Genomic DNA, 286908 nt, shown 5'->3' with positions numbered 1-286908 from the left:
CTCAGTTTTCCCATCTGTGAAATGAGTGCACTGGGTAGATCCTAACCAGCTCAGACATAAAGAACAGTCCGCCAAGCAGTGGCTGAGGTGTATACTAACACTGCACGCATGATGACAGGGAGAGGGGTGTATCTGTGGGTAGGTGACTGTGTAGGTGCAGGGTGGGGAGGACCTGGGATCTTTCTCAGGTCAGATGGGTTTGCACAGGAACGAGGTGGGTGGGGAAGGGCCTCAGGCGGACAGTCAGGAGACCAAGTCCTCATCCTGGCTACAGCACTGACTTGCTGTGTGTTCCTGAGAATAATACACCCCTCTCTGGGCGCATGGATCCTCATCTATAAGAGTCTTGAGCCAAATAACCCCTAGAGGCCGTATGGCTCTGAGCCTGATGTTGCAAAGAGCTGTTTGGATGCTAATGGAGAGGCAGGTGATTGGTGAAGTGAGCACTGTTCTAGCATCCGGGGGATCCCAGGAATTACCCCGGCTCTGCCTCTTACTGGCCATGTGACCCTGGGTGGCCCCTTTGCTGGTCCCCAGGGTCTGCTTGTCCTTCTGGCCCAGCGGGCCCAGTGCTGTGAGCCCAGGACACTTGTAGGGGCCCATGAAATGTTTTAAGTTCTTTGTAAAATCAGAAATTAAATAAAGGAATATAACCGACCCTGGTTATACTCATGTTTATACCGATACAGTCATCCAACCTACTTTTAAATCTTTTTTTATGACAGAAGACAAAAGTGCCCCTGCCCCTGACAGTCATGTGTGGCCCGGCGCTGGAGGGTCCCTTCCTCAGCGAGGAGTGTGATGTCCCTGACTTCCCAGAATCATTGGGAGGAAGGAACGAGGTGACTGTGTGTGAAAGTGCCTGGCAAACCCTGGTGGGTCTCGGTAAGAGGTGTGGTGGCAGCGTAAAGGCCCCCAGATGCCCACATCCTAATCCCTGGAACCTGGGACCCATTAGGTTACATGGCAAAGGGGCATTAAGTCTGCAGGTGGAATGAAGGTTGCTGATCAGCTGCTGACTTTGAAATAGAGAGGCAACCCTGGGTCACCTAGGTGGGCCATGTGAGCACAAGGTCCTTATAAGTGGGCGAGGCAGGCAGGACAGTCAGCGTCAGAGTGGCCGTTGTGGGCTCTGAACATGCAGGACGGGGCCACCAGCCAAGGAGTGTGGCCGGCCTCCAAAGTCTAGAAAAATGCCAGGACACAGATGCTCCGCTGGAGTGTGCAGAAAGGAAGAGAGCAAAGCCGACACCTTGGCGTGAGCCCAGGGAGAGCCATGTCTGACTTCTGATCTCCAGGACAGGGTCGTATATTTGTCCCATTTAAAGCCACTTTGTGTTCAGTAATTTGGGACAGCACCAACAGGAAACTCATAGGAGGCACAGAGAAATAGCAATTGTGGAGCAACTTGGGCCCCACCTGAGGCCTCAGCCTCTCTGTGATCAGCTCCCACCTTGCAAAGGCATCCCCTTCTTGCATGGCACCCCATCTGGGGAGGAGCAGCCTCCCGGCCTGGCACAAAAGGTGAAGGGGGTCGTGCAGGGCCTGGGGGTCAAGGGAGGCACGGGGCAAAGCCGCTCGCGTGTGTTTTCTCCTATTTTATTCTGCCCCTTTGTTTCAGGCTCATTTTATCTAGAGAAGCAGAGACTCAACTTGGCGATGCCAGCTCCTGTTTCCATATCACTCCTCAAACCCCGGTCCCCACATGCACCCCTGCCTCCTGCCCCATTCCACAGAAATGGTGTATTCCCCTGAAGCTGACTTAGATTCTGAAACCTGCTGCAGCGCCTCATCCACACCGCCCGGGCCTGTAATAAGCCTCCAGGAGGACTGAATGTGACCTGCTTTCCCAGGATTCCCCAGGAGCACTTCTCTTGCTCTTTTGGCCCATTCCAAACCCCTGCCAAAGAACAGGCTTCTCTCCCTGCACGCTTTGGGGTTTGCTTATCACTGCCGGCGACTCTGGAGGAACCCCCACTCCAGCAGGCCTCCCGTTCAAGGCGGTGTGTTCCCCATGGGCCCTGCCTGTGGCTCAGGTGCAGAGAATGATGAGAAGCTGACAGCTCTGTGGGGAGAAATGCAAGCACAGCGGTGCCTTCCTGTCCCTCCCCAAGCTCTGTGCCATTCAGTGTGGTAACCCCCACACCCACCTGCACCCCTTCAAGGTTGAAGAATTTCTCTTTCATTCTTGGATAAGCTACTTGACCCCCCACCCCGTGCCTCTCTTTCCCCCTCCATAAAGTAGGACTAATTACAGCACTGATCTTCTGAGAATTCGATGCTTTAATACCTTAGAAGCGTGCCAGTCACGGGGAACACCCGGAAGGGCTAGTCAGTCAAAGTTATTGTCTAGCTCTTCGTGTCTTGGACATTGTACTTTCTCTGGGAGCCCCTGGCAAAAGGTCTCCAGGCTGGGGTGTAGAAATGAATAAGACATGACTCTGCCCTCAAGAGGCTCACAGTTTAGCGGGAAAAAGTCACAGTACCATCCTGTAGGGCACAACCAGTGGTACAGCTGTGCTGTGGGAGTGTGAGAAGAAGGCACAAATCTGCCCCAGCCAGGAGGGTGGAGGAGGGCTTGTGTTCAAGGCCTTGAAGGCTGTGAAGAATTTCCCACAGATGGAAAGGAGGAAGGGCATTCTAGGAAGAGGGAACAGAAAGAACAAGGTATGGAGGCATGGACACCTGTGGGCACAGGAACAGATTTGAGGGGTAGCAGTTGTCCTGTTTATTTGTGAGTTGGGGGGCATGGCTGGTGAACCTGCTGGAAAGATAGGTCAGTTTTAATTCAGTGAGCATACTGATGAGTTCCCATGCTGGCTGTTCTGCTAAACACTGGGGATCCAGAGGTGAAGACACAGTCTCTACTTGCGGGGATCACACAAGTAGCAGACACAGGCAGACTTTCATCCACCCGCTCAATAAATGTGTACTGGGCACTACGTGCTGGTCACCAGGAACGCTGCACGAGCACAGTGGACCTCAGCCCAGCCTTTGTCGAGCTCACAGGCCAGAGGGAAACAGAACTTCATCAGGTGTTCATACACCCAAGGTGAGTGCCAAGTGGGATACATGGCACTGTGAGAGGGAAGAAGTAGGAGGAAGCCCCTGGTAGACTGGGGCTAGAGGACTGGGGTTCAAATCCTGGCCCTCCTACTTGAGGTGTCTTATTCTTACACAGAGTTTCTGACTTAAAGGGATGTGCAAAAGGCCCTGAGGCAGGAGTATAGCTTGTGCAGACAGGAAAGCCAGGGTGGCTGGAGGCTAGAAAGAAAGATTTCTTTCTTTCTAGCTAAATAAAAGCTGAGGATAGGATGCAAGGCCAAGCAAACTTTAAATAGGTCGTGATGATCTTTAAAGCAGAAGGAGGAATGAAAGGAGACATTAACACAAACCGAGACTTAGTCTCTCTGATTTGCATGGAGGTGGAGGGAGGTTTTGTCAGAATCGACCTAAGAAAGAATTCATCAGTATAATGCAAATATGATCTTGTGCTTACAATATGTGCTAGGCACCAATCCAAGTATTTAATTCTCTCAAGAATCCCTGTGCTAGGTATTTTTATGGTCAAGAGTCTACAGATGAAGAATTGAGGCTTATGGAATTCAGCTTCTTACCCGGTGGTACACAGCTCATAAATAGTCAAGCTAGGATTTGAACCTAGGCAGTCTGGTTCTGGGACCCCCACTCTCAGCCACCAAGCCGAGAGAGACCCCAGGCAAAGGTGACAGCCTGGGAAAGATTCACAGCACTCCCAACCATGTTGATGGTACATGTCCAGTGGTGAGCCATCATGCAACAAGCCTCAGCAAGTGGCCTCCTGGGATACCCAAAACCCCACTGTCGGGGTCTTGGGAATACTGCAGCCCTTGAAGAGGACCCAGAGAGCATCTCCCACTGTGTGAAAGCCATTCTGAACATCTGAGCTCTGCTAATGGAGAAGTACACTGTGCTTGTGGTGACGACAGAGTGTGGCTGTTTTAGCCTGCAGGCCTGACCCCGGGCTGGGCTCAGTGTGAGGTGAAGAAGCAGCAGAGGAAAGGGGCCGAAGGATGTTGTGTGCACTTTTGCGCACGTGCATATGTGTGTGCACGTGCATATATGCGTCGGTGTGTGCATGTGTGCATGTGTGCAGGTGCAGGCCGGGAGGGTATTGGAAGGCCTCAGCCAGAGTAGGGAGCAGCGCCGTAATTCAGTCAACACCGGCCCAGCCTTGCAGGGAACTCAGGCCCCAGTGAGCTCAGCTTAGTGACTAGAAGCCTGGGCCTTGGAGTCGGCCCCAAATCCTGGATTCGGCACTCACAGGATGGGCTACTTTGCATATCACTTTGCTCCTCTCAGCTTGGTCTTTTCATCAGAAACACAGGGGAGCAGTAGGTACCTCATGGGGGAGGCCTGGGAATCCAGCAAGAGGCCCTGGCATATTGTACATGGCATGGACGGTGTTCTTCAAGAAGTGAATTCATCTGTGGGTGTGGAGCAGGAGAGTGGCGCCATCTGACTTTTGGGTTCTGTTGTGCTTTGTGTTATCACGGTCGGCGCAGTCAGACCTAGGAGAATACATGCTTGATCGGAGAAATGGGGGTCACTTGATGCTTCCTGTTTCTGCATATTCCACATCTAATCCAACTCAATGAGTCCTGTCGTCTCTCCCTCCCAAATGCCCCATGCTGACCGCCTTTTACCTTCCACCGAGTCCAAGCTTTCCTGAGTGATCTTTACAAAATGGGTTCATGCAGATTTGCATCGGTCCTGGGTTCACAGCTCTCCAAAGGGTTCTGTTTCACTTGGAGTAAATTCCGTGCTTTTCCGCAGTCTCCTTATCTGGCCCAACTGCTTCTCCAGACCCATGTTTCTCCCAAACTGCTCCTTGCTTCTTCTATTCCAGCCACTGTGGCCTTCTTGGTTTCCCTCCAATGCCTCCAACTTGTTCCTGACCCAGGAACCCCAGGACCACTCTTGCTCTTACCCCCAGAAACTTGCACGGTTCCTTCCTTCACTTCATTTTGCCTGTTCCTCAGCCCACGTTTGCCTCCTCCTCAGAGGACTCTTCCCTGATCATCTATGGCAGAGATGGTTTGATATCCTCCAATATCTTCTGCCTCCTTAACTTGAGGTGAGAGAACCCCTGAGTTTTGGCTGGACACCTGCTCCTGGCTGGGTACCAGGGCACAGATTCTATTTGCTAGTCCTCCTTGCAGGTAGGTGTGGCCAGGTGGCTAAGTGCTGGCTGATGCGATGGGAGAGCAAGGTGTGCAAGCAACTGCTGTATTTCCCGAAGGGAGGGTGTGTGGCCCTCCTCTCTTCCTCTTCCTGCAGCATGCAGTGTGCACACAGATGGCATGGAGGAGGGCTGTGCTCTAGGGAGGGCAGGGTCACGGTGCGGAAGGAGTCTGGATGCCATCAAACCAGCCCTGAAGAGTGCTGAGTGCGAGGGAGGAGACTTTGATTTTGTTTAAGCCACATTGTGTTGGACCATGGGTACATTCAGGCAGACCTTTATTCTAACTAATGAGCACCTTGTTCAGAAGGCTCCGGGCCTCTCCTGGCTGCACTTTGTCCCTTCCCCTTGCTGTATGTTTCACTTGTCACTCCTTAACATTATAGTCTACATTTATTTCATTATCTGTGTATTGTCTGCTTCCTTCTCTAGAATGTGCGCTCCATGGGGACAGGAACTTGCCTGTTTGTCTTGCCCCTGCTGTCCCCCTGCAGCCCCAGCAACCGTGCTCAGCACAAAGCAGGGATCAATAAATACTTTGGAGCAAATGGAAGATGAGCCCCTCCTACGAGCGGATGCTTTGCTGTATTATTGCAACTGCTGTGCACCATGGTCCTTCAGCAATGTTATCACCACTTCTCTGTGACAGAAGTGACTGGAACAGAGTGCGTGGAGGGCACTTGTTGGAAATCCCAGATCCTGAAAGTGGCAGAGCCAAGATTTAAACTTGGATCTGTTTTCCCACTAAATGAGCAACTCTCTCCTTGAAACAATTACAAGAAAGTAGCTTTAATAGGAAAAAAAAAACAACTCTTACAACTCAACATCAAGAAGACAAATAACCCAATTAAAAATGGGCAGAGGTTTTAATAGATATTTCAGTGAAGAAGATATACAAATGGGCAGTAAGCAGATGAGGAGGTGCTCGGCATCGTTAGTCATTAGAGAAAGGCAAATTAAAACCACAGTGAGGTACTCTTCACCTCCAGTAGATTGGTTGGAAAACAATTTAAAAAACGGACAACACCAAGTGTTGGTGAGGATGTGGAGAAATCAGAAGCCTTATACACAGCTGGCAGGAATGTACTATGGAACAGCCACTTTGGAAAATAGTTCAGCAGTTTCTTAAAAGTTAAGCATAACTTTATCACATGACCTAGAAAGTCCAATCTTAGAAATCTACCCATGAGAAATGAAAAATGAGCTCACTCAAAAACTTGGATGTGAACATTAACAGCAGCATCATTATTCATAATAACCCCAAACTAGAAACAATCCAAATGTCCATTAAGTGGTTAATGGATAAATGAAATGTGCTGTACCCATCTGAAGACATCCTATTTGGCAATAAAGAGGAACAAAGGGCTGATGCATACTGCAGTGTGGACCTAAAAGCACAATGTAAGTGAAGGAAGCTAGATACAAAAGACCATATGGTGTATGATTCCATTTATGTGAAATGTCCCCAAAAGGCAAATCCATAGAGAGAGACTTAAATCAGTGATTGCCTGGGGCTGGTAGTGGGAATGGGGAGTGACTGCTGATGGGCACGAGGTTTCCTTTTAGAGGGATGGGAATGTTCTAAAATTAGGTTGTGGCGATTGTTGAACAACTCTGCAGAATTTGCTAAAAGTCTGCATCGTATGCTTAAAATGGGTGAATTTCACGGTATGTCAATTATACTTCAATGATGTTAAAAAAGATATCTTTCTGGCCCATAGCATGTCTTCAAAGGGAAATCATTACAATACTCTTGGATATAGTACCCAGCCCTCTGGCAGGGAGGTGACAGAGAGGAATGTTGACAGCCCAATCTTAGGGTTAAGCCCCAGGTTAAGTCCCCACTCTGTCACTTGCTTGGCAGGTCACATAAGCTGTCCTAGCCTCAATGTCCTCATCTGTAAAATGCAGGCAGTAACACCTATCTCCTAGGCAACTCCCAGGAATTAAAAAGAGTTGTAACAGTTTTAGCAGGTCCTCAGCAGAGACACGCTCTCACTACACGCTCTGGCGTCTTCTAGAGGAGCCACAACTAAGCCTTGGCCTTACTGGTGGTGAGCAATGATCTCTGGGAGGGAAGTGAGATTAATTAATTCATCCAAAATCTCCTTGAGCACCCGCCCTATGCCAGATCCTGCCTGGGGTACAGAAATGTGAAGACAAACAAGACCAAGCCCACGCCTCCAGGAGCTCAGGGTCTGGGGATGGTGACTGTCATTTCCAAGGCGCTTATACCACTGAGGATGCAGAGGGGAACTGAGGGAGAGGACCCAGCCCAGTCAGGACAGAGAGCAGTGAGGTTAGGGAAGCTTCTAGAAGGGGGCGATGCTGTGTGGAATGCCAGAGGACACTCAGGGTTTGAGAGGTAGAGGAGGGGGTGGGCATCCCGGACTGGGGCAGGAGCTGGCACAAGCCCAGTTTAGCCCACTTTACCTCTCAGATAAGGTCATGACAGCACCAGAGTGAATCTCAGATGCTTGGGTTGGAAGGGACCCTTCAAGTTCATCTCGTCCACTCACCCTGCGTGCGGGGCCAGACTTCAAAGGCGCTCAGCAAAAGAAGCAGCTCCTCCCTAACTGCATGTCCCTTTGAACATGAAGCTGTGGGCAGCAGCACCCCTCGACTTGCACAGAGAGCTGCGATCAAGTTTCCAGAGCCCGGGGGTCTTGGGAAAAAGCACTCATGATGCAGAGACTGGATTCCTGTTGTGGAGAAAAAATGAGCGAGGGATATGCTGCTCATCCATCCCAGGCACGAGGCCTCTGCAGCAGTTGTGTGTCCTGATCTGGGTGGTGGGGAGCCCCCCACCCCAGAAATAACCGCAAGATGTACAGAAGGACAAGCGTTAGCATCTACGGAGCCCCTGCTCTGGGCATCTCCTTTGTGCCGAAGATTTTGCCAAGTGGCTTAGGTAGGTCCTCTGGGAAGTGGGAATTCTCATCTCCATTTGACCCATGGGCACCCTGGGGCTCCGAGACTGTAAATGATTTGCCTGAGGTCACACAGTTAGAAAGACAGAGGAGAAGGGTCAAGTTCAGCTCTCCCTTACCTACGGGGCTTGCAGCCTCCCATTCCTTGCCCGGCTCATCCTGACCACATCCAACATCCAACAGCCTGATCTTCGACAGCCTGTGCATCTGGCACCTGTGGAAATTCCACGTTCACATTTTTTTCAAAGGGATAATTTTCTCATCATAATTTGTTACTTTTAAAATATGAAATTAAATACAAGAATAATTGAAATTGCAACATAAAATCAACATAAAACTAAACACAACTTAAAAGAAAAGGGTGCCGACGCTTTGGAAGACCCCGACCACGTCTGTCCGAGGCCACGGCACTCTCGGTTTTGAACAGTTGCTACCATCTTGCATATGCCATATTGTGCCTCATTTTTTTTCTTCTCAGAATTGTACCGTAAACATTTCCTTTGCTACTTCAAGTTCCCTATAAGCATTTGGCAGCACAATCTTCATCAGTCTGAGTGAGTTTATTTAACCGATCTGCTGTACTTGGATATTTAACATATTTCCTTTTTTTTTTTTCAACATCCCCTGATAAGTAAGGTGGACATAGCAGCTTCCTCTGAGTTTATAATGATGCACAGCAGCACATCTGCCTCGTGCCAAACAGCCCTCAGGTGGGGAAGGGAGAGGCAGAAGAGAGAGCCGGGCACAGGCTGGGTGCTTCCTCGCCCTCTTCCCACTGAGTCCTCTCAGCGACGTTGGGAGGTAGACACTCCTCTCCCCACTTCACAGTGGGGAAAACCAAGCTTAGGGGGGTTGACGGGCCACATCATAGTCTTAAAGCTGAGCAGAGCCAGAATGTCAGCCTGACTCCCAGGTCCATGTTCCTCTCTCTGCCCCTTGCTCTCCCTTCTGAGTGTGGCCAGAGGACCACAGCTCTACTTAATGAGATGACTGTTGTCCCTTCCCCTCAAATGGTGACATAAAAACGCTGCTGCTCTGTAGGGGGCATTTGACTGGAGAACTCGACTGCTAACAGCAGTGGTTCCCAGCATTTTGTCTGGGGGAGGCTGGAATTCCCAAGGGAAGAATAGTTCCATGGGTGTTTGCTCTTATTCTAACGCCCCTCCCGTTTGCACCCTCCCAGAGGGTACCTCTAGGTTTAACCTCAAACTGACTCTAATTCCTTATATATATTTTAGCAAAGCAATTAGTTTGCCTTCTGTTCATAGCCAATAGCTTGGGGAAGCCTCCTAGTGGATGTGTGGCAGTTCCCAGGTTGAGAACAGTTGGTTCAGAACACAGATGAGAACCGGGAAGAACATTATAAGATATCTTGGAGCTGCCACAAACAGCCCTTGAAAATCCCACATTAAAGTTCCTGCCTCTGGATCCAAGGAGAGACCCTCAGGGGACCTGGTTTTCTTCTCCTTCCTGGGCATACAGATGACTACATTTCCCAGTCACCCTTGCACTCAGGTAGGGTCATCTGACTTGAATGTGAGCAGATGTACCATATGCCACCTCTAGGCCAAGGCATTTAAAAGTAGGTGTGAATTCTCCACATTGTCTCTTGTCCTGCCATGGAAGCCACATGTGGGGAGAGCAGCATCAGAAAGTGGTGGCACCTCCATCAGCCTGGGTCCATGAGTGACTCTGGAGCAGAGCTACCTGCCAATGTGCATTAGACATATAACATCAAAGAGAAATAAACCTTTGCTGTGTTTGGTCCCTTAGAATCGGGGATATTTGTTACTGCAGCATAACTTAGACCCGTCCTGACTAAGGAAGTCCCTAGCCCAGGGCCTGGCCCTTGGCAGATGCTCATGCTTTTTCCTGGTCCTCTCCCTTAGTGGCTCAGGTAGGCATAAGCCACATGCCAGCATAGAAAGGGCAGGCATAGCGGAAAAAGATTTCACTGACCTGGAAAAATCTTTTTGCCCTTCAACAGTCCTCTGCAGATCTCAAGGGCTGTCCATTCTTGAGTTCTCAGTTAAGCAAGAAGGAAGTGTTCTCGGTTAATAAGCACTTACAGATCATTTTAAGGAAACATCCTGAGAGGGTTCTATGGAGGTGATTGTCTAAATTGTCCTCTCAGAAATACTCTTTCCTAACTTCTCTTATAGAGTTAAGTCAATTCTTTGATGACTTAGTCCCCTGCCCGCTGAAGGTGCTATCCCAAGAACTATATAGAATCAGAGGCTTTGGATCCTAGATAGTCAGTGCTGAGGGTTTGCTTAAGAGATTCCTAGGGATTGGAAATAGTGTTTGGGATGGTTAAGCTTTATGTGTCAACATGACTAGGCTGTCATGCCCAGCTGTTTGGCCAAACACTAGTCTAGATGTTGCTGTGAAGGTATCTTGTAGATGTAATTAACATGTACAATCAGTTATCTTCAAGTGCGAGAGATATCCTTCAACATGCTTTAATTGTAGATGGGCATCACCCAATTGGTTGAAAGCAAGAGAAAACACTAAAGTTTCTTAGAGAAGTAATTCTTCCTCAAGACTGTAACATATAAACCCCGCGTGAGTTTCCAGCCTGCTGGCCTGCCCTATAAATTTCACATTTGCCAGCCCTCTCAACTACATGAGCCAATTCCTTAAAATAAATCTCTCTATGAATCTTTATCTATTCATCCATATGTATATGTATATCTATGCCTATATCTGTATATTATTGGTTCTGTTTCTATGGAGACCCTGACTGATACACAGTTAATCTCTCATGCCAGTTTGTAGCAATGGCTGCTTGAAGGCTGTGTGGAGAGGGATTCTGAGGCCACATCTAAGCTGATTAAGAATAAGATGAATGCTAGAGTAGACGATGTTTTCCGTCTTGTAAATTGTTGAATCTCCAGTGTCTAGAGTACCACCTACTACAGAGGCGATACCCTGTGATACATTTGTTGAATGAATGAATGATCTTTTACCAAGATCTGCTGTAAACGCAGCAATGGCAGAAGCTCCTAGAGGATTTTGTGCAGCAAAGGTCATACAGCTAATGAACGGGTGGCATGTTCATGTGTTAAACACACATTTCTGCCTTTCTCGCCCCAAACTCTCCATTATCCTGTTTGACTAGGGATTTGAAGAGGAACAGAAAGTTATCAGGAGAGCAGAATCATCTGCTGGAAAAAGAGGCTCCATCCCTTACTTGCCAGGAATGACTTTGAAGACAGACTTACAGGGCTCCACAGAGAATGAATTTACTGCTCACGCCTCTGTGCACAAAGCCCTCTGCCCTCCTGGAAGCCTTCCCTGGCTGCCTTCTGCAGGCCAGTTTCACCCCTCGATCTGCTGCAGGTTTCCTCCTAGGAGGACAGTGCAGAGTGGCAGCGAGGGGCTCCCCACTGAAAGCCGTGATGCCCATGTCCCTCACACACGTCGGGTTTTGCCCAGGCCCAGGGGCTGGGTCAGGGAAGCCCTCTGGGAGAGCTGTCAAGTGGGGACCTAATGGGTTGTAGTAATGGGGAGGAGGCAGGTGATTGTCATGGGGCTGGGCAGTAGCCAGGGCCTACTTTGGAGCCTGGCATGCAGTAGGGCTCCAATGGGAGTTTGTGGGATGACTCAAGGAACGTTCACGGCAGATGGAGGTGTGACTCCAGAGGAGGCAGAGATACCCAATGCCCACTGAGAGTCCGTCCCTGCTTCCTATCAAAGTCTGGGTCATTGGGGTTGCTGTGTTCATTCCAAACCTCACCCAGCTGGCATAAGCAGCCCAGTTATTTTAATTTCCAAAGGCTAGGGCTGGCTTCCTTACTAGCAGATGGCTCCTGGTCCCTTGGTTTCTGTGTCCATGCTACATTATAGGCCTGTGGGAATGGCTGTATCCATCCCACCATAGTCCAGGGCCCAACACGGGTTCAAATCCTGCTCTGGAGGACCTGGGCTTCTCAGTAAGCCTTAGTGTCTGCATCAGTAGAAGGAGGATGAGAAGCATAATACCTGCTTTAGAAGTTTGTTTAAGGATTTGGTGAGTTAATGTATGTAAAGCTCAGCAACAGAGGCTGGTACAGAGCAAGTACTCTGCTAACATTGGCTATTGTTGTGGTGGTGGGGTGACTATCACCCATTTTTCAGAGAACACAGAGGCCCGGAGGTTAAGCGACAGGAGCCAGGTGAGCCAGTTAATAACAGATGAAACTTTGCCTGCAAATCGACTTCTATCCTGGAGGGAGTATTCCCACCAGCGTCGAGGGGCGGTGTGACTGGGAGTTTCCACTCCTTTCGGGAGTGCTAAGAATTCTGCCTTTGACAGGGTTCTGAAAAGTTCTCCCAGGTACGTGAGAAGTAATTTTGATTGTTTTTTTGGGAAGAGCTGGTCCTGTGTGTGTGTGTGTGTTGTGTGTGTGTGTGTGTGTGTGTGTGCACGCATGTGTGATGGTGATGGTGGGGAGAAGCTGTTGTTTGTTCCTCTGGAGACAGGGCTGCTCAGCCAGAGCGGCTCCGAAGGCAGACAGCAGGACAAGGACCAAGCTGACCTGAGGACTGCTGTCTGCCTTCGCAGGGTCTGTATCTGGAGTTGCTGCACCCCCTGGGTCTCAGGATTCCACCAGGACCTGGCTCTTTGCACTGGTCAATTTCAAACCTGAAGCGGTTCCTTGCAACCATTGGATGCATCCTGGGGTATCCCCCCTCCCACCAAGTGTGTGCACAGGGCAGGCAAACTCATTTCAATATTAGCTGAAGTAAAAGAGGATTAAGCAGCGATATCTGTGATGGGGGAAAAATAAGTTCATTGAATGCACTAAAAAGCCAATTAGAAATGACTTCTGGATCCTCCACTGGTTTTGAACGATCTTCGCCTGGATTCCCATCTGCCTGCATGGATTATCTGTATCTGCATGAATGGTGTGCATTGTTCCTGGAAGGACTGGGGTAGTGGGAATATGATGCTAGGCTTGGCTTCCCTGCCAGGGCAGGGCCTGGCTGGGTGGGGAGAGGTCAGCCCCATTGGCAGCTGGAATGTGTCTGACGGTTTGGAGGGTGGGAGGGAAATCAGGAGCCTTTGATGCAGCTCCAGGTGCAGCAGTGGAAAGCATTGATTGGGAGGGAGAAGGCATCTGTTCTGAAAGGCAGGCTGGGGGGAAGGAAAAGTGGCAATCAGGTCATGAATGCCAAACTCCAGGCTGGTGTTCACTAGGGGGCAAGGCGGCGGGGAAGGCAGGGGAGGGACAGGATGAATTTCTCAGAGCAGACCAACACCCTTGCCACCACCGCGGGGAGTCCACTGATGGCCCAGTGACTCAGTTGGTACTTACTTAATTTTCTGGTGCTCACACATTCTCTTTCTCCCAAGTGTCTATTCACTTGTGACACTGGGGCAGGCAATGCATTAGGCACTGAAGATACAAGAGTAAACAAGAGAGATGTTGTCATCTCTGCTCTCAGGGATGATGGAGTAAATAGTTACTCAGTATTATGGATGATAGGTTCTTACCTGAAACGCGATACCTGGGGGAGCCACAGGGCAAAGCATGTCAGTTTGACCTGAGAGAGATAGTCAGAAAGGATTCCTGGACGTGGTGATGTTTAAACTCAGACCTAAAGGATGCTATGGATAGTAATAATCATAACAGCAGGTTTTCCATGAGCACTTACTTTGTGCTAAACAGCATTCTAAGCCCTCTATGTACATTTTCTCATTTCATTTCCAAAACAATTCTATTGCTACCTTTGCCTCTCAGACTAGAAAACTGACATAGAGGGAGGTAACCCACCATGGTTACAGACTAAGAAGTGAGGGATGCTGAAGGGGGGCTGAAGGTTGGGAAGAGAGGGAGAAGATGCAGGGATATGGTGCTTTAAGCAGAGGGAATAGCTTCTGCAAAATCGTGGAAGTGAGAGGGAGCTGGGCTGGAGCAGAGAGTGCAAGGAGGAATGTGATGAGCAGAGAGACTAGGGCAGACCCTGACGGCTCCTACCTTGAAGGGGTGACAGTCTGGGAGAGGCAGGGAGAGGAGGTAAGTCCAAGAGATGAATGTCACTTGAGAAGACAGCAGCCTAGGTACACGGAGGTGGGACATCCCAAGGTCTGAGCTGATGTGAATGCCCCTAGAGCCCAGGCCCCCTGGGGGAGGGGAGGACTCGGAGACCCTGGGAATATGACGGAGAATCCCACTGTCCAAGCAGGTGCATGCTGGGGGATGGCTCAGTCAGGGCTCCTTGTGGTGTTGTGTCATTAGAGGGGTCCTGCCAATTCTCTGTGTCCCAAAGAGTGAAGAGCACTAGACATGCTCCTGTGCTGGAACTAAGCAGACCCCAGGAGGGTTTGGAGCCTGCACTAAAAGCCCTGGAGTCAGAGGGGCCTGGGTTCAAAGCCAGGTTTCCCCATATGGGGCTTCGGGGATCTTGGGCATATAACCCAACCTCTCTGGACAGATGCTCTCCCATCTGTGATGTGGGGATGGTGACGCTGTAGTAGATCTTGTTGGCTGCCTCCTCAGCACCCATTGCCCATTCTTCCTTCCACAGGGCACTCTTATCTTGTTCAAGTACTCATCCCTCCCTCGTGAAGCCCATCTCTATAGGGGCAGCAGACCATATCCCCAGGGTTGGGCATGGCTGATCCTCCTAAGAGCCATGAGATATGGTCATGGTTCCCAGTGACTGGTTAGAAGTCCAGGCTTAGGTCAACCAGCACATGGCATTGAATGGGTGGCCCAGGCACATCGGAGGATGCATCGCATTTGGGGAGGGAGGGTGGTGGAGTCTCTCTTTCTCTCCTACTGGGCGGGAACAAGGAGCCTCTTGCTGCCATTGCTGTGGGCAGCCACCTCATGCCTATGAAAGAAACCGGTCTGAAGAGAAATCCCAAACTCAGTGAAGGTATGGGCTGAGACAACTACAGAGAAATTGAGCCAGAGCCCTGATCCTACAGTACCTGAAGCCCATGGAACCTCTGGCCCCTGTTATGTGAAAACAGAAAAGTCCACATTGTTTAAGCCAGGCTGAATCTGATTTCTGTCACTGTAGCCAAATGAATGCAAAAGCGATTTCATTTGTGTTTTCACGCACTCATTCAACAAGTATTTATTGGACATCTGTTAAGAGCCGGACAGCGCACCAAGCAGCATTCAGTGGGGAAAAGGGTTCCTGCTGGAACTGAGCTTACTCTCTGGTTGGGAGAGGCGGATGGGAAATGAATAATGAAATAGGAAAACACGAGTAACCAGGGACATGAAGGCCACAAGACAAGGTGAGTCTGACAGACTAAGGGGCATTTTGGCAGGGGGACCATCACTGTTCAGAGAGAATTATCAGAAAAGGGTGTCAGGGGAAGCAAGGGTCAAGCTGAAAGTTGAATGAGAAGGAGCCGGCAGGAGCCCAATCACAGAAAGCCTTGTAGGCCATACTGAGGGGTTGGGATTTTTATTCTGGGGACGTGGGAAGCCATTAGAATTTTTGAACAGAGGAATGGCATGCTCTGAGTTGCATTTGTAGTAAGAAATCCCCAGGGCTGCCCCGGGGAGAATAGCCTCTACCTATAGGGAAAGCTGGAGGCAGGGGGACCAGTCAGGAGGTTATTGCAGTAACTGACAGCCGCAGAGGAGACAAGAGGTGGACAGAACACCCAGGATGTATTTGGAGGCGCAAAGAACGCATTTCCGGGTGGATTGAATGGAGGAGGTAGGAGAAGAGATGAACCAAGTTCTGGGGGTTTTGGCCTGAGCAGTGGGCCAGAGGTGAGGGCAGCAACACAAGAAACTGGTCTGCTGTGAATATATAAAGGGGACATCTCTGTGTGAACAGGCAGAAATGAGTAGGCTCGGCATGCTTTCAGTCTTCGGAGAACTCTGGCTGTGCCTGTTCAGGTCCTTTGAGCCCCACCTCTGAGGTGGGTTCTGCAGGAGGCAGACCGATTCTTTGGGTCTTTGTGACGAGGGATGAAAAGAAAGAGGAGAAGGACCAGGAATACCAGGAATCCTCCAGGGATGAGGGTGGTAGGAGTTCAGAATTGCTGCTGTGGTCTGTGTGTGCTGTTGATAGAGAAACACGAACAAAGGACTTGAGCTATTTTGAAATTACTTTCTGGTTCCTGTGGCCATGAGGCTGGACACGGAGACTGCTGTTTTACTGGGGTTACGTGCATAAGCCAGCAGCAAGTGCTCACTGCTATTATTAAGGATTCTTCCCAACCCTGAAATGGGGAGACACACGGAGCAAACTCCCGGGGAGCCCACACCTCTCTCCGCTTGGAGGTGGGGGGAGGTCTGGGCTGACAGCTCTGAAGGAGACCCCATCCTGTTCTGCAAAGCCCTGACCTCCCCCACTCCCTGGGCCCCGGGGAAATGTTGGGTCACCCCCCTCCCCACCACACACACAAAGCAAGCCTGACCTCACCATATGTATTAAGAGATTGTCACCAAGAGACAATTTTTTTTCCTGTGGGTTAAGATGAGGACCCCAGACCAGCAATGTGGATTGTAGGGACTAGGACTACAGGCTTCTGTGTATTTAATGGGCAGGGCTGGGAGTAAAGTGAGGCAAATGAGGCATCTCGAGGCTAAAATGTAAATAGGCAGGCCCTCCAAAGGGCCCTAACTGGGGAGTGACTGTTTCCCTAAGTTTTGCATGCTGGGTGTCTGCATGCCCCACCCTAGTCCCAGCCCTGTTAATGGGGGAAGGGAGGCACAAAGAAATAGGCTTGTACTGTGGCTCTACTTGTTTTTCTCCACTGGACCTGGGGATGGCCTGCATCTCTGAGAAATTTAGTTTGTTTATCTGCAGAATGAGGGTGCGGATGGACCTCACAGGGTCCTTGCAATAGGTGCTAGCAATGTTGGCTCCTTTCTTCACTTCGTGGGGGGCCCAGGCAGCGATGCAGAGAAATGTGAGGTTGGAGTTATTCCCCCATTAGAAATTTGGGAAACAGGCACAGAGATGTTAATGAACTGGCCTTGGTGTGCGCAGCCTGGGGATGGCACAGCAGGGCTTTGCATCCACACTCTTTGCAACTATTTTGTGAAACTTCTCTTGCTGAGGCAGAGATGGGGAGAGCGGAGTCTGAGGGGTTATGCTAGGCAGAAGGAGGTTTTGGAGGTGGTGAGGGAGGGGTCCCCTAGCAAGAGATCTGTGATATTACAGGTGCCCTTCTGACCAGGCCACCACTTCCCTAAGGTAGGCTGGGACATTTTGTTTTAAATTTCATTATTATTCAGGGATGAGGACGCCAAGGGACCAGGAGGTGGCTGCTGTTAGAAGGACAGCAGTGACTCAGAGCTCCCCAGAGGTGGGGCGCACACTCTGCAGGCCACGTGAGGAAGTGCCAGGGTCGGTCAGGGGAAAGATGGGCAACAGCCTTTGCTGTGGATTTCAAGGGAAGGAATGGGTGAGGCCAGAAGCAGGCTGAGCAGGTTTAGGACTGGCTAGTTTGGATAATTTCAGTGGGCTCTGGAGGGTAGGAACGCCCCTGGTGGCCTGGTATCTGGCCCGGGGTGACTAGAGCAGGGGTGAAATGTGAGGGCTCCATGAAGCAGGTGGCTGGCGCCTGTGGGCTCTGACCAGCTGCTTTGCTTAGGAAAGTCACTCTTGAAAAAGGAAGTTGTTTCCTATCTCTAAGAATCCGCTGGCCCTGGGAGGACCCGTGGCTCCCCGGTCAGCAAGGACCCCAAGTGTCAAAGCATCAAGAAAATAAGAAAACTAGAGAAAGTAATAAAATACAGTTAGTGCATGTTTCTGAGCTGGGAGGCACTGGCTGTCTGGAGAGTTGGAGAAGGATGACAGTGTGCTCTAGAGACACCCGTCCAGGCCCTCAGAGTTCCCAAGCATCAGTGAGGCTGAGCGCCACACGGAGCGGGGGCAGGCAGGCATTCAGCACCAGCAGAGGCAGCCAAGGAGACAGGGCATGGAGGCTCCCAGGCTGCTGGGCCCGGCCGGTCGCAGCTGGGCCACCCCCTCCCAGGGGGGACCCCAGCCATCAGCTTCCTAACCCTCAAATCCAGGTCAGCGTTGCGGTCGTGGTTCTGGAGTCCAGACCAGACTGCTGGGTTCAATTTTTAACTCTGCCACTTATTGGGTGACCTTGAGTAAGTTATTAAACCTTTCTGTGCCTTATCCATAAAATGGAGATAACTTGAGTATCAGCCTCACAGGTAGCTGTAATGATCACATCAGTTAACGCATATAAGGCATTTGATGTATACGTGGGATATAGTCTCACAGCAGCCACACACTTTGGTGATCGTCATTATTAGCCGAGTGTCCTGAATTGAATATTCACAGTTGCACCACCTGTTGGGGGCTGGTGAGAATTAAATTTGGCAACATTCAACCAGGCACAGAGCAAGCATTCAGTATGTGGTAACTAAGTTTGTTGTTATCACACTTACACCTTACAGTGATTGTTGCCATGGCAATAATGAAAGCAGTCTTTGTTCCTCCCTCACTCGCAGAGGAAGATGAAAGGCTCAGTGAGCATGCACCCTGGAACAGCCCAGGGGATGACACCTGCCTTTCCCTCCAGCAGGGCCCACTTTGAGGAGAGTTCTCCTCCCCCCTCACCCCACCTCACCCTCTGTGGGGGCGGGGAGGCCGAAGGGCAGGTGGGGAGCCTGTGCCCAGGGATGGAGGCCTTAGCACATAGCCTTTCTCTTCGGTTCCCTTCTCTTCCCTTTTCATTCTCTCTTTTCAGCTGTTTTTAGTTTATCTGTTTGCAAAGCTTATATATTTTCAATTTTAAAACAATTCAAAAAGGCCTTAGAAAGAAAAAGAATTCCCTGGAGTCCCATCACCCCGAAAAAGTGACCACCATTCCAACCCTTCTCCTTTGCCTATACACACGTGTACACACGCACACACACACACATAATTGTACAGAAATTGAACCCAATTAAACACTCTATTTTGCCATTTGCTTTGATTCGGCATCAGTGAGCATACGCATGCAACACCCCTGTTAATGACACTGCAGGGTTTCTTGGCTGGGCTGATTTCGTCCATCTGTGATTGATAGAAATGAGGGTGTTTACACTTTTTTCTACTATAAACAATGTTCGTGAAATATTTTGCACATAGAGTTTTGCCCACAGTTGGTTTGGCACTGATTCTTAGGAGTAGGAATCCTGAGTCAGTTTGACCTATTCATTCATTCATTCATTCATTCATTCATTCAGGGTGTACTGAGCACCTGGGACATGCTAAGCACTATCTGAGGCTCTTGAGTCCCAGCAGCAAAGAAAGCAGGCCAAGTTGCTAACAGGTGACAGACAATATGCAAAGCAAATGATCTGTAACATTTGGACATACATTGTCAGATTTGTCCTCCAGAAAGTTGGTGACAATTTATAGGTCTACCAACAGCAAGAAAGGGTGCCACTCTGCCCAGAATTCATACTAGACAGTGCTGATTTCCCCCCATAAATCTGAGAGCTAAGAAAATACGAAACCCTTGCCAACTGTGTAAAATACTAACAGTTACTGAGTATGTATGTGTTAACCAAAAGCCATTTTTAAAGCTATCATTTACTGATAGCTGACTACATAGTGGCACTGGTCTATGGTAGATACTATTATTATTCCTATCTGACAGATGAAAAAACCAAGGCACAGGATTATGTGGCCAGACAGTGTTAGACAGGGATTTGAACCCAGGGCTCAGAGTTTAAAGTTGAAACCACTTCATAAAGTACCTCTCACCACACTGTGTGGGACTGACAGCTTTTCATATGTTGACTGGGCATTTCTAGTACATTTTTTAGCCAATTGCCTATTCATGCCCCTCATTTTCTTATTAACATAGAACTTTCCAGTGCCTCTGTTCTAATCAGTAAATGAGGATCAGAATGTCCACCTGGCCAGGGAATGGAGGGAATTTAGGGGAGATGGAGGAGAAAACACACAGCCCAGCTCCTGGCACAGAAGAGTCTCAACACATGTGCTTTAGAAAACAATAAAAGAAAGCAAAACACTGTACACAACGGTCTCTTTACCAACCAAAGGGATTACTATTCAGCAAGTGGAGGCGGAGACTTAGAGTCCTTCCTGGGGAGGCATGGATGTCACCCACGTTTGGCCCTTGATTAGCCCAGTGAGCTGAGGCTGGGCTGGGATTGTGGGGGCGGCTCACGAAGGGTCAGGCGGGCTGGGGTGGGTGTCCGCCTCCCAAAGAGGAAATGCCTCTGCTGGGCAGACAGAGCGGGCTCTGCGTGAAGACCTCAACCTCCAGGACCTTAGAGTCAGGGTGGCCCTAGGGCTGAGGCACTTCTGCATGCACAGGCTGGCGGTGGACAGGAAGCTGCTCCAGGGATGGGGGCCGAGACCTCCCACACACAGCTGCTGAGACAGTGGGCTCAGGGCTGGGACTGGGGCTGGGAGTGGTCGCTGCTCCATTACTTACAAGCACCAGGAAGATGACAGTGAACAGAGGCCAGGCCCCTGCCTGCAGGCGCTGACTTTCCAGGGGCCTGCAGGAAGAGCCTCTGCCTGCCCCGAGGACAATGAGTTGGACTGGGGAGACTAGACCAGGCAGAGGGAGTGAGGGTCTGGACCGTGGGGGCAGCAGGAGTGGAGAGATGAGGCCGGAGTGAGAGTTCAAGGGCATAGAACCAACTGGGGTCAGAATGGAGAAGGGGCGAAGGCAAATGCCCAGGCTCTGGGCTTGGGCCCTGGGGGAAGATCGGCTGATGCTGGCGCGGACGGCAGAGGGTACGGGGGAGATCGTGGGAGTGTGTAGTTTGGAGAATCCGCAGGGCTGTTGCCTGGGTGTGGACCGTGAGCAGGAGAGAGGCCCCTGCAAGGACTCTGGGCTGCTGGCCTTGCTGACCGGGTGGAGGAATGCCCTTTTACTGAGCTAGGACGTGGGGAGGTGGAGCAGGGAGAAGCTGTTGGGTGGAAGGCATCTGGGACCCGGAGCTCCTGCATTTGGCCTCTCCTTGCAGCTTGAGTTTCCCGGCAGAGCAGTTAGGCTCCATGCATGCAGACTGAGTGCCGGAGCCAGTGTCCCCACCCAGAGGTGGGAGCTGCTTCTCCTTTGCTGATCTGGCTTAGAAAGTCACAAGGCATCACTTTCCACTGTATTCTGTTAGTTGAAGTAGTTACAAAACTGCCCAGACTCAAGGGCTGGGGTGGGGACATACAGACCCTGCCTCTTGACGGGCTGAATGTCAAGGAGTTGGCAGTCAAGTTTCATAACCCCACGAGGACTTACCACATTGGACTGTTGTGGCGATTACATTCATTAGCTAATACATTGAAAGCACATGGAGCAGAGCCTGGCATCAAAGGAGAGCTCAGTAAATGCTGCCATTAGGATGATTGCCATTGTTATTGTTAGGTACCCCTAGAATCCGCTAGTCTACATAGGGGAGGAAACAGGCTTGAAGTCTGGTGCTGGGTGGGGAATCTCTCCCGCTTCCTTGAGCTTAAAGGTCTTACTGCCCGGTGATTCCCTTCCAGATCCCTCCCCAGTTTGTTCCTGCCCTTGGTCTTTTCTCACTTTCCGCGACTCCCAGTCCTGAGGCAAAGCTGCTCGGGGCACCATCCCTGGCTGATGGGCTCAATTACAGGGGTGCCCACAGTCCTGCAGCCCTGTTGCTACTAATTTAGCGTCAATAAAACCCAGCCATTATTAGCAACTCGTCCAGCAGGTGGGTGGTGCCGCTCCAATTCCGGCAAATGAAGCTTCCTTCCCGTGGCTGTTCTTGGAGGTGGACCATCATCTGTCGTGGGCCTCCTGGGCCTCTGGGAGGAAGGTGCACTGGGACCCCGACCTGCACCTGGGGCTTCCATGGGGTTGGAAGGGCTCCCCCCGAGAGTCTGGGCAGCGCTGATTCCCATGTTGGCTCCCAGCCGGAGAAGCCAGGCTCCTGGCAGTGGCCGCCAGCAGGTACCATGTGTCCCCGTTACTCAGTTATGAGGGAGCCTGGACTTTGTATCTGAGTCTCAGCTCTACAGTTCACGAGCTGGGTGACCTTGGGCAGGTTCTTATCCCCTCTCAACCTCGATTTCCCCATCTGTGAAAGGGAGAGGACAATCGCTGCCTGGGGTGCTTACTAAGAACATTGATTCCCGTTCCTCACCTTGTGCTGAATGAATCAGCCTCCTGATATCCTGAGGATGAGGCCCAGGGCCTGGTCAGTGAGGGGCTGGGCAAATTATCAACTCCCTAACCTAAGCCTTGGTCTCATCCGTGTGCCAGGGGGTGTGTTTAACAGTACCTACCATGGGTTGCGTAAAAATTATTTTGAAAATGGGAAAGTTCATAGCCCAGCGCCAGGCACCCAGTAAGTGCTCTGCACATGTTGGCTGTATCTATTACCAGCATTAGGAGGCATCTGGGTGGGTTCCAGGAAGGAAGGGAACTTGCAAGGCATCCCAAGATATGCGGCTGGGGAAGTCCTAGAAAGCCAGAGGGCAGGTGCCCACGGAAGGAGGGGGCCCTCTTTTCCTGTAAATCTAGGTTCAGTTCATTTGGGAATTTCAATATCAGCTGTTGGTTAGTTACATGGTGAGGGTAGGTCCCCTCTTCTCTTGGGACCACACCTTATTTGTGCAGCCATAGGCTGACCTCAAAGTGGTTGCATCATCTCAAATCTCAAGCAGGACTAATGCCTCCACAGGATCCCACTCTCCCCCGAGCCTGGCCCTAGGACCTGGCCTGGGCCTCTGCCTTCCACCTACCCCTTCACGCAGAGCAGGGTGATGACGATTGAGGCGTGTGATGCCTTCAGTAGGAACCCCAGCCCTGCGACTCCTTAAGCTGTGTGCCTCTCTGAGCCTTGGTCTTGGTCACCACCAAGCTCAAATGCCAATAATCATTCCTAGCCTCCCAGCAGCTCAGGCTGTCGTGGGCCCCACCCCGCAGTGGTTGCAGACTCGCTTAGCAAACGGTCAAGTCCCTTAGGGTGAGGTTCCGTAGCAGGGACCCATGGAGTAGATGGGCAAGGTGAGGAATCTCATAGCAGAGGCCGCTTAGCAAGCTAACAGTGAGCAGAAGTGTCACCTCCTCGCGCCTCCTTTGCCCTGAGGAACTCCCACCCCACGGAAGCCCAGTAGTGAAATCTGTGAGGCTGGCTCTCCTGGCCCTCTCCCAGGGTCTGCACACACAACACCCCCAGGAATCACTAACCTGGCAGGTGGGGTCCAGCAGAGCCGGTAGTGACCTCCCAAGAGGCTGATCAGAGGGAAGGAGGAAAGAGAGAACCCTGAACAGTGGCAGGAGAGGCCAGCAGGCAGTGGGGACACAGCCGTCCCTGAGCCCCTTGCCACCTCACCGGAGCCCATGCCAAGCCCAGTGCCCTTGCTCTAGCAAGTGTGCCATGCAAATGTGAACACTCCATAGGGTAATCAGCTTGTCCCAGTTTGTCTGGGGCTGTCCTGGTTTTAAAACTGAGCATCCTGTGCCCCAGGCAAGCAGGAACAGTTGTCATGCTAGTATCAGAGCACTTGGGCTAAAAGCATGATTCAGAAGCTAGCCTCCCTGGGTTTGAGTCCCAGCTCTGCCACTTGCCAACTGTGTGGGCAAGTTATTTACATTTTCTGTGCTTCAGGTCCTTATCTGAAGGTGGGGTGACATACCCCACCTTGAGGAGATCCTGTGTGTTTGGCTAGATCATGCAAGTAGAGCACTTAGCATGGGCTCTGGCATCCAGCAGCTGCTATGAAATGTCAGCCATTGTCATCACTCAAGTTCCCTTCTCCCAGGGGGAGGCGATGCACCTGTGAACTCACTCCCCTTGCCCAGCACACACGGGGGTGGGGTGGGGAGGGGCAGGCCCTGTAGCCAGGGTCCAGGGATGAGGTTGCCCTGGTCCTGCCCTCAGCAGGGAGCGGAGAGCTGTGTGAGAATAATGACCACAGCTCACAATCAATACTTGCCAGGTCGGGTATAAAAACAAAGCCTTGTTCATTGAATCATTCACTGACAACAGGTGAATTTTATGGCATGTAAATTATACCTCAATAAAGCTCTGAAAATAAAACCAAACCAAAACCAATAAACAAAGGCTCTGGAGGCCTTTCAGAACAGGAGGCACTACTGGCTCTGGGAAGAGGTGGCATTTGAACTGGCTCTCCAGGAAGGAGGGAATTTGGACATGGGAGATGATTGGAGGCAGGGACACTGCAGAATGGGCTGGGTGTGTGGGCTGATACCCTCATTCTGCTCCTCTCAAGCTGTGTGGCCTTGAGCAAATGGCTTTACATCTCTGAGCCCCAATTTCTCTTATCTGTCAAATAGAAAGGGTGTGTGGGGAGTGCCCAGAACAGTCCCATAGAGCACCAGACACAAAGGCAGCAGTTTTTCAGGGACAGAGTAGACAGAATGGTCTGTGTGGAAGGTCTTTTGTTCAGTCAACAAACTTTCAGGCTGTGTGCCTGAGCATGCCTCACGGAGCTTACATTCTAATGGGCACTCAGCAAAGAGGACCAAATGGAGAAGTGCAAGCATTTGGGATTGGCTGGGGCCCAGGGCTGTTTGGGGGAGTAAAGGGAATAATGTGCAGAGAAGCTGAGCCTTAGTGGAAGGCCTTGCAAACCTTGCTAAATAGCTGAGTGCCTCTGCTTGCACTGGGGAAGCAGTGAAGAGTGTGGAGTAGAGGAAGATTTGTAATCAGCTCAAGGCAGGCTCCCTTCCCTTCTCCCTCCTTCCTTCCCCAAGTGTTTCTGTGCTAGTCCTGGGGTACGAGATGCTGTCTGTCTCTGTGATGCTCACTCCTAATGGGGGAGGCAGACATTAATCAAATAATTCCTCAAAGAAATGTGAAATCTGTGAAATTGCGACTCTGATGAGCCCTAAGAGGAGAGAGGTCTGGTGCCTCAAGAATTCCTAAGAGTAGGGGAGGATCAGGGATCTGAAGGATGGACCTGAGCTACAGAGCCAAGGAGGCCAGGGAAAGGAGACCAGGTAGTGGGCACAGCACACGCAAAGGCTCTGTGGCAGGACAGTAATGGTGAACACGAAGGCCTGGAGGGCCGGGTGCATGACAGGAGATGGGGTTGGGGGAGTCACATGATTTGGGCTCTTGGAGACCACATCTGGGGTTTTGCTTTCCTCCTGAGAGGGCCGGGACATCTTGGAGGATTTAGCAGGTGGATGATGTGATCAGATGTGCGTTTATGAAGATCATTAATGCGGTGGGGAGAACAGAGTGGGGGTGTGGGGAGGCGGAGTAGAAGCAAGACATCTTAGCTTGGGATTACACAAAAGCAGAGTGGAGATAAGAACCCGGGGGCAGGTAGTTTACCTGGGAGGACCTCTGGGAGGCATGGCAGACCAGGGAGCAGGAGACAGGATTGTTAAGATGGTGCTCCAGGCAACAGGGCTGCACTCTGCTGGGACCTCCTGAGAACTGAACCCCAGGATGAGAGGCGGGAGGCCAGAAGTACCTGTTACCTGCCAGGGAGCTATGACATCACCCAGGTGAGAGAAGAAGGGGGTATGGGCTAGGGCAGTGGCCACGAAGGGGGAAAGTGGGTGGACCCCCACAACGCTCAGCAGTTAAGTCACCAGGTCGTGGGGAAGGATTTGGTAGAAGGCAGTGCCCTTCATTGAGGAAGACAGTCCTGCGGGAGGGCCGGGTATGAAGGTGCGGAGGGTGGGCATGGTCGGGAGGTGGGGAGGAGTTGGAGGTGCCTTTGCGACAGGTGCCAGAGGAAGTGCTGAGAAAGCAGTTAAAGATATGGACGGGGAGCTCCGGGGAGACGTCCAGGCTGGAGCCGTAAGTGCGTGAGTCACGGGAGGCGAGGCGGTAATTGCAGCCAGAGGTGGGCATGAGATCACCTGGGCAGAGGAGGCCCCTCTGCACGCGGAGGGGGGCTCCCGAGCGGGGAGAGTCAGGACGTGCCGACCACGCCCACCCGCACGCCCACCCGCAGTCCCCGCCCTCCGCGACCGCCCCTGCCTGCCTCTCAGAAGGGAGTGACATTTCAGCACTTGTGATTCTAATTGAATTTAATTGTCTCCCCCAAGTTGTGCTAGAACCTTTTCAAAGTGCCCTGAAATTAGGGAACATTGATAACACCACTCCTAGGGGTTTTAATCTGTGTCCTCCCGGAGAACGGTGATTAATTTTTTACAAGCTAATCATATCTCTTAGGCGGGCTGTCAGCAGAGGGCCTGTCATCCCTCATCAATAATGAAGCGATCCCCGCTCCCGCTCCCCCAGCAGCCTCCTGCATAATTCACCAGGAGGACTTCAAACAAAGAAGCTGGGGCTGGGCCTTTAAATCGGTGTCCTTGGTGATTATCCACAGGTGCTGGGGTGGCGGGGCGGGGCGGGGGGGGGGGCAGACACAGAAAAGCTGATCGATGAGCCCCCATCTGGCCCTGCTTTTCAGCCTGCTCCTACGGGCCTCCATCTTCTCCACCCAGCTTGCCGCCTCCTCCGATGACCTCATCTGTCCCTCTCTCGTTGTTCCCTGCCCGGCAACGTCCCCTCCTTTCTTGTTGTCTGTGACACAGCTTCACCTCCAGGCTCTGCCCTTTGGCCACACAGCCAAAGTCCCTTGAGATGCTGTGGGTCCCATTTGATAGATGAGTAAACTGAGGCCCGAAGAGGGGCAGCAACTTGCTCAAAGTCACAGACAAGTCAGTGGCAGTCAGAGGGAGACTTACAATTTGGGGTCCCCAGACCTGTGCTCTGTCCCCCAAGCCATAGGCCAAGTAAGTGGCTGGGCCTTCCCATTCCTGCCCTTTTAGTGAGTCTACACTTGGAGGCTAAAGAGGAATCTGTTACTTTCTTCACCATCTATCAGAGCTCAGACGTCTCCTCAGGGGATGTACTGCCCCATGTGCACAGCTGGCCCTGACTTCTGTCACCCTTATGATCCTTCTCAGAGGCCAAAGGTCAAAAGTAAACAGTAGCCAGAGATAAGCGAGCTGGGAGGAAGTGAGGAGATGCAGGAACAGAAGCAAACAGAATCGGAAACCACTTGTCCTTTCTCCTCTTTGATGTCATCGAACAGGACTGTGCCCACTTAGATTCCTGAAACAAGGGGAGGCCTGCTGCCTGAAGATCCCCCATGGGAACATGATTTCTTGCATCTAAGCCTTGAGCAAATGCTCCCTGAGGGCCAGTAGTTAAGATGTCATCCAGAGAAGAGAAGAGACTTCCAGATCCCCACTTAGCAGGCTGGCCGGAAGTGCAAGTCCAGTACACTTTCTGGGAAGGAAGACCCTTCCTTGGGATGGATCCCTCTGTGGTCACAGCTCCGGCAACTGAGCAGGTCCCACAGCTCCCCAGTTCCCTTTCGGTGAACCCCAAACCTGGGCCTCTGGCCTGACCTTGTGCCAAAGCAATGGCCAGGCCTGCTCCCTGGGGACCCAACTCAACATGTCAAAGAACTTGATCCATCACTCTTCTTGCTCGTCACCCCCCTGTTCCTTTGTCCCATTTCTGAGTCATCACTATGGGGACCAGTGATCCTGGTTTGCTCAAGACAAGAGTTCATTTTAAAAGTGGGACAGTCAGAAGCAAACAGGATGAGTTGGTCATCCTAGCAGGCTTTTCTTCCAGGAGCCCAGACTGGGGAGCAGCATTACAGAGAAGCAGTGCTGGGGTGCGGGAGGGACAGCACCCTCCCTGGGCTTGTAGCCCAGCCGCACCTCCCCCGGGCCAACTGGCCTTGGTCCCTAACGCTGCTGAGCCACAGTTGACTCATCTGAAATGTAAGCTATGGCAATAAAAAAAAAAAGATTGCTTGGAGGAAGGAGTGAGAATCTGTATGAAGCTGACTCAGCACAGCCCTTGGCATGTAGCGAGAGCTCAGTAAATAGTCAGTCTCTTGACAAATGTCCCTGATGCCCTCTGTTTCCCTGCCTATCACATTACTGCCAAATCTTGCCAAATTCATCATATCCTTTGCACCTTCCCATGGCCCCCTTCTCCTATAGATGCCACCAGGGTCAGCCTCTAAGGACAACTGCCCTTGCCCTGACACTCCCTGGCACTCTCAAGCTGTCCCCCCTCACGACTCTCTCCCCTGCCCACCCCTCAAAACCCATTATAAGGGCTGCCTTTTCCAAGATTTTGCCCCCAGCGCAGGAATTCTGAGTCCCCTTGAGCCCCCCACAGTATGTATGTAGTCTCTGCCTTTCTTAGGGCACCTGGCACTTTCTGAGCGTAGAGTAATTAATAATAACTATTGCTGATATTTGTAAAGTTCTTGCTATCCACCAGGTGCTGTTCCTGGTTCTTTGACTTATATTCCCTCCAGTATCTTGAGATGCAAGACCCTATGAAGTACAAGTGACTATTACACCCATTTAGATCCAGAAGCAGAAGCCCAGAGAGGTCAAGTCATTTGTCAGAACTCACACAGGAGCAAGTGGCAGAGCCTGAAGAAGTGGTTAGGAGCGTGGGTTTGGGAATCAGACAGACCCAGGTTCAAATCTTGATGCCGGTACCTTCCTGGCCAGGGACCTCCACAGCACTTCCACGTCCCTGAATCTCAATTTCCCTCCTTAAAAATGAGGACCCTAAAACCTACCTCATAGGGTCTTGGGAGGATGCAGTGGTTTGTTCTCTGCCTGACACATAGTAGGAGCCCAAGAACATGCTCCCGATTGCTATTAGCTTGACTTGAATGAAAGGTTCTTACTTGCTTTCAACTCAATGAGTATTTCCAGGCTCTTTGTTCAGAGAACCCAGGTGATGCCACTCAATACAGAGCTGGCCTTCCTAAGGCTAGGGATTGAGTCCTGGCTCCTGGACGTCCCAGCTGTGTGTGTGTGTGTGTGTGTGTGTGTGTGTGTGTGTGTGTGTGTGTGTGTGTGTGTGTGTGTGTGTGTGTGTGTGTGTGTGTGTGTGTGTGTGTGTGTGTGACCTTGACAAGCTCATGCTGCCTTGGGCCAGAGGTTAACATCTGCACACCCAACCAGGCCAGGAGAGGCAATGAAGGATGAGGGAAAGTGGGGCATCAACTTGCCCTCCATCACTGTGGGCCTGTCCCCTGTCCTCCCCTAGCCCGGCTCCAGCGGCTGCCTTGCAGCCACCCTCAGATTAAACAGGGCCTGAGATGGCCCAGCCTATGGGGAGCAACTGGGGGCTGGTGACTTTAATGCTTTCAGCTCTGTGGTTCCGGGCTTGACGCTACATTTGCATTTAAATGGAGGTTTGGAAGTCTGTAAATCTCCATTTCCCAACTGCGGAGGCCTAATGGTTGTTTAATCATGTTTAGATGAACCCCCTGGAGCACTGGGGGTTGGTGCATCTTAAATCCTTGCACAGAGACAAAGATCAAATGAGAGGTGTTCAGGCAAGGCTCTTTCCTCACCGCTTGGCCTGCTGGGCCAGTGCTGCCTGGGGAGATTTGGTGCTCATCCACCTGGGCAGGCCCCTTCCAAGAAGGCCTCTGAGATTGAGCAGAAGAAGCTGTCACCCAAAACACTGCAAAGAGGAGAAGCGGTGGCTGAGACGTGGCTTCAGGGAGACCTGGATTGGAAGGCTGACCTGCCCCTGCATAACTGCGGCAGTGGGCAGGTCCCTCAGCTGTTCTGGGCATCTCCATTCATACCTAGAATCTGAGGACAGTATACTCCCAAGTCATGTATGTAAAGTAGCTGGCCCACAGTAGAGGCTTTTCAAACAGTAGTCAATATAACTCCGAATTGCTCTTAAACTTGACAAAGATTGGCCTATGGGGACCCCCTTTAAGGTGAGTTACTGGGGGAGCTTATGTAAAATGCCACCTCCCCACCCTCTGAATTCTGATTCAACCCCAGGGGTTTTGAGAAAGGGAACTTTACCTCTAGGTAAGAGTTTATGACATGAACTTGGCCTCTCCAGCATCTTCTGTGTCATGTCTTTGCCACTGGCAGCAGCTGTAAAGACTTGTCCAACTAGGTGTACATGAACTCAGGTGGCACCTTGCAGCCAGGGCTGTGTACTATGTGCTCGAAATAGGAATGGCTGATGTTCCTGTGGCCCCTGATGAGTATAAAGCCTCGTACCATTAACACGACATGGCCATGTCCACTATCTAGTGAGGTCTTAGGAGAACCCCATGATACTTATATCATTATCCACTCTTTATGGATGAAGATACAGGCTCAGAGAGGGAGAGATGCTTTCTCTAGGTCACACAGCTGAGGAGTGGAGCTCAAACCCTGACAGGCTTACCCAGCCTCCAGGGCTGCTTCCTGGGCCCTGTGGCCCCTTACACAGGAGCTCCCTGTGAAGGTACTTTCTGAAATGTCTGGATTTGAAACACACCTTGCACCTCCACCCCTTAGAGCCGATTGATTCTGATTGTGAGGAGGAAGGAGGGATTTTCATCTCCTGATTGCTTTGGTCTTTGAAGGTCGTCCCCTCAGGGCCCTTCTGAAAACTCAGGCAGAGTAACCCCTGGAGTGGGGTGACCCACTGGCCTAAGGATGCTTAACCACTGTCAACCCCTGAACCTCATCCAGAGCCTTCTGAGGCACTTGGTCAGTCCTGGGCATTTCCTGGTCTGTGCTGGTAGCTGTGACAAGAGCAGGATACACCTGACCTGGCTGGATCCCAGGCTTTGGGACAGGGCTGGTGACCTTTCCAAGGTGGCATTTCCAGCCTCCCTTTGTCCCCTCGAATTCCAAGCTGGGCCTGCCAGCAGCAACCAGGTCATTCTGGAGCCCGGATAGGAAAGTCTCTAATTTCAGAGGAGTTATTCCAATGCTTGCCTTAGAAAGGACCACGGCCTGGGCTCTGGCCCTGCACCCCACCCCCCTATCCAGGAAGAGGGCGGGGGGGATGGTGCTGGAGGTGGAGAGGGGTATGAGTGAAGGCGGCGCTTCTCTCACCCTCCTCCCACCACCCCACCCCACACGGATCTAAACTTTTTCCAGACTCTGCCCATAGCGTCAGCCCCAGCTTCTCTGTCGGCCTGACCTGGCCCCGTTCAATTTTCTAGCTCAGGTGAAGCCCAACTCTTTGAAGGAGCTTTCCCAGTGGAAATTTAATTCCTTCTGCCGGGACTTCATAGCACCTGATCTGTACCTGTTTCTGCAGCCCCTGCCTGGAGCCCTCAGGAGGGCTGAGGGCAGGACCAGCAGGTGGGTTCCAGGGCACCCACCCCCAGTTCAAGCAAAGCAGACAGCTCTGCCTCTGCCCTGAATCTGAGGACTTGGCTTTAGCTTTTCTTTCTTTTTATAAGACTTAATTTTTTAAGAGCAGTTTTAGGTGCAAGGAAAATTGACAGTAGGTACACAGACTTCCCATGTGCCCCTGCCCCCACTGTGCACAGGCTCCCCCTGCAGAGCGGGATGTTGGTAATAATAGCTGGTGAACGTACACTGATGCATCATGACCACCCAAAGTCCATAGTTTCTCTTGGGGTCACTCTTCGTAGTGTATATTCTGTGGACAAACGTATAATGACATGTCTCCATCATGCAGATTATCAGACAGACGAGTTTCACTTCCCTAAACATCCTTTGAGATCCGCCTGTTCATCCCCCTCTCCCCCAACCCCTGGCAACAACTGGTCTTTTTACTGGTTCCAGAGTTTTGACTTTTCCAATATGTCATATAGTTGGAATCATACAACTTTTCAGATTGGCTTCTTTGACTTAGCAATATGCACTTAAGTTTCCTTTGACTGTTCGTGGCTTGCTAACTCACTTCTTTTTAGTGCTTAATAGTATTCCATTGTCTGGATGTACCACAGTATCTTTATCCATCACCTACTGAAGAACATCTTGGATGCTTCCAAGTTTTGGCAGTTAGGAATAAAGCTGCTCTAAATGTCCTGTGCAGGTTTTTGTGTGGACATGTTTTCAGCTCCTGTGGGTAAATACTAAGGGCACAATTGCTGGATCGTAAGAGTCCTCCATAGTGGCTGTACAACTTTGCATTCCCACCAAGCAATGAATGAGACTTCCTGTTGCTCCGTGTTCTCATCAGCATTTGGTGGTGTCAATGGTCATTCTAATAGGCATGTAGCAAGATCTCATTGTTCAGTTTTTCTTTAAATCTGATTTTTAGGAACTGCATGGTTTCCAAAGTCCCTTCCACTCAGGAATTCTGTGATCAGAGTCCCCAGGTGGGGTGGGATTCCTGACAGCCAGGGACAGACTCACCTCTTTCCAGCCCTTGGCAGCCTCTTGGGCGCATCGGGGTTCTGGGAGTGTTTTCTGAATTAGACTGACCTAATTCTGTTGTTTCGGGTATGATACAGTCCTTATGAAGGGCACAACCCACTCAAAGGAGCTGGTGCCTGGAGAATTTTTCCTAAACAAGAAGGAAAATACTCTGCTCTCACCTCTTCCCCATGTAGGACCGAGGCCCTCACCATAGAACAGAGATACAGTGCAGCACGAAGCCCTTGAACCTCAGGGTTTGACAGACTGGGGTTTGAATCCTGGCTCCTCCACCCACTAATCAAGAGACCACAGGCAAGTTTCTGCCTCTTGGTGCCTCGGTTTCCCCATCTTTAGAATGGGAAGATAATAGTATGAAGACTCAGTGAAATGATACACACAGAGCACTTAGCACAGAGACCGGCAAGTACTCAATTACTGCCAGTTGTTGTTATTATTGTTGTCCTCTGATTGAGGGTCACTTGGGAACTGAAGACACGGGACAGTGCAATGGGCACAGTACCTTTTCCCTGCTGCTGCCCTGGCTTCAGCACTCCCATGTTCCAGGTGGAGGGGACTGTGGCCATTTGGATGGGTGTGTTTCCTGAAGGAACACTGGTCCCAGAGGGTGTTCACTGGTCAGAGGATGCCTCTGGGGTCAGATGAGTTTGCAGACAGCTGGCTCATCTTTCCTTACTGTAGGGTTTCTCAGGCACCTGTGCAGCTTCCAGAAGAGACACAAGTGTGCAGTGCTTCCCAAACTCCCTTGGCCATGGAACCTCCTTGTACTGGGGGCATCTCATCAAACCAGATGAGACTTTTAGGGAGGATGGTGCTGGGGATTAGGAACAGGCTTTACCCTGGCAGTTCAAACCCATCATGATGTGACTCCTGCCAGCCTTCTCTCTATAGTCTCCTGTTCTCCAGGACAGGCCCCCCTGTGTCCTGGCCACAGCAGGCTGCTTGGCTGATCCTGAATATGCTAGCTACGGCCTCGCCTGAGGACCTTCCACACACTGCTCTATCATCCCTTCCTCTGTTTGTCCAGCCAAACCTGACGTAAGTCAGATGTGGCCTTCTCTGCGAAGCCTGTCTTAACCTCTGCGGGTGGAGCTAGACACCGCAAGACCCCCACCTCACCCTGTTCACCTTTTCAAGCCCTTATTCCTTCAGTAGTTTATGTAAGTGTTTATCTTCTTTATTAGGTCATGGGCCACTCCAGGGCAGGGACCCTCTCTCATTCCTGGCCTGGCAGGTAGGCCTGGAGGCTTGGCACAGAATAAGTGCCCAACAAACAGGAGATGTTACTTGGACGTGTGCAGAAGTATTCAGGGACACTGTCTAGCTTAGTAGTTAAAGGCACAGTCATTGGTATCAGACAGACCTGGGCTTGAATCTCAGCCTTACCCTTTATTAATTTTATGAACTTCCAATAGCTATTTAACTTCTCTAAGCCCAGTTCCATCATCTGTGAAATAAAGGAAGGGGCTCACCTCCTACATTGGGTTGCTGTGATCTGTTGTACATGAAACAGCTGACCCAGAGCAAGGGCTCAGTAACTGGGGGGGTGTTGAACAAACAGGTCCTTGGGCTCTGGGTGGAGGAATGAACACTTGCCTGTGTCTTCAGCAAATTTAATATGTGCTTCCAGGTTCTCATCTGTAAAACAGAGATGGTGGCACTACCATAGGGTTGTGAGGGTTAATTCATTAATTCATGTAGACATAGTAAGCTCTCAATAAATGTGAGACACCATGTTCTCATTGTGTCTGTTAAAGATCCAGGTGAGAAACTCGATACCCAGCTTCCCCCCCCACCACCAGTGGTAGACAGTGTCCTGCCCTGCCCTGAACAGGCCTGAAGGGCAGAGTGCCCTGCCCCTGCTTCTGTCCTCTCCGGGGGGTGCCTCCACGTCTCTCCGACCAGCTAACTCCTCCCTCCCTCCAGGCCATAGTGAACCACTCCCAGCTCCATGGTCCCCACTATCAGCTCAGCGCAGCAGCCCTGACGCAGCTGACTGGGAATTGGTTTTATTTCTGTGCCTGGCCCCCACCTCTGAAAAAGCAATTAAACTTGTGTTCACCAGAGTGGGTGGCTGGGTCTGCCATTTGCCCGTCCTGTCCTTTCCAGCTGCCCAACTTTTGGGCTGCTTAGCTTCGTCTGGGATGGGGGGTTTGCATAATTAGTAAAAAATGAAACTCAGAAGTGGGGTGTTGGGTTGGTTTCAGGCCAGCAAACTGTGAGCGCAGCTCTGGGACCCAGATGGACCTGGAAGGGTGGGTGGGTGGGTAGCGGTTCTTCCCTAACCTGGAGGTGCCTTTGCAGGGTCTTGTCTTGCTGTCCCTACTGGGCACAGCAGTCCTCATCCCTGACCCAAATTGGTCCACCCCAGAGGCCCAGCCAGGGCTCGGAGAGGCCCTAGTTGCCTACTGGTCACCCCCATCTCTGCATACAGCTGTCAGTGGCTCCCCTATGCCCCGACCACCATGTTCCCACCGCATCCTGTCTGCTCCCCCTTGGGAGGCCTGTGTGGCAGAACTGAACACATGCCTAGGATTCTAACTCCTGGCTGTGCCACGGGCCCCCCTTAGGTATCCCCAAAGCTGACCTTGAGACAAGGTGCAGGTAATTTATTGGGGAGGGGATTTCAGGAAGTTCAATGAGAGAGTGGGGAAATTGAGCCAGGGAAGAGAGAACAATCTATAAAAGATGTTTCAGTGAGTAGGTTATAGCCATAGACAGCTGGGCTCAAGACATCTGGGGACTCTTGAGGCTGATCAGGACACACCTTAGAACTGTCCCGCTGCGCGCTGAGGAAGCTGGTCCACTTATCAACTGGGATAGATGGCTACTTAATAGCCCCCATGAGCCTTACCTCCCTGTGTCTAAGCGCTGGCAGAGGCCCCTCCCAAGCTGATGCTGGGCTGGGCCATGTGGCTTCCTTTGACCACTGGGACATCAAGCACCCATGGGAGCAGTGGCTTGATAAGCACTTGACGTTAGGGCTGGTCCTCTGGGAACACTGGCCCCCCTGTGGCAGGCTGGGCTGTCCTGACTGAGGCCCTATGGAGGAGACAGGGACACCCCTGCCCACAGGTGCACCTAACTGCCACTTTTCCTGTCCAGGGCAGCTGCCCAATGATGGCAACTGCATGAGTGACCCCAGGTGAGTTGGGCAGGAGAACATTCCAGCTGAGCCCAGCCCAATTGCAGAATCATCAGCAAACAAATAATTGTTGTGTTAAGCTGCCTAGTTTGGGGTCCTTTATTACATAGCAATAGGTAACTGGTTCATCCACCAGCTCCCATCCTTCAACATGGTGAGTTGTTCTGGGAGAACACATTTCCAGATACTCCTAGTCGGCCCCGCACAGAGGCTCCCATGGCCAGAGAAAGCTTCAGGCAGAGAGCTGTCCTGTTTGCGGCAGGATGTCATCTCTGTATGAGAACTGCCTCGGGGAGCTGCTGGCACCATCTGGGTGGGCTGCAGTGCAGGGCCAGAGCGCTGACAGCACCTGCTACACCGTGGCTGCAAAGGATCAGAGAGGCCGCCTCGGGGAAGGCGCCCCTTCAGAGTTCAGCTCCACCAGGAAGGGGACCGTATTCCCACCACCTAGAACAGCAGTGTATACAAATGCCATAAATGTCTGTTGGATGAACGAATGAATGAAGTGTAAGCTGAGTTGAAGCTGAGGTGAAATTAACCTGGTGAAGAGGGGAGCAGGAGATTTCCAGGCAGGAAGAGCAGCACGTGCCAGGCCAGTGGGGCTGGAGCCAAGGAGGGTACAGTGGGTCAGATTTGGGGGAGACAAGGCGGGACTTTGGAGACCCTAGATGGCTCCCCAGTGGGGGGGCTCCATCAGATTTGCTCTAAAAGACCACTCTGAAGGCTCTGTGGAGAGAGCCCTGGAGGGGCTGGGAGGGAGGCAGACGACCAGGGAGGAGGTCACTGCACGGACCTGGTGGAGGTGATGGTGCTTGGAAACAGGCAGAAGTAGACGGATGGAGAGACAGTTAGGGGGCAATGGCAGGCCTCGATTAAAGGAGTAGGAGCTCGTGAGCTGCCAGCCCCGACCACCTTCGCTGCTGCCTCGGCTCCCTGATTCATCTTCCGCCCCCGGCAATGCTTCTGGGTCCCCGGGGTGCTTTTTTCTGACTTCGATTATGGCGCATCACACTATGTGGTCAGCTTTTACTAGTGCCGGGCTCGTGGTTCCTGCACAGGAAATACCTCCCTCCTTGGCCCCTTGATTCCTTCCTCCCTCCCTCCCGCCCTCCCTTCCTTTCTTCCTTCCTTCTCTCTCCACATCCTATTCTCCTTCTGCGTTCACTGAACGCACACCCAGGTCTCCTGCAATATTAAACCACCTCCTGCCCAAGCAAAGAGGTGGTGTGGGAAAGGGGAAAGAAAAGCAATATTTGGGCTCAGGTGGATCTGAGTTTAGATCTAGCTCAGCCGCCTACCAGCTGCGAGGCTCTGTCTGCCCAAGCCTCAGTTTCCTCACCTGTAAGATGGTAGATGCCCCTTACAGGACTGGCCTCAGGAGGGGCAATATTGTACATAGTACATAGTACATGCTCAGCGAAAGAAGCCTGCTTTAGACTTGACCCCAATCCCAGGCTGAGGCAGATCTCATGGGATGTGGAGGAAGCAGACCACCCAGCTCTCTGTCCCCTTGTGACATGTGCAGCCTGGTGTCCCGAGGTGGCCGAGTGTCTCCTTATTAAATGAGGAGGTAGGCGACGAGGCTGCCCTCCGCCGCCTGGTTTGCGTCCCATTTTCACTCTTTCATTTGTGAAGCCAGTTAGGAAGAGGCAGTCTTTTTTTTTTTTTTTTAAATTGGAAATATTCTACAGGACTCTTTGAAATGTTCAGAGAAGTGGCTTTTTAAAATAAAAGGGAAGATAAAGGAAGCTATCCCAGTCCTTGGGTCACATAGGAATTGTGTGGCCCCAAACACTGTTTGAAATGACAACCGTCACCATTATCCAGGGATGCCCTTTGTTGTAGAGAGAATCCTAGGGTTTGTTTTAAGGGGTTTGTCCCCCAGTCCTCTCTGGAGAGCATTTCCAAGGATCTGTGCATTTTACCTCCATTAGACTTTCACTTGTCAAATCAGGGATGCAATAAAACCAGCCTCCGATGCCTCACAGAGAACGTTATGTGAGGACGATTTGATAAAGATAAAAGTGTTCTGAAAATGTAAGGTATTATTAGTAGTGGCTGTGACCCCAAGAGGGGATGTGATTCTCCCAAGGTCACGAAGCAAGTCGGTGGAGGAGCCAGGAAAAGAAGCAGCGCCTCCTCTTCATCCTGAGGCTGGGCACCTTGTCTTGCTTTACTCACATCAAACCCACAGCGTCGAGAACAAGCCCCAGCACACAGCAAGCTCACCAGGAAGGTTGTTCAATGAACAGAGGAAGGGTGAGCGGTGCTCCAACGGTCCTGGGAGCAGGAAGGAGCCCCGTGACCTGTCCCTCCAGCACCTTCCAGTTCCATAGCGGGCATCCTGGATGGGCCTTCTTGTCTAGATTTTCCTCTGACCTCCCTCCCCACAGAGCACCCTTTATCCCCTCCACTGCGGGAGATGGTGATTTAATCCCACTTCTTCAGCCTTCCCTGTACCCAGGCCTTTGGCGTGTGACTTTGAAGTTTCTCCCATTAAAAGGCAGAAGACATTTCCTACCCTCTGACCTTGAGTTGAGCTATCCAACTTGCATTGGCCAGTAGACTGTGGAGGAAAGGACAGTGAGCCTTATTCTGAGTTCAGACTCTTGAGGGGCTCTGCATGGTTCTGTTTGCTCTCTTGGTCATCTGCCAAAATCCCAAGAAGAACATGCCCAAGCTAGCCAGCTGGCCCGAGACGAGGATGAGAGACACGGGGGGCAGAGCTGCCCAGGTTGAACCAACCCAGTGAAGCCCAGGCCACCATTGCAGAACTCCCAGCCAACCTGCGGATGAGGGAGCTTAAGTCAGTGCTTCTTGCTGTCCATCACTGAGGTTTGCTGGCTGTTTCTTACACAGCATAATTGAAGTCATAGTTCACTGATACATCACCCAAACCTCCAAGTCTTCCCCAGCCTGGGTTGGTACTTATCTTTTCTTGGAAGCCTTCCCTGACCTCCCCAGCCTGCTTACATTCGTTAATGCATTAGTTCATTCATTTACTACAAGCTTACTCTCTATCAAGGCCAATGCTAGAAGCTGGGAGGAACAAAGAGATATAATCCCATCCCCTGAGGATCTCTAGTCCAGTGGGGAAGATGCGTGCCAACAGATGTCGTTGTTATTGCTCTAATTATTAATGTTCCTAATATGTTAGCTACCATTTCTTGAACATTTCCCACACGGGGCACTTTGTATACACTACTTCCTGCAATCTTCACAATTCTAGGAGACTATTTTGTACTCGTTTTACAGCTAAAGGTCCCGAAGGTCGGAGAAATTAATTTACGTGCCCCAAACAATAGGTCAATAAAGGAGCAGGGAGTTCAGCCAGAGTCAGTCTGATTCCTGGGCCTGTTTGGCTTCTGTGACAAATGTGGTGCCTGTGTACCCAGGGGTGGTGCTGTGGCAGAGAGAGAGACTGGCTCTGCTCAGGTTGTCTGGGAAAGGCGAACAGGAGCTAGCCAGGTAGAGAAGGGAGGGCCCAGAGGTGCAGGACTGGGTACAGGCACAGGCCTGGAGTTAGGAGATCAGATGCTCCAGGCCTGGGAGCTGAGGAGGGTCGGGGTAGAGGCAGGAAGAACCCCCTGCATCCGTCACCTGGGGAGCTTGTTGATGGCAGGTTCCTGGGCCCCTCTCCTGGACAGCTTAGGGTGCAGACCAGGCTCCTGCCTTTCTGGTTTGGCTTCCCAGGTGAATCTGCTGCTCCTTCCAATTTATAAGCCTCTGTCTAGACAGGAGCCTTCCTGCCTGACTGATGTCAACCCTACAGGCACACCCTCCCCTTTCCCTTTGACCTCTTGCGACTCCTTGTCATCATCTCCCAGACTGGCATGGATTGGGCCCCTGATTTTGTCCCAGGAGCAGCTTATCTGTAGTCAGATTGGGTCCTTGAGGGCAACCCAGGAGGACTGTGCTTTTTTTTAACCCTGACGTATTAGTCCCCAGGACAGGTGGCCAGCAAGATTTGTCAACTGATTGCAGTAGTTAGGGAGTTAGGAAAGAAGCTTTGGAAACCCTTACAAAGGGCCTAGATTCTGTATAAATAAGCTTCATCATCATAAAATATAATTACAAACACATCCCTGCTTGTGGCTTTAAGTGCATTTCACCAGTGACTTCATTTCATCCTTGTGGCGACCCTGTAAGGTATGTATTAGTTTCTCCATCAATGAAATGGGGATGAAGAGGCTCAGTGAAGATGGGTCACTTGCAAGGTCTCAGATGGAGCTGGTAAACCGAAGACCAGGGTCCTTATTCTCTATAGCTTCCCTCTTTGGCGGCTCCAGAGTGGGGACTCCAAAATGAGGAATGTTTGAGAAGCCCTTGAGGTTGGCTGCAGTCAGCCCTGAAACACCACTGTCTGGGTCAATGGATAGCAGGCTGGACACCTAACAACCAGGGTCAGAGCTCTGGGTTCAAGGCCTGCCTTTGTCCATAAGCAGCTAGGGCATCTCGACAAGCCCCTCCCTGTTTCCTGCCTTGGTTCCCTAATCTGGGATAAAGAAGATGATTCTATTTTCCATGTTGACCTTGCAAAATGTAGGAGTGATGTTCACACTCTTCAGGAGCACCTGGCAATCAGAGAAGTCTGTAGTCTTTGTTCCTTTGCTGTCTGGGGTATCCCCACCCCACCACCCTCGTCCCTTGTCTGGCAAGCTCAGTGATAGGGGCACCACCTGCTTGCATGCTCTGTGCCATAAGCACTGAGCCACCAACTGCCAAGGGCATTAGCCCTGACCATCTGCCTGGCTCACTACAGTCTTTTGAGAGACAAGGGCTGATGCTCATAGGAGGACGGGCAACCATCTGCCTTTATTATGTCAGTAACCTTTGGGTGGCCACACAGACACAGACCATCCTGTGCTCTTTGCATAGGGTGGGATGGGGGATGCTATCATAGGTTTGTGCCCACTGTCCCCTTTGTTTGCTGAGCCTCTTTGTAGGCATTGACTCAGTTTCTCTCTTGGCACAATCCCTTTGCATTCTCCGCTTCTCGTGGGGAGCTAGGCAGCAGGTTCTCTTGTCTTCCCTGAACTGAATCTCAGGCCAAGCCCAGGAGGCAAAAAAACTCAATGTCAGTTTCACAGAGGTGAGGATTTTTGTCTGTTTGGCTGACTGCTGCATCCCTTCATAGAGGAGTGTCTGGCATATAGTAGGTGCTCAATGAATATTCATCAGATGAATCAATGAATCAGTGTGGCTGTGAAATAAAAAAAGGTGTCAGTGCTGTTACCCACTAGCCTATGACACGCTGAGAAGACAACTTAGGCTCATTAGGCAGAGAATTGGGAGGAATTTTGGCATGCATAGGGGTCAAACTGCCATCCGGTGTGGATGCAAAGCCTGCTGTGCCGTGGCTGTCTTGGGACAGTTGTACATTTCCATCAGCTGCCATTAGCACCTTGAGAACGGTGTTTGTTTGCCAGAGATGACCTTTGCTTGCCCTTGCCCCTCCAGCCTGGGCAGGGAGGGCACACCTCGGGCCCCCAGACATGGGTGGGCCTCCTCTTGCTTGCTGCATCTGAGGCTTGAAGAGGCACCATCTCAGACCCCAACTTCCCTCTCATCAGTCCTGTTTCCTTGACAGCTCATTAGATCCCTCTTCCCTGAGCCTTCCCATCTGCCAGCTTCCAGGCTGTGATTAGGAAAGGCAGTCCTGCCCTAGCCGGGATGAAGTGCAGCCGGGACACGGAGACAGACACATCAGAACAGCTTCAGGCCCAGGCTTGGATGCTCCTTTGGAAGAGGAACAAGATGGAAGATGGTGGACACAGTGTCCCAGAGACCTCTCCAAAGTTTTCTGGTCTATTCCCCTGCTCCACGAACCTTCCCAGAAAGTCACAGGAGACATTTTCAGAGAAGGTGGCTCCCTAGGAACCCTTTCTTCAATGAAATGTCCACCATAGAACCAGTTAGTGGGGTTTTTCAAAGTGAGGTCTGCAGACCTGTGGTCTCAGAACTACCCCAAAAATTCCCAGGCCTCCTGCCCAGACTCACTGGATCAGAATTAATGAATTGGGTGGCTCAGAACCTGCATAGGAATACTTCCTAGGTTGGGGGCCCCATACCTCCTCCAGGGGTGATGGTTCATTAGGCGGATCTACAGGACTCGGCATATAGTCATACACATGGCCTGACAGACCGTGCAAGGATGCAGAGCAAAATCAGCAAAGGGAAAAGGCGCATGGGGGAGTCTGGAGGAAAAGATGGGGTGTCACACATAACACACTGAGGTCCTGCAGCAACAAGCTGTGACAGCACATGTGAAATGTTGTCTACCAAGTCCTTGGTAGACATCAAAACTCTGCCTGGGTTTTTACTGGGGGCTGGTTATGCGGGTACCTTCTGCCTGGCACATTCCAAAATTCCAGACTCCCAGAAGAGAAGCACGTGTTCAGCATAAAACACATCATTTGCACAAACAATTCAGGTACAGAGAACCTCTCTTATCAGCTAGAGTCAGGGGTGCCCTCCCCAAACCTGCCATGCCAATGCTTGTCTGCACCACCCACTTCCTCCTAAGGGCCTCACCTGTCTGGCGGGTGAAGCTGGGTCGGTCAGCTCCTTCTGTGTTTACTGTGTGACTCATGATCAATCTGAACCTGATAACCAGAGTTGCAACAGGAAGGGAAAGTTTCCTCCCAAGGATGTTAAACTCACATCTCAGGTAATCTCTTCCTCAAGTAAGCAGAAAGGAGGAGACCCTCTCTTTTAAGGGTCAAGACAAGAGACAAGAGACAAGACCCCTGCCTAGGCTGCCGGGGCAGAATTTGACCTTGGCAGGAAGGTAGTAAGGGAAAAGAAGAGAGGCAGCAGGGGGGTGGGGGTGGGGCAGTGCTTCAGACAGAGGATTTGGATCCCAAACCACCCGCCCCATTAGTGCCTTCCCCTGGGCAGGAGCCCAGAGCCCAGGCCTCCCTCTGCATAACTGGGGCACTTGGGTGGGAGTGATGGGGTCACTGAACTGAGCAAGACCCAGGTCCTGCCTTTGAGGGCAGGGGCCAGAGTTGTAGATGGGAGAGCTGGCCAGGGTCAAGATCTTGGGACACCCCACCAGGAGGGAAGTCCCTGCTCTGTCATCGGTGGGACCTGACACCTTGGACAAATCAAGTCACATCGCTGAGGTCCAGTTGCTTCCTGTTTAAGATGGGGTTCTAATGCTTAAGATTTAAAGGAAGGTTGTAAAAAATTAAAAAGGACTACAGAATTTTTATTAAAAAGAAAAGGTGTAATAAATAGTTTTCAAAGAGCTTTGTTTATGTTCAGCTTTGTAAATGATGTATCTCTCCTCTTTTCTCCCACCAAGCCTTGCAGACAGTGTGAAACCCCAGGAACCCCACGAGCAGATCCCACTCACCTGCCATCGGCCCTTGGGCAGAGGAAAGAACGCTTTGTTCAGATTTGGGTTGGCTTTGTCACTAGTTTGCCTGCTGACCCAGCAAGTCTGTCTCCCTCCCTGGGCCTCAGTTTTCCCCATCTGAGAAATGGGCACAGTAACACTCCTACCCCCCTTGTGACCACTGCAGGGACTTGTCTTTTTCATCTTGTTCCAGGACTGCCCCTGAGACACATCTGTGTCCTGAAGACCTTGGACCAACATTTCCCTAAGGAGCGTGGAGAATGCTGTCTTGGGTGGGCCCTTCTTGGAGACTCGTGGGGCACATTAGCATCGTAAGGCTCTGAGAAGTCCTGCAGTAAGGAATTTTGTCAAGCTGTGTGCTCAGGACCCAGCTTTGGGTAGAAGACCCAACAGCATCCTACAGAGCAGTCAGTGGCATTCTCTTGATGGCTGTCAGGCTAGGCGGACCCAGACAAGCAGAGTCCCAGTTATACTCACCCAACACAGATCCACCACCTCCCCAGGTTGGCGGCATGCTGTCTCTCCACCCCTAGCCTCAGTCTGATTTGGGAGATGACCTTGAGGCAGGGATTGCGCTCATCAGCCCCAGCTCCTCCAGCTGTTCTTTTGTTCCCAGATGTCTGAAAGTCCCTGAAAATGTTGCTTGACCCCAAATACAAAAGACGTGATAAACCAGGTTAATCTTACGGCCCATGACAATGAGCAGGAGTCCATTCTAGTGGGTTGGTTGGATAAATGAATTAATTTTGTCCAAGCTCCGAGTGTCTTGAGCACTTTGGTGCCGCGGGTGTACATGTGTGTTAGGGGGGAAGTGATCGTGGCATGGAATATGTTCCAGGTCTTCAGGGACCTGAGAAATGAGAGCTACATACTCAGCACAGCAATTAATGGTGCTAATAACATCCAAGGGTCAGTCCCAGCCAGGGAGTGTGGCAGGTGGTGCAGTGCTCCCTGGAAAACCCCACATCAGCAGCTTTGCTGTTTGGGAGCTGGGAGAGGGGCTGGTTAAGGACCCCGGTGCCTCATCCTGTGGCAGGGCAAAGCAGTCCAGGGCAGCAGAGGTAAGGACAGGTGTCCTTCTGAGTGGCTTAAGCATGAGTAGGGACAAGGGCAGGGCTTTTGAGGGAGACAGCATTGCGTTTGAACGTCAGCTGAGTCCTGAATGAGCTGTGTGTCACTGAGCAGGTCTCTTGCCTCTCTGAGCCTCAGTTTCTTCATCTGCAAATGGAGACAACAATCTCTCTCACTCTCTGAATAATGAATGGATGACTTGGACTAAGTGCCTGGAAATATCTGGCACATAACAAGTGCTTTATGAATGCCACTTTTCTCTTCCTTTGGACAAATTCAGAGACTGGCAGAGGCTTTTTTTTTTTCTTCACTTTTAATTGTAGTATACCATACACATGAAAAAGCACATAAATCTTTTTTGTTTGTTTTTTTCATTTAAAACTTAATTCAACGCTTCTGGGTCTGGGAATATTACAAAACCTTAAAATAAGCTTAAAGTATCTTGCTTCTATTATTTTTTATAGCCTTAAAATATTTTGCAACAATGTACTTGTTGAGAAGTTGAAATAATGTAACTCATGAGAAGTCGCAAAAATAGTACAGCATCCCCATGTACTCTTCAGCCAGCTTTTCCCAATGGCATCTTACCAAACCACAGAACATTGTCACAACGAGGACGTTGACATTGGTATAATATCATTAAACGATAAAGTACATACATCTTAGGTGTGCAGTTCAACGGGTTTTCACAACTGAACGTGGCCCTGAAACCGGCACCCAGATTGTGAACAAGAACATGACCAACACCCCAGAAGGGACCCCACCTGCCCACTCCTGGCTCCCCACCCCCTTCCAGAGTAACTGTGGTGGGTCCTGACTTCCACAGCACAGATTTCCTTTGCCTGTTCCTGAACTTCGTATGCATGTATGTGTTCCTTTGTATCCAGTATCTCCACGCAGCTCCATGTCTGGGGGCTTCATCCACACCATGGCGTGTGGTTACGGTCGGCGCATTCTCACTGCTATGCAGACAGGGAGTTTTACAAAAGGCATGACCCTGTGTGACCATGAAACAGATCCCCCAGCCCTGTCCCCAGGGAGGTCCTTTGCTGCCTTATTCCAGGGGAGCCGGGGGAGGTGGCCTTGTGGTCTCTCCGTCAGAGAGGTATTCTTATAAGCTAAGTTGTGTCCTCCCCAGATTGGCTGGGAATTAGTTAAAGTCCTAACCCCCAGGACTTCAGATGTGACTGTATTTGAGAAAGTCTTTAAAGAGGCAATTAAGTTAAAATGAGGTCATTAGGATGGGCGCTAATGCAATGGGACTTGTGTCCTTGTAAGAAGAGATTAGGACACAGACAAGTGCAGAGGGAAGACCACATGGGGACACCAGAGAAGGTGGCCACCTGCGCACCAAGGAAAAAGTCCTCAGAAGGACCCAGCCCTGAGGACGCTTTGGCCTTTCCTTCCGGAGCTGTGAGGTCAGGGTCTGTCGCTGAAGCCGCCTAGTCCGCGGTCCTTGGTTTGGTAGCCCCCTCACGCCAGAACAGGCGTCTATGCCCTGGCTGTCCTCTCCCTGTTTGGTGACCACAAGCCGCTGGGCTGATGCCTGTGGATGACTGGTCTGGGGGTGGCCTCCTCAGAGCACGGTCTCCCCACCTGTCCCAGGCCTCATACAAACTGTGCCCAGGGGAGGACTAAGGGGTTCTTTTATGGAAGTCCCTGCTCAACACAAAGGTTGGAGGAGTGGGAGCCACTCCAGTGCTCCCTCAACCCCACGAGGGGGGCAGAGCCGCCCCGTTGAGGCCTCCGGAGGGTCCCCCGCGGGGTTCTTCCTAGCTCTCCCGTCCCCACCACGCTCCTTCCCCTGTCTTCTCTTGATACCTGCTCCTGTCCAGGCCTGGGCCCTGATCCTCAGCACACATGACTCTCCCCAGCAGAAATCGGTCCAAGCACCAGAGCTCTCCAGGACGCCAGGAAGAACGTGCATCTTGGGCTTTCTGTGTGGCTCTGCTGGACCACCATGCCTCCCTGGGCTTCCCCTCCCTTCTGTGGGATTGAGGCCCCAGCAAAGCATTTGAAGATGTTGATTAGACGTAAGGCTGGTGATGATAGACAGGGAGGAGTCGTGGGCAGTGAGAGCAGGCTTTGTCCCCTCTCCCACACTGTACCAGGATTTTTGCTTCTGATCTTTCTCACGGATGGGTTTCCCTGGTATATGAGTCAGCTATTGCTGTGGAACAAACCACCCAAAACCTCAGTGGAGTTTAGCATGAATCATTTATTTCTTACTCCTGTTACCTGGGCTTTAGCTGATGGAGGCCAGTCTTGGCCGGCCTTGGCTTCAAGCGGAGTGTCGGGCCCAGGTCTGCTCCATGCACGTCTTACCCTCTTTGGACCTTGGTTCATGAAGGCGTGTTCTCCTGGTGAGGGTAGATGTACCAGAGAGGAAGCCTAGTGGGTAAGCATAGTTGAAACCCCTACTCATGGTTCATTAACATCCCACCGGCCAAAGCAGGTCACGTGGCCATGGGCAACGTCAGAAGGGCATGGAAGGGGAAGTACATATCACCTAGGACCTAGTGGGGAGGGAAGGGCTATTTGCCGTGCAACCGTCTAATCTACTACATTCTCTAAGCTTTTGCACGAAAGGAGGATTTATTTTTCCCCTTAAAAAAACCACTGGGTGGGATGATTGCACCCAGCAAATCTCTCTGGAACATCAGGGACTTAGTCTGTATCTGGAATGTCCTTTAGCCACCTTGCTGCTGATATCCACTGCCATAGCCCGCCTGGCCCGGGCTCTCCACTCTTCCCCTGCCTCCCCACTGGCAGAGGAGGACACTGGCCAGGCCTCACTGGGACCTGGGCAATGGCCCTCATTCTTTCCAGTTTCAGGTTGGTAGGAGAGAGAACTTAAAAAAAAAACACCCAAGTTCAGATGCTGACTGTGCCACTTAGGGGCTATGTGGCCTTTGGAAATTTCCTTAACTTGCTTAAGCCTCAGGTACCCTGTGTGCATAGTACTGGAACTTTTCTCTTGGAGTTCTTGTGAGGATTAAGTGCTAACAGAAAGGTAAAGCCCTTGGCGCGGGTGTAAGAGCGCAGTCGTGTCTGCTGTTACTGCGTCAGGGGCTCTGTTAGGTGTGAGGATACAGTAGTTGTGTCCCCACATCAGGACTCACCGTGCCCTACGGATATGGGAGGCTAGTCTGGCACTCAGCCACCAAGCTAACCGGCCCTGGGGGCTGCCCAAATCACTCCCTGTCCTCCCAGCCCACGTACTGACCCCAGGGCACTGGACTGGGTCAGCCACAGCCACATACGGCTTTCCATGGATTCTGCCGCCCATCCAGGAATGGAGCCTCGAATGTCATGTCCACTTCTGGAGCTGCCCCTCTCCACAAGCATGGACCATCTGGTCCCAGCTTAGGACGAGAAAAGCTGCCCAGAGGCCACCTGGCACGTATCTGAGTGCTGTGGGCAATGGGGCCTGCATGCCGGAGTGGGCAGCAAATCCATGTGCCGGGCCTGGCGCGGCTCAGACCTGCTGGCGCACTGCAGTAAAACCGCCTTCAACTTAATATATGCTAATTAGATTTTAATGGGATTCAGATTTCCAACAGTAGTGCAGTGTTAGCCATGGTAAGTTATAATCATATCTAATTGGTAATTCTAACATAACAAATTTCTTGGATAAATTATTCTTAGTTAATAGTCCCCCAGGAACAACCTTCCACACATGCACACACACACACGCGCGCGCACGCGCGCACACACACACACATACACAGTCACATACATAGGTATTTTAGGGTAAATTGAGAAAAAAAGAACAAGGTAGAAGCAGGCTCACGGTGAAGCAGAGTTGGCATTTTAAACCCGGACTCCTTCAAGACCTCAGACAGAGCCTCCTACAAAAGCCCTTGGCGTTGTTAGAAGCCAGACGGGGCTCAGAGCACCCAGAGGCTGGCCATGGTGTCGTGTGCGAAGACCCAGAGCACTGTCTTTGAGGGTGGAGCACTCCTTCTGGCGGACTGCTCCCGTCCTCAGGAGGTGGCGACGGGAGGGGCCGCCAGGTGCAGGCTCCAGTCCCCACTCAGGGAGTGGACCCTACCCAGGGGGAGGCCTGCCCTGGAAGGCTCCTTCCACGGCCTGCAAGGCTGGTCTACCCTGGGGTGCTTCCCTGGTACCCCAAAAGGAGAAAAAGGGGGTGCCAGTGGCTGCATTAATATTTTCTATACCAGGCAGAAATCACTCAGTAATTTTAAAATACGAATGGGGATGAGCCACCCTCGTCTTCCCTTTGCCACTAGCCTGCTGTAACCCCCGGCCAGCTGCTCAGGGCCTGGCTGGTCCCAGCTGTGATATGAGGTCTCAACTCACATGCCTTTCAGCTTACCTGGAAGGAAGAGGCTTTTGCTCTGGCACTGGGTGAGCAGGGGCCACTGTGTGGCACACTGGGTCCGGAGTGGTGTCACACAGCCTGCCCTGGGCATCCACCTAGTGTGCCCTCTCCTGTTTCTGCCGGGTCACTCTTTGTCCCCTGAGGCTGCCCCTGGCCACAGGAGATGTGGCTCTCTGCCTGCATTCATCCCCCTTCTGGAAGCTGCTTAAAGCGCATGCCCCAGAGGGTGGGTGGTGCGGTGGCCGTGTCACCCCAGTTAGAGGGAGGCAGGAAGGGGGGCGAGAGGGGACTCCCAGCTGGGTCACTGTCCTCCCCTAGCTGTGCGATTCTGGGCAAGTCCCTTCTCCCCTTTGAGGTCACTTCTTGTCCCACTTGTTAAGTGGGTGCAGTAGTACCTGTCTGGTGCAGCTGTTGTGTGGACTGATTGAAGCACCCTTGTAAAGCATCTGAGTTAGTAGATGTTAGTAGTAGTAGTTTCTCTTCCCTTTGTCCTTCTCCTTCCCCATTCCCCTCCCTGTATGCTGGGATGATTGGGAGGCACAGGGTGACCTTGGGGGGAAGGGGAAGGAGTCCCAGGTGATCTCTTTTTTCTAGTACTGAGAGGATGGAGATTAATGTTAGCATCTGGTGCCAAGTGAGTAATAATGACAGGTAGTATTTATTGAGCACATACTATATGCCAAACGTTTTTCTAAGTGCTTTATATATCCTCTCTCCCTCTCTAAGAAGTGGGTATGGTTATTATGTTCATCACAAAGACAGACAGGCCACTAAGCACAGCGTGGTTATATAAATGGCCTGAGGTAACACAGCTAGTCAGCAGCCAAGTCAGAATTTGAATCCAGAAGACTTTGGCTGTAGAGCTCACTTCCTTAACCCCTGCGTGCTATTGCCTCTTCAGCTGACCAGGCTGGGATCATTAGAATCTTTAGGAGAAACATCTACCCTGGTGATTTCAGGGTCAAGGGAGGAAAAGGAACTGAATTTACTGAGTTTTTGATCTGCCCATGACACTGTCCTTCTCACCCATGGAGGCCAAATTGCCTGGTGCATCCAACCTGGGTACAGATCTCTGCTCCAGGACTTATTTGCTGTGTGACCTTGAGAAAGTTATATAACCCCTCTGAGCCTCTGTTTCCTTATTTGTGAAATGGACACAATGCATCTTCTACTGAAACACTCTTGCAAAAATCAAACAAGATGATGCCTGGGAAGACTTAGCACAGTGCCTGGCCCATAGAGGACATCTGGTACTTGGCAAATTCTTAAATACAGGAATGTTGATATTTATATAACTTCTGATGTATGGAAATGTTGATATTTAATTTGTTGCACACTTCCTATAAGTTAACTGTAATTACCCCCATTTTATAATTGGGAAAACTGAGTTCAGAGAAGTTAAGCAACTTAAGATCCACAGTGGGGATGAGGCAAAGCTGCAGTTTGAGTGCTCAAAGCTTTCAACCCCAAAGTCTTTCAAAACCCTGGCTTTCACTGTTGATGGAGTGAGCTAGGAGCTGTCCTCTGCAGCTCAGGGGCTTCATTCTGCAGGGCTGCAGCATGCTCTGCCCACCCACCTTTCAGTCTTGATGACGTCTTCATCCTAATGAAGCTCTTTCTGGGTAACTGACATTCACTCCAGCCTGAGTTGTGAGCAGGCGCTCCTAATAGCCAACCCGGGCCTGGGTGCGGGCTCACCTCCAGGGTCAGGAGCTGGTGCGCTAGGCCCTGGGGCACAGGGCTAATCACATATTCTCCCTCCTCACCTCCTCCCTGGACGCCCTTTGGTTTACAGCAGCCCCGCCCCTCTACCTCAAGGGCCCTCTCTCCCTTCCTGCAGAATTTCAGAGTGGACCACGGGGATCCTGGGGACCACAGACTCAGTCTGGGAGATGTTCTTGCCCTACTCTTGTCATTAAAGCCCCCCCTGGGGGCCACCTGAGGTTTACAAGGCTATGGCTTCCGTGCACAGCTCCTGCGTCTCTCCACAGGGGACTTTTTCTGGCTGCAGGGGTGTGCTCAGCCCTCAGTAGGGCGGGCCAAAGGTGCTGGGGGTTTTAGTGCTCCAGCAATGGAGGATAACTATTCCAGCGTCCTTGCCTCTTAGTGGGGCCAGTCTGAGGTCTGGGGTGTGTGCCTGCAGAACCTTCAGGGTCCTATCGGATAAAGCCCCAGTCGTCCAAGGTGGTAACGCACCCATGCCTCACTCCAACTGGCCTCTCCTCCCTTCCCCATCCTGTCTGCCTGCTTCTCACTGTGCCCTTGGGTCCCCTCTCAGATAAATTACTTGCACCCAATCCTTGCCTCAGGGTCTGCTTTTAGGGGAACCCCAGTTAAGGCCTTCAACCACTTCAGGCATCAGGTTATGCATGCTTTGGTGCTGTGGAAAGACTGTGAGCTCTTTATCCAGGCAGATGTAGGCTCAGATATCAGAGCTGTGCTTACAAGTGTGTGACCTTAAGCAAACAACTCCCATCTCTGAGCCTCTAGTCGCTCGTCTACAATATAAGGAACATCTCTCTGTTCATAGAGCCAGTGAGATGGAGCGTCTGGCAGGCAGTTGGTGCTTAATGAATGCTTGTTTTTCTCAAGGCAGATGATCCCAACTGGTGTCTCTCTTGAGCCCCAGACGTGCTGGGCACAGCCACCAGCACGTCCCTCCTTCCCCAAGCCCAGCCTGTCCAGCATTGAGCTTCTGCTGTGCCTGTGTTCTCATTCCTGGGTCTTTATTCTCTCTCTCCCACTGCGCAGGCCAAGGGCCTCTGGCTTGTTATCACTGCTCCCTCCCTCTACTTCACACAACCACCATGCTGGAGGGCTTGGGGATTCCTCTGAACCTGCCCACCCCCAGCCCTACTGCCAGGAGCTGCAATCTGCCATCAGACCTGCCTCCCAGCACAGAGCTGCCACGCATGGTGCGTACTGCAGCATGCGTACTGCAGCATGCGTACTGCTTGGCCAGGGAGCACTTTGCATAGTGAGGGGTTAGGACTCTCCCCTTCCTGTACTCTCCACTCTGCTTCTAAGCATTTCTGTGATTCTGATGCTCTCAGCCCAAGATCAAAGCTGTCAATGGCTCCCTATTGCATTGTTAAGAATAACAATAGCTAACACTTGTTGAGTACTTAGGAAGTGCCAGGCAGTGTTCTAAAAGCTTTCCATACCTTCCTTCAATTCTCTGAGATGAACACCTTGAACACTGGCATACCCATTTTACAGAAGAGGAAACGGAGGCATGGAGAGGTTAAGTAAAGTGCCCAAGTCACAGGGATAGTGATGGAGCTGGTCTTCAGACCCAGGCCAGGTCGGTGTGTGGGACCACCTCACTGGCTCTTCTTTCGGGAGGAGTCCCATCCCCTCAGGCTGGGATTTATGGGATTTGAGGAGGACTTCCCTGTGGCCGGAGAAGGAAGGTCCCTGAAAGAGGTCATGTTTGAGAAGAAGGGGTAAGGGTACCAATTTAGGAAAGGACTTCTCCCAAATGCTTTTCGTCTGTGGCCTTGGGGACTCCAGGATAAACGGAATAAGAGGCAGGTGGGACTGGGTGGACGGAGTGGGGATGGCAGCTGCCTGGGGCAGGAGGAGACCGAAGAGGCGAAGGAGCAGGGGGAGGCAGGCAGGCAGGCAGCTGCCCGGTAGCTCAGCCCCAAGGTCGGAGCAGCTGGCAGCCTGGGGCTCCGCTGTGTGTGCTGACATTTAGGCCTGTCACTGATGATTGGGCCCATTTGAAAAAAATGCATGTATTTTGCACATCTATTTCCTTCCACCCGTCACTCAGGGCTGTCTTCAGGAGGCCAAGGGCTTAATCGCTGACATAACAGCTTAAGTGCTTCGTGGAAAACACCCCCCACTCTGGTCCGGTCTGTGGCACCACTGCCCAGGCTGGGCTGCAGTCTCTCCTGCTTCTTATCTGTCTCTTTTACTCTCCTTACTGTCTCTGTGTCTCATCCTCTTTGTCTCTGTGTCCAGACTGGCCTCTCCCTTGTGCTGTCTGTCTGTCTCTTTCCCTCTCCTCCCTCTCTGTGTGTCTCCTCTATCTCTTGTTTCATTTCTACTCACTCTCTCCTCTCCGCCTTTCTCTTCATCTCATTCAGCCCTGACCTTGGTCTCTTCCTGTTTCCTGGAGCCCACCTGGACTGGAGATTTCACTCCACCAAGTGACCTCTCTTCGCTGTCTCCTTCAGACCTTCCGAGGAGCCTCCTGTCTCCCCAGGGTCTCTGATTCCAGGGTGAGCCTGACCCACAGTGCCCCGAACAGCCTCCCTTGGCCGCCCACCCCCTTTCCCTCTCTCGGGCCCTTCTGCCTCCCCAGCCCAGCCCCCTCCCCGCTCCCCTCCCTCTCCCTCCATCCTTCATTTACATCAGCAGACAGGTCTCTTGGGGGAGACCACCCTTACACTGGCGCTCCTATCCTCGCCTCTGCTGTGGCAATGTACAGGTGTGCACCTAGGTTTGCGGGGCCTCCTGGGACTGTCAGCTCCCCTGCAAGGGGCCCTTGTTTTGGTTTTGTTTTCTCAGCTCTGTGTACACTTGTAAATTTCATAAAAATCTACATCCTTTCTGGGGTCAGGAGAGCAGCTCTGAAAACCCCAGGTCCCTGTCTGGGTGGGGCAACCAGAGCTTTGTGTAGGAGCCACAGTTCACTGCTGTGTATCTCCTCAGAGAAGGTGGCCACGATCTGGATGAAATGCCAGCTGGGATTACAGTCCCAGATGGGGTAGGGGGTCCCCAGATCCTTTCCTGCTTGGCCAATAGCCCTGCCAGGGTAGAAGTATGAAGGGGTGAGTGTCCCCCATCTGGGTAGGTGAGTGGGGGCTGAGGAACCGCTTGACTTGTCTCAGGGTCACGCCCCAAGGCTGAGGAGAACATAGTGACCCCAGACCTTGCTTCTCTGGCACGTGCACTGGCAAAGGGACCGCCCGCAGCGCTGGCAATGCCCTCCCCCAGGAAAAGGCAGCACCAGGTTGAGTGTGATGTGCCTCCCCCACTCTTTGGGACCTAAGTGATGGGGGGACCCCAGCTGTTCACGGCTCAGGAGCCCAGGCCAGAGAAGGGTGGTCCCATCAGGGAGCTGCCACACATGAGCTGGCTAAGTGGCTGCTGGGGCACCTCTTACTGATGAGTCCGACTCTGAGAGCTCCTCTGACCAGGAGGGGGTGGGCTGCCACCCTGGCTGATATGCTGGGGGTGGGGTGGCCACTGGAGGCCCAGCAGGGGTCTCTGTGTCAGCCAGGTACAGGGACCACATGGGCTCATGGGCACAGGGGTCCAAGGGAAGTTGACCATCCCGAGGGGACTCTGCAGAGCCAGAGCGCCGCAGTGGGGTCTGCGGATGGTGGACATGGACTAGGGTTTGCTTATGGCTGGGAGGTGTGGAGCAAAGACAGAGCTTCCAGGGGGTCAGGACCCCGGATCAGCAGCCATGTGTTCAGCTGGTCTGCCTTTTTAAAGATAGGGTGTGCCTCAGGTGACAGTGCAGTCTGGACCAGAAGGGGAGACCTTCTCCTCCCAGTGACCTGCACCAGCTGGGTGGGGTGGTACACGAGAGACAGCAGAGGCAGCTGGACTGACCTGGACCCAAACTGTGAAGGTGGCAGAATGGACTTTGATGTCCCTTCCTAACCTTCAAGGCTGGGCTGCAATGTCACCACTTCCTGGAAGCCTCCCCTGACCTCCCCAGGTAGAGCACTCTTGTACCCCTTTGTGACTCCATTGCGCTTTCTCATACTTTTATTCCGATACTTACTATATGGAATCTCATTCTTTTTGCTCTCTAGTCCATCATTCCAGATGCATTAGGGGCTTGTCAATGATAGGCTCTGCCCATCTTGCCTTTGTGTCTCCCTGACTGGCATAGGCAGGGCCAGGGGGATGCTCCGAGTTGTCCAATGATGAGTAAGCAAGTAGACAAATAAAGGAAGAATCTGTCTCCCCTCTCAGGTGGGGCTCTGTCTTACTCATCCTTTCTTCCCTCCAAGAATCTCAGGTTAAATAAACTACCCTTTCCAGCCTGCTCAGGGCACAAAGTCCTCAAATTCATAGCCCAAAGCAGACAGCCACCCACCCCCTGGGCATTCAGCTGGCTCCTTCTGGGCGTTCCCTGCCACTTTATATGGTTCATCCACTTGCTGCTGAGATATTAGTGCACTTCAGGGGTCAGTGGAGCCCAACGACCACACAGTTAATAGGGCAAAGCAATTCCAATTTCATGCCTACATGGGCTTTCCTCTATTAAGGCAAAGAGAGGGAACAAATCTTTTTTTATTCCTTCCAGAAAACAGGCAAAGGTATTATGCAACAGAAGCTTAGGTAAGATTGCTGGCAGGCAGCAGAGGGGGCAGGTGGCTCATGTGAGACGGAACAGGGCTTTGGGGAAGAAGGAAGTAGGTTGAAGGGGAAGGTGGCACAATGTGGTTGTCACCTGCTGATCCGGCCTGGATGGTTGTACTGACGAAAACCTGAGAGCCTTCAACCCTTGAAAATTATCTGCCTCAGTGTTGCTATCCACTAGAAAAATGCAAATATTTATTGAAGGCATGGATCATGTATTTGTTAGATTTTTAAAAGAGAGATTGCTGGGAAGAGTCATTTGGGCTTCCCAGGTGAAATGAGAGTATGTGACATCGTGGATGGGAAACCAAGATTCTAGAATGGCAAGTTCAGAATGTGGAGCTGTGCAGATTACAAAAATGGCCCTAATTCTGCCTCCTACCCTGTATCCACACACGAGGCCATGTGACTTTGCAGCCTTTCTTATCAAAAAGCACAATCTGTTTCTCCACCCCTTGAATCTGGGCTGCCCTAATGACTGGCTTTGGCCACTAAATGAAGCAACGGTGACAGAGTGCAAGTTCCCCAAGGCCAGGGGAGGCCCTCTGCGCTTCCACTTTCTCTCTTGCTCCTCCCCTTCACTGGCCTAGCCTGCTGGAGGATGGGACACGTTATGGGGCACAGCTGAGTCATTCAGCAAACTACCTGACACCAGCCAGCTCCCAGCTGACCCACCAGCTGGCTGATGGCAGATCCAGGAGGGAGCCCCGCGTCAATCAACCAAACCTGGCCCAGGTCAGCAACTGACCACAGCCCAAGGAGAAGTAATAAAAGCTGTAATTTTTGCCACTGTGTTTTGGGGATGTTCATTATACAGCATCAGTGCAGCAATAGATAGCTGTGTCAAGAGCCATATGATAGCGTTCCTATTCAATCTGCAACATTCTTCGCACGGTTTGACCCATGGTGAATGATTAAGAAATATTTACTGAGTGAATTAGTGTGCTTTTGAAGGCACTGATAGAATTAGCCTTTTCCCTGAATATATATTATGTTGTCCTATCCCTAAGCCTTTGCTTGTTCTGTTCTCTCTGTCTAGAATATTCTCCTCCATTCTCTGCCTGGCCAACCTCTGTTTTTCCTTTAAAGTTCTGCTCCTATGTCATCTTTTCTCTTTAGTCTCCCCTGACCCATTCCTCTTACCCCAGCAGAATAAATCTCCCTCCTCAGGGCTCCACAGCACCAGTGAGGCTTCTGGACTGAACACCGTCATGGTGTGAGTTACCCCGGTTAGTTGGGTGAATGTTCTCCCCTCACCGCCCTTGTGCGCTCCTTCAGGGAGGAGAGTGTGTCTCTGCAGCCGGGTGCTTAACACAGGACTTGGCCGGGTGTTGCTGATTCATTCATTCATTCACTCACTCAACAAATAGTTGTGAATGCCTGCCACATGCCGGGCTCCAGGCTAAGTGCTGAGAATGTGAAGGATACAGATGTAGTCCCCACGCCCACAGGGTGACATTCTGGCCAAGAGGATGGGGAAGACTATCGACATAAATATGTAAACTGGAAAAGCATGAGAATGTGCTCTGCAGAGAATGAAGTTAAGGATAGCACTGTGGTCAGGCAGTTTCCTCCCAAGAGGTGGCAGTTAAGCTGCCACGGAAGTGGCAGAGAGGAGTCAGCCCTGCCAAGCTCCAGGGTAAGAGAATGCTGGGCAGAGGGAACAGGTGGAGCAAAAGCCCTGAGGCAGGAATGGGCTCAAAGAGTTTGAGGAATGGACAGGTGAGCGAAAGAAGCCAGGCGCTTGTGAGGGAGACAGCCAACAGGCAGGGCCGCACCCATCTGACCTGCTGAGGGGTTTGGGCTTATTTCCTGGGTGATGGTACCTTAGTCTGTTTCGGCTGCTGTAACAAAACACCACAGACTGGGTGACTTATAAACAACAGAAATTTATTTCTCACAGTCCTGGGCTCTGGGAAGTCCAAGCTCAGTGTGCCAACACGGCCAGGTTCTAATGAAGGCCCTCTTCCAGGCTGTAGGTTGCCAACTTCTTGGTGGGTCATTGCATGGTGGAAAGGCCAGCTAGCTCTTCGGGGTCTCTTTTATGAGGGCACTGATCCCATTCATGAGGTCTCTACCCTGGACCTCGGCACTCCCGGGCCCCACCCCCTAATGCTAGCACACGGGGGGGTAGTGTTCAACAAGTGACTTTTGAGGGGGAAAACATTAGGTCTATACAGATGGTAAACTACCGGAGGGTTCTGAGTTGGAGGACACCATGGAATGATTATATTTAAAAGGATCCCCTGGCTGCTGTGGGGAGACCACACTGTGGCAGGGACAGGCAAGAGGGACGTTTTGAGGACGAGATGGGAGGCTGAGGAGGATATACAGGCAAGAAGTAGCTTTGGGTGGTGGCAGTGGAGGAGAGAAACGAGTGCATTCAGGATGAATTTGGAGAGTGAAAAGCTGTTTGGATTGGATGTGGAAGGATGAATGAAGGATAAATGTTTGACCTGGTCAGCTGGGTTGATGGTGGTACCATTTCCTGAGAGGGAGAAGGCCGGGGAAGGGGCATGGTGTGGAAGGGAGAATCAAAAGTCGAGTCTCAGACACATGAAGTTAGAAATGCGTATTAGACATGCAATGTGGGGGGAGGTGCATTGTAAGAAGTTGGATCTCTGAGTCTGGATTTCCAGGGAAAATCTAGGGAGTCAGAAATTTGGGAGTCAGTGTGCAAATTAGTTGAACTGGTCAGAGGCAAAGGGGCTGGAATGACAGCAAGGGACAGAGCCACTCTTAATTCCCGGCCTAGGGTGTCTAGGGCCTGTAGTTTTCTAGACATGGGTTCCACTTCCCTAGGACATATGCACAAAGGCCTCAGTGACCATCTCCTGGCTGGGAGGGGACGAGGAACCCAGGGCGCTCTAATGCAGCGGAGGTGGGCGAGGGTCATCCTGGGGCCTCCCAGCCCTCCTTCCTCTGGCTTCTCGGGCCTGGGCTTCTCCGTGGTAGACACACTGCTTTGTATTCATTGCTCCCTTTGTTCTTCCGTGGTACCTGGGAAGGCTGTATTTCCCAGTATCCCTTGCAGTTAGGTTGGGGCCATGTGACTACCTCTGGCCAATGAGATGTGCGCAGAGGTGGTCTATGGCACCACTATGGCTCTTAAAAACATCCTGTGTGATGGTGTGAGCTTCCTGTTGGAACAAACTGTCACAAACTCAAGAGCTTAAAACAATGCAAATGTATGCCCTTAGAGTCTTGGAGGTCAGAAGTCTGAAATGAGTCCTATGGCACCAAAAGGGCTGTCAGGGTCAGTTGCTTCATGAGGTTTTAGGGGAGAATCTCATGATGTGATTAATTTGTGGATCTTGAGGTGGGGGATTATCCTGGATTATCCAAGTGGGCCCAGTGTAATCGTAAGAGCCCTGAGCCACTGCATCCTGTACATGAACATATCATGAATGCTTGTTGTCCCATGTTGCTGAGATTTGGGTTGGTTTGTTACACAGCAAAGTTGTGGCAACAGCTGACTGTTATACTTGGCCCAGAGGAACCTTGGATTTCCTGAGAGTCCATGGCCACTTCCGACATCCACCTGTGAGGATCTGGGTGAGACAATGAGCTGCACCTCCCCCCTCACCCAGTGGAGGAGCATGTCTTCCATGTCCTTTGTCACACCCGGTCCCCACACCAGCGCCTGTTCCAATGTTGGATGCCAGGGAATGCCTGGTTGCTGCTCTAGAATAAAGGAAGAATACAGAGCCACAGACCAAGGTGGGGGAAATTGTTCTGTTTTAATTAAACCGAGTGAAGAAGCCAAGACACAGACAGAAAGAGACTAAGAACAGGACTGGAAATCGTTTAGAAAAGAAATGAAAACCAATCGCAGAGACGTCAGTGCTGGGTGGTGGGCGTGGGGTCCCAGCCTTCACGTCAGCTCCAGGATCACTGTTAGGGCGAGCACCAAGGTGAGCCAGACACCAGCAGGGCCAGAAGCGGAACCTGTGCCAGGCAGCAGGGAGCAAGGTCAGGGCACGGCAGGGTGTGGGGCCTGGGAAGGGCAGAGCTTCAGAGGCCCCGGCAAAGAACCTGGAGTCAGCGTCAGGATGCACTGGGTTCCCATTCCAGCCCTGCCACCTGTCCCACCTAACTGTGCACGATCCCTTCCCCGTGTCAGGTCTGCGGGACCAAGAATAGCTCCCTGCTGGCCATCAGGACACTCCAGTGGGGACTAGGAGTGGGGGCCTCTACTGTGAGCTGTGAGATTGGCTCAGTGTGGGGAGGGGATGCCTGGTGGGCTGGGAAGCAGTGTCTGGATCCCATGGGGTGGCGTCCCAGGGAGGAAGGTGCAAAGGGCCTAGTGGTGGCATCTCTCTGTGCTCCCAGCTGCCCTGCAGAGTGGTCCAAGGGCCCAGAACACAGCTCATGGTCAATACTGGACAGGACGCTTTCTCTTGGGGCCAGGGAGGCTGAGCTCTCTGAGCTGAGGCAGCTGGAGTTACTATGGATCGGGTGGGCTCACTTGGTCCCTGAAACTCTCCACCAGTTCATGTGGGGTACTGAGTACCCCCTTTTGGCCTCAGTGTCCACTCCTGACCACCTTTGACCAAGACTGCCCACACTCCCTAGAGGACAATCACCTGCCTGAGGCTGGAAGGAGGGGCAAGGGTCTGCAGATGGGTGGCTTGGGGGCCAGAGCTTTCTGGAGCCTGGAGAATCACTCGCTCTGAGAGTGGAGACTTACCATTGGAGTCCTCTGTTCCTCTTGGAATATTTGGGTTTTCTGTTGGAAAGAACAGAAAGAGACCTAGAGAGTGGGTGGCACTGGGAACTCGGGAAAGGAGGTCCCCTTTGCCCAGCACCTGCTATGTGGTATCACACGCACTCTCTCAGGGCAGCCACACTGTGGACTGGTTTAGTGTCAGATGGGGAAACTGAGGGAGGTAAAGTAGTTTGCCAAGGTTGCATAGCTGCTAAGTGGTAGATCTGGGATTTGAACCCAGAACTCTCTGGTTTTAACCTCTGAACTACAGGGCCTCCCTGTGGGGTGCCCTCTCAGGGCAAATTCAGGGGACTCAGGCCGTTGCTGCTCCCTCCTGCTTGGGACAGCTCCGGGCAGGGCCCGCTCTGGCTATCCTCTGACCCCCAGCAGGGCAGGGCGTACCGAACACAATGAGCCGGGTGTGCGTGTCGGTGGCGCCCAGGGGGTTCTGGGCTGTGCAGCGGTACATGGAGCCGTTGAGCTCGGCGGGAACCCGCTCCAACACAAGCTCCTTCCCGTCGAACTCGGTGCTGCCGTCCAGGAGGCGGCTCCCGACCCGCGTCCACGTGAACATGGGCTCCGGGAAGACTTCGTTCTGTTGGCCAGAGCAGACGAGAGTCCGGTCACAGGAGGAACCTTTCGGCCAGAGCAGGAAGGGGTCAAAGCATGGCCTGGCCAGGGCTGGCAACGCACTCTCAGATATCTGATGGGCGGGGAGTGGCTGCCTGGAGCCGCAGGAAGAGAAAGACTCTAGGGCTGGAGAGAATGTCCCCCAAGCGCTATGTCCTCTCTGAGCCCTGGAAGGGAGAGCCACAGCGTGGGCTTCTCCAGCCAGGCCTCATCCAAGCTGATCCTGCCATTGCACAGATCAGGAGACAGGCCCGCTGGCTGAGCTGGAGGCCCAGGGAAGGGTCTTGGAGCATGCTGCTTCGGATGCTGGTGCCCCTCCCACCTCTCCCTGCCCAGATACTCAGAGAGAGGCTGACCTGAAATCTGTGGACCAGAATCCTCACGGTGTCCCCGACCCGGGCTCTGCTGGGTGTCATCACGATTTGGGGTCCTTTGGGGGCCACTGCAGGGAGAGGAAGGCCAGGTGAGTGTGAGGGAGGGGTACTGAGCCAGGAAAGGAAGGGCAGGGGAGACCCAGTCCTTAGGATTGGCTGCCGCTGGGCTAGGAGCTATGTAGAGGCTTGTTCATTCATTCACTCCTGCCTGCATTCATTCGCACACGTTCCCTGAACCCCTGCAATGAGTCGCCCCTCTGGGACCTGAGGATTCAGTCGTGTACAGAACATGACCCCTGCCCTGTGGGCTTCAGGCTCAGTGTGGAGTCAGGGAAGCCCAAGGGAGGTGCTACCTGGCAGACGACTCAGCTGGGAATGGGGAGAGGCCCTCCTGCAGCCACGACTGCTCGAAGCATCCCAAAGGCCCTCCTGCACTAACCCTTGTGAGGTGGGGTTCTGCCGTACCTCCTCCACTGTACAGCTGAGTTAACTGAGGCCCAGAGAGGGCACGTGACTTGTCAAAGGTCACAAGGTGAGGAACCGCCAGACCGAAATTCGGGTCTCCTTCCTCTGGCTCCAGGGCTCCCCCTACCAGGCTCACCTCCCCAGTGGGGTTTTTCTGGGATCTCTAGGTTGGAGGTGGGTGGGGGTACACAAGGTGTGGGGGGACCATCTCCTTCCTTGAGGCTTTGTCTCCCTGTCCCTCTGTCTCACATCCTTGACTCGAGCCCCTTCCCATCTCTGAGCTTGGGAGACAAAATGCCCATGGGCGTTGTTATCTTGTGAACAGAGCATCAGGATGGGAGAGCCCCCCGGGCCACTGAGCCCATCCCCGCAGGGTTCAGGCTGGGAAACTGAGGCCAGGAGTAGCAAAGGGGCTTATCCAAAGTCACCCCCAGAGCCCATTTCCTGTTTTTCCTGACATTCAGGCCAAGAGTCTTTCCCCCAGATTCATTCATTCACTCAGCAAGTAATTACTGAGCCAATCACATGCCAGGCTTTGAAGCAGCCCTGGGGATGGTGGCAAGCTCTGAGGACCTGTGCGGGTAGGAGCTTGTAGCTGAGGAGGCATTCTACACACAAACAAGTACATATCAGAGAGTGACAGCAGCACACAGGGGATCAGGCCCGGCTGAGTGGTGGTCAAGGCGCCTCTTCCAAGGTGGGGATGCTTCAGCTGAGACACCACCAGGAGGGTTCCAGGTCGAGGCAACAGCTCGGGCCTGGCCCTGAGGCCAAAGGTCAGGAGGGTAATGCAGGTGGAGGTCGGGGACAGGTCCCACGGTGCCTCCCGGGCTGGAGGAAGGCCTCAGGGTTTTGATCTGACAGCCATGCTCTGTGCCTTCCCTGTGAACATCTTCCAGGGGTGGCAGCAGGAGGTAAAGCTTTGTCCCCAGGCCCTGGGCCTGTTCTGGGATCTCCCACCCAGCCTTGCCCTCTCCCCAAGCCTCTTTTTCCCACTCAGAGCTCTCTCTGAACAGAAATCAGAGCAGCTGGCAGATGTGGGTGGCCTCCCAGGAACTGCCAAGTTCATTCTCTGAGAATGAAACCAAAGGACTATTAATTAAACCACGAGCGAGACATCTGAAGGCCCCATGGGGCTGAGGGATGCGTCAGTGGGAAGAGCAGGCCTGCTTCAAGAGAAGGCGGGGGCAGCTTCCACTTCTGCACCTACCCCCCAGTGTGAGGAAGGGGGGCCTGGCCTGGGGAACAGAGACCAAGTTCCAGTCTAGCCTGTGTGCCCTCGGATGAGTCACTTCACCTGGCTTTCCCCAAATGCAAAATAGGAACAGTGATCACAACCCTTATGCACCCACCACACTGGCTTGCTAGGAATGTTGGGAGATGGTGGGTTTGAGGACTAGCATCGGTTGAGAATGAACTAAGTGCCAGGCCTTGTGCATGATCTTATTTAAAGTCCCAACCTTTCACGATTGTCCCCATAAGGAAGCCAAGGCTTAAGAGGGTCAAGTAACTTTCTCGCCTTCTTCATCGACTCTCAAGTGCTGGGAAGTTCCATTTGCAGGTGGGAAGCCCTGTGTAGGGCAGTGTGGCCTCGGCTGGTCCGTCAGCTGTGTCCGGCTGGGATGGCACCATCCTGCTGCAGCCGGCAGAGGGCGCAGAAGGGCATTCGCATGCTGGAGAAGTGTGAGCCCAGGAGCCAGCAGGCAAACTTCCCCCTGGGGTCAGAGTCCTCCCCGCCCTGTTTTTTAAAGGGCCTACCTAATCCCCCCAGGTTGGGGCCTGGGCCTACTGAGCCCCTGTTGTAGGACTGTCACACCCATCCTGGTGCTTATGAGGCAGGTTACCAGGAAACCCATTTCCCAGGCCATGAAACAGTCCCCTGAGGAGGGCAGTGACTTGCCCAAGGTCACACAGCAAGGAAGCGTGAGGAGCAGGGCTTGGTGGCACATAGTTCTTCAGAGGGCAGCTGGGAGCCAGGGGATGGAGGAGAGGGAGAGCTGCTTGCCTTCTGGGCAGCCAGACCCCCTCTCCCTGCTACCTGAGCTGCCCATTCCTGGAGGCTCCTGCGTGCAGCTGCCCCTGAGGAAGAGAGCAGGTCAGGTGAGGAGGGGGCTGCTCTGCCCTCATCTGTCCGAGCTGGATGGTGGCAGCTGCCAACAGTCAGGCACCTTTGCAGCTGATGGGCCCTCTGATGGCCGCCCTCACTGCTGCACGGAGACGGTGCTTCCGCAAGCCCGGCCAGCTGCTGTCACCCTCCCCGCTCCCACCACCACCCTGAAGCCCATTAGCAACTCCTGGCAGTCAAATCCTGGCCCCCCTTGCCTACCCCTAAAACACACCATCGTGAGTACCTGAAAGCAATGTTCTCAGCCCCTGGCCTTTCATTTCTCTCAACCCCTGGATACAGACACAGAGCAGGAGCCCAGAGACGCACCCAGAGACGAGGCTGGGCCTTCTATTCTGACTGTGTGGCTTGGATGTGTCAGTTCCACTGGCAGGGCCTCACCTGTGTCCTTGCCTATAAATGGGGAGAAGAGGCTACTATTTGAGGAGCTGCTCTGGAAAGGACAATGCAGGAGAGAGGTGAGACTGTAATGGGAAATGTAAGTGGTGTGCAACTGCCCAGGAGAATGCAAAAGATCCTGATTAGATGCCCTTCTTACCTCTCCTGAGCATTTTGCTGCAGGGGTAGCCTTGTGAGATCTTATGGAAAATCTCCTCTAGGCTTCCCCCAGGGATTCTGGATGTTCACCAAGACAACCACTTATCCATATATCTGCTCATCCATCCATGCCTCCCTCCCTCCCTCCCTCCCTCCCTCCATCCATCCATCCATCCATCCATCTACCCTTCCATGCATCCACCATCCATCTGTCCATCCACCTACCTATCCACTCAGCCACCTATTCATTCATCTGCCTTCTTCATCTAGTTCTTTATTGCACACCTAATCTGTGTTGGTCACTATGCAGGGCAATATGGGAAATACAATGATGGACAATAACAGTAGCTTATTCTTGCTGAATGTTTACTCCGTTATTATGCTAAACTTTTGTAGGCACTGCCTTATTTAATCTTCACAGCAGCTCAGAAAAGTATTAATTAATTAATAATTAAACAGGTATTTATTAAGTAGTATTTTAGGGATTGTTCTGAGCCCTGTACCATGTGAACAAAGAAGATATATATAGACCCTGCAGACAAACAACTTTAATTCCAGCAGGAGATCTAGGCATTAAGAAAATATCTATCTGCAGATGGAGATAAATGCAATGACAGAGGACAAAGTAAGGTGGGGAGTTGCTGGGGCCGGGAGGAAGAGGCTATTTGAGACAGGGTATTCAAGAAGGGCCCTTTGACTAGAAGATTCAAGCAGAAATCTGAAGGAAGGAGGGATTGGACATATCTGGGTAAGATTATTCTAGGCAGAAAGGAAGGCTGGTGCAAAGTCAGAGCTGAGCATATTCAAGGAAGATTAAGGGGGACCTGTGGCTGGAGCAGGTCAAGCAGATGGGGAAGTGATAGATGGGTACCATTAGGATGTGGTTTTAAATACGGTAGCAGTCACAGGGAGAAAGGCACTGTTCTTAAGAACACAATATGATGAATCTTAATAAATGTGAAAGCCTGTGTAACCTCCATCCCAATCAAACTCGAGAACATTCCCATCCTTCCAGAAGGTTCCCTTAGGCCACCTACCAATCAGTTTCCACTCTCCATAGGTAAGCACTCTTCTGATTTCTATCACCAGAGATTAGCTTCATGTTCTAGAAGTTCATATGCATGGAATCATGCAGTATGTCCTCTTTGCTGTCCGGCTTCTTTCATTCAGCATAAAGTTTTTGGGCTCTACCCATATTGTTGAGTGTACCAGTTCATTCATTCATTTGTATTGATGGAAAGTAGCCCATTGTATGAATAAACCATAAACTTGTTCATCCGTTTTCCTAATTATGGACATCTGGGCTACTTGTAGTTTTTATTGTTGTTGTTATGACTAAAGCTGCTATGAACATTCATGTCCCAATGTTTGTAGACATATATTTTCATTTCTCTTGGGTACATCCTCGCTCCACCGCTTATGAGTTGATGGCTCAAGGAAAAGGACGCCACCCACCTGACCTCCAGAAGCCCCCCGGGTCCCCTGGCGCGGCTGGGGTCCAAACCCTCACCAGCCATTGCTCTCTGTCCTTGGTCATGAGGGCCTGGGTTAGGGGCCGTGGATGGTTCCGTAGTCCCTCACCACTGCAGGAGGCTCAGAGGCAAGCCCAGGCATCCTGAGCTCGGGGAGGGGCTGCTCGGTGCTGCAGATCAAGGTCCAAAGAGTTGTACGCAGAGAGAGCCAGAACTGGGTCATGGCGTCCATCTCCCTGCCCTAGTCAACCAGTCTAAACACAAACTGGCTCAAGGGGTTTCTTGTGTTTCTGGCAGAGAAGATTCCACATGTCCCCTCTCCCTGCCTCCACTCAGCTGGGAGGAAATGCATAAGGGGGCACTGCTCTGGGGATGCCCTGAGTTGGTGCTGACGGAGGAGGAGGCAGGTTCAGATGGGGGTTGGTTCTCAGGCTGGGCCTGGGTGTCCAGTTTCCTGGCTGTGCCCACCTCCCACATACCCACAGGTGGCAGGGTTTTCACTGTACTTGAAAGTGTAAGCTAGAGCAGTATGCTCCCACGTCCTGTGAGTTCCTGACCCCGATCCCACAAAGCATCCTCTACCTTCCCATATTCCTGACTCTGATCCAGCAAGCTTCACAACCTAGTAACTGTCCCCTGAGCTCATGGGTCTCTTATTTGATCCAGAAAACCTCCTTGACACCTCCTATGCTCCCAACTGTGACTAAGAAAAGCCTCCCTGACCTTTCTGTGACCTGACTCAGTACCCTCCCTGAAGACTCCCGCCTCTTGTGCGTTCTTTCACTCACCCAGCAAAACTCCCTATGACTTCCATGTTGCATTTTCAATCTTAAGAATCTCCTGTTTCTAACGCTGATCTGCCAAAATTCTCTGATTTTTCCATATTCTTGATCCTGACTGACCAAACTCCCTGAATCTCTCGTGTTCCTGACCCTACTGAGCAAATGCCCCTGACCCCTGACTGCTCCTATTCTCCAATCCAGCCCAGCAAACCTCCTGGAATGCCCCGACTTTGCTCCTGTGCCTGACCCTGACCACTGTTTGCTCTATTTCTTCCCCATCTCCATGGTAACCAGCAGTCCAGGGATCCTATTCCAAGGCCCCCCACCATCCACCTCTTCAGGGGCCCTGCAGAATGGCAACCACCAAGCCTTACCCAGCGTGACCTCTGCCTGCATGGGCATCGACAGTGCTGGGTGCTTGACCTCACAGCTGAAGAGGGCCTCATTGTCAATCTGCGGGTTGAGCGTCCAGGTGAGCAGGGCACGCACCTCCACGGTGCCATCGCTGCCCGGGCTGCGGCTGTGGCGCAGGAAGTAGACGGGCTCGGCACTGTGGACCCAGCGGGGGAACTCACGGCTCACCACCGTTTCTGGGATGTTCTCGGTGGTTGGCTGGAGAAGGGTGCTGGGATCTGGGGTCAGGCCTCGGGAGGGGCGCTCTGTGTAGGGACGCCCACCCTGGTTCTCTGTGTCCTGTAGGGACAGTGACCTCTGCATCTTGGTGTCATCCAGGTCACGGTGCAGGAGGCTGCGGAAGGGCCTGCTGTCCTGGAGGGGGCCATTGTTTGCAGCTGGTGGCTCCGACAGGGGCACTGCGTCAATGGGGTCCCCATCTCTTTTGAAATAAACCTGAAATTGCAAGGATGTGAGAATAGATCTTGGAGGAATGACCTCAACCTCCCAGTGGGCTCTCAGAGGAACTGGTCACAGGATTTGGGTCCTTCTGGAGCCTCCCCCTCCTAGTAGCCCTCCAGATGGGTCCCCCTTGGGTCCTTTCCCTCCAGCACCCAATCAGCCTGAGTCAGCTTGGCTCAGTGGCAACATGCAGTCCCTTGTGGCCGAGGCTGAGCCCATCTCCATGGGCTTCCAGAGGGTGAACCTCTGAGAGCCTCAGTTCCTTTACTTATAAAGGGGAGTAAGAGCACCTACCTCATAGGGCTTTTGGGTGCTTAAATGAAATGTGCAGAAACAGGGGTCCTCAACACAGCTGTGGCACTAAGAGGGCAGTCTGTGCCCACCTCAGGAGAGCATGTGGGCGAGACGAAGGGCACTGGGCAGAAAATGCTGGATGTCAGAGGAAGCCTGAGGAGGGGAGGCTCTCCGGGTGTGCATTTGCGAGGTCTGGGAGACCAGGGTGTATGTGTGCGAGGGAGCTAGGTGCAGGGATGAGGTGAGAGGCAAAGCCTTCTCGCTTTCTCTGCTCGTGGGGAATGCAAGTTTTGAGAGGCAACATTTAATTTAATTTGCTGTCTTTTAATTTTGGTACATGAGCCCAGAGGCCTGTGGGGATTGGGTGTATTTTTTAACAAATCAGATAAATAAATCGCTGGGAGATGAGAGGGGAGGGCAGAAAGCAGCCCCCTGGGACACTGGTGCAGGCTGGGGGGGATGAAGGCTGGAGGGAGGAGAGGTGGGGGGTGGTAAGTGAAACGGGGGACGCGGAGGATCTGTCAAGAGTTTATAGCTCTTATGCACATAATAGCCTGCTTTGGGTTTCTTTCTTTCTTTCTTTTTGAAAAGTGCTTCAAAAGCAGGTTTGTAATTTATATCAAAGAATTCTTTCAAGTTCTGATGTCCCAGGCAAACGTAAGATGCCTGGAATGTGGGGAGATGAAGATCTTATATATATATATATATACACATATATATTTGAATATTTTATTGCTATGTCTTCATGGCAGGAGCAGGCAAGCTGGGGAAGGGGGTCTTCTCATGGCCCCAGGGCTGTGAGGAGCCTTTCTTTGTGCCCTGTGGAAAAAGCAGTTTTTCTTTGGAGAAAAGGACCAGCTTGTGTGATTTCAGCGAGGTCAGACCTCTTTATGGGCTCCAAAGGGGGAAGAACTAGGGGCCATGTCCTGCTCTCACCAATTGTTGGCTTTGAAGCTGCCTCTTCGTCTGTGTCCTTGGGACTACAAGGTATGGGGGAAGGGAGAACGGCCTCAGTAAAGGCTTGTCTTTGCCCCCCGCCCCACCTACTGCCCCACCTGTGCATGTGCGCACCTGCCCTACTGCTTCACCTGGGCCTCCGTGCATCTGCTTACGGCCCACCTGTGTCCACACACCTGCCTCCTCCCTCACCGGTGCCTGTGCACACCTGCCTACTGCCCCATCTGCGCCTCTGTGCACCTGCTTACTGCCCTGTACTGGGTCCCTGCACCTGTTCACTGCCCTCTCTTGGGCAGCTGGGTCTATCTGGGCCTGGATCCTGGAGTGAGGCTGTCCTAGGTCCCCAGGCCATCCCACTTGGCCATGCCTGTGAGACAGTCGGAGTCTAGAATGCCTCGCCTCTCTGCCTTGAACCCTAACCCTGCCTATCCAGCACTCCAGCTCCACCCCTCACTAATCCTAGTGATAGATGAAACTCACAGGGTCCAGCCCCAAAGTGTTACTCAGTGTCAACACTGGAAGGGTCCTTGGGAGCATGGAGCCCATAGGTTCCCAGTACAGATTCAATAAGGGTTTCACAGAGGTGCTTCGGGGGTCACTAAGGGCAACGTGCCCTCCCCTCCCTTTCAAACACTTTATACACGGGGCTTCTGTGTGTTTCATTTAGATCAAATGGTCCTGTTACTTCTAAAACAGATGAAAAACTCTAATACTGTCTATCCCATAAACCTCCTTGTAGAAACAGAAACAAGGAGAGATCTCACTCGGGGTCATTCAGTGTGCATGGCAGGCCGGGGCCAGAACCCCATTCTCCAGGTCTGTGCCCTCACAGCCTACCCCGCCCCCGCCCCTTGAAGTGACCACTATAACAGCTCATGCACCGGACCCACAGACCTCAAGGCACTTAGGCTGGGTCTGAGGAGTTGGCCAAAACAGGGTTTCCCTCTTTTTCCTTCCTTCCTTTCTGCTTTCCCTCTTTCCCTTCCTCCCTCCCCCCACAGTGGTCTTGGAGCCACAAGACATGAACTTGAGTCCCAGCTCTGTCAGAAACACTGTGGGTCACACTGGACATGGCCCTCCTGCTCTCTGAACCTCATTTCTCCATTCTGCTCAAAACTGGGGTAGGGGTGTGCTCAGTGCCGGGCCCCCCTAAAGCCTCCTCCCACTGTGCTGTGCTAGGGTCACAGGGTCCAGGAGAAGTGGGCGTGCTCAGCTCTGGGTGACTGGCAGCAAGAGACACACGGACACCTGGACAGGTCAGATGAGTGGACAGGGTCAGTCCAAGGCAGCTGGGGCGGAGTTCCCTTCTGCAGACCTCTTTCCATCATTCTGCAGAGTGGACGCCATGGTGACCCCTGCAGCTGGACCAGCTACGAGGTGGGGGCGGTGACCCAGCAGGGGCTAGGGAGGGACTGGGCACCCTAGGGGTACTCACCATTGGTGCTGGTTTCCCTCCAGACACGATGCAGACCAGTGTGAAGTTCTGGGCTTGGTAGCGGCTGAAGGGGGCTGGCATGTCAGCGGCCACCACTGCAATAGAGGTGGGAGGAGCTACCCAGAAGGGAAGTAGAAGAGAAGACAAGGGCTTAGCTGGAAGATTCAGGAAGAGTTCACTGATTATCTGTGATGAGCCAGGTCCCACGCTGGGGGCAGGGGGGCGAATGTGGTACAGCTCCGGGGGACACCACAAACCTCAGCTACAGTGAGAATGACGTTCCTGCTGGACATACAGATGAACGCCCTGCCTCAAGGGCCCTGAGGCATGGCGGGGAAGCATGAATCAAGGGATCACACGGTTACGTGTGTCAGATACCAGGAGGAATGACTGAGTGTAAAGGGGGCCCTGCCCAAGCCTGTGGGAGTGACACTGTGCTGTGACCTGTAGAAATAAAAGGAGGCAGAGGACAAGTGTGGCAGGTGGAGGGAACAGCATGTGCGAAGGTCTGGCAGCATGTCAGCCTGGGCAGGGGTTTGGGAGACAGGCTGTAGCTTTGGGGGTGCTAAGAGCCGGGGATATGCCCAGTGGGGCTGGGTGCTGTGCAGGGCATGGAACAGGGTGGCTGGTGGTGGCTTACAGAACAGTGGTGTGCCAGGGCCAATCCTACCAGGCCGTACCGACTGACTGGTGTTCCTACCAGCGCATGAGAGCTGATGGTGAAGTTTTCAGGAGCTTTGTGAACCAGTGGTTAAACTGAGCACAGTGGGCATCTTTACACCATGGAAACCAACCAGTGCTACCAATCAGGGCTTTTTCATTTGTTTGCTTCCTTCCCCTGTCCCAGCCCTCTGAGAGCAGGTTTACCAGCACACAACTGGTTATGAGTTTTTCCTGGTCCTGAGGGCCGTGGGGAGCCGTGGAAGGTTTTCAATGATCCGAGTTGCATTTTGAAGAGCCTGAACACACAGAGCATGACTTTAGGCTAGAGGGGCTAATGGCTCAGATGAGGGTGAGGGCAGGAGGGGGAGAAGTGAGTGACTCTGAGGGACATTAGAGCCGGGAGTCTTCTCTCATTGCTCTCTTTCGGGAAGTTGGCTTATTTTGGTTGTCCCCACCTCCCACCAGCTCACTTCTTTGCTGTCTTCGTGGGCCACCACTAGCTGGTATTACCAAAGCCAGTGGTCCCAGGCACACATGGAGCCAGCAGGCACTCCTGGGTGCAAATCCTGGCTAGGTCACCACCGCCTCCATGTCCTTGGACAAGTTACCAAAACTGTGAGCCTCGAGTCCCCAGTCTGTGAAATGGGAATGATACTCGGCAGACCTATGTGAAGGATGACCAGCTATTAGACAGGAAAGTGCATAGCACATGGTGGGAACTCATTATTATTATTTCCTCAACCTCCTTGTAATCAGCACGACCGGAGCCAGAATCTTAGAACCTCACGTGGGAAAGGCTGTCAGTTCTGGCTTCTTCTCTGGCCCTGGGTCATGGGCAGTGGGGAAAGCAGAGGAAATGATGAGGCACGGGCCTTTTCTTCCTGCAGGGGGGCTTCACTCCACTTAGGTTTAATTAAATTCAACAAACATTTCCTGACACCTACTAGGTGCCGGGCACGATGCCAGGGGCTCATAGTGATGGAAACCGATATGGCATTGAGAAGCTCACAGTCTGGCAGGGGTGACAGACGCCTGGCAACTCTATTTTAAGGTCTAGTGACACAAAGCCAGGTATGAACCATTCATTCATTCATTCAGCCACCGCGTGCTGTCGGCAAGGGAAGCAGAACAGACAGGAAACGGTGGGGGAACAATAGATGGAGAATTGTAATTAAGTGTAAGATTGTTTGAAACATATGGTAAGTGGGGTAGGCATTCCAAGAGGGGAAAAATACACCAAAACACTTCGATCACCCAGAAGTTGCAGATACTGTGATCTAATTTTTCTAGGACTCGACTGATTATCTGGATTCCACAGCAAAAACCAACAGTGGCTAATGCTTAACTCATTTAATCCTCACCATTAGGCTGTGAGGTGGGGTTTATTTATTCCCATTTTATCGATGGGGGAATTTAGGAGGTAGAGTAATGTGCCCGGGTTCACGGCATCAGAATTTGAACACAAGCGCCCAAGCTCTGACATGAAGCTGGACCACCTCAATCTTTGGAAAGAAAGAAGCTTTGATCTATTCTGAGCTCGTTAGCACAAAGGACATGTTTTAGCCACCGGGGGCACTCATTTACCTGGCACATCTCAGCTTCCCGGAGGGCTTGTAACCCGGATCCCTTAGGAGCTGCTCCTGTGGGTGGCTTTACTTAGTTGTCCCCAAGATTAAGGGACCACGCCAATTAGAGTTGAGCATAAAACTCTGGCTCTGCTCACGGTGGCATCTGTACAGATAGAAATATGCTCTCCGAGAATCGGAGAGGCTCAGAACTAAGCTGGGAGCATCTTTAAAACCCCTCGTCCATTCTTTCTTACTTTCATTGAACAAACAGGAATTGGCCACTTAAATCCTCCCTTTCAGGGTTGCTTTGAGAAATAAATGAGATGATGCTAATAAGATGCCTGGCACATAGTAAGCCTGCAGTGCAGTTCAGTAATGTAATGATAATTTGTATCACTTTTATGAGGAGGTAGTATGGGACAGTGGTTGAGACTGTGGGCTCTAAATCGGACTACCCAGGGTTCAAAGACCCTGGCTGTGTGACCTTGGATGAGTTCTTTAACCTCTCTGAAACTGTTTCTTTATCTGTAAAATGGAATTACAGAACACCTGTAAAGATTCGATGAAGGGTACCTTAAAGTGCACCCAGTACATGTCAGCTGCATTTATTAGGATTATTTATTAACATTCCTTCTTTGGGAGCTCTTGCTACTGGCTGGTAGAATAAAACATGGTCTGTGCCTTTGGGGCATTCCTAGTATAGTGAGGAGGTTAAAAAAAAAAAAAGCCCTGGACTGCCACTGTCTACACAGTAAGCCACATACCCCACTTGGCTATTGAGCATTTGAAATGTGGCTTTTTTGAGTTCGTATGTGTTGTGTCAAATGCATACTAAATTTTGAAGACAATTTAAAAAGAATGTTAGGACAAACAAAAAAAGAATGTTAACTCTATCATTAATATTTTTTATTGGTCACATGTTGAAATAATAAACACATTATTAAAATTAATTTTGTCGTTAAAAACTTTTTTAAATGTGGCTATTAGAAAACTTAACAATTACCTATGTGCTTACATTATGTTTCCATTGAACAACGCTAATAGACCTTTGTTTTTATAGGTAAGCCTACAGCCGCACCGTAAGTCATTGACGGAGAGCCTGGACTGGCACCCAGGCCTTCCCAATCCTGGCCAGGGAATTTGCACAGCACGGTCCCCCCTATCCCCTCACCCCAACACACACACACCTGTGTGTGCACACATCCCCATTCTGGAGATCTGCACCCAAGTCACGCACACCACCCACGCAGACCCTGATTGGGAGATGTGTTCCGTCCCTCGTTATATTTCCGAGCAGGTGTTAGCAATATGTACAGTTAATCAAGCTCGTAAGACAATAACGGATTTCAGTTGTATGGACGATGACACGGCAGAGCTGCTAATATCAGCGCGGACGGCCCAGACTTCCCACACTTTCCCCACCAACATGTTCCTCAGTCGCTGTGTCCTCGGAAAATGTCACTCTGCATCTCGCCTCCTGTCTCCTGGCAGAGGGCTCGAGTGCAGGCAGTCAGGGAGCCATCTACACCGGGGAGTCCCTGGCTGCTTACAGAAGCTTCCCTCCACACGTCACTCACTGTCTCTTCCCTCCTCCTCTTTCCCTTTCCTCGATTAAATAGGAACTCCCCTGCCCCCTTGGCTTCTGCAGCCTTCCTTCCCTCTTCCTCTTCCCTGCCCACCCCCCTCTCAGCCCCATCCCTTGTCCCTTTCCCAGGCCTGGCCCCCTCCCCTTCCCTTCCCCATCTCTACCTATACCCCCATCTCTGTCACCATCCCCAACTCAATCCTCATGCCTGTCCCCATCTCTCCACCAACCCCAACCCCATCTCCATCCTTATCTCCTCACCCATCCCTGTGACAATCTCTGCTCAAGGTCAAAGCAAACCGTTCTCTGCATGCCCAATGGCTGGGATGGACCCCATGGCTGCAGGAGCAGTGTCCTGTCAAAGACAGCCGGCCAGCTGCAGACACAGGCACAAAGTCCATGCGGCCAGCCTCCTGGACAACAACAATCCCGAGTTCCAAGTTGGGCGCCAGAACGAGCAGCGTAAAGCAAGGCCGCCTGACTGCGATCCAGGTGGCATATAGTGGCAGGGAATCATCAACAAAGACCCTCGGCTGGCCAATCTCTCTCCCACTCTTCTGTGACAGTGTCCAATGCCCCCACCATGTGTGCCTTGTCCCATGGACTTTGAGGGTGCATCATCAGATATGTCTGTGCTAGGGCAATGATCTCCTGGGGGGCGGGGCAGGGAGTGGCATCCACCTGCAGCATGCACCCGGAGGACCCTCCTCAGCTGGAGAGACACCAAGCGGGCATATTTGGCTCGGGGAGGGGATAAATAATAGCAGTAGTAGTGGTTGTGGTAAGAACCTAGACACGGGCACAGCTTCCCTGCATCGTGTGCCTTGTATGACTGGCAGGGAGGAGTGTCCCATTCATTCTACAGGTCCACCACCACAGCCAAAGGCAACCACCATGAAGCTCCCCTGAATCTCCTGACCACAAGCCAAGTCAGTGGACTTCCCGGTTTATTTTTCACTTTGCCTTTAGGCAGAGAGATTTGCTGCTCGAAGTTCCTTTAGTTTTGTCCGGAATCAGGAAAAGGTAAAGTGGCTTCCCACCTGACTTAGCTGCATAGGATGGCTAACCTCTATCAACCTGCTCCGCGGCCATCACGGGAAGCAGGGGCTGAAGTTATTTGAGACTCAACAGTTAACGTCGACACAGTGAGGTAATGGTCGGGTGATCGGTTTTATGAAATTAACTCTGAAATATTGCCTGTCTTCATCTTGAAAGCAGAACTTTGTTTCGATCATCGTAACTCACTTTAGAGATAATGTGTGGCCTTTGCAGTTGGGGAACACAAACCTGTTCTTTTATATAAACCCCAGCAGGCCTGTGGCAAACTGTATCTGTTAGAATTAAGTTCTCTGCCCACCATGAAGTCCACCCCAACTCCCCCCAGGGTACCGGCTGGAAGTTAGTACCAGGTTCCAGCCTGCGCTCCGCTTCCAACATCCCATGGAACTTTGGGCAAATCAGTTGACCCACCAGGGCATCCATCTTTCCGTCTATAAAATGGGTTCAATAAAACATCCCTGCAACCTTTCAAGTCTCAGGATTTTTGAGAAGAGAAGCAAAGGAGAAAATGGGCATAAACCTTCTACAAGGATGGCAAAGTGCTGTGCAAAGAGAAAGGGATTATTTATTATGACCTCTTCCATTGCCCACACCCCTCCCTTGGCGGAGAGGGATGTATTGGGGTATTTCTTTCCCTCCTAAGAGTAGTCATTGTCTGGGGGAAGGGATAATTCTCCTGTTCCTTGGGTACCACTTTAAGATGGCGCTTAGCACACGCCCGCTCTGAGTGCCATTTATCATGGAGTGGTGATCAATTAGATTTTGGGGAGGGGTGAGGGAGGGAAAAGACAAGTTCAAAATTATATTATTTGCAAAAATCCATTCTTTCCCCTCAGCATGCCTGCTCTATTTGGCTGCCTTCCTCTCAGTCAGCTCCTAGTCCCTACACCATAGTTCAAGACAAAAAAAAAAAGAAAACCAGCCTTTTAATATAAAAGTGTCCATGTATGAATATAAATTTCCCTCCATGTTTCCTATTTTAATTTCTGTCCTTTTTCTTTTCTTTGGGCCCACATCTCTCTTTCTTGCCCACCCTCTCCACCAGTCAGTCTCTCTCTGCGTCTTCAAGACGCTGCTCCGAAGAGCATCTCCTCTGGGAAGGCAGCTCTGCTCCGGCCACGTGGAGCTGTCGGAGGGGTCTTCTTCACCTTGCTCACCTTCTCTGTGCCCTGCACAGACCAGTCCTGCCAGCCAGCTCCACCTCATCCTTTAGGGCCGGCCTTAGGTGTTGCCTCCTCCAGGCAGCCTTCTAGGACTTTGCGAGACTGACTTAGGGCTTATCCTCTGCTTTCCTGGAGCTTCCTACTCACGTGGTACTCACAGGTGCTTGCCATTCTGTCCTAGGCCCATGTTTATTTCTCCACTACACCGTGTGCTCCCTAAAGTCGGGAGCTTTGTTTCTCTTCAACCTAACCTCGGAGCTAGAGCAGGCCTGCCACAGAGATTCCATTTCGATGCCTGTTCCCTCCTTCCCTCGCTTCTCCAAGCACAGGCAAGCACGCCATCTGTTTGCGGAAGGAATCCCACAAGACCCTGGAATGTTGTGGGCCCTGCCCTGACCTCTAGCCTCCTCGTCTTGACCAGTGCCACTGTCCACCAGGCTCCAAACACACTGAGACTGTGAGGAGGAGTCCAGGGACACCCTAACTTGTTCCGACCCCAGGGCTCTGCATCTGTTGCTGCTTCTGCCTGAAGTCCTTCACCCAGCTTTTTGCTTGGCTGGGTCCTGCTCATCTTTGAAGTCTCAGCTCAAATGTCACCTCCTAATCTAAGCCTCCTTTTGTTCTCTGTCACAGTCCTGTGTTATTTCTTCATGGAGCTCATCATACTGTATAATTATGTCACCTGTGGTTTGCATATGTCATGTTTTTCTGACACCTCCCACTAGAATGTAAGCACCACGGTGGTAGGAAAGCTTCTTATCTACAGTCACATCCCCAGGGCCTGACACACAGAATTTGCTCAATAAATATCTGTCAAATGAAAGAATGAATGAGCTGGGGGAGGGATCCAAGGGTCCCACCCTCAATCCCTGCCCAGTTTGGAAGGACTGAAACCTCCGGCCCCCCCACCGTCTCCCAGCAGCAGCCTGAGGAGACAGACCCCACCTGCCCGCAGGAAGGGGTCTCCAGCAAGATAAAGAGAGAGGGGAAAAAGCACAACTCTTTGGTTTATGGGAAAATTAAATATTGAACTGAGTAGTTAACAGCAGCCAAGGGAAAAAGAAACCTGACAAAAAGCCCCCAAATGGAGCCACCACCAGTGACGGGAGAGATAAACGCAATGTCTGTGCTTATACAGGCTGCAATGGGCCCTTTTATGTGACAGCTGCTGAGCCCAGCCCACCACCCCCTCAACTGGAAAGCTGTTAGGAACCCATGTGCTGATGCAATGGGAGGGTGGGCATCTGGGGTCTAGGTCATCGCTGGTGTGGGCGGCTGTTGCCCAGGACCCTCCCTGCCTGGAGATGGGGGCCTTTCTGAGTGGAGCGGGGTCAGGGGGGAACCCAGCACTGTGGGTGTAACTCATCCACTCGCCTTCCACTCCACAGGGAGCTGGCTGGCAGCGCCTCTCACCTGCCTCGCCCCTCCTCTGCCAGCTGCCTTGCTTTCGGAATAGTGGAAGATAAAATTAACAACCCCAACTGGAGACTCTGGCTGACTGCTCTAGGGGAGCAGGGATTGCTGGGGGGTGGGGGTGGCACAGTGTGTGAGGCAGTGAATTGGAGGCTGGGCGGAGTAGGAACCAACTGAGATTGCTGCTGATGGAGAAATTAAATCCTGCACATGCATGTGAGCACAAAGGGGTGTGTGCATGTGTACATACACACACACACACACACACACACACACACACACTTAAAGGGGTAGTGGGGAGACCAGGCCACAGGTTTTGGTGTTGAATCTGGATTTGTATTCTAATGCTATTTTGTGAAAACCCAATATTTCTCAAAGTGTGCTCCCCAAATCAGCAAGATTAGCCTTACCTGGGAGCTTGTTAGAAATGCAAATTCTTGAGACCACTACAGACCTGTGAATTGGGCTGGGGTGGGGAAAGGGGGTGCAGCCACCTGGGTTTTATCAAGCTGTCCAAGAGATTCTAATGCAAGTTTAGTGTGCAAGCCACTGTCTTGGCTTTTGTAAACTTCACTCTGCTCATCTCTAAATTAGGGATAACAAGACCCACTTGGTGGTGTTATGTGAACTAAGGACTTGGTTCATAGTAGGTGCTCAGTAAACAGTAGGGAAAATTATCAGTGACTGGGAGGGCAAGGCTCAGGGAAATTCACTAGCAATGGGAAAGCCTCCATCCAGCTTCTCCAGGACTCAGCAAGCAGAGCCCAGGTAGAACTCTCTGGAGACTCTCTGGCTCTCTGTGCTGATTGGGTCAAAGGACCTCAGATCCCCAAACCTCTGGCCCCCACAAATGATGCAATTTTCTGTTCATGCCTTCACTGGCTGCTTGTCAATGTTCCCAGTTTTCTGATTGGCCACCTAGGCTGCCCCTGGGGGTTTACTGGCCGGAGGCAGCCTGTCCAGTAGCCTGTCTGCGGCCACCACGTGAGGTTGCCTCAGCCCTTCCATGCCATTGTAGTTTATGTGCCAGTAGAGCTAATGTATTCAGACCCACGATAGGTACCATTTCTACAGAGATGAAATCTATGGGGTATGACATGAATCTCTTTTAAATAGCAGCAAGCCTGCCTATTTGGAGGATGTTTTCAATGTATCCCGGAGGTGTATATTACACACATGGGTGATTTTGCCAGGTGCCATATACATAGCTTTACGAAAGAAGGCTCCGGAAGCCTGCAGAAGTCTGGGGACACCCTAACAAGTGGGGAGGCACATACAAGATTTAGGCTATGGCAGTGGCACTCAGCTCGAGTTCTTAGTGGTCAAGTTCAAGTTCAGGCTGCACTATACTGTCCCCAGAAAAAGCAATGGGTTGGAGTCTGGAGACTGGAAGGAGCCCACCCCCTCTTCCCCACCTTGGAAAAGCTCTGTCCCTTCCAGCAGAGCTGTAAGGCCCCCAAGCAGGGTGGCCTTGGTGTTCTGGGCTTAGACCAAGGCTCATGATTGGCCTTGCCCACCCAGGTCCTGGGGCACCCAGTCCCCAGGCCAACACCCTCTGCTCACAGGCAGTGTGTCCCTTAGGCAGCTGCTAGCTTCCTGGGCCTCACCGGCAGCGTGAGGGTAACCCGTTGGTGCTTGTGAGGACTGAAGTTGGAAGGGGCCACACCTGCTGACCTCCCAGCAGAGCCCCCAAGTCCCTGCCCCCAGATTGGAGCCCTTCCTTCCAGAGGGAGATTTCCCAGGGGGCTCTGCAGCTGGAGACTTTCCTGCCCTATCAGCATGTTAGGATTGATTTCCTGAGTCAGAGGACAAGTAAATCATTTTTCTCATAAAGCAATTTCCAGGGGAGACGAGGTGGGAGGGGAGGAAGGAGCCATGAAGGAGCATTCTGTGGGAAGGGAACTGAGCTAAAGATACTGGTTCATTCTGCCAACCGGGGCCCCAGGGGAGGGCAGCCCAGGGCAGATCTCAGTGGGCGTGTGCTGAGTTGATGTTTGCAGGGGTGCCTGGGGGTGGAGGGGGTGGGGGATTTGCTCAGTGAGTTTCCTCCTTTGCACCCTGGGTCAAGTGCCTTCTAGGTGCTCAGGCACACAGCTGGTCGGGGTGATGGGGAGGGACAGCACTGGACCATCACCTCTGCTCCCTGGTGGTCCTCTGGGACAGCCTCCATGCTAAATGCTTTAGTGCATTAGAGCCTCACTTAACCCAGGAGGTAGGAATTATTCTCTATTCTACAGAGGCAGAAACACAGGTGTTCAAAGGCACTGGTCCACAGCTTCTCAGCCAGTAAGGACCAAAGCTAGGCCTTGGGCCCATGTCTGACTTAAGCCCTCAGGCCCCGCTTCTCACCTTCTGTGGGATCTTTCCCAGGGCTCCAGTTTTCTCTGTGATCTGGCAATGGGGTGATGGGGCTGGACTAGGTGATTCCTAAAGTCTCTGCCACTGGAAAAGTCTAGGGCCCTGTGTGGGGGAAACCTGGAGGGAGGCTACAGCAGGAGTGTCCAGGGTCAGAGAGAGGGGGCCTGGACTGACTGGTCAGCAGAGAAGGGCCCAGACTCTGATGGGGAGCCTCAGGGGTTGGTGTCCTCTTCTATAAAATGGGAATGACCACAATCACTCTCTTACCAGCTGCTGAGAGATTTATACAACAGAATGCTCATAGAAAAACCGGTACAGTGTCTGGCCATATTAAGCACTTGACTGGTGCTAGATTTTATTATTAAGCTTATTTGTATTCAGATTATCAGTCCCGTGGAGGTAGACTGAGTGAGGTGATCCTGCCTCATGTACCCACGGGGAAACTGAGTCCAGGGACACCCTGCAGGCTGGCAGCAGCGAGGACTGCTCACTCCAGGCCAAGCCAGCTCAGTGCGGTCTTGGTCTCAGTTTCCCCTTCTCTCCGTGAGGTGGGGAGATTACGTCCCTCTCTCCAGGAGTATGTCCAGGCAGCAGACCCTCTTCCAGGGGCAGGCTCCTTGCCTCCCCCTGCTGCCTGCCCTGCTTGTCCCGCTCTGGTTCAGCCGTGTTAACACCTGGAACCTCAGCCTCATGCCTGCTCCTTAAATCACTGGGCCTGAGGCGTGCAGTTCCAGCCACCACATATCACTTGTAATTAAGGGGCCTGTCCTGGGGAGGGGAAGTTTATCTTCTGCCGGAGCCACTAAATCCTGCTCCCAGGGGTGGAGAGGATAGAGCATCGCACTGTCCTACCACTTGTCAAGGTTTAATGACACACCTGCAGGCCTGCTCCGGCGAAGCCCAGGAGGCTGGGGCAGCCCTGCGACAAGGGCTGAGCCCTGGTCTCTGAGACACAGGAGGTCCAGGGAGCTGGTGGAGGCCTTGGGGGGCTGCGGCCACCTGCCTGGACAGTTCCGCGGAGAAGATGAATCTCTAAGCTCAGCTCGGGAGGACACAGTGGGCCATTCTGTGAGGGGCTGTATAGAGGCTCCTTAGCTAGGCAGTCAGGTTTAAAAACCAGCTCTGCCACTCACTCCTGTGTGACTTTGGGCAAGTTACTAGCCTCTCTGGGCCTCAGTTTCTTCATTTATTAAAATGGGAATAAGAGAAGCACCTACCTCCTAGTGTTGTGAGGATGAAGTGAATACATTTACAGTGCTCAGAGCCACGTTTGGCACCCTGTAACTGCACCATCCACCACTATTACAGGATGCCCTGGCTGTTGCATATTAAAACAAACCTCTCTCAGTCCTTCCCCCATAGCAGGAACACAGTAGGTACTAATAAACCATTGGTTGAATCAAAGCCTTGTACATGTGGGGAGTGAATGAGCATACGGTCTGTTTCCCGCAGAGAAGGGCGGGTGACATGAGCTCTGTGGCCCTAGGAACAAGATGCACACAACAGTACATGCTGCTTGACAAAGCTGTCTGCTCCTCCCAGCCACAGTCGTGGGTCAGAGAGGTCACCTGGCTTTCCAAAGCATGCCCAGTGTGTGGATGTGCTTCAGAGGCCTGGTCTCCACCCCAGACCCACGCTCGGTCCCCACGGAGGAAGAGTGGGAGTCAGGGAACATTTGGGTTTCTACTCTAGGCTTCCCTTTAGAAGCAGACTCAGTTATCTTTTCTGTAAAATGGGGATACTGATCTTGCTGACTTTCCAGATTGCTGGAAGCAGCCCACATATTCCATGCTATCTCTGTTGGGAGGGGCCCTGGTGTCTGGCCGAGGCTCCTACGGCTGCCAGATTGCCCCACACTCAGAGGGGAGGGATGCTTCTCTGTATTCTGGGCAGCCTCGTGTTATGGGAAAATCGGGGGCTCTGGCTCCCAGGGGACCTGAGCTCAAATCCCAGCCCATTCACTGCTGTGGGATGCTGGGCAAGTTCCCTGGGCTCTCTGAGTAGTTTGTGGTTTGTCCACTGTAAGGCAGCATAAGGCCTGCCTGGCAGAAGGTAGACTAGAGGGATGACTCGTGAGCTGTTGCTGAGCACACAGTGGGCTGCAGTCAAGGGCACACCTTTGCAGGACCATGTTCAGAGAGGGAGGGATGGAGGATTCTCGAAGCCAATCCAGGAAGCGGTCAGCTGGCGTGGGCTTTGGGGCTGAATCTGGGAAGTGACTATCTTGGGAGATAACCTAGTTAGCTCCAAAGTGCTCCTCTGAGCCCTAAACCCATCTGTCTGGCCCCTCTCTGAACTGGCCCTCATCCGGCGGCCTCAGCTAGCTGGAGCCTATGGGCAGGCAGTGGGCGGAGTGGGCATCCTCCCCTCCATCCCTGGCCAGGTCCAGGCACTCCAGACAGTGGTATGCAGTCTCTGAGCATGTTCTTAGATCTGTCTTGGAAGACCTTGACCCCTGTGACCTCAATCCCCTGGGCTGCAGCCTCGCCTCAGCATCCAGGCCCAGTCAGAGGTCTCAAGCCCCCCACTGCCCATCTAGCTGCTCCCCTCAGAAGCTCCAACAGGTGAGGAGGAGCTTGGCAGAGGTCCTAGGCCTGCAGCCCTGGCCTCTCCACCCTAGCGGCCCATTTTCTGTGATCACCGTCGGCTTGGTGTGATCACACGGCTTCACCGGTATCTTCTCAGGTGACCATCTCCATCCAGTGCCAGGTTTTGCCATGTCCTCCACATCTGCTCCCATTTTCCACTTGGTCCCCGTGTCTATCCTGAAATACCCCAGATGTCCAGCCTCTCCGGCCCGGGCCCTGGGCTGGCTCCCATTGCCTCCCCTCCTCTAACTTCCTGACCTGCCCCCAGACCTGCCAGCAGGCCCAGACTGATGGTGCTTTCGACAGGCACCATCTCACTGACTCCTCATGACAGTCCCAGGAAGTAGGAACCTACATTGCCCCAATTTCCAGGTGAAGAAACTGAGGCTTGGAGAGATAAAGTCACAGTGAGGCAGTGGACTGGATGGGACTGGACTTAGGGCTGCGGGCTCCATTCTTTCCTGCTCTCCTTCCCCAGTGTCCAGCCTGGAAGGCCAGAGCTGTCGCTGCCTGGCTTAAGGAGCTCCTAGTGGGCTGATGTCACTTCCTGTGGCTCTCACCCTCCTTCCCTGGCCCACTGACATTTACAGGGTGAGGCCAGGGCAAAACGGCTGAGAAGTAAGAACAACTACCCTTTTCCTGAGTGCTCGTTAGGAGTTTGGACACAGGCCTTTGTATTTCATGCCCCAGCAGGGAGGTGCTACTGTCATCCCCATCTGGTAGACAGGGGAATGGAGGTTCTAGGGCCTTAAACACCTCGCCCGTGTAGCCTAGTGGCTAGGCCCTGAGTGGGGGGCCAGCCTGCATAGGTCTGACTCCTAGGCCTATCCTTGCTAGACCTGTGCCCCTGGGCACATTTATAACCTCTCCATGTTCATGCTTGTGAAACAGGGAAGAAAATAGTAGACCCTACCTTAGAGGACTGTTACGACAATTAAATAATTGAACAGGTGTAAAGCAGATCTGCCTGGTGTATAGTAAATGCTCAGTAAACATTTGCTGCTTTTGCAGACCCGGACTTAAAAATCACAATAGAATCCAAGGCCCATACTCTTAACCACTCCTCAACTCTCTATGGAAACACTGTTTCTAGTCAACCTACTTGAAGAGAGGGATGATTCTTCAGCTGGGGACAACCCAGCCCTCCTATTTCCACTTGGAGGGCCTTGGGCACTTGCTGTCACTCATCCAGAGCCAGTGGGAAGGGGGCTGGGGGAGGGGAGAGGCCCTGGAGGTGGGCTTGCCCAGGTATTTGTTTGGGGCACAAGAGCAGCCAGGCCTGGTCTTCAGGACCCTCGGGACTTCTAGGGTGGGAGAGGAGCTTTGGGCTGGTACCCTGTCTCCCTCAGGGCCCTGGGATTCCTCTGCGGCTCTGGCCTGGATCCCAACCAGCCCAAGCCTCCTCTGGACAGCAGCCTGTGCTCCCAGAACCCGTGGCCACTGCAGTTGCCCGGGGGCAGCTCATGCAATTAGTTCCAGCCCAGCAGGTGTCTCATCTGCTCAGGATCCAAGACAGGGCACCGAGCTACCATTTCCCACCCAGCAGGCATCCTGGGCTATGGAGACTTGCCTATGGTGACAGCTCTGAATATCCTCTCCCTGCTACCCTTCCTTGGGACCCCAGGGATTCTGAGACCAGGGGCCTCCCTCCGCTGACCTAATCTGCCCCCTGGACTGCCATATAGACAGGCTGTGCTCTGCTTCTGCATGGGAGACCCCCATCACCCCACAGCATCCTGCCCACAGGCAGGCTTCTTGAAAGGGGTTCTGCAGTTGGAAGCCTGCTTCCCAATATTGGCATTGCTCAAGAGGCAGATTTGTGTTTCTTCTGTTTGGCTCAGGCCTGTGGGAGATCTTCAGGCCTTTAAAGGGTGCAGGATCTGCCCTCAGCCCTCAGATCTCCCCAACCCACTGAGAGCCTAGAAATTTCTCCGTCCCAAGTCAAGAGAAGTCTTTGACACTCCAGTTATGAGAATTGGAATATGATCCTGGGAATGTGCTCCTCTTTGTAGAATGGAGCACTGTGCTAGGAGTCCAGAAAATCCAGTTCAGGAATCTGGTCTTAGAAAACAGAGCTCCAGATCTCTAGAGATCCTAGGTTCTGGCCTGGCCTCATAGACGTGGGCTCAGCCTCCAGCACCACCCAGTATGCCCACACCAGGCCCAGAGGGAGTTTCTCATGGTGGGAAAGCTCAAGGAACTGGCCACTGGAGGACTTCCTGTGGACTCTCGCCCAAGCCACACAGCAGTGGAGCCACAGAGCCAGACTGGCGGTGGCCAGATGGCTTTAGAAAGTAGAAGTGCATCAGGACAGACACACAGATCAATGGAATGGTAGAGAAAGAGTCCAGAAACAGACCCTCATGTTTATGGCCAATCGATTCTCAGCAAGGATGCCGAGGCAACTCGATGGGGGAAAGAAGAGTCTGTTTAAAAAAATGGTGCTGGGACAACTGGATATCCACGTGCAAATGATGAAGGGAGACTCCTCCCCCACCGTGTACAAAAATTAACCCCAAACAGATCATGAATCTTAATGTAAGAGTTAAAACTGCTGAAACTCTTAGAAGAAAAACAGCGGAACACATCATGACCTTGCGTCAGGCAAAACCTCCTGATATATGACACCAAAAGCACAAGCAAAAAAAGAAAAAAATATATAAACTGGACTTGATCAAAGTGAAAGCCTTTTGTCCTTCAAGGGACACCATCAAGACAGTGACAAGACAACTCACCAAACGGGGGAATATATGCAAATTATATATCTGATAAGGCCCTCAAATCTGGAATAAAGAACTCTTACAACTCAATGATAAAATCCAATTGAAAACGAGCGAAGGATCTGAAGACAGTTCTCCAAAGAAGGTATCTAAATGGCCAAACCACGTGAAAAGATGCTCAACATCATTAGTCATTAGAGAAAAGGGCAAATCAAAACCACAATGAGAGGCACTTCACATTCACGAGGATGGCTATAATCAAAAAGATAGCAAGTGTTGGTGAGGGGGTGGAGAAACTGGCGCCCTCAGCTGCTGCTGGTGGAAATGTAAAATGGTGCAGCTACTTTAGAAAACAGCCTAGTAGTTCCTCAAAAGGTTAAACATAGAGGTACCTTTTGATCCAGCAATTCCACTCCCAGGTACGTGCCTTAAAGAATTGAAACTATATGTCCATACAAAACTAGCACAAGAATGTTCACAGTAGCATTATTTTCAGAGCCCCAAAACAGAAACAACCCAGATGTCGATCGATTGGTGAATGGATAAACAACATGTCATAGATCATACAATGGAATATTATGCAGCTGTGCAAGGAATGGAGTACTGAGACATGTTCCAGTATGGATGAACCTTGAAAACATTATGCTAAGTGACAGAAAGTTACAAAAGACTGCATATTGTGTAATCCCATTTATAAGAAATGTTCAGGGAAATTCACAGAGATTGAAAGTAGACTAGTGTTTGCTAACACTCAGGGGAGGGAATCTAGGGTTGGGAATAACTGCTGACAGGCATTCTTTAGGGGGTAATGAAAATGTTCTAGAATTGGTTGCCCGATTTAAAGTGGTATGGTGACTAGGCTAAAAACCCCTGAATTGTATACTTTAAATGAGCAAATTATATGTTATCTGAATTATATCTCAATAAAACTGTTTTTTATTTTTAAAAAAAGCAAGGGAAAAAAATCACCAGAGGCACTTAATAAAAATTCGGTAAAACAAACTGAAGAAAAGACAATCTATGAAAAGTTCCTTAACAACTGTTCTCTAGGGTGGGAGCTGTGGCCCCTGGCCCAGGCTTGGAAAGCATATTGTGTGGGGTTCCAAAATTTTACCTCCACCTGCCAACCTCACTTGGAAGCCTCCAGAATAGAGACAGGGATCCCAAGACTGAACACTTATTAATGCTTCTCAGTACTCCATGACTTCTAGCAGAGCAGAGTGGTTAAGCGCACAGGATGCATTCGCTGGCTGGGTGGTCTAGGCAAGTGACGTGACCTCTCGGTTTCTTCATCCATCAAAGGGAAAATGGTAGTACTCGCTTTACAAGAGGTTTTGTGATTGTTCAGCAAGTGAACTTATGAAAAGTTTAGCAGGGTGCCTAGCATATTAGTAAATGCTCAGTGGAGGGTGATTCATGTGGATGGGAGCAGGGATTACGAGCGTCAGAGTCAGACGGTGAACTCTGCTCTGCCATCTCCTGGCTCAGGTACTTGAGCTTGAATTGTGTCCCTGAGATATTTTGAAGGCCGAACCCCCAGTAACTGTGAATGTGACCTTATTTGGAAATGGTGTCTCTGCAGATGTAGCCAATTTAAAATGAGGTCACACTGGATTAGGGTGGGCCCTAATCCAATGTGCGGTGTCCTCAAAATGTGGACACAGAGACACAGACCCACAGAGGGAGATGCCATGTGAAGATGGAGGCAGAGGTGGTAGTGATGCATCTGTGAGCCAAGGACTGCTAAGGATTGCCAGCAACCACCAGAAGCTGGAAGGGGCAAGGAAGGGCTCTTCCATGGAGCTTTCAGAGAGAGCATGGCTCTGCAGGCATCTTGATTTCAAACTTCTAGCCTCCAAAACTGTGAGGGAATACATTTTTGTTGCTTCCAGTTGTTGATCATTTGTTATGGGCAGGCCTGGTGACTTAAGTCATCAAGCTCTGGTTTCTACATCTGTACCACAAGCTACCTCCTTGATGGAATGTAAGTTCCACCCTGCAAACACTTGGCCTTGTTCTCCACCATATCCTCGGCACCTAGACCTGTGCTTGGCGGGGGAAGATGCTGAATAAGTATCACTGAACCAGGTACGTGAAGGCATGAAGTCCCCATGGCTCTGACCTCACCTTCTAGGAGTGTCACCTTCTGAGAGAGGCCTTCTGACCATCTGGTTTAAAACAGCCCCTTTTCCCTCTGCTTGTCCTGGCCTCTGCTCTGCTTGACCACCCTCTGACGTGCCACAGGCTCTGGCTGTCTACCCGTACATGGCTGCCTTCCTGCACTGTAAATTCCACGAGGACCAGGAATTTTGTCTGTCTCCCAAAGAAGAATTCCAGTACATACAACAGCTCGTGAACATACTGGTTGCTCGATAAATATTTGTGACGTAAATGAATGAATGAAGAACAAATGAAGAATGAGTGAATGAATGTGATTTAGAATGCCCATGTGTGTGGACATCCAAGTCACCTTATAATTTATTTAAACAAAAAAGACATTCAGATACTGTTTTTACTAGAAAGTTCAATACTGGGCTGCCCATGTCACAAGTGGACGTTGACCTGGATTTGGACCCAGGTCTGCTGGACTCCTAGTCAAAGGGTTTGAGTAGTGAGGGGGCCCTAGGTAGTCATAGATGGGAGAAGCACCCATGGGGTGGGGCACAGGAATGGAACAGTGGGGCGGGGATGGGCTCTCCTTCCTCTTAGACTCTGATGGGCCCTGGAAACAAAACCTGTCTTGAGTTTTTGCGTGCCAGGTGCTTGAAGCTCCACCCAACTGCCTCAAGTGTTTGAGTGCCAAGCATTCCTAGTTAGAGCTCAGTCTCACAGAGGCCCCCACTCCTCCACTCTGCACCCCAACACCGTGCTTGGTTGGTACTTGTGTTACTAACAGCCTTTGTGCCAAAGGTGGGAACATTTCCCTTGGGTGTTCAGAGGTGCTGTTAGGAGCACCAGCTCCAGTCTCGGGCAGACCTGGCAGGACCCCCAACTCTGTCACTCATGTAGGTGGGCCCCTTAAATTCTCAGAGCCTCCATCAGAGCCCTTATCAGTAAAACACGGATGACAGCACCTGCCTTGTAGGGCTCCCTCCCGTGACAGTCACACGATTAACCGTGGGTTGAACGTTTAGCACACAGTTCAGGGCACACAGCCTGTGCCTGATGGGAAATGGCCTTGATTATTAGCTATGGGCTGAAAGGGCTCCCTCTGTGTGGCACTGCTGTCTATGAGGGTGGCAGAGTAACTGGGTCTTTGGTCTTCTGGAGGAACCAGAAAAGCAGCATTTTTTGGCTTTGGCGGGGTTGGGGTGTCTGAGCTTCACATTTAATTGATTGTAACATCACCCCCTTAACACGTCCCCTGCATAACCTGCACCCCCAAGAAGAGCCTTCGCAATCTGTCCATGACTGTGTATAATGCGTTCCTGGGGCCCAGCATGCAACTTTCAAATTGGCTTACAATTTATCTGCAGCTCGGATAAAAGCATTTTAATGACTGTGTGCAGCATGAACCCTCGGGGTCACCCATGTGGCGCCCAAATGTCCTTCCCCACCGCAGAGTGGGGATGTTATAGGCGTGAAATTACAGCGACTCTTGCATTTTGATCTCTGCCCGGAGGCCTCTGGAAGCAGCATGTTAGAATGTGCTGGATGCAGCCGTGGTGATGGCAGACAGGGTGCCCTGCTCTCCCGCAGAACTGCTCTGTGCTTCTGGTGCACGTGGGGCCCTGGGACGTGGCCAGCTCCTCGGCTCCCCCTTCCCCAGTGTCCTGGGAAGCTTCCCTTTGACTCCCAAATTGGGGAGGGGGCTTCTTTGCTCCACTGTTGGCTGCCATGATCCTTAGGGTCTCTCTGGCACAAAGGAGACCCCAGCTTTCCATGACCTATACTCTCTTGGAGGGAGGGTCTTTGCGTGTGCATGGGTGACAAGAAATGGTCCAAACAATGTCACAGATAGGCCAACACAATGAATAGATTGTAATTTTTGAAAACTGCCTTGAAATATATTTAAAGGAGAGGGTCATGGAGTTTGGGGGTGAAGGTAATGTGATTTTAAGCCTTCCTAATTGGGTTTACATTGTGCTCATGTTTAGCTGATATGACTAGGTAAGAGACACTGTTTATTGTACACACAGAATGCGCCAGACCCTGGGCTCAGAACACTCTGTTCTGTGGATTCTCTCATTTAACCCTCCCAAGCTGGGCCAAGTCACTTCAGGAGCTCTCTGACCCTGGATGTCTGCAATGGGCACAACATAGTTCCTGCCCCCCAGGCTGATGTGGGCAACTGCAATTAGGGAGATTTTCCTGGCAGCACCACCTCCCTGCCCTGGCTTTTTCCCCAGGCAGCTCAATCACATCACGTGCGGCCACTGAGGGAATCAATGTCCCACTGGAGGTCTGGCCTTTGGAAGTTTTCAATTTCCCCCAAAGCAGCAGCTTTCAACAGGGCCCTTGCGTTTTCACTAGTTGCCTGAGTAGGCAAGCTTCGTTTCCCAGGTAAACATCATCTGATAAGAACACCAGAGAGCACTGGAGCCTGGAGCAGAGGCCAAGGCCCTGGAATTCTGGTGGCCGAATTCAAGATTGTGCCTGACAAGAAGAGCAGAGCCGGCAGGGCTTCTGAGGCCACTTGGAACAAGGCCCTTGTTTTTAGAAATGCGGCAATTGAGACTGGGGCTGGGGACACAGCCAGCCAGAGAGAGGCACTAGCTTTATTATCCGCATTTTGCAGATACAGAAACGGAAGCAGGCATAGGGCATAGGGTCAGAACCCAGGCACCCTAGCATCCAGTCTAGTGGACTTCCTGACTTATCACCTGGGGCTTCAGTGCCTCGGGAACAATCTCCGGGAGGCACAGGGAGAGAACACGTGGCTGGGTCAGAGTCATTCTCTCTGCAGCAGGCATGCATTGCCGCTGATGTGGTCTCAGAATCCCCATGCAGGCTCTTGAATTGTCCTCCTGGGGGGGCACCCACACCTACTGTACTTTCCCTGTGGGTGTTTCTGTGAATGTGGCTCTTGGCTTCAGCCTGGGAAAGGTGCCCATATAGCTGCTTTACACTGGATCACAGAGACTGGAGCTAGGGGGCCAATGAATGATTCACTAAGCCTGCATCCCACCCTCATCTCACAAAAGTGGAAATTGAGGCCCAGAGACTGTGGCAGCATGGTCAGCCTCCTTGCCCCCTTGAGGGCAATGGTGGGGAAGAAGAGGGTCCATTGGCAGCACAACAGGCATTTTGGCAGGTGGTTCCCAGGAGAGCCCCTCTATGCACGTGTGCATGAGCGCACACACACACACACACACAGACACACACACACACACAGCTTCTCATTGTGAAGTCAGGCCCAGGGGCCCTGCACTTACCCATGACGTTGAGGAAGATGTTGCCTGACGCCAGCACCACCTTCTCTCGGGTAGCTCGGTCGTAGATGCCCACATGACACTCGTAGGGACCATTGTCTGAGATGCGGACCTCGGGGAGCCTGCAGGGGGGCAAAGGGGCAGGATGAGGGCCTGTGGTCTGGAGCTGGAAGGCGTGGCGCTCCAGGAAACTACTGCCAGTGCCCCACTGTTCAACCTTTGCTCAACAGACACTCCTGGATTGACCACATGCTTGTGTGCTGTGCTGGGAGGGGGCGCAGCATTTAGGGATCGCCAACCATATGCCAGGCCCTGCGCTTGACACTTCAGACAGTGAAGGTGTGGGCTGTGTGTCCAGCTGGAGTCAAATCTGGACTCCTTCCGGCATCCATGAACTCAGGATGGTAATGGTGCCCACTCCCCAGGGGTACTGAGGATGCCATGGGTTAGGAGGTGCCTGACATGTGGTACAGGCATGTCGCTCAAATTGTTACTAACGCATCACCTCACTCCTTCCTCACAGCTGCCGTCCACATGGCCCCATGTCATAAACACGGAAACTGAGGCTGCAGAAGGGGTATAATTGCCCACTGACCCAATATGGCTAATAACAGCCAGGATGGGAATTTGGATTCCTCTTTCTGCCCTGTGTCACTTTATGCCCAGTCTTGGGGACTTGAGAAGAAACATAGTAAAATTTCCATCTCCAAAGAACCCCCGTCCCAATGGACAAAGAGCCAGGGAATCGGATCAGAACTCCAACTCATGTGGAAAATAGTGTGCATATCCCAGCACAGAGCAGGGAGTGGCTGGTTCTGCCTGCAGTAGACAGGAGGGCCTCTTGGAGGAAGTGAGGGCAAGAGAGACCCCCTCGAGCCTTCTGGTCATTTCCTCTGAAAGGCCAGAGAGTAAATATGGTGGGTTTTGTTGCCCTTCTGGCCTCTCACAGCTACTGAACCCCATAGAGCAAAAGCAGCTACAGACAGTGCATAAGCAAATCGGTGTGGCTGTGTTCCAATAAAACTTTATTTATAACCATTGAAATAAATTTCATATATTTTCATGGGCCTTGAAATATTCTTCTTCTGTTTTTATTTTTTTCCCAACCACTTAAAAATGTGAAAAAATAAAAAACAATCTTAGTTCATAGGCTGGTAAAAAAAAAACACAAAAAAACACAATCTGAATTTCACCCACAGGCTGTAGTTAGACCATTCCTGTTCTAGAGCCTTCTACAGGCTCCACAGGGTCAGACCATGCTGAAACTGAGTTCGTATGTGGTTTTCTCTACCCATGGAAAATGCCAACACGGCAGCTCTTTCCTTGCTATTGCACTAAAGGAGGCCGGACTTGGTGTTAGAGGGAGACGAGTTCAAATCCTACCCCAACTGTTGGTCCACGGTGTGACCTTGTACGAGCCCTGCTGTGTCTCTCGGAGCCTCTGTTTCCTTATCTGAAATACGGGGCTGATACGTCACAGGACTGCAGTGAGGATGAAACCCGACCCGTCATGTGAAATGGATGAGGGATCATCGCCGACTGTCCCTTCATCCTGTGATGCCCAGTGGGAGGAGGAACGCCTGGCAGGTGGGACCTGGGCACTTGGAGTGGGCAGAGCCTTGACCTGGAGTTACAGAGGCTTCGGTGCTGCTGTGCCAGGGAAATCTGTGTCCTCCGGCAAGGTCGGAGCTTCTCTGGGCCCTAATCATGCTGCGAGAGGGGAGCCTACTCTGGCCACAACTTAGAGGGTGTGGGGTTTCTGTGTTTGGGTCTCAGGTCCTCACGCTGCAGCAGAAAGCTGGGAAGAAGGGAAGAAACTCATGTTCATGGAAACCCTAGCAATGCCAAGCACGGTGCCCTACCCGCCCAGCGGCCGCACAGTCCTATGGGAGAGAACCCCCACCCCCGTGGCGGGCAGTGAGGGTGTGGTTAAGGGCACAGTCCGAGGGGGCATCCCAGCCTGGCAATCCAGGAAAGGGAGGTTCCTTCAGTCGGCTCTCCATTCCCACCCCTTCATGGACGCATTTCCCACTCTACTCGGTGAAGCCTCTTTTTCCCATCTGTTCCTGCTGAGCAATCTAACCTCAGATTCCTTCCTTTCTTCTGCGTTTCAGCTGTTCCCCCCCACCCCCCCCCCACCATCTTTCACTTCCAGATCTTCTTCCTCATGACTCACTGTCTCCCTCCTCCCTCCCTTCCCTCCACACACCTGGGCTTGCCGCCTCTCTTCCCCCACCCAATGTCTCACCGAGCACCCAGCCCACCTCATGCCCCCCCTCCTCCCACCACCGGCATCACTAGCATAAACAAACACCTCATTTACACAGAATGCACAGAGGTTGACATCTGATCTACCCACTGTCATGAAAGGACTTAAAGAACGGCGAGCTTTTCATCAGGGAAACTTCGTGGGGAAGATGCACCTCCCTCTCCTCATGCTCTCAGAAGAAGGAGCACGGTGACAGCGGAAACAGCAGGGAACCCTCTCCCTTCCGGGAATAATTTTCTTTGTCTATAACTCAGCTACACTGAAAAAATAGCCTCTCCTGGGCACTGTTGCTGAGACAGTCACCTAGAGTGACATGTTTAGGTGACACTCGTAGGTGTCAGTGATCGTGGCGACCTGCTTAAGTGACTTGTAGGTGACAGGTATGCAGGTGACATGCTCAGGTGACAGCTCCGTAAAGAAACAGGCTCAGGGGACACATGCAGCTGGCAGCTTCCCAGGTGATGTAATAAAATAATGATGATATGGTTGATACAGAGTTGGAAATATGCAGGTGACTGCCACATATGTGATTTATGCAGATGTGTTTATGTAACAGCAACACAGGTGACATGTTTAGGCAACGACACTGATGACATGCTCAGGTGACAGTAACATAAATAGTGCAGGTGACACGTGTAGGTGACACACTACAGGTGGTACAGAGACAGCTCAGGGGACACCTGGACCGGTGCTTTCTGAAGAAGGTAACTTCCCATTTCTGCTGCGTTCCCTTGCTCCGCAGAAGATCTTGCCTTCCCTCATTGGCCCAACTCACAGTTCTTGGGCCGCACCTTTGATAATCTGCCCAGTATAGTCAGTGACCAAGTCCTGGTGTTCTAGCTCCTAAATATATCCCCAACTATCCACTTTCCTCCATCTCCGCTGCCGCTTTTCCTCACCTGGAATACACAGGTGGGTAGTTAACTACTTCTTGTGCCCCTGCTAATTCTCTGCTAATCCCATTCTCCAGGTAGAACCAGGATCTTTTCAAATGCAAATGAATCAACGGTAACCCTACCTAGATCCCTTCCAAGTCTCTGCTCTTAAAATAAAGACCAGAATCCCTATCTTGGCCAACAAGGCCAGAGTACTTGGCTCCTGCTGCATCTCCAGCCACAGCCTTCCCCTTCCTCCAGCGGCAATGGAATCTTTCCATTCCTTTCATGAGCCGAGCGTCCCTCCGTGCTGGAAACCAGGCGCAGCCCCCACCCCACCACAGCAGACTCTAGTTCTCATCTGCAGATCCAACAGCTTCCAGGTCACAGCTTTGATTTGGACCAATCGCTTCATCCCAGCACGTGCCGTCAGCATTATCCTTCTAAAGTGGATTAAGCAGCCCAGCGACTCCCTTTCCCCATCTGTGAGTGGCATTGATCTGCACGCTGGATAGAAGGCCTTGTGCAGATAGCAGGGCCCCTAGGGGGCTGGGGGGAGAGGAGACTAACTCTCAACAGCAATGGGCTGTGATCAATAAACTATTAATAACTGCAAAGGTTTCTGGGGAGATCAGTGTAATGCAGTTTAGCGGCTGGAGTTTACCAACACTGACAGCAGCTCTGAAAGGCAAGTAATTATGGTTTTGAAAAGCTGGGCACAGAGATAGTGGAAGTCCCATTGGCTGTCGCTGTGGCCCCTGTGGCTCAGGTGAGGCCAAGCAAGGGCCGGTCACTAGGGTTTCTGCCAGGCCTGAGGTCAGGACTATAGGCTGTCCACATTTGGCACAAGTATGTAGGCCTACTGGGTGCTAAGCCCCACGCTGAGCCTTGAGGGATGGGGTGGATCCAGGAAGGCGAAGGATTTGGATCCTGCCTCCATGCCTTTGCCTACACCGTTACCTCGAGTTGGACCACTCTGCCGTTCTTGTCCACATGGCAGGCCTCTAGCCACCTTGCAAAACTGGGCAGTTGAGTCTCACTTTCCCCATCTGTGATCACACCCCTCAGACAGTTGAGAAAATGACATGGGATAATTCAAAAGCTTAGCTCTGGGCTGGTATGCCGTGAGAGTCCAGTGGACCAGAATCACTAGAAACAGCGCAATCTGTGGGTGCTACATTCAGACGCCACCAAGACCAAGCAGGATGTTCTGACTGCCCACCCCCTGTGCAGACAGAGTTCCTCTCCACCTCCCCAGGGCTGCTTCTGTCTCAGGGCACCTACTCGTCCACATCATGATACACTGTTACCTGTTTGTCTTTCCTCCCAGGGAAGTATTATGAGCTCCTTGAAGGTGAGCCTGGCCACATGGTAGGTGCTTAGGGAACATCCATTGCATGAATGAGGGGATAAGGGCATTGGCTTCTCTGAGCTTTGTTTTTTCTATCTGATAAATGGGTATTATAAAACCTGCCTTGTGGGATTACAGCCTTTGGGGGAAGAACCGATATTTATAGAAATTTATAATGAGGCATTATGCTAAGCATTTTACCCTCACTGAATCCTTGACATTATTCTGTTATAATGCAGCATGTACAACATGCTCTAATATGTGCTGCATAGCAATAAGAATATTATAGCCCCCACTGTATAGATGTGGGAACTAAGGCACCCCAAGAAAACAGTAACATGACCGAGGAGGCCACAGAGGGAGCAGGTGGGTGCCCTGGTTCAAACACAAGCCGTGTGGACGTCAGAGCCTAAGAATTCTCTTTGGACCCGATCCCCACACCGCTCCTCAGATGTTCCTTTACCAGCAAATTAATTTGAGCTCACTGGTACTGGAATTTACCTCCCCTGCCCTTGAGTGCATTTCTGTTCTGAGCCTGGCCACCTCTCCAGGTAATGAGAGCCATCTGCTTCCTCTCTGCTGCTAGAAACAGAATGGACTTTTTTTCCTCCTGAATTCCCTTCCTCCAGTTGCCGGTGAGCCCCTTAATTCTGGTGACTGGAGTGCGCTGAGGAAGTCATGTTCACATTCTCCACACCTGACACAACTTTATAGCCTCTAATCAGTTTTCCCTTTCTGGCTTTGTCTTTCCACTGGGAAGAGTCCTAGATTCTCCCAGAATGGAGACTGGGGACTTGGGAGCAGAGGGTGGGGCTGGGAGGAAACAGAGATGGTTTTTGAGTTACTTTTCCAGCGCTGTTAGGGGATCAGTCGACCCAGCAAGTGACTTTTGCTGAGAATTGCAGTCTAATTCATGACCGTAGGCAAACGCACTTAGAAGAGAGCCTGGAGTACTATAGGGGCTTGTCAGTTCTTCCCCCCAATACTGTTAATTGATAAAATTTTTAGAACAAATTATGACACGCCGTTAGGCACAGGGAACAAGACAGAGTGGTGCTTTCAAAAAGAAATCCTATACAGGTGCTTTTTCTATCCAGTCTGCATATATGCCTCTCTCCTTCTGAGAAGAAGTTGGCTGGACATTAATTAGGTTGCCCCAGGATCAAGGTCATCACAACACACATTAGTCTCATCCTGCCATGTCTTAGGGATGGTGCAATGCGTTATTTTGCTCCTATACTGTATATCTCCTGGGATCCTTGCCTTTAAAATAAAATTAGTTGATAGCCTTATCGAGGTATAATTGACAAAACAATCAACTGCATAAAGTTGGCGCATTGGGTGAGGTTTGGTTTGACATATGCATACACCATTGACACCACCGCCATGATCTCGATGATGAACGTACCTATTGCCCCCAAATGTTTCCTTGTGCCTCGTTGTGATCCCCTGCCCCCACCTCCAGGCGACCACTGAAGTGCTTTCTGTCACTGTGGACCTCGTTTCCTAGGATTTCATATACACTGATTTTCTCTATGAGAAAAATGTGCATGGCATTTGTGTGGGTGCTTCTGACCCTCTTCTAATCTCTCAGGTGAGGGGGGCTGCAGGACAGGCGACAGCTGGGCATTTCCTTCCTTCCGCTCTACTCATCCCACTCCACCCGCAGTCTTTACACCTTTGTCTTTATTCTTGCCCCTTCTCCCTGCCTGAGGCCCCTGTCCTGTCTCTACCTTGTTGCCAGAGTGACCTGATCACAGTGAAGATCTGGCCTGTCCTTTCCCAATTTAGAACCTTCCCGTGGCTTCCACCACTAGAGGATCAATCCCAAGCTCCTGCTGCAAGACCCTCCCTGATCTGGCCCAAATCCAGAAAGGTGGAAGGGAGGGAGGCAGTGGGGAAAGAGGTGTGAGGCCTCACATCTCTTGCCAAAATTCAACAATTGAACAAGAAGACTTGTCGGGTCCAAACTTTGATAATCTACCCTATTTAAAAAGCATTTTGTAATTCAAACATCTTCATTTATACACACAGAATCTCATTCTGGGCTAATGGAGAAGATTCGAGTAGCGATTGGTCCTTTGAGGCCCTGCTTTAATGAAGAGATGAGAGAACCTTTTCATTTGTATTACCATTGTTTGCATGGAAACGGAGCTTCTAAGGGGCTGGGAAATAGTTCCTTCTTGCAAGTAGGTTAAACACCCCCCTGCAATCTTATTAGCTTAGCTCCTGCCTCAGCTCTGCTCCCTGTCATCCCTGCTGGAAAGAGCTCAAGTGGGAAGTAATGAAGTTTTACTGTTCGTGCATCTGCCATGCTTGCCTGATTGGCTGCTCATTCCCTGGGGCTCGTACCTAGTCTCTCCCTCCCTCAAACACCTGCCTCCTCTCCAAGTTCAGGGCCATGCCCCCGTGATGCTGGGACAACGACTGCAGAATGCCCGCTCTACCTCTGCAGAGCCTTGCAGCAGGGCTAATAAAAATGGCCATAAAGTCTCTGGCAACCATGAGTACTATTGGGATGTTTGCTGTTAAGACATTTGGAAAAGGTTTTGCTGTTCTCTGAAAAAGGAGCAGGGGTGAGGTACCTGCCCTTCCCCCTCCCTCCCACCTGTGCAATTTGCAGAGCCGGGCTGGAAGCCTGTAGGCATCTAGGTCTGTTTCTCTGACCTCATGATCAGGTGTGCACCCACTCAGCCAGTCCCAGCTGCTGGTCCTTCCCCAGCTGTCTTCACTGTGTCTTGCTTTCCCTTCACAGGCCCTGGGGGTCTGCAAGAACCCCCAGTACTAGGAAATGGGCTGATTACTTGTGGTAGCACCTGTGGCAACTGGCAGGCCTGGGAAAGCAGCCGGTGACAGGCAAGAAAGGGCTTGTCTAGACCTATACCTCGTCTTGGGATGGTATCCTCTATAGGCGAGCCTGGAGGACCTTTGACTACACTCAAGAATCCCCTAGGGGATCTGGTTCAAATGTAGATTCTTGGAGGTCTCCCGCAGGCCCTGGGTTTCTAACAAGCTCTGAGGTGATGCTATTGCTGAGGTCAGCAAACCCCGAGCCTCAGGTCCTCCGCCCTTCTCCGCAATGCCTGCCGCAGGGGTCCATCCATCTGTTTAACCTTTCCCTCCCCCACCAGGCACACTGGCTGGTCCCCTTCCATTGGTTTCACCAAACCCCAAACATCAGAACTTAGAGCTTGGCAGGCCTCCACACATGGTATGTCCCTACTGACTATTGTTAAAGAGAAATTATTTGAGGACAGAATTTGCAGCTCCGAATGGGTCCTTTAAACCATCAGGGGCTGCCACAACGCTGGTCACCCACAGACCGTGCCTCCCTCCCTCTCACTCTGCACTGATTCAATGTTGAATCCCACTCTGCCTTCCTGGACCACACCCAGCATCTGCTCCCTGCCCTCCGGCTTCTGAAACAGATGATGGGTTCTCAATCCTCCCGGGCCCCTGGAAACTTGACACTCAAGTTCACCCTAGAAAGTGGGAGCCAGGCCCTAGACCGAGATCAAAGACACATGATCTCATTCTGCTTGGATGAACTTGGCTAAAGTTGCCTGAGGCACCATGTTCATACATTCCCGGGGCTGCTGCTTGTGAAGGGAGAAGTTTCAACCCCACTGGGACAGGGACAGAGCACCCCAACACCCTGAAGTCCCCTTGCCTCCTTGGCCAGTCCCTGGATTTTCTTCCCCAGCAGGCCCTTCCCGGGAACGGTGCGGAGCCCCGGGGACTGCATCAAGCAGAGGCGCTGGAGGAGGAAGGACAGTCTCCCCTGAGCTAAGGGACTTGCTCTATGGACACAGGTTGTATTACATGGAGGAGGCTAGGAGTTTTTCTCCTTTAACATCAGATCTCCCCAGCCAGCCTGGTCTTAACTAGGATGACCCAGCAAAGGCCCCCTGCAGGATGGCTTGGGGCTTGGTGGTATCCCTCACATGGGATGGGGTGGGGGACACACAGTAGGTGCTCTGAACTCCAGCTGTGGCTGCCATGTGCCGGAAGTCTCAGTAAGTTGAGGTTTCAACAAGCCAGAAACATGTGGTGCTTTTTATAGCACAGTGCTGGGGAGTTTGGGCCCAGCTTCTCTTCCGGGCCAAGCAGGAGAGGAGAGGTCAGAATCCTTCCTTGGGGCTGGGAACCCACAGGTGGGCCCCGCACACAGCCAGCCATTCCTCTTGGCTGGGGAACCAGTCAAGGGTCTAACCAGTCTAAATGTGGTAGGCTTACTTGAGCAGCACCAATGAGAGGTGAGCAGGCTGTCTCAAATTGGGGAGTGGGGCATGGGGGGCCAGGGAGGGGAAGGAGCTCTGGGCAGGGGCCTGTGGCCGCCGGAAAAGCCCCCTTACCTAAGAGCTGAACACCTTCCTAGGCCTGAGAGTTTCATTACCTTCCTCCTTGTGCGGTTTCCCCCTGCTTTCCAGAAACTGCCTGGATTCTTTTTTTCCCAGGGTCTTTAAAAAGCCATTAGCATGATTTTCATTCCCCTTTTAACCTGAAAATGGTTTCCATCATAAAACTGCTTGGTGGGTGCAAAAAATTTGTGGCTTCCAATCAAATGCAGGGCTGGTAGGGAGGGATCGTGGAGAAGGGTGGTGCAGTGTGTGTGAGTGAGTGTGTGTGTGTGTGTGTGTGTCCAGAACACACCATCCACCCTTTCTGTCCCATCCCCAGCTTCCCTCCTTTGGTCTTCCTGTGAGCATTAAAGCCTTAGAATTAGGACCCAGCTGCAGCTCTCTGGCCAGCCCCAGAGGAGGCCCCAGTCTGCCCCTCCGTTGCTTTTCCGTGGGAAGGGGCTTACCTCCCACTTGCCTGCCCCTGAGCTGTGTCCTCCTGGGTTCGAGCATCTCACCCTGGAAAGGGACCCTTCCTGCTAGACTCATCCAAACAGAGCTCAGCCTGCCAGGACTGGGTGACCTCAGGCAGGTCACCTGACTCTCTGGACCTCTGCTTCTGCATCTGGGCTGTAGGAAGCCCTTTGTTCTGAGGCTCCAGTGTAGTCACTGTAGAAGGCCCCCTCACACCTTCCCAGAAGGGTGCTGCAGAGACGGCAGCCATGATTTCCTAGTGGAGAAACGGGGTGATCTTTTTCCAGTGTCGGATTGCATCTTCCGATGATAAATTCCCATAGAAAAAAACCCACAGAGGCCAGCCTGGCATCAGCCTTGATCACCTGAACCCAGGAAGTTAGTAACCAGGGCCCTGGTTGATGAAAGATTTGGGGTTGCTGGCCCCTGCTGCTCTGACCTCCTTATTGCCTGGTTGGTGGAAGATGGGGTCACTGTGCCATGCTGAGCCATCCATCCTGGCCCTTCCCTCCTTGTTCAGTTACGTTCCTGAGCCTCAGGCCCTCACCCCCTCCCATCCTCCCTGCCCCTCTGTTGTCCCCATTCCCCTGCCTCTCTGGCCCTTCTGTGCTGACTGTGCCCTCCCCTCTCCCCTCCCCCTCCTCTCTGGGACTCCCTTCTGCAGTCTCTTGCTGCTGCCATGGAAACTACTTCCTCCTCCATATCCTGATTTATCCATTTAGCCCCTCATGGTCAGCCTGCACAACTCAGGGTCTGGGATGGGAGGCAGCCCAGGGTTCAGGAAGTTCCTTCCACCTGTCTTTACCACCTGCCACCCCAGGCCCACCAGGTACAAGGTGTTGGCCATGTTTTCCCTGGAAAAAGACATTGGGCAGCGGGTAAAGGGAACCCAGACGAAGGAAGCTGGGAGGTGAGCCACATAGAAGCAAGGCTGAAAGGCTGCGGCACATGGCTGTGCTGTGTCCGTGTGGGTGCTGAGTCTCCTAAAAGGAAGCCCTGCCTCTTAACCTGACAGTTGGAGAAGTTGGCATCATGAAGTTCTGTGCCTCTTGGAGTTGGCAGGGGAGGAAGGTATGGAAGGTGACTTTCCCAGGCTCCCTGCACTTCTGGCACCAATGATCACTCTGATCTTGTTCAGTGAGCATAGCCGCACCCCTACTGTGTGCAAGGCCAGAATGAGACCACTGGACCAAAAGATTCTAGAGGACCACGCATGCAGTGTTTATCTCTGCATGTCAGTGGTTCATTGAGCACCTGTGTGTGCAAGACCCATGCCGGGCACACTGAACAGTGATGTCTTCCAACCTTCACATAAGCCCCTGAAATAAGAATAATAATAGTAATGAGTAATAGTAATAATAGAGCCCTCCTGTGTGCCTGATACTCATAGCTTTAATATGTAGGAGTTGAGTGACCCGGGACAAGTTTAGTATCATGCCTCAGTTTCACCATCTGTAAAGCTAAATCTTCTCAACCACCCCATGAGGTATTAGGTTCATCACCCTGATTTCGCAGATGAGGAAACAGGCACGGGGACGTTGCCTAGAACTCAGCCAGAGCAGTCGGGGTTGGGGGCGGAGGGCTGGCAGCTGGACCCCAGAGTTGATGAAACCAAGCTCAATGCCTTCCAAGGTGGGAGTGGCCCAAGCTTCTGCAAGGTTGCCCATCAGTGGCAGGATGGAAACAAACTCCTGCAGACTAGCAAAAGTTGTAAAGCGGAGGCAGAATGAGTGGGTGCTCTGAAGCTAGGAAGGTGGCAGATTGTGGCTCTAGAGCAATGATTTTGGTCCTGGGCCTCCTGCCAGCTAAGGCAGCATGGAACCCAGGTGCATGGCCCGGCTGTGCCTTCTGGTGACCAAGAGCTGACCCTTTGTCTGCAGAGACTATGTTTTTCCTGGAAGCAAATTCCAGCAAGAATCTATCACAAGGGGCTCTCTAATATGGGACCAGAGCAGCCCAGAGGCCAATCTCTTCAACCACTGTTTGACAAAAGGATCAGGAAAGAGGCTAAAGAGATGGTTCTTGACCCTTAGAAAAGCAGGTGGTATGCCAAAGCATTGCAATTGGGAAAAGCCTTATCTGCTGGGGCCTGTGCCAGCCTGGCCCTCTGGTGTGGCTGTCAGTCAGCCAGTTTCCTGCAAGAAGAGTGGGGAAATATCCTCAAAGTCTGAGATGGACACAGCAGCCAGCTGACATTCTATCATTTAGTGCCTACAGCTGCCCAGTGAGATCAAAATGATGAACATTTCCACAAATTAGGAAACCAATGCCCAGAGAAGCCCAGCAATTTGTCTAAGGTCATGCAGCTGATGCCTGGAAGGGCTGGGGCATGAACTCAGGTCCGTCTGGCTCCAAGAGTCCATCAAGAGGACAGAACATCTGAGAGCAGCCTAGAGCTCACTCCCTCCTTTGCAATGGTCCTGGGGCCACTTCAGAGCAGCATCAATTACCCGGTTGAGTAAAGCAAACCTTTACTTTTCTGCAAACCTGCAGCTGGGCCTGGGCCCTGCAGGAGGCCTTTCCCAACCAGGTCAGCTGATGGGTGACCCAGGGCCGAACCTGATTCCCACTGTTTCATCAAAGCTGAGCTAAAAACAGCCTTGCTTTGGCGATGGAAAATTGAAACTCCCAGCCTCCTCTTAAGGCTTTTAAACAGGTCAGCCCACCAAAAAACCCAATCCTTCAATCTGGATTCTCTTAAAAAGTAGGGCAGGCCAATTATGTTTTACTGTCCTGAGCTACGTGGGGCTGAGAGTGGGTAAGGTCAGGCCAGGGCGCCTGGGGCTGCTGGCAGATGGGAGACAGAGGAGCCAGCCAGCCAGCCTTTCCCATCAGCCTCTTTGTCAAAACAAAATTAAAACTCCCGGACTCTTGCTGGCACTGAGATCCCATCCAAGGTAATAGGTATTTATCTTAGTGTATTCGGCTTTGGACTTGATGCCATGAGGATGGGAAAGCTGGAAGGTTCTTTCTTGCTCTGTCTCATACACCTAGAACGGTGCCTTGCGCATAAAAGACATTCAAGAAACAGCCGTTAGCTCATACATTCATTCACTACATTTTTACTGAGTACCTACTATGTGTCAGGGCCTGTCCTAGGGCTGGGGATACAGCTGGGAACAATGCAGACAAAAATCACTGTCCTTATGCAGCTGATGTTCTAGTTAAGGGAGACTAAACAAAGCAGGCTTTAAAAAAATATCATGTTGGTGGCTAGATGTATATTTAGAAAAATAAAGGCAGGACAGGGATGGAGAGAGCTGGGAGTGGAGGTGGGGGGTTAAATTTTAAATTTAAAGTTGCAAAGTGGTCAGGGGAGGAGACGTCTAAGCAGAGTGAAGGAGACAAGTGAGTGAGCCACGCGGACATCTGGGGGAAGAATGGTTGTGACTGACAATCACTGAACTGACATTGTCACAAATCTTGCTAGGCACATTTACATCCATCATCTCCTTGTGATTCATTGGAACAACTTTATGAAATGTACAACAGTATGTAAATTACCAGTGCAGTAACAGAAGCTGAGACAAAGTCAAAGACAAGGTCTCCTCTTCACTGGCATATGTTCTGTGTAAGGAAGTTGAACAATTCAACAGCTGTTCTCTTTTCAGAGTAATAGAACCCCTGAGAGCTGGACGTACAACTGTCTGAAATAAAGACTACATTTCCCAGCAACCCTTGCAGCAGGGGGTGGCCATGTGACTATATCCTGGCCAATAGGATATAAGTAGAGATGCTAAGTACAACTTCCTGAAGGATCCTCCAGGGAGGAAGTGTGTCCTTCTCTTTCCTTTCCCCCTTCTGCCTGGAATGTAGTCCCAAGGGCTGGAGCTGGGGCAACTTTTTTAGACTTTGAGGTCACCTTGAGAATGGAAGCTATGCACAGTGTAGCACCAAGAGTGAAGGAGCCTGAGTCCCTAACACCATGAGCCTGCCCCCTTCCCCCTACCCCTGGACAGGCTACATGGATAATTGGGAAGAAGAAGAATAAACTTTTACCTAGTTTAAGATATATTTATCTTTGTTGTAGCCCAAACTAATTCTAACTGATACACTTTCAGACAATAGAGAGTGGTGTGGCCTGTGGGGAATGGAGATGTCATTCTCTGGTTTAAATCCAGTCAATATTTATGGTAGTCAGTTGCTATAATTTGGGAATAACCTGTAAAGAGTTCACATCTTCAACTTTTCAAAGAAGAGCTAAAAATAGAGATTTGTATGTGAAATATGATTTCCAAAAATTTGCCACTGATTTAATTTAAAAACTCTTTAAAAAATGTTTCAAAAATTCCATGTTGGTCAAACAGAACTTGCTTACTCTCTGGCTTTGGCCTGTGAGTTCCTAGTCTGTGAGTGAGGCCCCATGAGATGAAGGATTTACAAAAGAGGCTTAACGCACGCAAGTGAGTGGCGGAGTGAGGACCATCAGGTGTCAGAGTTGATGCTGCCATGGACAAGCTGAGGTGGCAGCCACCTGCACGAGCAAGTCTCCATGACTCACTGGGTTCAAGCTCTTGGAGTGAGCATTTTGGATTTTCACCAAGGTCAAGACAGAAACAGTTCTGTTTAACCAAACACCGCCCCCCTCCCACATACCCACATCTTCCTTATCAATGGAGACAAAGACCTCAGAAGCGAGCAGTGGCTTGGCAGCTGGTGCATTTTAATGGATGCATCATTTTCAACCAAAGCTTCCACCATCTGTTCTTTCTGCTCATTGCCAATGTAAGGAGGAGATGTTTTCTTGGTTGTGGTGCCGGGAAGGTAAGAACGAGGAAGGGAGCAATGGTCTGGCCACCTGTGAGTCTGGGAGGGTGAGCCAGGGGCTTTCGCCTCATGCCCACAGAAATGTCACTCAGCAGTTGCATTGGCCCAGGCAAATGCCAGCAGCCAGGGGTGGTGTGGCCCACAGTCCTGGCTTGGGAAGATCCATCTAGAGACAACACCCTGGCTCTGAGCGAGGTCTTCCATCTACAGATGATTGTCCTTGCATCCTTCAGACCCACCTCTAGTGTCTGCGTGATATTGTGTGTGTGCGGACGGCAGTACTAAGAGTGTGGACTCCAGAGCCTGGCTTTGAATCCTGACTCCTCCACTAATTGTGTGACCTTGAGCAAGCTACCCTACAGCCGGTGACTCCATTTCCCCACCTTAAGATTTGGAATAGTAATAATAGCTTTCCTATGGGCTCTAGGGAGGGTTAAATGAGATAATACATGGCGTGCATTTAGAACAGTGCCTGCTCTGAAATTGCATTTCCATTTTTATTGCCATCATTAGGACTGGGCTTTACATCACCTTCCAATCCCCTGGCTCTCCCCTGCAGCTTTTTGAGAGGCCTGGTTGGGATATAGGTTCATGCCCAGGGACTGGGTAGGGGATGGAAAGGGACCAGGAGGTCCCAGGAACCTGGAACCAGCAGGGCACCCACAGGAAGAATGTGGGGGGGGTGCTGCTCTTGACAACACTCAAGGCCAAACACTGAGAATTCACTTTGTCAAATGAACTTGGGGTGTTTGAAGCTTTGTCCTGGCTTGAGGTCCCTTGGGTCTGGATGGCCCTGATTCTCAGGGCTAAGCAGTGGTTTAGTGGCCAGGAGCATAGGTGATGGCACCTGACAGATTTGGAGTCAAATCTCAGCTCTGCCCCATGGAAGCTTTGGGATCCCGGGTAGGTTGCTTAACTTCTCTGCACTTGTCTCTGAATCTGTAAAATCAAGAACTATAATGCCCACCTCCCAGAATATGGGAAAGGATGTGATGTTCTTCGCTTGCTCATAGACCCTGGAGTGGGGGGGTGAGTGCTGATCCTGGAAAAACTGGCATGAACAGTTCTAACCACCGTTTATTGAGGATGTACTGGTTCTGAGCAGTCTACCCACTCCACCTCTAATCTCACCAAAACCCAGAGGGGCAGGCACTGCACACATGGGGAAACTGAGCTCAGTGAGGTTATATGACCTACTCGAGGTCATGCAGAGAGGGAGCGGTTGAGAGAGGTCATCAGTTCTGCAAATGGAAGCAAGCTCTGCCCTTAAATTTAGCTCCATGAGACAGTCTGTCCACCTGTACCCCCAGCACCTGGAACTTTGCTAGGCACATACTGGTGTTAAGCGTCTATTTGCTGAATGATAATATAGCACACTGCCAGGCCCTGTCCTAAGCACTTTGCACCTATTAGCTCATTTAATGCCCTAACAACCATAGTCATTATTTATGTTAATAACAACAGTGCTTGTTACTTACGCAGTTACTATTTTATGAACTATTATCATCTCCATTTTACAGCTGAGGAAGCTGAGGTGCAGAGAAGTTAAGTCACATACCCAAGGTCACACTGAAAGAGTGGCATTCCATTGTCAACATAACAAGCAAGCTCAAATCAAGGTCTCATCCGGGAGGAGTCGGCATCCTGGGGAGGGACTGTGGCTGGGACTAAGGGATAGGGCTTAAATCAGAGCCCGGCTTGTGGAATTGAGGGTCAGGAGCTTGCATACGAGACAGCAGGGGAACTGCTCACCCCAGAGTTCAAGGTCAGAGGGGAGGACTGAGAAAAAGGAGGCTCCATATAGAGCCCTGAGTAGAAGTAGGACCATCTGAGTCCCTGAGCGAGAGGTAGGGAGGGCTGGGTAGCTGTGGTTTCTGGAAGCCACAGGGGGGACCATCCCCATTAAAAGCGGGAGGAACCCCACTCCTCAGTGGTCAGCTTTGGAATCACTCTCTGTGGCCATGTCCAGTCTGGGAAGGAAGGGGCAGATGACCGTCCTGCTCTGACAGGGCCCGAGGTCCCCAGGGCATCCTGTCTGCACTGCTCTGCATCATTGCCTGGCAAAGCCCAGGCGCCCTGGCCGGCATAGACCAGTGACCCCGACTGGCCTCTGTCACACCTCTGTCTCAGGCTGGCTCTGGGTCTCGGTTTCCCATCAGAGGCTCTGCCTTCCAGAAACTGGGCCTGAGAAGCAAGCAGGAATCCTGCGCTGGAGCATGACAGGGCTTTGTGTTTCCAAACACTGAATGACTTTTCTGCACCAGGTACTATGCTGGGAATTTCTACATGGATCTCATTAGATCTCCACTGCATCCATCCACCCATCCATGCATCCATCCATTCATCTATCCATCCATTCAGCTATCCATCCCTTATCCACCCATCTACCCACTCATCCATCCATTCAACGATCATCCATCCACCCAACAATTTGTACACTGACTGTCTGCAATGTGCTTCTCAATGCACATGGAGGAATGACTAGAGGGACAACAGCAAACAAGACAGGAATGATCCCCCACCATCATGGAGCTCATTTTCTACGGCTCCAGACGGGCATGCAAATAACCACCTCAACATGTGTTTAGTCAATGGAGTCATGAGTTCTGTGAGACATCCACGTTATGAATGATGAGCTGGCCTCAGAGAATTACATAATGTGCCAGGGTACTGGGTCTGTCTGAGCTCATCTCTGGGAGAGTAACATCAGCAAACTCTGGATGGCGCTGTGACCAGGATTCCTGCCAGAGCCAGACTTTCCCTCTGTTCTTGGTTCCGGGTGGTTACAGGGAGGCCAGCTTACGTCAGCTAACACACAGTGGGTTCTCCTCTTTGGGGCTGAGCAGGATTAGGCCCGGAGAGTGCGGATGACCCAGGGCAAACGCTCCCTCCTGCTGAGAGCCCTCTCACAGGGCTCTCCCCTGCCCCCTCCCCTCCCTCCAGCAGCAGATCCCTGGGTGCCCCACCCAGCTTTTATCCCGGCTGTATCCTCCCCCTGGAATGCCTTCCTCCTGTTTCTCCGGCCATTTCCCACACCCCAACCAGCTGTGGTCTCTGATAAGATGCCCAAGCCCCCCACCCACTTCTGTCAGCCAGGCCAGGTAGATTCCCGCGGACTCCTGGGGCCCCGCCAGGCTGTGAATGCCCACCGCAGCTCCAGAAATGTGTCCCTCTGCAGCTGGAATGCCTAGCTTTCCTAGCTGCTCTCCTGGGCCTGATGTATCATAGACATCCCTGTGAATTTGCTAACAGGTAGGATCATACCGTGGTGAGGAACCCCCTGGTCGGGTCCCGGCTCTGCTACAAGTTATTTTCTGTGCAGCTTCAGGTAAGGCACTTCAGTTCTCCAACACCCTGTCTCCTCATCTGCAAAATGGGGCTCAAGAAGGAAGGCGCTTGCAGGCTTTTCATGAGGCCTGAACGAGTTCATGTGTACAGAGGCATTAGCAAAGGGTCCAGCCCACAGTGCCAGTCATACACGCTTGGTGAATGTTCGTACCATTATTATTAATTAGGCATGAATCATCTTTATACATAAAGGATGCCCTCTGCCAGCCTCCAGGGAAAGAGTCAAATCTCTAACGTTGGAATTGTGGCAAGAGAGACAGCAGCCAGGCAAGGGCTGGAAGAGGAGGGCTGAAACAGACTAGACATTTTCTTTGTTAAAAAAAAAAAAAAATCATCGGGCTATGTGCATGAGGAGGCGGATGCAGGAGAATAGGTTTATCAAGGTGGTTTTCAGTTTCACTGTAGTTTAAAATAAATAAGTCAATTTAATGTTTATAGAGTGAGTTATGCCTTATTAGGGACACGGCAAGCTGAAGAAACTTGGCCAAGGCACAATTTGAGAAATTGGCCCCAGCCGTGAGAATGACTACAGCACGCCTTTAGCGTGCAGTCCTGCCCAATGATATTTTCATTCTGTCTCATTTATTAGTTTATTAGCTTTATGGTGAATACAGAAAGTTAGACCACAACATGGGCCTAATTTGATCACAGCCAAATTTTCATGTCTTCCCAAGACGGCTGTAATAAGGGAGGAGACTCCTGTTCCGAAAATGTTTCCAAGTTTTCTGGAAAGGTTCAGGGCAGAGTTCCAGGGCTCTGATTACTGGGACTGTGGGTTAGACAGGCAGGAGACGACAGTGGCGCATAGTGCGGCCTGTCGGGTTTTAAATACCAGTTCCTCTGCTTTGGAGTTACATGGCCTCAAGTCCTTATCCTGTTTAGGTCTCAGTTTTCTCACCTGCAAAATGGGAGCAGTAATAATTCCTCCCAGGTGGTAATCGAGAAGCCTATGTAGCCAGGGCCTGGGTGGAGTTGCTCACCACTGTCTCCCTGGAGCCCAGCACCTTGCCTGGCCTGCCATAGGCTTCCAGTAAATGTTGGGGGAGTGTGGCAAAGGCCAACATCAGTGTAAGGTGCTTAGCACATAACCTTCACTCCTCCTCCGATCTGGGGGTATTGTGCCAGTTGAAAAGCTTTACCAACTCATTTAGGCCCAGAAGCACTCTACAAGGTAGGTATGATTATAATCATCATCACCCCCATTTTAGAGAAGGGGAAACTGAGGCACAGAGAGGCAGTGACTTACCCAGAGTCCCATGGTCTGTAAGTGGAAGAAGTGGGTTCAGGAGCCAGGAGCCTAAGTCAAGGGGTGACTCTATCATGTCACCTCCTGTCTTAAGGATTTCTTATGATTTAGCTTTATTATTTATAACAAAGTTCTGGTTCCATGTCACTCTGAGGGTGCCAAATCTGAATCCTTTCACCTGGAGCCCAAGCCACTGGGCAGGCCAGCCCAGATGGGGGGAACAAGGGATGGGGATGACAGGGGGTCTTGCCCTCAAGAAGCCCATGCCAATTTCCTGGGCACCTACTGTGCACCAGAGCCTGAAGAGGGACCTGGTGATGCAGAAGGAAGGGGGGGGATGGTTCCTGTATCTAACACATGGCAAAAGGGACTTTGCAGATATGATTAAGACTCTTGAGATGGGGGATTATCTGGGACTACCTGGGTGGGCCCAGTGAAATCACAAAGGTCAGTGCAAGAGGGAGGCAGGAGGGTCTGACTCAGAGAAGGAGATTCAGCAGCAAAAACAGGTTTGGAGTGAGGGGGCTACAAGCCAAGGCATGTGTGCATCTCTGAGGCTTCAAAAGGCAAAGAAACAGATCTTCCCTAGAGCTGCCAGAGGGAACTCGGCCTGCCGACACTTGACTTTAGTCCACGAGACCCACTTCAGACTCCTGATCTCCAGAACTGCAAGAATCTGAATTTGTGTCATTTTAAGCCAGTAGGTTTATGACAGAAGCAGTAAGAATCCGATACAAGCCCCAACTCATGGAGTTCAAGTCTGCTGTGCAAAAACCAAACTGAGCATGATCTCTTTTAGTCTCCCAAGAATAGCCCAGCCTGGCGAGCAGATGTGCTCATCCCCATTCTACAGATTCAACTGATTCATTCATGTAACAAGTTATTAACTGATGGTCCCAGGCAAGCTTCCAGGTGCTGGGGATGGAGGAGTGGGCAAAAGACAAGAGGAAACTTGATTTCTAGAGAGAGGGAGGCAATAAACAAGCCACCATGCGAGTATATATCCCACAACTCCAGGAAGGTACAGAGATACAGTCTATGGGAAAAGAAAAAGGTGATGGGGATGCTGTTTTACACAAAGCAGTCAGGGAAGGCCTCTCTGCAGAGATGGCGCCTGAGCAGAAACCTGGATGGTCTGGAGGAGGGAGCCATATAGACATCTGGAACATTCCAGGCAAAGAAATCAATTGCAGAGCGGTAAGGCACTTGCTCACCTGGGTTTGAAGACCAGCTCTGACAGTCCTGAGCCTGCGGCCTTAACCCCCGCATCATACAATGAATGGGGATCTGTCTAAAGCAAGTAATGTGCAGAGCAAGCAGAGGGAGGGCCTGTGAATTCAGCCTGGGCAGAGGCCTCAGCACAGGTTCCTGGCGGCAGAGATGTATGAGTTTGGTCTGGAAGGATAGGGAGGGTTTTGACAGGCAGAGGTGGTTGGTGCCACTTCTGCAAAGGTAGGGGGAGAAAAAGCACGGCGGGCACTTTAAGAGATGGAGAGTCGCCCCCACGGCTGGGCCAGAAGCAGGAACCCGTGGGATGTGGAGCATCTGGGACTCTCACGTCCTGCTGGTGGGGGCGGCGGGGGTGGTGTGTGAAAGGGGAAAAGCACGTGTAAAACAGGCAGGGTTGTGGGTTGAACTGTGTCCCCCAAAAAAGACATGTTGAGGTCCTAACCCCTGGTACTCATGAACGTGACCATATTTGGAAATGGTGTCTTTGCAGATTTAAGAAAGCTAAGAGGAGGTCAGACTGGGTTCAGGTGGGCCCCAGTCTCGTGTCTGGCATTCTTATAAGAGGAGGGAAATTTGGACACAGAGCCAGTACCCCAGAGGGAGGACAGCATGTGAGGACGGAGACACGGATGGGAGGGATTCAAGCCAGGACTGCCAAGGGACTGTCTGGAACAACAGAGGCAAGGGAGGATTCTTCCCTAGAGCTTTCATAGGGAGCACGGCTCTGCTGACACCTTGAACGACTACATTTCTGCTGTTTTAAGCCACCCGGGTTGGGGTATTTTGTCATGGCAGCCCAAGCAAATGAATGTGGGCAGCCTGGACCAAAGCTGAGCATTTGCCTTCCCTACGCTCCTGCAGTTCCTCTCCCCGGGATACAGCCAAAAGAAATGAATGATCAGGCTCAAAGCAACTTTACTTGTCATTGTTCAAAACTGGAAGCGATACCACCGATGGCATGCCACAGGGGAATGAATGAACTGTGACAGTGGCACACAGCGGAGTACTACACAGCGGTGAAAAAGGATGACTCCCTGACACAGGTAACCACATGGGCAGATCTCCCAGATGTTATGCTGAGTGAAGGAAGCCAAGTGCAGAAAGCATGAGTCTATGTGCAGAACAGAGACTAGTCTAAATTGACTCAAAAGGCAGAATCATGTTTCCTTCTTGGTGGAAGGGAACCTCGTGAAATGCTGGAAATGTTTTTTATCTTGTTGTGTGTAGTGAGTAGGCACCAGGGTATATGTGTGCAAGTCCCTGAGCTGGAACCTTAGATGAAACAATTTATTGTGTATATATTGTACCTTAAGGTAAAAGGAAAATAAATACATGGGAACCCCCTGGTTGGAGAGCCTCAAAAGTTGGCCTCTAAGAGGCTGGGGATGGAGGATTGTTAAGCAGAGGATGAAGCACACGCAGCCATGAGCAGGACTGGGAGCATTTAGCGGCATCTAAAGAGGATTTATGATGAGTCCAGAGACCCCCTGGGCCCATCAGAATCTAGAGCGGCTGGCAGGACCTCCATGGGCCTGCTTCCCCTACCCCACCACGGCATCTCATGGGGGCACATCACAGCCTGGGCAGAAACAGAGCAGGGAGAGCTAATGGTGCAGAGACGCAGCCTGGGCCCTCTCCCTCCCCTGCAGCCCCTCCGCATCAGCTCGCCCTGCTGGGCCGCGCTCCGTCCTCATTGGCTCCAGCAGCTCCATCCCTCCCAGGGCACCCTGGTGTCTACTCCGTCAGACCCCAGCACCTCCAAGCCGCCTGCTCTGGGGCCCAGCCCTCATCAGCCACCCCCTCCACTGGCATACAGCAGAGACAAAAAGGACGCAGGCCTGCAGCAGCTGACGAGAAGCAGTGGATGGAACAGCATCCAGGTGGCTGGCCCTTGCCACGAGAAGTGTGACGCTGGGGCTCAGAGGCCAAGTGACCTGCCCAAGATCCCTCGGCCCCCAAGACCCTGCTCCATTCTGGCCTGCTCGGCCCCAGAGCCTGGCCCCTTCTGCCTTCCTCCCCAGACTCTGCACTCCTGCGACATACAGACAAAGGAACGGGCTTCCAGGCTGATGGTGGAAGGAGGTGAGGTGGTCTGGTGCAGAAGGACAGAAGTCCTGGTTCTGCCCCTTGCCTTGTGCTCAACCTGGTGTGAGACATTTGACCTCTGAGCCCCTCGGTTTTCCCATTTGTAAAATGGGACTAACCGTGGTACCTTCTCCATGGTTGAGTTTTTATGTGTAAAGTACTGGTGCTTAGCACCTAGTAAGCCCCAAACACGTGCTAGTAATTAGTATTATACTTGCGTTGGTATTTTAAGTCCCATTTATGCTGTGAGCCCTTTGAGAAAATCAGACCCACAGACAGACCCTCTGGGCACCTTCTCCTCCGTCTCCGTGACTCTGCCCAGGGGCCACACAGCAGACAGAGGGTCCCTCTCACCTGGCCGGGGCTCTGAGGCAGAGCCTGGACCCAGCTTAGCCACCCCTCAGCCTTCAGTGTGGCCGTGTGAGCGTGGGGAACCGGGCCCCGGGTGGGATCCTGCAAATACTGCTGCGGGCATGTTCCTGAGCACACTGACCTGAGTGCTGGCCACTTCCAGCTGCCCTGCATCCTGCTTGGTACCCACGTGAAATTCTGTGTCTGCCCTGCAGGCTGCGTGGGTCCTGGGTATGGATTTGGGCCCTGCTGGGTCCACAGAACACACAGGGTCATCTGGGCTATCGCCCCACCTTCCCACCACACTCATGTCAAGACAGAAACGGGGCTCTTGCGCCTTGTCCGGATCTCTGGACGAGGGCCCCTGGGGGAGGCGGGAAGAGGGAGTGGGGCTGTGAATGGGGCACCACGTTGTCAGCTGGAGAGGCAGCAGGGACAAGCTCCCACAAGACAGAGGGCAAGCACCCAGTGGGCGCTCCAGGTCTTGGGCGTCTGACCCCAGGGAAAAGCTCACACAGCTGGTTACGAGCCCCCCACGACTGCCCCCAGACTCAGCTTTGCATGCACGCCCACTCTGCAACTCTGGCATACACGTGGGCAGCCTGGACATGGAGAGGTCCTGCCTGCATGTCCCAGGCCCCCAGCCCAACCCAGGGCTCCACACGCTGTACCATAACTGGCTCTTTGCATGGCCTTCTGGGCCTCAGTTTTCTCATCTGTAAAATGGGACGTGGGACGTGGCCTACCTCATGGGATGTCATGAGGCTCAGTGGGATAATCCAAGTGGAATGTTGAATGTTGAAACCATGTGAGTGCTCAGCAAATAGCAGCTCTCCCTTTGGGGGAGCGGTCTGGCTTTTTTCTGCGCTCATGTATCACCCGCTGTGCTTAACCTGGTGTCAGGCTCATCAGGGGCGCTCAGAAGTGTTTGCTGAATGAACAAATGAACACATTTTAGCGATGCCTTTCCCCACTTACTCCTGGAAAATCTCCAGGCCAGATGGGGGTAGGAGCTGTACTGGGAAGGGTCACCCAAGGGGAGGAGCCAGGAAAGGGTCCCCCAGAAAGCAGAAGGAAAAGCCAGCTCCTTTATTCTTTGATTCCCCCTGCACTCCCTGCATGCTGGGCTCTGCTGGGCCTGGGGTAGGTGACATTCCTTCCTCCAGGAATGACCATCTGGCAAGGGGAGGGGGACCCTCCATCAAGCCATGGAGGGATGATAAGAAAGGCTCCCCAGGCTACAGGAGTTGGGTGTCCCTGCTGGGGCAAGGAGAGTTGGCCTCCAGTGAGCCCACAACCTTTCCCCTCCATTATTTTCATTGTCTTTGTTCTTGTTTCACATTATGATAAGACATTCATCTCATACAGGATCTTTATCACATATACATATGTTGTGAGACATAAACAAGCCCCTGTGACTCAGCTGTCTTCAACTTCACACCACCATGTGCTAGATGCTCAGGCATTTTGAAGATAAAAATTCCTACAACCTTCACTGCAGCTTGGGGGGCTGAACTCTTCTTGGAGCTAAGGCTCCTAGTCCTGCCCCGCGTCACCACAGATGGCGTGGGCAGAGGTGAACCACAGCCACCCATCTGACTGCACCAGAGCGAAGGGTGAGGGGCTCTCATATACTTGCACCCCAGGCCTGCTGGAGCAGAGAGCCTGGGTCTGTCCTCTGACCTTTCCCATGGCTGGTGGGTTTGAATGCCAGCTCAGCCACTTACTGCTGTGTGACCGGGGCTAAGTCACTTAGCCTCTCTGAGCTTCATCCTTTCACTGCTACAAATGGGGACAGTAATAGTACTACACTGTGAGGGTCTACAAGTCAATGTGTGTAAAGTGCTTACTGCAGGCGCCACTCACGGTCAGAGCCTGGTAAAAACACGGGGTTAGCATTCTTGTTAGTCCTCAGATCCCAGGACTCTGGCTCTATCACCACTCTTGTGGGGGAAGCAAAGGGCCAGGGAAGTTAAATTAAAGTGCTCGAAAGCCCTTGGCAGGGCTGGTGAGCAGGGGGAGAGTTATGACTGGCTTTAGTCCCATGGTCCCCACAAAATATCCAACATGCCCAGGAACATTAACCTAGAAGGGGAAAGAAAAACAAAGACACAACTAAACAAATGCTCTGTCAAGGAAGGAAATATGTAATCAATTAACTGAGCCTCCCCAACCTCTCCAAATAGTAATTAGGAGTGTCAGCCCAGCTCAGGAGGAAATTGCCAGGGCAAGGGCTAGCTGCTCCCCCGAGATTCCAGAAGCGAACACACAGAACCAAGCAGGCATGGAGGCTGGTCCTGGGCACGTCTCAGAACTCCACACACCTGTCTCCGGGCCTTGGGCCGGGCTATGCCTGGAGCCCAGACACCCTGGGGGTGGGCGCACTGCCTGGTCCCCGTGAAGGTGCAGCAAGGAAGGAGCAGAAAGGATGAGAGCTGGGAGGGCTGCCCACCACCCGGAGCTCCCTCCCATTTGTGCACTGGGAGCAAAGGAAAGGGAAGCTCAGAGAAGTTGTTGACGAGCCATGTTACTGCAGCGGACTCGGCCCCAGGGCTCGCGGCTCAGGGCCAGCTCTGGTCTAACGACCTGACCCTCTGACCTGGAATCCCCTTATCCCTGTAAGAAATACATATTGGCCGCTGCCTCTGGGGGTGCCTGGTATCATCTGGTCACTGGGGGAACAGAAGGGAGGGACCGAGTGCTCATTCTTGGGATTCACCAGGCTGGGGCCAAAGGGAGAGGGTCTGTAGCCGCACAGGTGAGAGTCACACCAGCTGGAGACCAATGCCCAGCAACACAAACAGCAAACAGGAGCAAAGGGACAAGAGCGACTGGGTGGGGGGAAGGAACCCTCCCGATGAGGGGCTGGGGGGCATCTGTGCAGAGGTGACCTCTGATCTAAGACCTGGGATGGGAGAAAAGTGCACTGAGCAGAGGAAAAACATGAATGAATATCCTGAGAACACTGTGGGAATAAGCTCGGTGACAGGGCCAGGGTGACCTGGGGACAGCAGGGGAGAGGGAGCAGTGAGGCTGGCCAGGTGGTGGGGATCATATGGGATCTTACAGCCCAGAAAGGGAACTGGGATTCTCTCCCAGGTGAGTCAGGGAGCTGTTGGGGGTCTTGAAGCAGCAGATGCCACAATCTGATTTCACTTCAGAAAGTCACTCTGGCAGCTGTGTGTGGAAGGGACCCGGTGGTGAGGGACCCAGATGTGCAGAGAAAAGATGTAAGCAGTTGGGAGCTGGAAAGAAAAGCCCTTGGCAGGACATCAGGAAGCCTGGGCCCTGGCTTCTCCAACCCTACGGGGCTGTGTGACCTTGAGCAAGTCACTCAACTTCTCTGGTCTCTGCTTTTTGTAAAATGAGAAAGACCTCCCTGCCCTGCAGCCTTGTGTGGTATGGCCTAATCACCTGGGTTGCCGTCTGTCTTATTTGCAAATAGAGGTGACAGGTGCCTATTTCCTACCAAAAGCCCGTGGCCCAGTGACATTTTCTCCATTATCTCTATCAATGACAAGTTTTAGGTGAATCCTTTTCCTTGACTAATGTTTAGCTCTGCGACAACCTGATGGTCCAGCTGGGAGCTCCTCCTGCATTCACTCACTCATCCATCCATCCATCCATCCACCTACCCGGCCATCCATCTCTCCCATCACCCCTCCATTACTGAGAGCGTCCTGCGTGCTCAGCAGTGCACTCACGTCTGCTTACTCTGCCAGGACCCTTAGGCTCACCAGACCTGCCCTTTCACCATCAATCCCATCCAAGCCTCATGTCCTAAAACACAATTACCTTCCGAGGCAAAGAAGATTCTCCCAGAATCTGGGAACTTTATTAGACTGCAATAATATATTAAAGAGGAGGTTTGCATCACCTGGAGCAAATTCTAATGTGAAGAAATACCATGGCGACAAATACTTTGTTCTGAACCGTTTACTAAATTAAGTCTTTCCCGGACATTTTTAACCTTCAATTTTTTTAAATACCAGCAATAAAGTAGTTGCATAATTAGTAATAAAGCTGACAGCCCAGTTACTGATTTTTTACTTAGAAGGAAAAGGATACTATGTATGTGAGTGTGTGTGTGTGTGTGTGTGTGTGTGTGTGTGTGTGTGTGTGTGTGTGTAGGTAATTCCTAAAAGCTCTGATTATCTGACTGCAGATATATAAATTATTTGCCATCTCAGCAACTCTACTCCCTGGGCAGTGGGTTGGAGATGCTGCGCTGAGCTCTGTGGCATGGAAATGGCTCCCCCCAAGAATCTTTTTCCCCTTAGGAGTTGAGCTTTGGTTCCATAGCTGTCTGGCTGTGTGACCTTAGGGAAGTCATCCACAGTCTCTGGGCCTTGGTTTTCTCCTCTGGAGAATGAGGGGGTTGGCCTGGGTGATGCCTGAAGGCTACTAGCAGATCTGTCCCAGAGTCCGGGAGGGGACAGTGACTTCAAATGGCATGTGTGTCGGTGGTTCCCACATTCATATCTGTTGAACAAAACCTCCCCTTGCCCTGTGTTTCCACGGACCTTTGCTCAGGTGTCTAACATATATTAAATTTGGTCCAAACAGAACTCATGAATTCTGCAGCCTACCCTCAGCCCAAGCTGGTCCCCCTCAGCTTCTCCCTCTCAGGAGGGAGCCCCCTCCGCCTAAATTCTGTGATACCACGGCTAATGCTAGAGGTCACTGTTAACTCCTCTCTTTCTGACGTTCCCCTGCGAGCCCACCAGTAAATCCCACCAGCTCTGCTCCCAAATTTTGCTCCCACCACTTCTGCCCACTGCCACCATGGTCAGCCTTTCACCCTCTCCTCCCAGGCCTCCCTGCTTCCATGTTCACATGCTCTCCAGTATCTGTGGATCTTTTAACCACAAAATAGAAGCAAGATCGACCTCGATGACGCCTTCTCATTCCTCGAATACAATCCGAACTCTCTCTAATGCCCCAGAATATTCTCCAGCCATGGTTCTTAAACTTGTCTGCATATTGGGATTGCGTGGTGGGCTTTGAATAACTGATATCAAGTGAGTGCCCCAATTTCCCTTGCCCAGTAAATTCGGATTTAACCAGCTGGGCCTCGGTCTGGACATCGGGAGTGTGTAGAGCTGCCCTGGGTGTTTTGAGTGTGGACCGTAGACCCCAGCACTGGCCTCACCCGGGTGATGACTGGAAACAGGATCTCAGCTCCCCCCCGCCCGCTGACTGAGAGTCTGCATTTTAACAAGGCGATCGCTGGGCATGGTCGAGTTCAGCAGGCCTGCTCCCTGTGCTCTGCTGACCTCTCACCTCACCTCCCACACTCTGCAGGGCTCATCAGCTCCCCGGCCACTCTGGGTCTCTTTCTGCTCTTCATCTCGGGTGCTTGCTTTCTCCTCGGCCAGATGCTCATTGCAGGGCCTCTGTGCGGCTGCTTCACCCCTCCATCCAGACCTGAGAGGCTCCTGCCCTGGTCTCCCCCACCGTGTTGCTGGCACAGCTCTGGGAATGTTAGCTCCGTGGGCACAAGGCCCTGACCTTACTTGTTCACCCCATCTCCCCATGTCTACAAGAAAAAATTTTTAAATGGAAAATGAATAATTAGGGCAAGTCCTTACCTGAGGGGGCTGAAACATGTAGTGGTGCCTGGGACACGGGGCAGAACTTCCTTCCCCCTGCCCTGCCCAGGGCACTGCCTGACACTGGCCTTGAAGTTCTCTATGGTTGATTTCGGGTGAAGGATCTGTTTCTGGAAGGCCTCTGGGAAAAGGCAAACTGCTACTCAGCGGAGGAAACAGGGTACCCCTGAAGCCCCCCATTCCATCCTCACAGTGGTCCAGCCCCCTGCACTGCAGGGAAGTTCTGTGTGATGGGGAAGCTCTCCCGGCTCTTGGGCGGGTCATTTCCCCTCTCAGGACTGAGCTGGATCCCCATAAATAGACTCTGAGATCTGCACTTCATGGCATTGTTGTCAGGGTTTAAGCAAATGATGGATGGGAAAGAGTTTTGCTGACTGTTTGAAATAATAATTCCACATTTGGATGACCTGTCAGCTCATTAATTTAGCAAATCTTTACTGACAACTTGTACTGGGTACTGAGGCCCTAGAGATGAAGAAAGGAGGGTCCCAACTCTTGAGGGACAAGACTCAGCCTTGGTGACCGGGGGGCCAGAAGCAGAGGACCCACTAGTTGCAGTACCTCAGCACATCACCAGAGGGCAGCAGACCGCTTTGCAGCACCTCCCTCCCCAGGGGAGAAAGCCGGGAAGGGTGCCTCCTGGGAGTCCCGCAGGCCTCCTTGTGGGCCTGGGGCAAATAGAGAATGAGTGCAGGTGGGTGGAGGTGGCTGCTGAGCGGCAGCTGTGGACTCAACTGAGCACGTCTGAGTCCCCTGCACCAAAGGCCTCCACTAACCCAAGATCCAACCGTGGAGAAGTGCACGGACCCCCATTGTGGAATGTGGGCCCATTTGAAGCTCCTGGGGCCTCTGGATCCAGGATCCATGCTGCCGAGGAGACTCTGGGACCAGAGAGGGGCTCCAAGCCAAGAGATGCAAGAGAGAAGGGAAAGCATGGTGTGTGCCCGTGCACGCACGTGTGTGGGGGCCCAGGATGGGTGCTCCCGGAGCACAGTGGGTGGGTTGATTCTGCCCAAGCGGGAGGGTCAGGGAGGGCTGTGCCGAGCGGGGCACTGGGGCTAGGCCTGGAAGCACTGGTGGGCTTCAAAAGGGCCTAGAAGGACAGGCAACCACCAGACAAGGAGGAAGTGGGATGCGGAGCTGTCCACACCAAGAGAAGGGCCAGGGAGAGGGAGAAGGCAGCAGGGACAGGCAGAGAGTGGGGCACTAGGGGAGGGTGTCCTCAGTGGGGACTCAGGCCATGCAGTGGAAGCACAGTAGGTTGAATGGATTTCTCAGCAAGTCAATGGAGTTGATGCCACCAGCTGAGACGGCAGAGGAGGCCCGAGTGGCTTCTAGAGTTGCGCTTCCAGAGCCAGGACTGAGAATCACGTGGTCTCCTTTGCCAGGGCATCCAGGGGCCTGTAACTGCGAGGCGGTGGCTATTTTTAAGGTGGTGACTGACCCTGACAACTTGCTACCTGGAGGTACCAATGTATCGGGGCCACAGATACACTCCGTGTGTGTGTGTGTGCGCGGTGTGCACACAAACACATGCATGTGCATGTTGGATGGGGATACAATGTCATTTGCCTTCACTAAATCACCCGAGTCTCCTGTGCCTGGCACTTGTCCTGGCATTCACTGTGGGCATTCAACGACTGTTGAATGAGCCTGCCCCCACTGGCCCAGAGACCCAATCTGGCTGCGATGGCCCATGGAATGCCACAGCAGGGGTGGGAACCTAGGCTTCACCATGTGCAAGCTGTGTGACATTGGATAAGTAATGCACTTCTCTGTTCTTCCATGTCATTATCTACACAACAGTATTCGATGAGTCCAAGATCTGCGCTCCATGGATGGCTGTTAGTATTAAACCAGATGATGGATGGGAAAGAGTTTTGCTATTTGAAATGATAATTCCACATTTGGATAACCTGTCAGCCTATTGATTCAACAAATCTGTCCTGAGGCCCTGGGGTTCCCTCCTAGGCCCTGTGCCAGGTGCTGAGGACCTGGAGCTGAAGAAGGGAGGGTCCCTGCCCTGAAGACAGGGCCCAGGGAGGAAGGCTGACAGTGGAATCCTGCAGTCTCAGCAGAGCCCTGCCCGGGGGCTGGAAACAGAAGGCGGGTCCAGAATTCATTGTCTCTAATTGGTGCTCTGGGGGTGAGGGCCTGGGGTGGGGTCCAGAGGGACTTTAGGCTCAGAAGGCACAGTACACTCCACTTTTGGGGAAAATGCCAGGGAGCTGGAGAAAGGACATCTTGCTCCTAGGCTCCCTGTCTCCAGTCAAGGCCTCGCTTCCTGAAAACTTTAGTGCAGCGCCTGGCACAAGTCAGCTGTTATCACTCTGCTGATAACTGGTGGTATCTGGGCCTGCAGTTGGCCCAGGCTCTGGAATTAATTGATGCCTATAAGGTCAGTCCAGACTGGGAGGTCAATGTCTGGTCCAGCTACTTTGTCTTGCCTTGGGGCCTTAGGACAATCATCTGTTGGCCATTGGCTGCCAGCAGCAACTAGAATTATCTGTGCCTTGTAGCTTCCCACTGAATTTTTTGGCCCCAGTCTGCACATTGGAGCAGATGGAAGGTGTTGTGTGGAGCAGGGCTTTCCAAATCTCACTGCCAACATCTTCATCTGGAAGACTTTTTAAAAGACATTCCCCAGGCTATGTTCCAGACTGCTTGAATCAAAATCTATCAAATTCCTGGGTGGGGCCCAGGAACTGGTATTTTTAGCCAACTTCCAAGGTGATCCTAATGCAGGTGTTCCTGGGACTGGCTTGCAGTGTAGACACCACAGGGGGTGTCCCACTCAGCCTACACATGCAGCAGGCCAAAAGTGCCAGGGAATTGGGGTACCCAGAGCAATTTCAGCTGATGACGGATGGGATGTGTGGATGAATCCCCCCTCTTGTCCCTTGGGTGTGACAACTTCCCATGGTCCCCTTGAGGTCCCCAATGGGATCAAGGTTCAGAGGCCCCCACAACAGCCTCTAGGATGCCCCTGTATTGGCTTCTTCCCTTCCCACTATTCACCATTCTCCTCCCAGATTCCTGGGACACCCTCCCCAACAAGCCCCTGGCTCTGGAATCCTTGTCTCAGGGTCTGCCTCCAGGCCCCCCACCAAGTGGGGATATACAGTCCCACCTGTGGGCTTCCTGCACATGCTGCTGTCCTCCACACCTGCCCACTCACAGCCTGCCTTGGCGCCATTCACCTGTTTGGCCAGGCCCGGCACAGGCCGAGCAGACTGTTGCTCAGGTGTAACTTGCAGCCTCTCCTTTAAGCCGGAGTGGAACCTGAGAGGGGCTCAGGCGACTGAAGATTCCCCTAGTGGCCGGGGGGAGAACTGCAGTCCTTGCTCCTACAACAATTCCTGGTTTTGAGATGAGGACCTGGGTCCCAGCTGGAGTTGAAGGCCTGGGGTGTTCATTTCTGATGCAGCTGAGAAGCATAGCCTGCTATGAATAAAGTGCTGAGAAGGGCTCAAGGTTACCTCTACAATGCCTCTCTGGCTCATTCACATTCCCGGATGATTTCTGGGTGGGAGAGAGGAATGGGTTTCAGTGGGTCAACGACTGGGTGTAACCTTTGATCAGCCAGTTCCATAGGGCAGGGCCTGCGTTTGTCCTGATGTCCAGTGCCTGCCACAAGCCTGGCGCATAGTAGGTATTCAACATGTGCTTGCTGAGTGGTCAGATGTATGAACAAGTGAATGGCCATTCCGTGTACAGGGAGTCTGTGCTATGTATGTTTTGGGGATAGAAGATTTATGATTCAGGATAACATGGAGAAGGAGAAGGGAGCTATGGAATTCAGACTTTCAGACCAACAAGGGTCGGAGGCACTTTTCTTTGCAGCAACAGCGAAGAAAGCCTTTGCCCTTTTATGCATAGAAGAGACTGCAGAAGAACACTTAACTTGTCAAATGAACCCCTCTGTTCTTTGGCCCAAACAGTTAATGTGTCTATTAAAAACCAAGTACATTTTCCCACTTGAACAGATTCCAGAGGGCCTCTGCTTTGAAACCTGTCTGCCTACTTGGAGGGGCCTCGTCGCGGCTTCGGCACTTCCCTACCTCCACGTCTTTGCACACACTGTGCCCTTCGCCTGGAGTATCTGTTCCGGGCTTCTCTTTGTCTAAAACCTACTGAGGCTTCGAGGGCTACTTCAAATGCCACCTTCTCCATGATTTCCCTGGTCTCTCCAGCTCTGATTCATCACTGCATTATATCTGGATCTTTCCTATGACGGGTATCACTTTATTACTTGAATCGTTAGCTATTTGTCTCCATGTTTTATCTCGCCTTTTTCTCCTTTCATTCCACAAATATTTATTGTTTCTCTCTAAATGCCAAGTAGGTTCTGGGGTTGCTGAAATGGAGAAGATATAGTGGAGCCTTGAGGTTGCTTCTAGGCTAATGCGGGTGGGAAGAGGGGAAGGCTTTAAGCTCCAAGGAGGCAGGGGCTGCATCTTGCCCACCTCTGGCTGCTGTGCCCCCAGCTCTGTGCCTGGCATGCAGCAAACACTCACAGTGCGCTGCCGAGTGACAATGTGATGGGATGCATCTCAAAGCAATAAAGAAGGTGGCATTTCTTCCCTCATCCTCGATCCTCCGGGCTCTTTCTCCATTTACTTGATTTCTCCCGTATCTCCCTCCCCTGATAAATATGAATTAGGAAGGTGTAACTGTGCACTCACATTCTCCACGAAGCCCCCAGGCTCTTCCCCACCCACCCAGCTGTTCTCAACCTCCTGCTGCAGCTTTTGGGGATGGCGCATGGTCACGTGTTCACGTGTTCACCAGGCATGGAAATCAGGCCTGGGTGAGAGCACTGGCTTTCCAGCCCCGCCTCCACCTCCTGGTCCCCGCCAGGCCTCAGGAGTGGCTGGGTTCCTTCTCCCAGCTTCACTCTGATTTAGAAACGAAATCCCAAGGCCTGTGCAGAAACTCCTCTCACCCAGACTCCTCTTTGGAGGGCTTTATCTAGCCTCCTCAGCACCTCCAACCCATTCTCCACTTGGCAACCATGTGAGCTTCACATGACACAGCTCACATCAGACCATAACCTTCAGTGGCTTCCAGGACAGTGAGAATAAGCTAAGCATCAACTTGCTTCCTCACTCCTAGCTCTGGCCACACTGGCCCTTGGGCAGCTCCTAGATCCTGTCAAGCTCTTTCCCACCTCAGGACCTTTGCACTTGCTGTGCCTTCTAACAGGAATACCCTCCCTACCCTCAGCCTCGCCTGTCTGGCCTCTTTTTATGCTGTAGATCTCTGCTTAGATGTCGTCTCCTTTGAGAAACCATGCAGCACTCCCCCCTGCACCACACACACACATCATTCTCCATCACATTGCCTTATTTGCTTCACACACACAAAACAAATTGTAAATGTCTCTCCATGTTCTTCTAAACATATTTTCATAGTCTCTCTCTTCTCACCCCCTACATGGTAAACCTCACAAGAGCATGTCTGCTTATGTCTCGTTCACCATTTTATGCCCAGCACTGTCCCTGACATACAGCAATTGCTCAGTTCCTCTGTGATGAATGGAATGATGCAAATCTTCCAAACTTTAACCAGCAGCAGTGGGGGCTGCCTGAAAGCACAGCTTTGGATACTGACTCATCCGCCTCACAAATACCTACAGATGATCCACAACATGCAGGCTGTGGGCGGATGGTGAGCTGGGGGGCAGGGAGTCAGTGGGGAAGACATCAGACTGTCCCTGTCCTCAAGTGGCTTCCAGACTAGCAGGGGAGGCAGACTTTGAATATCCAGTGTCAGGGCAGGGAGTGAATGGAGGGGAAGTACACTGGGGTATCTGATCCAGTCTGCGCAGTCAGGACTGGCTTCCTGGAGGAGGGGGCTATGTTGAAATTGAACCTGGAATGATGGGTAGGGCTTTGGCAAAAGGAGGTGGGCAAGGTATAGGAGGGCAGGGAGCACACCTAACCCTCATGTCTAGATTTCCCTCACAGTTAGGGCCAGTGGAGGCTGCTGGTGCTCCTCAGGCCATCCTGAACAGACAGAACAAGGGATTACACAGGACTTCTGGAAACGGAAGGCACGTCCTGTGGCAGGGGCAGGGGTGGTTACAGTCTTACTGGATTCACTGTGGCCTCCTTGGAAGGTCACAGTTGCTGTCTGGGAATGGCCACGTTCTGCTGAGATGAATAAGTCTTGCCCATACAACCTTGCCCTTCATTGTGGGGCATACCATTAATCTACTCAACCTGTGCCCAGCCTGGTAGAACAGGGGAATAGGGGCCAAGAAAAGGCGTGAGCAAGCAGGTGTGGAGCACAGCAGATGTTCAGGAAGCCCACAGGTGGGACTGTATATCCCCACTTAGTCGGGGGCCTGGAGGCAGACCCTGAGACAAGGATTCTGGAGCCGATGGTTTGTTAGGGAGGGTGTCCCAGGAAGCTGGGAAGAGAATGGTGAATATGGGAAGGGAAGACGCTAATACAGGGGCATCCTAGAGGCTGTTCTGGGGGCCTCTGAGCCTTGATCCCACTGGGGAGCTTGGGGGGACTGTGGATAACACACACCTTAGTTGTCACACCCAAGGGACAAGGGGGTTGGGGAATTCATCCAGCACCTCCCATCATTCATTGGCCAAGGCTGCTCCGGGGACCCCAATTCCCTGGCATGTTCTCGCCTGCCCTGTGTGGGCTGAGTGGGACTTCAGTGGCCTGAAAAGTGCTGGGGAAGAGCCACAGGTGCTGTGGGTGGGTGTGGATGTCCGCCACATCTCCCTCATCCCTGCCATGGATGGCTCCTTCCTGTGCCTCAGGCCTCAGCTCACCCTCTTAATGGCACTGAAGCACCTCTGTCCTTCCCTGGCACTGAGTCCCTGTGTCCCCTCATCATGATGGCCCTCTGAATTCACAACTTTGGAGACTGTGTACTGATTCATTTATGACTTACTGTCCTTGTTTACTGTCTGTCTCCCCCATGAGAGTGTAACTCCCCGTCTTTCCTATTTCCTGCTGGGTCACCTGGCCCTTGTATCATGCCAGGCTCCTAGTAGGTGTTCAATTAAATACCCTTTGAAAGAAGAAATTATTGTTAATTCCAAGCTGGGAGTTCTGTGTTCTGAGGCTCAGAACTAGAAAGGCATTGGATAGATAGGGCCTCTGGGAGCTAGGCGGGGGAGTGACCTGTCCAGGGTCATGAACTGGGGTGCCCCACTAGCACCCCACCCCAGGAGCAGAAGCCCTGTCACTCTGCCGGAAGCCATCCGGAAACCCCACCAGCAGGAGGAAATTCTCTGGGAGTCCCGGGAGCTCCTCTCAGCTGCTGGGAATTGCTCCCTGCCCATTCTTGGTAATCTCAGCCTCATTGTCCCCCACTTTCCCAGCTGAAGAGGATGCGGCTCAGACAGCTGGGAAGCCAGGCTGCTCTCTAGTTGAGATGCATTAATTTGTAAATATCTTCATTTATATGTAAATGTTCAGTCCGGTGCCCTGCCACCAGCCCTAATGGGACCCTGCAGCCTTGAGATGCAGCCAGCAGCTCTCCATGAGTGGATTAGACCTAGAGAAGGTCTGCTTCTCCCTTGCCTTCTGCTATTCCCTTCTCGCCACAGTGCCTCATCCCCAGGGCTCTCTGCCTGGGAGACTGCCTCTGGGACCGAAGCTCTGGAGAAGGCTGGGGAGGAAAGGAGCACTAGCCACGAGTCAGTGCTGCTGTGTGACCTTGGGCAAGTCTCTTCCCCTCTCTGGATCTTGGTCTCCTCAACTGTAAAATGAGGAGGGCAGCGTGGTGTTAGGGGTAGGATGAGGTGGCTTAGGGTCTGACCCACTTTTTGTCATTCCAGGAGGGGGCCTTTAGGCATGTCCCTTGACCTCGCTGAACTTTGATCCTGTCTGTAAAATGGGGCTAGAAAAATAATAACTTCTGCCTTTGTTCACGGAGTTGTTTGTGACAATTGGGAAAGAGTGTGCATAAGAAGACTCCAAGATTTTGGACAAAGGTGAAGGTGTTGTTTTTTGTTTTATGGTGGAGGAAAGAAGGGTTTTTCTAGGTAATAACAGAGACTATGCACCATTCAGCAACAGTGGAGGCACTTTATGTTGGAGATTCTCATGAGGCTGCAGCGAGCTTCTTGCTGTTGGATTCCCTCTTAGGCGTGGGAAACTCAGGCACAGCCACCCCCGCAAGATGACGCTAAAGCAAGGGGCTGGGGGAGCCTTGATGTGAATCGGGCTGTCAGAAACACCTCTCACTTAAATCCCACAAGTGTGGGAAGCCGGTCATACAAAGCCTGCTTTGCAGAAGAGAAGGTGACGCAGAAAGACAGTACGGCCCTCATCCAAGGTCGCTCAGTAGCAAGTGCCTGAGTTGGAAAATTCAGACCCAGGACTCTGGGCACCAGAGCCATGCCTTCCATGCTCCAGGAAGCATGAGAGGGTGGGTGGCAGGGATGTGCTAATGGTCTCCCAGTTCCTTCCTGGCCTAGGGATCAGAGCCAAGGAGTCTCCCCCTAGAGACCACACCAGTAGTGGAGGGTTGGGGGTGGGCAGGGGGAAGGACCTGGAAGGCTTGTGGGGAGCATCTCAGAGACCATGGCAACTGCCCCAGGGTGGGCCAGCTTGGGGTTTCTAGGAAGCTGAGAGGTAATTGGAGGCTCACTTGCTGCAGAATCATCTGTGGTTCCCAGAATAGTTATTTTCTTCTCCAAAATGAGATTTTGCCTCTTTTTTCATTTTGATTGTAACTGGCTTGTCTTAAGCATGGCTTAATATTTTACGGTGCCCCAAATCCTTTTTGGAAGTGGTGTAGGAGAAATCATAAATAGAGGAATGAAGGCCTCTGAGCAGCACACCTCTTCAGAGTCCCTTCGTGTCCACATTCTCACCAGATCCCTCCAATAAGCAGCTGGGTCTGAGCTACCAGTGCAACGCCCAGAAAGCAGGGGGACCCAGGAAGGTCCTCCAGGGTAGCGCACCCACCTTCCATTCTTACTGAAGTGGGTGGAGAGGATCACTGCCTGATGCCCTGTGCAGGAGGGCTGGGTGCACCTTTTGCAATCTTCTTGTTCCATTTTCTAATTTTGCCCATGGGGAAACTGAGGCCCAAAGGGCCAAGGGTGTACCCAGGGTCACTCAATCAATTTGCAAACTTCATTGTGCACCTACTATGTGCCAGACCTTGTCTTCCAGCTTTGAAACAGACTACCTGGGCACCAGACAAAGCATTTGGCTGTGTGCTATGAAAAAGCATGCATGTACGCACGTGTGTGTGTGTATGTGTGTGTGTATGCATGTGTGTGTGCATGCACGCAAAACTGCATGTTCAATGTCTCACTGAAGTTATTCTTCATTAACACAGCAAAATCCCCCTCTTGAGGAGGGGTGTGCACTGGAGGACCAGCACCCATCAGCCTGTGGGAAGATCCACTCTGCTGGGTTGAAGGGTGGTCTAAAGAAAATCTCCCACAGGGAGACATGCTTGAGTTGGGTTCTGAAGGCCGATGAGTAGTTTACCAAGTGACCAAAGGGAGACAGGTACCCTGGGAAGTGGGCCCAGTAAGTGAGGGTAAAGGGTCAGAGGAATGAAATACAACTGAGGCCTTCTAGAGAATGCATGGGAGGAGCGTGTCCATACCCCTACAACAGGACAGGCAAGGAATGGGACGCACTACCTTCTAGTCTTCTAGAAGGGGGAAGGTATAGGAATATTAAGTCTCTCCATCCCCAGTCATTCTTTCCTCCCCATCTGCTGCTGCTTCTGACCAAGGGTCTGTTTGTTTAGGGTCTGTTTCCCGTGCCAGGCTTTGGGCCATTACAGCTTTGGAGCCTGCAGGCAACAGTAGAACCAGGCAAGCCGTTTCACATCCCATCCCTGTGATTCTGGGTCTGCTCCATGCGGCAGAGCTGTGCCCGGCCCCTCCCGCTTTCTCCCTACAGATGTCCCCCTAGGGAATGGGCTCTCCCTCTGCCTTCCAAGCCCACAGAGGGTGATCCTGAGAGCCCCCCAAGAGCACTGAGGGATGGACACCAAGGGCTGGCGAGGTGGCCTCCCGGTCCCCGGCCCTCGCCTCACCTCACAGTGGACTGGTACACCAGGTCCTCCCTCTTGCGGTAATTCTCCATGTGCGAGTAGTTGGTGGAGAACATGGCGTCGAAGGTGAAGATCTTCTGCTTGATGGTGCCGCCATCCGTCACCTGCAGCAGAGCACAGAGGTAGCCACAGGTGAGCGCTCGCCGGCGCTGGCCACACCCCTTTCCTCTGGCAGTAGTGGGCTCCCAGGACCCTGGAGATGCAGAGGCCAGGCAACCCACTGGCCCGCTGCCCCAGGAGGAGCTGCTAGTGGGGGGATGCCACAGCCATCTCGGGGACCTCCCAGGCCATCCCCACTTTGCTGATGTGTGAACCAAGCCTCTGAAGTGCAGTGACTTCCCGAGGTCCTGCAGCCAGGAAGAAGCAGAGCTGGTCCTTCTCCAGCCCTTGCCAACACACCAGGCAGTCTCATTTCTGTGACCCCACTGGTTGGTTTTGCAGAAATGACCAGTGAAGCTTGGAGAGCCATGGATGGAGCCAGGAAGTATGAATGTGTTTTGCAGAATGGAGTCACAGAGCGGTAGCCTGACCCTAAAGCGGTCCCTGTAGAGGAGGGAAGGAATGGGGAAACAGGCTAGACAGACAGAGAAGGGGACATCTGGGGGCTGGGGCGGTCACCAAAGCAAAGATCTCATGGGGAGACAGGAAAGCTGACAGCAATAATTTCTGATAAATCCTGCAATGAGTAGATCCAGAATTGCAAGGAAGCCCAAGGACAGGGCAGTCACGGAGGGCTTCCTGGAGGAAGTGATGTCTAAGAAGCCTGCTGAAGAAAGAATAGGAGCAGAGCCAGCCTGGCAAAAAAGTGGTCATGCTTTCCAGTGAGAGGGGACAGCAGGAGCAAAGGACCTGGGGGGCAGGAAGGCGCAGTGCACATGCTTAATGAAAGTAGACTGTGTTCAGAGCACCCGGGATGCAAAGGAAGTGGGTAAGAAGCCTCTGGGGAGAGAAGCTGGATGGTAGTTGAGGCAAGCAAAGGAGTTCAACTGCCCCTCAAGGCAACGTGGTGGAGGGCCAGGCTGCCATTCTGTGTACAAGCTCCCGCTGGCCTTAGGGTGAGACCGATGGAAGGGGCATAAGGCAGAGGACTGGGGAGAACCCAGTCTACTGACACAGGGGATGCAGAGAAGGCCACAGCGTGGGGACTTGCCCCCCTCCGGCTGCCCTTGGGACAGGCCAGGAGGGAAGTCATGAGTTTCCATTTCACTTAGGAACCTGGAGACCCGGGGAAGGCAGGGGACCTCAGGAGTAAAGCCTGAGCTGGAAGACAAAGGCTGCTTGGTGCCCAGCTGCTCACAGCTGATTAAAAGTCAGACCCAAGTGTCCCGCGCTCCCAGCTGCCTTCTGCCGGCTGCATCCCCGTGTCTGCAGCCCCTCGGGCTAATGAACGTGTTACTCCACAAAGCAGCAAGGTATGTGTTGTCACTGTTTCAATTATTTATCTGTTTACTCGGCTGCCGTTTTCCCTGCAGTTTTCCGCTTGTCTCAGCAACTCTATTATAGACTGGGAGCCTGCAGCCTCTGGCTGCTCAGCTGGGCTCCTCGCTAACTGTCAGAGACCCGGAGGCCTCACGCCTGGGTCGGGAGAAGGGAATTAACTCCCTGCAGCTCGTCTTGGTGCAGCGGGGCGAGGTGCTGGGGGAGGTGCTAGGAGGGCAGTGGCCAGGGATGGGGTTTTCCAGGGGCTGGGGTGGGATGCCGAACGCTGCAGCGTCTGCAGCACTCAAGGTGGGCCTTGGGGCTTGGATCTGTGCGTGCAGCGGGCCTCCTCTGGGCACATCAGTCCCCAGTCCGACTTGGACCACATTTTTGTCCTAGGCAGTATTGCTACTGGTTTAGGCGACACAGATTCAATGAAATCCAGGCAGCTGTGCACGAGGCACGGGCCACATCAGTACGGGTCACTCTCCCCAGACTGCAAGCTCATAAAGAGTAAGGAGGTCTCTGTCAGTACCGGGTCCCCAGGGAGCCCTGGCTGGCAGGGTTAGAACGAGGGTAACACTGTTCACATGCTTCAGGACCCTGAGGGGGATCAGTGGTAGGACTTCCCACTGCACCGTTTCCCCTAACCCCTGGCTAATCTCAAACCCTGATGTCTCTCCTCTGGGCTTATCTACAGTTCATACTCTTCGCTTGTCTCCCCTCTGGGGCTTTGCGCTGGGTATGTGTGCAGTGGGAAGGTAGGGAGGGCAGCACATCCTCTCACCTTGCCTCTTTTGCAACACCAGCCGGCTTCCCAAACCAGGAGGAGAGTGGAGGAAGAGGAGCAAAGGACCTTTACACCAGGGCCCTCACCTGGGGGAGGATCCCTCCAACTCCCCAGGAGACACTGGGCAATGTCTAGAGCTTTCCTTGTCTCAAGGGGGGATGGAGGTGCCTTGCTATGACATCTAGCAGTAGGGCCAGTGATGCTGTAACCATCCCAACATGCACAGCATGACACCCCAGAGAACTGTCTGGTCCAAAATGTCAGCAGTGCCGAGGTGAGAAATCCACTATGAGTCATCACTCTGTGGACCCACAATGTCCCTGGAAAGTAAGTAGAATGGACAGCAATTTTCCCATTCTCAGATGAAGACACTGAGGCTTAGAGAGGCAGTGATTCATCCGAGGTCCACACTGGGCTCAGGCCGAGCTCTGGCTCCCAGACCAGGGCTCTCAGCCCACCCACCAGACTGAGAGCGGGCTGTGGATGGGGCACCAGCTCTCAGCCCCTCCCTCTGCCCCCAGCGTGGGCTCATTTGAGGGAGGATGCCAGAAGCCCAGCATAGGTTTGAGGAATTTCCCCCTGAAGCCATGGGAGTGGGAGGCCTTTCTCGCATTTGACTTTCAGTCTCGCCTCCCTTCAGGAACGGGTTTTTTATCTCTCCTAAAATGCAGCAGCTCTTATCATCCCAATCTCAAATTTCAGTCCATTTTTTTTATTATACAAAGGAGAAAAAAAATCTGTCAGTAAAACTGTCTCCTCAAATTTATTCTCCGGGACTGAGGGTTTTATTACTAGGAAAATACACCCGCACCCCACACGTACACACACATACCCACACACCCCAGATAAAGCACTGAAGAATTATCTGAGTCATAAATCGCTGTTTCAGGCCTAGGGACAGGGGAGTTTCAAGGACGCACCTAGTTTTCCTTTGGTTTTATTTACATCTTTTCCCCTGGGGCTGTGTCTCGGGCCTCACTGTCAGACTGTGGGGTAAATAACTGCTTCCCGTTAAACTGGCCTCAGGCTGCCAAAGACCAGGGCTCTGTGTGTGCCAGCCTGACATCCGCCAACCCAGTTCCCTGCTGCTGCCTCTCTGACTTCCTCAGCCTCAGCAAAGGTACAGGAAAGGGATAGACTCAGAATTCACTCTCAGGTCCCAGGCGGGTGGGCGAGTGGCTATTTGCAACGAGGTTATCCAGGCTGCCAGAGCTCCCAAGAGAGAGGATGGGTGGAAGGTGGTTATCACAGAGCTGTGGGCACAGGCATGGTGGCTGTTAGGTTGAGAGTATATTGGAAGACACCACCCCTTTAATTCTGGAAAATTTCACGTGCAGGCACAGTTTTAGGCCTCATGGGAGAGAAAGGAATGAATTTCAGAGGCACAGCCCGTCATGAGTTTACTCAGTCTGGTGGGGGAATGCACAGCCCACAATCAGCTGGGAGGCCACAGTCAGGAAGGCCATGGCTGCTGCAACAGGGATCTGCCAAGTGTTTTATCCGATGCCCAGAGAGGAGTCAAGAATTCTTTTGGAGGGAGGGGTGACCCAGAAAGCTTCCAGGTGGAGGTGGGCCCTCTTCAAGAGCTGCTTAGTCCCAGGCAGGCTGTCCCTGCCTATGGCAGGCTTTTGAACAAGAAGCAAGACCGATTTCTTCCACCTCCAGTAGAATTCTTGATTTCTGTGACTAGCTTCGTGCTCTTGAGCAAGTCATTTCACCTCTCCAAGCCTCAGTTTCCTTATCTGTAAAGTGGGGATAATGTGACCCACCTTCTTGCCAGGACTAAATGAACCGGTTGTAAAGAGCACCTGGTGTGTGAGAAGCGCTCAATAGACACAGCTATTTTTATGCATACCAACACTTCCCTAAACCACCTCTTTTTGTGTGTCTCTTCCCACCCTGCAGGCCTGAGGCTGGAGGGCAGAATATCTTTTAATGAAAAGTCAGAGGATGCAGAATGTCAGTAAATGAAAGAGAGGGACCCATACTTGCGGATGGAGGCAGGTAGGACAAGCCAGAAAGAAGCCAGCGTGGCAGCCAAGGACTGGAGGGCTGGGTGGGGGTGTGTGCAGGGAAGGGGGCAGCAGAGGCCCCGGGATTGGCCAGTGGTCATTGTATCAGCCCAGAGAGGAGCTGAGGGATGCTCTACGAAGGTACCTGGAGGCAGGCTGGTCTCAGGGGCTCTAAGAACTCCCCTGGCACTATAGTGGGGTAGGCCCATGAGGCCAGGGCAGAGAGAGGACGGCAAAGCTGGCAGGGACAGACAAGGTGCTGTCCTGGAAAGCCAAAGCCCATGGATGTGTGAGTTTCCCCTTCCCGTTGAGGGAGTTGTGCCTGAGCATTCATTCATTCATGCAACAGATTTTTACTGACTCCATAAATAGGTCTTTGAATGTGAGCTACTTCCAGAACATACGCTCTGGGGGGCACGGTCGTTATCTGTCCTGTCCATTGCTCTGCCCTGGGTCCAACACATGCCACTCACTCAATAAATATGCTGAATGAGTTGCATCCTTACCATGTGCCGGGCACTGGGGTACCATGAAGAACAGGGAAAACACTCCAGCTGTTCTTCAGTACACACTGGCCTTAGGATAGACTGCTGGGCCCACACTGGGATGGAACTGGGGCTTCCTGGGAGCAGCAGCCTGGCCCAGCCAGATGGTCTCAGACCGTCCACATAGCAGTGCTCCAAGAGGAGCCAGCAGGAGCCTGAGGCGCTGTTTTTGAGGTCCCAGCATTAATGTCACCGGCTACAAGAGAGCATCCTAACCATGCAAAGGGCACACCTGGACCAGAGAGGCTGTGCATGTGGTTAAACAGGAATCCAAGTCCTCTCCAGCATCCGCACAGACCGGACAGTGCCCACGAGCCCTCCTTGCATCATGCATTTGGATTCTCAAGGCTCCAGGCAGATAGAGAAACTGAGGCTGGGAGAGGGGCAAGTGTGCTGCCTCAAGTCATGTGGGTGGTAAGTGGGGAACTGATCCCTCAGCAAGGATTGGTTGAAAAGAGAGAAGTGGGGACCCGTTTTGAGGATGGAGATGTGGGGATCCCTGGTATGGTAGAAAACATGGTTTTGGGTGTCACACGGGCCTAGATTCAAATGTCAGGTCTGCCACTTTTAGCTTATTGCTGTGTGACCTTGGAGAGGTCTCTATGCCTCCGTCTTCTCATCTGCAAAATGGGGACAATATGGGGAATTGTCCCCATGTGGGACAAATGTGGGAATTTAGCACATAAGAGTGCACAGAGGGCCTCGTGGATTGCTGGGCACATGATAATGACAGTGATGGAAGTAATGGTAGCTAGCATACATGGAGTGCATACTATGGGCCAGGTACTGTTTGCAAACATTAATTCATGTTAATTGTAAGGGGAAACAATCAATGCATTTTAGTTAGTACTTATTTCTACTTAGGTCCAAAGCACGGAGGTCGGTCAGTATGGGCCCACTCTGAAGCAGGCAGCAGGTGCATAGGGGAAAGGATGGCTTCTCTACCCCGACACACCTCACCAGCATCTCAGCTACACCGCACGAAAAAAACCAAGAAGGCAGAGACCTGGGTTCTAAGTCCTCCAGGCTGGTCTCTGCGCTGCTTCCTTCTCTAGGCCTCAGTTTCCCAAAGTGCTCAATAAGGAGATTTGGGGCAGGGTGACCTCTGAGGACCATTTCTACTCCAAATGCCCAAATGCTCTGATTCTTGAACAGTCGGCCCTGGAGACCACAGTTACTTTCATGCTGGCTTTGCCCACCAGGGCTCAACAGCTGCCCACAGGCCCTGAGGCTTCCAGGGCCCCAGCTAAACCCCCAGCAGCAAAGCCAGCCTCTGCCAGGCTGGGTTGATTTTCAAGCAGAGCCACCAAAGCGTGGCAAATGGACTTCGTCCAGCCAGCAGCGTGAGGCTGTGGTTTTCATTTGAAAAACAAATAAGTCTCCAACTCCACCTCCTTACCACGTCCCTGGGTGCCATCATCTGGAAGAGGAGGAAAAAAAGGGAAGGGGAAAATCACCCCGCCCCCACCACAACCCACCTCCTTCTCTTTGTGTTCCACAAAACCAATTACAGGTTGGAAATAGCTGTAATAAAGTTGATATCCCACTTACGGGCCAATCCCACCGCGGCTGGAAAGTGTAATAGTGCCAGAGAGTGAAAACTGCTGGTGTATTTTTCCGGAGCTGTTTAAATTGCCTCCCTACATTATCCCAACTCCTCTCCAGCCGGGAAGGAATTTGCTCTCCTGGAAATGGAGCAGCTGAGGTCTTTGAGGTTGGGCAGCGAGAGGAAGGGTTTGCAAGGAGGGTTTTAATGAGCTGATTAGACACGGAAGGGTGGTGGCGCCTGGGCTGGAGTCAGGCGGGCCCCAGGTTTGATTCCGAGCAGAGGCGGGTTACAGGCAGCTCCTGGCTGTAAAATGGGCAATGCCTGCCCTGAGGGGTTGTGGTTGGTGGGGACAGGGACGTTTAATTAGGTGATGCAAGTGATGCATCTTAGCTGGGACACTGCACCAAGCATGGGAGCCTCAGTTCTGCTGGGGGCACTGTCAATCCCTCTGGGTTCTCAGGCAGGTCACTCATTGTCTCTGAGCCCCAGTCTCTTCACCTGTAAAATGAGGGATGCTAATCGAACCTATACCCCAGACTTGGAAATACTACAAGGAACCAGTATATGTGGGAGCATCTTGTAAAATGTTAATTTACTGCTCCATTCCTAGTACTGTGGTCAGTGACGAACATCTCTGAAACTTCTGCCATCAACCATGCCCTAAAAATCCCTCCCCATTCCATTCAACTGAGTACGTCGCCTGGGGACTGGCACAGAATATGTTCTTAATGTATGTTTGTGGAGTGAATAAGCAAGTCAGCGAATGAGGGAATATTCTGAAGGCCACTTTAGCAGAAGTGTCTCTGTCTCACCACTCAGAAATCATGCTGAGACGAAGGAACCATCAACAAACAAAAAGGCAACCTACTGGATGGGAGAAGATATGTACAAATCATATATCCAATAAGGGTTTATATCCAAAATATATGAAGAACTCATATTAGCAATCTGATTAAAAAATGAGCAGAGGATATGCGTTAGAAGATTGGAGACTGATGAAAATTAGGCTTGGGGTGGATTAATGATTGTGCATTGAGCATTGACTCCCCTATACAGAATTTTATTGTTGTTAACAACCATTTGATCAATAAATATGAGAGATGCCCTCTCAAAAAAAAAAAAAAAAGTACAGACTTTCAATTGTAAAATAAATAAGTAACCAGGATGTAATGTATAGCATAAGGAATACAGTCAAAATATTGTAACAACTTGGTATGGTGATAGCTGGTAGCTAGTATTATCATGTATATAAATGTTGAATCACTGTGTTGTACACCTGAAACTAATGTAATACTGTGTGTCAACTACCCTTCAATAAAAAATAATAATAATAAATAAATAATAAATAGTTAATATTTTTAAAAAAATATGAGCAGAGGACCTGAATAGACATTTGTCTGAAGAAGACACACAGATGGCCAACAGAGACATGAAATCACTAATCATCAGGAAAATGCAAATCAAAACCACAATGAGATATCACCTCACACCTGTCAGAATGGCTAGTTAAAAAAAAACCCCACAAGAAAAAATTAGTGCTGGTGAGGATGTGGAGACAATGGAACCGTCCTGCACTGTTGGTGGGAATGTAAATTGGGGCAGCCACCATGGAAAACAGTATGGGGGTTCCTAAAATAATTAAAAATAGAATTACCATGTGATCTAGCAATTCCACTTCTGGATATTGACCAAAGAAAATGAAAACCTGAATTCAAAAAGATAGACACACACCTATGTTCATTGCATCATTGTTTACAATAGCCGGGATCTGGAAGCAACCTAAGTGTCCATAGATGGATGAATGGATAAAGAAGATGTGATACTATACATAAAGGAATATTACTCAGCCATAAAAAAGAATGAAATCTTTTGCCATTTGCAACAACATGGAGGCACCTTGAGGGCATTATGCTAAGCAAAATAAGTCAGAGAAAGGCAGATACAGTATGATCTCACTTATATGTGGAATCTCAAAAACAGTACAAATGAACAAATTAAACAAACAGAAACAAACTCATAAATACAGAGAACAAGCTTGTGGTTGCCAGAGGGGAGGGGGCTTGGGGGGATGGACGAAATAGTGACAGGAAAGTGAAGGGGAATAAGAGGTACAAACTTTCAGTTATAAAATAAATAAGTCATGGGGATGAAAAGTAGAGCCCCGGGAACATAGTCACTGATACTGTCATAACTTTGTACGGTGACAGACGGTAACTACACTTAACAGTGATGGGAATTTCATAATGTATACGACTGTCGAGTCACTAGGTTTGTACACCTGGAATCAGTATGAGAGTATATGTCGACTACACTTCAACTTAAAAAAATAAGTAAAAACAAGGAAAGGAAAAGAAAAAAGAAATTATGCTGAGAAAGGTCCCTTCAGGCTTGGTAAAAAGATGGCACCAGATGAACGCACATTCATAAAGGACTTGCTTAGATCAAGTCAGACCCAGTGCCAGGTGGGGCTCAAGTCCTGATGCGCTTGAGTATCCCTTTACTGACTGAGCTCCTTGTACGAGCTGTACTTGACGCTGCGAGTACAGCCATGGACACAGCTAAAGAAACGTGTCAGCAAAGAAATGTAAGCATCTCACTTAAATTCTGCAATGGGTGTTTTCCAACTCCTCCAGCAGAACCTGAAGCCAAGGAGGGCTGCAACCTGGTTTTGTTCAAAGTTGTATTCCCAACCCCCAGAGTCTAGTGGATAGGGGACTCTTGGTCAATATTTTAATAGAATTGAGTATCTTTTTGACAGGGGCAAAAATTGGGGCCAAAGAAGGGCTGCTTCTCACCTAGGCTGCCCACCTGGTAAGTGGAGGAGTGGAGATTTGAACCTGGGTCTGATTCTAGGTCCAGACAGGAAGTGGCCCAGGCAGTAGAGCTGGATTAAGTGTTGGGTAGGGGGCAAGGAAGAGCCAGGTATTCTAGGCAGGGGGAAACCTGAGCAGGGGCAAAGGGCATGAGACTACCTGTTCAGGGAGGAGAGAAAAGAAGGAAGGTGGAGAGGAAGCGGGATGTCATGACCCCCACAGCCTGCAGGGGAGGGCAAGGGAAGGGGGCTCCTGTCTGCCCTGTTACCATGGTGACCCTGGACCACTCATCCCCTAGACCTGCTGCCCACCTGTTCTCCACCCAAGTCTGTTCTTGCAGCTCCTGGGCCTGGGAGCTGGGCCAGAGGAAGGGCCACAGAGGAGGGCAGGCTCCCTGGGGCCTGGGGAGGAGGGCGCTGGGCTCTGAAGGACAGAAGGAGGGAGAAATCCTTGAGGCAAGGGCCACCTACTCTCTGGGTGGCCAGATTCCATCCCTTCTCTCTCTCTCTCCCTTGTGAGTCCAGGCTCCTGGCAGGGAGCTGGGCTCGGGGTAATTGGCTTCCCCCCATGTGTTGGGGGGAGATCTGGTTTTGACAGAGACAGCTGGTGTCATAAATTGCCTTGTCTCATCTGGTTACTGTGCGATGGCAGACAGCAGCTCAGGGATGGGGCATGGGGTGGGCTGGGGGTCCGGGGAGGCCAGTGAGAATGGTAGGCTGGAGTGTGGCAGCTGGCTTTGTGGGCCCCACACACGTGGACAGGCGCTTATACAAGTTGGGGGAGGTGTGTGTGCAACTGGTATGAGCGTTGGGGTGCATGGGGCCCTGGCAGCTGCTGGCGTTCAGCTCGTGGGATGGGCGCACCTGTGAATGAGAAAGCCTGTGTTCAGGGGGTATGAGTGTGTGCATGTGTCAGCAGGGGTGAGTATGCGAACCTGCATGATTCTGGGCTGCATGTGTGTGTGTGCATGTGGATGTATAAAGCGAAGTAATGGTGAGAATGTCTGGTGTAGTTACAGATGTTTGGGAAAGAACATGAAGGATCTTTCTGGCAGGTGTGTAAGAGATTGTGTATATGCATGTTCAGGGTTGTGTGTCATTTTGTAGCTTCATGGTGTGCGTAAATTTGTGTGTGCATGAATAAGGATTGCTCCCACATGGTAAGCCCAGTTCACACACCCTGTTCCATGCTCTGGGCCAGGGTGACAGGGGATGTCAGCTACGGTTCATGTGTTGGCATTTCTGAGAAATGCCAGGGTGGGAGACATCATGCCCCCTCCTGCCCCTTACCTGCCCCCAACCCCTGGTAGGCTCCCACCAGTCAAATGCAAAGCCCCAGTCAGAACCCAACCACCTGAGCTCCCCAAACTCTGTGAGACACAGGATGCTCTGAGACCTCCCTCTGCATCTCCTGTGTACCCTCCAAACTTGTGCTGCAGGGGCTAGCAGGCCAGCAGCAGGGGAGATAGGAGGCACCCGGATACATGCTAGACACCCAAACTGCTGTGCATGGAGGAATCACACAGCCAGGTGGAGGTAGGGTTTGAAATGCCAGTTTCCCTGGAAGCCTGCTTCTGAGGTTCAAATTCAGTGAGTCCTCAGTGGAGTCCAGATTCTGCACTTTAAACAAACCTCATTGGGTCAGTTGGATGCAGGCATCGGGAACCACGGTTGGGAGACCCTGCCCTAACCCCCTGGGGTCCTCCCCCAACTGTGACCTCTTTGCAGCCTTCTCAGCTGGCTGCTAAAAACTTGGGAGCCCTGGGATGTCCTGCCTCTCAGAGCAGGAAGGCCCCCTGATGGACTCTTGTAGACCCCTCACGTGACAGAAGGCCAAACTGAAGCCCAAAGAGGGAAGGGACGTGCCAGGGTCACAGAGGAATGGGATGGCAGGGCCGGAAGCCAGGTCCTTGGCTCCAAAGCACCTCCCTTCTGCTCTACACCCCTTTGATGCTTGGAATCCAGCCGCAGAAATCAAGGCTCGCCATGGAGGGTAGTGCAGCTGTGGCACCGGGGTGTTCTCAGCCGTCTTCCGCCTTCAGCCAGGGCGGTCGTGTCCTGCTCCCTGATGCCTCTTCCCCTGCCTCCCGAGTGATCCCCAGCACTGGAGATGGGCTCCAGGCTCACGTAGATCACCCCCAAAGAGAGGGCTCTTTCCCAGTAGAGCTAAAGCTAATATTCCCCATGGTAGAAAATTAGATGGTAGAATAGTATTATTGTCATGTTCTGCAAGGCGTGGGGCTGGGAGGGAGGACAAAGGAGACGCTTTTTCACCCATCTTAACTCTCCCTGCAGGCCACTCCTTGTCACCTGCCCTCAGCCTCTTTCCTTTAACCCAGGGGACCTCAGCCTCTCAATTATTCAGTTGCTCATTCATTCATTCACTTGCTTGTTCACTTCGTATCTCCTGGGATCAGGCCTGTAGACAGAGAGTGGTTTCAGATATGGTCCTGGCCCTCAAGGAGCTCACAGAAAGGGCTCAGTGGGGGGACTATAGAGAGAAACAGCGTTGGCTTGTGCGTGCCTAGCTCAGGCTGCCCAGTGTGGAATGCAAATAGCACAGGGCCGGGGGAGCAGTGAACTCCTCAGGGAGGGCTCTGGGCAGCCCCACACAATGGGCCATGGTGGGCCATACCTCAGAGGATGGAGGGGCGTCCGTGGGGCAGACAAAAGGGGGCAGGGGGGCACCCCACATGGAGAAGTAGGGTAAGGCCACGAGAGGGCAAGGGGGGCAACAAGGGTGATGGGGCACTCAGGATGGGTTCTGTGCGATGCCTCGTGGGAGGCAGGGTCTCTGAGCCTGGTGGTGCGAGCAGAGCCTAGTGTGAAGGTCGTGCCTCACACATACGGGGTTCAGGTTTGGTAGTGGTGGTCAAACCCCTGGGTTCAAATCTAATCCACCATCTCAGGCAAGTCACTTCATAGCTCCCGACCTCAGTTTCCTCATCTACAGAATGGGGATAAACAGCGGTACCACATCCCAGGTAGCTGGAGGGTGAATTGAATTCTTCCGTGTAAGGTGCTTACAAAGCTGGCATACAGTCAAGCTCTGAATTGTGTACTATCTTATTAGTCGTGAAATGCTTAGCATGGTGGATAGTACATGGTAGGATATTATCGCTATTATTTCATGGGAGGGTGATGGGGAGCCACTGAAGGCTTCAGGCAGGGGAGTGACAGCTCCCACCAAGATCAGAAAGACCCCACTCCCTGCCCTGCCCCAGCTGCAGTGTGGACAATGGATCCAGGGGCCAGCAAATCTGAACTTGGGAAGAGGCCTGTGAAACCGAGAGAAGAGAGATGTTTCCAGACCCCTTTTCAGGGCGGCAACTTGATTTCTGGATCCACAAGCCAGTGGGCAGGTGTATGCTTGGGGGGCAGGACTGAGTCCTGTCTGACCCTAGTATCTGTGAGGCTCTTGCCCCCATCCCCTGCCCACGACACGCCCCTCACCTCCCGCCACCCAACCATGATGTCCCGCAGTGGCCACGTTCAGCACTCAGTCTCTCCACCACCCCTTGGGCTTCCGGTCAGTGAGCACACCTGTGTGGACAGGTGTATCTGGCAAGGGCTCGCATGGGGACAGATGCCCAGCTTGTGCTAGTCTGGCTGACCAGTGCAGTCAGGAGGGGCTGGCGGTCTGTGGGGAGGGCCCTCACTGTGCCAGTCTGCCCAGTTCTCACTCAGCAGGCGCTGCAGACAAATGGGCCTGTGTCAGCATGAGGGGCTGCCAGCAGACCCGTGCACATGGCTGAGCAGCCACCTGCACCAGCCCGCCCACCTGCTAAACAGGGGGCGGGACACACCCACCCATTGCTGGGCTGGCGTATCCTGTCCCCTGTCATTAGCACATGGCAACGTGGGTAGCCCCGCCCGGTGGAGTCTGTGGCCACGCCTGTCAGCCCCAACAGTCTACTGGAGAGGAGTACTAAAGTGGGAACCAGGAGGTGGGAGCCCCATTTCTGCTCAGCCACTAACTGGCAGTGGAAAATTTGCATTCTCTCTCTGAGCCTCGGTTTCCTCATCTGTTAAATGGGGTGGAGATGGCTGATCTCTAAATTTGCTCCCTGCTATTCCAAGCAGGAGGTGTAGCAATAGGCAAATTCTGGGTGGCAGAATTGTGCAGTTGAGGGGTGCACTGGAGTTTATCCTGTACTATTCATTTATTCCTTCCTTCAGCAATGACTCACTGTGTCCATACTATGCACCAGACAGTGTTTTAGGTGCGGGGATAACGCCATGAACAAAAGTGCTTCTTCTCCTGGAGTCCACATTTTAGTGGGAGGAGACAGATAACAAATCAAATTAAGGAAGATAGAAGAAATGTACCAGGTGGGCAGAAGAGTCATGCAGACAATTAAAATAGAGTGATGGACTTGGGGGGGGGAGGCCCGTTTCAGGAGGCGGCGTCAGGCTTGCTTGCAAAGAATGGAGCTGCTTTCTGCCAGCCCCCTGTGAAGTCTGTTTGCTCAGTACTTCTGGCTTCCCATCTAATTCTGTGATTCCCGTCTAACCCTGTGATGCCCCTCTGGACAGTGCTGTCTGCATTTTGTAGACGGGGATACACAGTCTCAGGGAGGCGGATGGGTTTCTGCATGTGCCCACAGTTCCAATCCACCTTGGCAATACAATCCGTTTTCTTCTGCATCTTCACAACTGACTTCACTTCCCTGAATGTTTGTGGAAGATTGTGTGGCTTTGTAAAAGTCCGTGATGCCCCACTCCCCCCCGCTTGGTCCTATGGCTTCATGTTTTATCCCCCCAACATTTTATTATGAACATTTTCCAACATACAGAGAAGTATGAAGAATTTTAAAGCGAGTGTCCATATACCTACGACCCAGTTCCTACAATGAATACTTGACCCTGTTTGCTTTATCATAAACCTCTCCACCTCTCCTTCTCTCCATCCCTCTACCCATCTACCCGCCTGTATTTCTTTGATGCATTCCAGGGTAAGTTGCAGACATTAGTGTACTTTTCTCCTAAATGCTTCAGCATTCATATCATTAATTAGAGTTTAATATTTATTTACAATCCTCTTTTTTGAGGTAAAGTTTGCATATAATGAAATGCACAAACCTCAAAGTGTACGACTGAATTTTGACAGATGCGTACACCTGTGCAACCCAGACCCCTCTCACCATACAGAACATCACCATCATTCCAGAAAGTTCCTTCTGCCCTTGCCCCTAGGGGTAACGATTATTCTGACTTTTCTCACCCCATTTTTTCCTGTTCTAGAATTTCATGTAAGTGGGATCATATGGTATGTAGTTTTTAGTGAAGGCTCTTTCTTCCCTACATGTTTGGGATCCACCCGTGTTGTTGTGTGCACCCATCATTCATTCCTTTGTATTGCCAAGTAATATTCCACTGGAAAAAGACACCACAATTAATCTCCTCTCTTGTTAACGAACACCTGGACAGCATCCCACTACTAAGAACATTCTTGTACATGGGATTTTAATGGACGTGTGTTTTTATTTCTCTTGTTACTGCTTTGTTTGCCAAAGAGTCAGCTCAGTTTCACACATTTCCTGTGTCTACGTGTCAGGACCTGTGATAGACACGGAGGTGAGTGCCCTCAGCTTGGGCTGGGGTCTGAGAGCTCCTAGTAGGCACAGACATCAGCATGCATGTCGCTGTGTTTCATCCTTGCAATAGCGCTGTGGGAGGCTCGTTGGGAACCCAGTGGCAATGTGAACGGCCCAAGACATTGTGAAGCAGGGCTCGGCTTCACATTCAGGGCCACTCCAAACCAGGCTGCTCTCTTTGTCCTGCATGGTGCGGAAGCAGCAGCCCAGGGAGGCCTGGTGAGGTGCTCAAGGACACACAGGCAGAGCAGGGACAAGAACGCAGGCTCCTGGGTCTCCCCGTCCAGGCCTGTTGCCCAACCCCACACTGCCTTCGTCTTGGGGATCTTCAGATGAGGTCTCGGCATTGCCTGGCCCAGCATTTCCTCCCAGAAACATGCTCTGGGAGGGTTGAGGTCTCTAGAAGCCTTGGCCATTTGGGTGTACCTGGGTCCCAGTGCATGAGCCCATCAGGCTAGCCTTGTCTCCCGTGCCGGCTAACCCAGGACCACAGTCACGGGCCCTTGGAGCCAGCAGAAGCCTGAGCATGAGCCTCTGGCAGACGGTGCAAGTGGGGACCACTGCTGAGATGGGGAGCAGGCCCAAAGTCATTGGATTAGAAAACGAACCCCCCAGGGTACATCAAATTAACACAATCTGCAGGGTGAATTTGGCCCCAGACAATGGTTTTGTGAGCCCAGCTCTAAGCAAATGAAGAAGGTAACAGTTATTAGAGGTGGATTAAAGATGACAACACATTCTTTGATATTCCCACATTGAGAGACAGGATCTGTGCTCCCTCCCTTGGGAACTGGGCACATTCTGTGACTACTTTGACCAATAGACTCCAGAACAGCAGCACGAGTGCACCAGTTTCCATGTGCAGCTTCAGAAGCCTGGCAGCTTCCACTTCCTGCCTCTAGTCTAGGCGCTGGGGGACCACGTGGAGAGGGAGGCGGAGTTCCCTGAGCCCAGCCTTCTGTCCGCGCCTGCACACGGATGGAGCTTTCTTGACCCCTACAGACTAGACCAGCCACCAACTGAACACTACCCAGTGGCCCCAGCTCACGCCATCTGAAGCATTAGAACTGCCTAGCTGAGCCCTGCTTGAAATCCTGACCCACGTAATCACGTGATAGAATGAAATAGTTGTTGATTTCAACCTCTGCATTTTGGCATAGTTTGCACACAGCGATAACCAGAGGGGCATGTTCAACCTCCCATCAAGGAGGAGCTACCTGCACACACAGGCGTGCTGGGGCAATCTCCACCTGACCGTGAAAGCCTCTATTTGACTGGAAACCCCCACTTGTTTGGTAGGGGGGATGTGTCAGGCAGGGTCCAGCAAGAAACGGGTGGCCCATGCAAAGAGAGTAAATGAGGAGACGTCAACTGTCAACACCAGGATCACTGACAAAGATGTACAGGGCTACGGGATGCCAACAAGCCATGGGTGGTACCTGGGGCAGGGACCCGTGGAGCCACTGCTTTTCTAAGAAGAGAGAAAGGGCCAAAGTGGTAGGTGTTGTCCGCACCCAAGAGAGCAGCAGCTGAAGGAGAATGCCGCACAACAGGAGTGCGGGTAGGGGGACACAGAGATCTAGCCAGGAAGCTGGAGAATGACGACTCTGACCTCGTTTCCACCTGCCCACCCCTCTCCTATAGCTGCCTCCCATCAGCCAGATACACTGGAAGCCAGCAGGGAAGGAAGCCCATTGATGCCACCTGTCCAGGTCCACCTTGGGCACAAAAAAGGGTGGAGAAGGGTGGGAAGGAGGCCATGTAGGGACAGATGGCACGGACTTTAGCCCAGAAATGCAGCAGGCTGAGCTGGCATGGCCACCTGCTTTGGGAGGTTTCCATCAGATGCTGTTCCTTGTCCATCTCATCCCAAAGGTGGGTAAGGCGGGTACCTTCCCACACTGCTCACCTCATCAGACACTTCCTGATGAGCAGGTGGAAAACAGCATCATCAGAGAGATTTCCCATTAAGCTGGCAGGCTTCATGTCTGGCCACCAAGACATGCCTACTGGGTGTGAGAGAACGGGGCCCATCTCTGCTTCTTCATCACAGCCAGGCCTTGTGAAGTGGGGGTACAGGGATGCTGAGAAAGGAAGGCCAGTTCTCCACCCTCTTGGCTGACCCTTGGATGACCCCCCAAGGCTGGTCCTCTTGGGAAGTTTGGTTTGTGACCTGGAGACTCTGAGCCCCAACATAGAGGCCAAGGTCATGATTTCTCCCCATAACTCTGCTCCCAGGGCAGTTTTCCAGGAAAGAGTGTGAAAAAGGCTCCTAAGTGCCCCCAGGCCAGCTCCGCAGTGTGCTCTCCATGCAGTTGCATGGGGCCTTGTGCTTAGAAGGCCTTGCACTTATTTAATGCTCTGACGTTGCCATCTTGTAATTTGAAATTTGTAATCATTTTTGAAGAAAGGACCCCACATTTTCATTTTGCACTGGGCCATGCAAATTAGGTAGCTGATCCTCTTTCCAATCAGGCAAGAGGTCTGTGGCCTTCCTTTGGACTGATTCCTTTGTCTAGATCAGGGCTCAGCAAATTTTCTCTGATAGGAAATATTCTAGAATTTGTAGGCTAAATAGTCTGTCACAACTAATTAGCTCTGCTGTTACAGCATGAAAGCAGCCATAGGTAATCTGCAAACAAGTGAATGGACATGGCTCTGTTCCAATAACACTTTATTTGTAAAAACAGATGAAGGGCCAGATTTGGCCCATGGACCCTAGGTAGCCAACCCCTAGTCTAGTTTGTAAGCCTCTCCTCTCCTAAGATATTCTGCCTGTTTGATGGCTCATTCTTTATGATTCAGCTCAAAACATCTCCACGGAGAGCTCAGCTATTCCTCTTCTGCCCCCACCTATACCACCACTTACTGAGCCCAAGCTAAGAGGCAAGCTTTGTGCTAAGCACAGGGGCTCTGGTGGTGAGCAAGAAGGCATGGTTGCAGGCTTCATGGAGCTTTGCAGTAAATACCTTGGCAGTCCCAGGCTACGAACTGCAGAGGGCAAGGCTGGGACCATTTTGTTCGATTCTCTACATCCCCCAACTCAGCATAATAATATGGTGACAAATTGAGTGAACCAATACCCAAATGCATGGCCATATGCTTACAGTTGGACCACTTGAGCCCCTGCATCATTTCGGAAGTGGACCTGGTATATGTCTTTACCAGAGAGGTTTAGCAACTTGCCCCAAGACACACAGCAGCGGACTAGCGACAGAGCTGGGATTCAGACTCCTAGGCCAGGCCATTTCAGCCACACCCAGGAGTCAGACTTAGAATCTGGTTTCCTAACAGCCAGGAGGGTGACCTGGGTAGCTGGTGTCCTGGGTCCCAGTGAGGGGTGTGCAGATGCTTCCACTCCCCACTGTGTCAGCAGGAGGGACAGGTTATTCCCTCTGGGGAAGAGAAAATCGAAGATTCTGGTGTTGGGCCCTATTACAAGGAAACTGTGCAGCAAAAATCACCCAGTATATTTTAAACAATCTTTACCTGGCTTTGCATGAACACTGGTGTTATTACAGCCAAAAAATAATAATAATAAATCCCATTTGCTTTTCATTATAGATCTGGTTCTGTTTTGTTCTCTTGTCCCCAGAGCACCAGGAGTGCACCGGCAGGGTGATTAAAAAGAGAAAAAAAGAAGGAGTGGACTTTGTAGTCAGACAATCTTGGGTCCAAGTCCCAGCTCGACCACACATTCACTAGAGACCTGGATGATTCATTAACTTTTGTGAACCTCAGTCTTCCTGCCTGTAAAATGGGGTGACCCCTGCCTCCTTCCTGGGGCCGTGGCAAGGATGAGAAGATGTAGCCAACCATTACCACTCTGTGCCAAGCACCTTTAAAGAGATGTGGCCCCTGCCCTCAGGCAGCATGCATTGTACTAAGAGAGAACAATCATACACGCATACACATAAATTAGAAAATCAAAAGAGCCAGATGATTTCAAGGGGGCATCATTGCTACAAAGCAAACACACCAGGGATTGAGGGGCTAGAAGCGACCTGGGGAATTCTGCAAAGGGCCAGTGGAGGCGTCTCCAAAACCTGAATGATGAGAAGGAACCAGCCTCGGAGAGGCCAGGAGGAAGAGAATGCCGTGCAGAGGGCAGAGCACCTGCAAAGGCCTGAGATGGGATCGAGCTTGTGCTATGACGGAAGAGAAAGGCAGTTGGAACAGTGGAAGTGGTGTAAGCAAGGGGCAGAGCAGAGTAGTGGGCCTTTGGTTGGGAGAGCTACCTGGGGCCAGATCACATAAGGCTTTAAAAGATGGCTCGAGGAGGCTGAATTGTATTCTTGCTGCAATGGGAAGACATTAGAGGGTGTTAGGCAGGGGAGTAATCTGACCTGATTAAAGGATTTGTTTAAAAGATCCCTCTGGATGTTGGTGTGGATGGGATTGCAGGGCACAGTGGGGACAGGGGGAGCCGGCCAGAGGTTCCTCAGTCATGGGGGAAGATAGTGGTTCCTGTCTGAGCACGAAGTAGATGGAGGCTGGGCCTCTAAGCCATTTCTTCTGTGGTTTTATTGCTTCCTCCGGCATATTCCTGTCTTCTGAGGAGTTTTAACGTATGTCTAAAGGTCAAATGGAGAAGAATCTGGAGGATCTTCAGATCTGAGGTAACTCTGAATGGAAATGGCACTTTTGTCCTGTAGGAAAGATTGTGAGAGGTTTGGGAAGCCCCTGCTCCTGGGCAGCCAGGGCCCTGGCAAGAGCCAAGGAAACATGCTTCACCCACTGGAGATCTAATTTCTTCCAAACCACTCATTCCAAAGCTGGAAAATGCAAGAAGGGGCTGCCCTGGTCACACTCACGGTGTATTAGCAGCATCAACCTGATGATGACGCAACAGCAATAATGACAACACTGGCGATGTGACTGTCCCGAGAGCTTACTCGGTGCCCGGCGTTGTGCTAAGTACCTTGCATGGATTTCCTCCCCAAATGCTCCCAATTACCTTGCAAAGCAGGGCTCTTATTATTATCACCTTACAGATGAGGATGCCGAGGCCTCGAAAGGTAAAGTGGCTCAAAGTCACGCAGCCAGAAAGTGGCAGAACTGGGCTTGGAACCCAGGTTGCCGCCGCAGCCACATGCCCGACCTGTCATGACGTCCCTTTTAGTATGTTCACAGCCGCTACCCCACCAGCCTTTCAAGAAGCCGTCCTTGGCTGCGGTGACTCAGTGAAGTGAGGACCTGCCACGGGCTTGGGGTTTCCCATTCACCATCTCCTTCAAAGCTCTCCACACCCATGAGCGGGGACAGAGCGATCTTCATTTAACTCAGAGACATTGTGGGCTTGGGCTGACGCCACCCAGCTGAGAAGTGGCACAGGGGGGTTCGAGTCCAAGACAGGCCTGGTCCCCTCACCGTACTGCTCCTTCTAGAGACTGGGCCAGCCCTTGCTGCTACTGGTTGATCATTCTCTGCCCCCTGGGTTGCCTGTGAGTCTTGAAAAGGTTGTCAGGTAGAAGAGGGAAGTGGATGCAGGCTTTTTCTATGTAGGGTGACCACCTGCCCAGGTTTGCCTGGGACTGGGGGGGGTTTCTGAGATGTAGGACTTTGGCTTTTAGTACCTGGACAACCACAGGCAAACCATGAAATGGTCTCCTGACCAGAGGCTTTGGACGTGAGACTTCTAGGATCCAAGCTGGGAAAGGCCTGGGCAGATGGGGATGAGCTGGTCACCCTAATTCTATGTCACCCATGAAGCAGATAGAGAGTTAATAGGTTGAAGTTTTGGGATGTCAGATTTCATCAATTTCAAGACAGCACTTTCTAACTCAAAGGCACTTAGAGAAGTGTGTCTACAGTGGAGGGGCGTGAGTCCCCAGCATCAGAGGCATGTAAGTGACAGTTAGACAACACTTGGTAGAGAGCCCCCGCAAACCCATCCTCTGTCCCTAACTCGGTGGAGCAGAGGAGGGCCTCTCAGTGCTCGGCTTGGCTGTTAGGGCCTCCTCTCACCACCTTTCAGCTTCTCTTGGGCCTGCTGTCCAGAGTCGACCCCATCCTGCCTTCCTCCACACCTCACCAGCCCACTAAGCAAGGCCTAAAAATGACTTGCACGGTCAGGTAAACATTACAGCAGTCAAAGGTGTGGCTTTGGTGGGGAGGATGATGTATACTTTGCAGAAATGCTACCAGTGCATCAAATTACACACGCGGCCCAAGAGTGGAGAGCAGTGATTGATAGCTTCAACAGTGCCAGTTTAGGTAGTTTTTTTTTTCCTTTGGCAACCTCTGATAGACACTGACAGGAAGTAGTCTGAAGACGACCCTCTTTGGCGGTGGGGTCTGCCAGGAAGGCAGGGAGCCTATTGCCCCTCAGCTTGGCCTGTTTCTAGGGCAGCTGCCATTGCAATCTCCGCAGACATAGTCATAAGCCCAGTCTCTAGTTTGTGGTGGGCACTGAGCAGCCTCAAGGGGTGCCTGGTTCAGGCCCTCTCCAAGGGAAAGGGGGCCTGCTTCTGGGGAACTTAAAATATGGAGGTTCCCCTCTTGCACCCAGCTGCCCAGGAGAGGAAGGAAGCAGATGCCAAGTGTTGGCAGAACCTCAGGAGACGTGAGTCATCCAGGGTGTTCCCGAAGTTCTCTGCCTGTTCTTCTTAGAATTTCTGGGGCTGGGGAAGAAAAAATTAATGAGAGACCAAACCAGTGAGTGGGATGGATATCTCAGAATTGTTTTCTCTCTTGTTTAAATTGAGGTCTTCAAAGGAGCCACTTCCCTGGGCTTTATGGGGTGAGCAGACAGAGCGGGGTTTGGAGGCTCTTAATTTCGGTTCCCTGCAGGGCTGGTAATTCAGCCACCAGGAATGCTTCAAGCACAAAAAGATGGGAAATCAAGCTGCAGGCAGCCAGCACAAGCGCAAAGATGCGCCTGCCCAGCCTGGGGCCAGAATCCTTACGGGCAGATAGATGCAGGCGGGTGGAGGATGGGGGAGCCATGCTACAAGCAGGCTCCTGCCCAAAGGCGCGTGGCAGGAGGTCAGAGAGCCAGAAGTGTGCTTCCGAAATGTTGGAAAGCCCTTAGGTCACAGATGGGGAAACTGATCTCCAGAGAGGGGTGGGGATGTGCCTAAGGCTGCACAGCAAATTACAATTGCCGACACAGTGGCTGTCTTTGCCTTCTCGGAAGCCTCTGCTCTTTCTCACTGGTCTCTGCAGCCCTCAGGAAGGTCAAGACCTGGGATCATCAGTGGAGAGCAAGGAGTGGAGGTGTCTCCTTGCTACTAGAGAGACGGGGGAGACATATCCTCAGCCTGGGGACACTCAATACCTGCCCTCTGGGAGCCACTGCCTGACAGCTTATTTGTACTCCCTAGTCCTGGGGACTCATCAGACTGATGGTAGAGACCCAGCTCTGAGTCCAGTGAGGCCCCTGGTCTGATGTGGGAGACAGAGCTCTGGACGAGGAAGGGCAGACTCTGGACTTTGGGAAGATTCCAGGCTGACGGCACTTCTTTGGCTGAGGGCAGCCCCCAGTGAGCTCCTCCCTGTGAACATGCCGACTCCGACTCCTCCTCTAAGACTTGCATCCCATCCCACTCCACAGGACCAAGGCCTTCTGGGCCCTCTTTCATCCACTAGGAAGAGCTGACAGTCACAGGAAAGTCTTGGGTAAATGCCAAGTGGTCTCTCGGGGTGTCCCACCTGCCCCAGGTGTGCCCCATTCAGAGTCCTGTCAGCACCACACAGACTCATTGACCCACAACAATCAGAGCCCATCAGAGGCTGTGGCCGCTCCGATTCCATCTGACCCTCCCTCTGTAGAGCTGCTCAGCCTCACTTGTGCCTTAAAGAGCAGCTCCTCTCACACCCTGACATGTTTGTTTACAGCTCATTTGCTCCTGGACTGAGAGGTTTGGTGGAGGAGCTGGGGATTGAGAACAATCAACCTGCTCAGGAGAGAGATGGGGCTGAGCTGACATACACGGGACGTGCTGTACAGAAGGCCCTGGACCTATTGCCCGGAGAGGGAAACCCCTGTGTGCTTCCACCTGTGAAATCTGCCATCAACAGGGCTGAGGGGATTTCTGCCTTGGGTGGCACATGTGTGACAAGTGAGTGTCTTCCACCCAGAGAAGCCTAGGGGACCACTGTCCGGCTGCTTCCCTTGCCTCCTCCCCTCCATCCCCCAGGACAGAGGCCAGCTACAAGTCTGATGCCTCCTGGAGTTTCCGTCTTTATAGCTCTCAGAAGAACTAATTGGCTTTTGTTTTGCAAGTTGGTGACAAGTCATTTCCTCCATTCCCAAGGAGTGTGGATGACCTGCCTAAGCAGGGCTGGAGAAGAGACAGGCAAACCACAGCCACAGCCCTGGGCCTCCCACCTCGTGCAGGCGCTGTCCTCACTGCAGAACAGGTAAGCGGAGGCAGCCTGCCTGCGGGCCCACCTCTGCTTCCGCTTCGCTCCCAGGGGACCTAGGAGTCCCTAGGATCCCCACCTACAGCCCCAAAGTACTTAACACCTGCAGGGCACCTCCTACCAAACACCAGAGAAGGGAACCTCAGAGCTGATCACTCAGGTGGCCGCAGGGAAGGGAAACTCTGGAGGTGGATTTGAGCACTTTAGAAAGAGGCCTGAGCTTAGGTCAGGGGACTGGGACCTCGGGGTCAGCTAGAAGACTGAGGCCGTTGCCTTTGACCTCTCCAAGCTCTGTTTTCTCAGATGCAAAATGATCAGCTGAGGTGGAATAAAGCAAAGGGCAGAGCGATGTGGCTCCATGTGGAGGGGAAAGGGGTCCTTCCCTTTACCCTGGGGCAGCCCGTGTTTCGCATCATCAGCAGGTGGAAGATGGGGGAGGGGCCAGGGGTTATTCTGCATTGAGCATGCATCAGCGAGGCACCTACCATGTGCCAGACACAGTTCTGGGCACTGGGGATGGAGCAGTGAATGAAACAGACCAAGCCCTCTGCCTGTGGAGCTATATCTAGAGCAGGCTTACAGACAGTTTTTGGAAAGAGCCTGACAGTAACTATTTTAAGCTTTGTGGGCCACGTGGTCTCTGTTGCGATTACTCACCTCTGCTGTTAATCAGCGTAGACAATAAGTAAGTGAATGAGCATGGCTGTGTTCAAACAGAATCTCTTGCAAAAACAGGTGGTGGATTGGATTTAGCTTGCGGGCTGTAGTTCCATCTATTCTAGAAGCCTGTTCTAGAAGCCCCGGACTGAGAACTAGCTCTTTCATCTCTAATATTAGACAGAGCAAGGTGTGGCCCAAAGAACAGAGCCTCTACCTTCTGAGAGCTCATGTCTTGGAAGATCAGTTTGTTGGAGGGGCAGTGCCAGTGCTAGCCATCCCCTCCCTGCCCCACCCCCACAGACTTCACCCTCTCCTCCTTTCTCCAAGCCTCCCAAAAGGGCCCAGAGCCTCTTTCTCCAAACCCCTCCACACTCACCTCTTGTGCCCAGGAATGTCCCTCCCCACAGTGGCTCCTGTGGAGAGAGGAAGGCGGAGGGAGTGCAGGAGGTTCTTAAAGCGTGGGTCCTGAGCAGGATAGACAGGAAGCTCACAAAAGGCCAAAGAGTTGGGAAATCAGCTCCCATATCCTCTTCCCCTGTGCTCCCTGACCCCACCTTCTAATCCTGGTCCAGCTGGGAGCTTCCTCTGTCTTCCTAACTGTGGCCAAGCCTCTCCTCCTTCAGGATACCCATTCAGGTTGACTCTCCTGGACCAGGTCTTTCCTGTATCCCTTCAAATCAGCTGGTGCTCACTGTACAGTGGCAACTGTTTTCTGATTCTATGGGTGTCCCCCCACACCCACTGGACAGCTCATTTCCATTAGAGTGAGGGCAATGTCTAGGTCAGCCAACTCCCAGACATGGGAGCGAGCACAGCCAAGAAAACAGCTGTCTAGTTCATCACTCCAGGCATGCACGCAAGAAGTGCTTATTGTTGTAACCACTGAGACTCTGTGGTCATTGGTTATGCAGCATTGCCATGGCAACAGGTAACGGACACAGGTATGGCTAAGAATTTGGGCTCTCGAGTCCAGCTGCCTGGGATCAGCTCCTGGCTCCACCACATACTAGCTGTGTGACCTGGAGCACGCTATTTGGCCTCTCTGACTCTCAGTCTCTTCATCTATAGAATAAGGATAACAATAGAAGTCACGTCATGAGGATTAAATGAGATAGTTCGTGAAAAGTGCTTACAAACAGAGCCTGGCACACAGCAAGTGGTCAGTATTAACTCAGTATTGCTGTTCCAGAGCCTGCAAGGATAAATTTCTGGGTCATTCCTACCTTCCCGCAGTCTGATAGAAAGGAACTCCCACACCCTGCCGCTCCTGGCTCCACCATGGGTACATTAAACTACTGAAAACCCTTACCTCAACGGCCACCTCCCAGCTCTTAATCTCTGAGACTCAGAAGAAAAACCTGCTGAAGAAAAGGCCAGCGAAAGATCCAGGACCTTGGACAGAGTCGATTGGCTGGGCCTCCGCTTGCTCCCCTGTCTGGGAGCTTTAGGAAGAAGAAACAGGCTTGCTTGGAAAAGCATACTTCTGTTCTGAGATCCCTGACTGTGTGGACCTGATGCCAAAAACCTGTGTGAAGAGTGGAAAATTCAGCCAGAACCTCAGCGTGGAGGAAGGCAGACATGTGGACGTCAGACAGCTGCCTGGTGAGCCCAGACATAAGCCAGGAAATGGGTGCTGAGGCAGCATCTTAAAATGGAGACTCAGCACCCCAAAGTAGGTGAGCAATGGTGCAGAGATGCTGGGTGTGGGTGTGGTGTGGCAAGCGGGTGTGCCCACGTGGGTGGACTGGACCTGGATTTATGTGCAGGTATGAATGAGCGGACAGCAGTATAAACAATGATTTTCCAAGGGGAAGCTTGCAGGAGGCACACGGAAGACACACGGGGTGAGAATCTTTGCGTGACAGTGACACGGGCCGCCCAGGCCATATCCAGAACCTTGGAGTCAGATCTGTTTCTGAACTCAGGCTTCATTCTCCTCCTGGAAGGTGGGATGGTGCCTGTTCAGAATATTACATAATGTGCCCAGAGGGGCTGAGGAATCACTCCATAATCACCCACATCAATATTTCTGCAGTGAAACGTCTGGATAGTAACACTAAGTGAGATAAATAAAGACCATAAATAACCTCCCATCGGCTCAGGCTGGGTTTTTGCCACCAAATCAGTTCAAGTCAGGTCCAATTTGGACACCAAATGCATTATCAAAAACACCTTTCAATTTTCAGATCTCTTTGGATTTCCAGGTTGCAGGCGGGGGGTTGTGGGCTTGTAAAAATAGAGTAAGAATTATGACATCATGCTCAATGCCCGCTACAATACCATGTACGAGGCGTCCGCTACGTGGCTGGCTCTGCTCATAGGTCAGTTGGAATATTCTCCATGAGTCTAGAAGATGGGCATGGCCTTTTCCATTTGGAACGGAAGGGAAAAGGTAGGGTTACCAAAGTTACAGGAACATCTAAGTCATCACAACTGGTAAGGGGAGGCGGGAGTACAAAAGCAGCAAATTGCACTCAAGATTCATCTGGCATGAGTGCCTAGGAAGAAAAGTTCAGTTTAAATGGTCCCTCAGCTGAATTTGCATCTGCTGGTCTATATGTCTGTTTGTATAGAGGATAAGAGAATGATGGGGCCTTAAAAGCCTCTGACCTTTTGCCCCAGGGGCTTCCTATCATGATGTCGCCCTGGAAGTTGATGCCAACCCACTGATCCCTGCTCCAGGTTTACTCAGTCCACACCGTCTCTCCCCACTTGGCAGCTAGAGAAACTGAGGCTCAGTGTGCGGGACCTGTCCGAGGGCACGTGTTACAAGGGCATGTGATAAGCATCATGGTATTCAAATGCCCCACAGACAACATCATTAATAATGACGCTATATATTAGCCAGGCACTTACTGCATGTCAGGCCTCGGTCTGTGTGCCTTACGTGTATCATCTCATTTGATTTCAGTGGTGGTGGTCAGACTGGAAGCAAGCTTGCTGAAAGTGGTTCATAAATGCTTGGCTTCTTGCTGGTGGATTTCAACAGAATGCCAATGAAGTGGGAGGCAAATCAGAGTTTCGGGAGCCCCCTGGGAGACAGTAGGTGAGGGGAGAACAGGACCATCCCTTACTCAGAGGAAGGGAACACAGTGCTTACTGGGAATGCAAGATAATGAACAAGGAAAACAATCCCTTTATTTAAATGAATTGAGGAATATTTGGCTTCACTCTGTAAGAGGAAGCAGTTAAGGGGTTTTATTTTATTTTTGGCCCTAATAATATTACAATCTCCAGGTTGGTTATTATCTGTCACTTTCTGGGGAAGATTGAAAAGAAAACAGTTTTATCCCAGGCAATTGTAAACTGTTCCATTTGATGAGTTGTTGTTCCCACTTAGAAATTACATGTGCCAGCATCGGGCGACCTGGCCCAGCTGGGTGACTTTGTTTAACGGGTTACCGAAGAGAGGGAAGAAAAGAAAATTCTCCCATCTTTTTGATAGGCGTTCTCAAAATCAAGTGTGTGTGAATCACGGGGGATGGGCAGCCCGCAAAAGACAAATTCCCAGGCTGCTCAGCAGGCCCCTGGCGGCCAGGTATCTACACTTTCATAAGTTCTCTGGGTGGTGCAGCTGCATCTTTGGAGAAGGCTCCTGCAGGTTCTTCCTGAGCTGGGAAGTGTATGGTTCTGAGAGACTCCTACAAAATGAAGATTCAGAAGGTGTCAGAGCAGGAGAGGGACTCAGAGATAATCTGAAAATTCACAGCGCAACTAGAAACCAGAGCGCCAAGGTCCTGTGGCAAGTAAGAATTGGGCCCAGAATGCAGATGCACAGTCCAGAACTGGTCCATCACACCATGGTGCTGTGCACAGAGGGAAAGGGGGCTGGGAGATCCCCAAAGTCTCTCTTTTCTTTCCTCAGGCTCACCACGCTGGAATAGTCACAAGTGATAAGAGAAGAAAGTTGACAAGATACTATCTCTCCCAAGGAGTAGGAATTGCTCCGGAAATCGGCTCTGAGCAGCAACCTGCAGATGCTGGAATCCCCGGGCACATCACAAACCAGAGAAACGTCAGTGCAGCCTGCCTGATGCTTCCTACTTGCCCAGCCTGTATCTTCTCCAGTGCCCCTCCGTACTGCGCACCATCGGTCAATACTGGGTTCTCTGCTCTGTGCCGCTTAGTCCCCTCCCATCCACACCTGGATTTTGTCCCCCTGGTGCTGATGCCCCCGTCATGCAGCGGTCCAGAACTCTCCCCTTTATGCCAGTGCAGCAGATCCAGAAGGGCAGCGAGGGAGCAGGGAGGGCTGTGGGCTGGCCTGGGATGGGAGGGGGAGGTGGCTGACCAGTCCCACTGGCACATCAATCATTCCATAGTTGCAGCTGCCAACCCTCACTCAGGATGAAGACTTGCCTCAGGGGCTCTTTTGGAAAACACGCTGGGTCACTAGGGCAGGTTTGCAGTAAAACTTCCCTAAGATGGAATGGACTTGATGCTTAGCAAAAAAGAACCTCCTTTAACCCATGATTTATTCCTCAAGGTGATGAAGAGCCAAGCAACGACTAAGGCAGGACCTGAGCTGGTCTCCAGCTTCCAACTCCTGCTAGGATCTAAACCTCTCTCATTCCAGTTCTGGAACAGAGCTGCTACACATTCAATGAACGTGTTTGTGCACCTACCGAGTACCAGGCACGCTTACTGGATTAATCTCATTAAATCTCCATAATGACACTGATGTTGAAATTACCACCCCATTTTATGAAGGAGGACCCTGGGGCTCAGAGAGGTTACAGACCTGACCTGGGTCCTGCAAATCAGAGGGGACAGAGCAGGATTCCACCCCAGACCCTCTGACTTTGCAGCAGATGCCGTAGGTGCCCACCCACTCTGCTCGTACATCTACACACTCACTTCCTACCTCCACTCTTTCCTTGGCTGCCAAACTGCAGAATGTTCGAACCGCAGGAGCCATCTGCACCAGTGGCAGGCAGGGATTGGTGGAGATGTCCCAGCATCCTTACCCCTTGGCGGGGAAAGGTAACTCTGAGTGTGGCCCCTGCAGCAGTGGTGCGAGCAGCACCTGGGAGTTTGTTAGGAAGGTGAAATTTTGGGTCCCTCCCCAGACCTACAGAACGAGAATCTCTGGAGATGGGGCTCTGAAATCTCCCTTAGGAGAGTCTGATGCACACTCAAGTTTCAGCAGGCCCACCCTGAAGCCCCCCAGGGAGGCAGAGCCTCAGTTCCCACCTGTTCAACAGCACTCTTTCTGGGCTGGCCTCCTTTCCCTGCCTCACTTCCCCACTCCCCTGCAATGCTTCCTGGGCTCACCTAAAATAAATTACTTGTGGTCAAATCTTTGTCTGCGGGCAGGGGCTGGGCTTCAGGGAAACTCACTTAAGACAGACCCAAGTCCCAGCTCTTTACACAGCACCTTCGAGGTTAAGGTGGGAAGACATTTGGGGTGCCAATGAGTTCTGAGAGGTACCAGGTCCTTCCACTGTGGCCCTGAATGCCAGGGTCTAAGTCCCCCAACTGATGTTTCTCTTTCTCTTCCTCTGTCTTCATGCCTGACATTTACTGGGCACTTTTCCTGGCCAGCACTGTGTTGAATACTTCACATGTACCATCTTATCTAATTGTTACAATGATGCCCCTGAGTGGGTACAGTGACTACCTGCCTCATATGGAGAAGGCACGGAGGGCACTGACGTTAGCTTGCCGGGGTCTTCCAGCTCAGTGCTCCAAGCAGTCTGACCCTCTGTTTGAATCAGCTCTAGAGAGCTGTGACTCAACAGGGGGATGCCACCAGCTGCTTCTGGCCTGAAAGCAAAGAGAGCACCCCAATCTTCTCACCATGGCTCAGTCTGCCGATCCCCCACCCTCCACACCTTCCCTCATGCAGTTCCTGGTCACCAACACATGGACAAGGCCCACGCTAGCCAAGACCGGCACAGATTTCTGCGGCAACTGTATGCAAGTTCCAAGGATACGGCCCAGTGCCCTGCCAGCATCTCCAGGCCTCGTGGGTCTTAACTGGCCTTGCGCCCCAGGAATAGCCACCTGGCCCTTCCCTTGACATGGCCAGAGAGTCACTTGGGAAGGACACTGGACTTTCGTTCTCTTTGGCCCACCCTCAACGCCCCTCCTTTCTGCCCCTTCCTGCGTGTTCCCCCACCCGGTCTGCATCCCTCCAGCCCCGAGAGGAAAGGGAGCCAGCGTTTGTTTGCCGCATTCCAGATGCGAAGCCCCGTGCCAGAAGCCCCTCCACCCGAACCGATATGGTGGAAGCTTTTATAGCTGTTTGAGAAGGAAGGAAACTGAGGCTCAGAGATGAAGGCCACTGACCAAGGCCACACATCTGGCAAGTGGCAGAGTTGGGGTTCGTGCCCAGGTCTGCTGTCACCAGAGTCTGTGGGTCCCGAGCGCCACCCTGCCCTACCACGCGGGCACGCGAGTCCCTCCACCTGCGTGCTTGAGCCCCCCTCCCCACCTGCCTGGGCCTTGCCTCCCACCTTCACCTCCGGGCTCTGGCTGCTTCTCCCCAGACCGTACATATGGGTACGGCTGCCCATCCTAAACACACACACACACACACACACACACCCTCACACTCTTGCCTCTTCCTTCCTCTAATATGAAATGTCAAGAGAGAAGTCCTCATCCAGTGGTATGGGTGAAGGCTATCAGGTTCTGGGGGGACAACCATGGAATGGGGGCAGCTCGCTGGTGGAGCTCCACCAGGAGCTTCATGGGCACCACACCCGCTGGCCTTTTTCAGACCTCTTCTTTGTCCTTAACACGGATGAACTCTTGATATGTGAAAAATCTCCTTTGTTCCATGATCCTGGGGGCTTCTGGGGGAAGGTGGAACACTGGCTTGTACTGGGCACCTACTCAATGCCACGAACGTTGCCAGATACTTTCCTTCTAACCTTGACCACTGTGAGGCAGGTATGGGGCTCCTTATTTCAAGACGAAGAAGGTGAAGCTCAAAGTGGTCCCACTCAGCATCCCAGAGATGCCCAAAAGGAGAATCAAGGTGCAAACCCAAGTTTGGCCTGTCCCCAGAGTGCTTGGTCTTGGCAGTAAACCATGCCTTCTCTCTTAAACTAGCCTGTGCAGGGCACCCCAGCCTCAAGGGGATCTGGCCGATGTCCAGCTCAGGGGCAATTTTTTCAATTTTTCTGCTTTATTTATTCACCCAAAGACTCAGCAGCCAGACACATTTCCCTTCTTAAATATTTATTAGCAGTTTACCTGCTTTCAAAAGGGCCCCAGCAGAGGCTGAGGGGAGAGGGAGGGAGGAAGGGGCTGAGCCCTGCTGTTTGCCTGCCTCTGTCCACCATGGCATTCAGATGAGCATTCAGGCCTGGCATCCTTGGGATCTGGTTGCAGGAAGCTTCTCTGGAAACCAGGCTCATGGGAAGGGGAAAGGTTAGAACTATGGAACACTTGCTAGGGGTCAGGCTCTGTACCAGAGACTGGGCATCGGTGCTCACTCAATCCTCACAAAATTACACGGGAAGAAGTACCTCCCCATTTTACAGATGGGGAAACTGAGTCTCGATGGGGTGAAGCAAACTGCCTAAGGTTGCACACTGGGCAATGCAACGGGCAGGACTTGAATGTAGGTCTGAGGTCTTTGCTGGATAACATCTCTCCTTAAAAGGGTTCTCTCCTTAAATATTCTTACACTGGAGGCTTCATTTTACACATGGGGAAACTGAGACTCAGATATGCCCAAGCTCAAACAGTATACTTAGGACAAAAATCAAGACTAGGCCCCAGGCTTCCCAGCTCCCAGCCCGATGCTTCTTCTGTCTTTGCCAAAGGCACCGATTGCCAAGATCAGGGTTATTGGAATCCCAAAGGCTACAGGGTCTACCTGGCCCTAAGAGGTCATTGAGTCCCTTCTGCCTCTGGGACACTATACTTATTAATCATCCTGGAAGAAAAGGAGTGGGGAGTGTGATGGGGAGAAGCCCTTTTAATTCCCAAATAGTCCCTACAAAAGATTTTGGAAAGAGCAAAGCCCAGTGTAAGGAAGGAAGCCCCTTCCCCCTCCCATCCCTTCTGTCTTTGCCTGTGTATCTTCAGTGTGCGGGTCACCTTAGGAAGCCAGCAGGCTTGAGGGGTGTCGAGGGGCGTGACTGTCTGGGGGACTGAGGCTGCTGTCTTCTTGCTCAGGAAGTTCCTGAGTTTCACAGGAGGGCCTGCCAGGATGATTTACAAACTGTATAAATAGGACTCAGCAGTCCTGAAGCCTCTGCTCAATGAAGAGCGTCATTCACTTCTAAGCGAGCAGGAGACTGCAGCAGGGGCCTCAGAAGACATTCAGGGGAAGGGCTCCCGGGGAGGGGAGGGAAGGCTCCCGCGTCCTGGTTCTGGGCAGAGGGGACAGGCCTGCGAGGAAGGAGACGCCATCCTCTTGACGGTTCTTCCATCCCCCTTTCTGTGTAGGATCCCTTACGGTTATAATCTGTGGATTGACACACAGTAGGCACTCAATAAAAAGTTCACTGGCCTGTAGGCTCAGTGCCTCTGTCACACAGAGGGTTGTTGGAGTTTGCGGATCGGAATTGCACTTAGAGACTGAGCATCATAGAAACTGGAATCAAGAGCTTTAGTGCCAGTTACACCCTTGCCGCAACATATGATCTCTCTGAGCTTCAGTCTCCAGTGTCACGTGAGAAGGATGCCCATCCTGGATGCCTATTGTGTTTCGAGGGGAGGGGAATGAGATGAGAGATGGAAATGCACTCTAGTGTATGAAGTGTAACCTGTTTGCTGTTACAAGAGGCTTTCATATGCATTCTCTCCACTAATGCTGTTAGGAAGTCCTTCCTTAGGTCTGACTTCCATCCTGTCTGCTGTGATTTGCAAAAGATTTATGTATTCCAGGAAACACAGGCTATGCACCCAAAACTGGGATGGCATCGCTGGTCCAAAGGAATGTGGATTAAAATAAAGTGTGTATCTTCTTTAAAAAATAACTTCTTCCACATTCAATGGCTATTCAGAATAAAGAGCATAATTTGCTTGACCGACCCAGCCCATTGGCTTATCACTGAGGGCCTAGCAACTCTGAGAGGGGAGGATTATGCAAATAGAAATCAGCTTTTAAGAAAATGGGCTAATCCAATATTACCAAGAGTGCTGCGTTTGAGAGGAAAGGGAGACGCAAATGAAAGGGCTGAATTATGAAGACAGCAAGCCAGTTCCCGGCATGATATGGAGCTGCTCTGAGAGGGCACCGTGCGGGCACCTGAGACAGGATTGTAGGAAAGGGGGCCTGGCCTGTTTCCCTGATACTCAGAGAGGGAGGGAGAGGGGGTTAGGTTAGTAGACAAAGGAACTCTTTCTTAAATTATTTGTTCCTGGGGTGGGCCCTTCTCCCTCTCAGAAATCTGTCCAGCAGCCAAGAGGTAGGTGTATCGGAGGTGAGATGCCTTCCCACTGAGCTTCCCACGTGAAGGCAGATTCAGATCCACCAGGGGGAGCAGATTTTGGGTTCAGAAGACCAAACCAAGGTATTTCCACCTGCCTGGAAAATATCCAGGAGCATAGGGCACCTCTGAGATGCTGTCTTAGCAAGGCCGCTCCTCAGTGAAACCTGGGAGCACCATGGACAGCACCCAGAACTGGTGGCCCTAGGAACCTGGCTCCCGCGGTGACCGGGAACCCTGGCCGAGGTATCCAGCCTTAGGTTTTCTTTTGGGAAACTGAGAGCCTTTTGTATCCTAAAACCTGTGGCCCCAGCAGTGAAGGCAGGCAGTTAACCCGGTGATTTGGATTTGCTTTTATGTCATTTGGGGGAAGTGGAGGGGACCAAGCAAACTCAGAGTAGAAGCATCTAACCCAGATTTGGGAGCGGAGAAAAGATCTCTATACTGAAGGATGGGTTGAAACAACCCAAGTAAGAGAGGGGAGTGAATATGTTCCAGAGAAAAGGACACCATGGGCAAAGGTGCTGAAATAAGGGAGGATGTGGCTTATCTGAAAAATGGGTTGTGAGAGAGGGGTTTGCCTCCCGGACGCCGTGCACCCCAGGCAGCCTCAGCCCTCTCCTCCAAGCCTCAGTTTCTCACTCTGCAGTATGAGGCCTAGGCCACTTCTCTGTCTACTTCTTGACTGTGGAAGGGGCCGGAGACCGGAGACCGAAAGAACAAGTCTGGGCAGGGCCAGCCGGTCCCCTGTCCTGGGTCAGTGTATTCCACTTTGTGGATTCAGAGTATCTATCACTTGACAAAGCCTACAGGGAGAGCGGATGGGTGAACAAAGATATCCATTTTCCCAAAAACTCCCATCCCACAGTGCTGCAGGCCCAATATAAGAACAAGGCCACTGGCTCAAAGTAAGTGCTAGGAGGGTGGGTAGGTAAATGGGCAAATACCCGAGTGATCACCAGGCTCTGATGGGCTCTAGGCATGGACAGAGCCTCTTGGGAATATTCCAGAAGTGAGGCAGAGCCTCCAGCCTTGAGCAGCCTTTGTCCAGGAGGAATGTAGGCAACACAATAATAGAGCTGTGTCATAGAGTTGTTTGAAAGATTAGGGATCATTGATAAAGTGCTTGGCACAGTTCCTGGGACATAGAACGTGCCCCTTGAAAATTGTTAATTCACTCCCACTAAGCCTGCCTTTCTCTGGCAGGGCCTCTCACTTTCTCCCCCTTCTCCCTAACTGTATCTACTGTCCAAAGTCCCACTCACAGCCTGGCCCTTTCAGGAACCCTCCTTTGACCCACCTCACCCCAGTGTCTCCTTTCTCTTTATTGCTTTGCAAGCTCCTAAGAGTAGGGTCAAAGCCGAGGAGTCCTTTGGCCTCTCCCTGGAGCCTTTGAGGCAGGTGGCGCCCAGCTGCTGTAGATGACGCTGTCTGGGGTGGCTGAGATGGCAGTCCCAGAGCCATCACTGCCCGAACCTCCCCCCTGTGCCTCTTCTTCTGGATAAAATGCTAGTAATAAAGTCACGGGGAACTGGCCTGTCCCTTTAATTGGTGCTTTGGCAAAGAATAGATTCCCTGCTAAGCATTAAAAAGCTTTAAAATTCTTTTTATTGAACTACCTCTGAGAGCTCATGCTGGATCCTAGGGCCTGGCGGGACCCAGACTGGAGGTTCCCTGGGCAGGGCCATGGAGAGATGAAGAGGACCCGAGCCTTCTAAGAGGCTGAGGGGCTGTAGCCTGATGCCTGGGACCTGGCCCCATCCTCAAGGGAGTGGGTGCTCTCTCTCCTGTTCCCTCGGAATGTGGTCCAGGGCAAACAACAGAAGCCCACGTAAGGATACTTGGGCTCCAGGACATAGCACAGCCCCTCAGATGGCTTGGAAAGGTTTGGGCTTCCTGTGGCCCCTTTGACTTCCAGGCATAGCGACAAGGATGCATAGTGGCATCTTAGAGCAAGGCTGGGGGCACCCGACCCAGTGGCTGAAGACACCAGGAGAGTCCAGACCTGCTTCCTGGGGACAGGGGAGGCATTCATTATGGCAGAATTCCTAAACTTGTCCTAATTCTGGGGGAGCTTTGACAAGATACAGAGTCAGCACTCAGGGTCATGGTATGAGGGGGTAGGGGGGAAGGACACTAGGCAAGTTTTCCCAGGAATTATTTGAATTGACTGAGTTATCTCCTACATGCCAAGTCTGAGCTTAGGGTTTTCTGCCTATACTGTCTCATTCAGTCCTAATAACGATCCCATGAGGCTGGCATCATAAGCCCCCCTTTTCTAAAAAGGAAGTCTAAAGTTCAAAGAAGTTAAGTAACTAAACACCAGATATAATGTTGAGGAACTGGCAGAGGTGGGATTAGAACTCATGAACTTTCTCACACCCCATGCATTGTTTCTCAGCATGGAGACAGGAAAGAGCAGCAAAAGGTTTAAGTGAGCAAGCCCTTGTCCACCCTCCTTCCTTACTCCCCTTCCATTCAGATCTCACCAGATACGACCAAGAGAGGAACTTTACCCCTGGCACTTCCCCAGTTGTTTGTACACTTGGGCTTGCTGGGAAAGGAGAAACAGTTGCCACTTGATTGCACAGAAAGGCACAGTGCAGACCTGCATCCCCTGGCTCTAGCCCCTGACTTCTGCTTAGCTAGTGACTACCTTAACAGCTGGAGCAAGTCTGCAGCCTCCTATGGGTCACTTTTTCCACCTGATAAATAAGAGAGGGTAGACTTGGACATCTCTAAAAGCCATTCCAAGGCTAAAGTGCCAGGGTCTTGGGACCATGCCTTTTAAAAGCATAGGTCAGATAGGACCTCAGCCTATTGACCTATGGAATCAGAGAAAAAGCCATTTGGGGAATTTTATTTCACCCTATGAAGGAAAATTTAAATATTTTCATTGTAGGGAATTTTAATAAGAATGATCATTTAGTGGAGCTTACTGGTCAAGCCATGTGTATCAACATTACAATATCTGTCAACTTCTCTGCATCCCCATCCCCATCCCCTGCCTAGAGGTCACCATTGTCTCTCCTCTGGAAGGTTTCAAGAGCCTCTGAGCCCTTCTTTATTCCACTCCTGTCCTTAGCAGAGACAGTGCTGGGTGGTCACCAGATCTCATAGTGTTATCTTCCTCCTCGGCAGCCAGAAAAACTACATTTCCCAGCCTCCTTGCATGAGGCTGGGTTCTGCCAACAGAATAGGAGCAGAAATGACCTAAGCCATCCCCAGACCAGCCCATAAGAGCACTCACAGGACTCTCTTGCTTTTGGTGATTACCATGCATGATGAAAGGGTAGAACCCCAGGAAGAAATGAGCTTGGATCCCTGAGTCACCTCACTGAGGATAGCTGCCCTGGAGAGACACAACCCACATCTAACCTTTTGTGAATAAGAAATAAACCTGTGTTTCATCAAGCCACTGAGGTCTGGGAGTTCTTTTGCTAATGCAGCACAATCTAAGCTGTGCTGACTCATATTTGTACTCAAACTGTAGTCCAGTTTCTGTACAATACCCAGAGAATTCTTTTCAAAACATATATTTGACTTCTTTTCAAAACATGTCACTCCCCACTTAAAACTCTCCAGTATGCCCCACATCACACTATGAAAAACTCTACAAAGCCTTGTGTGAGCTGTCCCTGTGTCTTCTCTGACTTAGTTCTCTCTTCCTCCTGCCCTCCCTGTTCCAGGCACACGTCTGATCTCTGGACAGTGCAACCAAGCTCATCCCTTCCATAGATACTCCTGCCTGGAAGGCTCCTCCCTCGGATCTTTCCATGACTCCTCCTTGTCACACAGAGCTCAGCCTCAATGTCATTCCTAAAAGACACCTTTTCAGACTAGCCCATCTAAGAAGTCCATTTACTCTCTGTCACATCATCCTAAATTATCTACACCACACCTATCACAGTCTGATATTTTCTTGCTAATTAATTAAGTAATGGTCTGGCTCCCCATCCCACCGCCATCCCCACCCCACTCCCAAGAGCAAGGGACATTGTCTGTCTTATTCACTGTTATATTCCAGTGCCTAGAATAGTTCCTGGCATGAGGCAGGCCTTTCATGAGTGCTTGCAGACTGGGAACATTAACTTTTATAGCTCTGAGATGTGGGAGTTGCTCTCCCCACTTAGCACAAAAGGAAACTGAGGCCCAGAGAGGTGAACACTAGTAAATGACAGAGCTCAGAATGTAACCTGGCTCTAATTCCATGGAGCCCTGTTTCTGCTCTATAATTTTTGCCTCTTCCGTAGGTATTTTAATTACACAGGGTTTATGATCCAAAACAAAGGAGGGAAACCGCTCTGTCTTTAGTAATTTCTCTTAATTAAGCCCCTGCCCTCAGGGGTTCCCAGACTGATGGGGGAGACCTGGTCCTTTTCTCCAGAAAGAACACACAGTCTGAGGCTGAAGACAGAGTCCCAGCAGCTGAGAGAATCACAGGAGCATTTACAAAGCAACATTTAGGTGAGTGCCAGTTCCCCAGGGCCTCCAAAAAGTCTGCTCTGGACAAACTGAACAGGGAGAGCAGGAGAGGGAGAGAGGGTGGGAAAAGAGAAAAGGACAGAGACAGAATGACAGCATGACAGAGAGCGCTGTGAGCACTGGGGCGTCCGGCTCTCCCCCGCCAGTGAGAGGAGGCGAGCAGACTGTCTCAGGGCCGAGCCTGCCGAGCCCTCAGATGCTGCCCAGGCTTCCCCTGGCAACAGGAAATGAGGCTGAGGAACCACAAAGGGAAGGTGCTCGGGAGCCAGGGCCTGGGGTGCGCATTCTGACTGTTGCCAAATCCTGTGCCAGTGGGTTTCTGTCGTGGTGCCAACTGCCCCAACCCCTCCTCTGTGTGCCAGGTGGGGAAAGGGGAGGCAAAATCTAGAATGAGGGCAAACATCGGCAGATCTCAAACAGAGAGATTTAGGGGTACAGGGTGAGGAGAGATGCTGTTGGCGCAAAACTGGGCTCGTCTTTGGAGGGGCCATCGAACTGTCGGCCAAGCTCAAGCTCAGAAAGGCTGCCCCAGATACCCATGCTGCTTTGGCAAGTACGGCTGTCCCTGCCTGGACCACCTTTCTCTCCCCTCACCACTTCCATCTGGCAAAATGGCAAAGGCACCTACATCTTCAGCTCAGCATGATGTCCCGTCCTCTCTGAAACCTCTTCATATCCATCACCTCCCCAACACCCCACTCTCCCCAGCAGTTTACTCCCTGTGCTGGGCATCTAGCAGGCCCCTGGCCATTAAACCATCCCTTGCACTCCACCCTGACTGCCAATTCCCTTCTTCAGCCCACTGTCATTGCTCACCCAGATTGCTGCAGCAGGCTCCAACCTGGGGCCCCTAACCTGCCCCTGGGCTCCCCACCCTCCCCCCAATCCTAGTTCAGTGACCTCCCAGCAACCAACAATCAAATAGGATTGTGCTGATCCCCTGCATACAAAGGGGATCCCCCTTTGCCCTCGGGGTTAAGTGCAAGATCTTAACTAGACAAATACCTCATCTCGGCCCCCCTCAGCCCTCCAGCTGTTTTCTGCTTCTTCGCCTCTCCTTGTCTAAGCTCCAACTAAATGGCCCACTTTCATTTTGGGGAGTTGCCACACTTTCTTTCATCTTCAGAGGCTTGTACAGATTCTTGGCTTACATTCGCCTTATTCTTCAAACCTTACCTTATACTTTCCTTTTGGGCAGCCAACCCTGACCCTTGATTTCGGGTGGGGGATCCGCTCCATCCTAGGCCCCCCTGGTCTATGCCCTCTGGATCCGTGAAAAGGACGTAAGCTCCTGCAGAGCAGAGAGATCTGTCTGTCTTGCTCAATGCTATATTCTCAGCAGCTAGCAGAGGCCCTGGCATAGGTTCCCAGGAAATATTTAAGTCAATGAATGAGTCGGGGATGTTAGATAAAGGGATGATTTTTGCCAAGTACCTTGTGTGGGAGAACTCACAGTCTGGCATCACTAGACCTCATCTTACCAATATCTGTGTCCTAAGGACTAAGACAGGCAAAAGCAAACAGACTGAATGAATTTCTCAGGGCCCCAAGAAAGAGACTATCTGTCTGCTTCAAGAGCATTTTCCCAGCCCCCTACCCTCTGACCTTCTAAAAAGCCACAACAGCAAGCACCCCGTTCTAATGGAAAATCCCAGCACTGCATTTCTACAAAGGCAATCTATAAATCACATTGCAGAACTTGACCAGCACCACAGAAATCAGCCTCCAACTGGCTGCCTAAAGTCCCCACATGCCGTACAAAGTTCTGAGCTGTATAGAGGGGTAAATTCTGGCAGTTTGAAATGACTGGCAGTGTCTCCTTCAAAGTCAAGTCAGCCAGCCTTGGCCGGGCTCCCTCTGTGTGTGCAGCCCCAAGGGGGAGGCACTGAAGGGATGGAAGTGAGGGATAAAGCACAGACCAGCTTGCGGGCGATCTATAATCCCAGTGAGCTGGTGGCCGCTCCGTCGCCGGTGTTCCATGGGTCTCTCTCTCCAGGGCTCAGGAACAATCCTCCAGGCCATGTACACACTTCTCTTCCTAGGCGTCCGCGTTTGAGTGTTCACTCTTTAGCTCATGACTCTTATTTGTCTGGGGCGCTTGTGGGGGCCATGGGGGAGGTATGGGGGGAGCCTTACTTGTGGAGTACTTAATAAACAGGAGTGTGGGTGGACACTGAAGCCCAACTGCCAGGGTTCGAACCCCACTTCCTTAACAGCTGTATGATCTCGAGCAAGTGATTGCCTCTCTGTGCTTCAGGCTCCTCATCTATAAAATGGGGACAAGGAGAGGCCGTAGGTACCCATAGGGTTGTTATGAGGATTAAATGAGTCGAAGTATTTGAAGAAGCACCTAGTGTCTGGCCTATAGTCTATGCTCAATTATTAGCTTCTACTATTACTGCTTTAATATTATTTGCCAGGCACTATAGTAAGCACTTGCTGGATTGAGCTCATTTTATCCCCCACAATACCCCACGGGGCTATTATTTCCCTCACTTCCCAGGTGAGGCTTTGGGAGGCCAGTGACTTTCCATAGCCCACAGCCGGCCGCTTCCTGGCAGACAGCTCGCTGGCTGGAGCCCCAGGGCAGCTGCAAGCAACTCACCTCTGGCTCTCATCTCCCCATGTCCATCTCTGCCAAGCACGCTGGAAGCTCATACCCAAAAGACGATGTGCTCATTCCCTGCCACCACCCAGGATGGCAAGGACAGGCAGAGGGTGGGGTTGCGGCGGTGGGTCCCCGGTGGGGTTTTGATGGCCCATAGGAGGAAGGGGACATACCTTCAGCTCCAACCCTAGCTCAGGCCGGAGTACCAGTCTTGTCTCTGGAAGCCTGACAGGGCCAGCTCCATCCTTGGGCCTCAAGGGAGCAAGAACACAGCTAGAGTGGGGCTCTGGAGTCAGGAGGGCCTGGGTTCTAATCCCAGCCCTACAACTTTTGAGAAATCATGTTACATATCTGAGCCTCAGTTACCCCATCTATACAGCAGAGATGCCCATGGCTGCTGCTTCAGCCATGGCTCTTGGCTTAGCACCTGATGCATATTGAATAATCCAAGAGGAGTCCTTCTCTCTTCCTTGAGTCCCAAGTGGCTTCCAAACTCAGCCACCACTGCTAACTTCCCTATAGTCTTCTGAGAGCCTGGGGTCGGTGGCCCAGGCCTAGGGCTGCCTGGGGCTCCTGGAGGCTCTGAGGCTCATGGGTTCTATGGGCAGGACAGCAATTTGGTGCCACCAGGGACATGCTAGACAGGCTGCCACAAACCCACACAGTGGTTTCATGTGAATAAATAAAAGGTGTCCCAAGCACGGGGCTCGGTGATTGGAGCACATGCTGGTCGGTACCCTTTGGCTTCTCAGCTGGGCACCTGGAAAGGGCATGACTCTAGGGACTCCACAGCAAGACACCAAGCTGCCCTCTTTTCAGGAGGCCAGTGGAAGCCCAAGGGACGAGACTGCACAGGGGGATTGCAGAGAATGAGCCTGGAGGGTGGAGGCCTGAGCTCCACAAGGATAACTAAGTTGACTAGTGCTGGGTGAAGGGGGATTACAGGGTACCGGCTCATAGGGGTGTGAGATGCTGGGAAGAGGGGGGGCTGTCTGCACAGTGATTAGATGGAGTAATTAGCTCAAAACAACAAAAACAAGACTGTGGACAGGAAAGTATGGGCCCTGAGGCAGCATGAGGCAGGCTGGGAGGAGACTCTTGGGGACAGAGACGACAACAGTCTCTCTGGGACATTTCTTCAGAAGCAGGAGCGCATCATCCGCTGGCTCGGGAGGAAAGCCTAGGACCACCGCATGCTATAGCTCCAGCTCAAGCCCCTCCCAGCTGAGATGCTGCTGGAAAGAAAAAGCTTGAACGGAGATATCTGCTCCTTTTCAGTCCAAGCCAAGTCCCAGATTCAAGGGCAAAAAAGAGGGACAGGGAGCTGGACGGGCTTGAGGCCAGGCTTCAGTTTAAGGACATCTATCTTCACTTCCACGGCAAGAAATGGTCAGTGGATTTCAGAGTGTTGGCTTCCCCCTGGGGTCAAGGTTAATTATTCCTGCCCTGGAAAGAGAGGAGTCATCAGTCCAGAGGCCACCAGGCCTGAGGGTTAATGGTGTTTGAATCTGATCAGAATCTAAGTGGCTTTGGGACCTGGAGGGATTCCTTCCCTTCCTCAGGCCTCTGTTCTCAATATATCAGCAGGAAGATGCAGGAGTAATAGAGAAACAGAGCCTAGAGCAGTGCCTGGCACATAGTAGGGACTCAACACATACTCGTGCACTGATAAATGCACTATCTCTGGAAAGTAGAGGAAAGAAAGAAATAAAAATGTCAGTGGGGGAGACTGAATGCCCAGACAATACAAGGAAAGCCACCACATGCTTATTAAAGAAAATAAATGAATTCATCTAATTTGTAGGATGCAAGATACAGCCACAAAAAAATCAATTGCGTTGCATTCTTACATCCCAGAAACCCACAGAAAATCCAATGAAAAAGATTCCATTTATAATAATAAAAAATAAATACTTGAGAGTTCTTTTAATTTGGGACACAAGGTATTTGTTTGAAGAAATTATAAAAACCCAATGGAGGCTCGATATTAGGAATACCATCAACATAATTCATTACATTAGTAAATTAAAGGAGAAAAACCATGTGATTACTTCAATAGATTCTTAAGAAGCATTTAATTAATTTTTCTTTATAAAAACTCTAGGTGAAATTGGAATAGAAGTAAACTTCTTTTACATGACAAAAATAGCATTTATCAGAAACCAGCAGCAAGTATCATATGCAATGTTAAAATAAATGCAATCCTATGAAAAACAGAAATACGATAAGGAAACATTTTATAATCATCCTGGAGGTTTTAGACACTGGAATAAGGGAAGAAATTATAAGTTTAGTAAGTAATAACGACACTAAGATTTATATAATGCCTGGCACTATCCTTTCACATGAGAGGCGAGAACTGGGTTCAGAGAGGTTAAGTAACTTTCCCCAAGTCACACAGGCTCTAAGTGGCAAAGCTAGGATTTGAATCCAAGTATGTGCTTTTGTACATTATAAGATACTGTCTGTCAAGCATTAGAAAGGTTATCATTATTTGCAGATAATATAATTGCATAACCAAAAAATAATTTTTAAAAATTGACATTTTTTAAAAGGCCTATTAAAAATGGTAAGTGTCAGTAAGATGTCTGCATTAAAGACAACCATGGAAACCTCGCCTGTTTCCTTTATTCCACTAGGGGAGAACCTCTCTCGCAGCATCTAGCACCCTGCCTGGGACATAGTGGGTTCCTAGTAACTATTTGTTGAAAGGTAAATCAATAGGGAGTACAGCATGGTTTGGAAAAGCCAGAACTGCTCGGTAATGTGGCTGGATTTCTTTGAGGGATCTGCTGAAGGACTTGCCTCCAGCTGTCCCTTTCCGGCACGTGCTCTCAGGTGCAAAGAAAGGCCACCAGCCTCCCTGCTACAACCTCGTCAAACCAATGATCCCTCCCCTGTCCCGTCTCAGCCTGTGAGCCGGGGAACCATGCTGGAAAGGGAGGGGTTGGTAAAGCCCCAGTCGGCCTTCTCTCAATGCAGTGGTCAGGGGCCCTTCCGTCCTTCCGACCATTACTCAGTTTTATAGGACGGGTGGAGATGGATGGGGCGCTGCCCTTGAGTCTGACCCGTAGCCCGCGTTCACAGAGAACTAGAGCACCATCGTGAGAGTCGGAGGAGTACTTCCCGCATGGCCACTGGCAGCCGTGTGATTTATCACCCAAACCTAGGCACTTCGGAGACTAAAAGAGGGGCGCTCTTAGCAATTACCTCAGGTAGCATGCAGTCTGCACTGTTCCAAGCGAACTGGTGGCGTGGCTCTCTCCCCGCCCTCCGTGGGGGCAGAGGTCGCCACCAGCCCATTTACGGTTGCCGACCGTGGAGGTTGAGCGGCGACAGAAGGGGAGGTAAGAGACTGGAGTAGGCTTCGGGCCTCCCTGCCTCTGGAGTCCCTTTTGCTCGGTGGCCTCTTTGCCTTTCGTCCACAGCTCCTGGGGGCACGGGCTGCTCTTATTGGAAACATCACCAGACACAGGGTCCTGCACACCAGGAATCAAGCTGGATCAACTAGGACTCTGAGGAACAGTGGATGTGGGGGTGCTGTGGGGACAGTCACAGGGCGGGGGTGGGGGGGTGGAAGGCAGCGGAGGGGCAGGGGTCAGGGAGGGGTGGGGCCAAAGAAGAGCCTTGGCGCTTTTATCCCCTAGTATTACGCAAAGCCAAGGAATGATCTGACCTGGTTCTGCTGCTAAAACACCACTCTGGCTGCTGTGTGGACACTGGATTGGGGTAAGCGGGGCCACGAGTGGAAGCGGGCGTGTAGCTTGGGGGCTGCCGACTCGAGGTGGGGAGAGAGAGTGGTGGGCAGGGGCTGGGAAGGAGCGGGTGGATTCAGCACCCACCAGATGGAAGAGCTGAGGGTGGGGGCGGGGCGGGGGCAGACGGAAAAGCACCTTGTGTTTTCGGCTTAAGTAACTGAGTGGACGACCGTGTTACTTATCAAAATGGGCAAGAAAGGGGAGGAACAGGTTTGGGGGAGAGATACAGAATTTTGCTTTGGCCACGCTGACTCTGAGATGCTTATCAGGCACCTCCGGGGAGGCGTCCGGAGACTTGTAAAATCGGATGCTGCCGCTCTTTTGCCTAAAATTCTCTGATACTCCGTATGGATATAACCCAGGCCCCATGGCATGGAACCCCAGATGTGACACGTGCTGCTTGAGACCCTGGTCACCCTCAGCCTCCTCCTTCTCCCGTCATCCCTCACCAGCACCTGATGAGGTTTCGACGGACCGCCCTCTGGGACTCTGGCCCCGTTCCTGCCTCTGCTGGCCATCCCTCTGTCCCCTCCTCATCCGGGAACAGCTCCAGACGAGGGTGGGGGCTCCCAGCTGTGCCTCTCCGGCATCCTGTCTCTCCACCAGAGCGTGAGCCAGGGACAGAATTACCTCCTTGCCGTGCCCCAGAGCCCTGGATGGGTGTCTACAGGTGTCACTTCTATACATGAAGGAAGGGACAGGAGACTTCACAGCACCAGAACCCACAGTGTCAGACAGGCTTCATTTCTCTCTGTCTCCAAAGAACAGGCTTTGTGTGATTTGATATTCATGGAGTAAACAGGGTTAAAGGGGAATGTTTAAACCACTTAAGGAAATAAGCAGCTTTCCAACACCCTCAATTATTTTGGAAGCACCTGCTCACATCTAATTAATGTGCCAATTAAAATGATTATTATAACCATTAAAGCAGGTCCCCCAAGAACCACTACTTGACAACACTTGTTTAGACTCATTTGAGTAACTCGACCGCCTTGCAAAACAACGATAATAATAATAAAACTTCATTTGTTGAAGAACAGTCTCCAATTCAGACTTTCCACTAATCCAGGCCACTCGTCTCCCTCATTAGCAGGATTCCTGGGGACTGAGATCCATGATTCAAAGAAGACACGGCTCTGGACGGTATCACCAAACATTTGCCCAGCTCACCAAAGGAATGGGGACAGCTGCCTGTGCAAGGAGCCTGCAGGTAGGGGTGCAGGAGTGGAGGGTCCTGTCCCTCCCACCTTCTGCTCTGTGTGTTGGTCTGGGGGCAGGCGAACCATGCTGCCCATGTCATCCCTGCGGGGGGACACTGTGCTTTCCCTGGGGGGTCCTCCTGTCGCGTTGACAGCCTCCGCATGGCTCTGCAATGCCGCCTCTGCAGACAGGTGCCCCCGGTGGGTGGTGTGATGACGAGGACAGCCCCAAGCAGCCAGCCCCGAGACTGCTCCCTGCCCCGCCCCGCCCCATCGGCCAGCTCCACCTCTCCCCTGTGGTGGGGGCTGTGGAGCTCCCCAAAGGGGGATCCAGAACGGCCCTGTCAGTTCTGTGGGCCAGCCTGGATGCTGAGAGGGTTGGGCTGTAAGGGGAAGTCAAAAGGCTGTTGTCCAAATCCTGCTTCACTTCCCTGGCTGTGAAGATTGGCGCCAGTTACTTAACCTCTCTGAGCCTCAGCATTCCCGATTCTAGAATGGACAACAGTCCCAGCATCAAATGGTTTCTGTGAGGATTCAATGCAGTGATTCTGTAATGCTCCTGACATGGCGCCTGACCTCTACTGCAGTGATGACCTTAATGATGATCATGGGGCAGAGACAGGACGTGGATGTGTTTCACGCTGGGAGACACGGACAGTGGTGTTTTTCACAAGGCCTCCGGCTGTGGATCTGGTCTTACCACCTTCCTTCACCTCCCCTCCTCCTCCTCTCAGCTCCCAAGTATCTGTAGCCTCATCTCCTTTGAGTGTTTCCTCAAAGGTGGGGCACCCACGTAAGTCTGATTCCTAGAGCACTCACCATCACCCCACTTCTGGGGAATCCGGAACTTTCTGGAGACTGGTGTCCCATACATCTAGCCAAGTTGGCTGGATGTTCCATCCCTACCTTGTCATGATGTCATTGCTGGACAGCTGAACTTGATGTAGCAGAGAAGTCCAGAGCTGAAATGGACAGCAGCATCCCGCTCTGCGCTCACTCGGGCCAGGCAGCCAGAAATACTTTCTGTTGCATTTTTGACAGGCAGCCACTTTAACATTTGTTCAGGCACTCCGAGGGGTGGGGAACTCACCAGTCCCCAGCACATTCCATCCATTGTTGAAAAGCTCTAGTTGTGAGAAAACTCTTTACTCATCAACTAAGCTTACTTCTTTTTCCTCCAGAACCATGTAAGATATTTGTTCATTGATTCTCTAAGCTATGTGCTCAGATGCAAAGACAAACAGGACACGGGTCCCTTACCAACAAGGGACTTGCATTCTGGCTGAAAGACATTCAACTATCACAATCAATTCCCCTGCGGTGAGCTCTCAGCTAGCAGACACCTATCCTTTTGGGGGGACAGTTACCACCGTTTCAAAGTATTTATCTGACAATCTTTCATGTAATACCTCTTGCCCTGCTTAACGGTAAGTTCCATAAAAACAAGGCCTTGTTGTTATCACTCACTGCTCTATTCCCAATGCTGGGCACATAGTAGGTGCTCGAGAATTCTCTGCTGCATAATGAAATTCTCTGCTGCATAAATGAACACAGAAGGCCAGTGTGTTATGTCTAGGGTAGAGTTCTGAGTATTTTGGCAGTGTTATGAGAATCTAACTCAGCCGGAGTCATGGTGGTCGAGTGGGGAAGAGGATAGAAGGGGAAAAAGGATGGGGAAGATTTCTAGAGCTGACACTGCAGGTGACCTAGGAGGGCAAGGAGGCCATTCCCAGCTGGAGCCAGAAAGGGCATCACAGGCACAGGAAGCAGCGGGTGCACCAGCCTGGAGGTGGGCAAGAGTGCTGGCACATTCCGAGAGCTGCACACAGGCCGCAGGATTCGCATGGCAGGCCCATTTGGGAAGGTGGTAGGCAGCAAGGCTGCAGAAATCAGCCAATGGAGCTTGAATCAAGAAGGACCGTGTATGCTGGACCAATGACCTTGAACTTTGTGTTTAAGGTGATGGGGAACTTGTGTGAGGTATGTGGTGGGAGTGGGAAGGGCAGTCATGGTAAGACACTTAGATGATCAGATGTGTGTTTTACAAAAAGCGTCTGGCTGTGCCTTGCAGTGGGGAGACTGAGCACCTGTGGGCATCTCTGAGTGCCCTGGTAAGAGGACACAGTCACCTTCAAATGAGGATGATACACCCAAAAAAAAGAGAGTGTGGGGAGAGGAGGAGACGGAAGGACTTAGGAGGGAGGAGGATCCTGAGCTGGTTTTCTGGGAAATATCCCTCATTTTGGCCCTGTTCCTTTATTTCACGGGGTGCTAGAGTGGAAGTTCACCTTTAATCCTTCTCCGACAGGTTAAGTCAGCCTCCTTGTCATGTAAACCCAGCTGGGCTAAGTCACACCGAGTCTGCTGGAAATCACCCTCTGGGCTTAAGATAGCTGTGGGATCCTCTAGCTCAGAGCCCCGGGTCAGTGGGAGTCAGCAGTCCAGGCCCGGGCCTCCACCCAGGAGGAACACTGCCCAAGCCTCGCCCCGGGAAGTGCCTCGGCCAGGTAGCACCAGCCCCTCCCCCAGCCTAGGGTCCCCCTGGGGAAAGGACTGAGGGAGACGGACCCCAAGATGGGAAAGACACAGACGGCAGCATATTCTGTCCTGACCATCTTTTTCACCCTTTTACTTTACCCATGAAGATCCTAAGGCCCAGAGAAGGCAAGTGTCTTGCTCAAGGTCAAACAGCAGACATTTCACCCCAGGCCCCTGCTCCTTCCTCTCCTGTGAACTTAGTGGGGGACAAACGCCCCAGAGAGAGCCACGCCATCAGCGCGTTCACCTCGGATCTGCCAGTCTTCGTGACCATCCAGTGGGAGAGCTCATTCCTGGTGGAGCCCAAGTGTGGCCCAACAGACTATCTTGTTATTTGGGAGTCCAGTCCAACAGTCTGCACACCCTCTCAACAGTTTGGGAGCCAAGAGCTCTTATCAGTCCCATATGAAATCCTCAGGGCAGAGTCTCATTGACAATATCAGAAACCGGATCTTAATCCCCCAAAGAGGATGGATTTGTCTGGTCAGAACACCTCCCCTTGCGCTACGGAGGGAGGATGTGCTGCCAAAGCAACCTTTCCTTCCTCCCCTTCTTATCTCTTTCTCCCATCCAAGAGCATCTGTGCACACTTCAGGCTGATTGGCCTGTGTGTCTGGGCTGAGCCTGACCCCGCCGCTCCCCCACCTAAGGCTGACTGCAGACTCCCTCCTCTGCACGGTCCTGGGGAAGCTCAGGGACCATGGGCATTCTGACGCTGCCTGGAAGCTCCTTGGTTCCCGAGATCCATCCTGAGTACAGACCACGATGACCCAAGGGGAGAGGTAACAATGCTGGGCATGTTTCACACTCACAAGCACCTGGCCACCTGCTGTCACTGTTCTTGAACTTTGTGGGGAGGGTCTCTGACATGTCTCTATCCCTTTCTCCCCCAAAATGCACACAACATATGAGGCATACTTTTTGAGGTTTCCAGCACCCCCAGAAGCCTATCCACCTACTCCCTAGGATTCCAGAGACCACACATATGACCCTGGGCCAGGGCCTGCTGGCACCATAACACACATTAGACAAGCAGATAAATAAAACTCAGCAACACATACAAAAACAAGATGGATAACTAATTTCCAGGTGATATCTCTCTAATGGAAGTATGTACAAAATGCTGAGGGATCATAGCAGGAGGATTTTAATTCCATCTCGGTGAGCAAGGTCAGAAGGCTTCGCAGAGGAAAGAATGTGTAAGATTTGGCCAGGTGGAAAGAAAGGTTGAAGTAACAAAAGTGAAGCCCATTTCTCTTGCTCGGTGGGTGAAAGAAATAGCCAGCTGTCTGCTGGACATCGCTGCTTTCACACAAACCTCTGTGAGATGCTTGGGGGGGAAGTTGATCAAGCCCACCAAACTGTCCAAAAACCCCTCCAAACTGTCCTGCTTCTCTTCATGTAGCTCCCGACCCTGTCCCCTGGCAGGCAAGGCCTGGCATGAATGGTCCTACCCACCTGTCTCATCTCATCTCCTAACTCCCTGCAACAGGCCACATTCCAGCCCTGTGTGGGGCTCTCTTTCTGATCTTAGAACATGGAAAGTTGTTTCCAGCACAGGGCCTTTGCATCCGCTCTGCTCTCTGCCCAGAATGCTCCTCTCCTCCCCTTGGTATGGCAGGTTCCTTGCTGCCTTTGAGATCTCAGCATCAATGAGAATTTTTTCCACCACCGAATCCCTTTCTATCCCATCAGCCTATTTTTATTATATGCACTGCCCTTATCATTATGTGGTATTTTTCTTGCTTATCTTTTCAGCTCTTCCCTCAAGGTCAACTAGATGAGTTCAAGATTTTGTTCTGTTCGTTGATGCACCTCCAGTGCCTAGAACCATACGATTCGTTAACTATGTGCTGAATTAATGCAATGAGTAAATGGAGCAGTTTCCTCTACTAGTTTCCCAAACACCAGAACATGATCCCTGGCTTGGTCAAGTGCATTACAATCACCTGGCTGGTTAAATGTACAAATACCTTGAGGTTCTAATATTAGAGATTTGGAATGAGTAACTGTCAAGTAAGGCTCAGCCATCAGTATAGTTTCACAGGCCCCTCTGAAAATTCTAAGGAGCAGTCAAAGTGGGCATCTCCTGCCCCTTTACGGCCAAACTTCCATTAAACACCAAGGACTGGGCTGCAATAATTGCAACTCACACTCTGACCTCTAGGGGGAGCGTAAGGTTTCTCCTTTCCCTCCAGTCCCAGAAGGCGCTCCCTCCTCCAAATCTCGGAGCCCTGAGATCTGTGAGTCTAAGATCAGTACGCGGGTCCAGGCGAGTAATAGGGAGCAGCCAGACTGAGTGACTTTCAGGTGGGACTCCAAGCCAGGGGGAGCAGAGGGGTGGTCCAGCCCAATTCTCTGGGACTTAGGCCCTGGTCTCTACTCATCACCATGCGTGTACTTGCCTTCCTGCCTTTTTGATGTCACTGGACTGTAAGGTCCCCTATTATCATCATTTTCCATTTTGTTTTCAGACAAGAAAACATCCTCAAGGACTTAGACTAAGAGAGAGCCAGTGCCAGTAAAGCTGCTTTGAAATAACTCCTTGCTTCAGGGAATGCTAAGATCCATTGAAATGGCATAGCTGTGTGATGATATGTCCAACAATTGAAATCCAGTGAGTTCACCAGCATAACCACAGAGGAACAAAGAGTATACCAGCTTAAACTGTCATCTCTGCCCTTCTGCCTTGGGAATGTAGGTGGCAGGATGGAACTCAAGGAATCTGATCTTGGTGATCTTCCCAAAACACCTTCTACTCTTGCTTTAGGATTTCTGTCTCTGGATCCCTTAAGCTACCAAGAGAGAGGGCAGGGCAGCAGGTACCATTTACTGAACAAGTGCCATCATGTACTGGCTTGTTTGGTTGCTGACATGATCTCATTGAAGCCTACAACGTAGGTGTTTTTTATGCCCAATTTCAGACGAGATTTCTAAAATGCAGAAAGGTTGGGTCACTGTCCAAAATCACATGCCCTGAGCTCATATGCAGGTATTCTGATACCAAAGTCCCCTCTCTTCCTACTTCACCCTCCCCAGCCTCCAGTCTCAGTCCTTTGTCTAATGGCCCAGAGCAGCCATAAACCCTCACTGCCCAGGCATCCAGCAGAGCCCCAGAGTGGGAGCTCACCCTGGCCAGGTAGCATCATGGAAGAGGCATTTACACCACAAAACAAACACCCAGGCATACGTCTCCCCACAAGGTGAAAGAAATAAGATAAGGGGCTCCTGAAAGCAGGGGCATTATCGCTGTTTGTCGATCTCTTCTCTCTCTATCTTGCTCTGTGGCTCTCTTTTCTGTGGCCTTGTAACCTGGGCCCAGCCTAGCTCGTGGGAACAAATCATGAAGGAAAGAGACAAAACAAAGGAGAGATGATAAAAATTGCAGTGAAAGGTTAAATTCCCATGATTCTCTGTGGCTGTTTAATGGAGTTCTATGATATAAACAGACCTTTGCTTCGCCTGGTGGGCAGGTGACCTCCAACTAAATGTTTAGACAATGTTCCCTAATAAGAAATGTACCTTTTCCCCCCATACTCCACAAAGCCCCCTGAATATACAAAGACCCACGCTTTACCCCAAATAGACAGACACTATCAGCTGTACACAAGCCCACCTGAAACAGAAGTGGGCTAAATGGCACAGTCTGTCAAAATGCACACATGCATTTGTATTTACAGCTCCACCATTTGTTCACTTAACAAACGTTTACTGAGGTGACTCTGCACTATGCATTGTGGATACAGCCAGGAAAAGACCTGGCCTTTCACCTTGAGATGCTCGCAGTTCAGTGGACAGACAGGTGTTTGACATGATGCGGTAAGAGGTGGAATGTAGACCCACAAGGGGGAATCATGGAGGAGGGAGTGTATAGAACTTTCTGCAGAAGTCGAAGAAGACAACATGAGCTGAGACACAGTCTGGATGGCCTCAGTTTCTTCATATGAAAAATAGGCTTAACAATAGTATCTGCCTCACAATGCCAGTATGAAAATGAAGTGTATTCATGTACATAAAGCACTCGATCCAGTGCCTGACACGTAGTTACGGCTTCATAATGTTAGCCTTTCAGATCAGTATTAGCAACATTACTAAATGAGTCCCCAGTTGTACTCATTGGGGTGTAAATGGATAGAAATGATTAGGTAAAGGATATTATTTATCTCTCATTTTCTAGAACCAAGTCCTGGCTTTAATGCTGGGGTAGCTCGTTGTTAGGGGACAGCCTCCTACTGGCCAAGTGTGGAATTGCACCTCTACTCTATTAGCCACTGTATGTTTTCAGGGGAAAAGGAGAACTATGTGCATGAGCCGTGAAGGTGGAGGCTGGGAAACTCAAGTCTGAAGAGGAACCGATGCAACCATGGGGAAAGCATGGGGAGCTGGTGAGAAGGTCTGTGAAGCATCCCAAGGCTGAACAGAGCTTGATACCTGGCATTACAGGGGCCTGACAACTCTCTTGACATCTATGTTTTCAAAGAAGTCTTTGAGAATGATGATCTCTCTTCCCAACCCCTGGCCCCTATGATCTGGTTACACAGCCAATAAAATTCACTTTTCTGAAATTTATGAGTTTGCCCGGAAAACTGGCTTGAAGAGCAGCCACTATTATTTGCTTGTCAGGAAAGCACAGTGTATTCTAGAAGCCACAAGGGAAAAAAAATTCAAATTATCTACAGCAGGCTGTCCTATAAAATTGTCTGCGATGATGGAAATGTTCCATACCTGCCCTACCCAATATGGCAGCCACTAACCACATGTAGCTAAAAAGCTCTTGAAATATGGCTAGTGTGACTGAGGAGATAAATTTTTTATTTAATTTGATTTAATTTAGCTAAAACTTAAATATCCACATGTGACCAATGGCTACCATATACCATAATGACATCACAGACCCAGGGGCTCTGATCACATATACTTTCTTGAGTCTGTCTCATAATTTTGGCGTCTTCTTCTACAAAACTGGCCAGACCATGAGGCACAGTGTCCGAGGTGCAGACCCAGCCACCTCCGTCCATATCCCTAAGGAGAAACTTTCCCAAATACTCCGCCAGCAGTCTTGTTAACCCAAATGGGTGGTTCCTTTTGCTTCAGACAATTTCATCGGCTTCCCCAATCCACCCAAAGAATCCAGTCCATTCTCTACGTTTCTGCAAGCGCAGGACCATCCCATAGCTAAGATGATGTCTTTAGGACCAGAGAGGGGGCTGCTGGGCTTTACACATGTTTGGGGCCATTTTGTGCCCACTGGGCTGAGCAGGCTGAGGCAGCCTCACCACAATGCCCTGTTTTTCTCTTCTAAAGGGATTGGAGACACAGCCCTGGCTGGACCTGTGTGATCTATTCATTTCCTTCCAAACCGGGCTCTGTAAGCTCATTCACAGAGGATGGGCAAAGGAAGTTGGGGAAGCAAACACATGCACAGAAAATGAACAATGCTCCCCAGCTCCCTGGAGATGAGACAGAGGGACGAAGCTGTGGGGGCTTGTCTGGTGGGGAAGGAGCCTGGGGCCCCCCACTGCTGCTTCTCCTACTCCTTCCAGAAGCCCCGCCCTCGCCTTGGCTCCCGGAGCCCCCACCTTAGTAAGCTCTTATCTCTCTGTGCTCAGCTGGTTCCTCGGGAAGAGGCCTTTGGTGAGGGAGGGCCAGAGTGACAGCCGGCAAAGAGAGCGGGCAGCATGGAGCCACTTCCCTGGAATTTCTTCCCATCCTCCGCCCCCCTCTCACCATCTCAGACTGGGCACGTGGGCTCCCCAGTCCCAAGGAGAGTACCAGGTCAGCTAAGCCTGCTGGTTCAGCTACAGAATCAAAAGGGCCCAAGCATTTGGCTCCAGTGGGTGATTTGCATATGATTTGCATACATCTGCGCACACACCCCTGCCACCCCTGCTCCAGAGGCCCTCAGTCAAAGGATGTGAAATGAAATAAAATAAATTAATTAGTGCAGCCTACCATAGCCTGATATGTGGGGCCTGACACCCGTAAGAGATGTAACTGATTCTTAAAGCAATAAATGGGATCATAGGCTACAGTGGAGGGAGATGGCAGGGCATGGTGGTGAACGGGGTTCTCAGGAGTGGGGGCAGAGAATGGGAGGGAAAGTCTCTGTCTGAACTGGAAACTAGGTCTTTGCTTCCTGCCCCAACCTTCCCCCCCATCTTCAGAGGGCTTGGGGTGGAACCACGTGGAAGTCTGTTCTGGTTTCCTAGGTGCTGGCATTGCCCCCACCCTGGCAGGGAGATTTTCACCACTGATGGGGTAACATTTAATGCACACAGAAGGAGGATAGTTGCTTCAAGGACAGGAATGCAAGGAGGTGCCCACTGGTATCTCCTGTCTCCAAGCTCCCTCCCACCTTCATCCCTATTAGCTGCCCCCATTGCGTCTCCATATTTCTCTCTGCCAGATGGGCAGGTCTTTCACAGCCCCTCACTCTGCCCCCATCTATGGATGGTTGAGGGAGAGATGGTCCCATCGTCAGCAGTGAGCTGGAGTTAATTTATCCTGGTCCTTCTGCCAGGTGCTAATGAGATGCTCGCAGCGTGTGTCAGCCAAGCGGTTCCCATACCATGTAAATACGCCTCTCAGTGATTCAGTTCATGGCACTACTTAACATATGCCTTGACTTTCTCTAGGCCCCCTTGAGCTATGCAGGATGGAAACCTCATGTAAAGCTGGGGCTCTGCGCGGTACCAAATGTCAGGTTCACATCTGTGGGGCCCAGGCTACCCAAGTGCTTGGTTGGAGGGCCCCAGAGGTGATTCTAAGTGGAAGGGCCATGTGCTAAGATGCAAAACAATGATTTTGGTCAAAAGGAGCCCAGGTCACAGTCTGTGGGTATGGAAACCAGGAACCAGTTCAGATGCACTATCACCAAACTGTGCCTACCACCCCTCCCACCCCTCTCCCCATTCCCAGCCCACACTCCGCTCTGTCTGCTCCATCTAGAGCAGTTCCATTCCTCTGCACCACCCACAGGTTTCATTTGAAGAAAGGGTGGCTGACACCACTGATAAAGCTTAAAGAAGGGTTGTTTTAGATCAGGGGTTGGCGACCAATGGCTGGTGGACCAAATCAGCCTACGGCTTGTTTTTGTACTGCTCATGAGATAAGAACGTATTTTTTTAAAACTCTTTTCAATGGTTGAAAATAATAAAAAAGACGAATATGTTGTGACACATGAAAAGTATATGAGATTCAAGTTTCAGTGTCCATGAATAACATCTTACTGGAACCCAGCCGTGCCCTTCCATCGACGCAGTGTCTGTGGCTGCTTTTGTGCTACAACAGCAGAGCCCAGTAGTTGCAACAGAGACCACGGAGTTCGAAGATAGGGAAATATTTAGTCTCTGGGCCTCACCAAAAACTTTTGCCGCCCTCTGTTTTAGATCACGGAAGAGGAGTTCCCCTCCTAACCCATTCCCAAGATGGCAGTGCCTTGCTCTCTGCAAGCCTGAGCATGGCACTGAAAGACATCAGTGCCAAGTGGACCTCCTCCAGCCAGTCCTGACCTCCTTGTGGCAAAGGGAGTCCAGGCTGGAATGCCCAGTCCAGACACACAAAGGTTTCTCTCAGTGGCTGAAAAGGCCAACACTTGTGCCCAAGACCCTGAGCTGGTCCCCCTGTTGCCAACACCTGGGTGCTCGGCAGGTGGACACTTGCTCATCTCTAACAGCATCCCTTCTCAGACCTAAACTTAGGGTGCCAGACACCAGGACAAGTCCTACATGAAGTTGGATTAGGAGGCTGACTATCTCTGTAATTTGGTTTTTAAGACAGTAGGAAGCCATCCTGTTCTCTCTCCCTGCCGAAAACATCACCCAGAGCCCCAGGCCTGAAAGTCCACCCTTCAAAACTCTGTAGCTGTTACCCTGCGACCAGAGTCCACAGTGTTCTTAGCAGCTCATTCTCGGCATTAACGGGGTTTCCTTAGCACAGGGCCATGTTAGAGACGCAAAGGAGACTTGAGCAGGACAGACACTGAGGGCAGAAGAGAAGGCTGAGCAAGGTGGTCTTTGAGGGGCTGTCGGCAGAGGTTGAGGACCTGGAAGACAGCATGGAACAACCCGGGGCTGGCTTAGGGCTGAAGACACAGCCAAGCCAGCGTGGGTGTCCAGAGGGGCTCTGGGGGCTCTGCCCTGGGCCCTGGCTGTGGGCATGGAGGGGACAGCAGCAGCGACTTACCCGATACCACACGATCTCGCGCATGCGACCATCCGTCTTGAAGTTACACTTCAAGGTCACAGCATCACCAGCCACCACTGGTGGGAGAGGCTCAATGTTGACAGTCAGGTAGCCTGTTGGGACAAGGACAAAGGAACAGTGAGTGTAAGCAGATGAGGAGGGTGGGGTTAGCACCCGGGGGTGCTGTCCGCAGGGCAGTCTGTGTGGGTGGCCACCGTGGGCCCGAGACACGCTCACCGCCCTCTTCTTCCTCCCAGTTCTGGGATCTCCCTGGCCCCCCTGCCCAACTCCCACCCTGAGGACATTTCCTTTAGGGGTGGATTTTCCCCTTTCCCAAGTGTGACCTGCAGGCTCCTGGAGGAAGTGCCTCAATGTATTTCTCTAAGATATCCCAGAGGAACAGTCCTGTGGGCAAAACTACACCTCCGCCCCCTCTTCAGAGAGTGGCGAAATGCTCAGCCTATTATGCCCTGCAGGAAATACACATGCCGAAATGCCTTCGACCAAGCATTTCCAAACCTGTGCCATGATGGGTCCCTCTGCCACCCCGTAAGCCCCAGCAGCACCCTATGCAGTCAGGGACCCATGGAATCCACATCAGGATATGGTGTTCTAGGTGCCCAGACCCCTCGAACCCCAGCCTCATAACCGAAGTACTCCTGGTGAAAGAGGAATAAAGGGGATGAGACTGGGGAACTGCTGTTTGCTTCCTGAACCCCACATCTCCCATCAGACACACCCTGCTGTCCAACGGGACAGGCAGTTCCAACATTAGGTCACGGTGGGGAGGGGTGGCTACGGACTGCCTGCCTGGGGAGGGGTCTCAAACCTCGGCAAGCACCGGAGGATGTTTCTTGCCCACCAGCTGCCCCGGGGAGCCCCTGCCCAGCCCCCAGGAGCTGGGACTCTTAGCCTGTCACACCCCAGGGCACTGCTGCCTCCACACCAAAGTCCAGCCTGCTGAGGCCTCTGACCAACTCCTCCCCCTGCCAGAGCCCATCCCAGAGGTCTAGGCACCCACTCCAGCTCAGCAAGCGACCTCATTCTTGGGCTCGTCGTCTGGGCTCACCATTGGCTTCCTGCCGGCTGATGTCCAGCCATTGATCTAATGGGTCAATCCACTCCGATTGCCTTAATGAGAAAACTAGCCAGGATGGGTTCAGGGATTTCAATTGTGCAGACAACCTGAGCAGATGGAGCCCAGGGGCCTGACTCCTGCCGGGAACTTAATGGTTACAATGCTCCATAAAAACAAGAAAGAAAAAATATAAGAATCGACTCTGGGAGGATCAGTTTGGAAGCTGGAGTCAGAATCAACCTCCGTGGTCTGAGGCTACATGTCCCAGTGCCCAAGGCACAGGGCTCACCCCCGGGCAGCCTCTACCTTAGGCCAGAGGTCAGGCTCCTGGGAGCACCGGCGCCTGGGTGGTCCTTGAATGCAGCGAGCAGAGCCAGGTGTAAGGATGGAGCTGCCAGCCCCCAAGTTTGCTCCCACTTGCTCTGAGCAGGCCCTGGGCCAGCATCCAGGACGCAGGATGGTGCTAGCCTTGCCCTGCCCTCCAGGAACAAATCATAACACAGTCATACTCAGTGGGCAGAGGAAGGTGCGGGTTGTGGAAGGGGCTAGGGGAACCTGCCCAGCCCAGAGGACCAGGGAAGTCCCCAAACCCAGCAGGGCCCTGAGCCATAACAAACAAGGAGGCTGCCCTCAGGGGGAAGGACCCCAGTGAGAGAGAGGACTCGGGGGCAAGGTGAACCAGGCATGTAACAGTAATAATTGCACACATTTGCATGGCACCTACTCTGAGCCAGGCATTGGGCTTCATACACACTCATTCACTGAATTATCATGATAATTCTAGGAGAGAAGAACTAGTATTATTCCCACTTTCCACGAGGAAACAGAGAGGCAAAGTGACCCACCAAGATCACACAGCTGCAAGTGACAGACCTGGGGTTCCATATGACCACCATGCTATATGCAGCCTCTCAAATGATGGGGGTGGGGAAGGGTGAGGGGGGGCTGGCAACACCTCACATCCAGCCCTGGGGAGGAGGGGTGTGCTGCTGGGGGGCCACGACAGCAACCCAGGACCTGATCCTCTTTGCTGTCACTCCCAGTCTTGGGCTGATGCCTTAGCTCACCTTTCCAGTGGGGCTGCTCCCCACTCACGTTTGAAGGTAAAGCTTAGAGTTGAGCATCATCAGTCCGAAGATGGACCCCCTCCCACTGGAAGGAGGCAGGAAGGACACGTTCTCAGATCTGTAAATCTTCCAGCCAGCCCGCGGAGGGTGCAGATGGCGTGCGCGTGTGAGGCAGGCCAGGGAGGGCTGGAAGGGCCAGCTTGCAGGGGCCCTGTGTGTGGGCAAGCTGTGAGGGGATTACAAGGTGTGAGGCCGGTGGGGCCTGCGAGGAATGGCGGAAGCTTTGGTAATCGGTGGGAGTGTTAGGAGCACCCCAGTGTGTAGCAGATGTCCGGGGCAAGAGGACTCACAGGGGCACGGTGGCTTGAGCGCAGGGGACAGCCCGCTGCCCGGCAGAGAGGGGGGCCCTGGGAGATGGGAAGAGGAGACTGAGAGGTGGTGTGGGGCCAGGTGGTGCTGACGCCCTAGGGCAGCGTTTCCCTGAGCACATAGAGAACAGGGAACTTCTAGTTCATGTGTCAGGCAACAAGATGTTTATTATCAACTAAGTGTGAGAGATATTGGGTTAAATAAAATTAAGCATATTCCTTCCCTTCAAGACTTCTCACAAGCTTTCTCTTCTTCCTTCTTCCTATCTTGCCTTCATTATGTATTGGGAATCTTTTCAATACCAGGCACTGTTCTAAGTACTGAGAATACAACAGTGACAGCAGGCAAGTGCTGCCCTCATGGAGCTGATGTCCCAGGAGAGAAAATAATCACATAAACTAACACTGAGAAGTATGGCAGGTAGAGAAATAGGGCAAGTGTAATGAAGAAAAGTAAATCAGGGAAAAGCAATAGAGAGCAATGGGGGGAGGGCTGCTCTAGACAGGGTGGCCCAGAGACCTCTGAGGAGCTCAGAATAAAGGAAAGTGTGAGCCACAGCAGTATCTAGGGGGAGAGTGTTCCAGACAGGGGATACCACACATGCAAAGGCCCTGCAGCCACAGTGTGCTCAGAGTGCTCCATGACTCTCCAAACTTGGGCCATGGCAGGAAATATTCTCATAACATCATACACTCTGGAGCCCATTCTTGGCTGAGCATCTTGTAGGACTAGAACGAGGGCTGGGATGAGGGTGGGGCAGGTTAGATACGTATCATGCAAAATTAAAAGAAGCACTTACTCCCACTGCAGGACCCTGAGTCCTGCTTGCCTCCCTAGTCCCAGCCCTGCTAGAGTCCTTTGGGGCAAATCTTAAGAAACTTCTAAGCTGAGGCAGAAGTGACCATGTCTCCCATTTCCAAGGTCCCCCTGGTAGGGATGGGGGTGAACCACTCCTGGCCAAGGAGCCCCACTGGGAGCTGATGCTGCAGCGCAGGTAGGAGGCTCAGCTCTAAGGATTAAACCCCCTTCCCCGGGAGCAGGGCACTTTCTAGTTTCCCCAGAGTTTTCGCTCCCATTTTGTCCCTGGCTCTCCCAACGAACTGTGCACACCCTGTAAGATGCTGGTGTGGCTGCATATGTCCCACTGGAGTAGAACTGTCTGTTTGCACATCTGCCTCTCCTTCTGGGATGCACATCCCATTAATATCAGCAGAGTATTAAAATACGAATACAAGGGCTGTTTTGTGAGTTTTCTTTTGTGTGGGCAGTTTTGACCCCCACACCACACTCTGACAATTTCTCTGTCTGGAGGAGGAATTGGGGTTCAGAGCGGTAAAGCACCTTGCTTAATATGGCCTTGATATGAGCAGCAAAGTCAGAATTTGAACCCAGATCTGTCTGGCTCTGTGGACCACCTCTTTTTGTCACCACCCAGAGAGAGTCATGCAATTTACCAAGGTCATGTGGGATTCTGGGGGTAGCCCCCAATTCACCCCTCCATCAACTACACCTCCATCAGAGGATGGGGACTGCCCACAGAGAGGTCTGTGGGTGGGATCAGGCCCGAGGGAGGGGTAGTGGGCAGAGGGGAGCCCCAACTGCCTCAGGGCTTGAGATCAGAGCTTCACAATGTGCTGTGGGGTCCCCGGACCTTTCCTATCGAAGGCCAGGACAAGCTTCAAGTGATGTGTGGTTCCTAAGCCTCGGGTCTGGACATAGGCTCACTGGCCAGGGTAGGGAGGGAGAAGGCAGGAGACAAGATGACTTTCGGACAGATGTACCCAGCGAGGACTGTGTCAGCACCAATCAACACCTGGATCACAGGTGGGAAATCACCTTCCGAGACACAGACACACACAGGGCTGGGGAAAGTGTTCTTGGACAAACTGTTTCTGCAACAAAGCATGGGATAGGAAGCATTCTCCTCTAGGTCCGACTAACATTCCGCCAGCTCCTATTTCATAAAATTCCCATCATCTTCTGCAGACTCTGTATTGGTTCTTTCTCTGAAAATTCGCACCCTCTTTCCTTGCTTCTCCCACCCACATGCTTCCAATGAATTTGAAGTAGTTACGTGGTTCGAGTTTCTCACTCTGCTGCTGGGTAGTGACCTGGGCGAGTTATGTGGCCTCTGTGGGGCTCCAGTTTCCCATGTTATGTGGGCATGGGAGCAATCACAGTATCCAACGGGGTGAAGCCCGGCCTAGGGTTTTGTGCACCATGAGCCCTGCCCACTTAGGTTGGTGCCCCTGAGCAGGTGAGGGTGTGGGGTGAGGTGGCACCATGCTTCCTGAACCCCCAGATCTCTATTCCTGCCCATTTCCCACTGTGCAGTTGGAGAAGGACGGTCCCAGGAGAGAGGTGGAAGGAGTGGGGTCTGACATTTGGAAGCTGGTCAGGGAGCAGGAGAGGATTCAGATATGACCAGCTCAGCCAGACGTCCCTTCGGTGCTGGGATCAGAGTCAAAAGATCCATGTGGAACCCTCTTCCTAAGGCAGAGGACAGAAAGCCAAAGAGGAGGTCCCAGAAAGTCCCCTGCTGCCAGGGCCCCCAGATCAATTCTCAGGGCTGGTGGGAAGGGGCAACTGAACAGGCAGGGGCCGGGGGGAGATGGACTCACCCACAAGCCAGGAGGCAGTGGGTACAGTTGAAAAAGCATAAGAGACATGAGTTCTGGTCTCAGCTATGCTGCCAACCAGCTCGGGGACCTCAGGCAGGTTGTTTCTCTCTCTGGGCCTTGGTTTTCTCATCTGTAAAATGAGGGGTGAACTGGATTTTTAGGGCCTTCCACCTCCAATCAACCCCATGTGAGATGTTAGCTGAGCCTGAATCATGCCATCTTTGTTCCCAGTACAACTCAACGCCATTCTCCAAGAAATGAACCCATGAATTGATCAGCCACCAGCTAAAGACGGAGCTCTGTCTTTCTCGGCATTAAATTTGCCACCAATCAGCCTCAATGCGTGAAAGCCCCCAAGTGCAATATCGAGTAGCAGGATCAGGAATGGAGACGGATTCATCTTAACTAGGCAGTTCATTATCCCGAATGGCACCATCGGTCTCCCCTCTATCTCCGACAGCATTTATACCACTCCCGTTAAGATACATTTAGCAAAATTGCAGGCAATGTTTAGGAATCCGGTGCCCTCCCAATGAGGTGATGACAAATAGCTCCTCTATCCAGAAACTCGTGTTGCAATATCCCAGAACTGCTCCTCTCCTCTCCCAGTTCAGGGGAGATGTATCTAGAAAGTCAGATCATGTCTGGCCCCACGGAGGACAGAGGAGTCAGCAAAGGTTTCCACGGGAGGGGGAGAGGCCTGCCTTGATGTAGTGGAGAGACATAAATTACATTAGGGTGACCAGATGTCTCAGTCTGCTCAGGACAGAGGGGTTTACTGGTACACGGGATTTCCGTGCTAAAACTGGAAAGTCCCTGGTAAAGCAAAACAAGTTGGTCACTCTAGACACAAATGCACGATGGCACATGGAGAGCCCTGGGTAAATCACTTAAACCTCTTCTTTACTTATTTTGATAGTAAGGAAACCATACCCCCCTTGACCAACCGCACATACTAGTGAGAGTCAATGTTAACCTCTTCCACGGCACTTGACTCCCAGTGGGTATTCAGTAGATGACGGTGGTTAAGGAAGTAACTTGTGAGATCAGCATTTGTCTGGGCCTTTCTGCATCCATTCATATTCAGAGTGGTTTCTCTAAAACGCACAACCTTGGCCTTCTTAAGAGACTGCTGAACTTGCCATTGCATCACAGAAAAAGTTGCAGATTCCCTCCAGGGTGATCTGGCCCCGTGCCTACCTCTTGAGCCCCACCTCCGGGCTCTCCTGTGCTCTGCGCCCTCTCACCGGCAGCGCTCTCTCCCCTCGGGGCCCTAGCCCGGGCTGTCCCTATGTCCCAAGCCCTCACTCTCTGCTTGGGTAACTCCTGCTCAGCCTCCAAGGGTTACTAGAAGTCTCATTTCCTCAAGAAAACTCTCCTGGATTCCCCAAGCTGTCCCCAAAATACCCCTCCTCCCCAACCACTTACGATTCTGAAAATTACTCGTAATGATGTATTCAGTGTACATTCGCCACTCCACAAGGCCATGAACTGTCTCTATTTGCTGTTACTCATATGCCTATAACAGTACCTGGGTCAGCGTGAGTGTTGAATGGAGGGACAGATTAATTCTGCCCATCCTCCAGACTGTCCCATAATTAGAGTGGGTCATGCTCCCATGAGAGCCCACTCAGAAGCATCTCTTCCCCGCGGGCCTCGTCTTAGGCAGCCCAAGCCAACCTCAGGTGCCTCCAGGACCTCAGGTGCCTTCTGAACCTGCCTGTCTGGCCGCATCTGCTTGGGATGGAGTTGGTGCCACCCAGTGGCCCCCTGTGGAGGTCAGACAAGAGAACTCTCCCCCAGAGGAAATCAGCACTGGGGGGTGAGTGGCCGCCCCACCAGGGGTCTAGGATACAAGACCTGATGAGTGAGTGAGCAGCCAGCCCAGTGGGAAGAGCGAAGCCCAGAGGCAGCAGAAGCCATGGGTGGAACCACTATACGGCGGGGCGGGAAGCTGGGTGTCCACCTGCGCAGGATGACTACCAGAACTGGCTGCTCAGTGTCAGGACACGAGGCTACTGCTGCGTCCCGAGCAATGTCCTCCTGGGAACACTGTGCTGGGCGGGTGTCCTGTATCCCCTGCTTCTCCCAGTAGCCTTGCCACCAACAGAGGTAACCAGTTACCTTGCAGCAAATGGGTTAGGAACTCCTATATAGGACACCACATTATGGCCTGATACACCACTTGGATGGCTTCAGGCCTCTCGGATAAACAGGTGCAAAATGGAAGCAGCATTTCCTCCTATTTCTCCCCAGTTCAGGAACACCAGCAAGTCCTGCAGACTCTATAAAATATATCCAGAACCCAACTTCCTCACCCCTCCACTGGTACCTCCCCAGTCATTATCCTTTATTGCTGGTCTACTGTAACACCTCCTAACTGGTGATCCTGCACTCACCTTTGCCTCTGCCCACCTCTCTGACTTCATCTCCCCTCACTCTCTCTCCCCCAGTCACTCTACCCACACATGATGAGGCCTGCTGAGCATTACTACTCCAAGCATATCCCTACCTCAGGGCCTTTGCACTTGCTGCATCCACTGCCCAGAACAATCTTTCCCCAGATACTCACATGGCTCAACCCCTCAAATCTTTCTGTTCAAATAGCATCCCTGCTGTTCTCTCTTTGCCTCATTTTATTCTTTTTTAAAACATTTATTGATGCTTGAGACATATTTATTATCTATTGATGTTGTGCCCCACCCCCATACCCAACTAGGTTGTGAGCTCCATGAGAGAAAAGACTGTGTGTGTGCATGTTCATATCTATTTCAGTCTTTTTTTTCTATTATTCAGATTGGATAATTTCTATTGACCTGTTTCAAGTTCACTGACTCTTTCCTCTGTCACCTCTATCTTGCTACTGAGTCTACCCCATGAGTTTTTCATTTTGGTCATTGTAGCTGTTGGTTCTAAAATTTCCATTTGGTTCTTCTTTATATCTCTTATTTCTTTGCAGAGCCTTTCTATTTTTTTTGATATCATTAATGTACAATTACTTGAACAACTTTATGGTTACTAGACTCCCCCTATTATCAAGTCCCCCCCACATACCCCATTACAGTCACTGTCCATCAGCGTAGTAAGATGCTCTAGAATCACTACTTTCAGAGTCTTTCTATTTTAATATTTGTTTCAAGACTATTTGTGATTGCTTCTCCAAACATTTCTTTAATAGCTACTGTAAAGTTCTTGTCAGATAATTTCAACATAGGTGTCATCTCATCACTGGAGTCTGTTGATCGTCATTCCCCATGTGAGTTGAGAGTTTCATGGTTCTTGGTATGTCAAGGGATTTTATTTCTTATCTTGGACATTTTAAGTATTATCTTATAAGACCCTATGTCTTCTTTATATTCATTCTTTCAGTGGTGCTTGGAATTCTAACATTCTTCTTCAACCATCTGCTAGTATTTATGATTCAGATTTTTCAAATAGGTGTCTATACATTCTGTCCAAGTCTCATAGTTGAGTTAGTGGGAGATAAAGGGGAGGCTGGTCTTTACTCCATCTCATCATTACCAGAAGTCCTTGACTCTTGTTTTTTAATCATGACTTTATCCATAGAAACTAGAACAATTGTTGTAACTTAAGAGGAATTCAACAAATATGTGTTGAATGAACAAAAAAGTGAGCAAATGGACATGTAATCAGTGCTTGGCAATTCTCAAAGGATATCTGTAACTATTCTCTCATTGATCGTCCCTGCAGATCTGTGAGATAGTGTCCCCATTTTACAGGTGAGGAGACTGAGGCTCTAAGATATAGGATGGCTCCCTTATGATCACACAGAACCAGCCTTGGCAGGCTTTGATTCTGAATCCAGAATTCTTCTGCCATCCCACAGAAGTCTTTGGCCCTTGCTTCCAGATGGCAATCAAGCTGAAAACAGGGATGAGTAGGGAGGTTAGGTGACCGAAGTACACAAGAAAACTTGCTTGGGGTGGAGAGGGATCGGACACCAGGTTAGACCAGCAGGACACAATACCTCCACAAGGGGGAGGCAGGATGACTCATGGCTGAGGCCATCTTCAAGTTGAAAGTCAGCAGGGGATGCCCGAAAAGCTAGAAAGATGTGTCTGAGAACTTTCCCGGGACGATGAGAAACCTGAAGCTGCATACGGAATTTGTTGTGCTGCATCCCTGACATACAGTCCTCCAAACCCAGCTCTGGACAGTTCCCTTGGCCCAGAAGTGCCTGTTTTGTGTCATTCAAGCCACCACTTTTTGATGCAGAGGAACCAGAGAAGAATCAAAAGCGATGGACTTCCGCCTTTCTATCAGAGGACAGGGGCTGTGTCTCCCATCAGACAAGGAGGTCCCCAAGGTCAGGGACAGTGTCCCACCTCTAGCATCTGGGAGTGCCGCAGTGATGTAGAGAACTCAGGGACCCTTCTCTCCTGGAGATCACCTTGGACTACAGCAAGACTTAACCTGTGGCAGCCAGTCAGGTGGTGGCAGCAACTCCACTAGCTGGATTTAAGACCCTGCCGGGGTGGAGTGTGGGATCCAGGGTCACATAAATTCCTCATGCGTCCCCCTGACCCTTTCTGTGGGGCTGGGATTTATCTCCATGTGAACAGGAGCTCCATGCACCACCACTCATGAAGAAAAGAGGTCACCTCATCTCATGCAGATAGATTCCATAATGTGGCACTGATGACAGCCTCCCTGGGCTCCCCATGCTGCATAATTACTACCATAATAAATATTATTACAACAAACCAATTACTGCAACCATATCTTTCAAGCAGTCACAGAGGGTCTGTGAAATACACCCTTCCATGCTGGGCTGACAGGTGCTCCCAGCCATTGCCTCCTTACTAACTGAGGTTGGAGTGAGAGGTGGGGCAGAGGGTGGAGGGGGGCCTTTTAAGAAAAGAAAATCTCTGAGTTGTTAGCAATGAGGGAAAGCTAACAGCTCATCTGTCTCCAAGATGGATCAATTCTTCCCTTCAAATAGTTCTCAAAGCTGTCTCTGCCCTGCACCAATCCCACCTTAGTTTGGACCCTTAAAGTTCCTCCCCGAAACCTGAACATCTGGCTTGCTGGCCTCCACCCTTCATTCAGACTTGTTCCTCCAATGCACCCACCACACTGGAGTCTCAGTGATATTTCTAAAATGCAAATATGGTGGTGTTGTCTCTCTGGTTAATGCCATTCAATTTCCCCACCCCACTGCTTTCCAATTCAGGATCGTGTTCAGACTCTGTCATGGCCAACTGGATCCCTAATGATCTTGCCTCTCTCAGCCTTTCAACTCAATCAGCCTTTCACGGTGTTTGGGCCACCTTGCAACCCTTCCAGATTCCCTGAGGTTCTTTTTGCCTGTGCCATTTCTTCTTTCTGGAATGTCTGTCTCTTCTGGGCAAAATCTAGGGAAATTTATAGATGTCCTTCAAGGTTCAATGCAACGGTCACCTCTCCTTCATTTACATGAGTCTGATAGTCCCTCTTCTGAGCTCATAGCCCCTTGTAAACATCTCAGTCCCTCTACATCATATTGTAACATAATATGTGGTTCTTTGTGTGTGTCTCTGCTCTCAGACTGGGAGCTTCTTAATGTGGGGACCTGATGTGCATCTTCAGTTCCCTGGACGGAGTTTGGCACACGGTGGGTTCTCAGCCAGTATGTTGCACAAATGAAGTAATGCATGAACCATCACATGAACAGTGCCTGTTACAGGGCTGGGTGAGCCATGTAGCCCTGGACAAATGTGGATTACACTGCAGCCTAGCACACTGATGTCACACGCTGGATCCAAATCCTTCTTTGTCTCCCCGCTGCCTTTGGGATGAAGTTCAAACTCTCCCCCTCAGGCTCATGGCCTGCCTCCACCTCAGCTCATCTCTTGTCCCTCTGCCTTTTGCATACTCAGCCTTAGCCATCATGAATTCCTTAGAGTTCTTCAACTACACCAGCCTTTATCTGGCTGCTGGGTCTATGCACCTGCTGTCCTTCTGCCTGGAACACCTCCATCATCCTACCTCATTGCTTTGATATACCCGTCAGGTCTTAGCCTAGACACCATTTACCTAGAGGCCTGAAACACAAATCAATATTAAATAAACAAACGAATGATAAATAATACATATGTCATGACACACACCCCAACTTCGCCTACCCCACTCTCAGCACCCCAAAACCTGGGTTAAGTGTCCCTCTCACAGCATCCACCACAGCCCTAACACGTCGCATGGTGACCTCTTTTTTGCCAGTCTGTCTCTCACCACCATGGCCTGTGAGCTCCTGGAGGACTGGAAACCTGCTGCTGGCCACACTCAGCATGCTGTTGGCATTGAGGTCATGTTTCTTGGATGAATGAATGAATGGATGAACGAATACATTCCACAGATATCTTCAGCTGGCCCAGCCTTTGTCATAACACCTGATTCTGCTAGGGATGGAAGGTCTTTGCCTTGTTGGGCTGTGGATTTCCTACCCTAAATTTGGGTCATAAAAGAACATTCAGAGGGGGGTGACCCCACCCTCAGACTCCTCCCAGCTCAGCTCTGGGCCACCAGGGACTTTGAATGTTTTGTAGTCTTTGCAAGGAGACGTGCCTGATACGTTTAGGTAAACATCCCCTGCCCTAATATCCTAAACTCTTGTGAAATATTCTCCCTTGGTGATCTCCAGGCAGCTAATCAAATTTCCCTCTGTCAGAGGCAATATATGCTCCAAAGCTTGTAGTATTAATGTATTATTCATGACATATGTATTATTTATCATTAGTTTGTTTATTTATTATTAATTTGTGTTTCATTATTGATAATGATGTGGTTATACTATTAATAAGAAGTCTTGGGAAGGTTGTTCTGGGACCCTTTGCAGACCCCTGATTCTCCTCCAGTTCCCTGGAGAGCCAGCTGTGGGTCATTTTTCTTCCCATTTTATGGATTGGAGACACTGAGGACAGAGAAGGGCAGGCTTTGTTCAATCAGTGCTCTTGCCTCTGAGATGTAAGCCACGGAAGCTGATGGGACTGGTTAGAAACCTCATTAGGCAGCACGTCCTGGGCTGACAGAAGGGCCAAGGGCAAGGATTCCTGAAAGGTGCTGATGCTGAACCTGCTGATCCATCTCCATCTGAACCTCTGATCTTCTGCTTGTCTCAGGCTCCTTTGCCCAAGTTCACACTGGGGTCTGAAGCTGTCTTTGCTCTCTATTGTACACAATGCCAGCTCTGTGCTATGTGTGTGCCCCCAAACTCACACAGACTTTTGTTTGCAGCCCAAACCCCATTTCCTTTTCCTCTAGGCACTCAGTCAAACTACATTTCCCAGCTTCCCTTGCAGTTTTGGGGGGACCATGTGACTAAATCTTGGCAGTGGAGTAATGCTTACAGGCCTGACCCAGAGAAACCTCCCAGGTCATTCTCTCTCTACTTCAGCTGCCTGGATGGAGGGGCACTGAGGACCTGGAGGTGGGCAAGCCACACGACTGGAAGGACCTGGGTACTTGAATGATGTCCTCCCACAGTCCCTGATGGACAGTGATAGGAAGGAGAAATAAATTGTTACTGTGTTAAGCTGCTGAGATTTTGCAGTGCTTTGTTATATAGTTATATAGGTACCATAGTATATATAAAATAGTATATAGTTACTATAGTGTATATAAAATACTATAGTTACATAGTAAATACTTATTCTACTAATACATCCACTAATATATTGCACTTAGTAGGTACTCAGTAAGTTCTTGGTGAAAAAAAGTGAACGGACAGATACATGAATAAGCAACGAAATTAATCAATAGTTCCGGCTACACTATCACTGAGTTATCCCAAACCAAGGTCCCCCATCACAGAGTATCAAAGGGGAACGGCTTCATGATCTCAAATAGAAACCCTTTTGTTGACTGAGGCCTGGAGAAGGGAAGGGCTTTGTCCAAGTCACAGAGACAATTAACAAATAATTAAGACCAGGACCCAAGTTTCCTGAAGCGTAGTCCTGTGACCCTTCTGCCACACCATTGTCTTCTCTCTGTCCCTCATCTGAGAGCCTACCATCCCCCTCTGGAACTTTCTCTTGTGGGTGGGTTAGGGGAACCACCATTTCTTTATCCCTGGGCCAGTGCAGCATCCAAACAAAAGCTGGAACTGCTGGGAGGGGGGAAGGATGAGAGACTGAAGTGTTGGGATGCCCATGAGATGCCCTGACAAGCCCCAGCTGTCTTTGTAGCACCCCCCTCCAGGCCCAGTGCCCACCAGGTCAGGGCTGTGCGGCCAACAGTCAGGAGCCACAAGCCATGGTGGGAGGGAAGGAAGACAGAGACCCAGGCAATGGAGGTAGTAAGATGAGGAAATATAGGCAAGAGTGATCTGAAAACTCCATTGGAAGTTGGCCTCCTTCTTCCTGTGGGGATATTGTCAGGGCCCCTGCTGCCGAGAGGTTGGGACCTGGGGCTTGGGGACCAGACAGACTTGAGGCAGCTTTTGGCTCTGCAACCAAGAGTAACTCATTTCACCGCTCTGGGCCTCAGTTTCCACCTGTGCCAGATGGGGGTAATATTCCCCACTTCTTAGGGCTGGGAGGGGTGGGGGAAAGGCAGACGCAGGGAGGTAGCCCAGGCAGGGAGCCTAGCACAGTGTCTGGCAAGTGGGGACAGCACTGGCACAGAGAGCCTGGGTATCACTCCCTGCCTCAGCCACCCCTTTTCCATGTGCTCCAACCTCTTCTACCAGCAAGACTGCTTTGAGGAGTTTGCTAGAAAGCTTTGGGGCAGATGGCCCCTGTTTGAGATAAGCTTCAGGAGCACAGAAGCTGAGAAATTACTAGTGGGAGCTGTTTTGTTTCCACTATGGAGATTTTTGAAGCAAAGCAGAGGGCCTGGCATCCTCTGACATCACTCCGAAAATCACGAGGACAGATTTGAGAGCCACAGGGGGCTTCTCTGACTTAGGATAAAACTTAAAATATGGATGATAGGTTATTAAGGAATATTTTAAAAGAAAAAATAGTTATTGCTCAAGGAACACAGTCTAAGCTAGGTTATAAACTGGCCTTAATCAGTAAAATGAGGCATCTTAATGAAAACAATTACAATTTAAAATAGACTTACATTAAATAATAATGCCTCATAAACACAGAAATCCTTTAGCATATAAGAATTAATTGCTGGGCTCAGAAGTTAAAGGCACATAAAGGAATCCTTAATTTTTTGGTATTTTATTTTTCTCTCCCAAAAAGGCAATCTGAATTAGACTAGATTTCCTCACTTTGGCACCAAAAGGTCTGGTCATTTGCAAAGGGAATTGGCTAACGATTCTGTTTCCTTCAGCCCATTATTTTAAGACATGCTCTGAATGAAGCGTGGCTTTGCTGGCTGGATCCATGTCAGTTTTAAATAAACTCAGGTGGTGGAGTTCTTCCACTGATGAATTAAGGAATGGGGTCCTTTTGCAGAATTGAATCCCTGAGTTCAGACGCTTCAAACTGGACAGCTTGGTTGTCTGGACACCAGCCTTCCTGGTCCAGTGAGATTTCACAACTTCATTCTAGTAGCCACTACAAATAGTACCATAAAGCAGAATGGTCTCAACCAGGGATGATTTTTGCCCTCCCACTTAGGGGACATTTGGTGATGTATGGAGACATTTTGAGTTGTCACAACTCGGGGGGAAAGGTTGCTACTGGCATCTATTAGGTACAGGCCACGGATGCTACCAAATGCACTACCATGCACAAGATGCCCCCCCTACCACCAAGAATTGTCTGGCACCAAATTCAATCATGCCAAGGTTGAGAAACCCTGTAGTGAAAGCAAACTTCTGGAAGGTATGAATGCACATCAGGAGTTCATGGGCACAGAGATGGAGAGAGTCTGCAAACATCAGGACCAGCCACCTGAAGCCAGGAATGTGGGTTGCTGAAAAATTCTCCCTCAATGTGATCCCAGGGAGCAGCTGGGCCTAACAGCTGACTTCCACTCAGCCTTCTTTACCACCAAAACGGATCGATTCATTCCATCAGAGTATCTTTCCTGCCCTCCAGAACCTATTTTGATTCTGTGATATGCGAATCCTAGAAGAAAGTTTTTTTTTTTTACGGTCACCCTTGACAAAATGCATTTATTCTGCAGAGCAAAAGAAGCCTAGCTCACAAAGGAGAGCGCCTGCGGGGCTCCCTCCTCCCTGGGGAGTGCTCAGCACCTCCCTTGTTGCTAATCTTGCTCTGCCTGCTTGGCAGGAGAAGCAATCTGGCCTTCATATTAATACTTTATTAAATGCACACGTCCTGCAAGATAAACATCAGCCTATTACAGTTGTTCAGTTATAGAGTGCCTGCTTGTCACCCGAAGGCTATTTGGGCCCGATTTGCTCACCATCTAACTTCTTCCTGCTGGAGGCCAAAGAACAGATTGCAGACATCTTATTGAGTGGAGGGGGTAGTGGGGAGCAAGTGGGTTGGGGTGGGGTGAGAAGGAGACATTTTATTCTCACCCTCCAGGGCTCTAGGCTTCCTGCTTCCTCGTGAAGATGGAAAGGCCTGGGGCCTTTAGGCAAGAGATGCACGGACCATGTCTGGGTCCAGTTTGTCAGCAGGGGCAAAGAATTCAGGAACAGGACAGGGCACGTTCCAACAACTGCACAGTTCAAGTTTGACTTATGAAAGAATAGAGAGCCTACTGTGTGCAAGTTTTGAGTAGGCCCTGCCCCAGACCAGCCAGCCTTTCTGATTAATAAAGAGTTTGAGGCAGACCATGAAAAAGGGTGGAATCTTGCTCTGCCACTTCCTAAGTTTGAACTTTTGGAGTATGAAGCTTCAGTCTTTTTATCTATTAAGTAGGAATCCTGATGCCTACATCCCAGCACTAGAGAGAATAGATGTATAGTGCTAATGTGACACTCAGTGCGTGGTTGATGCTATACTTTAGAATGAACGTATTCCTGTTTAAAGGTATAATTTATAGTAAAATGCACAAATCTTAAGTGTACAACTCAATGAATTTTTACATATTACTCACCCACGTAACCACTACCCAGATCAAAATGTAGAACATTCCAAGCACTCCAGAAAGTTTCCTCATTCTCCTCACCAGTCGCTACCCTCCACCCCACGGATAACTTCTATTCTGGCTGCTCCATCATAGATTAGTTTTGTTTCTTCTTGACCCTCATATAAATAGAATCATGCAAAATGTGCCCTTTTGTGTCTGGCTACTTTTTCTCGGCTTAGTGTTTTTGACATTCTTCTATATGTTGCATTTGTATAAGAAATAAAGTAGTATTCTATTATATGAAATACCGTAATTCACTTATGCATTCTATAATTGAGAGGCATTTAAGTGGTTTTGAGTTTGGGAATATTATGAATAAAGCCTATTATTATAGTTAAAATATGAATCCTAGACCCAAGGGACAACTGGTCAACCTCTTTCTTACCAGGGGAACTGATTTCTGACAGGCAAGGAGGCAGGGCATAACCCTCTACTGGGTTATGAAGAAGATGCTCAGCTGAAGATCCTTCAGCATGCTCACTCAGTCCTCTAAGACCCTTGTCCTTCCTCACAGCGGAACTTGGGGCATGTCTTAAGGGTGTTGGCCACCTACTTCCTTTAACACGAAGCTCTTCTACTGTCTCTCTCCTAAGGGCATGCCAAAGCCAACTTCTGACACTCCTAAAAATAAATGGCATGACATTTGAACCTGCTTTACTTTTTGCAAGTATACTTGTCTTTCTGTATCTGATCTTCCCACAAACCTGTGGAGAGGCCAATATCCCTATTTTTCAGGTAGGAAAATTGAATGACCCACTAGTTCACTTACTGGACAGATATTTGTGAAACACCCATAGCTGCTGGCCAGGCACCTCAAAAGAGCCATGAACTGGTCTGGTGTTAGATGCATAAACACAGAATCATACCCCATACCAGAGTCTTCCTGCTTTTGCATCCTTTAGCACAGAGCGCCCTTGTATTTTACCAAATCCATTCCTTGCTTTCTGCATCATTAGTCTCAGCTCCCCGTAAGATGAAATTTTCTGTTGTTGTTCTTGTTTTTTCTTTCTCTAATCTTTCCATAATACACAACAACTCTTAGGAATACAGAATGCTTAATAAATGCTCTGAAAGAGTGTGATGGAAACTGGTATTATTGACTTGACTTTGTAACTTTGGACTTTCAAGTTCCAACCTAGAGAGACTTGCATATACCCAGTTAGATTTCCCACAAGTAGAGCTAAACAATATACGACATGAGTGTAGGTCAAAGAGATTCAAGGTCCAAGGACTCAACATAACCTTGTGGGCTTTGAAGAAGGAATGTGGCAGCCTACAGCAGTAAAGAGTGACCCTCATCAACAGCCAGCAAAAGCAAACACAGACCTCAGTCCTACAACCCACAAGGAACTGAATTATGCAACAACCTGAATGAGTTTGGAGGTAGGTTCTCCCCAAGAACCTCCAGGTCAGAGCCCAATTGGCCAACACCGCGGTTTTGACCTTGGTAGACTCAGAGCAGAGAACTGAGCTTAGCCCACAGGGACCTCTGACTTACAGAAATGATATAAAAGGTGAGTGTTGTTTTAAGAGGTGGGTTTGTGGTAATTTGGTACACAGCAATAAAGGACTAATACAAAATGTTTATCTGAGATTGTAGCAGCCAGGGATCCTTTTGAAGCATCAATCAAACCATGCCATTCCCCTGCTCCAAGCACTCAGTAGCTCCCATTATGCTGGACAGTAAAAGCCAAAGCCTTTAGTCTGGCCCCTGGCTCCCACTCCCTTGCGTCTTACCACTCCCCCTGGCTCACTCCATTCCAGCCAAAAAGGTCTCTTTGCTTTTCCGTAAGTGCCCCCTAGCTCATTCCTACCTCTGGGCCTTTGCACTTACAGTTCTTCTTCCTGGAACATTTCCATCCCAGCTATGCTCATGATTTACCTACTCGTTTAATTTTGATGTCTGGTCACTGTCTTGTCCCCACAGAGGCCTTCCTTGATCACCCAGTCTAAAATTCTCTCAAATTCCCACCTAACTTCTCTCTCTCTATGCCTAAAATTGTTTTATTTTCTATAACACTATTTCTCTGCTTGACACTGTATTGTAACTTATCTATTTATTACCAAGAATATATACCCTCCTTCCCTACTGACTGGAATATCAGCCCCACAACAGGATGGATTTCATCTATTTTGTTCACTGCACTGTCTCTAGCATTGGGAACTGTATCTGGGAATTGTGAACATTTTACAGTGCTTACAATGAGCCAGGCATGGCATAGGTGCCGTTTACTGCTTCAATGAAATGACAAGTCAACGCAGCCATTCTTCAACGCTAAAACACACCACCTTACAGAACAAGCTTTTAAAAGGCCCCCCACGGGTAGGATTCTGTACCTTCCTCGCTAGTCCTTGACTGTATTCGTGATTTTCCCTAACTCTGACGCTAGACTTCATTTTGATTAGGACCTTGTGAGCGGGTCACCTTGACTCAGTTGTCCCCAGGTTCAAATGGGACTCAGGGCTTCAGCAGAGCATGGAATCAAACTGCTTGGCGGCCATCTCCTGGCTCCAAGACCTGGTGGTATATTTTATTTCCAAAGCCGATTCTTATGGTTACCTCCCTTCACAGTGGGCTGCTTGAGCCACGCCCCTGTAGACTTGGCCTGCTCAGAGCCCCCTTCTCCATACTGCTTGTCAGCAAGGTTAGAGGAAGCTCGGTTAAGGCCTGGATGACAACCATCCCCTGTACAAACAGGATGGCTTTTCCACTGAGGAGGTAACTTCCCACTGGGTTCTGGAAGAACAGACACAGCCCCGCTCTTACCAATATTTTTATCATTAATGACTTCTTCCTTTGGGGATTTCAAGAATATTTGTTTATTGTAGAAGCTAAATAACACTAGTAATTGTACAGAAAAAGAAAAAATCCCCTCCCGTAAACCACCACCCAGAGAAAGCCACCGTTAATATGGAATTAACATATTAATTAACATAGAAAATTTGGAATTCTCTCCCCGCCGCCTCTCTACCCCTCAACCTTTTAGCAGGATTCTGTGATATCAGCATCCTTGACATGTAAATGCAAATCTTCTCATCCCAAATTGTGAGGGTCAATTTCATGTGTCAACTTGAATGGGTCGTGGGGTGCCAGATTAAACATTATTTCTGGGTATGTATGTGAGGGTGTTTTGGGATGAGATTAGCTTCTGAACTGGTGAACTAAGTAAAGCAGGTAGGCCTCCCGGGTGTGGACAGGCATCATCCCATTGTGAGAGGCCTGCAGAGACCAAAAGGCCGAGGGAGGAGGAACTTGCCCCTTCCTTCTTGCCTAGATGCTTGAGGTGAGACCCCTCTTCTCATCTCCTCCTGCCCTGGGAACGGGCTTTACGCCATCAGCTCCCCTGGTTCTCAGGCCTTTGGACTTGGACTAAATTACACCACTGGCTTTCATGGGTCTCTAGCTTGCAGACAATAAATCATGGGACTTTTCACCCTGTATAATATTGAAATCACACACACAGACACACACACACACACACACACAGACAGACACACACACACACACACACACACACGCACACCAAACCCATTCTGTTTTTCTGGAGAACTCTGACTAATACAGATTTTGGTGACAAGACTGGTTCTAGGAAAAGAGAATTTTAAGGATCAGTTTCTGAATTGGTTCTGGGGTTTCTGGAATTGGCTCTTTAAATCTGATTAGATTTAAGGATGCTAATGACTCTATTTCTGTCTTAGCCTGTTTGGGCTGTTATAACAGAACACCACAGACTGAGTGGCTTATAAACAACAAAAGTCTATTTCTCACAGCTCTGGAGACTGGAAATTCCAAGGTCAAGTTTCCAGCAGATTTGGGGTCCAGTGAGGGTCTGTTTCCTGGCTCATAAGCTGTCTTTTCTTTGTAACCTCACATGGCAGAGGGGACAAGGGAGCTCTCTGGGGTCTCTTTTATAAGGGTACCAATCCCATTCATGAGGCCTCCACCCTCATGACCTTAGCACCTCCCAAAGGCCCCACCTCCTAATACCTTCACATTGGGGTTAAGATTTCAACATATCAGTCTGGGGGGTGCGACACAAATGTGCTGTATATAGCACCAAGGTCATAACGATTGGAAACTTTTCCAGAGCAGACCAGAGAAAGGGAGCTTTTTAAAATCATCTCAGATCCTGTATCTCCAACCTTAGTCCATTTTAAACAAAATTTCAAAGGGGGTTTTGGATACCCAAACTATAAGGTAACGTTTGCACCTCTGAAGCGATTTCCTCTGTAGGCCATATGCTCCCCAGCTCAACATGGAGGCAGGATGCAGCCCTGAGAGGTCAACTTGTCCACGAGGTCATTAATTGGATGTGAATTCCCTTCTTTTCTCTAGTTCCTGGGCTTGCCCGCCAGAGTCTTTCTTTTCAGGATTGAGAGAAACATCCTCATGCTCCATGGAGAATCAGACAAGGCCTGCTCTGTCTGTATGCTGGATGACTTTCTACTTGACTCAACCATCTCTGGATCTTCTCCTCTTCGTTGCCATTCCACCCCAAGCCTGGGCTCAGAGATGTTGAACCAGCAGACCCAAGCAACTGTAACTCCAGAGGTAAATCAGTGGCCAAATAAAATTAACAAAATACACACTACACCTAAATAGGGGGCTTGCGTATCATCCGTTGTTTGGAGACAATCTGTGTCCTGCCTCACTTCCGGTGCCTTTTGGATGATTGAGAATGAGAATTAGCAGAAGCAACAAGAACTACTAGAGCAGCTGACTGCAGTGGTTAAGTGCATGCATTCTGGAACCCCACCATATGGGTTCAAATCCTAGCTCTGACTTGAGCAAGTGACTGCACCATTCAGAGCCTCAGTTTCCTCATCTGTACACTGGAGATCATAATAGTACCTTATATAATAGGAGCCCATGAATGAATGCATATTCTCAGGGTAGTGCCTGGGACCTAGTAAGCCCCACACCATAGGGCTTTTAGGATAGTGTTGTTATCATATGCTAAATGCTGTCAGACACCTTATACCTGGTGTGCGACCCCTCCACAACAACAGACAAGACAACCACTGCTCACAACTTAGAGGAGCCCATAATAGTACCTTACATAATAGGAGCCCAAGAATGAATGCATATTCTCAGGGTAGTGCCTGGGACCTAGTAAGTCCCACACCATAGGGATTTTAGGATAGTGTTGTTATCATATGCTAAATGCTGCCAGACACCTTATACCCGGTGTGCAACCCCTCCACAACAACAGACAAGACAACCACTGCTCACAACTTAGAGATGAAGAAAACAAGCCTTAGAGCAGCGCTTGCCGAACTGACTCCTGGGCCAGATCCTGCCCACAACCTGCTTCTGTATGGCTCACAGCTAAGAAGGGTTTTCATATTTTTAAATGGTTCTATAAGTACCCACATGATATCTTCAATCTCATCTCTTGGTCTTAAAAGCCATCTGGCCCTTCACAGAGAAGTTTGCAACTCCAGGCTTAGAAAGGGTTAAAGGCTGGGGGTGGGATTCTGACCTCCAAACCTGTTCCCTTCACATACACAGATAACACTCTGATGCTCTAGTTCTAGTGAACCTCCTTCAGCCCAGACTCAAGGGTATTCAAACGCCATTCACTCACTCAGCAACTATGGATGGAGGGCCAGCAGCAGAGCGGCCAGCGTCTCTGCACTTGTGGGGTTTAAGGTTGAGGAGACCCAGGCCAGCTCACTGCCAGATGCCTGGGGCCTCCCCCATTAGCCTGGCCACAGTGGGGCTCTGGAAGAAGGAGCCCGAGGTCTCCAAGAGAACTAGATTGATCAGACCACTCCTCTGGGTGACTGACATATGATGTCCTCCAGAGAAAGCCCACCCACCTACCCAGAAGCCCAGGGACTTGAAATCCCACTGTCATGCGCATAGGCCTGATGCATCCTGTTCCTTCCCAAGGTCCCCAGAAGCCTACAGAGCATCAGGAGGGGGCCTTCCCCACCCAGAGCCAAACGCAGTGTGGGTCTGGCGTGCCAGGCCCAAGGTGCCTCTCCCTGGGATGATGAGGGCAGGGGGATGCCTGCTCTATGCCCTCCCTGGGGACATTTTCGGAGTTTGTCCATCCCCTTGACTTAGTCATCTAGCAGGTTTTGATGGTGCCAATCAGTAACTGACCCAGTGATTCAGACACGGAAGAAAGACCACCAAAATGTAGTGGGAATGGTCGCCCTGTGAGCAATAAAGGTGACACCTCTGGGTTTTGGCCCCCAGTGTTTGCCTTGGGCCAACATCCCGTGTGTGCCAGTCCCCGCCAGCCCTGGGCGTGTGAGATGGCATCACTCAGCCACTTTGACGACACGGAGAACGATAATAGGCTTATGAAAATATGGGTGTTTACAGCCTTTTTCTCATCATGGGAAAATTGACGTTAGGAAAGTACATGATAGAAATCTTATGTACTCTCCAGAATGTAAATAGAGTTAAAAGTGAAACGGTCGGGAGGCAGCAGGGCACTCAGTGGTAGGAAAGGCGCTGGGCAGGCCCAGCAGGGAATTTTTCCAATCGTTTGGTGCTCTCTTAGACTAAATTGGCCACTCCTGGAGAGGGAGGAGGGAGAGGAAGGTCAGGGAGGGAGGGAGGACTGAGGTCATGGATTTAATATCTGGCTCCTTTGCAGGTGGGTTTAATCAAGATTAGAGGACAGAAATAAATGAGTCCACTTACTCACAGAACACAGAAATGGATGCCTGAGCCTCCTGGAGCCCTCTCACTGCCGATTCCTGGGAGGTCCCACCAGCAAAGCTTAGATTTGGATGTAAAAGTTGAGATCGTGGGTGTGGGACAGTGAGGGGTGCCAAGAAGAAGGGCAGATCCTCATGCCCTGACCGGGAGCACAGGGGGCCTGGTGTACCCCCTGGCTACTTGCCTGAGACCAACCGGGTCCCAGGCCCTGGACATCCCGGGCCAAATCTGGCATCCATCACGATGTGAAGGAACCGAAACCAGCAGGCTGAGTCGATGTGGCTTGTATCCATCCAGCTGGCCTGAAGGATCTCGCTGGGAAATTTGTTTGACAGAATTCTCTCGCTCTTTAAAATTCCACTGATAATCATGTCCCTAGGTGGGAAAGCCTCCCTTCAGGAAAAGCCTTAAAATATTCTTGCTTCTGGATTACCCTCTGAGCCACAGTTCTGATCCTACCGTATTCCCTGCTCCACAACCTTCCGTGGCTCGCGGTGCCCACAGGATTGGGTCTGCACTCCTTGGCCTGGCCTTTGCAGGTGTCAGGGCCAGCTGCCCCTTAGAGCCTTATCTCCAAGGAGCTCCATCCTCCCCAGCACACACTGAGCTCCTGACCCACTTCAGAGGCTGCCCACCCCCCTGTGCTCAAGCTGCTCCCTCTGCCCAGAAAGCCCTTCTCATCCTTCTGTATCCTGCTGGGCTTGCCTCAGTTGGTCACTTGAGGGCTCTCCTGACTTCACTTCCCCTTAGTGTGGAGGGGACACTGTATCTTTGCCTCCATAAATGCTCATCTCTCTGCTATGGCTCCTGTCTCATGCAGAGATCAGTGTCGGTTTACACACCCATCCTGGCTTAGAAGTGGATGAGGCAGCAGAGGAGAGGATGGGACCCCATAACCGCGGGCCCTTCCTGGGCTGTGGTAAGACAGACGAGAGGAGGCATATGACACTCTGAGCAGTGACAGATGCTCCTTCCAAGGGCAATGATGATCCCGAGTTAGGAAGCTTGAATCCAAACCCAGAACCAATGCAAACCTTCCCCCCTGCCTCCCTGCTCAGCAGAGCTGTGAGCGGGCCGGGTCTGGGTCCCTGGGGCCCGCAGCACGGCCTTCCCCCTCCCTGCCCGCGGTTGCGTTGCAGAATGTAAGTGGGGTCCCACAGGAGCTGCTTCCAAGTCTGAGCTGGGGAGCGTGGGCATCTTATCTAATGAAGCAGGGATGGGAGTCTGGCTCCCGATAAAACTTTACCCATTTGTTAACATGTGTTCCACACCAAGATTACCCAACGTGGAACAAACAATGGAGGAGATTAAATAAAGTCGGAGCAGTGGCTGTGAGTGGTGGTGAGATAGTGCAGGAGGGAGCCCTGGGAGGCAGGGGCTCTGGCACCCCTGTGACAGGAAGGTGGCACAGGGCAGGTCCCCATCACACAATGGTCACATCGCCGAACCACAGACCTATGGAGTCACTGGGCTCAGGATGCTGAGAACTTCAAGCTCAGAGGATGCTCGAAGTGACACCCTTGGGAGATGTCCCTAGGGGTGGTGTCCCTGCAGACCTGAGGGACCCAAGCAAGGCGTGAGTGAGCCCAGTGATACTCATTATTGTAAGTGGAATATTCATGGGTGGGGTTTACTCTGGGTCAGGCACATCTTTAGTCTTATTTAATCTTCACGAGAAAAGACAAATTCTAGTATCATTCCCATTTTACAGATGACAAAGTAGGCTTGGAGAGGTCATATAATTTAAACATATTACCAGGAATAAGTAGAGGGACAGCATTTGAACTTGGGATACCTTACAGATGGGGCACAGGTCCCCAAACCAGCCATTAACCAGAGCAGCTCCCCTTTTATCTGTCTGACATACTGGAGTGCCTCACAAAATTGCATATGAAAAATGTTTGCTTTACTTCTGCATCTGTGGATGTTTTGTTGCCCTTGTCTAGCTTGGATTAATACTTAGTCTATAGGCACACACCTGATCATCTACATTTGCCCTCTTACAGCACTAAACTATGTTTTCTACCTTTATCTTGCATCTACCTACCACTTCAGCATTTTATTTAAAATAATAATAATAATAATAATAATAAGGGAGAAATGTGGGATTCACATATAAATCAAGTATAAAAATCAAACGAATAATCATATTTGACCTGATTGTTTATAGTTCATAATGTGTGATCAAAACCGAAAGTTTCTGTGATATGACTGCCCTTGCACTGTTCACCACGTAAGAACTTATTCACTATGTAAGAACTTGTTCACCATGTAAGAACTTGTTCGTTATGCTTCAGAAGATTGGAGACTGTTGAGAATTAGGCTTGGGGTTGATTATTGATTGTGCATTGAGTCCCCTATACAGAATTTTATTGTTGTTAACAACCATATGATCAATAAATATGAGAGATGCCCTCTCAAAAAAAAAAAAATGTTTGCTTTAGAAGGACATCCATCTAGTTCATGCACCTGGTTTACAGGCATGGAGGTGTGGGGCATCTGCACTGGACCCAGGCCTCCTTCCTCCCACAGCCGGCATGACAGGCACCTCAAGAAAGCTGCAGCTGGGCCCCTCTCCTTGATGTCAGGACCACCAATATTCTGCCTCATGCTGTGGCTGTTGGCTTCTCCGCCCTGCCTGCGGCTGCCTTGGCTTGACGCTCCCTCTCTGCTCAGTCCCTTGGGATGCTCCACCTGCATCATGCATCCTCCTCTGAGATGCCCTCCTCCATGTGTCCTCCTTGGCTCCCCCTGCCCAGGCCACCAGCCCTGCATCTGGCTCTGCAGTTGGGGTGCAGCATCCCAGCCCCAGTCCAGGACCCACTGGGGGAGGGATCAGGCAGGTGGAAGGGGAGAATGGACAGACCAGAAGTCCCACCCAGCCACCCCCACCTGTGCCATGGAACCTGCACCACCGTGTTCCCGCTTCTGGTGGCATCTGTGCAGGGTGGGTGGGGAGGGATTTTATGTTAATTCTTTGCGAACAGCAAAGTCTTTTTCCCCCTGATCTCATTAGAGCCTCATAAGACCCTGGGACTTCACCAGAAGTTAAGTGGGGCCAGGAGGGAGGTGACGGGCACGGAATCTGAGGTCCTTTCTTCAGCACTTGCTTTCTCCATGGATCCCATGCATGTTTACTGCTGGAAAAAAAAATTTAGATTTTCTTTTCCTGGCTGGAAAGGGCTGTGCATTTACTATAGCATGAGGAAAGGCCCTGGCAGGTCTTGTCTGACATCACAAAGTCATCTGGGGACTGTATTTTAAAAGCCCTGGCAATGTGGTTTCTCTGTTTCATGGCTGCAAAAATAAAAATGGGGAGACCAATGATGAATGTCCCTCCCCCCCACCCGCAGCAGGGAGCCTGGCTCCAGCCCCGCAGTTCCATCTCTTGGCGGCCTCTCCCCTCTCTGCGCGGGTGGCCCCTCTCCCCGCCCACCGGCCTCCCAGCATGAAGGGCAGGCAGCAGGACTCTGGCCCCAGGGCACTGGGGCTGTGCTGCCTCCTGGAGCCTGCGCTGAGCCCGTGGTCACGGGGCTCTTACTCTGCTAAAGAGGCCACCCCATGGAACCCCATCATGTACTCTCGGAAAACAGGACATTCTAGTCAATGTTGATATTGAGATACCTTCCATTGGACACTTCATGAAAAACTTTCAAAGGATTGTAAAACAACAGCTACACTTAAAAACTCATTTTATTAAGACTTATCTCTCTGCAAAGAGCCAGAATAATGTCTATGAGTGATTGAGAGCCTACTATATGCCAGGCATTTTAAGTACTTTGAATTTTTAAATCCTCTTCCCCTTTTTACAGATGAAGAAATCACGGCTTGGAGAGTTTAGTAGAGCTGTCCAGGAAGCACAGCTAAGAAGCAGTCACCATGACAATACCGACATTTCTTGAGGCCAGAGGCACATGCCAGGCATTACTCTAGGCCCTTTGCTTTGACCACAGACTCCTGTGAGGTAGTCTTGTTTATCTCCCCAGTGGGTATATGAGGAAACAGGTTCAGAGTGGGTATGCCACAAACCCAAGGTCACACAGTTTGAACAGCAAAACCAGAATTTCAACCCAAGCAGGCTGCCCAATCCGGATCCTGGATTCAGGTCCCTCTCTGGTGTACTCCACAGGCCACCCTTTTCCCCTACACCCATGGCCTCTCAGTACATTCCACTGCCCAGGACTCTGAGTGTCAGTTAGCAACAGGCAAACCCAGTTATTAGAACATCCGGCTGGATGAACAGCATAGCTGAAGACATATATGCAGGGGTGCCAAGGTCCCGAAGGGTTAAGTGACTCATCCAAGGTCATCATACAGTTTACTGGGTTGACGGAGACCTGGAATCCCAGACCAGCCTTCCTCTTGGGCTCTTGTGCCTTCTGCATCCAAGGGACCCCTCCTGGGCCCAGAGCCCACAAGCGTTCTGTCCAGGGCCACATCTCCAGGCCTCACTGCCCTCCAGGTGCTGCCCATGACCTTGGGAAGGGACGAGAGTAGTTTCAGCAATCTAAACACACTCCTTCCTTGCATCGAGATGCCCGAGTGCTGAGTGATTTGTATGCTCTGAGCACGTCACCTCCTTTCAGGAGACAGAGAGGCTGCCTGAAAAGTCATTTTTCAGCATTTGACACAAAGTCTCTTTCGCTCTCTCGTGAAGCCAGATAACCATCAGCAGCCGGGCCGATTAGAAAAAATATATACTTGGTACCGGGAAGCCAGGCAAAGAAAGGAAGCCAGCCCGTCAGTCTTCCTTCACTCATTTGGACAGGGATGTGGGGCGGCTTTCCCACTCAGTTCTGCAGCTCAAGGTAGAAGGTTATCTTCCGGAGCGATCAGCTTCCTGGTAGAACAGCATCTTCCCAGGATGGTGGCACAGCCTGGGCTTGGGAGTCATGAGAACAAGAGTTCAAGTTGCACCTCTGTTGCTTCTCAGGAGTGTGACCTTGGGCAAGTCAGCCCCCCCTCCCCGTCAGAGCCTCCGTTCCTTCATCTGATAAATGGGTATAACAAGAGTACCCACCTCCCAGGGCTGTTGTGTGGCTCAGCTAACGCATAGAGCGCTTGCTACAGGATCTGCTGGACAGTGAGCTGTGAATAAATGTCAGCCCCGACCTGGGTTGTTTCTGGTAGCGCCTGCAGGACCCGATGGAGCCCCTGCTAAGCTTTGGCTGGTAAGTCAGGTCCCTGGCTCCCTGCTGACATCTAAAGTGTTTGGCTTTTTAGCTCTGGGCCACGCAGTGTATGCCCAGATTAAGGAAGAGAATGTGACTGCACAGGGAATGGGTGAGCCGCCTCCATCGCTAAGGTATGGCAAAAAAGAGACTGTTTCTCTGCCTTGTCTGTGCACACCATCCCCCTTCCCCAAGCAGGAAGGACGCTCCTACGCTCAGCAAGGAACTCAAAAGGTGTCTAAGACATGGCCCTTTCTCCTGCACTGAAGTCAAATCGAGTCCTGCAAGTCAGTATAGAATTCAGTTCAATGAGGATTGAGTGATACCCAGGTCTCTCCCTTCCTTTCCCCTGCCACCACCGAATCCATTCAGCCCACTGGCATCTTTCTCCAGGATCACAGGATGGCCTCCTGCCTCCCTGCCTTCAGCCTCACTACCCCTGCCACCAAGAAGAGCTTTCTGCCATGTTCAGTCCCCCGCTTAAAACTCTTCAATGCCTCTTCCCACTCCACTGTCTGTCTCAAGGAAAAGGAGGCCCCAGGAGAAAGCCCCAGCTTCCTCATCTGGACTCTCCATCACACTCCATACTTGCAGTCACCTCCTCTGGGAAGCCTTCTCTGCCCCTCCCACACCTGGCCTGGACTGGGCTCCCCACTGGGCTCCCAGGACCCCTGCACACCCTCATGGACAGCGTCTGTTTGTGCATCTGTCACCCCACCAGATGCTCTCTCATTCCAGGCTGTGTTTTCTGTTTCTAGCACATAATGGTGCTTAGTAATTATTTGGGGAATGAATGAACTTCCAGAGCATCTACTCTGTGCTGCTGCCTAAGCGGGGCACTGGGAACACAGAAGAATAAAGCACAGCACCTTGCCTGGAGGAGGTCAAGACTAAGCCTAAGGGGAATGAGACTCTCTGAGAATATAAGGTACAAAGAGAAGGGAATTTGTTCTAGAGAAACACAAGCAGTGGGGCTGGGGCAGCTCAGAGCAAGGGCTGACACACCCTAACAGGGACAGGAAAGCCCAGAGGCTTTAGAAGGAAAATGGTCTCTGGTAGGTTCAGAAGGATCTGGAAGGTGGAGAAGGAAGAGAAAGGAAATTATTCTCTGCCCCCCACCCCGTAAGCCTGTTCGGATCCTCAGTCTAACTCCATTTTGACTCCATCCCACCCTGGCCACTCCCATCTACTCACGGAGCCCCAGCACTTCCGCTGGCTGACATGCCCGTCTCTCCCGAGAAGGCAGACAGGCCGGGTGGGAACAGAGGGAACCCTCACTGAAGACACTCTTGGGTTTGAATCCAGCTTTCACACTTGGCAGCTCAGTGACCTTGAATAGGTTATATAACTTTCTCGAGGCCTCATGAAATTGGGTGAACATTATTAGCCCCTTCAAAGGAGTATGTATACTGGGCTTGATGAGTGTTTTCCCAACACTCATGTCCACCTGGCCCATCAGGATGTGATGTTATCTGGAAATCACGTCTTTGCAAATGTACTCTGTTAAGATGAGGGAATAGCGGATTTGGGTTGACTCCTAGTCCAATGTGATTGCTGTCCTCACAAAAGGAGAGACAGAGACACACACACAGGAGAGCAAGAGACAGAGGCTGGGGGGACGTGTGGACAAGCCAAGGACTGCCGAGGATTCCGGATAACCACAGAAACTGTAAGAGGCAAGGAAGAGAGCTTCCCTGGAGTCTTTGTGGGGAGCCGGGTCCTGCAGACACCTCAATTTCAGACTTTTTGCCTTCAAAGCTGGGAGAGAATGAATTTGTTTTTAGCCACCCAGGTTGTGGTAATTCATTAGGACAGCCCTAGAAAACAAATACAGGGGGTGTGGGGGCCAAAAGGTGGAGTATATATTAAGAGGTTAGCATGGAGCCTGTATATCATAAATGCTCAACACATGCAGGCCCGCCTTGCTTTTTATTAATTCAATAAATGTGTCTCCTTTCCTTTCCCTGCACCAGGGGCTGAGGCCTCCTGTTCTGCAGAAACGGAATTCCTGTGGCTTCCCCTGCTGTTTGCTACAGCATCTTTCACATCTAGCTTCATCCTAACTTCCTCCTATTATCTTAAACTCACTCATGGTCTGGGGACTTGGAAAACAAGCCACATGACGGCTTCTTCATAAAATCACAGAGTCTCTGGGTCAGTGGGAATCTCAGAGGCTGACCCGTCCAATCCTTTTCTGCTTTCTGAACGTCCTCTACACCATAGCACCATCCCGCACATGCACAAATATCTGTGTGCATGTGCACACATGGAAACATGTTTCCCTTCTGCTTGTCCCATTGCAGGTTGATATCTGCATATTACATGAGCAGAATAGACAAATTCCCACCAGATGATGTCTCTCCCCGGCCAAAACCTCCACGGTTCCCATCTCCCTCTGAATAGATTCCAGACTCTGAGCTTGGCCCACAGGACCCTGCAGTGGTTGGTCCCTGACCTCGGTGCCCAACACACCCTCTCCCCCTTCAGCCTGCTCCCCCCACTTTATGTTGCTCTTCCTTCTGACCATTATTCTCTTGCCCCCATATGTCCACATTCACTCAGCTGTCACGACAAATGTCACCTCCTCATGCTGCCCTCCCTGATGACCCCTGACAGCACCCAGCCCCTTCCGTGCTGAACACTTGTGTCAGCACCATGAACTTGAAGAATTCACTCCTCTGTCTGGAGTGTGCTGCCTGCCGCTCCCTCTGGGTGAGGACCGGGATTGGTCTGTCCTGCTCACCCCTGGGTCCCCAGTACCCAGGAAGTGCTTCCCACTCAGTAGATGCTCAATCAATAGGTGTTGAGTGAATGAACTGTATCAGTCCCCTGCTCTTTGCTTTTCAAAATATGTTCACATATATCCTCTTGTTTCATTTTCACTAACACTTCACGAGGGAGGTTATCTCAATTTTCTGGCATGAAGAAACAAAAATTGAACTCCGAGTGCAGAAGTAACCACTGGAATCTACCCAGACAATTATTAGCAAGGGGCGAGATCTGACCCAGGTCTTCCGATTCTACCAAACCCCTTCTTCCCCCCAACACAGATTCAAATCCTAACTGGGAGGTATGATTTTGGCCCAGAAGCTGAACCTCATTGGTTCTCAGTGTGCCCTGCTGTTGACCAGGCCCTGGCCTCTTTCCTCTCTGCAGCCCCAGGGCAATGCTCCTGGGCACCAAAGCTGGTGGAGGTGGTGATGCTAGCTCCAAGCTGGGCACATGCTGCCTGCATCAGGCTCACTCTAGGCACTTTACAGATACATCGACTCACTGACCACCCCAGTCACTCTCTGAGGCAGGTTTTATTCCCATCCTGTGGACGAGAAACCAGAGGTGCAGGAAGAGGTTACCTAATGTGCCCTGGCAGAACCAGGATGCAGCTTCCAGCTTTCAGTTTCCTGGCCCAGAGCCGTGCTTGCCCCCCATGTGCTGATCACGGGCAGGGACGCCCGGCAGGAGCCTGGCAGGGGCTCCAGGCAGGTGGTGCTGTCCCCATTTCACAGAGGTAGGTAACGGGGTCCCAGAGACTGAGCTAAGGATTCTCAGCTGGTGCTACTCTGAGCACCTGCTTTGGAGCCCAGTGAGCCAGGGTCTGTCCTTGGCTGCAGCTCCTCAGCTGCCTGCAGCCTGGCAGAGGAGAGATGGGTGGGAATATGGAGAAAGGGAAGCCCTCGGGTGAAGATGAGGGAGGGAAGAGGCTCACTCCCTCTCAGAGGGGTAGAGGCCACACGCCCCGGGTCAGGCAGGGCCAGCGCCTGCCACACAGGCCCGTTCCCACCCCAGCCATCCCCAGTTCCATCTCCAAGACCTGCTGATGGAGCTGGAACCACGTGCTGCCCTAAAGACCAGATGCCCAGGTTGCAAACAGATCTAAACCCCAGAACACAGGAGGTGGGGACTGGACGGAGCCCCTAACAGATGCCACGTTCAAAAGAGAATCACAGGAAAACAGTGATAAATGGGAATTCAGCACAAAAGCATTCAAATGTTAGGAGAAAAACAGAGCCAGATGGCTAGGCCCCCTGACCAGCGAGGCTGCCATAGGCCGGCACAGCTCGGCTGCCTGCCCCCACACTACCGGTGGGCCGGCCCCGAGTGCCCCCGGCTCAGCCAGCCTTTGCGGGCATCATTCTCTTTGCCTGGAATGCCCTCTCTCTATTCAACCTCCTCTTTCCCCCAGTGTCTTCAGCAAACCCTAGCACAATTTGCTACCACTCACAGGTCGCCGCCCGGGTTCCTGGGACCTCCCTCATCCCTCTCTTAGCCATTCCTCTGGGTGTGTAATCCACGTGTAAGCTTATCCTGTGATCACATCTTTCCTGCAGGCACCAGACTTCACAGTTTGTAATGCAGCTCTTTCACATACACTGTCTCAGGGCCCCTGAAATAACCTGATGAGAGGGGTACTATTATTCCCATTGAGGCACAGAGAGGACAAGTACCTGGCCCAAGGTCACACAGCTAGAAACAATGAGAGGTAGAACTAGAAGCCTGAGACCTCACTCTAAGCCCCGTGTGAGGTGCCTGGCACACAGTAGATGTTTACACGGAATGGATGAATGAAGTGGGCAGCTGGGGTTGACGTAGTCCTCCAATTCTGCTCCCACCCCTGAATTTTCTCCTTCTGGGTTCTTTGAGCCTCTCAGGGTCACCCCACAGTCTGAAATACCCCTACAGGAAGAGAAGAGGGAAGGGGGAGGTTGCACACTCTTCTTTGTCCACTGTGGTGTCATGTGAGCCCCTGGCAGGCCAGCCCTCATACCCCCCCAGCTTCCCCAGTGGACTTGGCTGCCACCTACCCAGGATAACGCAGCTCTCCCCTCAATCAAAGGCAGGATCACCCGATGATAAGGCCCAGCTGAGAGCGCCCTCACCCCAGGGAGATGGCGTGATAGCTGGCCATGTTTTACAAGCTCACAAATCCCTGATAAGCACTGGCCAGTCGGCTGGCTCCAGCGAGATAAGGAGATGCCCACCTCTCTCTCCCTTGGCTATCGCTGAGCACACCCATGCCAGGGAAGAAAGACAGGGCCAGAACTAGCGTCTGATGAGTACCAGCCACTGCCCCTGGACATTACAACCCCGTAGGACAGGCTGTCAGCCTCATTTTGCAGATGAAAGGAGGTGAAGCCAATTGCTTCCTATTAACTTCCTCAGCTGGAGATCACCTATCAGGAATTTTGGTGAATGTTGAGCGAACTCTGTGTGTCAAGGAACTGGCTAAGCACATCACACACACCATTGCACACTTGCCTGCAACACACTGTGGGGTAGGCATGTTCATATCCCCATTTTATAGATGAGACTCTAAGGTACAGAGAGGTACACAAGTGCCTGCTGTAGGCTGCGCTCCGGGAAACAGACCATGAGAACGAGAGTCTGTGCAGGGGTCTTTTGGGGGTGTCTTGGGATGGCACCTGTAGGGGAGAACAGAAAATATGGGACGGGGAACAGACAGAGGGGAGTTGGGCTGTGGCGCCTCAGCCGGTCCCACTGGGGGCTCTAAGCTGAGCTGACCCTCCAGAGCTGTGCTGAATGGAGGTGAGGGGACTGGGCTCTTGTACCCCATCAAGCAGCCATTGCATGGGGGAGGCCTCTGGGGAGGTGTGATTTTGGTTAGGCAGTGACCTTCAGGGGCAATTCCCAAGCTGAGGCTCAGCTCCAAGCACACCTGGGGAATGGGTGCCTCAGTCCCCACTGTGCCAGCTCACACGATTGCCAAGTGTGAGCGGGAGTCGAACCCAAGCCTGACCAGCCGTCCCCGCCCAGTCCTCTGGATTGTCACACTACACCATCTCACTGAGTAAGTGCGCCATCCAAATTTGCTTTTCTGCTTCTTTCAGAGAGAGAGATATACAGAGCAAGGAGGAGCCCTTTGCCTCCACGGTAGGCAGCCTTGGCGTCTAGGTTGGCTCTGCTCTCTGAGCCTGGCTCTGCAGCTGCCCAGCCCTGGGCCTGGCCTTCGCTTAAATGCCAGGAGGAGCCTTGCTGGACCCGCGTCTCTCTGAGCTCTGACCTGGGGTTCTCTGTTCTGATCCTCACCTGGGGTGACCCAGGGGAAGTGCCAGCCGGTTTCTGACTCTGGCAGGGATCCCCAGCCCTTCACCCTGCAGGAATAGAAAGCTGGGGGTGAGAGTGCAAATATCCCCAGCACCACAGGCCAGGCTGGGGATGGTATTTAGCTTAGCCAACCAAAGGGCAGTGGTCAAGGGTAAAGTCTTGAAGAGCAGATGACTCAGGTTCAAATCCCAGCTCTGACGTGCTCTAGCTGTGTGTCCTTGGGCAAGTGACTCCACTTCTCTGTGCCTCAGTTTCCATCTGTAAATGGGAACCATAATGACACCCCCCTCCTCTCAGGAACTCAAGGAATTCATACTCACAAAGCACTCAGTGTGGTGCCCCACAGGCAGGAAGCTCCCGCCCATCAGCTGTCACCACCACCACGGCCTCCCAGCTGAGGATGTTGCCAGTGTGGTGGGGCGTCTCCAGGGCTCCGTCGGTCCCCATCGCCTCCCCCCTCACGGACAACCGGCAAGAAAGCTCAAGTTCCAAAATGTCCGTTATTAATTTACCTTCTCAGCTTTCTCTTCCTCTCCATATATTTATATTTTACTTTGGGAGGATGTGGTAAAAGTCCCCACTCCCAGCTAGTGACTCAGACCCCCTGCAGTGATCTAATCAAAGGCCATATTTTACCGGCATGTGCTAACCCAACGGCCGTATTTCACGGGGGCGATCTAATCAGCAAACTGCATTTCCAAGGTGGGGATCTAAATTCATGGTTATTTTTCATGGCTTGAGATCCAATCATGGGCCATATTTTACAGCAGGGATCTAATCCCGGGGGTGTATTTCATGGTTGGGAGATCAGAGCAGTTTGTGACTTTTCTTCTTTTTTTTAAATTTATGTGTATGTTTCAGGAAAAGTTGAAGTACCCTAGCAAGTCAGAACTTGGCCAACAGATCACTGCTAATAAAAAGTAGAGCCCTTGCCGAATGGTGATTCATCCAGCCCCGTGGTGTCACAAAAACCTCTTGGGACATAAGTGGGTTTGCAGAGTTCCTCTCAGATCTAGGAGGGACCTCCAGATTCAACTGTCCAAGGGCAGTGTTTAAGGGTAAAAGGGATTATAATTCCTCATTCATTCATCTATCCATCCATCAATCCATTCATTCATTCATTCAACAAGTGTTCACCGTTCCATGAACTGTGTGTGGGATCAGTGACCCAGAAGGGAAGAAGGCAGAACCCACCTGTTCTGGACTGACTGTGTGTGAATCCCCCAAAACTCATGTTAAAACTCTAACCCCCATGTGACAATATTTGGAGGTGGGGTCTTTGGGAGGTAATTAGGTTTAGATAAGGTCATAAGGGTGGGGGCCCCATGGGGGGATTAGTGCCATTATAAGAAGAGGAGACAGACCAGATCTCTTTCTCTCTCTCTCCTTTATGAGGACACAGTGGAAAGTGGCCGAATGCAAGGCAGGAAGAGGGTTCTTGCCAGGAACCCAGTCAGCTGGTCCCTCAGTGTTGGACATCAAGCCTCCAGAACTGTGAGAAATAAATTCCTGTGGTATTTTGCAGATTTTGTGGCAGCCCGAGCTGACTGACACTGCCCTCACCATCATGATACTGCTTCACGAGGAGAGGAAAATAGTCACAAGAGGGATGATGGTTATGTTAGGATACATGCCCTGAGGAAAAGGAGAGGGGCTTTGGGCATGTAGCCCCCAGACCCTGCCAGGAGGCCTCCTGAGGGAGGTGCAGGGCCACCCAGATGATCCATGTGGGGCTAGGGAGGGAAGAGAATTCTCAGTGGTGGGAAAGGCATCCGCGAAGCCTCTGAGACTAGATGGGTCCTCTAAGATCAGAGGGATGGAGAAGACCAAGGGCTGGAGAGGAGGGTGCGGAGCTGGACAGACCTAGACTGCCGCGGTGGGAGATGACCCCAATCCTGACATTTCTCAGCACTGTGGTGCCACAGCTACTTAGCTGGCTTGGGCTACAGTTTCCTCATCTATTAAATGGCATCACGACAGTACCTACTTTGGAGGATTTTGAACTTTCTTCTATAAACAAAGGGAAGCTTCCGGAGGATTCTGGGAAGGATCAAATTAGTGTTTTAGGGAACTTGCTAGCAGCTACTGGGGGAAAGGATTCTAGGAGGGCAAAAAGGAAGCAAGGGGTCCAGCTAGGATGCTGCTAAAGATGACCAGGGGAGAGATGCTGGACTTCGGCCAAGGAGGGGGACAGAAAGGACAGCTCTGAGTGATATTTTGGAGGCATCTCTATAGGCCTTGGAGTGTGAGGGGGAGGGAGGTATGGGGACTGACTTCCAGGTACCTGGCTTTGAAACAGATCACAGCCATCTTATTCCTCAATAGTTCTAGGGGAGGGAGGGATGCAGAAAGAGAGAGAGATCAAGATTCTACAATCCATTTCCCAATCATCCAGCAGCTCACTGCTGGGGCAAGATTTACAAGCCCCCTCCCTTCCCCAAGCCAATTTCGAGCAAATCAGTCTCCCAGGTAGAGAACAAAAAGCTACAAGACGTTCCAACACAGTAAGTGTTTGGGGACAGGGAATAAAGGCTTCTGGGCTGCTGAGAAATTCTCATTTAAATATCACAGCTCATCACTCACCTCATTGCCAGTACATTTACGCTGCCATCTCTCTAATAATCTTTTGAGATGCATACTGCTTCGCTGTTTTGCAAAGCACCTTCACCCACTTCATTTCACCTGGTTCTCACAGCAGCTCCTGGGAGACAACTAGCAGCACGCCTGTTTTATAGATGAAGAAACTGAGGCTCAGAGGCTGGATATGACTTGCCCAGCTGTGGAGATGCAGCAAAGTCGTGACAACTCTTGAAGCAGCAAACAGATACAGAGCCCTTGTTCTGCGTCCGGTACTCCTAAAGACACTTAGACATTTTGAATTTTTTGCCTTTACAGCAACTCTACAAGAGAGGTATTGTTATTATTCCCATTTTTCAGAGAGGGAAACTCAGACAGAGAGGGAGAGTTGCGTGCCCAGGTCCGGCAACCAGTAAGTGGTGGAGCTGGGACCCTGACTCAGGTTGTCTCACTCCAAAATCCATCTTTAACCACCAGGTTCTAGGTCCTCACAATTAGGAGGAGGCATTCAGCCCGGACCTGCCCTGTGTTCATGGAGCGACACTTCAGATCTCTGTGAGCGGCAACCTGGGGTCAAATGCCTGAGAAATGCTGTTAGGAATTACAAACCCATGTGGATCCTGTTGCCGTGGAGAAACTCAGGCTGGGGACATGCTTTTTTTCAGTGTTTCTCTTCAATCATTGACTTTTATATACCATTTCAAAGCTTAATCAGGGGAATATTTCTTAGAAGGTCATAGAAATAAGAAGCCAGCTTCTAAACCTGCATCCCAGAGAATGAGAGAAGGGCAGTCTGGGCATATGCCCAATATCCTGCTAGTCCCAGATCATGGGTGCAGCCCCCACATGGGCTGGTGGGTCCCACACATTGTCCACTCTGTGGGGACACCTTTCTCCCTCTCTGCCATGGGAGAGCAAGCAAGTTGGGGCCACCCCAGGCTTTGGAGCTATACAAACAGATGGATTCTAATCTTTTAGAATTAAGATGGAAGATTAGACACATGGCTCATATTCCATATAAGGCATGAGTGGTGGACATCTGCCGCAGTGGGGCAGGCTGAGGGAGCATGCATGTGTCCAGCCACCCATCCCCCTGCAGAAACACACATGGACAGAATACACAGGTTGGTGTCCACCTGTGGGTAAGACACTAACAGAAACTTGGGCTGGCTTCTGGTGGAGGGTAAGGCTCCTCCTGAAGCCCGACTCTTCTTATCTTTGGGGCAGCCTGGTATGCCCTCCCTGCAGGACAAGAAACCTGTCAGCATGACAGCCTGTGTATGGTGGGAGCCCAGAGATGTGTCTCATTTGAATCTTGTTCAAGGAAAATGATTAAAGGTTCAGAGGGATTAATTTACAAGAGAAGATTAAAGGAACTAAATCTGTGTAGCTTGGCTTAACCATGACCAAGATTGGGGACTTCAGGAATGTTTCCAAATATTTGAAGAGAGTGGAGAGGGGGAGAGAGGGGGAGAGATGGGGAGAGAGACGACTTGGCCCAAAAGAAGGAAATGAATGGGAGGGTGGCCAGGAATGATGATAAAGATGAAACTGGAATATCGCCTGTCATCTTTGCAACCCTGGCTAACATAGGTACTCACTCTATGTGGAGCCTGAGGCTAGGGACCTTGATGCCCAGTAGCTTGATTAAATTAAGCAATTTAATGGGCTATGCTTGATGATATCTGCTTTTGATATGGGGAAACCAAGGCCCAGAGTGGGGAAGCTCGAAGTTACAGGGCTGATGAATATCAGAAGGTGAACCCAAGTTGGCCTGACTTTAACTATGAAGAGGAATTCACTCATGATCGTTTGGACTTCAGTTCAGCAAACACCCATGCCCTTCTCCCTTTCTCTGTGGGCAGAACATATGTGCCCACCCCATTAGTCCAGGGCTGTTAGATGTCAGCAAAGGCTTGAAATGGGCTTACACAGTGAAGCTTGCCCTCTTGCACACCTGCCTTCTCCATGAGAACAGCTTTCCTCAGCTAGGACCCCAGAGCGAGCACACCTGGGCCAGAGTCGAGCTCAACCAGCAACCTGCAGGCAAGTCCAGCCGGATGCATGGCTTAAACACAACTGCCCAGCTGAGCCAGCCTAGATCAGCCAAGCCCCACCCAACCATAGATTCATGCGTATGAGAATAAATGATCGCTTTAAGTCACCAAGTTTGGGGGTGGTTATTACATAGTGACAGCCGTTACGTATCTTATGATATTAGAATGCTGCTCAAGGAGGCCTTCCACAACCAGGGCTTACGCCAGCCTTTCCAGGCTCACCTCTGACCTCATGCCCTTGGTACCATATGCCCAAGATTCTCATTGTCCCTAGAATACTTTTTTGACTGTCATATATCTTGCTTACACTCATTTTTTTGCCAGCTATATTTAAGTATAATTTTCATAAAATAAAATTCACCAATTCACATATAAGGTCTGCTGTCATGGAGTTTACAGCTGCTTAATGGGAAAGGGAGAGGTCCCAAGCCTCAGGGATGATGGAGCCTCAGAGTTCACGGAATGGAGCCCCTTTATTATATTAGCAGTGGGGAAACTGCGCCTCAGAGGGGGGTGTGTAGCAGAGCTGGGCAGCCCGACTCCTGGCTTAGTGCTCCGTCCCTCTACCCCAGCAGCAACCTCAGACCCCTGGGGAAGGACACCTCTTGGGCAGCCAGCAGGTTCTGACACGAAGAGCAAGGTAAGATCATGCCTCAGGCAAGGGAATTACCTGCTGCCTCACTAAGGGGTTTCCAAGGCTACTTTTAGAATAGCATGCAGGGTTCACGTGACTCTATTAGAAAATGGATATTATGAGGCCAGGGCAGCTGTGCTTGGGAGGGGATGGGGGTGGCTTCCTGCAATGCTTGAATTTCCGTTTGCAGTGGGTAAAGTAGGGCGATGCTGTGTCTGCTGGATTAGGACATTGACGGCAGCTAGAACACTGGAACTCACGTGGTTCATCACGGGACCAAGACAGGAGGACATGGGGCCTGGAGTACAGGTCGGGTATGCACACAGGTGACATCCGTAGGGAATCCCACCAAGGAGAAAGGCCTCCCACCCCATTTGGCACAAATTGGCCCCATTCCCACTTATTTGTACTGATGACCCCTCCCAGGCAGTACCCAAGGGGACAGTTAGGGAAGATGAGAGGATAGAATTCAGTAATGAGTCTCATGCTTCATTCATTCCTTAATTCATGCATTCACTTCATTCCATAGTGATGACTGACATACACACAGAGATTCAGGAGTTTCCTCATGAGATTCTGGAGCTACTTAATTACAGCTCTGGCAGCTGCTCCGAGGATAAAGGCTGGGCCCCTGCGACAGCCTGCACCAGGCAGACGGGACTCAGGCCATGGGTTCCAGCAAAGTCAGAACAAGTTACCCTGAGAGACACTTTCTGGAAACGACTGAGCCTTTTCATTTTCTGGTGGGAAGGACGTGTGGCCTGCCTGACACACAGGGCTTAGTTCCCATAAATAAAGGGGTCCAGACCTAATTTAAAGGCTGAATCGGGGGTGTCTGGCACGGGGCAAATCAGGAGCAGAAATAACAAAGGTACATTACCGGCCCTGGTGAGAAGCCTGCACTTCAGCAGCCAGAGCGCTGAGCTCCCAGCAAGTGCCGGAATCACAGATGGGAGACTGAGGCCCAGAGGGCAGCATTCCTGCCCAGGTCCTGAGGGCCCGGTGTCTCAAGCAGCGTCCCTGACCCCTGATCACTGTGGCTTCCCCAGCTTCCAAAACAGGGCCTAGAAGACTCTAGAGCAGACAGGAACTGAAATGCTACCCAGAGGAGGAGGGGAAACTAAGTCAGCCCCCGTGGCCTCCCCCGCCCCACCTGCACCTTCCAGATCACTTCCTGGCCCGCATCTTGGACCTTTCCATACTGTTTTAACGAAGGATGTTACTTTGGGGCAGGCCCATTTGTCTCTCTAGGCTGCAGTATTCCTAATGGTGGAAAGAGGTCATAACTCCTTGTGTGGAGTGGGGAAGACTCAAAAACCCAGCGAGCCAGGCACCATGACTGTTGTGCCTACCATGTGCCAGAAATGCCCCATTCACTCACTCATTCATTCATTCATTCACCCAGCAATGAATGCACACCATGTGCCAGGCATTATTGCAGATGGTAAAGGCACAGGATGAATGAGACAGACACTGCCCTTGTGGAATTTATAGTCCAGAGGATCACAACAGAGTAATTGTTCTATATTCTATATGGTATATTCTATATGGTATCTATCGGGTCATGTTTATATTTGTCGCATAATGTGATGTGAGGAATTGATAAATGTTATGGAGAAAATTCATCAGGGTAAGGGGACAGAGTGTGGAAGTGGTGGAATGGGCTATTTAGAGAGAAAGGTCAAGGAGGTCTCCACTGAGGTAGTGACCTTAGAGGAGAGACCCCAAGGAGGTGAGGGGGGCAGGGAGGCATGCAGATACCAAGGGAAGAGGGTCCCTGAGCCCCCAGAGAGCTTGAGTGTCAGGAAGTCAGGGCTGCAAGTGCAGAGTAAGTTACTTGTAATTATGATTGGTTATTAATAGTAATTTTTTATTATTCCTAATGTAATGTGTACTCTGGGCCTGAAAGATGGGTCTGAGCTTCCAAATCCTCACAATCCATGAGTGGCTCTGCCTTCCTGGAGGAGCCGCGCCCGCAGGGCCACCCCTCCTCAGCAGTCCCCACTGCCCTGAGCGAGCAGCCGCCCCACCCCAGCCAGGGGCCCGACTTCTCCATCGGGAACTGCAGGCCCAGCACCCAGGGCCCGTGAAAATGTCCTAATTTTGATTTCTTTTACAATCAGAGGCATAAAAGAATATAATGATAATGAATAGATAATCATTAATCTAGCCTGGATTATATCTGTCCTCATACCAGAGTGGTCATGAAATATACATTTAAAAATTTCTGTATGCTGAAGATGTCTGTAGAGGCGGCACTGCTGGGCCCATGGAGGGCACCTCTCCGAGTGGGGTGGGGGGCATCTGCTTCTCGCTTCGGCAGCTCCCCAGGCTGCCCCTCTGAGGTCCCACGGGGACCTTAGTCCAGGAAGGCTGGAGCTCAGACAAGCTACCTGTTGAGCTGCCATGAGGCTCTGTCACCTGCCCGGCCCTGCCCGACAGGTGGAGCTCCCGCTGGGCTGGGACAGGAACAGGGGACCCATGGCCACCTGCTTCCGAGTCCTGCTGCCCTGTTTCACTTCTGCAAGCAGCGCAGCACTGTCTCCGGGAGACCTGCTGCCTCCATTTCTTGGTGAGTCCCCCTTCCTTCCCCTTAAATCTAGGGAAGTGGTGATTTAATATTAATATTTATTCATGTACTCAATTCTTTCCCTGTTAAATAATTTCTCAGCTGTTGGAGGCTTCTGAAGGCTAATTTAAAACAGGTGTCATGGTTATCTAACTTATGCCCTCCGAGTCTCAGAGAGAAGGGGTGGGGGACCCACATCCCTGAACCCCCCCACCCTTACTGCTCCACCTGCTCCAAGGGGTCCTCCATGAGGCCAGACCCCAGGGGTGGGCCATGGGGAGGTGCCCACATCCCTGGCTGGAGAAGCCGGCCCCAGGGCTCCACTCCACAGGGGAGGGGGAGCTGGCAGGAAACGGGGTGGGAAGAGAGGAAAAGGACTTTCCAGGTGGTGCTGAACAAAACTGCACTACGCACATGGAATAGCAATACTTGACTAATAGCTAACACTTGCACAAAATTTAATGCGTGCTTGGCGCTTTACCACGCATTCCACATACATTAACTTCATTTAATGCTTACACAACCCCAGTGGCTTCTGCAGTATCATCCCCATTTCACAGGTGAGGAGACTGAGGCAGGCACCGCACAGTTAACTTGTCTGATACCACATGCTAGTGTGAAGCTGATAAGGGATTTGAACCCAGGAAGACAGACATATGGCTGGAACCTGAGCCTCTTCTTAGTGGCGGAGAGACCTCTGTAACGTGCATGTCCTCACTGTAAAATGAGGAAATACAGCTTAACCTCCGAGGGTTGTTAAGAGGGCAAGAAGACAAGGGTGAGACCGACAGCAGGGCATCAAGGGCCAGCTGACACACTGTAGTTATTTAGGGGAGCCCTCCCCTCCTCTCTCTCCCCCGCCCCAGTTCTCTCTCTCTCTCTTCTCCCCACCCGCCTCCCTCTCCTTTTCTCTGACTTACTTCTTTTTCCTGACTTCACACTTCAAGGTTATGTCTGTTACAGCTGATTGAAATCCCAGTGATCGCTTAAGCACAGGCCAATGAGAGCTTGCAAAACAGAGGAGATGTGTCCCATTGTGGCTGCCTTTACATGCCGCAGACCAGCAACCACTGGCACACTGACACCCCGGGAGGCTTCTCAATCACAGCCCCCACCCCTTCAGATAAACTCACCAGCCTCAGGGCTACCTGCCATTCCACGTTCAAATTCAGATTTTCATCTATCTTCTTTACCCACCAAGAAACTTAATTTGCTATAGGATATATTTTGAAAACAATGGGCATGCTGCATATTGCTTCTCCAAGTACACGTGCCACCTCCCCCAGTCCAGTCTCTAAGACACAAGTGTCCTCCCTTGCACAGGGTCATTGCTCTACAAGGGAATCCCCAGCTTGAGTGACAGGAGCCGAGAAAGGCATTCAATCATTCCTCAGGCACTATGCAAACCCATGCAAATTACCGAAGCAGACCACATCAACAAGTGTGTTTGTAAATGAGAGATGAAGAGGCAGGGCAAGGCAGTAATCAGCTGGAAAAAAAATTCATCCGAGACAACTTGCAAGTGCGCAATGACCTGTGTTTATGCTCTCTGCAAGCATGAGGTGAGTGCAGAGTCATGTGACTGCTTCAATGTGTGTACCACACGTACCCAAATACACAATATATACATACACACATGTGCCCCCACAGTTCCTACCAGCCATATCCGGGTACCTGCTCAGAGCTCTGTTGGACTTTTCTAGACACAGGCAAAAACTCAAGCCCTGGGTCTCCTGCTCCGTGGCCTGGGCCCTTCGGAAAGTACCCACTGATTAGATTGCTGCTGGCTCTTGATACTCTAGGCCACCAGAGCCTATGCAATCCTTAGTTTATGGAAGGGTTTGTCCCCGAAATACACTTACAAATCAGCTTCTTGGATCAAGCAATACATCTTCCCAGAGAAACACTGTCAAAAAGGCAGGATGCAATCAAGGAAGTCATGGTGAAAAGCACAGGCTTCAGGGATGGCACACTTTAGCAAGTAATTGAACCACTCTGCTTCCTCATCTGTAAGAGGGTAGAGAGGTTATAACTGCCAACCTCAAATGGGTTGAAAAATTAAAGGACGTAACACATACCAAGTGCTTAGCATCTAATAAGCACACAGTAAACCATGGGTGTGCCTATCGGTGTCAGTGCTCATGTTGTAGTGGCACGACTGTCATATTGATGGTTGTTAAAATCCCAGCATAGCTCTCCAAAGCCCCCTCAGTGCCATGGTAGTGGACAGTTTTATTTGTATTTACCAATGTATCTACCAATTTATTTGTAGATACAGTCTACCAGAAAATACTGTTTCTTTGGGGAATTGCACTGTCTTCTAAATTCTCTGTAGGGACTCAGGCACTCTCCCCACCTCACCCAGGACATGCAGGCAAGCTCTCCAGACCCTTGCGTGGCAGTGAGGAGGTGGGAGGGAAGGAAGATAGTGATGGGTGGAAACTCCTGAACACCAGTCTTGACAACAGGTCTGGGGGGTGGGCATCACTGCCCCATTCCTCAGATGGGGCCTCCGAGGCTCAGAGAAATAGAGTCAATTACTTTCAAGATCACACATTAGAGTCTGCTGGAGACCAGGCTGGAATTCAGTTCTGTTTGGCTCCAGAGTTTATGTCCTTTCCTTAACTTCTCCATCATGCTCTCAAGATATCTAAAAAATGGAGCCCCAGGTGTCTGGCTGTTCATAGCTCAGGTATTTGTATGCTAAGGATGACCCCCAGCCCACATTCTTGCAGTTATCTGGCCAAATTAAGAATTCTCTCTTTTCCAAAGTATCTCATCCATATTATGTTGCCTTGAAAATCTGCCTTGTTCTTACCCTCTAGACTCAGGCCATGGCCTAGGGATTGGGAAGCCTGGTTCCTAACCAGACTTTTTGCTATGTCCATAGTTAGGGCTCTGACAACTCTGGGTCTCATTCTGCAGGTTCATAATCCAGATCCTGCCTCCTCCACGGGGCAGGGGCACATGCACAGAAAGGAGAGGGGGAGGAGTCCATACCCAGGACGTGCTCCGGGATTGGCCGACAGCCCCCCGTCCTACAAATGCACAGGTCTGTTGAGCATGATCTAGCACTGGGAGCAGGGACCAGGCACCGGCCTCCACCAGGCACTGCGCCTGTCCTCCGAGAGGGCTGGGAGAATTAATATTAGCACAGTCATTTTAATCAGGGCATGATTAACAGGAGCATGCATAATTCACCCGGCTCTTCCCTCCACCTTGCTCTTTGCTTTTAGAGGTGGAGGGAACATGGCACTGGATCATTAGCTCTCCCTCCAGCTCATCCACCCCTCCTTTGTGCTGGGGGAGGCACCCACCCGGTGAGTAAGCCTCCTGGGAAGGAGGATTTGGAGCAGCCTCTGCTCCAGGAACCATAAGGAACCAAAGAGAGAAGGCCTTTCCCTTGTTCTCCCAGGACACTTCCAGCCAAAAGAGAAGCACGTGGAGGAGAGGTTCTAGGCTGACCCTCCTGGGTTAGCCTTGGACATCTACATGCTCCCTTGGGCCCCCCTGTCCCTCTGCTCTTTTTACTCCGTGGCTAACTTCCACTGAATCCTTCAAAAACTTCCTCTTTTCCTGCCCTACCATCTACGGGGCTAACTCTATACATTTACTATTTGTCCTAAAATTGCCTTCTTCAAACTCAGATCTTACCAAACGTCAGAGCTAGTAGGGCCATTTACATCAGGCAATCCAGCCTCTCCAGACTGTAATGGAGAAACAGAGCCCAGAAAGGGCAAGTGACTTCCCTGAGGCCACACAGTCCATCTGTGACAGAGCCAGGGACAGAAATTCTGATCTTTGGACTCCCAAGACAGAGTGCTTAACTCAAATTCTAGATGAGGGTCACAGATAGATTTGAGTGTGTTTTAGGGCTGGGGGAAGTGCTGGGAGGTTGAAACCCAACTTGGGGTCTTACTGTGTGACTTTGGACAAGTTATTCCCCCTTTCTGGGCCTGGTCACATTACCTGCAAAACGGCAGCAGTGGAATGGGTCCCACCTCAGGGACCGAGCTGATGAGGGTGATGTGAAAGCATCTAGCCCAGAGCCTCAGGGCCCGCAAGTGGTCCATAAAGGACAGGGTGCCCTGTGGCTCGGGATGGGGCCCCTGGAGGCAGTCCCAGGACCCAGATTCAAGTACATGTAGTTTATCTGGGGGGAGATTCCAGGAAGCACTGTCAGGACCCTGGAGAAACCAGACAGAAGGTGCTGTCAGGCAGCTTACAGCTGTGGGCAGCTGGGGACTGATCACAAGCCTGAGAGTCAGGCCACCAGGGGAAGACGGCCACGGGGCACTGGGTGGGCAAAACGGGCTCTGCCAGGCAAAGCAGGCCTGCAGGCGAGAGATGCCGGGTTGGCAGTTGGAAGGTGGGCACTGTGCTCTGAAGTGAGGGGAGTGAGGGGACATGAGTGGGTACCCACAGCATCTGCCATGCCATTCAACAGCTTTTTGTTTAACTAGAGACACTAGGAGGGACTCCTGAGTCTTCTGATCAGGACTGGTCCTTGTGCCTCGGACCCGTGCATTTCCCTCACTTCAAAGCTTCCATTCCGTCGGCAGCAGGGTGGACGGTAATGAAGCACGAAGGTTTGGGACTAGATAAAAGAAGAGCCGGCCATCTGTGAAGATGCTTAAACACTGGCTGCGAGGGTTTGGGGAACATGTGGAATTCCTTCCCTGGAGTGCCTAGGGGCTGTCTGGTGACACAGGGAACCTGAGCTGCTTCGATCCAGGACCTCAGCGGCAGGAGCCCACAGCCCTGGTGGTGTCTGCCTGTGGCGTGCTCTCAGGACATGGACAGGGTACTGCACGAAGCCACAGAACAAACGGGACTGAGCTTCCTGGAGCAGCCATGTGGGTGAGGCATAGTCTTATTCAAATAATCCCAAAGTGATACATCCTTATCACAGAATACTACTCAGCAATAAAAAGTAACGACTACCCATGTGAGCAACCGTGTGGGTAAATCTCAGAAGCATTACGCTGAAAAGAAGCCAGATCCAGAAGTCACGGTGGTATAATTCCATCTATATGAAATTCTAGAAAAGACAAACTGCAATGCCTGGAAGCAGATCAATGGCTGCCTGGGCCTAGAGATGGGGACAAAGGGACTTGGGGGAGTGATGGATTTATTCTGTGTCTTGATTGTGCTGTGTTTATATGGCTGCACACATTTGCCAAAATTCCTCTACTTGGACCATTAAAATTAGTGGTTTTTCATAGGTAAATTATAGTTCAACTGAAGCTGACTTAAAAAATAAGAAAAATAAACCTGGCATGACTTGGAGATCAAACCTTCCACCCTGACTCACACACCCCAGAGGCACTTGACTAGTACAGAGCTTACACCTTGGAATTCAGATTTATGAATCAACTCCCAGCTCTGTCCCCTTGCAAGCGGTGTGACTTTGGGCGACCATTTCCCCTCTGTATGCTTGAATGCTCCTGTGTGCACAGTAGTGTGGTGAGCTGACTTTTGTTCCCCCCCAAATTCTTACGTTGAAGTGCTGACCTCCAATGTGACTGCATATTTCGAGATAAGGCTTTTACAAGGCAATTAAAGAATTTAGGCTAAATGAAGTGGTAGTGTAGGGTCCTAATCCAATAGGACTGGTGGCCTTATAAAAAGAGATCTCTCTTTCTGCAGGCATGCACCGAAGAAAGGGCACGTGAATACAGAGTGAGAAGGTGTCCGTCTACCAGCCAGGAAGAGAGCCTTCAGCAGAAACTGAGCCCACTGGCCCGCTGATCTTCCAGCCTTCAGATTGTGAGAAAAGAAATGTCTGTTGTTAAAGCCACCCAGTCCCGTATTTTGTCATGGCAACCTGAGCTGACTAAGGCAAATGGGGACACTAACTCTGCTGTATTACTGTGAAGATAATATAAGATAATATGTACATAAGTGTCCTGCTCCAGGACACTCGGTGCTTAATAAATTTTAATTATTTAATACAGGGTGTTAGACAGGTACCTCAGCTCAGGTAACAGGAAACCTCGGCTCAACTCAGCTGAAATAATATTGCAAGTATATAATCTCACAAGAAGCCCTGAGCTAGGGGAATTCTGGGACTGATGACCTCAGTGGCCCAGGCCCTCATCAAGGTCCCAAGTCTTCCTTGCCCTTTTCAGCTTCTTAGCATTGTTTCCCTCATGGTTGCAAGATGGCTGCAGCCATTCCAGCCATCAACTGCAGAAACAACTTTGTCCTGGGAAGAAGAGGGACCATTTCTTCCCACATGCCTCTTTCCATTAGTTGACATAAACTTTTCCCAGGCACCCCCTTGTAGACTTCCTCTCACTTGCCAGAACTGTGTCAGGTGCCTGTAACTCCACCAATCACTGGCCGAGAGCATAGGAGAGCTGAGACTGGCTTAGCCTTAGACCAATCATGATTCAGTTCTTGGGGCTGGAGGTGGTGCTGCCTTCCTGAAGTCCTTGTCCACAAGGGTAACAGTGAATTCCTGAACAAAATTTAAGTCTTGTTGGGTGGAGAAAAGAGTGAGTAGTGGCTGGTAGGTGACCAAGAGACTTTGTGACCAGAAATAAAAATAATGGCTTTTGTTTATTGAATGCTTATGATGAGCATTATGCATCATCTCACTCTAGGTGATAGGAGTTCCCATTTTACAGCAGAGGAAACTGAGGCTCAAAGGGAAAAAGTCACTGAAACATGTCACATAGCTACAGAGTGGCAGAGCCAGAGCTAGAACTTTCCATCCTTTGAGAACTGGGCTCTTAACTGCTCTGCTAGTCACTTCCTTGGCATGGCTATTACATATTTTATCTATTTGTACCCTTGCCGGGATTTATGGGCCATCAGGTGCTTCCTGGTCCAGAGCAGAGCAGAGAGCGACTTACCCTCCAGGGTGGTGTGGGAGCCTCAGCTCCACTCCGTCCCACAGCCTCGGACTCCACAGCCCATTGGTCTCCACTGCTGAGTCACTAGTGGGGGGAATTTTTTCTAAGTGAAGTGATGGGTCCCCCCTTTCTGGATTGATCTTTGTACCATGAAGAGGTTCTCACTCAGCCTGGGGAGGTTCTAGAAAAGAAGGGGTCTTGAGAGCCTATGACCCACTGACTCCTCCTATGCTGCACATGGACAGAAAGCTCCCCAGAGCCTTCAGCATCCCCTCGGCACCCAGCCCCACCTCCCAGGTGCTCCCATGTGCAGCTTCTCCCACTGGCCTGTCTGTCTCCTCTCTCCTGGCTTTTGCTCATGCTATGCCTCTCACCCAGAATGCCCTCCTCCCTGATTCCCTCATCCACCTGACCCCTGACACCCTTCAGTCCACCTCTTCCAGGAAGACCTTCCTGATGGTGCTACCTACTCTGACCTCTCCCCTCTCTGAAAGCAAAGGCACGTGCACATAATGCCAGTGGGTCCCAAATCTGCAGCCTGTTAGAATCATGGAGGGGGAGGTAGGTGTCCAGCAAAGTCAAGAAAGGTTTCCTCAGCCTGCATGAGGGCCACAACAGCAGTGTGGTTAAAAGCATGGACTTTGGTGTCAGGTAGCCTGGCTTCAAATCCTTGTTCTGACAATTGGTGCAACCTCAAGCAAGTTACTTAACCTCTCTGTGCTTCACCTGCCCCACCTGTACAATGGGGTGACCACAGTACCTGTTTCCATAAGGATGACTGAATGGATTATATGAGGTTAAAAAAAAAAAAAAGTAAAGCACACAGAATAAAATGAAGCAACTAGAAGACATTTGATTGATTACCTATTGAATTAGATTCTCTGGATGTAAAACCCTCAACTCTGTATTTTTATGTATTATCCCAAGAGGGTCTTTTGAAGCCAACCAGAAAGGATTCAAGGTTGGCCATTCGGGAGCCACTGATCTGTCTTATTCTAGAATCCCTACTCAGAAAGGGTCGTGGGTTCCCTTTTGCCCATAAGATCCCATTTCTCATCCCACCTCCCTCCCTTGCCCCCTTTCATGTGGAATAGGATCCCCACATGCAGCAGCTGGGTTCAATTATTCTTCTGCCCATGCTGTTCCCTCTAACTGCAATGCCCTTCCCTGCCTCCCCACCATGCCAGCATCAGCATTACCACTTACTGTGTACCTACTGTGTGTTGGTGGCTGTGTGACTACAGGCCTATGAGACCCCAAGGCCAGCGCCCCTAACCATTAGCTGTAATGCCTTATTGGTACATCTGCACTGTTGAACCTTTCTCGGTCCCATCTGCAATGTAGGGGATCCCCCCACCCTGCCACACACACACTCATAAAGACCCAGACCCACCCACTTGAGCCCATGCTTTTACAGGCTTGTTGGTCACCGCCACCTGATAGGCAATTGTCTCTAAGCACCAAGCACCCATACTGTGGACCCCAAACTCTTAGCACCAGGAACCCTATTTATCATCCTTCCCTCCCTCCCCAGGACTCTGTGATTTGAAAAGCTCTATCCCTACCAAAACAGCACACATTCCCTGGCAATAAGCCCACCTTCCATTTTTGTCAATTAGCTGTCACTAACTGCCTGCGACAACTCCCTAAGCTGGGCGGGCGGCAGGGGGGTGCTCCATCCAAAGCAAAGACACTCGCCAACGTGGCCACCTGGGCCACTGTCCTTGCAGACGAGGCAGATGATGTCCCTGGGGTCTCATGATGAACTGGAATCAGTGCTTGAACCCTTGGCCTGCCTTTGTGAATTGGAAAAAGCCAGGGGCCCCAGCAGAATGGCTGGTATCTCAGTCAGTGTAGAAAAGAGGGGTGGGGGAGGATTAGAGGGAAGGAAAAAGGAAGAAATATTGTCTGAGCTTTATCTTCAGCTGCTCCTGGGCACAGATGGAATTCCCCAAGCCCTGCAATCCTACTTTACAGCTCCCCGTGACCCCCCCAGCCCCAGGATGGAACACTGAGGCAGGCTCCGGAAGTTGTTGGCCAACAGTCTTATTCACTGTGAGCCCTGCTGGCGGGGACCTGAGCGGGGCCCTGAGCAGGGCTCTCCGCCTGAGTCCTGAGCCCTCTGCCAAGGGACGATGGAGAGAACGGCTGAGTAAACAGCAATTCCCCCACAGCCATCACTGATCATCAAATATTAACGCTGTCCATTTGCTTGCACGTGAGTGCACCCACCCAGGCACCACATCCTTGTCTGCAAACCCAGAGTACAGCTCACCCGCTCTCCCTCCCCTGCCCTCCCCCTGCTCAAAGCGCCCATGGGGCTCCTCAGCCCCTTGCAGCTGCCCAGCGGCTCCAGGACGTGCCCCCACCCCAGCCCCAGCCCTAGAGCCTCATGTTTCTTTTTTTTTTCTCTCTATTTATTTATTAATTTTTTATTAAGCTATCATTGATATACAATCTTATGCTCAGGTTTCACATGAGCAACATTGTGGTTACTACATTCCGCCTACTATCAAGTCCCCCCACACACCCCATTACAGTCACTGCCCATCAGCACAGTAAGAAGCTAGAGTCACTACTTGTCTTCTCTGTGCTCTACTGCCTTCCCCGTATCCCCCCCTACATTATGTGTGCTAATCATAATGCCCCACTTAATCCCCTTCTCCCTCCCTTCCCTCCCACCCTCCCCAGTCCCTTTCCCTTTGGTAACTATTAGTCCATTCTTGGGTTCTGTGAGTCTGCTGCTGTTTTGTTCCTTCAGTTTTTCTTTGTTGTTTATACTCCACAGATGAGTGAAATCATTCGGTATCTGTCTTTCTCCGCCTGAGCCTCACGTTTCTTACAGATGACCTCCAAGCAAGGCACAGAGGCAGGGTCCCAGTTTTGTCACTTAAAAGCTGGGTGACCTTGGGCACACTACTGGATTTTCTCAGCTGTAAATGGGCAAAACAGCTTTATGACTGTGTAAAAGCAAGGGTCTGATGTGATGACATGTGTAGAGTGCCTGGCATGTAGTAGGTTGGTTCCCATACATGTGATGCCTTTCCTCTTCCACCTGCTGTCCCTCACGGAAAGTGACCAAGGAAAGGCAGGGGAGCTCAAGGAGTGGGGTCTCCTGACGCCTCCAACTGTGGCAACATCACAGACATCCCACGGTCCAGCTCTGGGCCAGTCCTCTGCCCTTGGTGCTGCCCTTCCAAGAGGCAATGACCCGGGGTGCAGGGTGTGGGGTCTGTGCTGCTAAGAAGCTGAGTGATGCTTTGATATCATAGCGATTCTTATTTATGCAACAATGTGTGTGTTCAACCTGCTGCTAAGTCCTTAAGCTGCCCAGTACCAGCCATAAAAGCCTCCATATATCACCCTGAATTCCCTTCCTGGGTAGTTTAAAAGAATGAGAGGTGACTTAATGGCATTGTTTAAGGGTTATTACATATAAGTTAATGGCCAGGTGCTCTTCCACGGCAGGCAGAGGGGCACGGGGGGACCCTGGCAGCAGCAGAGACCTTTGTTGGGAGTTCAGAGGGTTTAAGCATCTTCACCCCACCCCCGCCCCCAGCCAGCCGGGTGGGTCCACTGAACTCTCAAGGTCCCCTCCAGTCCCTGCCGACATTTGGGACCATCATGCTCAGCGGGTTGGTTTCCTCCCACAAATTCGATCTTTAAAGCGCGAGCAGATATTCCTCCAAGAGATGCGATGACAGTGTTTGGCCAACTTGGAGCAGGGAAAATAACAAGGGACCTACAGGAAAAGACCTGGCCCTGGGATCCACAGCCAGACAAAATAGTTCAGAATGGCACCTGGGGTCCCAGGGAAAGCGAGAGTACCCTGGCCACCCGGTCCCACTTGCTACGGGGAATGGAGAGAGTGTTCGCTGAGGGGAAGTGTTAGCAGGGGTGGGGTGCAGCAGGAAGCACATGCCCCCACCCCCACCGTGAGAGCACAAGGGTGAAGGTACAAAGTGAACTTCCAGATGGAAAGGAAGGTGCTCTTTTCTCCTAAGAAAAGAGCCAGAGACAGCACACCTTAGCTGCACGCTTACTTAGCCAGGTCCACTCTCTGTGGGAAAGGTGGGGATTTGGTATGGCTGATGGCTGGAGGGGTGGGGGGCGGGCACTGAAACCTGACAATGGGCTGCTTTCACTAGAGTCGCCCCTGTCTTGAGACCCTTTCTCCAACCAGCAGGTGCACCGAGATAGCACAGGCATTCTGGTTCTAAGCCTGCTTTTCCATCCATTCCCTGATTTGACTTTGGGCAACACGTTTCACCTTGTTAGAGTTTCCTCCTAGGCCCAGCAGGGCCAATAACATCCACTTGCGGGTTTGGAGTCAGAATTAGATGAGATAAAGTGCCAAGCACTGAAGTTCTTTCCCCTCATGGTCCTGCTGAGCCTCCTCTATCCAGTACGGTCCCTTGGACCACTCCCACCATCTCGCTGATGTCTTCGGTCATACTTTACTTCTGCTCAGGAAACCCCCTCCTCAGGTCCTCAGCCATCTGCGCTGGGCTGTGCCCTCTCTTCTGCAAGCAGGATGCCTGTGATTGACCCTCTGAGCCCTGGTGTGGAACTCCAGCTACATCTGCTTGCTCACGTGGCCATTCACTAAGCAAGCACTCGGTCTCGTGGTCAAACCCCATCAAACGCTCATGTGGTTGGCCTATTTCAGGCGAAGGGGCTTCTCTCTCCCAGAGTGGAAGGAGATACCATCCTGTGAAGGTGTCTCTACCCTCCTCTCCCTGCTCTGGTGCACACTGAGTCCTCCGCTAGCGATGCTCTCCCCCTCAGCCCTCCTTTCCACCTACGAAATTCTCTTCCACTTTTGAGACACAGATATGTGCCAGCCCATCTGTGAATTCCTCCCTTCCTTCCCCATGTGGGCTTTGGAGGACAGCAGGGCCTGGCACATGTGTTCCAGCTCCCCTCCAGAGCAGGAGGCCCTGAGAGCAGATATCCAGACACATTCACCCCTGCATCCCCCTCCCCTCATGCCTGGCATGTCCTGGATGCTTGGTATAAACACGGGCTCTTATTCATCAAGAAAATCACAACAGCTACAGCATATTGAGCCCTGTTATGGGCCAGACACGGAGCTGCACGTTTTATAGACATCATCTCATTTTATTCTCTGAGCGACCCTGCCAGCCAGCTATTATTAGCAGCATTTACAGAAGTGAGACTAAGATAGAGAGACTTGCCCAAGGTCACCCTGCTGCCTGTAAAGCACCAGGACTGCAGGCGGGTCAAAGTGACTCCCAAGACTGCCACACCCTTCCCTCTGGCCCACGCTCTTTCCGGTGACAGATTATGGGAATGGAGCAATACTGGGTTTTCTAGATCTGACCTGATTTCAGCTATTCAGATTCAGGAATTTGAGAGGCTTTACCACACAGTGAGAAAAATACATAAGTAAGGTATTTTTTTTTTTTAAAAAAGGCAAATTGAGAATAAAACCATGTGGGACTCTGTTATTGGCTGAATTATGTCCCCCCAAATGCATACGCTGAAACTCTAACCTCCAGTATCCCAGAATGGGATTGTGTTTAGAGATGGGGACTTTAAAGCGGCGATGAAGCTAACATGAGGCCACTAGGCTGGGTCCTCATGCAATCCAACTGGTACCCTTATAAGAAGAGACAGTTTGGACGCAGGAAGACACCAGGGATGTTCCTGTGCACAGGAAGGGTCATGTGGGGACACAAAGAGAAGGCAGCTGTCTGCAAGTCAGGGAGCAAGCCTCAGAAGAAATCAAACACGCCAACGCCTCGATCTTGGACTTCCAGCCTCCAGATCGTGAGAAAATAAATTTCTGTTGTGGAGGCCACCTGGTCTGTGATATTTTGTTTTGGGGGCCCAAGCAAACTAATATAGGTTGCAAAGAATATCTTACGGCAAATACTACCTGCAATATCCCTAAGATATAAAACGTTCCTAGGCATTGATAAGGAAAAGACCAACTAATATTATAAATAGGCAAAGAATATGGCAAGTATTCACCAAAAAAAGGAAATACAAATGGCTCATAAACCTATGAAAAGTTGCTTGACCTTATTCATGATAAATTAAAACACCGAGATACCACCTTTCACAAACCAGATGGACCACATTTCCAAAAGCTTGCTAACACCACATTTGGCAAGACTGGACTTTCCAGGGTGGCTGGTAGCAGTGACAAGTGGACAGTCCTAGGTGGCAATTGGCAACATCCAACTGAAAGAATGAAGGAAAAGGGAGGGAGGGAGGAAGGAAGGAAGGAAACACATGTCCCCGGAGTCAACCAAGTCTGGGTTCAAATCCCAGCTCTGCTGCTGTTTAGCTGTATAGCCTTGGGCTGTTACCCTGTCTGTGCCTCAGTTTCCTCCTCTGTAAAGGGAACAGTACTAGTACATTTCACTGAGAGTGCCACACTGACGGAGCTTGTCCTGCTCGAGTGCTGTTATTATCATCTTGACTGCGCCAGCCACTGGCTAGTCTCATATTGTGGGTTCTGTACTTCAGTTTCCCGTTCTTCGCTTCTCTCAGCAAAGTGATTCACCAAATGAATAACTAAACTGGATGTAGATAATGGCTATCCTTGTATTTCCCTTTTCATGTAATTAAATTTTCAGGAACCAGAAAGCCTCCATTGTTAGCACAGATTTGAGGTTTGCAAGTTATCTCCAGACTTAACCCCACAAGGGACCCAGGCTATCATCATTATGAATTCAAACCTGACCTTGGTGGGCACTTCCCTTCCTTCCCTTCTCCCACCCCAAGGGGGCAAAAAAGGGGGTTGTGTTGCCCCACCCATCAAAGCTGGCTGCACCAAGGGGTGGGAGGTGTAGGCCTGTCTCAGGAGTCTTGTCTGCTGCTGGGGAAACTGAGCCGATATGCGTGAAGTGCATCTGCACAGGCTTGTCCAGGCTGGAGCCCTACAGAGCTGCTCCAGCCCTGGTAGAAGTGGCACTGTTTGCATTTAAGAATCTCCTCTCCAGTGCCAAGGAAATGAAGGTCTAGACGCCATCCGTCTCTCTTCCCTCTGCCCTCTGACCTCATGCATCCCTTCTGCACCTCATCCTCCGTCATCCACCACCTCATCTGTAGGATTTCCCTCTCTGACGCCAACACAGACAACACAATAATCACTATTTGCTGAGTGCTTGCCACCTGCCTGGCACTTTACTTTTTTTTTTTTTAAAAACAGCCCCAGGTAAGTATTATGATCTTCCTTCTACAGTTTAGGAAACAGACTCAGAAAGCGAACAGCCTTGTGTAAGATCAGCAGTTAGTAACTAGCAGAACTAAGCCTGGAGTCCCTCCCAACCCCAGAGTGGGGCGCCCAGCCTCGGCTGCAGTGCCTCCAGTTCCCATGGAGATAGACCTCTTCGGTCCAGAGGAGTCACCCCAGCATGATCGGGGTTCTAATTTAACCCTCGATGTCCATGTCCTGCAACGACCACCTTCAGCTTGCCCTCCAGTTGCCACCCTGACAGGCCCGTCCTCCAGGGCCACCGTCACGGGTCTCCCCAAGCCCCCACCTTCCCTGCCTGGGTGCCCCCAAGTCCAAAGACTCCTCTGGGATGTCCTACCTTTAGGATCTCGTTTTCTGTCATGGTTCCTGGAGTGCCCCTTCCCATTGCTAAAGCCTCTGTAATAAGGGGAGGGGAAAGAACATTTATCAGTACCTACTGCACACCAGGACCGAGGCTCTGTCCCTAATATATATTAATAAGCACTACAAGATGGGCATGATGAGTCTAAGAAAATTGAGGCTCCGCGAGGTTAAGTGACATGCCCAAGGTCACAGAGCGCTCTGGAAGCTGGGATTCAAACCCAGGCCTGCTTCATCTGCTTGATTCCAAAGCCACTGTGCCTTTGGTCCCCTCACTTCGCCCCTGGCAATAATGCTTAATCAGTATTTGGTCACTGAACACAAGGACAGAGCCTCTTCCCACGGCTACATTAGACAGTTGCAGTATGAGCTGGGAGCACATCTGTTGGGCATCTGCTTTCCTCTCAAACAAATGTTTTTTTTAACGCCTGTTGCATAGCTTCTCTATCCTTTAAAAACTCTGGCAGGCCTCTCAGCCAGGGGACTCCTGAGGGCCCTGCCTCGTTTGTTCTTTGTCACCGGTGGGGCCTTTGGAACAAGCACTTGCCATGTGAGCAGCTGCCTTGGCTTCTGCCTGATTAGCCCCAGAAAAGGGGGCTGGGAGGATGGTACCTAAGGCTCCTGGTGGCTTGGGTGCACTTTTGGGACCTGAGCAGGTATCCACAGGCCCCGAGGAGAGCACAGCCGGGAGGCAGACACCCCAAATGGCAATCCAGCTCCGACATTCACTCCCTGTACCTTCTCTGACAAGCCGCCTCAGTTTCCTCATCTGCGGCAGGGGGATGATAATAGTGCCCAGAGGAGCGCTCGCTGTGTACAGCAGGTGTTCAGGAAATGCAGGTCATCCCAGGGGGGTTGGGAGAGCCCCACATGGACTCTGGTCCTGGACCGAGCACAGCAGCAGTGAGAGGGGAGGACAGAGTCACAGGCTTCTGCTTATCTCAGTCCTGAGCCCGAGGAGTTTGCTGATCTCAGTGGCAAGCCCAGAAGACTCTCCCACCAGACCCTGGTAGAACCGAGGCCCCAGGCTTTGCAGCTGGGCTCAGCACCCACGATTGCTTCCTGGTGTCCACCTAGGTGCAAGGGAGGCATGAGGTCACAGCCACCTCCCATCTAACCCAGAGCCAGCTGCTCCATCCCACAAACCTCACCCACTGTGCCTTCTGCGACCCCAACCCTCAGAGTTCACATTTGCCCGGCACTTTACAGATGAGAAAGCTTGTGCACAGACGTCTCCTCCTGGCTTTGATTCCCAGAGGGCATCTGGGCAGAGTCTGGGATCTCAGAGCAAGGAAGCTGAAATTCTGAATGGGAGAACAGAGAACAGCATGCTTCATTCCCTTGCAAGTGGGTTATAGCCACTACACAAGACAGCCACCGGCACTCTTGAGTGCAAGGCACTTCCCCTGTTATTTTCTCATCTAAAACCTCCCCAGACCCTGTGATTAGGTACTACACGATGCTCATCTTATAAATAGAGAAATTACTACTTGGAGAGGGAAACAGCAAGGTCACCCAGCTAGAACGGTGCGGGGCCAGGTGTGCCTTAGGTCAAACATCTGCGCTTCTCACCAGGAGGCTGCACCCAGGAGAGCAGGCCCAAGCCCCTGGGAATTAAGCGTCTCCCTCCTCCCTCATGTCTCTCTCATTGTAGGAGATCACATAACAATAATGCCTACCATTTGTTGAACACCTATTATGTGCTGAGCACCGTACTGAGTGTTTGGAATACTTTATGTCATTTATCCTAACACACCCTGTAAGGTAGGGTTAGTCCACACTACATATCAGTCTACCGAAGCTCAGCAAGATGACAAAGCTGGTTAACTCTCAGAGCTACATTCAAACTCCAGTATGTTCTTCCAAGGAGGTTGCACTTGGTATCCAAGTGCACAAGGAGCTCAGGCTGCAGCTTTTCTATCTGTTTACAACACTCAAGCCAGCCTGGTGAAATTCCTGGTGAGAAATGATTTCTTCTCTCCCCCTTAAGCCTTGCCCTTCCCAATTCCCACTCACACTCTGCCCACGCTAGAAAATCCATACAGGCTCGAAAAATGCTTCTAATTTGTTATCTGGAGACCTGGGATCATACCAAGATTAGGAAGTTTAATGGGGAGGGGAGTGAAAAGAGGCAGAGGGGCCCACAAAGATGCCATTCATCACAGAAATTCATCAGCTGCCTGTCTAGAGTCCTCCTTGGCTCCCTATTGTCTGCTTTCTCCCAGAACCCAAACTGTACTCTGGCTTGGAGCATCTTCAGATAGATCAGCCTGAACCTGGCCCCATTCACTGATCATTCTTTCACTGGGCAAATTTGTCTTGCATGAATAGAGGGTCCCAGAGCTTGCTGCACACCACGATACAGGGTGAACAAACAGATGAACCCTCTACTCCATGGAGCTCATCACAATCCGATGGGAGGGACTCGTGCTAAAGGTGTGGTGACAGCACTGTGTGACAGACTCTATGATGCATGTGGGGGTGGATGGACAGAGAGGCTGTCAAACCCAAGAGTCCTCCATTGAAACCAGGACAGGGACCCTCAACCAGGCCCCAGGGGCAGGGGCTGTTCTGGGAGGAAGAGCCACGTAGAGCCCTGAAGGATGAGCAGGAGATGGTCCTCAGCACCCCCTAACTTGGGCAGTGCCCATCGCACAAATCTGTGAACCGCCCACCTTCCTCTCGCCTCCACATTCTCGGTATGAATTACATCTCTTCATCCCTGATGCTGCCTGCTCTTCTCTTCTCTGGAAAATATCTTCTGGCTGCACAACTCTGCTGATTTCCCAGTGCCCCTCATCCATGTTCTTCAGCACTTAGCTCAAAAAACAAGAGGCTCAGAGAAGGGAGGTGACTTGCCCAGGGCCACACAGTATGTTAGTACCACAGGGGGGATCTGAACATGAGCTCTAGAGCCCAGCAAAAAGCAGGGAGAGAAAAATTACAAATGGCCACGGGAATGGAATTCCACAGGCATAGGCAGAGGGATGCCCAGCCTGACCCCTGAGTAAGGGCAGGCAGGAAGGCTCCCGGAGGCATTGTTAGCCTATACTGCCCAGCGTGGAGGCGGGGGGCAGACACCTGGGCTGGGTGGCTGGCAGCACCAGCCCGGACAGCATCCTCGACAGGAGGATATTAACAAGCCGTCCATCCAATTAGGAGCCAGTGATTAAAATTCATCTTCCTTCCTACTGCACAGTATTAAACCACAAACACTTCATTATATGCCTCTTACCTCGCTGATCTGCATAAGTGGGTAGAAACATTTAACAGCCGGCAACACTAATTAATGCCCAGGGTGCACTGTGGCTTAGCGGCCTGTTGGCAGCTTCTGCTCAGGTTGAGGGCAAGTCCCAGACAGAGCATGGGACAGGGTCCGGAGTGCCACAGGCAGGGAGGCCTGAACTTGGGGATGGGGTGGACGGGAGGTTACATGCAGGGCCCTGAAGGGACTTCACACTTAGTCCTGCCATCAGGGAGCTCTCCGTCTAAAGGGGGGTGGCCCTGAGCATGCCCTTAGGGAGATGCTAGTCTGGTGAGAAAGAAACAACCCTACACTAGCGTATTCCCAGTCTGATGGGGGAGACACAGCTCCTACCTTTGGCGAGTCCCGGACTTGGGAGATGCCCAGCCTCTGCCCTCAGGAAGCTACCGTCCAGTGGGAGAGAGGAAATCCCTGCTCTGAGCAAATGCCTACACTGATGGAGGAGACCCAGCCCTTTCCCTAGGGGAGCCCTGCATCTGATGGAGGGAACAGCTCTTACCCTGGAAGATCCATCTATCAAAGAGGCAATCTAATAAAGTAGAAAAATCATGGTGTTTGGAGTTAGGCAAACCAAATATGTGACCCCAGAAAAGTTATTTAACCTCTCTTAATTGCAATTTCCTCATCTGCAAAATAGGCACTGCGGCATCCCTCGCAGACTGCTGAAGGAGCAGGAAGGCAGGCACCCAGGCTGGAAGGAAGATGATGATGGACACCATGGAGGCGAATGAATCCCCTACCCAGGTGGGAAGGGTGGGCTGCAGGGTGAGGTCCTGGGGTACCGGAAGGACGTCGGGAGCCAGGACTTGCCTTAACTCACCATGCAGGTGAGTCACCGTGACCGGGGTCCTGCTCAGCCCAAGCCAGGGGACAGATAATGAGGCAGCACTGGGGCTCCTAGGATGGAGCTAGAACATTGGTAGCCTGGGCCGTTGAAAGTCATTTTGAATCTGAAGGTCCTCTTGAAGGGGCTGCTGACTCCAGGTCTCCGTCCCAACCGGCCCTGCTCCCAGCCTCACACCCACTGCCCCTGTACCCCCATTACCTCCAGGCCACGCTGTGCTTCCTGGCCACATAAGCACAGAGCCAGGTGGCTGGCTCTCAGGGGGACCTGGAGTTGCTTGGGGTCTTCCCCAAACTCTTTTTATGAAACATGGTTTCTAAACATTTAAGTTACATTAGGGAGACAGACCCAGGATGCTGCAGACCTCCCTCAGACCCTCATTATAGGGGATCAGAGTGGGGCTGGTAGCTTTGGTCTTGACTTTCCTAAGAAATAGTACTCAGGCTTGAGTCAGGTGAGCCTGGATTTGAATCCCAGCTCTGCCACCCATTTGCTGTGCATCCTTAAGCAAGTTACTTACTCTCTCTGAATTTGTTTCCTCATCTGCAAAGACAAGAGCATGAGATGCAAAAAGGAGCACGAAGTGGGATGATATGTGCACAGCGCTTTGCCAGTAGTGAGTACTCAGCTCACCCTGGTTTTCCTCCCTGACTGCCACCTCTTAAAGGTCCCTGATTCCTAGAAGCAACCCCCTCCCACCCAGGCAGAAAGGTCTCCTGGTGGTTGGCAAGGCCAGACAGAGCCCAGCCCCTCCCGACAAGGTGGCAGCTGGCCTGCTGTGTCTGAGAGGGGCCTGCAAGCAGCCCAGGCTCACTTTCTGGGATTAGTTCCCAGCTGGGTAACTATTTACACAGGCTGCCAGGCCGGTGGTACATCATAATTATATATTATATGTATTAATACTTCACCTTTCACCAGCGCTGCATCTGGGCCCGTCAAAACATGAACCAACATTAATCAATTAAGCTCCCAGCCTCCCCAACCCACTGCAGTTATTAGCTCCCCTTTCTTCAGTCTGGAAGGGCTGGGAGCAAGGCTCACCCAGTGTTCCTGCCTGGGCCTCGGGGAAGGCTTAGCCGTGAGTCTGGGCCTTGGTTCTGACACAAGAACACTGGCTGCCCACCTCCGGCCCATCCTTGCCCTCCTCAAAGCTGCACCATGGGCCATCACCAGCCCCCCCAGGACCCAGGGAGAGTCTTTTTCAATTTCGGGGTTGCCAAGATCATCTGTATCCCTATAACATTTTTGGGGGGCGAGCAGGGGGGCTGGGTCCCTTTGTTAAGCACTCCAGCTCTTTAGAAACCCTGGACCCCGCATGCCCTGTGCCCTTTCCCCTGGAGGCTCAGCAGAGTTGCCCTTGAGCAGGCGGGCAAGCTGGCCTGGGTCGGCCCCATTCTCTATCTGTACCCCAGCTGCTACTGGATGAATCCTAAAGACGTACCAAGCGCAGTGTACACAGATTCTTGTTCCCATAGCAACCCTGCAAAGCAGGTATCGTTATCTCCATTTTACAGATGAAGGAGCAGAGGCCCTCAAAGACTAGCAGGCCGCCCAAGGTCACAGGGCCCCAAAGCGGCAGCTCACTCACTCCTCTGGCACCTTTCACACACGAGCAAGGGCCCCTCTGCCGTGCCGGAACTGGGTACCGGGGCAATGGGCCCACCCTGCCCTCTAGGGGCCACAGTGTTGGGGGGCAGTGCAGATGACCAAGGTAAGGGATGAGATCCAGGTGTGTGCAGAGTGCCAGGGGATTCAGGGAGCAGAGGGAAAGCAGAGTGGCTTCTCCACTAGGACGTGAAGGGCATAAGTGGTGGTGGGGGTGGGCGCATTCCAGGCAGGGACAGGAGCTGAGCCATTTAGGCTCAAAGAAGACAGAGTTGCCTTGTGTGGCCACAGTTCATCCTCTCCCCACCTTGCCTCACTTTTCTCCTTCCCTCATATCCCCTCCTTTCATCTCTTTTCTTTCCTCTCCCTTCCTTAGAGGAGGGACTCCCTGAAGATCCTTGAGACTGCCTAGAAGCTGAAAAGGTCCTGGAGGGCTGCCTGGAGGAAGTGAATCTACTAGTCCTGACCACTTGACTCTACCAGCCTCTGCCAGGACCTGCAGGAGGCATGAGTGAGACCTCCACTGGCTGGCCCCTGCCCCCCACCCCAGACCCCCACAGCTGACCCTCCCTGGGGACAAAGCCCCTCTCTCGCCCCTGTTGCAGGCTCCCCCGCATCCCTGCATTCTCAGCACCAGATGCCACATGGCCAGAAGCACACGTGCATTCTCTCAGGGAAGGACCCAGCATAGTCAGGGAGGTGACAGTGGACTCTGGCCTCCCCCAGTCAGGCAGTAAGGTCAGAGAAAAGGCTGAGTGGCCAGTTGCTTCTCTCCTCGGCTTTCCTTTGCCACAGAGCCACCTGGGATGCCGAGGGAGGGAGTGGGACTTCGAATGGGTATTTGAAAGCACCAGGTCAGAGTCTATCAAAGACCCTGTGAGGAGAGCTCAGGTGAGAGGCAAATGCAAACAGTATCAGGCAGGAGATGAACAAAAGAGGCCAGCCAGGTGAAGGCAACAGGGACAGGTAGGGACGGGGGTGAAATGGGGAAAGTGTGCCCTGCCTAATGGTAGGAAAATTAATTAACATACAGGTGGTAAGAACATGGATCTCAAGGGCATCAGACCTAGGAATTGAGGGGCACTTACAATGAACTCAGTCTGTGACAGTGGGAGACCCTTCCCTACTCTGGGCCTCGGTGTCTCCACCTTTACATGACTGTGTGGGCTTGGTGCTGCCCCAAGGCTATCCATCCATCAGCCGCCGATGAAATGAGAGAAGTGCTGACATGGGAGGCTGGTGGTGATGGACTGCAGGTGCCGTGCGGGGTACTGGGCATAGCACGTGTCTGGGCCTGGGACCAGCTGGAGCCCCAGTCCTGCTCTCTCCCCTTCCACCAGCCACCACTCCCTCGTCATCCGCCACGGTAGCCATGTGCCCTTAGAAGATCGCTCCACCTCCCTGACCCTGGCCACCTCATCTGTAAAGAGAGGATCATAATGCTTAATCCACAAGCGATGAGGATTAACGGAGGGGGTGCCCAGTGGGCCCCCGACTCAGAGCAAACCCTTTGCCCCCTCCCCCTGGGCCGTGGCAACTGTCCCTTGCTCTTCCGTCTCTGTCAGCGAGCCACGTCCCCGGGGCTTGGCTGAGCAGAGCCGGTGTGTCCCGCCCAGGCTGCGGCCCTTAGCTCTGCCTGGGACTGACCGTGGATGCCTGAGGGGCTCTGAGCCCACGCCATCCCTCTGGCTGGGCCTCCCCACTGAGGGAAGACAAGGATGTTGGTGTAAGGCTCCTGAAGCCCATTTGCGCACGGTAATGGGATAGGCAGCTCAAGAGAACAAAACTTTCCGTAACTTGCATGGTTTATGCTGAAGCTGGAGCAACACCCGGAAATGTCTCCATCACTCTCCAGGCCTCCTCACCGGGGGCCACCCACCCACTCTGAGCTGCAGAGCACCATAGGAACAAACCTCAGACACCCTTCTCCCTTGGATGCGTTGGAGCCTTGGGGCTGCTGCTGCTGGGCAGGGCCCGAGGGCCCATGGGGGCACATACATGGGGCTCCCTGGACCTGGGGGTGTCACCGATGGTGGCTGGCACCCTGAGAGCAACCACTAAGTATTGGCCCCCATGGCTGTTACAACATAGCTACAGGGCAGGGCCTGTGCTAGGCTCTTTAACGGTATCATTGCTTTTAATCCTCACCTTGGTCCAGTAAGATAGCTTTTCTTATCTCTCTTCCAAAGAAAACTGACGTTCAGAGAGGCTGGAGGAGCTGTAACAGTTACATGGCTACTAACTGGCCGAGCAGGCACCGGAGCATGGGAGCCCGCCTCAGGAAGCCCTGGGAAGGGCCTTGGACTTGGGACTTGGGAGCTATCCTTGGTGGGCCTTAGGGATGCACAATGAGCAGGGCAGGACCTTCATGTCCCCTACATGGCCAGAGGCCAAAATACATGGTGATAGAAGCTCAAGTCTAAAATGTTTGTAAGAGAAATAATGAAGAAGACAGCCAGCACTGTTTGCTGGGTCTACCAACCTGCCGGGCTCACACTAGTAAGATGGCGTTCAAACATCACTTCTCCCTGCAGAGGTGCAGACACCCAGCCTCACTTTCCAGATGTGGAAACTCAGGTTCAGAGAGGTTACGCAATTCACACAAGCTCACACAGCATCTAAAAGGCCAAACCGGACTGTGAGCTCAAGACTGTTTAGAATCAAGTCTGTGGTCTCTGCTTTCTAAACATCCTCAGGCTCAAACATCACCTCTACAGGTGATCTGCTCTGACCTCAGCAGAGCCCCTAAATTTTACCCTTCCTAGTTGGGAGTCTGTTTTCCCACCAGGGTTTAGCTCCAGGGGAACAGGATCACTGTTCGGTCCTCATACAGTCTATGAGATTCTTTCATCCAACAAGCATATAATGAGCGCCTACTATGTGCCAGACCCAGTTCTGGGCATCAAGGAGATAGCAGTGTACATAGGGAAGTCCCTATCTTCCCAGCCCCTACATCTTACTGAGGGCCACACATCCTGGAGTGCCTGGGGCAGTCGTGGGTTAAACCTGTTGTCCAAGGGATAATCATTAGTGACTCTTTTCACCTTAAAATGATCCCATTTGGATGGCAAATTCTGTGGTCACCCTTGTGATGGGAAACACTATTAGGCCCTCTTTGATTAGGTGGTGGGGCAGAAACTCGCTTTTCACCAATATCCAGATAGAAGTATTCCCCAACCACCCTACAGTTAAGGTGGGTATATGACTGAGTTAGGGTCCATGGAAGGTCGTAAGTGTCATATGCCACTTCCAGGCCACAGGTCACAGACATCCTGCAAAAGTCTCTGCCATAGTGTGAATTACTGGTCAGGCAATATTCACTGTCCTCTCTGGCTATTTTTGCAGTGCACATTTCTCCTCCCCACGGAAGCTGGGCTTGGCCATATGACCTGCTCTGGCCACTGGAGTGTGGGCATAGGTGAGGTATGCCACTCTGGACCTGGCTCCTGAACCACCAGCTGGGACCCTCCTTGCCCTTTTTCTCTTTGCTCTTCAGCAGGCTGAATACCAAGCATCCACTGGGGAACCTCGGGAGGTCCCCCGGGGATGAGAGAGACACAAAAGGAAGAGGCTGGGCTCCCAGAACCACTACTTGCAGGTGGTTCTGAATAAATCCTCTTGATTTTGCCTAAGCAGAAAAATACAATTCTGTTGTGTTAAATCTCTGGGAGCCTGGAGTTGTTTGTTACAGCAGTTAGTGTTAATCACCTTGATGACTACAAGCTGTCAATGAAGGCCTCTCTGGGGAGAGAATTTCTGAGCCGAGATCTAACAGAAGTGAGGGAAGGTCTTATGCACAGAGGACATGTCACTTGCAAAGGCCCTGGGCAGCCCGGAGTCCCAGCAACTCACAGTGGCTGAGTCTCATCCTTCACCACCTGGCTGCATCGTTCAGAACACATCATCTGCCTGAAACTGTGTTTTCTCTGGTGTAAACTGGGACAGGCATGGAACTGCTTTTCCCAGAAGGCCTCAAGGTGGGGAGACTGATGTGGTAATAGACATGGGAGATTCTTTGGGGCAGGGCTGCCCTGTCCCCTCAGAAGCTACTCTGGCCTCAGTGAGCAGCTCAACACTCTTCATTTTGAACGCACCGGCACAGACCACAGTGAAGTGGCATTTGCGCCAGTGAATGGGACCCAGGCACATGTGGGTGACTCAGCCCTGATGGGTGACTAGGTTGCAGAGGTGCTTGGCACACACTACTTTGAATTCAGGCACTTTAGACCCCTGGGAAGTGCTGAGAAATCAACTTAGATCCCTCTGGAATCCAGGGAGGAGGGAAGGGCTGAACATTTGTGGACGCCTGGTCCTGAACTCAGTATTTACATACCTGTCCTTACCCAGGCCCATGAGCACCATTTCAAGGAGGCCAGTGTTCCCATCCTTGGCCACACTGCCTCAAACACCTGGGACTGGTATCCAGGGCTGGGCACAATGACTGGTACAGAGGAGGAAGCCAACTTCAAGCCACATTAAGTCTCCTGAGATCCCTACCCAGTGCCAGGTGTTACACATGCACGATCTCTAATGTCCCCAACTTCCCATAATGTAGCTATTATCCTCACTTTCCAGATGAAGAAACTGAGGGTCAGAGAGGCCCTGGTTTGGAGTGAGTGGCAGTGGGGAGATTCCACCCCAGATCCATCTGGCTCCAGAGCCTATATTCTTGCTACTGAGTCAATGGACATATGAATTACCATAAATGTAAAATGGTTATGGGCATTACAGTACCCACTTTACAGATGGGGAATGGAGTGGGAGATGACTCACCCAACATTACACAGCTGAAAAATGATGGAGGCAGATGGAGAGATGGATAAATGAAGCCAGAGTGCCACCCTGGAGGAACCCTTAGAAAGACACCCAAGATTTCCATGATCTGTCCATGTTACAGAGACTGTCAGGGCAAGTTGAGGGGCTGGCCTGCCCATGGGCAACAGGACCGGCCATTTAGCTGAGTGGTGCTGGGGAGGCAGGTCTGGATGGCCAGGCACCCAGCCAGGACGGGACACTCAGGATCTATCACCCCTTATTATTAGCAACATTAGCTCAGTGATTTTCAAGCAATCACAATATTGACGCTTATGATAAGCACAGCAGTGAGTCTGAGGCTCTCACATGCCAGTATGCCCACTCTCCCTCTGTATGTGTCATTCTTGCCTTATTAGTCCTGTTCAAATCTGTCCCTTGCTCTGAGGCCTGGGGGTCTGTCCCAGACTGTGGCATCATTTGGGCACTAAGCGCTCCCCACCATGGCCACACACCTCTGCCACACGCTCACTGGTCCTCAGCCAAGCTGCTGCCCTGTCTCTCATCCTAACCAGCAGGGCCTATGACACAGGGCAGGAACATGGGTGCAGGCACATGTGGGTGACACACAGCTGGCCCAGCCGTTGGCCCGGGTGAGGTGGAATGCAGGAGTACTTTATAGAACACAGACCCCAGAACCCGCTCCGTGTGCTCAGTCTGTCACGAGTCCTGGGGATAATGCCAGATGCTCACTGGCAAGCATGTCTTGCTGATGCTATAAGAGCTCATGGACACTTGGTTCAAGCACTGGGTTTATGCTCTGGCTTTTTTAATGGGTATAAAACATTAACTTATTTGCACGGGGGTGGAAGGGTGCCTCTGTACTTGAACAGAAACAACCTTACTCATTCAAGGGTAAAATGTTCATTCCTTAAATTATACAGGCTTGCTTTTTCTACTTCTTATTTTTATTTCCCCATTTCTTCTGAGAAATGAAATAAATGAATATGAGTCCTCTTGCTCATGTGGCCCACACTCCTTCACAAGCATCTATTGAGCAATTTCTCTATGCTAGCATTTGTACCAAGCACCAGGAACACAGCAGGGAGCAAGAAGCACCTGGCCCCTGCCCCAGGGCAGCTTATAGCTTGGATTCTGGAGCTAGATGGACTGGGTTCAAATCCCAGTTTTACCACTAAGCAGCTGTGTAGTCTTGGGAAAGTTACTTAACCTCTCTGGGCTTCAGTGTCTCCATCTGTAAAATGGACGTAATAATTGTACCTCTCTCACAGGGTTGTTGTGAATTTAGATGAGTCATGTGTATAAAATATTAGGAGTAAGAAAATTTTTGACAGTGATATATCTTAGTAGGGATTCTAATGATGCACAAGCAGATAAGTAACCAAACAAAAGTATTAATAATGTGGCAAGAAGTGCCCCAGAGGATGGCTCAGGTGTGTTAATGGAGAAAGTGGTGGCAGGAAACAGCATTTTGATGGGGTGGCCAGGGAAGGCATCTCCTAGTCCTTTTTACTTAAACTGAGCCCCATGGGAAAGGAAGGCAGCAGCCATGGGCAGGTCCTGCTAAGGGTGATCCAAGCAGAAAAACCTCCACGTTCCGAGGCCCATAGGTCGGACAGAGACTAGCAGGCGGCGAAGCAAGCAAGAAGCCAGTGTGGCTGGTGCGTTTAAGCATGGAAGAGAGCCGGACAAGGGGAGGCCGGAGAGGGCGGCCACTGCCAGAGGACGCAGGCTAAGGAGTGGGATTTGACTTCAAGTACAATGGCAAACCTTGGAGGGTTTTAAGCCTGGAAGCAATCTGATCTGATTTACATTTTAATAACATCTCTCTGGACACTGTGTCCATAGCTGAGCACAGGAGGGTGAGGGTGCAGCCACAGAGACCAGCTGGGGGGCTGTGGCAGACCAGGCCAAAGATGGCCTGGATGGGGGATGGGAGGGTGGCAGTAGCCATGGAGAGAAGCTGCCAGACTTGGTATGTGTTTGGCCAAGAGCTGCCAGGACTTGTTAGACCAGACTCTGAGAGTGAAAGAGAGGAAGCAAGGGTGACTTCTTTTCTTTGGCACCTATTGGGAGACATATGTTTTATTTTTGCCCGTGTCATTAACTAGCTGTGTGACCTTGAGTACATCACCTAACCTCGCTGAGCTTTATTTTCCTCATTTACTAATCAGGGGTAAAGTTATCAAGCCCCAACAGGGTTTGCTGTGCAAGTCAATTAAGGTAAGACACAGAGATGTGGAAACCCTGTGAACAGAGAAACAGGAGACAGGATCGGGGGCTGGACCACCTGGGATCCCCGGTGGCTCTGACCTTGGCCAGAAACCTGTTCGGTTCCCTCATCCATTAAATGAGGCTGAACAGAACCATCCCCCAGCTTAGGGGATCCACCCCACCCGGACCAAAAGCAGGTAGTTCTACCCAAATGGAGCAGAGCTGTGGCAAGGGTGTGCCTGGGCTGGTGAGAGGGGCACCTGATCCTTCCACACTGCGCTGTGCTCCTTCCTTGGAGGCCTCAGGAGAAGGGCATGCACACAGGTCCAGCCCCTCCTGGGAGGTATAGGACTCAGCCAAGGTCACCTGCTGAGCCAATTAAGGGCCCCAAATCGATCTGAGTTGTCCCCTCTCCATGTTGCAACTGCTCACACAGCCTCTTTTCTGAAAAAGAGGGAAGAACAGTCCCCAAACTGACTGAAGTTTGAAGCCCCAGGGTTTCCAAACCAGGGGTTCTGAGATGAATGTAGCAAGGGATCTGCCCTCCCTTGCAGTTTGCAAGAAATTGGGAAGCTAGTGGAGGGTAGGGAGAAACTGCCATTTGTCACACACTCCCCCTCTGTCTGGTTCCTTACAGTGTGGCACTCAATCCTCATAAGCCATTGCTTTCTCCATGAGATGGATGTCTAACCAGGATCAGAGAGGGTGTTTTTGCATAAGGTCACACAGCAGAGCCAGGATCAGTGTCAAGTCCTGCTTTATTCCCTGCCCTCGCAGAAGCCACCTATATCTCCCTTAAAAGACCAGCCCAGGCTTCTGTCCCTTTCTGCCTGCGAAGGCTTGGGCAAGAAATGGAACAGAGCCCGAATATATTGAAGGGAATAATAAATAAAAGAGTGGCTGAAGTCTTTCCCAGTTCTGGGTTCTAGCCCCCTACGGAGCTTGATAGGGGAGCTCGACCTTGATAGGGGAGCCCAAGGGCAGCAGTTGGATTTATCTAACCTCTGTCCTCAGGCCAGCCAGTGCCCCTGCACATTATGAACCTGCTACGCTCCTTGCCCTGAGAAGCCAACATGAGGGATGTCAGTCATTTCATTAGTCCCTCCCACCCCTCTGTTTGGACTCCAAAACATTTATATGAATTACAGTCCCAAAATTTATTGTTTCTGTCTTGTGCCAGCAAGGGCGTGTGTGCCGGGGGAGGGAAGGTCACACCCACTCTCTCCCTGCCCCCAGCCCCTGACCCAGGGCCCAGAGCTGGCTGGGGCAGCAGGGGAGAGCTGCCCCCCAGGACCTGGGAGGAACAGGGACACTCGAGCACTGGGGAGGCAGATTTTATGGTGGAGTTTTCACATGGTTGGTTTTGCCATTAACTTTGAATGCCTTTGTGGGTCTATAAAGTTCCCCATGGTGGTTTATAGGGAGTATGAATCGAGGAAATTGGTGGAAAAACAGGGTAATGGGCAGCTTTCAGATACCCACACAAAGGTCAGGGAACAAAGGCAAGGAGGTGCTATCTCGCCACACAACTACTCCTAAGATCACTTGAAGAAGGTAATTTCACGTAAATCCCTTTCTGTTTCCCCCCACATTTCTGTGTCCCCTCACCCAGAATGGCCGGCAGGATGACCGCCCGGGAGCTCACAGTGGTCACCTCTGGGTAGTGGCATTCTCTTTTTTCTGCCTTTCTAAACGTTCCAAATTATCCCCAGCTTTGCGGTGGTATTACTTTTGTAATCGAAAAAAAAAAGTGATTTTTTAAAAGTCAGATAATTCAGACCAGTAGGAAGGAATGTTTTCCAAGGCACTTACATCCACACATGGCAATAACCCATCACTGGGGCTCCTATTCCGGCATCTCGTTTTGTTCTCACCACCATTCTCCAGCGTGAAAGGTGGGGAAACGGAGTCACGGGGCATTTAACTGAACTACTCAAGGTCATGCAGCAAAAGGGCCCCAACAGGAACAAGCACCCTTCTCCTCCCCCTGCCTGGCCTGGACCCCTCTTGTCCAGGTTCGCTGCTGGCCCAGGGCTGGGTGGTTATGGCTGACAATCCTCAGATGAGGGGAGAGGTTGTCACTTTGCAGGGTCTTGGGCACTCTTTTTTGGTGAGGGCTGTGTGTTCTAGAGGCTTCTCTGGTCAGACTTGGCCACCTAGAATGAACTGGTGGTATCTTCAAGGGGCTGAGGAACTAGATCTAGATGCTTCCAGAAGGTTCTGGACACAGGCTAGGCTATGTCAGAGCAGAGGTTTGACCAGAGGCAGAAACTGGGGGTAGAAGGAAATGTGGCCAGGTGCCCTCAGGAATGGGGGAGTATAGCCAAACCACCTGCTCTAGTCACAGACCACTAGGGCAGGGAGGTTTGGGGGAGCAGCCCGGCTCCAGGCAGGACCTGGCTGGACAGGGGTACAGGGGATGTGGGCTCCCTGCATGGAGCAGAGGAGGCAACATGTGTGAATTACTTGTGGACCCCAGTCCTTCCCACTCAGCTCAGATTTCCTGAATGGCTGCCCTGTCCCAGGGAGGGGCTGTGGCACAGGGTCAGCGACGGGGACAGAGAGCTCTCCCAGCCCAGCCCTCCTCCCTCTGCACACATCTTTCAAGACGCCCATGTAAAAGCATCACGGAACATAAACAGAACGGATGCTCACATACCCCTTAGACTGAAATGTGGTAAGGTCCAGGAGCATCAACTCTATCCTCAGGGGCAGGTGTGGGGTGACAGTCCCTGCCATCAAGGAGACTTACTCTGATGAGGAGACAAAGACCCTCCCTGGGAGGTCCCAAGTGTGAGGGAGACATACCCCTTTACTGTCTGAGAACTCCCAATCTAACAGAGTAGGCAAGGCCTCCCAACCCAGAAAAGGGACCTTAGGACTCTTAAACAGAGACAATGAAGCAAGAGCACAGGCCCACCAGGTTATCTGCTTTAGATGAGCTCCTAAGAGACTCCAAATCCAGAAAGAGGGGGTCACACAGAGAACATCCAGGAAGGCTTCCTGGAGAAGGTGATTTCCCTGGTCTCTGAACGTCCAGCCAAGTTCTGCCAGGCTCTGAGGGACCATCAGCCGACAAGACTGGGTCCGGCCCTCAAGAAATTCACAGTGTGTGGCGGGCGGTGGGGGGCTGGGCGCTGAGAAGGAAGCAGGGATGGGGAAGCCACGTAACAGATACAGGCCAGGGGAGGAGTCTGGACTCTGTGCCTGGGTGCTTGGAAGCCACGCCAAATTTTAAGCATGGGGAAGAATGACCAGATTTGTGATTGGAAAAGATCAGCTGGGCTACCGGGAGGAGGAGGGCGTGGGCAGGGAGTGGAGGCAGGAGCCCAGAGGCAAGACTGCTGTGGTCACCCGGGCAGGGGAAGAGAGGCCCGGCCTGAGGGCCCGGGAGTGGATGTTGGACAGACGTCTTGAAGCTCCGCACCCGAGTCCAGCCTGACCACAGGGCTGATAAGGTTCACTGACGTCTGCACTCTGAGCAGCTGCCCGGATGAGCTCGAGGACGCAGGCCCAGGTCCTCCTCTGCAGATGTCCAGCGGCCTGCAGGAGCCCTCGCAGCTGGACAGCGGACATCTGCTGTTCCTCGGCACATGTAGGGCCAAGGTCAGATTCATGAGTCCTGTGCCTGGGGGGAGCAAGCCCAGGACCGGCTCTGGGACACGCAGGGGTGCACCAGATTGAGAGGGCCAGAGGAACATCAGACCACAGCCTCCAGTTTCCCCATCAAAACACCCAGGCCCTGATTGGAGCCTTCAGCTGCCAAGGCCAGGGGCCACCCCTGCCTGCTGAGCCCTCCATCTGGATGGGCATTTGTCCCAATGGCTAGTGAAGCCTTCAAATCAGGCAGTGCAGGGGTCACGCTGAGGCCTGAACTGACCCATCTGGGAGGAGAGCTAATAAACCTCCAATTTGCATATATGCAAACAAGGTGCCACTGTCCACAGAACAATTAGCACAGCCTACTGCCTGGCCAGGCCAGCAGGATTGGCTGTGGTGCCTGGGACCTTATCTGTTGGGCTCAGAGCCTGGCTTCTTTGTGGCAGAGACATGGATGGATGGATGACGATGTCCCAGCTTGGGCCTAATGCCCCCTTCCACAGGGCAGGGAAGCCAGTGCAGGCTTTCCAGGGAGGGGCAGGAAGGGCCTAATGGTTTGGGAAATTTCCTGGGTCTTGAGCTCTTATCTTTTATTTGAGGCAGAGGAAGAAGGGTGATTGGGTCATCAGATGAGCCTAGGACATCTGACCATCCCAGCTCTGAGAAGATGGCAAAGGGGAATAAGCCAGGGCTTTGACTCAGAGAAGCCTGAGTTCTAATTCTCACTGTACCATTTGCTGCAGTGTGACTCTAGATAAGTTAATTGACCTCTCTGGGCCTCTGTATTCTCATTTGTAAAATGGAGACAATGCCTCCCACATTGGCTGTTGCGGGGGTTGAAAGAGTCCTTCTAGGTGAAGCGCTAGGCACAGAGTAGCTGCTCATTACATGGCATCCCTTGTCACCAGACATGGTTTGCAGCAGAACGAGAAGCATGTACTTGGTTCTCCTTTAGCTGGCCAAGGCTGTATCCCCATTTTACAGGTAAAGAAACTGAGGCCCAGAGAGGTGAAGTGAGTTGCCTAAAGTCGTCCAGCCAGTTGGCAGCAGTGCAGGGAATTGTGCCTCCCTCTCATGTGCTCTGTCTGGCCACAGCAGCTGCTGGAGACCCCAGCTCCCCCTTCCTCTGGGCACTGGCTTCTCCCCTTCTCCTCTCACTTCTCAGGTCTTCACTCTCTCCCCACAGCTCTGTGTTCCACGCACTCTTTTCCCTGAGTCTGTCATTACGCTGCCTGCTTGCTGAGAACATGATGGCCAACTCTGCTCAACCAGAGAATGGGAAGTTCCTTCTTGTGTCTGACTGCAATGTTTCTTGCTTTAAAATCAACCTGTATCCTCTCTTTTCATCATTGGCAGATGGGGAAAACTGTCTCACCCTCCTTTCATTAAAGCAATCATCATCATAGAACAATAAATAGAAACAAAACAAAGCAGGCCTCAAAACTTTCAACCTCTCTCTCTCTCTCTGGCATCCTCCTCACCAGATGAGACTTAACCTTAAGGCCCTTTAACCCTTCCTCCCCAAAGCCAGTTTCCATCATCCAGGAGGCTCATCCTTCTTCAAGCCCCACTAACTCTAGCATCCTGTCCCACTGGGTGACCCCAGGGGGTGGTGAGGAGAGGAGAGGACCTGCAGGTCCAGAGTTCTGCTTTCTAGTCCTGCTCCCCTGTGGGCTCTAGGCCATCATCCCTCCCCATCTGCTGGGTGCCTGGTGTGTGCAGGCATGTGTCAGGGGCTGTGAGGAGCAGAGGGATGTGCAAGACACACACACATTCCCCCTCCTTCCCCAAAGAACCAGGAGACTAGGCAACATGGTCTCTGACTTCCAGGCATGAGTGGGGAGAAGGGACAGCCAGCAAAGGATTATAATCCTGGGTGAAGTGCCATGAAGGGGGGGAGCCTGTGGGAGCACAAAGGATGGACCCCCAAGCCAGCCCAGTGCAGGGGGTGGTTAGGGAAGACTTCCAAGAAAAAGTGGATTCTGGGCTGCATCCAGAAGGGCGTCTTAGCATGAGCAGGTGGGAGGAGGAGGAAGGCAGAGAGCAGAGGGAACAAGGGCACGAAGACTGTGTGCAGTGTGGCATGGTGGACAAACCGTAGCATCGATACTGTCATGTCTGCTCTGCTGGTGCGCGCATGTGCAGGCACTGACCTAGGCTTTACAAATAACTACTTATTCACAAAATCCCACAGCTGCCCCAAAAGATAGGTACAATGATGGCTTGGTCTGGGCTCCCCTGGATGTAAACCCTGGGAAGAATTTAAGTGCAGGTAGCTCTCTTGGGAGGTGCCTCAGGAGACTTCAGTGAGGAGTGGGGAAGGGAAGGCACCACTACCACTGTGGGCAACTGGGGCTCAGCCCCACGGAGCATCTCTGGGAGCCAGTGTAGAAGATGCACTGGGAATATCACAGAGCCTCCATCCTCCGACTCCCTGTCCCTCCTGGGTTGAGGGCTGTTTCTGGGGACACCCGCTCTCTGCACTTCTTGCCTGTCCCATGCCCAGGCCAGAGAGCTGTCTCTAGGTAGAAGGTCCCTGCATTCACTGAGAGCAGACATATGCTCTCTGGGAAGTGGGTATGGCTGGGCACTGATGTGTCTGCTACCATATTTACCCCATCTCACAGATGAGGAAACTGAGGCCTAGAGCACCCAGGTAACTTGGCCCAGGCCACACAGCCAGCTGTAGGGCTCCAACCCAGGGCCTACAATGATGTCACACCACGGAGCCACACTGGGCCACTCCTGACAGGAGGGTACAGAGAGCAGCAAAAGGCGATGACAGAAAGGAGTCCGAGAGGCACAGGAGAACAAGACTGGCTGGGAGGAGAGTGGGCGAGGCACGTCACCCAGGGAGCCCCAAGGTGCTCTGGGCACGGGGGCTCGGGCAGGCCTCCCTGGAGCTCTGAGGCTGGACCGGCTCCCCTCTTTCTGGTTCAGTGACCACATCTTCCACCCAAACTAGAATTTCTTGTTAGATATGACTTTCCCAGTAGGAAAGGAAGAGTGAATTTATTCATGCAAAAAGTCTTGCAAAGATTGGAACATTAGCGTGCATTTGGGTATATGTATCACAAATTGTCTTTATTGAAAAGGATAAAAATATACTTGCAACTGGGACCATCCTGGAGAATCTAGAAATATTATTTCTGTGCCCGAGAGAGACCAAAGCTTGTACAAGAGGAGGCACCGAGGTCAGTGTGCAGGAATGTGGGCTTTAGGGTCCTAGCCAGGACGGAGCACATAGTGGTTACTTACCAAGTGCTTAATGACTAAGTAGTGGGTCTGACTACAAGTGTCCCACAGATCCTGTGAGGGGCCCGCACTGTGCCTTAGTTTATGCATCTCCAGAAAGAGGACAATAATGTCCGTGGGAAGGGGATGTAGGTGAGATAATTCAGGGAAGTAACTGCTCAGTTAACAGCGGCAGAAGCAGCAGCCAGAGGAGTGAGGGAGGGTGGTGGGCTAGCATCCTGTGCTTCTCCACCTTAGAGACCCCGCCATGGGCATGCTTGGCCCACGTGTGGCAGGCCAGAACGGTAATGCCCCAAGGAGATGCTCCATCAGTGAGAGATGGGGATTGGTGGATAATCCCCCAGTTCTGCGCCCTGTGGAGGACAATGCTGAGTTATGTCCACATTGCCTCTCAGGAATCCCAGCTGCACCTGGTTTTATTTTCCTTCCTTTCTCAGTGTCGCTCCCCCCACTCTCTTCTGGTGTTTCCTGGGGTTGCTTCCAACTAAACTACCTGCACCCAAATCCTTGTCTCAGGCTCTGCTTTGAAGAGAGCCCACAAAGCACATAGTAACAGCAGTAGTCATCATATGGTCCCCAGCACCAAATACCTGAGAAGTAAGTGGCCGAGCAATGCCGCCCTGGGTCCTGCTCACTTCTCAGGCTTGTGGTAAGGATCGACTGAGACCAGCCACAGGACAAAGCTGAGGAAAAGAAGAAAGTGAGGCCACATGTCCTGAGAGGGATTACTATATTTCTGCAGTGAGATAAGGGTCTTAATGCCCTCTGATTCTGTAGCCCACATGTGGGGCTCAGGCAGTCTTCAGCTCGATTAATCCAGGCTCAGCCCTGCCTGTCACTTTAGGCCCCGTTCTCTTCAGCACCAACCCTGGGGCAGAGAACCACTTCCCTGAAACAGATCCAATCTCCTCCACCTTGGCTGTGGGACAAAGAGCACCCTAAATGCTGGTGAGCTGAGGGCAGGGGGACGAGGGGTGTCTCTCAGCTTCTGGCCCCAAGTCCGGCCCTGCTCAAGGCTCAGCCCTGCCACTTATCCATCCTGGGGCAGGCCACTCCCTGCTCTGAGCCTGACCTTTCCTCCCCTAAAATGTAGCAGAGCAAGGGCTAAGAGCCAGAAGCCGGACTGCTGCACCTGGAACCCCAGCTCTGTCGCTCATTAGCTCTGTGGCCCTGAGTCACCTACTTAACCTCTCTGTGCCTCTGTAGCCTCATTTATAAAATGGGGAACATAATACAGTCTAACTCATGGAGTTTTTAATGCAGGTTGAGCACATTAATATTTATAAAGAGTTTAGAAGAGTGCCCAGTGAACAGTAAGTACTACATAAATATTTGTTAAATAAATGCCTATATTGTTTACTTCAAAGGATTGTGGTGGAATCACCAGATGATAAATATGTGAAAATCCCTTGTACATGGTAGAAATCCATGCAAATATATTATAGTTATGACTTCTCTTTATATCTCCATTTCCCCAAAGTGGCTTCCCTCTACCGGCTTTGCAGTGCTGTACACAGAGAAAGGACTTTGAAGTTTCCCAGAGTCAGATGAACTATGGCACTGCCACCAACCTGCTGTGGGACCTCATGACTGACTGCATGCCTCAAAGCCTCAGTGTCCCCTTCAGGGATAATAATGGCACCCACATTTTAGGGTGAGGTGAGCATTCAGGGAAGACAGGTAGGGGAGGCCTAGGCCAGAGTCTGCACCCTGAGACACCCAGACAATGTGAGTTTCTCTCCGCAGTTCACTAAAGGCAGCCACTTTGATTCCCTGGGGCCCAGGTTCTCACCTGTAAGGGGAGCCCAGCACACCAGTTCCCAGGGCGGGGAGGGGATGGGGGTGCATGGCCTGATGCACAGGAGAGTTGGAAGCCCAGGCCACAGAGAAGCAGGTGCACAGTGACAGCCCCACTTTCCTGCAGAAAAATCTGTTGATCAACCTAAATCACAGTGAATCCTCTAATCCCCCAGGCATGGCTGTGGAACTCTATGTAGGATTTCTCGGCCTCACGGTGATTGACTGAGGTCCTGTCAGAGTGCATCTGTCTTGCTGCGCAGGCTGGGGGAGGCGACCAACCCAGAGCCCAGTCTTGCTGCACACAGTCCCTGGAACAGAGGACTGGACTTGGGTACCTGGAATTTTCCGGACCTGAGGGTTGGTCCTGGGGCTGTGGGCTGGCCAGGCCTTTGGGGTCAGGGGGAATTGAGGAGCAAAGGCCAATGTCTGTGCACATCCTCTATGCATGGGAGAAACCCAGAAATGTTTGTCAAAAGGCTCTGGTTCCCAAGTGCCTGGATTGCTTTGGCCTAATGTGTTTGCCTAAATGCTTATGTCCCAGATAAGAGGCCTGGGAGATGAGCAGATAGCACCTGTGAGTAATTAACCCTCCCCGGGGGGCTGAGCTGGCATAAGAGCCAGACCTAGAAAAGACCTGACAAGGAGGAAAGGGATGGTGGCAGGAGCTCTACCCTGGAAGCTTCTGAGGCTCTGTCCATCTACAATGAACCAGAACTTGACTCTCAGCTCAAAGGGAGTTTGAGATGACAGCCTCACTGTCAGCATCAAAGTCACCTGCCCCAGATAAAGCAGAGCCGAAGTGCCACAGGTGAGAGTGAGTGGGAGTCACAGATGGGAGATGATTTTCCTTCCATTCATCCATTCATTCATTTGCTCACTTCCTCATTTCATCCATCATTCAAGTTAAGGGAAACTGGCAGGGCACTCTCCTAGGTGCTGAAATCTACATTGTCTCCCACTCCTTGTTGCTCTTTGAAAGCGTGAACCACACCCATGCGGCTCACGGCTCTATCCCCAAAGTCTGGCATGTAAGAGATTGATAAAGATCCCCCAAATACAGGATTTACTGCACTTAACTCTCACCTGCAAAGAAAAATATTCTTATTCTTATTTTACAGGTTAGGAGGCTGTAAAAGATAAGGTGGCAGGCCCATGTGGTCACTGGGAATTCATCCAGTCAATAAATAAGTATTGGTGGCACACCCACAATGTATGAAGTAGAAAAGGCCTGATGGAGGAGTCAGTTGTGGTCACATAGCAAGTACGCTGATGATGTGCAATTATAAACTGAGGTGGGGTCGTGGAGGGAAGGGCCATTATTGCATATTCTGAGATGTGGGTCCAAAACCTGTGTCATAGATTGTTGGTGACAGATGGAAGGTCTGAAAGTGAGAGAGTGTCATTTGTCTGATGCAGAAATTGGGAAATCAGAGAGGTGAAGTGACTTGCCCAGAGCTACCCAGCAGGTGCACAATGAAATTGGTGTTCAAGCCCAGTCACTCTGTAAACCCCCTCTCTTCCCACCATATCAGGGAATTGGGAATGAGTTGAGAGACAGGTTGGACCAGAAAAGGTGTGCTGGTTAGCAGAGGCCAGATGGGGCTGGGAGCCCTGGCTACCCGGGATCTAGGTGCTGTGGGGCAGAGGCCTGGCTTTACCTCCAGCCTCAGGGAATGGATATCTTGAAGCCAAATCTAGCTTTCTCTTTCCCCTGCTCCTTCTTTATGGAGCCGCTAATTTTAGCTAGCCACAAAGTCAGCCTGAGCTTTTAAAAATGAACTGATTTATGCTTTTCTTTAATTGCTCCAAAAAAGTGCTTTGCATCTAGTGGGAGAGAGAATGAATATAACTCTGTTTAGGTTCAAAATTTAAAGCCAAATTCCCACTGGTTTGGCAAGAAGAGCGGAATGCACTTAACCCTGTCTTGGTGGTCTCCTCTCAACCCTTCTTCTGTCTGCTCAGAGCCTCCAGGTCTGCCCACAGGTCCAGATCAACCAGGGAGAAAGCAAGGAAATATCAGGGGTCTAACCAGCCACTCAAGTGTGGGCAGGGAAAATTTAAGGATACCCTGGGGACATCTGTGAAAGCTCCTTCCCTGACAACCCCAAGAGGCAGCCAGGGCTCAGAATCCACTGACGGGACAAGAGCCTGCTGTCAGTTCTCAGCGAGGAGATGCCACATACCCAGGTCATCTCGGCCATTCCTCTGCCTGCAGGCTGGGGCCACCAAGGCTCAGCCCAGGTTCAAATAATGACCTTAACAAAGGATTTCTTAGAATTCCATTCAAAAAACACCAGAAACCTGTGATTTGCCATGTACCATGGTCAGTGATAGGAATCTGATAGCAAGGCAGGAACGCACACAGGTTCCTCTAGTCATAGGAGAGTGTGGTTTGGTTCATCATCATTATATCCACCAACCTATCCATCCAGCCATCTTCTACACACCCCCCATTCATCCTCCATCCCTCCCTCCACCCCTCCCTCCCTCCCTCCATCCATCCATCTTCTATCTACCCATCCATGCATCCATCTTCCATCTTCCTTCCATTCACCCATGAATCCAAATATTTAATAAATACAAATTCTGTGCTTACAGAATTTTGTGTTATAGAAATTTCTAAGACAGGGTAAATAAGACAAATAATTGGTTTCATGAAGAGGGTGAGGAAGAGAAGTAAATGGAGCATTTACTGAGGCAGAGACAGCAGCTGGTTTCCCAAAATGCACACACACACACACACACACACACACACACTGGCACTGCTGCATAACATGGAGTTGTCTCTGGAAGGCAAATGCCACCCCACCATGGATGACATTTCCCAGATGTTCCTCTACTTTCTCTTTCCTATTCCACTGGCTGGAAAGGGGGAGTGTGAAGCCCTGAAAGACAGAAGAGTCATAAGATGGAAGGAGGAAAGGCACCTGCCTACAAAGATGCCTGCAATGTACGCTAAAAACAAACTTCCATTGAGCTTGTGCCAGTGAAATTGGTTGTTGGGGGAGGGGGAGTGTTTGTTACAGGCACAGTGCTGACCTGTCTAATATAGTTACAGTTTACAAAGCACTTTTCTGTAAGTGAATGAAGACTTAAATCTCATAATTTGATTCTTACAACAACCACATGTGGTAGATAATTGTTGCCCCCATTTACAGATGAAAAAACGGAGGCTCAGAGAGATGAAATAACCTTCCCAGAGTCACACAACTGGTAGGAGGTGGGCCGGGATGCAGACCTGACTCTCACATCCACTTACGTTGGATGACAAAATGCTCCTAGGTGGGGTGCAGATAGGGGAACACAGTGTGGAACAGGAAGGGCCAACATCTTCCTCTCCCTTTGGGTGCAGAAGCTGGGCCTGCACATTTATCCCTCGGCCACCAGTGTGGTTTCTGTTACCAGGACACATGGAGAAGAAAAGCAAAACAAAATCTGCTCCTGGTGTCCCCACTCCCCAAGTAGGGACAAGAGGTCCCCAGGCTGGGCCCTCTTCCTCGGACATTCACAGTCTCTCTGGAGGGGCTTTTCTCAATCCAAAAAGGGAGCCCCTTTTTTTTCCTCCCAGGACAAGTTGGAAAAGCAAGGATGTCAGGACCCTGGGGTTCCCCCCCTGGGAGGCAAGCGGTTTCCATCAAAGGTCTGGACCAGGCAAGCCAGACAAATGTCCAAGACATCTCCACTGGCCAGCCGAGGTTGCCAGAGCCGAGGGGCGCTCAGGGTCCAGCCAGCCATATTCAGGGCTGGCCCTGTCATCAGAGTGGGTTCACTGGCAAGAGGCAGCCAGACATGGACAGGTCCTGGAGGCAGAAGGGTGGCGGGAGGCCTCATTGCACGCCTACAGAAGGCTGCTGCTCTCCATTGAAAGGACACGGGCTTTCGCAGTTCAGAGATGCGGTCAAATCCTAGCTTTCTGATGTCTGAGCAGGGCCCCTTCACCTGTGCCTGTTCCTGTCCATGTGTGGGGACAAAATGACTCCTGGGATGGCTGTTGGAAGACTAAGCGCCATGCACTCAGTGCCTGCCAGGTGGGGGGCAGCACCCCTGATCATCATCCCACTCTAGTCTCTTCTACACACCCACCCAGGTGCCAGCTCTTACCTTGCACCCACTACCCTCTACCTCCTACCCTCCATTCTCAGAGCTGAGCCTTCCCCATGGTGGAAGCATGGCTAGGCCGACTACCTCGAGTGGCCAGTGCCCATCAGGGTCCCATCAAGTCCCAGCAGTTGTCCAATGTCCAACCCAGACCCTCCGCTCATGGGGAGAGAGTGCACGGGGCACACAGTAGGACTGAGTCTATAGCAGAGACCCTTGGGAAGACTGCAGGGGTCCCCCCTGTTGACCCAATACTCCTTCCCCACTTCTCATACCCTTTCCCACCTCCTATTCCCCCAAATTTTCCCAGCAGTGGTCAAAGTTCATCTTGGTGCCCTCCCAGGTGGTCCAAGCCTGTGTCACTTCACTCCCCACTTCCTGACCCAGGCCCTGCGAGGGAGAAATTCTCCTGCCTTGCTAATAAGATTAAAACATATCTCCCTCTTACAGTATCGACTCGTAGTACTGATTTATTATTGCTTCTCGGCTGCTACAAAACAGATGCGCTGGCCGCCACCTTAATCTCTATCCATCTCCTCAGTGCCAGGGAATAACTGCTAATTAATACCTTTCTGCCTCCTGACACCTGCCGCTTCCAGGGCCATCAACACTGTGGGCTCCTTGCTCCCGGCCCGCTCACCCCCACTTGCTCAAGGCTCAGGCCCAGCCCAGAGCACCCTGGGGTCCAAGGTGGAACAGGAGAAGGTAAGAGTGGGCTTTTCCTCCCCTAGTCCTCCTGCTAGACACCCGGACACAGAGGGCCAGCCAGCAAGAGGCAGTGCCTAACTCAGAAGGGTGGGGTCAGACAGACCTCAGGTCAAGCCAGCTCCTCTTCCAACCAGCTATGAGATCTTCATCTGAGAGTCAGGCTCCTTACAAAATGGGGGTCCTGAGTTACAGGACCCCCATTCCTAGAGATCAGCAAGAATTAAATGAGAACAGGTCAAGAATGTGCCCAGCATAGCCCCTGGCCTCCTGCTTCCTCAGGCCTTTGCCCCAGGACAGAAGTGGGTGCTGTCATGGGCCAGCTGGGTCTGCTGCCCTGCTGTCAGGGAACCACAGGTGGCCAACACCCAATGGTGACAGCAGGGTGCAGACTCCACCAGAAGTAGTCAGCTCCAACCACACGGCCTGGACAGGAGACACATGCTGGAGCCAAACCAGACTTCTACTATTCTTTTCTCCTCTGTCCCTTTCAGCTTAAAGCCACCTCCTCCAAGAAGCCTCCCTTGACCACCCAATCTAGAGAAGCTGTCCTGCCCCCAAGCTCCTCACTAGCCCATGTCTGTGCTGCATTCTCAGTAGGGCACCACCCTGAGTTGGATTATTTATCTGTTGATTTCTGTCTCATCTACCACAATGTCAGCCCCATGAGGCCAAGGATCTTGACTGTCTTGTTTAGTGCCATTTCCTCTCCATCACGTAGTAGATCAGTAAGTATTTGATAAATGATGAACAAGTTCTATATAGCTCATAATAATGATTATAACAAGCAAGATTATCACTTCCCTCTTCCTTCGAATGAAGATCTGATTAAATGTCTTCTCTCCTTTAGTGCGGGAGCCCATTAAAATCACTGCTCCCCTGTATTAAATGCCTACTAGGTGTCAGATGCCTTACATGATCCCCCCCAATAGGATAGACATCATCACTCCCATTTTACAGGTGAGAAACTGAGGCTCAGAACAGTTACACGCCTTGCCCCAGGTGATACATCTAGCGGGTGACTCAGCGGCCATTCAGACCCAGGTGGGCCACATCGAAGCACTCCACCTGGCCCCTGATATGGTACAGCACCTCCCGCCAGGAGGGAAGAGGAGGGCTGGTTCTCCCCAGAAATACGTGGATGCCAGGGCTTCCCTCCTGGCTCCCATATTGAAACTGACAGCCTGCTGACAGCAAGACATTCCCCGTGGTCACTGGTGGGTATACCACCACCCGCCTGGGGAGGGATGTCAGCCTGATCTTGGATTTGCACGGAGTACCTGGGAGGACCAAGAACACAGGACTAGTGCATCTCACGTGCTGTGTTCTTCAGACTTGCCCCTCTGCCTCTCTGAACCCATCCCTTCTGGAGTAGCTGCAGGACCAGATGGGGTTAGGGATGTGGACACACAGGATTATCATTCTAAATCCCCCGATCTGTCCTCACCTGCAGGCTTCCCCTTTATCTCTTCGGCACCTGACAGCCCTGCTGGGGCCTTGCTCTGTGAGGGAAGGGGTTGGAGGGTGGGATGGCAGCTGTCTGCCTCCTCTGGCAGTGAGAGGTGGGGGCGGAGAGGGAGAGGAGGCCCCAGGACTGGGCCAGGCAGATGTGCTAGCGGAAGCCAGCACGGGCGCTTTTAATAAAACATAACGAAGCGTGGGATCATAAAATATTTCATCTAATTCCAGGCTCCCAGGAGGGTATGGCAGACCAGTTGGGCTGGCAAAGGAGAAAGCTTATAGAAAGGTGCTCTGAGGCTGGACTGTGGGACGGGATGGGTACAAGTTGGGGGTAAGATCCCCCAAGCCTCCTGTCCAGGGTCAGAGTGGCCTTCCTCCCTTACAGCTTGGAAAGAAGCAGAACTCGATATTTTTGTCCCAGATAAGGCCCCCTCCTGCTGGTGACTTGAGACAAGTCCCAGGCTCCTGTGGGTCTCAGTTTCCCCACATATAAAGTGAAAGGTTGAACCTAAACAGAAAGCTCCAGAACCTCCCCCAGCCCTGATGACAGACTTCCTCCCCATTGCCCAAATTACTCATTTGCAAATTCCTTCATTCAAAGTGAAGCTTCAGTAGAAACCCAGCCTATAAAGCAGACAAAGCAGGATTCCTGGCTTGACCTGGGGACACAGGCCCCTTCAACTATCACTTTGACCTGCATTCTGGCTTCCCAAAGTGGTGTTCAGGGGGTACCTCCACGGGAAACTAGGCTTCCAAGGAGCACAGTTTGAAAACTGTGAGTCTGTCAAATCCTGCCTGAACCCGCCCATTCTCCAAAGCCCAGCTCATCCCTCAGAACTTCCCTGGGGACCTCCTTGATTGTGCACCTCTCCTGGTCTCGTCATCCTAACACTGGCTGCAGCCGGTGATCTTGCTTCTGTACTTTGTGCAGCCCCAGGGCCTGGGACACAGTAGATGTTCAATAAAAGGGCCCCTCTCTGACTCTGCACCTCTGCACTTTGCCACCACTCCTACCAGACCTTACTCTTCACTGCAGTTACCACTTCCTGCCCTTCCGTGATAACTGATACTCACCTGTCTAGTCATATAATCTAGAAGGTGAGCTCCAGGAAGGCAGGTTTTATCTTTATACGCCAGTGCCTGGAACAATGCCTAGCACATTACCTAGAAAATAGTGTCAGATGTATGGATGGATGAATGAGGGAAGGAATGAATTCCCCCTTTCTTCCCTAAATGGATTTACATAGCTCTGCTGGCCTAATCAGCTCTTTCAAAGTTCACAGTGTCTTTGGTATGAATTCCAATGAGGTTATAATCTCCTGGAGGGCAACTGTATCCTTTCTCCAGACCCCACGGCATCTGCACAGGCTTTTATTAGTTCCATAAAGACTTCCTCCTCTGCTCTGCACCAGGACCTGTGCCAGATGCAGGGGACATGAAGATGATTAAAAAATGGCTTCTGTGGTGCATAGTGCTGTGAACATGGTTGGCACACAGAAAATACTTCTGGAATGAATGAACGAATGTCTAAGGTGAGGCACAAGTGATGAATAGGAGTTTGTCCAAAAGAAGGAGGTGGGTTCCAGCAGGTGGATGGCATGTGCAAAGGTCCTGAGGCAGGTAGGTCCACCATGTCTTCAGTGTTGAGGTCCTGTGTGGCAGGAGAATGGGGCTTTTTGTCCAGCTGTACATCTCCCTGGAGGTTCCCCGGGGAGGGGCATCCATCCTCCTCTTTCCAGAACACTGCACAATAAGGTTCCTCTGAGGCCACACTTTCTGAGGGATGGGAGGGAGGGGAGACCAGCTGGAGACCCTCCCATCACCACAGATCTATCTCCCTGGTCACCTCCACCCCCACCAAGCCCCGCATTCATCCACTGAGACCCACATGCTGCACTTATAACCATCATATATGCCTCTTCTGTCTCCTTTCCCAGGGAAATAACATTGTTTAAGTAAAGCCTTTAAAATTTAAAGAGCAGGGTTGTGTGCTCTCTGTGGGAGACTTTTAGCAGCATGCTGGAAAGGAATAATAATAGTAATGAGACTAGAGACAACAGAGCAGAACCAAGCTGCCACCCAGTGATGCCAGGGCAGGGAGACGCCGGGCCTGTGGCCTCCACAGTGGCTTGGTTGTGGGCCCAGGGCCAGCTTTGGCTACTAGAGCCCCTGAGCACTGGAGAGACATATGGGATCAATCTGGGAGGTCTGCAGAGCCCCAGAATCATTAAAGGTCAAGTTGGCAGGGCTCTCTGACAGAAAAGCAAGAAGGCAGAGAACAGAGAATGCATTTAAAATGTGAGACATCCTGGGTTCAAAACTCAGCCCAGCCACTTAATAGCTGTGTGATCCTGAGCAAGTGCTTAACCTCTCTGTGTTTCAGTTCCTTTTGCTATCAAATGGGGATACTCCTGGGGAGTTGTGAAGATGGTGAAATGAGTAGTTCGCACAAGCAGGAGCTTGTCACAGTGCCTGTGCACACACAGCAAATGTTCAATAAACATTTGCTGTTGTTACCACTTCGCAGGTGAAGCCCAGGTGGCTCAGGCAGTCGGCCTGGACCTGGCTACAGACCTCTTTTAACTTCAAGCCCAGGAATCTTTCACTGGAACCACAAAGCCAAGAGAGGCCCCTTTGTAACCAGCTGGCTGTTCCAGCCACAGAGCCCAGGTTAATAGGATGGAACATCTTTTAAAGAGACCAACCTGGATAAAACTCATCTCTGCTTCCAGCCCGGAAGTCCCGCCCTACCCCTCCCCACACAGCAGGTTCCCCTGTCCACACCAGGCCTCTTCAGTGGATGAGGGGGGCCTCTTGTTTCCCAGGGTGGGGCCAGCAGGGTCCAGGCTGCTGTGAGTACAAGTGAGCCTGGGGATCCAGACCTGGGAAATCGAATTGCAAAACTAACCCACCTCCAGCAAATGCATTTGATCTGTCCCCTGTGTCACCTCCAGCCTCCCTTCTTCCCTGCAACACACACCCTTCACCCCTGGCTCCCAGACTCCCCCAGATGCCCCAACCCTTTCTGACTTGAGTCTTTGTCCTCACTGTTGCCTCCTCCAAAAATCCCACGATTCTCATCTTAGCCTGACAAACTCTTATGCATCATTCAAGACCCAGCCATGTGTCACCGCTTCTAGTGATGGATAACTTCCCCCGACACCCCGGGCAGATTAGTTTTTGCCTCTTCTGCATTACCACAAGGACTACGTAGCTACTGCAATTTTAGAATTTCCAATATCACACCATAATTTATTTGTTTGCCTGCCTATCTGCCTCAGGAGACCGAACTCCCTGAGGACAGGCACTGGGGTCTTACTTATCCCTGCAGCTCAGCGGCAGCACAGGGCCCAACCCAGAGCAGGTACTCAGGAAACGTTACCGAATGGCAGTGAAATGAGGCCACGTCTGTGCTGCAAGGAAATGAGCGGCCATTGGAGGGTCCCTCATCACTGATACCACTGCCCTTTAGCACAGTCTGCTGGAGGCAGTATGCTTCACCCCAAAGGTGGGAATTAGGGGGCATCAAATATGTCTTCAAGGAAATATTTTGGACATAGATGGGACTTTCCTTCCCAAACTTATTATCCATGAAGGTATCTTAGAACTGGATCCCTCAGACTCACCCCCTTTGTTTCATGGACCTAAGGCTTGGGGGAGGGGGGTAAGCTGGTCGTATAGCAAGTTAATGGAGGAGTTGGAATCAGAACCTGGGGCTCATAACTCCAAGGCCCTCTCTACCAAGCCAGTATTTTCCACTGTGGCTCACAGGATGATGCTGGGTGGTATGGGGAAGCTTGCCTAAAACTTCAATAGTCACATGTTTACTTTAATAGGAATTAAGAACAAAATATATATTCAGGATAACAAGCCTATACAATACACCTTTGCGCAAAACACATTTAAAAAGAGGGAATCCATTTAAATCTGATCTTAAGAAAATGGATGTAAATAACAGCATGGATGGGATATAGATAAAACAAAAGTCATGAAGGGGGTGACTGATGTTTGGCCGTCTCTGCAGTGCGCCCAGATGGGACAGGGAGTGGTTCAGAACCGGCCAACTGGAAGGCAGCACTCCTACCACCCGGGGATCTGAGACTTGCAGGCGATAAAAACTGCCCCTGACGCCCAGGCACCTGCCCAAGGTGCCAGAGAGGCAGCCCCGTGCTCTGACGGGAGCCCACAACCAGCACGGAGGGAGGACAGGCCTGCAGGACACGGCGCTGGATGCAGCTGGAAAGTGAGTCCTCATCATAGTCACTCTGAGCCCTCAGGGCCACAGCAAGGGGACTGAAGAAAGGAACGTCACCCAGGCCAACTTGGAAACCAAGATCCAAGGAGGTTGTTGATGGGGTTTTCCTAAGGAATATTTATCCCCATGAACAACCCATCCCCCCAAAGGGTCACACTGCCACTGAGCCAGTAGACAGCGCTGAGACCGACCTGCATGGGGTGGCGCAGGGCGGATAGCAGGGCTGGCAGAAGGTGGCGGTGTCGATAGACGTTGGTGGCATGTTGGCAAGGGGCAGGGGCGCTCTGTCTTGCCTGGAGTACTTTCAAGAATGAGCCAGGGAAGAAATTGCCACTGGTATTTGTCACGGCAATTTCAGCAAAGCACTGAATGTGTAAGCGTCACATGAATTTCAACTGGAAAATGAGTCCTCATCAAAGTCAATTTGAACTGCCAAGGTGGACAGAAAAAAGGGCTGCATGGAGGAAAACAGAGGGCATAAGGAAAGTCACCTCAGCCAACTGAGAAGCTGGGGGCTGAGGGGGCCCTGCCGGTAGAAGTTTTTCCAAGAAATAGTATGTCCATTTAGAAGCCATCTACTCCCTGACCTCCAGCTGTCCCCACTGAGAATGTCATGTCCCTCTAAAAGTGGCAATGGCACTTTCAGCTTTCAATTGGAGGCTAAAGATCCGGTGGGCCTCAGGGCTAACTTACTGTGTCTGCCCTTCTCCCTGACCTGCAAGGGTAGATGCGGCCTCCGGCAGGAGAAATGGACCCTTGAAGCACACCTGCCTTTCCACTTGGAAGGATGGAGCTTTGAGCCCATCCGTGACTGAAGTGGACCGGGCTGCACAGGTAAGAGCCACTGGGGATGGCCCAAAAGGTGACCTAAACGGACCTAAAGAGAAAGAACCTCTCTGTGGGAAACAGGGTGGAAAACAGACTAGGGAATGATGAACTGGTGTGCCCTGGTCGGGAGTAATCAACCAGGGAGAGGGACCAGGGTATAGGGGAGGTGTAGGCACACTCAAGAATCTAGAGCAGAGATGGCACATCACAAAGGTCAGTACCAGCAGTGGAGGGAGCAGGCGTTTCCTCTCTGCAAGCAGCAGTGTTCTCTCAGTTACCTGCCCCTTTAAATTCATGAGCTCCTGAAAAGCCAGTTCCGCCTCCCTAAAGCCCCACACTCATATGTTACTTTCTGGCTCAGGAAAATTTAGCATCCAGCACAGGACTGGGCACAAGGCTGGCATTTTATTACTGCTATTATTAATGTAAATAGTAGCCAATTACTAGCCCTGCACATTGCCTCATTTCCTCATTACAGCAACTCTGCTGGGTGGGTAGCATGATTCCCATTTTATAGATTGGGAAAACTGAGGTTTAGCAGAATGGTGCTAGATCTCTGCTGTTGCTCCCCAGCTCACTCGCCTCTTCTCTCCACCTGCTCCATGCCTAGGAGGCCAACCTATATAGGCTTTCACGTGGGTTCAGTCAATGGGCAGCACCAGCAAGAGACTCAAAGGCAGGAGGAGGTTGTAGCTAGGGCATTTCTCCCTCCAGCTTCCTGCCAGCTCCCCAAAAGTTGGCTGCATCCCTCTACCCAGGCTGTCCTTGTCAGGCAGCCCCATCTGCACAGTCCTCTGTCTAGGTCCTCTTTCCTGTCTTTGGATGCTAATGGTTCCCCACTGGTCCTAGCCCCAGGGGTCTGTCCCATCCCCTGCTGCCTCCCTAAACTCCACCCAAATAGTCCCTTCAGTAAGCCCTCGGGCTCCCTGGTTGAGCTAGGTGTTTCCTGGGGAAACCTGATTGATGTGGAGTGAAGTAACCCATCGCAAAGTCACAGTTTCATAGTGCTGAACCTCAAAGCCTGCTGTCTGCCTCTAAAAGCCTGTGTTCCCTCTGAACTGGGGTTTCTCAACGGCAGGCATTCACGCCAGCCACCTTCACAGATTGGCCATATCTCTGTGCCACCTGCTCTACTATGTGCTTAACATTTTTCTTTAACTCAACTCATTCTTTACTTAAATAAACCATTTTAAAAAAAGAGAGAGAATTTAAATCACAGCCCCAAATGGCAAACCACTCTCACTTGCCTTAAACAGAGGTGACTGGAAAAGAATTACAATGAAAACAAGACACGTTATTAAAAGTCCCGCTCCCTCTGGCTCGCTGAAGGCTTATTGCCCAGACCTATGTTTTTGTTGGAAAGGGAGGTTAGCAAGCAACAGAGGGCATTAAAGTCGTGATTTCATCAGCCTGAGGCTTTCTCCTTGGCACAACTAGAAGGACAGGTGGGAAGGGACAGGGAATGGTTCAACCTCTCTGTGACCCCTTGCTATTTATTGCCAGTGGGCAGGTCCCACCAAAGAGTATCCTTGCCCTAGACCCACACTGTCCAACAGTACCTTCTGCAATGATGGAAATGACCCATGTCCATCTGTGCTAGTTGATACAGGAGCCACTAGCCGCGTGTGGCTATTGAGCGCTTGAAAGGGCTGGTGTGAATGGAAAATTGAATTATGTTTAATTCAGTTAAATAAAATCTAAGACACCTTGTTTGGTTTCTCTTTCTGCAGTGGCCCTTGTGCTCCTCCGATGGGGCTGTTTGTCACCAATTGCTGGTGCCTCCATTATCTCCCCAGCACCATCTCTTCCTTCTCTCTCCCTGCTGCTGCCCTAGAGGAAGGCGCCCATCACGGCTGCCCTGGCACGGTAAGCTCCATGAGGGTGAGAACTTGCCTATTCATTCTCCTCTGGATTTCTAGAACAGCACAGTGTCTGCCCCCCAAGATGCACCCAGTTAATATTTCCTGACAAGCAAGCAAGTCAGTGAATGAACAGATGAACAAACTATAGTGCTTCCTGCAACAAGAAATTGCTCTCTCTGCAACTCAGACTCTGCCAGGAACCACTAACTCTTACCCATTAGGCAGCCCGCATCCTTCCCAACTGGGGCTTGCCTTTTTCCTACCAGGCTCCTAAGCCAGGCGATGGGCCTTAGGAATTCGCCTTCCGATGCCTCTTCCCCTCCAAACTGAAATGCAGCCCACTTCTCTGCTGCCCGAGTGAACAAAGAAGTCTCTGTGATGTGTCCGCCTTTGCCACCTCACTCCCTCAGCCCCTGCCTGGGACATCAGGTGCCTGGTGACAATTAACAACTTATCACCTGCTTCTGTAGAACCAGGCACCTGGCCTTGGGCTTTTGCACGGCCTGAATACCCACTTGACAAAAGAGTCTGTGCACGCACTGGGACAGTGAGCACCGGCTCTGCTTGGGGCTGCCATCCACCCTCTGGCCGCACCAGCCTCTGTCTTTGCTCTGCCAGGGCATCTGAGCCCCTCGCCAACCCTCCCCCACCCAGGCCAGCACCGTGCCAGGGCAGCCGTGATGGACGCCTTCCTCTAGGGCAGCGGCAGGGAGAGAGAAGGAAGAGATCGTGCTGGGGAGATAATGGAGGCGCCAGCAATTGGTGACAAACAGCCCCATCGGAGGAGCACAAGGGCCACTGCAGAAAGAGAAACAAAAGAGCAAAGGGAACACTTGGCAGAGGGACAAAAACCCCAGTGGTTCAGCTGCTACTCTCCCTGGCGACTCCCAAGCTGCTCCCGTGATTGATGAGGCTCTGGGGTCACTCCCCACTGGAGTGCTGCCGAGACCCCCACCCGAGTCTGGGGACCCTGATGCTCCGCCATGCAAGGCTCTCAGGGTGATGGCTCCCAGGACTCCAAGGGGGAGGCCCGTCCCCAGCATCACACACAGCGCGTGTGCTGGCAGGAGAGTCTCCCTCTCTCCGGCCTCAGTTTCCTGAGCTTTGACTTGGGGGAAGGCGATAGTGTGTATCACGTCTCAGCTCCCACCTGGCTCTGAGGCTCTGCAATCCCAGCCTAAGGACTCATTTGGATCTTGATGTGGGAAACCAACAGCGTCCCCCTTGTCTGGGTCTTAGGGCTTGGAAACATTTCTTCCCCTTCACACCTGGGGGTGTTCCACCACATGGTGGGAGTCAACGTCACTGTAGCAGCAGCAGCCACTTTCACATGCCCGTGTGCTGTCACCGTGTATGTGGACCCTCCCCACCCGGGAGGCCACCCTGAGGAGCCACATGTTTAGCTGGAGAAATCAAGGCTTGCAGCCACCAAGAGATTATATGAATTCACACGCTGGTAAGTGCTGGGGATGTGATGTGAGCCCTGGTCAGGACACAGACCTCAGGTCCCCTGGGGATCTGGGTTCATGGCTCCAGTTCAGTCCCATTCCAGGCCTTGTGATCTGGGCAGGACCTGGTTTCCCCTCTGTGCTAGGTCTGGGTTCCCTGGGAGAGGTGGGCAGTCTCCAGATGGCAGCATTTCTGCCTTTAGACCATTGTCTCTTCAGGCACCCCAGAGCAATCACTGAGAATCCCATGGTGGCTCTAAGAGTTTCCACCTTCAGGAGGCCCAGAAAAGCCAAATTAATCTTCCTGGAGCACTGCTCCGGGAAGGTCGCCGCTCTCTCTGTACCGGCTCCTCACGGTCCCCGGGCTCCAGACCCCTCCCTCTGGCACACAGGCCTCACCCAACACCACCAGCCGCATTCCCAGCTCTCCACAAGCCCGTTAAATACTCAAGCAAGGCTGGGCGTCTGACCACCTCCCCCCAGTCCCCACCCACCCAGACGGCGTTGTGATTCCCTCCCCAGGCCTCTGCACGCCGTTCCCCTCCAGGACACCCTGCTCACATGGCAAGGTTGTCTCGATGCCTCAGAGCCTTCCTTGGCCAACTCCCTTAACCCGAAAGGATTTATTCTCTGTATCCCTGTGGGCCATTTATTATATATGATCTTTTATTGTTCTCAAATGAGTTCATGCTGTGTGGGGTTGCCAACAGCCTCAAACTCAGGGTCTCTGCCAGTCCGGAATGAGCAGCTGCCGGTTAATGTGACCGAAACCCCTGATTTGGCTCCACAGGGGACGGAGAAGAGGGTGGGAGCCCACTTGGCCGCTCAGAGACTCCGTGGCCAGCTGACCCGGTCCTGGGAGGCAGGGGAAGGGAGGAGCTGACGGCAAAGGGCCCATTACAAGCCAAGCGCTTTCACAGAGGATCCCATTTACCCTCACAACATCCTCTATCCTTAAAAGATGACAAACCATGACTCAGAGATGTAGTGACTTGCCCTACACACTGCTAGAAAGTGGCTGTGCTGGGGTGTGGACCTTCAGAAGGACTCAAAGCAAGTTAACACTAGGCAGCTGTTCCATGGGGATGGTGATTGAGGAAGGATGGGCATCCCAGTGGGAAGCTGGTCAATGGTCAACAACCCGCTGTGGACTGGGGTGAACCCTGATCTGCAGTGTTTGCTGCTTTCCATGGTGTAAATACTCCCACCAAAGTCAATATCAAGCTGACAAGAGGACCGACTCAGAGCTGAGAAGAGATGTGCAAATCAGTGCCTGGGTGTGACTCCAACTCTGTTGGGCAAATCATAGTCTCTTTAAGCCTCACTTCCCAGCTGTAAAATGGGGAGAATATTATCTCCCAAGATTTCTGGGAAGATTCAGTACGACACAGTGTGAACAGCGCTGGCGTGGGCCTTGGCACATAGCAGCTGCTCAGGGAGGAGTGTGCTTCCTCCCTCCCCGCCTTCCTTTCTTTCCCAGACGGCTCTCCCGTTACCAGTCAAGGATGGCCCCCACCACAGGAAGAGCCCAGAGGCACAGGAAGCCCTTTGGTCCTCCCACCACCATGCCTCTACTGTTGGCTCATCCCCCAGAGGCCAGCTATGACGCCAGTGTGAGTGACGGTGAGCAGAGCCAGGCAGTGGGCACACTGTCGCACCGGGAAGGCCTTGCAGAGGTGACCGACCAGGCCAGAGAACAGCCCTGGGTCTGGTGTCCAGACCACACTCAGGCTCACTCATTCCAATTCATTCAACGTTCACACCTTGAGGATGTGCTCAGAGCCAGGCCCTGTGCCAGGCCAGGGGTGCAGGGATGTCCCCCATCAAGAGTTATCGGTTCATTAGGGAGACTAACCCATGGCCACCTCCAGCCCCAGGAGGGTCATTGTAACAGAGCGGCCCACTCTGCAGCTGCCAGCACTCTAAGGGACACCTGAGTCAGTGGGGACGGGGGAGTTGTGGAGGGTGGGCAGTGGGTGAGCAGACTTGTAGGGCATTTATGGGGAGCTGGGGCCTGCTGGTTGAGGGCAGATGTCTGGTCTCTGAGCCAAGAAAAGGCGGAAATGGGGGGAGGAGGTGAAGCTAAGGCCAGAAACCTCTGAGCAGGCCAAGTCTGCAGGGAAGAGAGATGGTGGGCTCCGGTCTCCACTCTGGGCGACTCTGTGTGACCCTAGGCACAGCATCCTTGCCTGTGGGCTGGAGATGTGACACCCATCTGGACGGCAGTGAAGGAGGGAGGGGTCACATCAGCAAAGGAGCTACAACAGCACCCCGTTCACAGCAAGAGCTTTTTGGTCAAAGCTTGCTGGCCTGTGAGCTCACAGGGAGCTGGCCTGTCTCCTTCCAGACCCCTGTGGGCTTAAGGAGGCAGCATAACTGGTGGAGGAGGCAAGGAGAGATGGGCTTGCAGCCACCAAACCCGGACTCCAGTCCACCCACTTCCTACCACCATCTTTTCACCTCCCTGACCTCAGTTTCATTGGTCTGCTCAGTAGGTACCAGAGTGGCTGCCTTCACGTCTGATGTGAGGACTAAATGGAACAATGGGTGTGGGAGCATTTTGTCGACTCTCAAGTCCTACCAGCAGATACAGAGTCAGGATGCCTGGAGTCAGAGTCTCCACTGCTTTGATTACCTGGGTCTTCAAGAGAATGTAGTTCTAGAAGCAGAACTTTGCCAACTGGACGTTCACTTGTGCATCCAGCTTAAATTCCTTTTCATACTTTTTTTGGTAGAAATCTATATACTCAACCCTCTTCTAAACCAGGATGCACATGTCTAAAGGTCAAAGATGGTTTATTCTCCAAACAATCAAACTTTATAGAGCATCTGCCATGGTGTTTTGTGGGTAATATGCAATGGTGAGCAGAACCAGATGGGGTCCCTGCATCCATGGAGCTTCTAGTCTACTAGGATACGGCTGGGAGATTCACAGTGAGACCCTGCATTTCACTGGGAGAAACAGCTTGGGTCTTGGACCGCACTCAGTGTGGGGGAGGGGGAGGGCAACAATGTCTTGGGCTTCCAGGGATAATCAGGGAGCAGGTGGTGGGACTGGTCCTCCATGAACTATCCTCCAGGTGTTACCAAGAGTGGCTAGTGGCAACTCTAAGGCTCATCAAGCATAGGAAGGGTATCAAGTGTGGTCCTTTTCTTACATGCAGCAGAAATCATCTCAGGACAGCTGAAGCCAACAAAAGTAATTGGTGGAGCATCACGGGGAAGTTCATGGAATACAAGGACAAGCTGGAGCCTCAGGTGTCAGGAGGACCCACGTTGCTGCAGCTAGAGCAGCGCTGGCAAAACCATGGTTAATACTGGTAACGATCATCAGAGCCCACAGGACTGAGCTAAGAGCTTTGCTTGTAATGACTCATTCCATCCTGTCAACACCATAGGCAGTAGGTCCAGTCATTATTAGCCTTGGGAAGCTAGAGAAGTACAGTCTCTTAGGGACTCCCAGTAAAAAAGGAGACTAATCAGTGGTTCTCAATATTCCTGTGCTCAATATTCAGATTCTAGGGGAAGTGTGTCTGATGGGCTCATCTTCGGGGTGCCATTTACCAAGATGGCATGCAATTGCGGGAGGGGGCTGCATAATTCCCCAAAGCAAATCTGGTGTGTTGCAAGGAGATGCAGGAATGGCAGATGGATAAGCCAAACATCAGATTCCTTTTCTGTATGTCACGATGTTGTTTCCTGCTCCTTTGGGCTGCTACTCTGCACACCTCCAGCTCCAGACATGCTGCATGTATTTGCTCCATCCTTTGAATCTTGGGCAGTTGGACTTGGTGACCATGGACCCCCTCTGCCACTGAACCCACAAAAAGTGTAAAGGTGGGGTCCAGGATCTCATCTCTTGGTGTCTTTCCAGGAACTTCACCCTAAAGACAGAAACCTCTTAGGAAGAGATGTCATGCATTTCACCACCGCTGACATTTACCATTTAATATGGAAGGCTTGGCGTCCTCTCACCAGTGGTACAGGCTGCCACATTCCTCCTTCCAGTGATGAAAAGCAGTTTTTCCTCTTCTCTGAGGGCAGCAGTGTCTCTGGGTTGCTTCAGACCTGGGTTTGAAACTCCCAGTACTTCCAATTCAAAAAGATCCTGAGCCTTGTTCATTATTTAAGAAAGAAAAGAAAGGAGAGAGAAATATCCTGGGCTTCTCGTGCGTATTTGCAAAACATGGCTAATAATACAGCCTCAGAGACTGTTGAGAGCATTTAATGCATGAAGAACATCTAATAGGTTTGCAATAAATGGCATTTATTGGTAATATGACTCTTCTTTGTCCCAGTCCTCAACTAGACTCTGGGGAGACAGCCTTGAGTTGAGCTGTTCATACCATGCACAGGCCTGCCTCCAGCTCTTTGCTCTCACAGGTCTCCTTCCTGGCCCATTTCCCTCCTTAGCCCTAGGCTTACTGATGCCCATCCTTGAAGGTCTAGCTCAAGTTCTCTCTCTTCTCTGAAGCATCCCTTAATACCCCCAAGGAATCACCCTTTCCCAGAGAACTTCCTGTTGGGGACATCAGTTTACTTAGGGGCTAGCAGGTGTCAACACATTCCCACCTGGATTGACATTCATCTTTTCAGGAACATGCCCAACCCCTCACCCCACTGGGATGAGGGGCACAGTTATAGGTCTTTCTCTTTTCAGATGTGCATTGCCCACACAGATGCCCTTTGGGCCTCTTGATATTGATGAAGGCTTTCAGGAGAGCTGCCTCTCCCATTTGTGCAGACAAACACACTGGATAATTCTAACTCAATGAGGGTTTAGAAAGGAGTAAAACACCGAGAGGGAACTGGATACACTGCAACTGTCCACATGGCTGGAGCCTGAGAGACTGAAATCCATTCTCACTAGGAGACAGCAGAGCACAGAGTCAGACAGTGCTGTGTCTAAATCTCTGCCGGCCACTTACTGACTGGGTGGGTGGTCTTGGACAAGTCACCTGGCCTGAGCTTCAGTTTCCTCATATGCAAATGAGGGCTAATTTGACCTCTCAGGGTTGTAAGGATTGAATGAGACAGGAAGAGCAAAGCACATGGCATAGTGCTGGCACATGGTGAGAGTTCAATTAGGGTCTGCGACAGAGCCTCTCCCTTCTGCCAAGTGAAGTATTAATTTTCCACTAAGCTGTAAACACAGGTAAAAAAAGGGATTCCCCTGCCATGTTCAAGACCATTCTCCCAATGCTTAGAACTTGGGACATGGTCAGCATACAGTAAACATCTGTTGGATGCATGAATTAATGAATTTTAGTGGCATGTAGCAGAGGTGGCAGGGTGGTAAGCCAGCTTAGAAACCTACATGGATCCCAGGAAACCCAGCTAACAGAACTAAGCAGTCTCTTCTTTGTTCAGTGTCTGCCTTTGAAGTCATGATTCCTATAACCCAGAAACCTGAGCAAGTCACTCAAACTGCTCCTCCTTCTTCTCCCACCATTCCTCTCTGCAACTGGAGCAAGGTTCAAGTGTGAGAGACAGATGTTCTGAAAAGTCTGGGTAGCCAGCTCAATCTAAGGCATCAGTGGTACCTTGCCTGCTCCTGCCCACATGCCCTGCCCAAGGGATTCTCTGCAGCCTGAGAGGTGGAACATTGGAAAAAAGAGGGAGGTGGGGCTGGGCTAGGCAGAAGCTAGAAGGAGCCAGTACTCCAGTCATTAACACACCTTACAATTCTGAGCCTCAGTTTCCTAATCTGTGAGAAGAGAAGCTTAAACCCATCTTGCAGCATGCATGAGGACTATGAAGCAGCTAGCATATGCTTTAACGCACTGCAGCTGATCCATACAGTCCGGGCTATTGAAAAAACAAAAAACCCAGCTATGATTTTAGCAAAGGAGCAATCTTAGATTATTTAAAGAGAACTTGTGTGGAAGGATTGTTCGATGAAGGGTCTCATCACCCACACTGAGCAGGGCAGCTCTCCTGTGCCCATCATCTTGCCCAAGGCATTAGGATTTTAGGGAGGTCATCATCAGTTCCTACTCTAAAAGGGTTTTCCTGCTAAACAAACAGAAGTTTCAGAAGCACTTCAGTCAGTGATCTTGCAGGTTGCTTCCAGCTCTAACGTTCTCTGCATTTAAAAAGCAAACACTAGCACAATCTCTGAAGAAAAACTCCAGTTTGCACCTGGAGAGGGGAGGGGATGGAATTTATGGCTGGGGGTGAGGTGGCTGGGGAGAAGGGGCTGGGCAGCCTGCACAGGGCAGGGCCCTTAACTGCACTGCCTGGGTCTGAGAAGGACTACAGTGCCCCAGCCCCCACCCTGAGCCCAGGACCTGGGGAGGGAAGGTAAGTAAATAAAGTAGTCACACCAACAAGCGTGGGTACATGCCCCCCAGTCAGGGCTGCAGAAGCCTGAACCAGAGAGTCAGCCCCCCTATTCCACCCACCTGCTGACTAGCTGCTGCAAAAGCAGAACCCGCAGGGCCTGGTTTTGGGCCCTTGGGCTAGCGCTAACTGAGCCTGCCCACCCATTACTCTTCGCGGAGAATTTTCCGAGACTGAATGAGGCAGGTCCAAGACACACTCTTCCCAAACCTCCACCCCAAATCTTGGTGCCCCCTCTCTCCCGAGCCACTGCACAGGCACAGTGCAGGACTTCCTTCCCAGAAGTGTCCAGGCCGTGTAAACTGGAGCCCGGCAAGCTGAAATAGCCTCAGGACGCTTGCTGGGTGATCTGGGGCAGAGAAATGTGGGTTTCCCCTACGGGATTCAGATACCGGGGAGGCGGAGCCGGGGCAAGCACTTCCGCCCAGCCGGTCCCGTGTGCAGCGAACTCCTTTCTCTTCCCAATACACAGAACCACCTCTCCCAAGTTGAGCCCCTTTGTTCTGCGACCCGCAGGGGCAGAACAGGTGAGGGCGCACAGGCGCTGCGCCTACCTACTAGTGGCCGTCATCGCCCCCGCCTGGGCAGGAGTGTTTCGGAACGCCAGCTCCGGATTCCACACTCCCCTCCCTCCGAAGCAGCCCTGGCAGTGGCCGGGCGAAGCCAATTGCCGGGTTCGCCACTCCCGGTCACCTCCGGAAGGGCGCCCTCCTCCGGCCAGCTGGCCTCTTGCATCTCACTTGGGCCCTTCTCGTACTCCCGCCCCTCTGGGGCACTGAGTGGGAGGGGGAAGGGAAGGAGAGGGGAGGGGCGGGGCCGGGCCCAGGAGGGGCCCACCCTCGTGCATTCGTCTCCTCCGCGGAGAAGACAGTGCTCCCCCGCGGCCCGGGAGCCGCCGCGCCCCGGGCTCGGGAAGTTTCCCTTCCGCGATCCGGGTCGGCGCTCCTCCTTAACCCTGAGCAACAGAGCTTAAGAGACCACGCCGGCTCCCTGGGCCCAGAGGTGGTCAGCACCGGCGCCCAAGCCCCCTGCCTCCTGCAGCCTGCAGAGGCGGGCGAGGGAAGCCGAGGCGCCAGGAAGCCGGGTCAGATCTCCGAGGCCTGCAGCCGGACGAATGCTGCTCACAGGCTCCGGGGAGAGCTTGCAGGGTGGGGTCCCGACGAAGCGGGGTTTCCCACCAAAGCCTTTTCCATCACTCTCCATCCCTGCCGCGTCTCTCTGTTCTGCGCATTCCGGCGGGGGAAAGAGTGCTCCCCTCCTGACCCCAACTCCCAACCCCCGCTCCCCGCAGTGTCCAGGTGAGGGCTCCAGTGCCTTTCAACAAAGCCCTGTGCCCCCTCTCCGTGGCGCTGGAGCAGGGACCCTCCCACCCCACCCCACCCCCGCCAGCCTCAATATAACCTTTCCCTCTAGAGGCATCCAAGGGATGGAGCCTTCACCCCAAGTTGTGTGGGGGTTGATTTTGATCCACTTTGGAAAGTCTCTTGCTCTGTAGGGGGATAAAGTACCGGCCTGTATTCCTTCTGGATTACACCAGCCCCTCCCTCTTCTCTGACAGCAGGACCACCATTCAGGTTAAAATTCTGCAGCTTCTCCTATCCGCAAACCCAGCGCTCTCCAAGGGCCTCGGGGCTGAAGTAGGTCGGGTTGTTTTAGGGGGACACCCCTGCCTGGCAGGCACTCTTGTGAGTGTGGCTAGACACCTGCCCATAGGGCAAAGCACACGGCAGAGGGCAGAGTTGACTCCCATCTCCCTCACCCAGTTGGGCTAGGGGCTGAGACCCTGCTGGCCGCAATGGCTACATTTTGGGGACCCCGTGTCTCCCTCCTCCTCCGCGGCGGAGCCAGGCTGTGACTGCAGGCGGGCTGGTTCTGGGCGCCCAGGTTTGGCACTAGTCTTGCGGGGAATCAGGGAACGGGCCCTCTAGTCTTCGCTCCCGCGGCTCTTCGCTAGCCCGGCACCCCTCCGGCCCCGCTCGGAGCCTAAATGCTCACTGCCGGAAAAGCGCGGGGGTCCCAGGTTCGACTTCCACACCATTTAAGACCCACCAGGCGGCGGCGCCGGGCGGGAAGCACCGAGACCGCAGCGAACCCGGAACCCTGGTTCCGCGAAGCCACGAACAGCTCTCTCTAGGGACCCCGCTCAGCCTCAACCTCCCAGCCGGAATGAAGTCCGTGCGGGACACAAACACAGCGCTGCTCACACCTCCTCAGACCCCGAACACGTCCATACCTCCATCCCCACTAAAACCACACGCTCCACTGCACGCAACACTCCCGGCCGACGAAGCACCACGGCCCCCACGCGCCTGCACCTCCACACTTCCCAGATACGCACACTCCTTCCCAAGTGCCACATTCTCACTTCCTGTGCACACACGCTCCCGCCCACCCCACCCCCCGCCCAGAAATGTAGTCACCCGCTGTCCCACACCCCTAAAGAGACCCGCACACTTGGGACACCCGTTAAATACCTCACCTCACACGCTCACCCTTTAACACGCTCACACACATAACGACGCAAAGCTCACACCCTTCACACCCTCATCGAGAAGCTGGCACCCACTCACACCCCCAAACACTCTCGCTCACACTCTTTCTTACACACCTTTTCCATGTAACTGACACAGACACTCAACACCCCTCCAGACACTGGATCGCCCACACACCATCACACACACTCGTGTGTGTCAGTCCCGCACCCTTTCCGCACACAGCTCCTTCCTGGACACTCACACCCAGATGCAAACACCCGCTCGTACACACACACACACACACACACACACATCCTGGCACAGACCCAAGAGCGCTCTCTCCAGAGAAGACATCCTTCCTCCCTCACCAAGCCCACCAGCTCACAGACCCCCCAGCCAGGACCAGGGATCGGAGCCCGAACCTCTCCGCAGCGACCCTGGCCCGTGTCCGCCCCGCCGGCCCGCCCCCACGCGCACCCCCGCCGGGCTCCGGCAGGGAGCCCGCGCACTCACCGCGCGCCAGGTCCAGGATCGCGGCGAGCAGCAGGCAGGCGCAGCCGCCAAGGCTCGGGGCGGCTCGCATGGTGCCCGGGGGCTGGCGGCGGTGGCGGCGGCGGCGGCGGGTCCCCTCGCCATGGGCTCAGGCGCGCTCCTGCCTCCAGCCGCCGGCCAAGACGGCCGCGGGCAGCGCGGGGCGCCGCGGGGGCGCCCTCATGCCGCCGCCGCCGGGTCGCCTGGCTCGACTCCGCTGGGGCTCCGCCGGGCGCCGCGACCCTGCGCTCCGGACGTCCTCCGGGCGCGCCGCGGCTCCCGGCTTCCCGGCTGCGCGCAGCGCCCACCGCGGCCCGGAGTCGGCGCGGCTGCCGCCCGGGAGTTTGCAGCCGACCCGCGCTCTCCGCCTCGCGCTCGCCTCTCCCGGCGGCGCGGGCGCCCCTCCCCTCCTCCCGCCCCTCCCGCCCCGCCTCCCCGCCCTCCGCACCCTCCCCTCTCCGCGCTCTCGGCTGTATTATACAGACTTTTCTTTAATCCTTTCTGGGCTGTTTGGCTCTCGTCCGCTAAGCCGATTTATTGCGGGGAGAAGGAGAACTCACCTCCTCCCGGTACCCCGCCCCCTCCTCCCGGCCTCCCACACTCTCCCCTCCCCGGGGCCGCCTGCTCACCCACACCTCCGTGGCCGGCTCCTCACCCTCCCCTAGCCGACTGAGCACCCCTGCCCTCCAGAACCTAAACTCCATCCGACGGGCCTCCGCCTAATCCCATCCCGGGGCTCGCCCTCCCCCCGCGACGAAGCAAGGCAGGCGGGGTGTGGCCCCGGACGACTGGCTTTGCCACCTAGGAATGCCCTTAGTTGGAAGGACTGGGGCATCGGTCTTCTGAAACTTCCCAAATTATGGATGCCCCCCCCCCCGGAAACCCACGAAAATGGATTTTTTTTCCTTTCTTCCAAGAAAAGTCACATTCTTGGATCCAGCCAGGAATGGGTAAAGAAATGGTTGTTTCCTCCTGGCTGAGACCACATTTTCACCTATTCAGCAGGCCTGACACCTTTTCTCCCCAGCCCTGAGGACTGGGGGCTGGGACTCCTACCTCGCCTTGATTCTCCCAACACCCTGCCATTGCGCCTCAGGCCCATCTGCAGGCCTTGGGGCCTCCTGGGAGGGGAGGTACTCCAGCCCTTGGGGTGGGCGGGAGTGAGCTTAGATGGGAAAATTCAGAGCTTAGCATTTCACCCCTGGCAGGGACTCTGGAGACTGGCAAGCTGAGGCCCAGCAAGGCCAGCAGTGCCAGGGCAGAACTGGGTTCAGAATGCAGGTCTCTGGGCTCTTGACCCAATCAATGTTCTTTCTTCGGCATTCTATGGAGAATTCCCAGCTTCCCTAACTCTGTCAGGTTGCTACTTAAGGCTTTTGCTCTGTTTACCTAGACAGGCAATGGGTATATAGTTCCATCTCCAGCAGCCCTTTGAGGGGGTGTAGGGAGTGGGATGGGCAGTGAGTGGTTGCTAAGCTGTCTCCTGGCGACCCTGTGCAAAGATGCTCCAGGGGCGGGGAGCTGCTCCCACCATCTGCCCTCTCCCAGCCTCACGACAGAGCTTCCTAAGGCAGTCTTGCCGCAGCTCACGCCCACCCACCCTAGGGAAGAAGCTATTTGCATTTATGAAGATCTGAAAGCATACGTTCACCTGACAGGCTTTAGAATGATCCTCTCAGTAAAATAATAATAATGATCGTAATAAACC

General features: G+C 51.6%; 1 protein-coding gene across 2 annotated transcripts; it reads right to left on the bottom strand.

Moving 5' to 3' along the window:
* Positions 1-58187: 58187 nt before the first annotated feature.
* Positions 58188-285591, bottom strand: IGSF21 (immunoglobin superfamily member 21). 2 transcript variants are annotated; one of them, XM_036914445.2, is made up of 10 exons: positions 285183-285591; positions 183504-183616; positions 127571-127692; positions 89587-89705; positions 69095-69210; positions 65928-66402; positions 60155-60240; positions 59571-59763; positions 59151-59189; positions 58188-58408 (listed from the first exon to the last, which is right to left on the bottom strand). In XM_036914445.2, exons 1-10 carry the CDS (start codon positions 285250-285252, stop codon positions 58335-58337), a joined length of 1407 nt encoding a protein of 468 aa, XP_036770340.1. In that variant the 5' UTR covers positions 285253-285591; the 3' UTR covers positions 58188-58334. The 2 variants fall into 2 exon arrangements, with proteins under 2 accessions (XP_036770340.1, XP_036770341.1); XM_036914446.2 differs by lacking the exon at positions 285183-285591 and adding an exon at positions 284996-285038.
* Positions 285592-286908: the final 1317 nt, after the last annotated feature.

The sequence above is a fragment of the Manis pentadactyla genome, chromosome 4, assembly GCF_030020395.1.
Source record: "Manis pentadactyla isolate mManPen7 chromosome 4, mManPen7.hap1, whole genome shotgun sequence".
NCBI classification, from domain to species: Eukaryota; Metazoa; Chordata; class Mammalia; order Pholidota; family Manidae; genus Manis; species Manis pentadactyla.
This window is presented reverse-complemented; position numbering and strand designations above follow the sequence as displayed.

Bases quoted from the DNA above. Each gene is read 5' to 3' on its own strand.
- IGSF21 (XM_036914445.2), bottom strand. From the start codon at position 285,252: ATGCGAGCCGCCCCGAGCCTTGGCGGCTGCGCCTGCCTGCTGCTCGCC. The intron at 89,706-127,570 runs GTGAGGCGAGGG...GCCCCCCTGCAG, and splicing joins GTGTACCAGTCCACTGTGAG to GCTCCCCGAGGTCCGCATCT. The intron at 69,211-89,586 runs GTAAGTGCAGGG...CCTTCTGGGTAG, and splicing joins CATCTTCCTCAACGTCATGG to CTCCTCCCACCTCTATTGCA.